We start from the raw sequence: 243,793 nt of genomic DNA, 5'->3' as shown, positions 1-243,793 counted from the left end.
TATAGTACATCAATGTAAATTCATCGGTATGACTGTGGAATTTCTTCCATTCAAAGATTATAGTACTGAACAGTTATATCTAGACATGGCAAAAGCTATAATTGCTATGAGATAATCAAAACTATCAATATCAAGGTGTGCAAAAAAATAATCTTACCATTGTACTAAGGCTTACCATCAAACTACTTATGCAGATATCTCTAGGCATTATATGGGCAGACCAAGGCACTCATTCCATGTGTCATGCGAGCAATTTGTTGTATCAAGGTTAATGCATCAAGTTTGAGCCAAACCATAATGAACGACTCAAATGTCAACATGACAAAACTTATTTATTGAGAAATAGTTTACGGTCTGTTTATAGATAGACTGTTTGTAAATCCATAAACAGTGGGTATATATATCTATGGAGGTGTGATTTACTTGCGTGCACCTTTGGAATATGAATCCCGAAGTGTAGTGGTTCTGTTGAAGACCAGCTTGCTCGGGGTAGAATCTGGATCCACAGCAAAGTAGCCTGAAACAATAACGGATGAATCAGGTGAAGAAAGACGGAAGTCAAGAGATGACAGTCTTCATAGGAGATTTATATAAAAAGTAGACTATTAGATGTTTATGTTTATATATATAGATAAGGCCAATAGATTAAAATCATAAACATCAAGAGTTAAAGAGTAGAGCAGTCGATTATGACACAGACATCACGAGCCAAATCTTTTACCATCCTTTCTGCCAGCAGTTTCATTGTGAATGATGATCTCTGCTGAAAATTTCTCTTTTTAGAAACAGATTAGACATGAAGACCCGAAAAGTACAAACCTGTTAATCAGATGAGGCAAGAGGAGAAAAACAACAAAATTAAATAAAGGACAAAACTTGGATGCAGCAAGCTCCTACGACGAATTGCAAAACTATCCGATTGATGAAAGGTAAATAACATGAAATAACTATGTTCTTAAAGACATGATTTTATAATAATAAAAATAGGATGACATGACCGATTTTTTACCAGTTGAGTTAATACTTGATTTTAGAACACCAGTCTTTAGGAAAGAAAAAGAAAGGCAATAAGCTGAAGCCAGACTATGATGCAAGAAGTATACATTGGCACACAAAAGTAAGAAAAAGAGATTACCGAGCCTCTCAAACTGAAACCTGTCTCCTAACACAGCATTAGCAAGAGATGGAACTGCATATGCTTCTGGAATAACCTCCTTCGAGTGCGGATTCAGATCAGATAACCAGTCCTCCAACTCGGCTGGGTCCTGAAGTGCGAGGGTAACTCAGAAAATGCCAACTTATTGCACAAAAATCGCATCTTGGAAGCACAAAAAAGGGACAAGTGAAGCAGAATACCAACCTCTGAAAGGAATAATTTTTCAAATAACCTCACCTCCACCTTCAGAGGATCAACACCAGGAGAAGGTTGAGCAACCCAATGGAGAACACCCTGGATTTGTTATAAATTTCAGTTAATTTACATATCATCACTCGGGTTGCAGTTAGTCAGTGCTTGACTAACAACCATCAAAGAGCAGAACTAAACCTTTGGCTTTATTTTCTTTGAGGGATCATACTCAGCATGGATCTCAAAAATAGTGTCACTATCTCCATGGATAACTTCTGTGCACTTTATAGGGAATGCATATCTGAAAGGAAAAGAGTAAACATCAGTTTGTAATGTTGTTGCTTCAAGTGCAAAAATAGAAATATTTGCATTTTGCCAGTTTCAAAATATCACTTGCCTGAGGAGAACAGCTTTACCAGGCACAAGCCCGTAGTAGTCTTTTGAATCATTAAGGCGAAAATCTGACTGTTCAATATAAACAACACTTGTAAATGGAACCTGTAATGAGAATGGCAAGTTGTTAATGAAACTAGCCATACTATTTAGTTTGCGCCAGAAAAAACATCAATGCAGTGGAAACATATCTATGATATGTGAGATGATGAAGTCTACATGAACTTTTTCATGGTTACCATAAATTACATTAAGAAACTAAAATGCTGAGAAAGAACCATTCAACTAAAAGGCAAGTCATGTCTCTTGTCTTTTTGGATTAGTAGGAGCACAACCTACTGAGAAGTACATGTACCCTTTGGTGTGCTCCTAGGCGAAGTGGCAAGTCATGTCTCTGGTGTGCTCCTGGGTGAAGTGGAAATTTCAGCCCTCAAACTTTTATCCTTGTTCTCCTAGTATCCAATCAGGACTGAAAAGCCCACTAGAACAACTAATCCAACTTGTAATATGAACAACTAGTCCATATTACATTAGATCGAAGTCATGCGACTAAAAGAACACAGTATCTGTTACGGCCACTGATATAACTAGAGCTGTGCAAGAAAAGGAAATTCCCAAGTGATGTAAAATTCAAATTGTTTATTTTATTGGTTAGTACAAAACGTTAGCAGCACAGATTGGCCTCATGCTGTCATGTGGCAACAAACAAAAATATGATTATTGCATGATATTAGATATGGAATGCAAGAATTTACCAGACCAATTATTCAGTGCCAAGAACTAATGCATCTATTACTATTTAATCTAAGATACAAAGAAATTTTAGCAAAATTGACCAAGTGAGATTGCTTTATGGATGTTAGACACGACATATTCAGTTTAAGTAACATCCAAACACGGGTAGGATGATGAATCAATATTACATACTCACATGTGCTCACCATTCTAGCATGAATGATATCAAAGTGCATCTTTTAGCATAGTAGGGGCAAGATACGATTAGCCAGTTGCTCCAAAAATAGCCCATTAAGGACATTGGTGATTAGTGTTGTGCGTACTAGTGTTATGACCTTCGGAACCATGTCCAATTTGAGAGAGAATTAGAAATTCACTTGTTGATAAAGCACTGAGACACTTTGGATCGTGCTTTTGGTCGAAAAAAAAACCTCAGAGAACTTGCAGCAAGCAGAATTTGAAGATGTATGCATCAGTCATAACACGTGACCTGCTGATAACTTAAGAAAATTACCCATTGTGATATTCAATGTTGTTAACCCCACTGGAAATTTGTCAAATATCATCTTTTAGTTTGCATGTGGACCCAATGCACACTTCAAATGTGAATTGGTCCTTGATAATTTTTTTTTCAAATCGCATTTGATCTGGATACTGCATTGCAGATGCTCAGATGCTGATGCCACCTCAGGGTAGTATTAACATTTCAGTATTTGTGGAATGCTAATAAAATTTTTAAAATACCCTATGATATTATCTAAAATCACAAGATTGCCAAAATGATTTAGTGAGAAACCAACATAATTTATGTCTTCTATAAAGTGAAATCTTATTTATTTATTTTTAAAGATTATTTTATATTCATTTATCTGATTATATTTTTATTTATCATACATTTTGGTCATATGAAATTTTTTTATAAGATTACATTTATTTATTTATTTTACTTATTAATTTAAATAAAAAAAATGTATTCACTCTTAAATAAATATTAAAAATATTATAAGGGTAAATTTGTCACATGATATTCAATGAACTTTTGAAATACAATTTTACAAAACAATATTTATGTTGATGCACATTTAAAATATAATTTTCAACTATGGTTTATCAAACACTTAAAGCATTCTACAATTGCACATTCTCTCAAGTCCCATTCTCCAAATACACATTAAAAATATAAATGTGTATTTCCAAACACAGCCTCAATAAGGTTGTGGAAGTGAACTTGGGGGTTCTGCGCCTATTGCAAGAGCTCCACAAAATTCATCTCTGATTCAGTTTTCTGATTTATTTTTAACAATTAATAATGAACTAATGCTGCTTCAGTGTACCAAAATGGTACCAGCTCCAGCAGCCATACCAACCTCAAGAAGCCAAGGTGAGAAAGCTTATTTTGAAAACTTTTTGGTTGCTTCAAAGACATAGGTGAAACCCTAAAAAGTATAATTATTGATAATTGCTTCAAAGAACTCTAACTAGGTTTTTGTGTTTCTTAAATTGCATACCTATACGCATGGTTTGCAATACCATACTGTACTGCTTGGTACGGGCAGTACATACTGGTCTGAAAGGACTGGTACAAACAGTATATCGGTACACCTTAGTATATCATGTGTCGGTATGCTCGGTACATACCGTACTGATAGCTGATCGGTACACCGGTACGGTACGATATTCAGAACCTTACCCATACGTAATGATTCACAACAACTAACAACTAGATTTATGAATCATGGTATAAAATCCGAATGTAAAGGTGGATATAAGTCAATATCTATCAGTCCAACCATGAATAGGTACACAAATCATTGGTGTTTTCCCTGGTTCATACTGGGCTTATCCCAGTATGATTACTATATTAGGCATACCATCCAGTTTTTAAGGTTGGCACAAGGTGTGCCTAAGAGAAAACCTATCACCCAGTACCCCCATTTTTTAAGTTTTGACAGCTTTCTAACAGTTGTCTTTTCCTTTTTCTTTTCTCCTAACATTCTTTCCTCTCATGTGTTATCCCTCTCTTTCTCTCATGTCATGTCTCTTCCCTCCTACACCTCTTCTTCTCCCTGCAGTATTGCTGCTGCTGTCTCCTCCACCCCATTGCATCGTTGACGCCATCTCATTCTTTGTCTCTGGTACACCTCTTCCTCTGCCTCCTCAACCTCCATCTACTCCTCTTCCTCTTCCTCCCCTCTTTTCTTTCTCTTCATATCCGATCCAGGCCTTACCAACCAATACCAAGTATTGATGTGTCAACCCTCCTAGTCCATTTGCCAACTGATATCGGCACCTGACCTAGTTTTTAGACCTTTATATGAATCATTGTGCTCTTCATGAAATATATCACAACTTGAAAGGGCTTTTATTGGTTTGCTAATTACATATGTAGAGTTGATGGTGCTTATATGTGTCTAAAATAAGATAAATTGCATCATTTTAGTGTGTAAAGTAAACAAAATTTGGCAAGAAAAGAAAATGTTATGGACCTATGGTTAAAGGTTTGACAAGCAACAAGGCACTGCTACAGTTTTGCAGGCAAGCCAAATTTTATCCATAGCACATAGATCAAGATGTCATTGAGGCATAAATGACTGCATTGGTAATAGAAGCCTAAAAGCCAAAATCTAATATAATCCATTAGCTAACATGCTAGCAACCTAAACATTTGGGTAGTAAGCTGTAGATTCTGCCACATAATTCACTCACAATCAGTTGAAAAGAGAAATCATCTGGTAACATAGTGATATCACCATTCCCTTAGACTACATTACCAAATTGTGTTTTGTGTTTGTGTTTCAGAAAGTACTACCAATTCAAATGAGAAGCACAAACATCACTAAAATGATAAATAGAGCACACAATCTTGAAATTCTAGGTTGTCCAACAAGTCGATATGAAGTCCTTAACAAGTTTCATGACCTGTCTCAAGCATATCTAGGGAAAAACATTGGAAGGAAGGTAAATCTTATTTCAATGTATCAACAACATAGAAATTTTCTGACTGAGATAGCTCTTAAACATGAAAAAATGATATATCAAAGGTACATTACTATCATCTAAAATTTTTGCATGGCCACATGGAAATGATCTCCAGTTGCACATACACAATGACTCAAATCAGGGTATTTAAATGATCTTAAGTTGTGAACCTTGTAATTAGAAGAAACATCATCTGACGAAGCATCAGGCCACATCTTCACATCAAGATTCATTATCAATCCAGAATCAAGATTTGTGATAACCACCTGAGGTAACAGAGTCCATAAACCTAGAAATAAGCATCCATTAAGTAATAAAGGATATTTCTAATGATATGACTGATACCTTGAGAGGACGCAAAACAACCATAGTTCGAGGTGCAGTTTTGTTGAGTTCTTCTCTAATGTGATATTCAAGGTGATCAACACGTATCATACTATTACCACTGTATGTCAAATTTTATTAGTAACCACATATGCAAAATCCACTGTTATTAAACATGCTACAATAATGCCCTCTTCACTGTAGACAATCAAAGAAGGCAAAAGAAAAAAATATTTACCACAATGACTCAACCAAAGATTTCCTAACAAGAAAAAAAAGGATCCAATGTCAATGAAGTAAAAAAGATCATCTAGGTTAACAAGCAATCTAATCCTGTTTAAAAAACAGACCTTCTGCAGTCACTAGACAATATTTTAAAATTTTCAAGGGTGAGTAGCAAAATACACATCTGTAATTTGACCTGATTTTCACTTTACACCAATTGTTTAAGAAACAACAATTAACCTACACCAAGTTTGCTTCACATCTATAAGTACATCCTGTTGCTCACTAGTGTAATTTGTGCAGCAAACCATGACCAAGTGCTCTCTTTTGAACCACAAGGGACCAGCTGGGCCCATGCCTTACATGGTTCTGAAGTAAGAAAAACAATGATAGACACTCAATCATATTGGCAAGTATCTGCCAATTTAATTTCACATTGGAACATAGCATTCTGAACATATCAAAGTAATACTGACACATGAATATTTTATATTATATTCCCAGCATCACACGTTCGTATATCATAGTGTACAGACAATCATAATTGTTATACAGTGGACTGGTCTATGGTACTGATGTATATGTAAATACTTGAAGAAAAATAAGAAATGTAACTAATCATCGAACAGAAAACATAAACTAGCTGAAAGCTTGATAGAGTCACTCGAGAAAGAAAGTTGTATTCTAGGTCAACACAGAAAAGAGCATCTTTGCCTAATTATCAAAGAAATCTCTCTATCAAATATAACAATGTATGAGTTTTCTATGAATGAGGTAAAAAGATAAAGCCAATTATGTCATTGTATAGCACCATATTCCAACAATCAAGGACTACTGTACCATCCAAAATGGTACGGAATGGGCAGCACGTACCGGTCAGGGCATGGGCTGATAAGTGGACCACCCCTGTTTCAGGTGGCCTGGTTAAAATAAAAAGAATTGGAAAAAGCGGTGGGCCCATCCAACTCGGTGTTAAAAAAAAAAACAAATTAGGGCTCACGAATGCGAGCCCTCTTCTTGCATACAATGATGCTGCCATCATCGCTGTCACTGTTTCACAGTGTCGCTGCCACCACTGTTGCTTCCCGATGCCACTGCTTTGTGATGCCACTGCCACCTCCTCTGCTTCACGAATACTTACTCATGCTGCTGCCAACGCTATTGCCCCGTATTCCTTCTTCTTCCCAAGTACGTTCCCACCTCTTCTTCCTTCTCCTCCTACATCGCTTCTTCCTTCTCCCTTTCTTCTTCCTCTTTTGTTCCTCCACCACCACTTCTTCTCCCTCTTTTTCTTCCACTGTGAAATACTGGTACATACCAGTGTACCATATGGTACACTGGTACTGACCGGTATGTACCGGTCCAACAGATCACCGAAACAGATCCGATACCCACAACAGCAATCCTTGCCAACAATACTCCCATGTGTATTAGTTTGCATGAACAAGAACAAAATATAGTCTGTATAAATGAAAATATTTTCATAGTTTCCAAGGCCACCGGATGTCATCATAGTTTCCAAATATTTTAATTAAGATTGCAGATAAACAAAGATATCAATGGCAACTCCTTATAAGATAGTAAATAAACAACATGACACCTTCTTGTAATTCCAAGTCCTCGTATGAAAGAATTAATTGCTGTAGAAGACACTCCTCGGCGACGTAATCCAGCTAGTGTCATTAAACGAGGATCATCCCAGCCATCTACCCACTTCTCCATCACTAGACGGTTCAACTGCAACAAAAGAAAACATGAACATGAATTTTTGGAAATAGATCATGCCATCATGGAGTATGTCATACATGATGGACAGCAAAATAACAGACCTTACGCTTAGACATCATCGTATTTGAAACATTTAGACGTGAATATTCCCAGACATATGGCTGGTAAAGTTCAAGAGCTAGTAATAACCAGTAGTACGATGGACGGCGGATCTCAAACTCAAGAGAACATAGCTACAAAAGAATAAGGAAAATTTTAACAACATATTAGTACATGCATAAATAATTTTTTCAGTCACTATAACCCAAATAAAGAATAGAACTGGCATCACAAACAGAAACTTCACTGTTAATACATTTTCAAATACAGGCACATTAAACAATGGCCTGGCCACTAAGCTAAATGGCACCATTGTCTATTAGGTCATCCACAAACCACACTTTCTAAGGTTTCTTACAAAAAATTCCTTGCTAACCTAAAGCCAGTAATTAGAATTTAAAAAAAAACTTGAGAATCATGATAACTACTTCAAATAAGGATAATTAACTATAAAGTAAGACCCACAAATACAGACACAGAAAGTATACTTTTATCTGAGATTATACACAAGGCATATTGTCCAAAAAATAATAAAAAATAGTATGACCTGAACAATTAAGCAAAATTCAACATCCATAACATGCAGTTAAAAGTTTCTGCTGCACAAATTTAATGTCATGTATTTGTATAAGAGAGATACTAAAAGGAATCATATATTTGAATAAAAGAGATATTGAAAAGAAAACAGAAATAAAACTTCAAATGAAATGAACACTCCAAATATGGATTGCATTATAATTGGATGATGTAATCAGGGATTTTAATACCGTTTCATATCGCCCGGTACAGGTGATACGTATCTGTCTGCTAGTAGATCGGTACGCTAACCGCCTGCTACTGGACGACATCAATCTTTTGGCCCTGTATCAAACGATACGGGGCTATATCGGGTGGTAACGGTCAAAATTTCGATGTTACCGACCTATACCAACTGATATCGAGTGATAACAGGAGAAATAAAGCCCTCGCAGAAGAAGTTGCCTCCCTCCGACCTTGACTCCTCCGCTTTTGGTCCCGACCTCCATTGCCGACCTCGTCCTCAAGAACTGTAGCCGCTTGAAGAAGCCCTCGCAAAAGAAGCTGCCTCCCTCCAACTTTGAGTCCTCCGCTTCTGGTCCTGACCTCCCTTGCTGACCTCATCGTCAAGAACAACGACCGCTTGAAAATGCCCTCGCGGAAGAAGAGGCTACCTCCCTCTGACCTTGACTCCTTCGCTTCTGGTCCTATCGCAACCCCACTCGTAGCAACACCGTTGGACGTTGGAACTCGACCCGACGCCACCTTTGTAAACCGCCTTCGTCGTCGCTCATTTCTAATAAGGATGTCGAACTCGAAGGGTTCTATTACCTTTTTTAGGTGTACCACTTGATACACCCTGGTGTACTGCTTGGTACGCTGTACCATACCGTACCAAGCAAAGCTCGGTACACCGGTACAATACAAAATTAAAAACCTTAAATGTAATAACACATTTGTTCCATCCTTCAGCTTTAAATCCATTTTCTAATTTCTATCCATAATTACCCACCTCTCATCATTGTTGAGTTTCCATAAGAAAAGTTGGTCTAAATTGCCAAACAAGAAATGGGAACAGGCACTAGTGTAGAACTAGTGGAAGCTGAAAAGAAGCACAAAATATTACTTCAACAATGTAAAGCTTAACAATCTAGAGCAAAATGTTCATAGAGGCGTCTTTGTTGAGACATCCGGGTTGATTAGTATATTATTGCACAAGTGATAGGTCTCAAGTTCGAGTCGGCATGTGAACATCGCCATTTGAATGTAATGAAAATTTCTTTCAATTTTTTTAAAAATGTTCATAGAGGTGCAAACAATAAGAATAATTAATTGAATATTGAGATTGTTCAAGACAAGCTGGCTTTTGTTTTGCTCTCAACGTCATATCTGCAATTTTCTGCTAAACTAATCACATACAAAAGTAATCATATATTTGGCTTTGGTAAACTCTAAATATGAAGCAGGCCATCAAAAGTGCAGCTGGAAACACTGCCTCTACAGGCACCACATACATTTAAGGAGATTCATTTGGAAGAAGGGTCTAACTCCTAGGGGCCTTGAAATACAAATTGGAAGTGTTTGAAGCTGCTAGTTGACTTAACAATGTAAAAAAGGATTCTGTTTTTCAAGTCAGCTTGAAATGGTGATATTTGCCCATACCCTTCTGGCACAACATGGTACCAGTAGGCACACCATGACAAGCCAAAATTTTGCCTAGGCATGTATCGGTTCAGCACCAACTTTCTAGAATGGATTGTGCCGACCTTTATCGACCAGTGCCAACCAACACAGAAATACTTGCTATTTTTTTACTAAATTTCTGTTGATCATTAACCATATATTTTAGTGGTTTGTAAAATAACTAAACAAGCTAAAAGTAGAACATTGTAGGATGAATATTCCTCCTATGCATGAATTTATATCTGGTGACTCCTCTATGGAAGATAGGTTAAAGATTCCTGTACAAGTTTGAAGTCTTGGCCAAGGTTCTGAGAGAGGAGAATTTTAATTGTTTCCTTCAAAGTCATATGCTTATTCTGGGTCCTATTGAGATCAGGAAAGGGTCCTAATACTGCTGATGATCAAATGCACACTATTTATTGCTTTCGATAAGTGAGGAAAAAGAAGGCTGCAAGCCTGTCTTTTTTTCACTGCTTCCTATCTCTAAATCTCCATTCTATCAGAAAGTCATTTTTTTATTATTGAATTTCATCTCAGAAACTTTAGCTTCTCTTTTCTCTGTGTAGAATTGCTGCTTGTGGAAAGTCCATTTCAAAAACTTTGTCCACATAAAGGAGATGGAATTTGTAACTAATGAATTGCCATTGAACATTGTGTTTTATAATCAAGTTGGATAATAAAATACAACTAGAAATTGCAATACCAACAAGACTTGTTACAGAAGAGTTACAGACAGATTTTTTAAGAAAATTCAGATACACATTATAAAAGTATAACTCACTGAATGCGTAATGTTTTCGAGAGAATCCACAATGCAGTGAGAATAGTCATAACAAGGATATATACACCACTTCTCACCAACTTGAGGATGAGCAGTAAACTGTAAAGTGTGATCAACAAACAAGTTAAGTATGTAAATATTACTAGCAATTATCCATAAGAATTTTACAGGTAGTAACCCACCTTAATACGATATGCTATCAAATCATACATACTTTTGTTATGACTCTGCATATCTTGCTTTAGCCTTAATGTTGCCTTGCCCTCATCAATGAAGCCCTGCCTCATGTCTTCAAACAACTTCAATGATTCTGCTATAGGTCTATCCCTCCATGGGCTGTTCATTTTCTTTTCTCTATACTCCTTGACTTCTTCAGGGCTCTAGGGACAATAAGAAAGGACAAGAAATACCATCTAAGAAGTTTGCTCAAGAATTCTGCTTCTCATTTCTCATATTTTTTAGTGAGAACATGGATATTATTCTCACATTATTAACACACTTCACAGAAATACTAATAACATGTTCTATATATATACGCAAATAATGATTAAACAAACCTGATGATCAACATAAGCTAGACCTTTGTGTATCAGCTTGACTGCTAGATCATAGAGTTCTTGGAAATAATCACTGGTAAAGGTAACCTGATAAAGAAAACTACTTGTCAAATAATGCTCATCACAATCAAAAAAGCAAAGAAACCAAACATTCTAGACCTTGAAAGGCTGCCAACCCATCCATTGGATGTTTTCTTGGATATGATCAATGTATTCTCTTTTTTCGACATCAGGGTTGGTATCATCAAATCTAGAAGGCAGAAAGATAAGTAGCTATCATCATGATTCAGAGGTCTGATATTTGGTGAAACAAACTCTATATTTTTGTATCAACATCATAGAGTAGTATCAAAAAATTTCTTGTCGTGAATTGTCCTGTAAAGCTGACTCCTAAGATTACTGAAAATATTCGGAGTTTCCTTAACAAACTGTTCAATTTTTGACATAAAAGGAAGACAAATAAATAGCATGTATCCAATATTTTAAACAACGAAGAGTTTATTCAACCAATATTGTATTGCTCATAAGTTTTTCTTTCATAAGGGCATTAAGTATGTGGTAAGGTGGATACGTGAAGTGTGATAACTGGCATTGATGTGAATAACATGACAGAATAAATCAACATGACAGTGAGTAAAGAACAGCACCAAAGATGATATTCAAGTATTTGTCCATGGTGCACGGTATAGCAAATTAGTTAGCAACACAACAAATTTTCATTATGCAGATATAAGTCATCTTAGGCAAGCAAAAGTTTGTCAAATAGAAGCTAATAGCATATATAAAGACAACATCTACTAGTGGAAAGCAAACTCATACTGAACACTCTCAAAATGGAAAGAATATCCTACTCCTCACCTTAAGTAACATGATCCACCCCTCTCTTCTGCCAAACCAAAATTGATAAACAGTGCCTGAAGATATAACTACATATATATAAGATTATCTCCATGAGACTATGACACCAAAAACATGCTCTTACAAGCACAATAACTCTACCTTAGCATGACCAATGTGTAAATATCCATTAGGTTCAGGAGGGAAGCGAGTGAAAACCCTCCCGCCAGTAACCTTAAGATGTCTCTCTAGTTTCTCCTTTGTATTGTGAGCCCTCCAGATATCTCCATTACTAAAGAAAATCTCTGTATGAACCTGACATAAAGGATGTCCCATCAGCCAGAGACCTCAACATATTTCCAGATATGAAACACAACTGAGGTTGTCCACCAAATCATAAAAAGCATATACTAATTAGTAATTACAAAAAGGTTGAAATCTCAAAATAAATCCTTTTAACACTGCAAATCATATACACCTGATATAGATATGTATCTAGGTCATAATTTTGGACCCTGAAAACAAATTACAGGAATTAGAAGATAGAATTAAGGAACTTTCAATTTTCAAGACACAAACTAAAGCCCAATTCCACGAAACATGAAAACAACATACTGTTTCAACAACACATGTAGTAAGAAATATAATAGAGAATGGGGTGCCAAAAATCACAATTCAACAGTACTTCCCCATTAAAATACAATAATAGTTCCCCATTAAGTTGAAGATCAAGTACGAATAGCTAGAAACAAAACTCCTACAAGATTCCAACATTGCAAAGGTCAAGGTAAAATTGTAAGGGTCAACAGTGGATAGAACATCCTTGATGACTGGTTTCTCAATCCAAGTGCATGCACTAATCAATATGAGTACAAGGTCATCCTGCAATTAGTTGAATGAAGCTACACGATTAAACTCCAACAGGCTTGTGTGCAGCACAGTAGAAGCAAATGGAAATGTCACAATAACTAGATTGAGTCTTCTTTCCTCTGCTTAGGTTAGGACTGGAGAGTTAAAAGGACCTTTCTTATTTTTCCATATGTTCTTATATACTTTTGAGTTAATTAGGTGAGGCTTTGTGTTAGGTTGGATTCACTTTAACTGCTTAAGAAACTTTTGATTAAAAATATTTTTCATGGGTCCATCTGTCTCTAATTTGGATCAAATTTTAGGCCAGTTTGAGGTCCTAATTTTAGTTTCAGCTTATTTATTTAGAATTAGTCTCAGTTTTAGGTTTGAGTTTCTTGAAATTTGGACCACAAGTATCCTGCTGTAGAGGGAAACCAGGAGGTAACGGTTCAAGGTACTGTCACATTAACAATCATGCTGTACAATACCCAAGCTTCAGTGGTTTCTATCATATCTTACTGAATTCAGATAAGGAAAGAAAACATTAGATTATTTACTTGAGAGAGGATATTCTTAGGCTAATAACAGGGTGGTCAAACAGATATTAGCCATATCAGAATTTGCAATAGCTTCTCTCTGAAGAGCAAATATCCTATAAAGTACATCAGGCAGATATCAAGAGGTTAGCCAGGTGACAACTTTTAGCGTGAACCTATTAATAGAGATCCCCTCCAAGAGTCAAGGTTCACTGGGTAGCTTAGCCAGTTATGTATTGCAAAGATGAAGATTGAAGCCATTACATTTAATCAAATATGCTGTAACTGACAGTTGGCAGAATATGTTAAAAAACAAATTTAATGATGACTACTCTTCTCAAATAAGGAGAGAAAGTTGGTATTGGTATAAAATAAAATGGGTATTGGTACCCTATGGTAGGGCTTACTTCTGGAACAGTTCAATATCGGCCAACTAATTGCTGGAAAAACCCAACAAGGTGAACCTACTGGATGGTAAGCTTGGTTTTGGATTAGACCAGGAGAAATTGTTGAGTCCACCATATTGATCAACCATTGGAATAGTAAATTAAATAGATTCTTGTTTTTGATGAAATTGTAGGAGCCTTACCATCTGTTTGCAAAATGAAACTTCTGTTTTTGATGAAATTTTCATATAAAGTTTTTCTTTGAACAGTATATGTTCCCTATGCTTGTTAAACTAATCAATGTATTCCTTGTTGATAATGTGTTTTTGCATTCCTGTTGTGTTTTATTTTAATGAAATGATGCTATAGGTAGTTGCTTGCACAAGCTTTATCATCTATTTGCAACAAATAAAAATATGAGATATTGCAAGACTAAAATGCTTCTCATACAATTTGATATATGCAGGATCACATAGAGGACACAATTGAAGATAACGTTTCAGATGGAAAAAAATGAAGGCAGGTAGGATGGTACAACTAATATGTAATAATGGCCAATATCAGAATTTCTCGACAGAGGAAAAAACATAGAGAAAAAAAAAAAGAGAATAAGAAACGTGAGGAAATAGTCAACCAACAGCATAAGAACAAAGGGTCTGCAAAGCATAAAAATCCAATACCCCAGTGAAAAGGAATCAAGCATAGCAATGTTATCCCCAACAGAGTACTTAATTCTAACTAGGGCACTTCTAAAAATATAAGAGCTGTATAAGTAGACCTGCTCATCAAATCTCCTACCATATATAGAGAGAGATGAAAGAAAAAATATAACACCGTATAAGTCACCAACACAGAGTATAGATTAATTTTGCAACTTTGTCCAACATGTTTACTGAACAAAATCTATCAGACATCAAAGAAGCCAAGCTGATGACAACAGTTAGAAGACAGTCCAGGATATCCATTGCAACAAAGAAAATCTAATGCTCACAAGTTATCAAAGTAACAATGATGAAATATGTAAAAGAAGTAATTAGTGATCGATACCTTATAGTTCTCTGCTGGTTCTGGAAATATCAAGAAAGGATTAACTTCCTCTTCCAATGTTAGGACAGGTGTGATTGCTCCATCTGTTTGTTCCTAAAAATACAAGCATACAGCTATGACAATCTACCAAAGATCACAACTGCATCCTACCAAATGCTACTAACATCCTCACCTCAATTTTAACAATTTTTTGTTGCTGCTTTTTCAAAGGCTTTTTATCATCTTCTGCTGTTTTTTCCCCAAGTATCCGATGAAGCTTCTCATCAATCACCTCCTGATGAAGGAAGTAAATAAGAAGACCCAGAAAATTTCCTAATATTTTAACAGAATCTTTAATGATAATTTTCTGCATTATATTAAGTTATTAACTATAATACCTTAACAATTTTGGCATTAGCCCACGGTTGTTGTTTTCTGACTTGCCCACATAGATTGCCAACTGAATTAAACAAAGTGACCATAACATCAGGGTGGAAAAAGTCAAGCATATTTGAGTAATCAAATTAATAGGAAAATGCCTGACATGGGGAGACCCACGTGGGCTGGCCCAAGGAGCATAGAGGCCTAGGTGAGCTAGGCTTGTGGCCGAGGCTCTGGTCTAATGTAAGGAGGCCCAAGAGTCAAATTCAATGCAATCATGCAGGCGAACAACCCAGCGCAGATGGACCCAAGCATCCAACTGGATGCAAGTGACCAGAACATATGTTGTGCATTCATCTCAGTAACACTTTATAACAAATTTTAAGAAAAGTATGGTGTAGCATGCATTTTGGAGGCATAGCCAGGGTATTAGGCCTGTAATTAAAGTGACCTAGGAAGAATAGAATGGTGAATTAACAGAACAGGGAGAGAAAATATGGCATCTGCAGCTAACAACCTTCTTTTCTTAATACACTTGTACTAGTTTTGGTTTACCTTGTTTCCAAACAGTCCTCTCTATGTTAAACATTCTATTCTATAATGTAGGAATATAAAACACAGAAAATTAGACAAAACCTCTGTAATTTACAGAATGTAGGAACCAATGATTTTCTACATAAAAATCAAACACATCGTGCCTAACTAAACCATTAATGGCTTAACATATGCTGACAGCATGTACTACCAAGAAGACTAATGTCAACAGATTCTGCACAAATTATATTCAACAGTAATCACATATTTATCGAAAAGAATATTATTGCAAAATCTTAAAAGATATGACAAACTAATTCCAAGGCCCATAGACTCAATCTTAAAATCTAATAAGACTTAGTTTATACGTAATCCTATTCAAGGCTTCATTAGAAGAATGAATCTGCACCTTTTATCTTAAGCTTCATTTTGTGACTATTATGTCCTTAACTATTGATACTACCAAGTACCAAGTAACTATGACTGCGAATTCATTGGTCCCAAACAGCTCAGCAAATTTGAAGCATATCCATTAACTATTCACTACATTTATTGTTATGGTTAAAAAATAACAAAAAGTAGGACCACTAAATTTCCTCACAAAAAGAGTACGATTACTGAAGACCTAACAGAGGGAAATGTTGAAAAAATGATAACACATGTTTACGGTAAAATCTGTGCAGGTGACAGAAACCTTTATAGACATAATTAAACCCTCTCAAGAGGAGGTAAGACTTTAACCACACATATTAGCACTCTAAATAATTGAAAGCAATAAAATAATTGAAACAGATTTTGCCTAGCAAATGCAAAAATGGAATTTCAAGTAAAATAACAATTAATCGTTTGTTCATGAAGGTTAATTAAATTGCTGGAAAGACAATAGATTATCACTAAAGAGGCAGGCGCAGCCCTCAGCTAAAGAACTTCCATGCCATGTGTTCCGGCACGTGGCAGCCAGGGCCTGCATAGTATGTTGTCTAATTGTGACTGTTTTCTAGACTGTCACTCTCCGCAAATCATGTCACACAGATGCCCCTACTGGATATAGTTCTACAATCCATGCGCTGATTAAATTCGTTAAATTATACATTTCAAATATTGAGTGAGAGATATGTCCCCTTCTAATTTGCAGCCTCCACTAGGTCCACCTTGTAAAATTTTGCATTTTTCTTACGTTGATATACAAGTATTCTAAAGTTATTTTATAAAATTATTAATACGTCTTTATATCTCCATTCATCTCCTTGCATTTATGTACCAATAGAACATGCCAGATCATCATACACAACAGATATATAATCATTAATGATTAAACATGATAGAACATAAAGCATAGATGCATGGAATCAGAACTTGCTGGTACAACAATAGCATTAGCATGAATGCCATGGTTATAATGACCTTTGGCATTATTTTCGAACACACAAAACAAGAATCATAAAATAACAATTAGTAAAATATGCAATAATTTATAAGAAGAAACTAACCATTAATATGATAGCGATGTTCCAATATAGCATCCATATTTACTTCCAGAACTGCAGCAACTGTTGAATGAATTTCTTCAACAGAAACATCAACTCCTGCAATACTTCACAAACAGCAAATTACAACAACAGTTGAAAATTGTGTTCATATATATGTACTAAAAGAAGTTAAAAGCCACACACTACATCATGCAAGATTGATGTCTGGAGATAATACCAACAATTTACAGTTAACAGACAAAAATATATCTCAATCAGCTTAAACGTTAATGGTCAAAAATTACAACCCTCTTTCATTGTTTTACTACCTATATAATAAACAGAAATAGGGGAACAAGTTCTCTAATAAGTTCAACAAGTGTTATGCACTTTAATGAAGGAGCAAGAGAAAGCTATTAAGTATGAAAAATTGTTTCTCCTAATAAGTAAATGTAAGCTAAGGTTCGTCGTACCGCTCGATATGGGCGGTACATATTGGTATGACAAGGGACTGGTATGGGCGATACATTAGTACACCTCATGTCTCATGTGTCAGTATGCTTGGTATAGCTCGGTACGTATCGTACCGACAACTAGTCGGTATACCGGTAAGGCAAACTAGTTGTAAGCTTCCACTTTTCTAGTATGTCATCATCAACAATAAGAGATATACGGATTTTCAAAGTTGAAAATGACATGGCAATGAAACCAAGCTTTATGAGATGATGGGTTAAGAGCTTTCAGTATTTTGTAAACAAATCAGTTTGTATTGATGGCATTTTTAATCACTAGAATATGTGAATGTAAATTATAGTCTTTCCCTACATTCAGGTTGACAAAGTCTAGCAAAAATGATATTTTATATTGAAAAAAAAGGTCTTTGGAAGAAAAACCTAAGCAAATTGTTGATAGAATCTTGAAATGACAAATAATTTTTAACAATCTACGGGTAATGCCTCCAACAGGAATTAAGAAATGAAAAGGTATTCTTGAAATGTTATGATAGTCGAAGTAAACTCAAGATAAGATGTAGATCTAATATGACCTCCAGAAGTACAATGACAAGTAGAAAGCTCGACTTTTAAGCCACAATAAAAAGCATGTGAAGCCCAAAGGAACCAAAAATCGTGTCATAATAATGAAGAACCCATTATCTGATGTTAAATTTAGGCCTCTAAATTAACCCTATATAGTGCCAAATTTGTTGACCATCCTATTTTTCATGTACGCTAGTCCATGCACTTGATTTAGCAAGCAAGATGCAATTTCAAATTTCAGAGTGGAAAGAGATGACAAACTAGCAGCAGAAAAAACTCTTTCCAGTTTCCACATCATCTCAGTTTCTTTTTAGATTTTGTGAATAATCTAATAATCTCTCGAGCCAACAAAAGTCCATGCCCTTCGGTTACATTCATAATAATCATCAGTATGGGAAGAATCACAAGAACCATACCTACACCACAAGCTTGTTCAAATTCATCCAAACTGAAGCTTTCAGGGCCAAATGCCCCAACAAATAACAAAGCTACATCAAGTTGGGCAGGATTCTTTATCTGCATAAACAAGTGAAATCTGATCACGATTTCCTGTGAAGTCCTGTTAAACAAAATAAGTAACGAGAAAAAAAAATTCATTAATTAAGATCACAAAACTTTTTATTATGCGACACAGCTAAAAAGCTACCTTCGATGAGACAATGTACTGGACTAAAGTGGGCCGGTGAATGAGTGCATTTGCAGGGAACTTGGTCGCAACCTATCTCGCACACGAGAGGATCCAGAATTACACATCAAGGTTTTTAGCAGATCATGAGTCACCAAAAGTGTTAAAAGATTCATACCATGTAAAGAAGGTTTCCTATCGTCTTGCTGCATCCATTAACACCTGCCTGTGAGAAAGGGCTGAAGTACTCAGATTTGAATTAAAGAAGTCTACGTTAAACTGGCTAGAGCTAACACATACAAAAATTAGACATCAGTAAATCTGAAAGCTTAAACTATTAAGTTACGTGCCAAGCTTCAATATTTGGCTCTCATTTGCAACAGCCAATACCATGTTAAGATTTTAGCCCCACCACAATGGACAGTAATACAATACACAAGCTTAAGTTGTTAAGTTATGGATTAAACTCGACTCTTTCAATTCTTAGCATGTGACAATTCTTTAATTCATTTTCAATTTTCGACTCACATGAATACTTCCTGAAAAGAAGAGATAAAATTTTAGTCTCGCAAGCTGCCCGAGAGAAGAATTGACGATGGAGGGTGTGTCGTCCGAGAAGCAGATGGGGATGGAGAGACGTTTACCTCCTTGATGACGGCGGTGAGGTTGGAGGTGACCCTCTGGTTAACGAGAGCACCCTCCGCCGTCCGCCTGTCCAAGCCGATGGACAGGAACAGGTCCAGCGGCTTGGCGTCACCATCCCCTACCGCCATCGTCGCGCTGGCCTCCGCCGCCCGCTTCTCGCCGATGCCCAAACGACCAAGAGAAAGAAGAGAACTAGAGACGGAGGGAGGCTTACTCCTCCGGCTATCTTTTTGGGCTGTTCATATGGAGAAGACACATTAGAGCTTTTACATGTTTATCCTTTATATGTTAATATTCAACCAATAAATTCAAATTAACCAAAACTACTAATAATTAAATATTTAAATACCTAAAAATTCGCATTAATATGGTTTATTAAAAACTAAAATTCAAACATAAAATTTAGTGATTGATAGAAATACCGATAGGAACTTTCGAAGGGCATTAATATGTCTGCAGTTTCAACATCATTAATAGCTTATGCGCCAAATTTACATTGAGAGGGGCAAATGTGAAAATCTCGCTTCGTGCTTACTCTTTTGTTTAAACACGTCGATCCAAGATAGACTCGGGACCCACTTTTGTGAGTGACGCCACCTCCAATAACAGGACCCAAATAATAGTTTGACCGACCAAGTGTACCCACTACTCCTGCGACGCGTGGCACAGATGTCCCCACCACTCCATTTCTCTCCGTATTAATTATAGGAATAATTTATTATTTTCATTATCATACTTTTCTGTTTAAATCAAATAAATTTTGAATAATTTAATTTGGATTTAGATGGATTTGAGTTTAAAAGTAGTTATCCGATAATTATGGATATTATGACATCATCTGAAATGAAAACAAGGATATCTTTGAGAAAATAAAACCCAAAAAGAAAATTATTCTTCATAAAAAATCATCAATAAAATTTATAAATATTTGCTATTTACATTATTAAATGATACCAGTAGAAGGTCAGAGGAGTCCACAATAACAGAAGCACCAACTTGCATTTCTGCTAGAACTAACACACAATAATGTCATGGATTCTGATTTGAGCCTTTGTTGGATAACAAAGATCTCAAAAGCAAATCTCATACAAGGGCATTCACACTGACAGATTTTATGACGGATCACTCATTGACAATCTAAACTTAGTTTTTTCAGCATCATAAGTCTCAACATGCATGGTCAATAATAGAAAAGGTTATTTAGTTAAAGAAGCAACTAATTACCTTAAAATGCAAACAAGAGCAAGGGTATCGATTTGCCTTCGAATTAGTTCCCTTATTTGCACAAATTTGGCAGGATAAGAATAATGCTCACACAGATGATATGCTGATCAACCGAAATTAAATGCAATTCAACAATGAACAGCTCATGAAGATGATACAATGATCAGCACAAACTTAATACATCCTTGACACGCTACGCTGAACCATACAAACATTTCTGTGAGCTCCGGTAGCAGCTGCTGCAGTCGCGGCAGCAATCCCATTAAAGGGTAATTTTGGTTCCAGCAGACTTGTGTCCATCATGGTTAATTTGGATGGATCAGCCTTGGCTCCTCCCGGAAGATAGGAAGGGGTAGATCTCAAATCAAGAGCATTGTCTGGAAAGATCTTGCTGGACATGGATTGTTGCAGTGGATTATGTTGAGTATATCCCTGCTTGGTCTCTGCTGGGTCTTTGTTGGAGATCTCTGACTTGCCCAATGTTCCGCAGAAACAGCATGCCATGGGAATCATGGGAATAGCAGGTTGTGGTGGATGAACAGACTTTGGAATCAACTGCCTTGAATCATAGGCCACTTTAACACTTTGCTTGTCATACAGCATTACTGAACCAACAACTTTACCTAACCTATCTGAAAAAATAAACTGAAAAATAATTAGTGCAACCATAAACTACTAGCTATGGTGCATGTGTATCATCAGCTCTTACCGGTTGGAATTCTTTGACATGCCTGTGAATTCCTTTCCATATATCCAGTCAACCTTTCAGGGACATGAGCATGCTTATTTGACAGATCTGAGGCTTTCCTTAATGAACCCCTATTAGATTCTTCCTTTGGAGGGATAGTATTACAGTGGACCACTGTAGACCTATCAGAAGACCCCTTTTTTTTGTTAAACCAACAAACTCAAGTACAGGTAAATTAAAAATAATACAACGCATAGATTTAAGTTGACAGCAGAAATGGAAAACATAGAAAAATGAAAAGGTGGCCCAACAAGCAGTAGACTAGTTCCACATGAAAGAAAGTGTCTGTAACACACCGTAGCAACATCCAGCATCCATACAGATCATTTTTAATTTTTGTACACAACAACATAGAACAAATATATTATTATTATCACAAACAAATCATTTTTAATTTTTGTAAACATCCACATAGAACAAATAATAACATATGTGATACTAGAATAAATTGCTTTTGATGATGAGCTTTGACCTCAAAATAAGATTACTCCTTTGTAAACGACCTTGTTACTTGCAAGAGATATAAACTGGTTTTTAAAGCATAACCATGAAAAAATCTACTTCAAACTATATGTTCTATATTTCTTCCGAGCACTCTCTGAACTATACTCCAATAACAAGGTACTAAGCCAGATAACAGAATAATTTCTTGTGTACATAAAAATAGAGAGATACATTATTATATGCCATAGAAGCATGCTTAGGGTGCACATGTTGTCCAAATCCAACTTAGGTCACTAAAAATGCCTTTGGCATGATGTATATTATTGAATATTTTCTAACTTAATATCCATGCACAAAATTGTAGTGATGGAGCGATCGCTGACAATGTCAAGCAGCACCAACAAGCTCAATAGAAGCCAAAAAATATACCTTCCAAAGGCAATAAGAGGATAATAACTGACCATTGTGGTAATCAAGGATAATAACTTTAGCTACTACTTGTCTTCTGAACCTTTAGTAACTCTAATAAACTTCTTCTTGATTATCTATTCATGCATTATAACACAATTTCCAAAGGGTTGCTCTAGAGTCCCAAAATTACCTAACACTTGAACAAAGATTTAATAATGTGAGAAAGCCAAATAGCAACAGCAAGCTTAAGATGAAGTTTTAAGCATCCAATCTAAATTCCAACAAATAAGCATTTAGGGAACAGACTGATTCTTTCGTCTTATCTGTGACATACAATCATGATTTTAATTCTCTATAGATCATATCAAACTTATGATCAAAATACTTAATTCTTGGCACTAGATGTAGCTGAATTGTATGAAAGGCCCATGTAGCAGGCTCCAAATAATTAAAATTTATGGCTCTATTGATGGCTACATTGATGGAGAGAATGATCCAAGATCCTCTCTATATAACACTGCTTTCCCAAAGCAAAAGCTAAGAAAATTGGACTTCTGAAGAAAAGAAGTATAGGTAGAATTAAGTCATTGGAAAAGATTTATGATCTTTTTGAATTATTGAACATCGGTGAGGTTTGGGAGATGTGATTTGAAGTCCTGAAAACGGCATTTTATTATGTGGCATGCATCTAATTCAAACAACAACAACTGTGTTTTTTCTGCTAGTCATATGCCTAAATCTTCCATTTCAATAAATGTATTTAGTTTACTATCATTCCTTTAGTGACCATCTATGTAGATGAAGACTAAGTTAAGAAAATTCAGAAACTAACTTTGGCGGATGGCATTAAGCAAAAACTGACTGTATGCTCTACAGTATTCTGATTACTGTTATCAAAAGGAATGTTTTATCGCCATATTGTGATCTGATGCATCCAATTCAAATCAGGATCAAACAGGACTGACCAAAATCCCAAATTCTCCAAACGAGTGATCTATTCGGCTGGATCAGCCAAAATCTAGTTCATCTTAAACAATTGTAGCTAATTTTTTTCTGTTTTGATTGATTTCACATTAATCACTCTGGCGGATTCTAATTGAGTATGGCCATATCCACTAGGTCTCCATGGGTTTCAGGCAGATTCCTTTCAGTTCCTGACCCTGTCAGAATAATCCTGCCCAATTTCAGGATTTTCCAACAATGGATAGTCATTTCAAATGGAGAGATCTTGATCATGCATATCTTTGAAGAAAGTTTAAATCTTTGCCTTAAGAAATTGATCTTATTTTAAACGCTATTCTAGGCCCACGTAATGTGGACAATTCCTAGCATCAATCAAATAGCTAAGTATGAAAACTTGAACATGTATGATCCATATCAGAAGATATTCTTTACAGAAATAGAGCCTGAAAGTTAGATAAGTGAACCACAAGAGCAAGTTAACATCTATGCATGAACAGATCCATGGAGCTGATGCACCAATAGGCTACTCAAGGCATGCATATAAAAAATTAGAGCTGTTATTAAAAGATTAGATAGTTAAAGTTAAACTAATAAAGATTACCTAGGTAAAGAAACATGCTTTCTATCCAACATATGTAGATCCGTTCTATTACCATTCTCCTCGAGATGAGCAAATTGTTTTGTGAACTTATCAATAGCACTGCACAAGTAAAGCATGATAAGAATGTGAAAAGATGAATATCTTAGAATTAGATTCTTGAGGAGAAGGTATTGTGAAGGTTAAACCTAGGATAAAGAAACTTTGCTCTCTCCATTCCGTTAAGGTGGTCACTCAGCAATTTAGGATGATATTCCAATATTTCACGAAAGATAAGTTCCTGAATCTCCTCTTTTGTAAGTCTTAGCTGCTCAAACTCAAACTCCATTTTTCTGATTGGCTTGCGAGATGGCTCTCTCTCCACTTTGGCAAGACCTTTAAAATATGGATCTGTCAGTGCCTAGAAACAAAAACAAGCAGTTTATTAGATATCTGCAGCAAGATTACCACATTAGAAATGACAGATATTAAGATATAATATTTTGCAAAACTATAAATGAATGCAGAAGCTAGGGGAAAAAATAAATAGAAAAGGCATAATTCTTATTGAACATGAACCTCTTCAGCAGATGGCCGGTCCTTAGGATCAAAAGCTAAAAGCTTTTTCAAGAGTCCTAAAGCTAATGGATCTGCATTTGGAAACTTCTGTGCAAATGATAAAGGTTGCTTTTTGCTCATGCTGCTCAAATACCTTTTTGCCTTCTCATTGCAGATCTGCATATAACACAAACAAGCATAAATCCATTAAAAGGATCTATTGAGCTTTCTTGAACTTTTTAGTATAATTAAGCACGTAGCCTTTTCACATAAAGTTCGAGTCAGTTGGCATACCTTAGAAATTGTATCTATGGAAGGGGCTCCTAGAAGATCAGTCATCAATTCCAACTGATGAACCACATTCTTACCAGGGAACAGAGGTTTCCCAGTTAAAATCTCAGCAAAAATGCAACCAATGCTCCAAATATCAACAGCAGGAGTATACTACAATATAATAAACTATTTTAAAACTCACATAAACAACTCCACAGTCCAAAAGAGAAGCTAAAAAAAATAAGGAAAATATGAACATGAGTACCAGCAAAATATTGATATTTTGACCCCTTAAGTAAAAGAATCCTCCCTGGACATGCTTATCTTTCTAATTTCATAAGTATACTGTCCTTAAGTTTTAAAAAAACCCACTAATAATAACAAAAACAAAGTAGCTACTCTAAGCCAATTCCAGGGTTCAGTTGGGATTAAGTATAACAAAGAGACATATGTTTCCCCTCAAACCAGAATGATGAAATATCCCTAAGAGAACAAAACTCAACATCTATTCTCTCTATCTCCAAGCAAACAGAAAAAAGAATGCAATTATATCAAATTAAATGTTCAATTTCAAAGCTGTTAGTATTACAAAATTACAACTCCCCAACATTGATGAATTAATCAATAGCATTCTCGTTTCACACCTTCAAAAAAGAAGTTACAAAATCATCATATTAAGTATGAAAGTGATCATTTCTAAAATGAGACAGCTGAAGAAGACTAGTGTTACATTGGCATAAAAATTGGCAAAAGCAACTGGATCATGTCTTCTATACACAGACAGTAAAGTGCACAGTGTTTATTCATGTAGGAAGCAATGTGATCTAGCCAACAATTCATAGAATATATATCAATGATTATGTTGAAAAAGATCCATTTCCTAAATCAAATTACTATAGACGATGGAGGAATACAAGGCAAGAAGCATCTAGATGTCAAGATGGTAATTCATTTTCACTTCAGAATCAATGTCTCAGGTAGAAACAAAAACAAGTACAAGGAAGTTGAAAAAAAAAAAAAAAAGATGACATACCCATGCCAAGGCACAGAACAAATTATATAGAACAATAGGAGCCTTCTGTACATGTAATGTGTATCAAATAGGTGGCACTAAACATGTCTCAAAGTCAAAGTATATGCACAAAATGAAGCTATAGAACAAATGCAATCAAAGTGTTCACAGTTAGACAAAAGACTAACAACATGTTTAAAGCACCAAAAGTAATAACTTTTGAACATAAAAAAAATTAAGAAAGATAAGGAGCAAATATTGTACCTTACCAAAGAATGATCCACATAACTCAGGAGCTCTGTACCACCTTGTTGCAACATAATCCTACAATATATAAGAGTTCCAGAAGGACAAACAACTAAATAATCTCAGCTTAGAAGAAACAGCAACAAAGAATTTGATAAGCTAATATATATGAATCATAAATTATGAAATCAAGGGTAATTGCAACCTGCAACTTCATAACGTACCGTCCAATATATTGTTGTTGGTGCATCATTGAATGCAACTCTTGCTAATCCAAAATCACATATTTTGAGCTTGCAGTTTGCATTTGCTAATATATTTTTTGGCTTTAAATCACGATGATAGACATTTGCTGCAGTAAGATTTATCATACATCAAAAAAACTAGAGTTGATTGTTGCTACAAGGTACAGGCAAAAAGATAGTAGAAAGTGGTCACAAATGTATACATAATGGCCTATATGTCAATAAGAATGATAATACAATAACAATCGTTAAATACGATTCTAGAAAAATAGACTATATTATATTTAAAATGATGGATTAATCGAATGCAGAAAAAGAAAATAAACTATATGCAGGCTGGTTTAACAACATCAAGACTTAAAATTATTTTCAAGGTTATTGCATTTATGTGCATGTGAAATTCCTGTTCATAAGAGAAAACTATGTTCAAATAGTATTTACAATCTTTAGGATGATGGTTACTAATTCTACTAAGGCAAAACAGAATGGTTTAACCAAAAGCATAATAAACCAGGACAAGGTCTTCGATGGTTCTGTAGTTTTCTAAAAGAAAAGATATTAAACAACAAAAAGTGGATCAATCAACTTGAGGTCAAAGTTATTAAAAAAATAAAATGGCAAAAACAAATCAGAAACAGAGAAGACCAGCCTAATAGAACATAAAATTGAGTTGAATGGCATGATCGCAGTCCACTGTCACCTTTTAGAAGTAAATGACATTGATTTTCCATGATCCTTTTCATAATCCTAAGAGGTAAGACAGGGTAAAGAGAAAAGTTCAGGACATCACTTAATTTTCCTGATGAAAATGTGAAAGGGAGAAAAACAGGTAGACTCAGGTATCACTTAAGGAAACCAAATGAACATGACATATGACAAAGGATCTATGCAGAATATCATGTTCTTAAGAAAACGGGGAAATGTGCTAAAATAACAATCATCTAACCATTTTATGGTTTATTGGTTGAGAAAAACTCAGCAAAGAAAAGGTTATCAGATAATGGCATGTGCTAAAGGAATACAAGTTTGAGATGTGTGTTTATACCATCAAAAGAAAACTGACTAGTGACATGAGGGATCTCTCTGTAAGCAGTAAACAATTAATAATTTCATACAATCTTAGCATACTTTGTACTTAAAAAGCAACAATAGAAGAGGTAAGGGACAATTAAGAACTGCATTATACAACAACAGCAAGTGCACATAGTAGCTGATAATTGGATCCATACCTGCATGGATATATTTTAGTGCACGTAGTAGCTGATAGAGAAAAAACCGATAGTGTTCGCTTGTTAAGTCATCATTAACTTTGATGACTTCATGGAGATCCGATTCCATGAGCTCAAAAACAACATAAATATCTTTGAAATTCCTAGTCGATGGAGGCAACAAAATGTGCTTGATCTCTACAATATCAGGATGCCTAAGAAGCCGTAGAAGCTTGATTTCACGGAGAATCCGAGCAGCATCAGACTTATGTTCAAAAATATTGTTTATCTTCTTGATCGCAACTTTCTCTCCAGTTTGTGTATCAACTGCAGAACAAACTACTCCATAGCTTCCTTTTCCAATAACCTCCTGAATTTTGTATCTATTTACATTCCCATACTCACTGAAAAAGTCCAGTTTAGGTGAATTCTGCCACAAGATGATCAGTGGCAATAATACATCAGACTAAAAGGATTGGTGTGCAACAACAAGTCCCATAGCTACATGTCACTAAAAATTCCAGATTAAATCAGCATAAAATAAATAAAACAATCTAAGAGTTACAAAACATAAAACACCCGGATAACAAATAAATAATTAATTCCAGAAACTACAAAGAATCATGCACGAGAAGATCTATCCAAAACGGGGCATCAAAAAAGATCTTTTTTTCCCAAAAAAAAAAATGCTCTAGGTTAAAAGAAAGTAATCTAAGAAGAAGCTTAGAAAGAAACCAATCAGGGAAAACACACATCACGCAAGCCTAACCTTCTTTCGCTGGTCTTGCGGCATTTGATTATAAATCTCCAAGCCGTTCGATCAAGATCCCTTCTTTTGCCTTTAATCTTTCCTCCCGCTACTCAATAGACGCCTTAATCCAATCTGTCTCGGAAAACTAACGATGCGAAACCGATATCCCACTCAATCGTCTTCCCATCCAATATCACCAAGCCACAAACCACAATCACGGATTGCAGAAGCCCCACATCCTGTTATCCTCCTGCTCTGCGGCTTCTGCAAAGGTCCGATTCCCTGACCACCACCAACTCAAATCACTCCGCGCTTAAATCACCACCACGGAGATTTGCTACGAAAAATACGGAGAACAAATAAAAAACGATGCGATGTGACACCTAAACCTACCTCCAGCTCAGGTTTTCGCATATAGGAGGAGGAAGAGAAGAGGGCGGAGAGAGCGGAGGTGAGGAGTTCGTTCTGTTGGCGTAAAACATGAAAAAGAGCGTTTCATATTCTTCTTATGGTCGATTCTACCCCTCCCCTTGCACGCTACGGTAGTGGCATTCTCCGTAATTAAGAGGCCCTTAAAGGGCTTTTTTAAAAAAATCAAAATTGTATATAAACCGCAATTTATATATATATTAAAACTAAGATTAATTTAGACAATTAGATTGTATCAAAGAAGATTAATTTGTTAGGAGTATTTATCTAAGATACTCTCTAAATCATAAAAATTTATTTCTATAATTATATATTAAAACTTGTTTTGGTTTTAATCCAACAAATACTATCAAAAGTGTATTTTAAAACATATCACGAATTCACCTTCGTCACTTATCCTATGTGAAAAAAAATTAAATTAAATTATTTCTGTGGAATAGTTCTTTTCTCTTATTTTCTTACATTATTTGAAAATAAAAAATATATATGATAGCAATCATGGAAATCATGAACTACAAACCAGAGTAGCAACCATGTTAGATTTTGAATTCAATAAAGCCTAAAATAAATTGATCAGTTTAATATATATGTAGGATTGGGTATTCATTCAATTCAAGATTCTTAAGCTGTTAAAATTATAAATCAAATCCTGTATATGTTATCCAACTTTTAATCAATAATAATTAGAATTATCCATTGATTCTCTTTCATTTTCATCTCAAACAGTGCATGGAAAAAGATTTGATGGTGATAGAAAGCATGGATGGGGGTAGTTCCTACAAGATAAGATCGAATAAGTTTCCGAGTATTAGATGCTGAGGAACCTACTTTCCACCTATGAAAACAAGAACATGGAGGGGGACAAACCACTTGGTGGCAGGAAGCTTGTAGAGATGCACTATAGAGAATGCACTTTTGGTAGAGCATGTGTTTTGGATTGACATGTAAAGGTCATTTTAGAAGACTGTCTTTGTACATATCCATCAAAAAAAGCTAAGAAAGTGCTATTCCAGATAACATTCTGCAGTGTCTTTATCAAGTTTGTGTTCATTGTCTCCTTGGCTTGGTTGAAGGATAAGAGAGATATGCCCATCTATTAGTCTCCTACATCTTTTTAGCTTTAGCTTCCTTATCTGCTGTAGTTTTCATGGTGGAAAGAGAAGTTTCAATTAATTGTTTTCTTATCTGCAGGTTTGCTATTTTGTTAGACAACTCCACAACTCCAAAACTTCCAAGTTTTTGCAGGCTCCATCTAATTTAACTACTGTCCAAATCCTCCATCTAATTTCCCATAAATAGCATATTCTTTTATTCTTTCTCAAGTGTTTTATTTTGTTAGAAGCTAAATTCATATTTCATATAGGTTCTTTGGCTATATATTTGCCAATTTAACTTACATTTTGATCACTGTTCAATAAAAACAGAAAACTTCACTCACAATATACCACTGAGTATATCAAATTGACCAAGAAACAAGGTTCTGGTCACTAAGCAGAAAGAGAGAGAAAACTCTCATGCAGAATGAGTGGAAACAGTTGCATATATCATGAACAACTTTCAATTTATGCAAAAATAGTAAGAAGAAAAAGAAAGCATCCAACAGGCTCACAATCATGTGAAACAGTAAACTGAAGAATGAGATACCCCTATAGGAGCTTGTAACTTTCAATTCTCATTCAGAATCATACTAGATATCACGAAACTAGGTATCATGAACACCTTTCGACTTTGCAGAAAAGGGTTAAGAGAAAAAAAATGATATTATCATACTCTGAAAAGAGCATGTATCAAGATTTTCCATGAGCTGCTATGTATAGAGACCTCAGCTGCCTGTTTATGAGCTTACTTTGGTGGAGAGCCTGTTGGAGTTCAATGTCATCAGACCACCATTGCTCCAATCCATGGGCTTCAAGGAACTTCCGCGGCCCCTTAGTCATGACAAAAAGCTTTGCCACTGCCTCTCCTGAACTGTTGTTAATCACCTTGGCCTTGTCTGAGCTAACGTCAGTAGCAACAGCAGTGCCAGCAGCATCAATGTAATAACAACAAATATAGTCACTGTTATTTACATACAAATGAGGCATCCATTTCTTTATCTCATTACTGAACGTCTCTCCATTTGCAGAAGCTTTCTCCTTCTTATCAATTGAAACTTCACTTTTTGAAGGCAGTATGTCCTTAATTTTCTTCCAGAGAAAGGCCGCCTTCTCACCAGCACTTCTGAGACTCATTGCCACTGACACAGATGGTGGATTAAACACATGGCACTCCACAAAAACACCTTGTTTGGCCAATGCTTTGCCTACTTGCAGAGCAAATCCAGCTCCCAAGGAATGCCCAGCGATACTCACATTGCTGCTGCCAAATCTGTCAACCATCAGCTTAAGTGCTTCTAGAGCTCCATGAAACCTGACCGAACCTTTTAAGCTTTCCCAAGCCAGGAAACGCAGATCATCCTCTAAATCTCTCATAATGGTTGGATTCTTCAGTAATGTCCCCCTGAGTGCTAGGACAGCCCTAGGTGCACCAGCTGGTTTCATCAATATCAGTTCAGACAAAGCAGCAGATCGGTCCCACTCTAGAACTGCACCATATATGGAACCATCTCTATCATCCACCAGTGTCTGTGTTCGCTTATATTTAAAGGGTTTCCACCATTTTCGAGCGAGACCATTCATTTCAGTTTTTTTATCTTGTCTATCTAGTTCCAGCAAGTAGACCGCCTGAATGAAACATGCTATTACCATCCTTTTGTAGTTTGGATCTTTCCTGGAGCAAAATTAAGAGTGATTAGCATAATGCATCAGAATTTTAAAATGTGGTTTGAAAGGATGTATACCTAGAAAAGTTCCAGAGACAATAAAAAAATCAGTGTTTCAGAAAAGAAAAAAAAAGAGGTAGAACAAGAGTGGTGGTCACTGTCACAAACAAGACCATGAATATAATGATTATTCAGAGCTCTCCTCTTGATGGACAACTTTGCTAATTTCTGTACACACAGTGATGCTCAGAATAATCAAGGGTGAAGTAGTCCATTGAGCATTTTGCTGACCAAAAGTATCTTAGGTTTGCTTTTTCAGTTAAAACATGAAATAAACAAGTATGCAATCAGCCAGTAATTACTTTCATGCTATTTCATGGTTTTATCTGATAAGTTGTTTGAAACTTATATATAAATTCTTTGTGCAAGAATATGCAGATTATGAAATAAATTTCAATACTAGAATGGACTGTTAATACCTCTATTCTTCGTTACAGTTAATTTCCAAGGCTAGGGAAGTTCACACATGGCATGAAACTAGTCTTAATATATCTTTTAGTTGAGAAGCATATTAGTGATTGATTATATTGGTTGATGTGAGATGTCTTACAGTGTTTAGACTAGACAACTACTTTAGATCAATTGATGGAAAATATTGCTTCACTCTCATTCTTCTTTGGGCTTTTGGCCATCCAATGGTAATGCCACCACATTTTCAGGTTTATTGCCTGTAAATGGAGTGAGATTGAAGGAAATAAATAAGATTATAAGACTAAATGCTCATGTAGGAAATTTCTTGCTTCAGGTGTTGGTATAGGAGCATTCAAGATGTGGGAAACAGAAAACAGCATACCTTAAATAAGTAGAGAAGTTATTGGTCTTTCTATGACAAGCAAAAGTATGGTTTAATCTTTACACTAGCAAGTAAAAAGAATTATTTAAAACTATGTTGAAAACTATTCTAATGGATTTCATATAAAATTTAGCTCATCGAAGCATCATATCATGGTTTTAACTTTTATGAGACTAATTAGACCCATCTGCAGAATCATCCTTCTACAATATGGATACTTTAACCCATCTCATGCTTGCAGATTTATTAAGCAGAGGTAAAAATAATATCATGATTTCTATTACTTGATGAAGATGAACATCTAACCACACAAGGGATATAAATCGATATGGAGTTCTAGCTTTACCTAAAAAGTTCTTTTTCTTTGACAAGCTCAAGTTCACTTAAACAATGGAGATTAGGTAGATCTCTGGCATCATCTATATCCTTTATAAGTCCATCAACTATTTCCCATCAAACTAAGCTAGTACAATCTATGATTGTTTCTTCTTTAATTAGGAGAAACCCAAACCCACGTAGAAAAGAAAACCAACAGGGTGCTCATCTGGACCTCAAACGCCCAATTATACCCGCAATTAAAAGATACCGTACCAAGACAAAACAGAAAACCGTAGGACACTCACTCTCTTTTCGATTGAAGATACTTTGCATCCCAATTTGATGATCCCCAGAAAGAAACACTAAAATGAAAGAAATTGGAGGGTAAAAAACTCAACTTTCTACAAGGTGGCCTACTCCACAAGAACTTTCAGGCAAGAAACCCTAGAAACCCACCCCAGGAACAACTCTAAACCCTCGAATACATTTCAAGAACCAAACTTGGTTAAGGCAATAGATTATATATATATATAAGTCGATAGAGAGAACCAGGTTCTCCAATCAGGAGAGAGAGAGAGAGAGAGAGAGAGAGAGAGAGAGAGAGAGAGAACCAGGTGGAGCGGATGAGATCTCTCCAGTTAGGGGAGGAGAAGTTGCGTGGACCAGACACATGGAAGTCGAACGAGTGGGCAGCGACCGTGGCCGACTCGCTTGTCCCCTCATGTTGTCCTCCTCCTTCTCCTCCCTTAGCCGCCTGCGGTGAGCTCTTCGACATTTCACTTGACTCTCTCCTCGTCCTCCGACGGGCTCTCGAATGCAACTGCCCGATCGAGAAGACTAGAAAGAGAAGAGCAGACGCGGAGAATAAAGCGAAAGGAGACGGAAGCTGGCGAGAAGAAAAGATAAATATTATGGAAAGGGAATTTTGGGAAGAATATGAGGTTTTTTTTTCTTTTTTTTTGCATTAATTCCTCGAAAAAGGCTTAATTTGGATGATTTTTCGAATAAAAATATTATATTTTGGATTTTTCTTTTCTCTATGCATCTATTTTCATGTTGGTGCACTCTACTTTCATGTATCCCATAGAAAGTTTCTATTACTTTCTAATACTCATATTTTCATAGATTTAGGGTTAAATGAAAAAAAAAGGTTTATTATTTTTATTAGGGAATATATTAAAATAATTATGGTTTTCTTCCAAAATCATTCAAGAATTATACTATAAATTATCATTAAAAAAACCTCAAGATATAATGATGAAACTAATAACTAAGATTGATGAAGTTATAAAATAATTAAACTATAGCATTTTAGATGGAGTTAAAATTTTGTTGACTACTGAACTAAGTGCAAATTAAAAAATATATCTCATTATTTATTATTATATATAAATATTATAAGATTTTCTAAAGTATATGGAGATAGATTTAAGGTTAAGTGGAAAAAAAAGAGGGTTTAAGTCTTTTATTATGAAATATGTTTGGATTAGTAGTGACTTGTGGATTGAAAACTCTTTCACAATTAATTAATTAATTATACAAAAATAATAGGAAAGGTCTAAATAAATAAGAGAATAAGAGATGAGTGAGACAGTCTTTATAGTAGTTTAATTATTTTACATATGCTTATTCATTTTTTTAGAATTCTTTCTAGTGATCTTAAAAGAATTCTCTTAGCCAAATCAAAAATGAGATAAAGATATAATCATGGTTATACAAATATTTTTTATACTTAGATTATAACATATAATTGATGGAATTGCAAGTGTGGTTAACATTGTAAGTTTCTTTATAGGGAAGAATCAAATCTATAGGGGGCACCACATAATTATCTCATAAATTAAACCCCCGCTTTTTTTATAGTCATTACTAGAAACCATTATAAAAAGATTAGAGGCACCACTTTGGATCAAAATAATGTTTTCAAACTTTTGAACAATCTAAATATTTTACCAATTTAAACATTAAATGATTTTTATCGAACATACCCAATATAATTTTATAAGAAATTTGACCCGACTCGATCGACTTACGTTAAGTTCATTCATTAGACTCCGAATGATCTTAATTTATTGTAGCCAAAATTTTACTCTACTAAATAAATAAGAATTTTAAATATTTTTAAGCAAATCATTCAAAAATATTTTAATAAATTATTTTGTAAAACTTTAAGATGTATGATAAAAATTAATAAGTAAGATTCATGATGATTTAAAATATTTAAATTTCAGTTATAATATTCTTGAATGAAGTTACTATGTTTTTTATTACTGAATTAAAAATCTATTTTTTTTATAGGAAAGCATTTGAGTATTAAAAAAATTAGGAACTCTGTGTGAGAAATATAAAAAAAATATTAAAGAAAAACCCAAAATGTGATATTTTCATCGAAAATCACTTTAATTTATTTTATTAATATTATATTATTTTATGTTATTGTAAGTATAATCACATTGGGTTTCCTTTTTCATCTACTATATATACGATTCTGAAAAGACTCGTTCCGTTCGAGCTCGTCGCTGTCTCGCTCGCTCATCTCCTGAGCCCGGCGCTGATGCCAAGAACCCTAGCGGCGACGACGAAGAGCCGCCACCGCCACTCCTTCCATTGAGTCGGGAGAAAGGGCGGCGGAAGGAGCACGTGCCTCATCTCCGGCGTCGAGGCGTCGGAATCAGTGCTGTTGGTGTTGGAGGTTGAATGGCGTATAAGGCGGAGGACGACTACGACTACCTCTTCAAGGTGGTGCTGATCGGGGACTCCGGCGTCGGGAAATCGAACCTCCTCTCGCGGTTCACCAGGAACGAGTTCAGCCTCGAGTCCAAGTCCACCATTGGCGTCGAGTTCGCCACACGAACTATTCGCGTCGATGAGAAGGTCGTCAAAGCCCAGATTTGGGACACAGCCGGCCAGGAGAGGTTCGGATTGCCTATCCTCCCTGACATGATTTGTTATGATTATGATTTCGATCCCTTCTCTCTGTAGCATGTATAGGTTTCCGTTGGTCGGCCTCGCATTCCTGGGTATCAGATCCGCCGTGGGGTGTGATTGCCATTTGTCAGATCTGATCTCTTGTTATATCTGTTCGACGCATTTAGGGTTGATACTACAGATGACGGTTGGCAATTCTCGGAGGATAATTGTCTTTTTAGTTTGTAGTAGCAACATCCTTCTTGTCGTCTGCTTACTTTTCAATCTCATCTTTGTCTTCAGACTCCCATTCCTCTGCAATAGTCGTAATTATTCTCTTTCTGGACACAACCTGGCCAGATGGTTTGTAATTCTATAGCTAAAACAAGTGACTCCTGAAATCTTTCTTCCTCAGACACCTGGCGTTTCGACGCTGAGGTAGCACGTGAAAATACTGGTACAAGTACTAATTTTGGTGTTGCACCCCGATCCAGTTAGTCCCACATTGTCTGTGGGCTCTGGCTTTGGTTGGTACAGGAGTTGTGACTGCAGGAGTTGTCGCCAACTTTCAAAGAAGTTTTGAATAGCCTTTCTTGAGGGCTTCATCCATGTGATTATCAAAATTATTTCTCCAAACACCAAAACATGTTTGTAGTTTTGCATCAATTCTTCAAACCTTTCACATAAATTCCTCCATTGTATCTTCCCTCACATGCACTTTAATATAACAACTTATGCCTCCACTCATGGAACTTCTATTTGTTGAATCACTTCTTTATTACTCCATATATTTGATTGCATCTGCAGCCTTTTATTCACTCAATGTCACACGTCATGTTGTATCACAAGGCTCATATCAGAGTCCTTGCAACTTGCACATACAATCAATACCTCTGTTCAATCTTTTTGTTAGTAGTAATAATCATAGCATTTGAATTCGAGCAAATTACAATTTGATCAGAATTGTTTCTTAAAATTTATTTGCGTCAACATTTTTAGACTTATAAATCTACTACTAAGTTTTTGACATTCTTGAGAGGGCACAAATATTTGACCTTAACTTGATGGTTTCTTTTTCTTTAGGAATCAATTCCCTAGTGTAGGACCTAATTAGTATTTATTTAACTTATCACAACAACAATAATTACAACAATAAGAACTCACAATGTCCCAGTTATTAGGGTTCAACTACATGAATTTTTTTTTACCATTGAATTTTATATGAAAAAATATCTTTAGTTAAATCCGGAGCATTTAAATATTTATTTACAATTTCTAATAAAGTTTTCTTGTGTCTTCTGGTACCTCTCCTCACACCAATAATCCAATTTCTTAACAAGTTGCAAATTTGATCAAAATGAAAAATACTTGTTTAGTAAATAGAAGTTTAGATGTCTTAGTGGTCATCTTTGTCTTTTTTTTTTTTTTTTTCTTTTTGAGGAAGTCAGTCTATTGATGAGGTCACATTTGGTTGTATCATTGAGCTAAGACTGATGAGCTGACTTTGGTTGTTCTGCTAAGGGCGGACAATATGCAACAGACAACTAAGATATTGAGGTGAATTGTGAAGAGGTACTCGTCCAGCTGGGATGGGTTGAGCCAATGTACTTGCTGAATCGAAATGTTCTGAACTAAAGTGTCCATTTGAACCAAGGTGATTTGCACCAAAAAGGCTCCAAAATCAGTTGGGTAAACTAGAGGGGGCATTGGGAATATGTTTAGTGGGTCCTCATCCAACCCTTAGGCCCCAGGTCAACACACATTCTGAGATGCAGACTAATCTGAAGTGAGTTCAATCACTTCACACTGGAGGAGGTCCATTTTTATAGCACCACATATCCATATATCTCATATGTTATAGGTTGTTACATGCATCAGGTTGTTCAGTTTTTGTATTATGTTGTTAATCATTGGGACTTGGCATTTTATATATTGCCATGTCAACTTGAACAAAGGAATTTAATAGGCAGCTTTAACCGTGCTGACATCATGTTGGGTCATGTAGGTGTTATCAGTGTCACCCTCCATTGATGTTTTCTGTGAGGCTTTACTCCCATATCATATATGATCCTTGAAGAACCTTCATTTTGAATATGGTATTGTGTGTGATAAGTATTTTTCTTCAAATTGTTTTCTAGCAGATACTAAATGATGATGTGTTTCAGATCCTAATTGTGAGGATACTGGAGGAGACATAGTCAAAGAATCCACTTTAGATGTCAATTCTTTGACTGTAGATTGTTCAGATTCTAGATTTGTACATCTTTGATCTTGTCTAGGATATGAGAGATGATACAGTGCAAAGAATTTGGGCATGTCAATGTTTTGAATGATATATCTGAAAGCTGGTTGTCCAGATTCCTTTTGTTTTACTAAATTTTGCCCTTGTCTATTATGAAAATTAAAGAAGTGTTTTAAAATGACACTGAGATTGTCTAGAAAATGTTCAAAATTAAAACAAACTCATTATACTACAATTACTATCAAATTCGTTATTTTTAAAATGTTATATATCAATATGGCATTATCAAGTAATGAATTAGCCTCATAAGGGTGATGATAGACCACTATATTTAAAGACTATAGAAGCTACTCTACTTGGTAGCTCTTAAGGATGATTTCTTCTAATTTTTAAATTCAACTCAGGTGGCCATTTGATGTTGACATGTCAGTGACTTATTGGGCTGATATAGGATGTTAATCCCTGAATAAGGGACTAATAATGTGATCTAGAGCTGATTAGAACTTAGATTTGATCATGTTCGGAGTCTTCGGACTCCAATTATTTTATGTTGTAGTTAGATCTGTGATATTCTTTTGGCAATTTGGAGTTTCTGTAGATGACCATTTATATTAAATTTGGATTGATTAGATAGATATAATCAGTTTAAATTAGAAGTCTATCTTATCACAATCTTTAAATTTCTATGCTGAATCCTATTCGAAAAAGGATTATGTAGCCAAATATGTAGGAGTCATCTAGTTATGAATGGAGATTCTAGTTTTGTCATGGACCTATGACATTTCATTCTCTCCTCGTACCTCTCTTCTTATCTCTCTACTTACTATCTTTGTTTATTTTCATTCTCTCCTCTTACCTCTTTTCTAATCTGTCCTTTTTGTTTCTTCTCGACCATGCCCTCTGTCAAATTGGGAAGGTGGACTTGGAAGAGTCAAACGCGGAGGATGGCGATGGACAATGGATGGGATGCTCGCTTTGGCCCCTGCATACTAGATTTGATGTCCTCCACCATAAAACAGACTTGACTTCAATGATCAGATAACATCGTAGTTCAATAGCTTTAGGAGTTATCCCAATAACTGAATTAGATTCATAACAGATATGATTTATGAAGACAAAATATCTTCCCTCACCAATTCTACCATTGATTGTCATCCTTGTTCTTATTATCGTGAATGAACTTTGATGAAGAGGGTGGACCTTGGTATGACAATAAGATTACATAACCACTCTATGTCTTGGGCTACGTGCATTGATCCTTCCCATTTTGGTTTCACCCTTTTTAGCGAAACTTGATAAGATGAAGATGTAAACTCAAGTTACTGACAGAATGAGGTTTGAAACACGTAAGGATAATCAAAATCAATAAATGGCAAGTCCTCCATAGTAAACCATTTGAACCTCCATAGCTTGATGAATCGTTGAACCTCCATCTATGTGGTCCTAACCTGTACCAGTCGATACTAGTGTATCATATGTCAGTACATACTGGTTTTTAGAAAAATGACAAAAAAATAGTTGAAAATTACCTGACATTAAAAAACCATTTTAATTGCTTTTTATCCTAATGTAATATAATTTCAATTTAATTTCGATAAGAGTAGTGTGCAAGTGAGTCATAAATGGCTAGTAATTATAGGTTGTTAGGATAAGCTAGTGAAAAGTCATACATACCTTAATTGAAGAGATCTTCCACCAAATGATGCCTTTGAAACCCTCCAATTGAAGCTTTTGAACTTTTGATGAGCTCTAATCATCGATTATGTTTCTTAATGAGAAATAGAGTGAGAAAGAGTAAGAGTGAGGGGGAGTGAAAGAGGGGTGGGAGAGGGTTTAGAAAGAGGAAAAACAGCCTAAACCATGGGTCCAATGGTCAAATCGGCTGTTAGACACCCATGATTTAACCCAAGTGAACTGGTATAATTGGAATCCAACCGACTGATATAGGTCAATGACGGTTGAATTTCGATCGTATCGCCCGAGATAGGGCGTGTACCAAGTGGTACACCCCTGCCTACTGTGTACTGCCCAAAATAGGATAGTCTTTGTAGAGGTTGTCGAGCGGACTAGTATGTATCGCCCATTTCGTACCATATTAGGTGGTACAATTAACCTTGTTATGTAGCAAAAGGATGATCTTGCAGATGCTGTTGAATGTAGTGAAGTGAGCAATGGATTGACTGGTACATATCGACCATTTCATACCGTATCAGGCGGTAGGACTAACCTTGTTATGTAGCAAAAGGATGATCTTACAGATGCTATTGAATGTGGTGAAGCAAGCTCTGCAATCCATAGATGATTATGAATTAAATTTGATTATGTTTAGGCTCTACATTGATTATGTTAATCTACTTTAGATCTGCAATGTCTTTTCTCAATGTTATTTTTAGAAGATAATCAATTATGTTATATATCTGGATTGGTTAGGTAGGGATAGTTAGATGTTTAAGTTGAATTCTGTCCTATTACTATTTTTATTTCTTTATCTAGAACCTATTTAGAAATGGATTCTGTAGCCATATATATGGGTATCATCTTTAGTTAATTCATGGATTGATGGCATGTTATTCTTTCTTATCATCTCTCTTCTAATCACTGTCTTTGTCCCTATTTCTTCACCAAGCTTACCACCAACTGATGCCTGTTATTCATAAAGGTTTGCATTCCTCATTCTGCAACAATGAATAATGATAGATAGAGGTAAGTCGAGATCCAATTGATATTACCAATCTGATCAGGATCGGATAGATGTGATGTCTGGGAAAATTTTTGGTCTGCATTATACTCTAAGATCTCTTGAGTGATATATTTTTACTAAGTTGCTGGTGTTAATTATTAGAATTAAATGTGGTACTTTTGTCTCTCAATTTCTCATAGTATGGGACTTTTTTATATCAACAAATTCATGATATTTTAATTTGCATACATTCACAAACTTACATTTTTCTTGCTATTAAATGGCACATAGAAGCAGTTGATTTGTATTCATGAATTATGTAAATGCATGGACTACTTTACTTCCATATCGTCAGTATTAAATATCACTTTTTGTGCAGCATCGAGGCATCATTTTTCATGCTATGGCATTTTTTTCACATATAAACTTGGTATGTCCTCTTGAAAATGGATCTTCTGCATTTACTTTTGACAAAGGGTAATGTTGTATGGCAAATCTTTTCTTGTACATCAGTGATCAAGAAGCATCTAAGTTATGCAATGGGTCAAAGGTGCCACTTAGTGCACATATATACATTTCTATGAAATTTTAATGTCCTATGCATTGTTATCATAACAGTATAACATGAAACAAATCGAAATAAGTTTTGCAATATGTTTAGTCACTTGTAAGAGTAAGAACCATACCATGTTTAGGTGCTTAGTTGGTCCTCTCCAATATAATTGTATTTGCTCAGTTTGATAATGAAACTCTTTTTGTGTATTTTCAAATAATGAAGAGTTGAATACCTCCAAACTCTTTGGAGGTAGTGATGAATCTTCAAGAAAGCTTCTATGTCATCAGATGCTATCTGGAAAAATCAGTTTGTCGTCGATGTTTAATCTCTTGGTGTCAAATCCTTTGCTTTATTATGTCTTGTACTAGAAATGTGAATTTTTTAATCTCTTGGTGTCAAATCCTTTGCTTAAGTTAAAATGAATGACTTTCATATCTACAATTGTGTTTCCTTACAGGAAAGCATTACCGTATGCATGTGTTATATATGTCAAGCACATAAAGATCTTTCTTTTTCCTTTTATCTGATCACCATAAAGCTCTTTCTTTGGACTGCACTCTTTTGTCATTCCTCATTTCTAGAGATATGGTGCTTCCAATGTATAAAGCATGTGCAAGCTATAACTCTTGCTTCTCTGTTAAATTAGATACCGGGCAATCACAAGTGCATATTATCGAGGAGCAGTTGGTGCACTGGTTGTGTATGATATAACTCGTCATGTAACATTCGAGAGCGTTGAAAGATGGTTGAAGGAGCTTAGGGAGCATACTGATTCCAGCACCATAATCATGCTCGTCGGGAACAAGGCAGATTTGCGCCATCTAAGGGCAGTTAGCACTGAGGATGCAAAGGATTTTGCTGAGAGGGAAAACTCCTTCTTCATGGAGACATCTGCTCTGGAGTCGATGAATGTGGAGAATGCCTTCAGCGAAGTGCTTACCCAGATACATCATGTGGTGTGCAAGAAGGCACTTGAAGCTGGTAATGATCCTGCAGCTCTGCCAAAGGGACAGACGATCAATATTGGCTCCAAGGATGATGTATCTGCTGTCAAGAAAGCTGGTTGCTGCTCGGCCTAGGTTCGGAGGTGACGTCAACGTTTTGATGACCGAAGGAATCGCTAAAGGTTTTGGCATGGTTTCTTACCTGCATCTATCTATGATAATGTTATTAATATGACACCAGTGAAGATGTCGTACCATAGTAAGACATTTGTTGAGGATTTTGGTATGTGATCTAAGATGGTTCAAGATTAGGATTTTGAATTTGCACTGTCATTTTGTTGCAGTAAAAACCATTTTGTTTCATAAAGGATCCATTGCTTATTAGGGTTCTTCAAACTCCAGGCTCTGTTGCATCCTTCTATTGAGTGTGACCATCGGAGTGGAAGCAGTCTACTCGCAACCATAAAAGGTTAGTAGGAGATTCAGTGAACCTTCTTAATCTTTAGCAGTGAATATTTATAGATCATGGAACAGTTATACCTTCTTTTCTCTTATTTTCCAAGTTATATATTCACATGTACAAACAATGTGAATTGTTTCGTATATTTGTTGAATGCATTGATGTTTTCCTTTTTCTTTTGATAAAATAACAAAGATTTTCCTATATATATATATATATATATATATATATATATATATATATATATACACCACACACACACACACCCCAATTGATGGATTTATTACTAATCTACGGTATCTAAATATGATAATAACTCTTCATTTTATTATTTCTTTTAATTTATTGAATAAAAAAACAAATATAGTAACAAATTATCAATTTCTTCGAATAATTTACATATTTCGGCTATTAGAGGCTCATATCTTATAAAATTTAGTAAATAACATCTCATTTAATAAGGTGAGGGCTGATCGGTAATTTGCTCAAAAATTTGGTATGGTAAGCAGATTAAAAGGAAGAAGGAAAATTCCAGTTACTGCATCTCTTCGCCCCTTCTCCCCCTCGCCGCGCTCTCGCGTTCGATCGATCGTCAGGTGGAGGAGATTAGTGAGAAGAAGGGGAGAAATAGATCGTCTGTCGTGGGATTTCGAGGTCCCACGTCGCTGTATCCGATGGTTTCGGTCGCACGAATTGATTGATTCCGATCTCTGGATCTCTCGCCTCGGCGCCGCCAAACAGTCACTACTCAATCCAGCACCGGAAAAACATCCAACCGGGTTATTCTCCGATCATACCTTCGTTTGTCCGCTTCTTTTCTTTTTTTCTTTTGTTGGTCTTTGTTATGGAAATCGTGGGCAATTGTGCGTTTGGTTGGGAATCGCTCGTGTTTGATGGGAATCGAGTGTAGCCGTGCCGTTTGTTGACTTGAAGATTGGATTTTTCCAGAACAGTGGAGCACGGATTAGTTCGAACAGCTTTTGAGAACATTTGGATCTGTGGTATCATTTGGCATTATATGTGATGGAACTCTTATTTCCCTAATTTCTTAAGTTGAAGTTACTAGAACAGATTGAATGCTACATGTTCATCATTCATTTTGAACAGTTATGAGCCTACTTATGTAAATCTGACTTCCTTGGTAGGGCATTATATAAAATTTGGGTCCTTTCAGGGTCAAAATTTGCATCAAATATGGATGTTTTGTCATCTTCACTCGTCCATGAGGAACCCTATCCTAGACAAAATCTGTCCCATAGTGCATTAAGCCAAAATGGAGGGTCCATAGTGTAGCTCTGGTACCATTTTAACAGCCTGAGTTGTTAGTATAACTTGTATGGAATGGGCCTACTAACATGGTCCAAAAGTATTAGTTCTCTGTGACTAAAATAATTCACAGCTTTACGGAGGTCTATTCTTTCTTCTTGTGCCTATACTGCTCCTCAAGGATTTTGGATTACATGGTACTTAATGTACTTTAGAGGACACCATTTTCTTGCTTGATATTTCTTGGATTTTCTTTGGACAAAACATCGACTGTTGGCTTGATGCCCTTTCATCAGGCTGGTATTGCATATTTCATGACAAAGAATTAATCTCCGTCTCAAACTTTAAAGTGCCAAAAAATGGATGTGCCGTTAGATGATTATTGTTTATAATTGATCAAAACAGACTTGCCTGATCTAATTTGATCAAAACAGACTAGCTTTGAGAAACAAGAAGGATTACCACAAGAAAGGTGCATGTTGACGTATTATCATGTCTACATGGTAGCTTTTAAGAGAAAAGGTATAAGACATTTGAAGGGAAATTCATAATAGGAAAATGACAGCTGGAGGAATAATTTGGTGATGCTCTGGAATGAAGCAAGTTGAGATTATAGAAGAAGTTGTATGGATTTCTAACAGGTAATCAAATGACAATAAAGAGAAGGAACTCAAATGTTGTACATATCAGTCAAAACTGTTTTGTTATATTATTTTGACATTATTATTGATATTTGTATAATGCAGTGAGCAGTCAGATGTTGTCTTTTTGTGCTGACCAACAATGGAGTTGAAGATGTATTGCCCTGTTGATTCAAGTGAACCGTTGACTTGTTGATTATGCAATATACTCACCATTTTGGTAGATCATTCTTGTTTCTTGAAACTGTAGTTTATCTTTTACCTTTTGAAGTTGTTAATTACTAAACAGTAGCTCAGCTGTGTTGTGCATGCAGATTTCTATGAGAGCATAAAAGGGAGATTGAGAAAGAAGTCTTGTTTTTATTACCACTTACTCAATGGTTGCAAATGCACTTGAAATTGCCTGTGCCAAAACCTGCCATTAAGGATCCATGGAGTGATGCTGTGGGTCTGGTCCTCCCGGAATCGTGCGTTTCGATGCATATGCTGCTGTTGCCACCATCTGCCCCCGGATTGGCCCGATTGCGAATGCAAACTCCCCATTGGTTGCCATCCATCGGCTGATCACTCGAGGTTCGGAAGTGTGCATGGAGGAGACAACCAATGTGATGCAAAGACAAAGTCCCAGGATCAGCCTCACCATGTATCCTCCTTGTCACAACTCCTTTCACTACCAAGTATCAAGAGTTGCTAAGGCCTCTGGCTTTATAGAACACTCGAAGGAGTTCAGATTTTATATACAGCGGCAAAGTGGATGCTTGCTACTCTACAGTGCTTGTCTTCTTGCCTACCACTATCATTGGTTGGCAATGAAGAAGGATGCTGCAGCTCTTCTTCAAGGTATATATATTCATTTCTTTTCTGTTCTCATCTGTTGATGGTCCATATATATATATATATATATATATATATATATATATATATAGAGAGAGAGAGAGAGAGAGAGAGAGAGAGAGAGAGAGAGAGAGAGCAGTTTACCCAGTCAGTTTCATGTAGATTATGAATGGGCGAGCACACAAAGAAAGAATGGGGGCGTTTGATAGAAGCATGACAAAGAGCACATCAATAAATAGGCACTCACCTACATACTCATTAGTTATATGAGATTTTTATTTTCTCTCTCCTCTCTGCATGAAAGCTCTGAAAAGGTAAGGACGATAACTTGGCCAAATGCATTCATAACTCCCAGAGTGCCTTTTCATGGCCATAACCATGAGCCAAGGCTCCTTTGGACTTCTATCTTCATCATGTCAGATGCAACATATATGATCACACTAAGAGAAATTGGTTTAATTAGACAAAACTGCATCAGATATTTTACCACTTGCAGTTTCACATTGTCGATTATTTCAGTATGAGGGTGAAGTTTGGCCTATCCCTCATTGGCACATGGATAGGTGATGACTAGCTGAGCTGCTGCCCCTCTCTAGATGGCAGCCAGTTCCTACTGTTGAGATCTCAGGAACCATCTGGACGTCATTATCAATCACATCATTTTAGCCAGTACTGTTGCTTTCACCGGAGGAGGTTAGTGATAGTGTTTCATGTCACTCTAAGTGCAAGATTGTCAGTCTTGTCGTCTGGGTTAGGGGATCTGCACAAGGAATGCCAGCATCAGTTTCCTTGTGGTAGGGCTCCCTGGTGGGAGCAGGATGGTTGATCTGCATTTGTCAGCTAAGTAGCCCCATAAGAGAGAGAGGGAATTTCAGAGTATAAAGGAAGTCTCTCTCTCTCTCTCTTTACTTTCTTTTAAGCTTTACTTGTGCAATGAAGGAGATCTCACTGAAGTTCTTCTGATGGTTCTTTTATTTTGCAGGGGCATCTATCTTGGAGCACATAGGGGTTCATAGGAGTTCATAGACAGGCTAGAGGAGTAATCTGTCTCCGGCTCAGTCCAAAATCATGTTGCCACGGTGACTGGTTCTACTCGGCACAACAGAACAGGATGATTTGGCCCTACCAGTTTACTGCTAACTAGAAACAAATGGAGTAGATAATGCAAGAAGTTTTCATATGTTCTCGAGGTCAGTGACCGAACAACTTGAACAAGAAAACAAAATCTGCAGCTTCAACTACATTTGCTCTTAGTGGCAGTGGTGTCCATGGCGAATGGTCAACCATGATGGTGGTGCCTAGTCGTAAAGAGTACCTCAACACAGCATGATAAGGCTTTTACAGTGAATTTGGTGACACCATATTGTATGTTTATTATATGTGGTGGAAGATGATCCCAGAATAAGATCTTGGAAAGGTGACAACTGTAGCAAGTTGTGGATTCTGGTGCTGTTAAAGATCTAAAGAGAGTATGCATATCTCCATATCAATCAGGCCAAAGAAAAGTGCTGAATGGATACATCAGCTTCTGCACCCAGTGCTGAAGAGGCCATGAAGGAAAGAAAAGTGCTGAATGAATTCATCGGCTTCTGCACCCAGTGTTGAAAGAGGCCATGAAAGACCAAATGAAGCCTTTTGCAAGAAGTCAGCGTACAATGTGTCTTTTTCAATGGAACAGCTTGGAACTCCATGATGTACAGGTCTTCTACAAAGTTGTATTGTCAAGCTTAAGAAGTGAAAGCTACCGAGGAGAAATAATCTTTCAGATTTAAGAAAAATAATTTCTTGCAAAGTTTTATGTCAATCAGATATCTAGTCCTTCGGGCATTGGAAAATTTGATGTACTTGTGTACGTAGAACACACTTCCTTGCCAAAAAAGAAGGGTTTGACAATGAAAATTGGCCATCAGGTAAAAGGATTTTTGTCATTATTTTGACATTTAGAGACAATATTTTGTCATTAATGATTGATTATGTTATTTAGATTCCAAGAACTGAGACTAATATCCTTAATTAGAGACTGTAATTCTTAATTTGTATAAAGGAAAAGCCAAATCCAAATTAAGAGTTTGATGATCATTGTATACAAGTTGTATGTTTGTTTCCTCATTTTAAAGTTAATACACTTGTGGTTTAAAATAGAATGATAGCTTAATAAGATCTTGAAGGGCCGAATCCAACCTTTTTAACCAAAAAGAAACAGAAGACAACAACATAAGCACTATGATTCTTAAAGTAGTCCACTATGAATCCTATCAATGAAAAAATTGCTCACCTTGAAATTGGTGGAATGTTTGACAAACAACACTCCTTATAGTCTTTTGACCTGAAAGGGAGTCTTCCACTTTGCTTTGCTTGTACTTTCATAAGCATATATATCTACCATCCTCACCTCCTCTGTCCTTTCTGCCTCATCCTGATATCGATAATGAAATCTAGCTGAACTTTACACCGTTAATGGCAGAATTAGGTTATATTGGTTGGACACGATCCGTTCGATCCATAGTGTTGCTTCCAGTGGCAAGTCAACTGTATTGTCTTCTTCTTCTTGTCGGTCACGGTAGCAATTTTGATGTTGTGTGAGAAAGTTACTATGATTTCATGCAACAAACCCAAATTAATCTCTTGTAATCGATTCAAACCGATTCAGATGGTCGAAGTCACTACAAACATCATGAGGTACACATCATGAGGTATCAAGAGATTGTTCAGAGACTTGCCAATTCAATCACATCATCTTTTACGTTCGTTTGCATCGTCGGCAGCAGAACAAGGAGACAAAAGTTCAGCGTGGCCACAACCAACACCTCATTTTTCCACCATCGGAGTGCCATCTGCAAATGAACTGAAGCTCTGAACTGAAGCACGCACTCAGCCACATCAGAGGCCATTAGGATTCGCGTGAGGAGAGGAATGCTGAGGATAACTTGCTTCGCCCAATGAACTCGAACCATCACGCATCCACTAACCTTAGTGACTACACAACGGATGCCATCGAGAGAGTGAGTGCTTGTCCACTCCTTTTTCCCTTGTGCAACTTTGAGTTACCTGACCTCCTTATATTCTTCTCCTTGGAACGGACGGGGAAACAGATCAATCGAGAATCGAAGATGGATTCGGTGGCCCTTCTCTTCTTCCTCCTCCTCCTCTTGTCAGCGACTGCACCCTCAGAATCATTTGCAGGTTGGTTGCTGTGTCATTTTGATGTTTGTAGTTAATAGTTTCCGAGCTAGTCAATGTTAAATTCAGATTTCTTTGCACATATTTTGTATCTACCAAAAAGATATACAATCAAAACTATTTCTCGACTCGGCAAAAATATTTAATATATATATATATATATATATATATATATATATATATATATATATATATATATATACCATATACGATATCTAAATATTAACAAATTTATCAAAAATATGTCCGATCACACCTATGTAGTGATCCATATGTAAATATGATGTCGATTTACGTTAGCTCGAATGACCAATCTTCATATATATATATAACCCTATTTCGATCAAGTCCGATGTCGAATAAATTTATATTTTTAGTATATTTTCACTTTGGGTTCTGCAAAATATACATACTAATTCTTTTACTCCAGATAGTAAAAGATTTTGAACGAAAAATTATATGTGGATACGATAGGTAATTGTAAAAAATTAGGTTCATTTATTTAATGAAAGGGTTCATTCTAACGAAAATTTTATCGTAACGATAGAGTTTAAATCATGAGAATATTGCTAAGGAACCTCGTAAGGTCTTTTTTTTTTTTTCTCTCTCTCTTTATGAGTGGATCAATTTTTTTTTTTTTTACCATTCTAACTTTTTTTTTTTTGTAGGTCATCGAAAGTTGATGCATCATGCTTCGGTACCACACGAAGCTACGAAAAAGGTATTTAAATATGGTAAAATTAGAGGCTTTTCTTTTTTTCAAGAAATTATTATTTACCTATCTTGGATGAACTAAGAAAATAATCTCATATTATTAAGGATCCAAAGTGTCAAGATTACATATAATAGATTTAGATTAAATTGGTGTCTGACTTGTATATATTATTAACTCTAGAACTTACTGTGATCATATCTATATCTATACCTATATCTATATACACATGCAGAGTTCATCCAAGGATAATGTTAAGACCAATGACTATGGAGCGTATGATCCTTCCCCAGCTCTCAACAAGCCTCCTTACAAGCTCATCAATAATTGACGCCACATCCACTGCTACAATGTTGCTCATGGTTCTGTCGATTAACCTTATAGATATTTCTGCAGCTCAACGTATTATCTAACAGGTCTGTACCAGTTGTGATATATGTATACATATGTATGTCAACTAAAATATCAGTGTTCTTGATTTCTTCGTTGCTCAAGTTAGTAATGTGTTGAAACTAAAATAGTTTTAGGATTCGAAAAGATTATGAGAAATAAGATGAATAACTATTTATAGTTATGAGTTTCTAATCATTTACGATTTAAAATATAATTAATTAGAAAAGAGAATCGTTAAGTTAGTCAAAATAAGTATTGAGACGATCGATGATATGATAATATCCTCGTTATATTCGATGTGGTATAATAATTATTGACGTGATCGGCATAACGATTATTAACTCTTGGGATGATGATTTTTATTGTTATATAAATTATTATTTTTAACGATAGTTATATAAATCCACAATAAATTTTTTATTATTGTAAGATAAAGATATATTCAGACCAAAATCAAAAAGTGACTACTACCAATTTGGCAAGACCTTAATGTCCTTCCATCCTCTAGTTGATATATGGTTCCCATCTCCCATGCCAACCTGTTTACTGGAAGTCAACGTCAAAGTCAAAGTCAACGACCTCCAGTTTCTTCAATTGCGGCCGTCTCACCAGCTTCCAAGAGACAGTGAGCTGGCGGTCTTCACAAGAACCATCCAATTCAATCATCCATTCCAATGATCTCCTTCGACCGATATCAAGTATAGAGATCGATCGATCGCTCGATCTATTTCTTTCTGCCTCTTGTTGCCATGGCTGAATCCACGAAACAGATCGTCGTCGTCATTCTTCTCACCATCCTCCTGCTCGGATGCCATCCTACCATCTCCTTCTCCTGTGCGCATACACTCACCACTCCAATTTCTTCCTTCTTTTGACTCCTCCTTTTCCGAGGCAAAAACTAGATTTCTTCCGGTCGATGCTAGATCTACAGATTCGTGTTCTGAAAGCAAGGTTTGGATGCTGCGATCTTGCAGGTACTCCCAGGAAGGCATTAGCCAGAGCTGGACGATGCGGGGAGTCGGACGATCCCATCCCAAGCCCCACTACCATGACAGCGTCTCAAGCCTCGAGGAGGCCTTACGTGCCACCGTCGCCTGCCGGAAATCGAGTGGTAATTTACGAAGCACCCCCTCAAGCGCCGCCCCCGCTCGTAGCGTAGACGAGCAGCGAATGCCGAGTCTCTTATTTATGTTCGTCTGTTAGTATCTCCTATACCAAAGCCAATAATAGCTTTACATAAAGCAACGTTTGGATGCATATGATTACTCCGACCACAAACATCTAATTAGACTTCGATCCAAGAGATGGGAGAAAGGTAGGAGACGACATGGAGGAGAGCTGAAACAGAAAGGAAACCAGAAGGAACTCTGCTGGGTTTGGCCATAAAACTTGATTCCTGCTCAATAAATTGTGCTTACAATTACATGAATCTGCTTTTTGATTTTTGTTTCTTATAATAGTCATGTAATATATTAATAAAGATATTTAGTCTCACGTTGATTTAGGAGTATGAAAACCAAAGACTCGTAAGTTGGATACGCCCGTAACCGAAAACGAATAATTCCTTGTAAGTTTACGGATCACACCAATGACCGACAAGGTTGATATTAAACAGTATAGACGTATTCAATATAATTTTAATTGGTAATAATGTGTCTGTAAATTTGATTAATAATTAATGACGTATTAATACAGTATTTATTAGCATTTTTCTTGTTGGCCTAACAGAGGCTACATATAATGCAGACTGCCACCATTTTGTTCTCTCTCTCTCTGCATCGGAGCTTTTCATGCTATCAGACTCTTTTTCTTCTCTCATATGAAAAATGTAGACAGAAGAAACATCAATTCGATCGAATGCAGAATCACACGACAAAGATGGATGGAGAATCCCATAGACACCCTATCTATATGCGGATGATGATATCAGTTCTTCCTTCTTTCCTGGATTTCCTGGATTTCCCTTGGGCAAGAAAAGCCGTGTAGGAAAGGGAAGACTGTGTCGGAGAGAGTGGGCCGAAGAGGTTGGTCATCCGTGGGTGTTCACCGCCTCCCACACCAAGTTCTTGGGGACCGGATTGGCCAAGTCCCTCGCCTGCAAAGCCGCCGTCCTCAGCGTCCTGATGGTCCTCACGTTGGCCTCCCAGAAGGAGAAGTTGTCGTACGGAAGGCCGTGCTTCTTGCAGAGCTCCCGCACCAGGGGCGCGATCCGCCGTAGCTGGCACCGCGGCAGCCGCGGGAACAGGTGGTGCTCCACCTGGAACTGCAGCCCCCCGTGGAACCAATCCATCCAGGGCTCGCAGGTGATGTCCAGCGTCCCCATCGTCTGCTTCTCGAACCAGTCGTTCCCCCGCGGCGGCCCGACGTAGACGCTGGAGGAGAAGTGGTTCAAGCAGAACTGGACGTGCTGGATCCCAGTCACCGCGAAGCTGGCCACCACGAACATCACCCTCTCGCCCCAGCTCGGCAGGTAGGAGACGAGCAGCGGGAACCAGACCCAGAACACCCCCAACCCCACCAACTCCATGCTCCTCCCCTGCACCCTCTTGTTCGACAGCAGCAACAGCACCGACTGCGCGAAGAGGTTCAACCTCGCCACGCACATCACCGGGTAGAACGTCCAGTGCTGGTAGCTCACCAGCAACCTCGCCACCCCGTCGAAGCTCATCTTCCGCTCGTAGAAGTAGGAGGTGAGGCCGCGGAATAACTCGGAGGAGACGGCGAGGACGGGGATGTGCTGCACGTCGGGGTCGAACTCGAGGCTGTTGCACGCGATGTGGTGAGCGTTGTGGTTCCGCTTCCACCATTCGATGCTAATTCCGGCGAGGCAGTTCCCGGTGACCACTTGCATGATGCGATTCACCAGAGGGCCGCTCAAGATACGGTAGTGGCCGGAGTCGTGTCCGAGGAACCCCGACTGCATCCACAGGAACCCCAGCACGACCGCGCAGCCGAGATGGACCCACACGCTGGGAGAGCAGACGACGCCGTACACGACGGCGGCGAACATGAGGCACATATGGCAAAGGACGATGAAGGTTATGTGACCCTTCTTGTCGAAGAGGCCCTTCTTGGAGATATCGGTGATCAGGCGTCGGTAGTCCTTGGACACGTCGGAGACTCGGTAGTCGGAGAGGTAGCCGACCAGGGGAAGGCGATCGAGGAGGGACCAAGCGGTGCCCGGGTGGTAAGCGACGAAGGCATCGGTGACGTCTTGACCGGCGAGGTTGAACAGAGGGAGCTCGCCGCCCGGGTGGTCCTTCACCCAGTGGGTAGCGTCGTAGACCTTGCCTTGGATCGAGATCCACAGGTCCGAAGGCGTGTTGTGCAACCGGAGCTCCTCCGAGGAAATGTACCTCTTCTCTGACTGCTTCTCATCATCTTCACCCATGGCTTCCACTGTTGCTGCAGGATCTATACCTGAATGAATCAACGAACGCAAACCTAACAAATAGATTCGGTCCTATCATCCATCCCTTACTAATTAATTACCTCCCCGTCTTTGCCGCGCTGTCCTTCGATCCCTTCCTCTGCTTTTCGCTCCCACCGGGTGGTGAGAATTCTTGTAGCGAAGAGGAGAAGGATGGGAAAGAAAGAAGGGAAACCTGCAAATAAAAAGACAAAGGCGATCGATCGTTCATGTGCCACGACTCTTACCTTCGACCAATGCGGCAGACAGAAAGGATGCGAGGGAAACATGGAGGATGGATGTTCTTCGTCCACTCCTGCCACAGATTTGGTCAACCCAGCAAACCTCGGATTTGGTGTAGCATTGCTACAAATAGCTCTCTCTCTCTCTCTCCTTCCGTCTTTGATTGGGAAGCGACTAATTACTTAGTTATTTTTATGTTTAATATTTTAATCCGTGTATTTTTAAAAATTATATTGAGATTTTTATACTTATGAAATTAAAATATCGAGATCTCTATACGATTAAAAATATAATTTTATAGAATTAAAAATAAAAAGAGAGATTTTGTTAGAACAATGAGATTAATTTATTCGTAAGTATAAGAATTTTATTGTAACTTTTAAAAATATAAAGATCGAGATACTAAAAGTAACTAATTACATAGGATAATCTATAATTAATCTTATATTATAAAAAATTAACTAATTATTTTATATTATGATGGCAAAGATTATTCTGTTCTTATTCTTTTTGTTAATTGCTAGAAAACTTAAATGGTTAGGGTGATGAACCTATTTGATTTTAGAAAATGTAAACCTATAGCTTATTTTGAAAAGAAGCCCAAATACAAAATAACTTCAATATATAGATAGATTGTGACACATAGATAGTTATCGACACCTCATCAATATTTCGATAGATACATTACGATTTCCTCATCTAACAGACAACTCGACCTTGTGGAATTAGCCATATCATATAAATGAAAAGTTGATTCATCGATCTTTACCGTATGATCGAAAAAAACGCATAATTATTTCTGACACTAATAAAAAGACCCCTCAGGTATATTCTTTGACATCTGAACTATTCCATGACGCTTACATCCATATAGATTTGATAATGATCAAATCCTCTGAATAAAACACTGACTTACGTATCGAATAAACCTTGTCAAGTATGTCCTCAATGCAGTTTTGCTAAGTCTTAACTTTGAACTTTTCCTTCACCCAACACCATCTCACTCAGATGCAAAAGAGTACATCGATTCAAACCAAATCAACATCCACGTGGAAGAACCTAAATCTAACTTAACACCACCCAAAAGAGAAAAAACAAATTATAGTGAAGAATTACCACTAATATGGACATGTGGCAACACTATATATATTAGCAGAAATTAAGGATTTGAAACCATCATCTTATTATACTAGTCGAGTGTCCACAATTTTGTTCGAGTCTGTATTCATCGAAAAAAAATCCAACATAGTATTAGAGTTTGTGATAGAAAGATAAATCGGATGACTTTGACTTGGTTGAAAGCAAGCCATGCTACTGAAACAAATGAGCCAATTACAACAGGAGACCTTTGTAAAGCTGTGTTTTAAGTGAAGATTAACCACATGATAACATGACTTTTGTGAACGAGTGAAGTGCCCATATCCATCCTGATCTGAGTAGCTGAATCCAGTGTGCATTGAGTTAGATCTATCTTCAGCATATCAAATTGAGGAGTTCAAATATATCACACCCCTTCAATTCACTCCTCGTGATGCTAATGTACAGGGGAATTAGGAGTGCATATCCATTATATATTATAGCTCTTCTTTGGCAATGTCGGGAAGAGAAGGAGAAGATGAACCATTATATTTACTGGGAACTGGTGTGTTCTTCCGGGATTGGCGCTTCGTGGGCACTAAGACATTCTCACATTCTTGTTCCCCATCATCCGAAAAGCTATCGTCATCCTCACCATCTTTAAATACTGGGTGTACATATGTATTCAGGAGGTATGCTCGCAAGTCTAGGTTAGGTTCCCTGGCACGCTCTAATGTATCTTTCATCATTGCTTCCTGCAAGTGAAAGAGCACAAGATGTAAGAGGACAATCATACTAACAGATGCCTGATTTTTCATTTTAAATCTACTCTAGCAACATAAAGTAGAATAGTTATCTCATAGAATCAATTCAGTATCCAAGTATGGATGCAGGCTATGCTATTAACCAAAAATGATAATCTAATCTACATTTCTGTCAGTCTAGATCGAATTTCCACTAAAATGTACATTTTTGGAATTTTATACCTGAATTAGTTGTTAATGTTTGTATGAAAATAACATAATCAAAGCTATATATTAAGCTAGAGTGGCCATCACTTGAAGTGTCACCATGATTGCCAATACATACACTTCGAATATATTGGTCATGGCAGAGGAATAAGGCTACAATAACATTTGACTAGTGGAATTCCTGGTGTTGCCATATAAACAAGAGCCCTTTAAAAATTGAACAAGCTTTTGAAGGCATAGTTGGATGCTAGGAAAATCCAAAGGTACACAAGTAATATTTACTATGTTTGGAGTAATCTCATATGCACAAGAATATAAGATACAAACATTAGGTCGATCCATCTCAATTCAAGCATGGAAATAGCGGTAGCAATGCTAGTGTTGCTAGTCCATCCTAGTTCAACAAGTCTTTTAGTATCAGACAAGCTAGTGATGATTTAGCATGCGATGCTCATGAGATAGGCACAAGTGCTAGTATGAGGTGACTAGCACCATCCCAACCCCAAGAAGGAGGCATCAAGCGTTTCTACAGTTTTTCGATAAGAGATTGACGGCTGATATTTGATCTTGATCCCATGGCATTCCCCTTTTAGATTGGGAATGGACCATGATGCATTTCTATTATGGCACAAGTGCTCGGATGAGCACCATCCCAACCCGAAGAAGGGGCATCAAGTGTTTCTTTAGTTTTTTTTTTGGTGTTTCTTTAGTTTTTCGATAAGAGATTGATGTCTGATATTTGATCTTGATCCCATGGCATTCCCCTTTCAGATTGCAAATGGACCATGACTATTATAAGAAAAAGAGGATATAGGTAAGGCAACCACTGCTTGTACAATTTCAACTGCATCTATCACCCATCCTAGCTCAGGATGTGAATTACAGATTCATCATGTAAACCACTTAGAAACATGAACCCAAGATACAACCTCTTCCTTCATATGAGATCACTAAGGTGTATCTTGATGATGAGGTCGAGTAAATTCACAGAAGGATCAAAATCTTCAAGTAGTGGGCCCTTAACAATACCTACACATGCAACAGCAGGTCCATTGATGCATCATAATCAAATTTAACATCCAAGGATACATATAGGATCTGATGGACACTGTAATTGATGATATTGGAGAGAACTAATATTATATAAGTGGTGTCTAAAAATAACACTAATTTCAAGAAGGCCAATAAATAGTTGGTGAACATTTGTATCTTTTCTAGACAAAGACACTGGCAATATCCTACCTTGAAGAGGATAGCAATTTGGACTAGGATTCTTAATTTCGATGTGTACCGTCCGGTACGGGCACTATGTATTGAGAGGATATTGATATGCGGACTGCCCTCCATCGGGCGGCACCAAGGTGTACCAACAGGTACCGTCTCGGATTTCGACTATTACCAAGGCATACCGATCGGTACGCCCTAGCGTGATGGATGAAGATATTTTTAAGGTTTTTGGATATACCATCGTCGGTACACCCTGGCGTATTGACGATACATATCAATATGTATGGTACCGAGCTTTGCTCGGTACATTGGTACGAACCGGTATTCAAAACCAAGGTTTGCCGTACCGGACTGTACCGCCCGGTACGGGCGGTATGTACCGGTCCGACAGGCTAGCGGTACGCGGACCGCCCGTACCGAGCGGTATACCGTACCGTACCGGTACCGAGCCCGGGTCGAAACGCCGGTACGATACGGTACGGCGAACCTTGTTCAAAACCATGGTATGCAGTATCGAATGGTACCGCCCGGTACGGGCGGTACGTACTGGTCCGACGACATACCGGTACACGGACCGCCCGATACCGCTACAGTGCTACAATGCTATACTGTAGCAGTGCTATAGTGCTACAGTAATGAAGAAAATATATAAAATTGTTCGGTACACTAGGGTGTACCGCTCAATACACCGATACCATACCATACCGAGCCAACCTCGAAACACTGGTACGGTACGGTATTGCATATCTTGTTCAAAACCCTGATTTGGACACAACATGTCACTCATTTCACCTATAATGATAACTAGATGCATACTTGTTCAAAGATTCACAGAAGGGAAAATTTTGTAGCTTGATACCACTCAATTTACTACTTAATCTCCTTATATTCCATTTAGCCAAGAAAAATAGAATCAATAATATGTTTACATTAAGTAATTGGTCTAGCTCTCACTTTAAGGGCTTATATAAAAGAAGTATCATCGGAATCATACTTTATCCTATGTATTTCTAGGATGTTATAGTTGAAATCATTATCATTAAGCACATGGAATAGGTGCCATAAATGGCTACACTTACCCCTTTATATTAACTCCAAGCAAATTAGGGCGGGACACCTAGATCTAAGGTCTTCCCCAATATCATTGATTGGATGTATGATACTCAAATGTACATGAAGCTTCACATGATAGGTAAAATCAAGGTTTTACTTACCGAATCGTACCGCCCGATACGGGCGGTACGTACCGGTCCGAGAGGCGACCGGTACGCGGACCGCCCCCTACCGGGCGGTACACGCAAAAAATATCCCGTATCGGCCGTTACGGGTAATATCGGGCGGTAACGGTCGAAATTTCGACCGTTACCGCCCGGTACCATTCGGTAACGGTCGATTTCGACCGTTACCGCCCGGTACTACTCGGTAACGGTCGAAATCGACCGGTACCACTCGGTAACGGTCGAAACCGACCGTTACCACACTGTAGCAGTGCTAAAGTGCTCCAACGGTCAAATCTCCTCCTATTTAAACCAATCTTCTCTCCCCTATTTCATTATACTCTCTTAAACTCTCTCTCAAACTTTTCTTTTCTCTCCTAAACTCTATAAAATAACGATTTGTGAATTCAATTGAGGCTAATTTGGGAAGATTAAGAGGAAGAACTTTCTAATCAAGAGGTATGTATTCGTTTTCTTTAATTAGAGAGTAATTAAGATATTTAAGATTATGGTTAGTGTTTTTCATGCATAGTAAATATTGAATAATATTTATCATAGTAAAATAAGTTTAATTAAATTTTATTAAAATTATTTAACGCTGCGATTAGTTATTTTAATGATGATTAAATCAAAATTTATTTGATTTTATATCAATTTAATGTCTTTAATACCTATTAAGGTATTTGTCATGTTTATAGTGGTGAAAGAGAAGTAATTAGTGAAAAATTAACTATATTAATTGTATAATTAGTGTAGATAAATGATAATTATCATAATTTGAATCATATTGGATTAAAATTACATATTTAATGTTTCTTTTATGTATTTAACATATATATGATGGTAAAATAAGTTTAATTATAATTTATTAAAGTTATTTAATACTGTAATTAGTCATTTTAACGATGATTTAATCGAAATTTATTTGATTTTATGTGAATCTAATATCTTTAATGTCTATTAGGGTGTTTGCCATGTTTATAATGGTGAAAGAGAAGTAATTAGTGAAAAATTAACTATATTAGTGTATCTAATGATGTTAATACTTATTTTATGCATGTAACATATTTATGATAATAAAATATAATTAGTTATGTTTTAATAAAATTACTTAATGTTGTGATTAGTGATTTATGATCGATATTTGGTCAATTTAATATGTTTATACTTTATAGTTTATTTGATTTAAATTTGATAGGATCATGGCACCAAAGGAACAGCCACATGATGATGCATGGGTTCATGCCCGAAAGCTAGATGGAAACCGTCATCATTGACAATGTATTTATTGTGACTACATTGGCAAAGGTGGAGGAATAACTCGAGTGAAAATGCATTTGGCTGGTGGGTATCCTGATGTTGCAAAATGCAAGAAAGTTCCAACGGAGATCCGTAAATTATTTCAAAGCAAGCTTAAACAAACAAAGGAAGATACATTAAAAAAGAAGACAAGAGTTGAGGAAGAATATCATAGGGCTACACAGGAACCGGTTTATGATCAGTATGAGGGTTGCGGCGATGAAGTCGACCCGGATCTCACAGCTGGGATTCGTGCATCATTGGAGCATCAGTATACGTTCGATGAAGCAATGAGGCATCGACGACCTGACTCACAATTTGAGCATGGCACTGGTAGTGGAATCCAAAGGTCAACCAGCATGAGGCAACCAACTGCTCCTTCTCAGCTAGGCCGAACTAGTAGCATGAGACATGGTGGACTCCGTGGTTTTATGAGAGGTCTTGGCAGGAGGTCCGCACCAGATATTGTTGATATTGATCCGCAAGCCTATCCCCCACAAACAGCGAAACAGACACGGATTGACGATGCATACACAAAAGAAAAAAAACGGGATATTGGGAAGGCAATCTCAAAATGGTTTAACTTTCATAGGATTCCAGCCAACACAGCCAAAGGTCCATATTATCAGAGCATGATCTCCTCTATTCAAAAGTCTGGCACGGGGATCTAACCTCCAACACCAAAGGAGATTCACGACGTGTACTTAGATGAGGAGGTGGCAGAAATAAAGGATTGGATCAAATCCTTTAAGAGGCAATGGGAAGAATATGGGGTGACATTGAAGTGTGACAGTTGGACAGGACCAACAAGAATGAGTATCATCAACTTTCTTGTTTATTGCAATAGAAGAGTGGTGTTTCATAAGTCCGTTAATGCTTCTGAAAAGATCCAAGATGCAAACTACATTGAGAGCTTGATGGACACTATGGTAGAGGAGATTGGACCACAGTATGTTGTACAAATAATAACCGACAATGGAGCGAATTTCAAAAAGGCCGATTTGCAATTGATGGAAAAAAGAAAAACTTTGTTTTGGACTCCATGTGCAGCTCATTGCATAGATCTAATGTTGAAGGATATTGGTGAGTTGGATGCGGTCAAAAAATGTGTAGCTCGAACACAATCAATTACAAAATTTATATATAATCATCATTGGGTCCACGCATTAATGCAAAAGTATGTAAATGGTGAAGTACTTCGACCTGGAATTACTCGGTTTGCTACCAATTTTATTGCATTAAAGTCATTACAGCAAAAAAAGGCAAGGCTTGAAGGCAATGGCTAGCTCACAAGAGTGGTCTGAATCCAGATATTCAAAATTGAGTGATGGAAAGAAGATAGAAAAGGCCATTCTTTCCTCTAGATTTTGGGATACTATAGCAGAAATCATAAAAGGTGTGGAACCACTTTATATTGTCCTCCGTAAGGTCGATATGGACAAGCGTCCACAAATGCCGTATCTTAAATATATGTTGATTTCAGCAAGAGAGGAGGTCAGGAAAGCATTCAAAGATGATTTTAAGGCCGACCAATACGTACGAATCATTGATCGTCGGACCGATGTTCATATGGATCAAGATATCCATAATGTAGGTAAATTCATATTCAGAAAAATTTAATTTATTATTATTTAGATAATAAAAAATAATACTAACAAAATTATGTTTTGCAACGTATTATCTAAACCCAGCAATTCAATATCGATATGCTCTCGGAACACAAAATAATTTCCTAACGACATTACGAAATGTTATATATCGGCTCTTGCCAAACACTACCGAGGCAACCGATGCTCTTATGGAGGGTCGATTATTTCGAGAAACAATTGGTTCATTCTCCGACGTTGTAGCTGTATCGTGCCGTTACACTATGGATCCTGGTGAGGAAAAGTTATGCATATTGATTATCAATTATATTTAATGTTGATTATTTGTTATGCTAATAAAATCTTATTTATATCTTTTTGCAGTCGAGTGGTGGCTACAATTTGGAGGCGATGCACCACATTTAAGGAAGGTTGCCGTTCGTATACTTTCACAGACAACAACATCTAGTGGTTGCGAACGTAATTGGTCAACGTTTGCATTGATTCATACGAAGGTCCGCAACAGACTCTCCTACAGACGGTTAGAGAAACTAGTATATGTCCATTATAACATGCGGCTAAAATTGCGATGTGCTGAGTTGGATAAGGAGCCAGAGGAACCAGATATTGATCCCATTGACCTTCAATTCTACAACGAAGATTCAGAGCCAATGTTAGATTGGGTTGAAGCAGTAGAGAACCAAGAGGATCCTCTACTTGATGAGGCGGGAGATCCTCAACGTCCTTCGCGTTTTATCACCGAGGCAATAGAAGAAGAAGAAGCACAACCCCAACAGGTGGAAAATCCCCCTCGATTACAACATGGTATGAGTCAAACTGCTCGAGGAACTACCGATACCCAACGGTCACACTCGTCCGCCCAACGTGCAAAGGCAAAGGGGAAGGCAGTAGCATCAGTTGCATCGTTGGAAAGAATCGAGTCGGGCGACGAGACACCTTCACAATCACATTCTCTTTCTCGCTCGGTCCAGAGACATGACAGCAACACGGACAGCAGTGCCTCGACAGATGATGGCGGTGATGCCGGGCAGTCGTTGGTCTCGTCTACACAACTTGAGGGTGGTGAATGGACTGAGGAGCAATATTTTACACATGCCACTCAAGATTCAGATCATGGAACTCGACAAGGTACTGGTCAAGTTTATGCGCGGAAGGGGAAGGGGAAGGGGAAGGCAGTGGATGAATATGAACAAATGCGACAGAGCATACATGATATAGACACAGAAAGAGACTCATCGTATTCACAGCAATCGTATTATGGAGAATCATATGGGCAACAACAGTATGGTGATAGTTGGTCATCCTTCTCTGAGCAACAGCATGATACAGAACAACATCAATATATGCCTCAAGAGCTGCCTCGGACAAATATGATTCATGACGATCAATCTACGATCAGCACCACATTGATGTATCAATGGCATACGGTGTATCAATACACTATGTCATGGGATCAATTTCATGATTGGGTCCAACAAACGTATCATATTGATATGTATCGGATCGAGGACCCTGATCCACCACCCGTGGAGGCCCGTCGTTCGTTTTGGTGGTAGAATTAACAATCAGGTATATCTAGATATATGATTATTTAATTCATTTGAATTTTAGAGTTTATATTGTAACAAAATAGTCTAACAATTCAACAAATTTTTCTGTAGATATTTCAATCTATAACGAGCTGAAATACGAACCTCGAACAAGACTACCTCAAAGCCCGAAAAAGATATGTGATGCTATTCTTACCTAATTTACATTGATTTTGCTAAACTTATACTATTACTATATTTATTTGTAACTTGAAAACCCTATCCTAACTTTTTTTTTAATTTTCAGGTATTTTCGGAGGGTTAAATCGGTGAAATCGGGTGTACCGCTCGGTACACCTCGGTATACTGGTCGGTACACCCGTACCGTACCGAGCGTGGGTCGAAACGCCGGTACGGTACGGTACGGCGAACCTTGGGTAAAATAATAATAATTTCATTCCTTTATACTTTATAAAAGGTTCGCCGTACCGTACCGTACCGGCGTTTCGACCCGGGCTCGGTACCGGTACGGTACGGTATACCGCTCGGTACACCCAGGTGTACCGAGCGGTACACCCAGGTGTACCGAGCGGTACACCCAGGTGTACCGAGCACTGTAGCAGTGCTACAGTGCTACAGTGCTCGGTACGGGCGGACCGGTACAGGGCGGTCCGCGTACCGCTAGCCTGTCGGACCGGTACGTACCGCCCGTACCGGGCGGTACAGTCCGGTACGGCAAACCTTGCTTTATATAACTATAACCAGTTCACAGTGGTCCAGTCTAGTTCGTGATGTAGGGCTGCAATGCAACTTCTTGCAAAGAGTCTCGAGTCTGCTCTCCGCCCATCACCACTCGCACACCTATTGTCAGTTGCCTGTTGCTGCAAGCACTCCCACCGTCCACTCCAATAGACCTCCTCTTCTTCCTCTTTCATCTTCTTCCTTTCTTTTTCTTCTTCTTTAAATTTCTCCCAGTGATTTAAAAAGCACTAGGCGCCAAAAGGCGTCAAGGTTCAAAAACGCCCGAGGTGCTAGGCGCTCGCCCGAGCGAAGCGACACGCTAAAATATAAAAATATATAATATAATTAATAAATATAATTATTTAAAATTTTAAATAAAAATATGCTATTAAATTTGAAAATCTAAGATACAAAATCACAATGTCACATTAACAAAAAGTTTCAAATAAATAAAAATTAACAGTATTAAAATCAAAATAATATATTATTAATCTATTAATAGTATTGAAAATTAATCATTTCAAATAAACTTAATAATATTAACAGTATATAGTATACGTATACTGTTAAAAGGAAGTGTAAAGGGGTGCTGAGCCTGCTGACTGAGAAAAGAGGAAGCGGCGAGCGGCGGCAGCAGCGAGCAGCGGGAGGCGCGAGCGGCGACAGCGGGAGGCGCGAGCGGCGACAGCGGGAGGCGCGAGCGGCGACAGCGGTAATGTTTGCGAGCAGCGACAGCGGCGAGCAGCAGCAGCGGGAGCAGGAGCGGGAGCGGGAGCAGGAGTGGCGAGCAGCGGGGCGCGCGAGCGGCAGCATTTGCGAGCAGCGACAGCGTTTGCGAGCAACGGGATCGGGAAAGGGATCGAGATCGGCAGCGGCGAGGGTTAGGGTTCGGTTGTCACTTATATCAGTTTTAGTTGGTTTGATTGAACCAACTAACCATCATAGACCGAACCAGGACCGAACCAGACCTAAAATCCTGGTTCGATCACCTTGGTTAACCCGGGCGCTCGCCCGAAGCGCCCAGCGCCTGGGCTCGGGCGAGCGCCCAGGCGGCGCCTGTTTGAAGCGCGCCGCTTGGGAGATTAGCGAGGCGCTCGGGCCTCGCCTCGCCTCGCTCGAGTGCCTAGACGAGCGCCCGAGCGCCTTTTAAAATTGCTGCTTCCTCCCCTCCTATTGCTCCCATAACATTATCATGGTATGTTCAGACATAGTGTGTTGGAACTGAACAGACCAATACTGATATGGCTATGGACAGAGACAGAGTAATTGAATTTAAATTCCTTGGATCAAGTTTTGTAATTTTGCACGAGCCACCCATACCGGATGGCACGTAACCACCTTTTTTTGAGAGTAACCATATGCCTTTCTTTTTCGTTTTTTTTGGTTTTCCAAGGATCATTTAGGAATGTAGTCCACTGAAAATATTAGAGAGGGTGACTTTTTTTTTATAAACTAGTTAAAGAAACAACAAACTCAGTGTATCAATTATTTCACGAGAAGGGGGTAATCAACCCTATCTACAGTAAGATTCACCTAGGGAGTGATTCATCATTAGAGATTATGTCAAAGAAGGCTAAGAACAGGTTAGTACATTTTCATTCTTTTACTTAACTTTCATCTTCTTTTTCTTTTTGTTTTCATTTTTCCTTTTCCTTTATCATGCATCTTACTTGTGTCTGCATGGATCCATATTGCACCATAGAAATAGCAAGTGCCACAACATATTGGGTTTCACATCGTCAACATTTCAAACATTAGTTTTTCAATTGGCATCAAGAATGTATATATAGATATTATTTTTGGATTAGTCTCAATTATTTTATGCACGAATACCAAAATTTATGTCATTCTCAAGGCTCAACAGTACATGGATAACATTTTTCCCATGACTTCAAAAGCCATGTGAGATTACACTGTAAATGGAGATGATGTGTAATGGTTAGAGCAAGTTCTGCTTAAAGAAACTTCAATCTCGTAGTTTCTAATTAGCACTACAATTTTACCACCTATACTAAGATTCTACACAATTTGATAATCTTAAATTGTGCCATGTGTTTTCAACTCAAAATAAGCTGCGGAAACGAGATATGGAACAAGATCCACATAATTTACAAAAAAATGAATAAAGGATTACCTGGAGTGGAAATTTAACAAATGCAGGTTCATATCGATTCTTGCAGAACCTATGAAACCATATAGTCAACACAGGAAGAACTAGTAGCAAAGGTGTTGAATTTACAGCATGCTTTGTACTTAAAAGACCAAGTAGAAGCAGCTGGGAAATAATTAAAGCAGTAATAATGCGGCGATGAACATCGGGCCAAAATGCTGCCCCACTTTCATATTCTTGATTGTAGACATTTATAATCTGTATCATGAGAAAATTTTCATCAGAAACAAAATACTGGAATTCTTAGATGTAACATATAAGATGGACAAGAAAGTAAAGGGATCATGAATATGACTATTACAGCAGTAGGTTAGCAATTATCGATTTCAAATAAGATAGCACAAACAAAATACAAGTTATTTGATGGAAAAGGAAGCAAATAAATTAATATGATCGTTGCAGCAATACATTCAAAAAAGCTAGGAGAAATATGCTAGTTTGGAAACCTACTCTGGAGACTGCATGTGTCAGTCCCTCTTGTATCCATGCAGTGTCTCTTTCACTAATGTTTACTGCTCCAACAATTACATGTTTAGAAGTCACTTTCCATGAAGAATTGTCCTCTATTTAGGAAAAATGAGAATAAAATAGAAAGCATGATGAAAATAAGGAAGGAACCAACTAATTGTAGTTGAATACTTCGTAAAACTACTGTAGAGTCTAGCCTTTAGGACCATTTTATACCAATGAACTCGATTATCAAAATCAACATTTAATTTTCTCCACACTTAATGTATGAACATTAAAAAGCATTTGGCACATAGGGTTTTCTGAATTTGCGATGAATATCCAAGAGATTTTCAATTATTCAGTGTGTTTGTGAAATTAGGACAGTGAGCTGGCATTTTTTACTTTTAACTAAAAAAAGAAAAGTGTAGATTTGGTTTAGCATTATATATATAATGCTTTCTTTGATCTATGATTAAATCTGAAAAGTTCAAGGAAAATGAAGTCATGTGCAGCTGGGCACCTTTTAGAAAACCTAGAAAGAATATCTCCAAAAGAATCTCTAATTGACAGAGAAATTATATCATACATAACATAGGAAAACCTACAAGATTCACCGAGGAATACTAACAAAGCTATGCCCTACAAAACTCGTGATAGGTAAGATCCCCTGGTACACAAATAAATTAGTGTATCGGAATATATTGAGTAACCAAAGCCATAATATATAAAATTGTAACGTTGACATTAGCTTATTAAGATTTAAACTCCAAGTTATTGCACTTTACAATGGCAACCGAGAGGAGTGAGAAACACATGAATTAATTTACACAAATTACAAAGACAGTCTAGAAATCAACACAATTTTCTTTTTCAACTTTGCCGACTGATGCTAGCAATGATGTCTTCAACTTTTAGGCAAAACAAGTAGATTTAAGTTCAAGATAGGCAAGGGATTTAGCAGGAACGTAGAGGACTGGTTACAGTAATGTTTGAAAAGGAAATAAGAGTGAGAAAGTGGTGTATTCAGATGCAACAGCTACAGATATCATTGAATGTTTATTTTAGATTTGAGGTTCAGTCACAAAGTGAAAGAACAAAGAAAATAAGAGTGAGAAAGTGGTGTATTCAGATGCAACAGCTACAGATATCATTGAATGTTTATTTTAGATTTGAGGTTCAGTCACAAAGTGAAAGAACAAAGAAGTACTGCAGTTTGAAGTACTGCAGATTTGAGGTTCAGTCACAAAGTGAAAGTGGTGTATTCAGATGAAAAGGAAATAAGAGTGAGAAAGTGGTGTATTCAGATGCAACAGCTACAGATATCATTGAATGTTTATTTTAGATTTGAGGTTCAGTCACAAAGTGAAAGAACAAAGAAGTACTGCAGTTTGCAGTGCTCTAATCCTGGCAGTCCTATTAAGTAGCATTTTAGGGCCTTTATGCCTCAGGAAAAGTTTGCAAGGTGGGAAGAGGTGAGAATGGTTTAGGGATTGAAGTAGGAAAGGTTTGACCTGGATATAGGGATAAAATTCTCAGGATTCAAGGCAAAATATATGAATAAAATCAAGAACGAAGATAGAATTTGTGTAAACAAGAGACTTGAGCTATAAGAACTACTCAGCAAAGACTATGCTACAATCAAGGGAAAAAAAAGCAGAAGAATGTGAAAAATATAAATGAAGCCACAGCAGATGACAAGAAAAAGGAAAGCAACTTGATTTCTATAGGCCCAACCAAATAAGTAACTGAAAAAGGTGCAAATTATCTTCCCTGTTGTGCTTCCACATGCAAACTCCATAGGGAGAGAGATCAAGATCATTTTTTTGTATAAGCTCTATATATCACCCTTGGCCCTTTGCTAATAGCTCAATATATCACCCTTGTAACTAAAGCTTAAAGAAATGAAAATTAAATACATAAGAGAGTAATAACTAGATGTTACACGATACTGAGACATAACAGGTGACTTTTCACACAAAAGCAACGCTTTTGTCTTTTTTCCCATAAAAAGATCAATCAAGTTTAATCAATAAGATAAAAGAAACACGGGAATGAGAAGAGAATTTAATTATTTGATCATGTGGATTTTCATAAAAGAAAGGACAACAGAAAAAGAGGTTCTCTTTCAACAGTTGACTACATATTGAATAAGACAAGAAATACAGATAGACAAGGAAAATGATTAGACGACAGGTGATAACAAGATGAGATTTTGCCTTTCTGAAGTCCAATTTTACAGTCATTTTTAAACAGGAGTTTCTGGCCTAAATAGCCTGCAAAGAAGCATTCACGAGAGCAGTTAAATTTCATAGATTAGGAACCATCCTTCAAATAATTTTGTTACTTTCCCACAAAAGGCTTGCTCTCTTAAGCTCAACCTGTTTTCTCCCAAATATTTCAGGTGTTTGCTAAACAAGTACCTCCTTGTGATGAGTTTAAGGAATTAGTGTGCTGCAGTAATAACCAAGGTAGGCAATACCGAATGATACCGCCCGGTACATACCGGTCCGATGGCATACCGGTACGCAGACCGCCCGCAACCGGGCGGAACGGCTAAAAGCGCTCCGTATCGAACAAAATCGATCGTTACTGCACTGTAACAGTGCTACAGTGCTCCAACGGTCAAATTGACTGTTATCGCACTGTAATAGTGCTACGGTGCTCCATCGTATTATGGAGAATCATACGGGCAACAACAGTATGGTGATAGTTGGTCATTCTTCTCTGAGCAACAGTATGATATAGAGTAGCATATCAGTAGCGAAAGTAGAAGCTTTGACATTCACCAATATATGCCTCAAGGGCTGCCTCGGACAAATATGATTCATGACGATCAGCACCATATTGATGTAACAATGGCATATAGTGTATCAATACATTATGTCATAGGATCAATTCATGATTGGGTCCAACAAACATATCATATTGATATGCAGATGTATAGGATCGAGAACCCCGATCCACCACTCGTGGAGGTCCGTCGTTCATTTTGGTGGTAGAATCAACAATCAGGTATATCTACATATATGATTATTTAATTCATTTAAATTTTAGAGTTTATATTATAACAAAATAGTCTAACAATTCAAATGTTTTTTCTGTAAATATTTTAATATTTACAGAAGGACAATCTATAACCGACTGAAATACGAACCTTGAACAAGACTTCCTCAAAGCCCGAAAAAGATATGTGATACTATTCTTACCTAATTTACATTGATTTTGCTAAACTTATACTATTACTATATTTATTTCTAACTTAAAAACCCTATCCTAACCTTTTTTTATTTTTAGGTATTTTCAGAGGGTTTTACACCCTAAATTAGGTGTACCGCTCGGTACGCTTGACGTATCGCTCGGTACACCGTACCGAGCCAGCCTCGAATCATCGATATTGTACGGTATTGCAGACCTTGGTAATAACGGACTTGTCCTGTGGGAACCACAAAGACCACTAATAAAGAACACACTTCACATAACCAAGCTTTAGACAACTATAAAGTAGTTAAACATTGAATCAAATATGCATGTACATCAATATAAGAAAATCCTTTTATGGAATATAATGCAACTCTAAGTCTGCAGGATCATAGATCACTAAGTTGCTCACCTGATGACGAAAGACAACAAATGCCAAGGCAAAGAAAATTATTATGAAAGGAAGCAAGAACGGTGTGACCACTGCATATACAAGACCAAGGAGAAAGTACAGCTGTATCTTAGGTTCAGATGAGGCAAAATCGATACTTCCAGGATCCATAGCTTCTTCCCTGTCTTTCTCAGTCTTCACCAGAAAAAAATTCTTCAAATGATATATTATTAAAGGTTTCAGTCTTAAGATCTCCCCAGCAATTCCAGCCCAACCATCAACCATGATGTAGGTAATGAAGAATGTTGCTTTCTGGGGAATAGATACACCTATTGTCCTTGGAATTCTACATAACAGGACAGTTTTAAATTATGAAGACTTCTTGATAAACAAAAAGAAGTTAGATCGAGTGAATAATTCAATGAAAGATTCAAAACTAGGAATAAAGCACAAGACAAAGATTCATATCAACAAGTCAATTTTCATAAGAGGTAAGAACTCTTATTTAATGTCAAATTTCTAATTTCTGGAACAGAAGTCTAGGAATAAAGCACAAGACAAATGTGTAATTACCAGAAAGAGAAACAATCTGGTAACTGGAAGTCTGGAACACTACCTATGTTGTGATTCATCTCAATTAAGGTTTATGATACCCTTTCCAGTAGGTCATTAATCAGGTATTGTTATACTGCCATGTCATGCATTGTCATTGTGTCCACGACTATATTACATATGCTGGCAGGTAAGAAAACATTATCTATATTGTGATTCACCCATGGTAAAGGTGTCATGTGATGCTTCTTTTTCAGCAGTTCATCCGGTACTACTATTATCATGCCATTTCAAGCATCGTTATCAGATACCTGACTTGTTTCTATATGCTGCCATAATATGATAACTGGCACATCTTTGTACCATGTTTGTTAATCCTTAAGACAGAATGTATTTCAGTTAGTTCAGTATGACCAGAATCTTAATCCTTGGTTTTACCACAAGAAGCCAGCCATCTGATTTTCCAAAAGCATTAAAATATTTACTAACAAAATCTAAAAGTGTTAGGGTGTCAAATGGATAAAATAAAAGTTGAAATGAAGAAAAATAAGAACCTAATAAATAAGATGTAGCCAGGACAATGGTCGAGATATACTAGTAATAAAGAATAATTTATAAATGAATAAATAATACAAATGAACAGGATCATGGATATGTAATAAAAACAGAAAACTTTGATTTAAGTATTATAATTGCAGACCAAATATTAGCTACTTGTTAAAGACCTACACAATGTGAAAAACCCAAGATGTCATAAAACTTAAAATTATGATAATACAAACGAATAGGACGATGGATGACTATGTAACAAAATCGACCTTGATTTAAGGAGACAACTTTTGACCAGATACTAGCGACTTGTTAAAGTAATATACAATGTGAAAAACCCCAAGATATCCTAAAGCTTGAATATAATGGTGAATCAAGAGCTCCAATGTCACTAGAAGACAATTGTTCAAAACAACTATCATATCATAGACTGGAAGAGGAGAATAACTAGTTTCAAGAGGTCAAAATAGAAGTAGCTAAGGACCTAAATAAGTAAATAGCATGATAGTTGTTGGCCCAGTGCTATGTTAACACAAGCTATGTTCACCATTGCACCCAGACCAGTACAAAACGGGCAGCACATACCGGCCCGAGCGCTGACCGGTACGTGGACCCACCCTAATCCAATCCACCGTATTCAAGGGAAGTGGGAAACCCTACTTTCTCAATTCTCACGCGAGCGCTGCCTCGTGAGCATCACCTCTAATGCTATGATCAACAGTGACTTCGGCTTGTCGCGACCTCAGTGCACCGCCACATCTCAGGTAAGGTCTCTTCTCTTCCTCTTCCTCCTCTTTCCTCCACCACTTCCTCTTCTTCCCTCTTTCTTCCTCCTTCCTCTGCCATCCCTTCCTCTTCTCCCTTTTTTCGTTCTCTCCGAAATACCGATACTTACTAGTGTATCGATACAGGTGAGTGCGTGTCGTGCCGCCAGCCGATCGACACACTAGCTCAAATTAGTAAGGTGAACCTTGAACACAAGTGTGTGAATAATAACAAAATGAGGGAAAAAAATATAAATAAGAAGGAAAGAATATGTAATGAGAAATTTTGTGTATTAGGACAGGCCTTCAATTCCGTGATGCACAAAAGATGGGTACTAGTCCGACCATCTTGTGTTGGCTACACAGATCATTTTCCACCAATGGGCACTGTTAATCATACCATAAGTCAAACTAAGAGCTGCCATGCTATTCCTCATTATTTTTATTCTAATTTAATAAAACACATTTCCATCATATATCAAATTATCTTTTTCCTCTCTTGAGGCAAATCTAAAGGTAAAATTATCATTTTTTCATCCTAAATAATTTACCTATTAAATGACTTAAAAGAGTGACTTTATTTCCATCATTGCAGTCGGCAGCAGAGTTTTATATACTGATTTCAGTACCCTTGCCCAGATTCTTCTTGAACTAGTACATATTGGTTGAGATACTATGGTATGAGTTGGTACATCAATAAAAGGAGTACTAAAATTGCTTGAAATATTGGAACTAGCCAGTAAAATTTAGGCCAATAGACAAGTACATAATTGGGTTAGTTCAGCCAGTATACCACAATATTTAGAACTATGGCTTGCATTCTGTTTGTTTCTTTCTTTAAGATTAAAGAATTTTGTTTGCAATCTCAGTATCAATTTATACATACTTTTCGGCACAACCCTGGAATAATTCACCTAAACTTAAAAGAATTGGTCCCCATCTAATCGTACATATTTGAAACTTCTTTCAGTATACCAATAAATACCTTGTGAAAAAATTTACTTGAGAAAAACACCTGACTTAGTTATTAAACTAAGAGACAACTCTATTTAGTCTGTATTTAAGAACATATTCCAGACCTAACCACAAATAGTTCTTAGCATGGGCAGAACATTTTAACAAGTGATTAGAATATTTCATTAGGTTTACTAACAAAATAGTAGGAAATATTTTATAGGATGCTGGTATATGAAATACAACTACAAAGAAACGCTTGATTGAACAATGTGTGTATATATACATTATATAAACTTCTATTTGAAGGTAAATATCTTTATATATATACACACACAACAAGGCATATATTAGTTTCAAAAGCTTTGAAGCTAAAGTCTTTCTGAATTCTGACCAAAATATGCATTAAGATTCATGCATAGGATGTGCTGTTCGCATAGATGGATGAGTGAAATCCATTCACTTGTTGGTATATCTGAGCTAATGAAGGTATCAACCATGATGCACATTCATTTCCAAATTATTGGTATCCAAATCTTGTAAAGCGCATAGGTTATAAAAACCAAACTAATTATTTAGTAATTTTCAGATATGAGGATAAGTTGCAAAACATACTCATTTGCTGACTGGTGAATAAACCTATTTAGCTGCTGGAATGCTGTTCCAGTAATGATGCTCCCAAGAAATACATTTACAAGTAAAAAGAGGTAATATTTAGATGCAGATCTTCTCTCCAATGCTGACAAGGATGTAAATCCTTCAAACTTCGACATAAGCATCAATATTGTAGGGAGCAATATAAGAAAGATCTTCAGAGCAATTCCTGGAAGAAAACCTTGGATGAATGATTTGATAGTTCCCCTGTAAAATTATGATTACTTGTCAGTAAAAAAGAAAATGTTCAAAATATCACAAATCCCCAAAATTGTTGTAATATAATAAAACTGAAAGTTCTTTTGGAATAACTAGAAAGGATGTTTAGGCAATTCTCTGACACAATGTAATATTTATATTAGGTGATACATATTCATGATGATTACTTTTCAACTACAACATAAATCTAGAAAAGCTTCATCAAAGGACAAGCAGGTACTGGTATGAACAAATGCAAAATTTTAGAGGCTCATATGCTGGTTTGAGATTAAATTATATTATCTAATTTATGTTGCACAGACCAAGACATACCTAGTCCAAATCTATAGAATAACCTTTTAAATTCCTGGTGATAATGAATTAAGGCCCTATCTAATCCAGAATATCATGGTACACAAATTGATGATAGAATGCTGCTATAACCGATCAGCCACAACATCTGCTCTCCCATTTCTTCTTCCACCGCCAATAACAGTGGCCTTATTCCCTTTAGGTTACCTTAAATATTTGTAGATGACAAGGACAAATGTTCATGATCAATATATCTTTAATGGGATATGTGCACTTTGTTATGACAATGGCTACAAAACAAAATGTTGTTAGGTCTCAGTACAGTATCATTGAACTGGCTTAAGCAGCCTTAGATACAATCCCAACACCCAGGATTGAATCCTTGAGTCTAGGTACTCAAGTTAACATACAAATCCTTTTTTATGTGGGAACATTAAGGTATCACAATGTCACCTACTCAAATCCCTGGTGCCTTCACAGTAAAGGCATTTCATATAGCTTAACAAACTCTTTTTTGGCTTTCACATGACATAATAATACAAATGAGTCGTAGGACTAGGACTGACAAGTTTCCTTTACAAAGTCAAGAAGTGACTTATATACCATATATATCATAGCCCACGTTATGGAACTATCAGGGTATTATATTATAGCTCAAAGCCTTAAACTGAAGAGCAGTGATTGAAGCACCTTTTTTACTTTGCATACTATGCCATAGCTATCTCCTGCTGTAATCAGGGCACATTCGTTATGTGACTACTAGGGTATAAGATTATTGCTCAAACTAAAGAGCAGTGACTGAAGCCCCTTTTTTATTTTGCACACTATGTCATAGCTATCTGCTGCTATAGTCACTATCAACTTCCATCAATACCAAATGCCAAATGAGTTAAAGAAGAAAAACATCAAACAATGGAAAGAAATAAATTGACATTTATCTTTTCCACTTCTTTTTCATACAATAAAACTAGAGGTAAATTTAGTCCGTTTCTTTTCCATTTCTCTCCAAGACTGTTTTACTTTGTTCAATATGTTTAGGAATAGGTAAATTTAGTTAGATCTACTTCAAGTCTTTCCTAACAAATGAACATATAAATGAATAATATGATGCATCCTAGTTATGTTAACACTAGTTGCGATAGCATGTTTGGATGTTCTGAGTGTTTCCATATGTGTGCACCACCTATCAGCATGGAATTTGCCACGCTCATGGTCACTAGCCCAACCCCAAATGTCAAAGAAAATCTGTGGATCAAACGGCGTTCGGAAATGAGTATTGTACTTTTTCTTCGATCTAAATTGGATCCAGAGATACAGATGATGGTTACATAATGGTTGGTATGAAGACCTTGTTCTTCTCCTTATGCTTTCACAAGTGCAAGATGGTTACCTTAAGAAAGCCTTCTTTAAAGAGGTTGTTTTCTAAAAATAAGTTGATAATATCCTATTGGTACTCCAAGTCTCTGATGATTTATGACACTTATGATCAACCATATAGGTAAGCCTGAATTAATGGCTTACAACCATAACGTATTCTTACAAAACATGGTTTCTACCCAATATGTTATGGCTTAAGATACACTTATGAGCATAACATATTCTTCTCAAAACATGGTTTTATGTAGAAGTTTCAAAAGTAAAAAGAAAAATATCATTGGGATCGTATTTATAATTACTTGTACTGAAAAACTAGCTATCATAAGCTGGCAACAAGTCATATCAAGTTATCAACAATTAGGTACAAGTAAGAAATATATAGAAAACTAGATGTGAGAATTTTCAAGATAAAGGAAACTTCAGTAGAATAATTTCACAATGCAAGAAACAGAAGACAAATAAACAAAAGAAATCAATAGTACAAATTACAAAACTTACACTTCAATTACGGGCTTCAAAAATGGAACAGCCTTCTCGATTCCCTCGATGTTAGCAAGAGATTGTACAAATGCGATTGGAATCATAAAGAAGAAGGTAAGAAAGAAGAAGGCAACTGCTATAATCAACCGTCTGACTGTGAGGGAAACAAATGGAATAGCTAAATTCTGCCAATACACATCCCGAGGTTCTGGAGCCCACTCAGTCAACCATAAAGTTGGGTTTCTAGTTTGTTGTGTTTGAGCACATACAGCTGCCCCCCACCGTGTCCTGAAGGAAACAAATGCAGCTGGCATAATGGACTTTGGATCCTTTTTTATCATTTCTTGTTCTGTAGTCTCCTAAAGTAATTTTATCCATAAAAGAGCAGACTTAGTTTAGTATGGAACATTTTTTTCTTCAAAGCAAGAAAAGTCCAAACTAAAAAATTCAAATGGCACCCGGAATTGAACAAGAATTTCATATACCATCACCAACCCAAAGTCCATTATGCAGCTGGCATAATGGACTTTGGATCCTTTTTTATCATTTCTTGTTCTGTAGTCTCCTAAAGTAATTTTATCCATAAAAGAGCAGACTTAGTTTAGTATGGAACATTTTTTTCTTCAAAGCAAGAAAAGTCCAAACTAAAAAATTCAAATGGCACCCGGAATTGAACAAGAATTTCATATACCATCACCAACCCTAAGAATCCATAAGATGGTATAAAAGAATGTAACAAATTGACACAATCGTCACAGGAAATATAACTAGTAATGTGATTATAAAGCTAAATTTAATTGACATATGCAAGAGTGATTTTGAGGGATAGGATACTTTATATAAATAATTCTAAAGCAATAAGATAGGCCTTGCAAGATTCATGAAGAAAATTAATAATGCACCTCACCAACTGGGGTAATCAAGTCATCTCAAGATGTTGACAACTTGACATAAAAAGTCTACTTGCCAAACATAAAATTACTCTAACAGGGCAAGGAACATCAAGAGAGTTCTTTCAAGCATCAGCAAAATGATGCATTGTGACAGCAATTGCTTCTTTAAGGATGGATCAAATAATAATAACAATAATCATATTAAAGGCCAATAGAGATTCAATGTGCTTTGAACTAAAATAAAAGTTTCCATGAGTGTCAACTCCAGAAAAAGATTTTTTTTCTTTTTGTTCATCAATTTAACCTTCTTGATGGCCTAGAAGAAAATTTACTATCTTAAATAAGTTCTTTCTAGCCTCCAGACGTACTTGGAACCTATATGAGATTTTAATATTAAATATTTCTTCTTATTAGCTAGGATACTTTAGGTTTTACTACTTCCAAAAAGCTGTGTAAGATCTCGTAGATATAGTGTCCATGGTCCTTTGTCTACATTTTATGAATTTGTCACTTCTTGAGCATGAGATACAGCTGCAATAAAGAATGTAAGCTACTTGAGCTACCAAGCACACTCTCCACCATGAGTATCTTGTTCAATTACTTGGCACCACCTAGTGAAAATTTGAACCAAGAACTTCCTCAAGATTAAGAGGGGAACCATCACAGGACCAACTCGGTTGGTGTGCATAGGTAAGATTTCACAAATATACAGATAAATAAAAACTTGATAAGATAAAACAAAGAAAATTTCTATTGGCAACCCCTTTTTTGCTATTTACAATCTCATCTTAAGAACTTTTAATATTTCAAAGAGACCCTTCTGCAAATGGATATAAATGCCTCAACTTATCACTTAATTTCAAGATACTCTTTGAACTCTTTCCAGACAACCCCTTTTTTTTCTACTTCTTCCCCTTCTTATCATTCTTTTTCGTCTCCTCCTAATCACTAGAGCATCTTTCATCATCGACGATCCAAAATAATGGAAAAAAGATAGATTATCAAATGGGATAATCTAAAGATCGAAGAGGAGGTGAGAAATATTTTTTACGTTTGTTAGATCGATTTGACGTTTTTAGGTTACAAGCTAGGAAGATGATATTCCAAGCATTTCTGCAACTCTCTAAAAGATGTCATCTTCTGGGTCAGTCTACATCAACCTAGAAGAAACCATATTCTAGGCCTTTACATAACTGCTCGGACTATCATCATACGGTCATTTGAAGATTACAATTTCGTAGAAGAATTGTATTCTTTGTTTGAATAGAAGGCATTAAACAAGACAGCAAATATTGAACTACAAATATCATTGTTATGATGCAAAATTTTAGTGATCTAAAATAAAGAAATGATTTCACAGAAGCTCGAGACAAAAAATCTTAAAAGGACCAGCCCTGATATTTATTGGATTCACACAGCACTTGAGTGGGCCAACCGCTGGTCTCCGACGTCCAAACTCAAAACTATAATAGAGAAATGATTCAACTGGATTGAACTTGAGTCAAGGCATAAGTCAAGACCTGAGTGAGATTTAAGTAACCCTCTTGATCTAAGGGAGTCTCCTGATCTGATCCTACCAGGAGAAGAAGATCCTTCTCCTAATCTAGTAGGACCATACTTGGGTTTTAGTAAAATAAGAAGAATTTATCCTAATTGAATATAGAGAAGTAACCAGGTTGACTTATAGAATTAGTCATAGGAGAGGGCAAGGCAAGGTCTAAAAATAAAGGTATTGTAAGACTTTTGAGGTATGACAATTTTGGAGATCTCAACAATACTATTTTAAGGATCTCAATAATACTTTCCATAATTCCTCGGTTCCCATATAGACTGGCATGACATACCTTATTATCAACATCATGCCTGCATTTCACTGCTATTAAGAGAGAACATGATAGCACATGTTCTTTACAGTTAGAACTAGAAGCATAAAAGAAAAGGCATGGAAAGCTAAGGTTGTTCCATGATCAACATATACATGAGGTACAAAATGGATGAATCTGCTGAAAATTGAACTATGAACCTACATATATATTAAAACCCAAGTTAGAACACAAAAGAAAGTAAATCCTAAGTCACAAGCAACTATAACTTTTTAAAAACAAGAAAATGCTTTAATTTAGCATATGATTTATTGCAAGTGGTAAATTGGAAATGGCCAACATATCAATAAGTAACACATACCTTTTTAGAGAGCTCGTCAATCTTAGATTTGTAAAAGTCAATAGCATCCACCTTTTCACCACAGAGTCCAAGAAAACCAGTCTGTTAAAACAAAGAAACCTATTATGAGATTTCTAGAGAACACATGGTAAGAAGTCACAATATAAATAAAAGTGAAGATCATTTGAAGAAATCAAAAAACAAAGAGAAAGATATAAGCTGAAAAAATAACCTTTACTGCAGGCCTTTTAGATGGATCCTTATCATATTTTAGTTGATAATAATCACGCCAATTCTGCATCTGCTTCTTCTTTTTTACCAGCTTAGAAAGTTTGTTTGCATTATAGACAACCTACAAAACATATGTTTGTTATAACATACTAAAATGCATATTAAATGCTACGAAAATACATGCATGAAAACAACTACAATCCTGGTTACACATGTTACATATTGTCATCTATAAGCATTCTTAAAAGAAAGCAAAAATACAAGTATATTCTCCAAGGTTTCAAATACCCCTCAGATTTGTATGTGTCAATTGGTAATTACTAGTCTGACCACAGCATTCAGTAGGTACCAGTCAATATTTATTTTTTATCAATTTCTTTTGGTGATATCAAATGGTACTGTTTGATAACCTAGAACCATACTAGTCGAACTACTTACCAAAGCCAGTATTATGTAGCGATTTAAAATATTGGTATTATCTTTTTGGTAATAGAAGTCAAATCTAACTCTCCTCGTGAATGTAATATCAGTAATTTTAAATATTCAACAGCCTATTTATGATTAATTCTTAATGGTATAAAAAAAATATATCAAACTAAAACATATTGTACAAAAAAAGTATTATCAAATTGAGGAAATAGGCTTCATTCTATAAATGAGCATTCATAGCAATCAAGAAAAAATTCCTAAGAGCTAAACAAGCAAAAGTATAACTTGAAAATGTAAGAAATAACATCATATGGCTGCTACCGTCAATAAATTGCATATCAAAGTTCCTAAAAATGCACATGGTTACATATGCATACATGCATGGACATTTTTACAAACACTAGAAAAACTATATCAGCTAGATCTGAAATCATCCCAAACAAAAACTGCAATTGACCAGTGATCAATCAGTATTGACAATTATTCTAGAACATTAGACATAGAATTGCCAGTCATTCTATTATTTCCCTGCATCCTCCCATGAGAAGAAGTCTTTAAAGCACCCCTCATAGCTCGTACCAAGACTAGTAAATAATATTTTGACCCTTTAAGCAGAGATGTCCTTAAAACCTGATCGATCATATCTAAAAGATACTTGTAACATATGAAAAAAGCAAGTGCCCGGATATGCATGGAACAGATTCCTATTATAGGTTTCTTGCAAAATTTTGGTGGAACAATTTGAAAACTAAAAATCAAACTTTTCTCACAGACCAGTGCATCAACACCAGTGATTTAAAAAGCGCTAGGCGCCAAGGTCCCAAAACGCCCGAGACGCTAGGCGATCGTCCGAGCAAAACGAGACGCTCTAAAATATTAAAATATACAAAAATATCATATTATTAATCTAATAAATAAAGATTATTTTGTATAGTAATTAATAATGTACTATTAACAGTATATTATTTACTGTTAACAACAGTTAGAAGGGAAGAGTATAACTGTTAAAAGGGATAAAAAAATATCACTTAGTGAAACCGATAGTGAGAAGTCAGAACTCAAAAGAGAAGCAACGGACAACAACTGTGGCAGCGACAATGGAGAAGTGGATAGCAGCAGCGACAGCGGAGTCATGGACAGCAGTAGACAACGACAGCGGAGTCGCAGACAGCAACAGGCAGCGGCAGACAACGGACAACAGCGGAAGCTGAGGAGACTCGATCAGCGACAAAGGAAGACTCGGAGGCAACGGGAGAAATCGTCAGCGACGGAGACAAAGGGAGAAATCGTCAGCGGCGAATGCAGAAGGAGAAATCATCGACAGCAGACACAGAGGGAGAAATCGTTGGCAGCGGAGGTAGAGGGAGAAAGCGCATACTAGGGTTGGGAGTCGGGGTCGCGCGTAGGTTTTGAGGTAACTGCGTGCGTTAGTTGATTTGATCGAACCAACTAACGCACATTTAACCGAACCTGGTTGCCTTATATCAACCGGGCACTTGCTCAAAGCACCTGGCCCTGGGCTCAAGCAAGCGCCCAAGCGATGCCTTATTGAAGCACGCCACCAGGCCCTTATATGAGGCGTTCGGGCCTCACCTCGCCTCGTCTGAACGTCCTTTTAAATCACTGATCAACTTGCCAATAGGTAGTCCATATTCCATATCCACATAATTTGCCACAAAAGATACCTTGATTCCAATAATGATCCAAATGATATCACTATTCATCAGGACATCCAAGGATTATGTACATGAGAAAAAGCTTTATCACCTTTAATCCTGATCATTATCTAAAAGAGAATTGTAACACAAGGAAAAGTGAGTGTTCAGACATGCATGGAACAGATTCCTATTACAGGAACTTCTTGCAAAGTTATGGTGAGACAAGTTGAAAACTGCAAATCAGCTTCTCACAAACCATCACATCAGCATTGCCAATAGGTTGTCCATAATCCATATCCATTAAGTTTGCCATGAAAGATACTTGATTCCAACAATGATCCAAACAATATCACCATTATCTAAAAGCGAGTGTGCAGACATGCATGGAACAGATTCCTATTACAGGAACTTCTGAAAACTGCATATCAACTTTTCTCACGAACCATCACATCAACATTATTGGAAACCACTTGCCAAGAGGTTGTCCATAATCCATATCCACTTAGTTTTCCATGAAAGATACTTGATTCCAATAATGATACAAACAATATCACCATTCATTATGAAATCCAAGGATTGCCACATCATGTACTGCACTAGTGTAGGCTTCCTCTTGGATTGGACTGCATGTACACAACATGGTTGATACATTCAAGCATGCTAGGCGAATAAGAAAACATCTTTTGAGTTGATAGTATTGTTGAGATTTTAAATTGGATGGTTTCCGTCAAACTAATCAAAGCTAACTATTGTGGACCTTATGGCTTTGATACCAAATGGAGAATTTAAATAAATGAATTTGAGGCAGGGCTAACACACATGAGAGTGGACAATAATCCAACCCAAAAGCTTGAGCTGTTAAATTATTGGCCAAACTCAATATATATCAGCACATTCTTTCAATCCTAAGCAAAATGAATTATTCTTTAGTCCTCTTTCAATCTTTATCCTCTACATGAATATTTTCTTAACAAGTACGACAAATATCATGACCATATATATCCAGAATCATAAAAATGCACATGATGTTTTAATAAAAAACACCATTTGATAACTTGATGAGTCAACTAGACAATCATAATGTGTCACTGTGGTGTGAGAGATTAATGGGGGTCTCCTTGCACCTACATTACTTGGGTTAGTATGAAGAGTCATGTGACATGGGTCCTAATATTTAACGTTCTTATTAGTTATTGTTGTTTTTTTTTTCTTTAAGCAAAGAATAGGCCGGAACTAGTTTCTTCCTTCTTTCAGAGAGTAAAGAATAGGTTGAGACACTTAAGAGAATGGAAAAGTTAGTTTGATAAGTTCTGATAGAAGAAGACGAAACTACAATTTACAAGGATGCTTATATCGGACACGAAAGAAATAAAAACTAGGCAGACATTGCATTAGCGCATCGATTCTCCAGAAAGTAAAATCACCAAAAATGTGCTCTTATTAAATCATGAGGTGCAGAGGCTTTGTTGGGGAAGATATACTTGTTCTTTGCTCTATCAACCATCCAGCAATTTCATCGTCATAAAGCCATCCCATATTCTCCATTTATTCATAATGTTAGCTTCGTGCAAATCAAAACACAAACTAAAAAAATTTGACTTATATAGCACAAATTTTGGTTGCCAATTGAATCAGCCACCAAATTTGTCTTGTCTGGCATCTTATTATTAATTTAGGTTATGTTTATACTTTATACAATGTAAGAAATAAAAAAATAAAATAAAATTACTCAAGGTTCGTTATACCATAACATACCGCTTAGTATGGGTGGTACATACTGGTCCGATAGGAGACCAGTACGAGTGGTATATTGATACGCCTCCATGTATCATGTGTCAGTATGCTCGATATGCCTCGGTATGTACTGTACCGATAGCTGGTTGGTAGACCAATATGGATCAATAAGGCGAACCATGAAATTACCTAATATCACTCTAACAACCATTAAACTTTATCCATATCAAGTATCAACTTGAATCTTATTTACACTTAAATCACAATGTTAAACCTACTTGATTCTAAATATCATGCAACCTTAAGATGAAAATATATCTGTGAAATGACTAAGAAATGGTAAAAAAATATTAGTTAATGCATGAAGACTCAAACTAGATCTATCCTAGATCAGCATTTAGGCATGTGAAACTAATTTCCATCATTAATATTTTCAATTTCAAGTCATACATTCATCAGTAATTTTATTAAGCTGTTATAACATTCCCTATTTTGAACATAAAACTTTCAATTATCGTCATGGTAAAAGAAAAGCACACTCTCTTCTCACTGTTCCAGTGACGTTCCGTCAAATCATCATGGTGACGGGCAATTCAGATAGACAACAGTTCAAACAGTTTCTTTCTCCGCACTGGATTCAAAGCCTTCAGTTACATCCTATTTTCAAATCATCATGGTGATGGGCAATTCAGATAGACAACAGCTCAAACAGTTTCTTTCTCTGCACTGGATTCAAAGCCTTCAGTTGCATGTTCTATTTTCAACCGCAATGAAGTCTTTGCATCTAGTGTTTTCTTTCATCATCAATGACCAACTTAACACAAATAGGTAATGAAAACCATACAGACTATAAATACCACCACAATATTTTTATGAGACTCATGAAAAGAATATAAAGGTTAAGCATTGCATACGATCACAACCAATCAGAATAAATCAGCACACAAAATTCATAAGCATTAAAACTATAAACTAACTAGGGATCTATTAACATCAGTCTTTCAACATTCAACTGTCATTAAACTATAAATCATGAGGTCACGGCAGAAAAAGAACCTGATGAGTTAAATAGTGATCCCGATGATTGACAAGGAAAAAGTGTTCAACAAGCTCGCTGATTGATTCATCAGGGTCAGGTGGCACATTTCTAACAAGGACCTGAAATGAATAAAAACTTGGTTAGCTGACACAAATCAGCAGAGATAAGGAGTAAAGGACAATCAGATTATCTCTTTATTTATCTAATGTTACCTACTATAATCTATAAGAATGATGCTATTCATAATTGTATATAGTTTTAAATATGCATTATTTTTCTATATATACATACGTACAAATACAATTACACACTCCTACTATGAAGGAAACTATATTGATAAATAAGTGTACAATCAGACATTAAACCTTCCTACTAAGCCATTGAGGAGTGCAGTGTGTTGGTCGTCATAAAATTACATCCTAATGCCACTATGATTTGTATATTTCAAATCAAATTCATCTCCAATAGTGGCAATGCCTCTATTATTAAATGTGTGTTTCAGCCAAGGTTCGCAATACCGTACCGTACCGGAGTTTCGACCTGGGCTCGGTACCGGTACGGTACGGTATACCGCTCGGTACACCCAGGTGTACCGAGCGGTATATTCAGGCGTGCCTAGCACTGTAGCAGTGCTACAGTACTGCTACAGTATCGGAACGGTAACGTATGGTCCGCGTACCGAAAGCCTGTCGGACCGGTACGTACCGCCCATACCGGGCGGTTCGGACCGGTACGTACCGCCCATACCGGGCGGTACGGACTGGTACTGCAAACCATGGTTTCAGCCCTAAACTTCACACTTTTCCGGTCAAACTGATGCATGTTGGTACCATCAGCACACATTCCAGTACTGAACTGGTAGGAAAATGTCAAGACCACCAATCATTGAGTTGCAAGTTGTGGCCAAATATATTCAACATAATGTAACATTAGTGGGAAGGAGGTAGAGGCAAAAGGTAAGAGAGAAAGAGGGGTGTCATAGGGTGGAATTCATGATTAGCAATTAGAACATAGAAATTTGAGTTGGAGATCTCTAAATATTTTGATTGACTTTGACTAATACTAGATAGAATCCCTTCAATTGGTTTAAACCAAAACTAGCCCACATGGTCGGAAACTTGTGGTGTTCCCCAAAATCAAGCAGTCCCCATGGTGTTTCCTAGTTGAACAGATACATCCAACCCAATAAAGGCAACACATTTTCATACACCAATGACCAAACCATGGTAAAAGAGTTGTCAACAGATAACAAATTGTCTTCTTTTTGCATATAAAGATCAACAAATGAGGCTACAATATAAACTTTCCATTTTTCTCCTAATTTTATATAAATGTAAAACATCATTCTTGAACTCCAAACATATAATTATTTAATTTTTCAGCAAATAAATATAAAATTGCATACATAAAAATCGTTCACGTTCATCTAGGAGATTTAGATTGCAGTGGGCATAGTGAACATAAGAAATTAGATTCATTCCATATTGCATTGAGGAAAAGAAGAAAGTTCTAGCAGCTTATTTCCAAATTCACAAACATGACATCAAACAAACTTTTGGTAAGATTTCTCTCAACATCATTTTGAAAAGACTAAAATTAAGCTTACTGTAAACTGATCAGGACGGCGTTTCTCAGATGCAAGAAAATGCAACCTCATTGATGCAACAATTTCGTACTCCTTAAACAAGACATAGCATGTCCAAGAGGTAAAGATATATGCCATAACTAAATGAGCCCAGAACCTACAATAAAAAGAAACAGTTACACACTCATAAACATTGTTTTTCAACAAGGTGCAAAACCTACAACAATAGGCTGATTCAATGAACAGAATAAAATGTAGAAATGACTAAGAGAACCACACAAGGTAAGAGAAATTTTAAAAATGCATCCAGTGTGTAGAAACATATGTAACCAAAGGTCATAAACATGGTTCACCTTACCAGTCCGTACTGGTGTACAAACCGCTCATCGGTAAGGTACATACTGAACCGTACCAACATACCGTGATATGATAGGGCATACCGACAAACTGGTATGTACCATTCATACTGGTCCCCTATCGGACTGGTACATACAGCCCATACTAGGCAATATATCACGGTATAATGAACCTTGATCGTAAATAAATCTACCAACAATGTTCAACTTTGATAGGTAAAACAAATCATTTTAGGCTCAAATATGATAAATTTTCAATTTCATCATTGAATTAAATTTTATAATTTGGTTTCAATTTAAAATGAAAAAATATAATGGTCATACTCCATCATCAAATGAGAAAAAATAAACGAAAATATCTTTAAATTTAAATGAAAAACCAGAATCTCACCAGAAAATAACTGAGAAGAAAGCAACATCTAGGAGCATCAGAAGAGAATTATGCATTGTTACATTATTCACTTGTGTGCTAAATCACACCCAAAAAACAGAGAAACATGCAGATTCTGCAAGAATACATGTAAAGATAGCACCACACAAAGAATTGAAGTCCTGTGAAGTAATATTTGAACATCAAATCCAGATATCTATTGGTACCACAATCTACTGATTCAAACAAGTTTAGTGGTCCTAAATAAAAAATAAAGACATAGTTTCCAATAAAGAAGTTCAAATCTATTTAAAAATTATGCGCTTACCATCAGAAGTATCATCTTTAAGTAACTATCTTTCTTCAGCATATGATGAAAATGACTTATTTTCATTATGACAATGACTCTTTGGTTAGGTGGAGATATAACAGAAACCAAGAAGCAAATAGCAAGAGCATACCAATCACCAAACAGTCGTATATACCCAACTGTCAAATTAGTTTCAAGTTTCAACCATATTTAAAAATGATTGATAAACATGATCTCAAAATAGGTCAAGTTTCAGCAACTTTACAACTAGTATTATAAGAAAGGGGATAAGCAGAAACTAGTAATTAGTTCAACCAGTAGGCGGTGTAGTTATAAATAATATTAAAATTGTGACAGCTTACCTCTGTGAACTCAAAGGAATATTTGAAATAGAAAGTTTGTCTATGTTACTGAACTCCACTTCAGAATTTTTCAAGGTATCAGTGTTTGTCCAGTTGATTGGCACCAAGACTGCAAATGCTAGGATTGCCATTGGAACGAAGATTTTAAGTCTAGTAGAAAAAGCAAATCCAAGAGATCAATTATTTGTAGATAAAAAATAATTTGATAATTCTTAGGGAACATAACTGAACTAATCCCAATACAAAAGAAAGATCAAGAAAATTAAGATGGAAAGTTACCACTAGATGGAGAACAATTAACCATGCAATATTGCAAACATGAAGCACCACACCTTGTTTTTCCGATATAAGCAAAAACTTCTTAATTGTTGCCACTTAGTGACATGTCTATACATTGAAATATCAAGTTCGAAAGGAAGGTGAATGGTGAAACTAATCCCAGTTTTGTAGAAAGCTCTCCATTTTTTATTGTTAATATTTTTATCACATTTTTTTCTTTTAAACTTGTTGCACTGTTTTATCGTTTCTCTCCCACTATATTATCTAAATGCAAACTCAAGTCTATCAATTTCACTAAGAGCATTGCAAAAAGTTTTAAAAATCCTAACCATAAGAAGCATACATATCCCAATCAGATCAAGCAGGCAACTACTCGAAGCTTCAGCTTCTTTCTATGTCTTGTTAGATGATTGCCCAAATTCTAAATTAGATGATCAAGTTCCTGCTTATAGAGGATAGAGTTGCACAGATAGAGAAGTAAAGAATTAGCCTTAAATAAATAAAATAATTTATCATATATCACCACCCTTTCATCTAATTCTAGGTAACACCATTTACCAAGTAGCATTACCAGTGTTTGTCGAGGATAATTTATTCAGACTCCACATTACCCTCTTAAACCAACTAAGATGCAAAATAAACAAATTCATGAATGCAGTACACACATAAAAGAGAAAAAGAAGAAGAATAGATTAATGAAAGACAAGTAGAATACCCTATCAAGTATATGCGTAAATATACAACAGAATCAAGTCCTGCATGGTTTATCAGCTCTGGCTCTGGCATCCTGAGAGCAGCTGGCATCCATCCCAGAAATCTCAAATATGAACTCAAATTTAAGTTCACAAACTTGCGGACAAATGCCCCTGAGCATGTTGGACTGCTTCTTACACCTTTAAGATACCACTTTGGAAAGTAAACTCTGTCATTTATTGGTTGAAGTCTTAGTATAGCAAATGCTACTAAGAATGCAATGGCAACAAGTATGTTGATGGCTGCAGCAAGCCCTATGTCAGTAAGTGTAGCCATAATTGTCGCTTATAGAATAGTGATGCGCCTCTATGTATCGACCCTGCAAAAGATCAGATCGTAGTATTATGTACTCATAAATCTTAGCATAAATAGAAACAAAAAAAGAAAGCAATCTTTCATAGAGATGAGACAACAATGATGTAGAGAAAAAGTCGCCAATACAAAGATCTTCCATGTTTAACATTTAAGAGGCATATCCAGAATGTCAAAACTCAATAAGATAAGTTAGCTAAACCTAGAACAGCATAATTATCAGCCTCTGAAAATTTTCTTGCACTATAGTTTCAAGAAACTCTTAATGAGATCTAGAGATAGTTTTTTTTGCTACTGAGTCATATTATGTTTAGGTTTGAGCGGCTGACACAATCAAATCACTCCAAAACTTTTGGTGATCAGTTATCGACACCATGTGGCTTCCAATTTAACGAACTTGCATTATAAATAACATCATGTTAACCTTATTGTCTATGTTGGTGATAATTTTAGATGACCAAATGTGTTCAAATCTGTGACAAGTAGAAAGAAGAACATTTTAGGTGGCAAAAAGAGCATCAACAGTGACTTTTAACAACAAAGCAGACAAGATCATTGTAGTCAAACTGTGATAGGGAGCACAGGAATCTTGCATAGAGAAAACAAAAATAATTAATTCAATACTATATCAAATACCTTGGTGTCTAGCGATTGAAAAATATTATTTGCATAGATCCAATCAAGAGGCTCAAATAATTAAATAATTACAATAAGCAGATGATCAAATTTATTGGTCAATGTTCCAAGGACTTCTCAGACATTTCATGATCTTTTTCCTTGCTGAGTTTATCAAGCTGAAATGCAAATCCATGTTTAAATGACACAAGTCTTGGAAATAGTTGATCAAGATCAATGGAACAACTAGGCCACATATAATAGTTGGTTTAGACGAACTTTAGAGCTCTAATGCTTGACCAAGCACTCGGAAATGAGGGGAAGCATAAGAAAATTAGACCCTAAGTTGGTCAATCAAAATCATATGGGTCTTTACGATTTTTGCTCAACTTCTGCTTAATTCTAGGAAACTTTCAGGTAGCAATAAGTTGGTCTTTCTTAATTTACACTAACTTAGAAGACCCAAGATACGGATAGAGAGGTCTATTTTTCCATATTGACCCAAATTAATCTACTAAAGTTCTAATGCTACATCAACAGAGGAGTTTTAAGTTGTTTAGCATTTAACTCATCGGACGCCAAAATATATCATCTTTTCACTTCGCATACTATCGATTCTTGAAGTAGTAGAAGGGACACTTTTGCCGTAAGAGAAGTTTAGCTCATCTAAATCTCGAAATTCCATCCGACCTACTTCTGATATCGACCAGCTCAACGGTATGAAGTAGTAGGAGTTCTCAGTAGACACCCACCAGGACGACCACCTGCACTTACAAACCCAAACCTCCAGAAAACAAATCAAACAGAGAAAAAGAAACGACCTTTTCCCATACATGAACTGCATAAGTCGACAAAAACTCTCTTCTTCCATCCATCCGCGGATTATATTTCAACCATGGCAGGCCGCCGGGGGGTAAACCAACACAAAGAAACTAGACTCTTCACAAGACAACGCGAACAACAAAATACTGATCCAACGCAAGAAAAGATTCGATCTTTAAATGAGGAGAAGAAAGAAAAAGACGCTGAGATTTGTTCTTCCTTGTCCAATAAATAAAAAGGTAAAAGAAAGAAAGGAAAAAAAAAAAGAGCGCAGCCATTGCCATAAATTACCTTTAGAGGAGCAGCAGCAACGCCGACCAACCCAAGCAACAAGCAATCAGCGACTAATCCCTTCCCGACCACCACTCAGATTTGTTGAGAACCCCTAAAAGACCTTTACCGTCAGAATATTGGAGAACACTAGAGAGAAAGAGAGAGAGAGAGTTGTCAGGTGGGGTTGGATTCTTTGTGCTTCGGGTTAAGGCAAGCAACTGAAAGAGTGGGTTTTCGGGTGATGGATGGAAGCGATGGCCAAAAAGATGCGCCGGGCACGAGGAGGGCAAGGAAGGAAGAAGAGAGTAGAGAAACGGAGCGTCAGAGAGACCCAACGGTCGGCAAGACGTGTCATTAAATAGAAGACACATGAGAATTATTAATTCAATATTATTTAATAATAATAATAATTATTATTATTCCTAGAGTTTGGGTTATTAATTAATTGTTTTTGTTTCCACTTAAGCTTCTCTTAATTTAATTGATTTGAGGAAGTGGATATCTGTTTCGAAGACAATAAAATCATGTTTTATAGCCATAAATCCTATTTAATTACTCGTCGAGATTTGATTACCGCGCTTTGCACGTCGCAAACACATGATGCATGGCGGCAGTCGTACACGCAACACGGCGGGCCATGTGACGGGGCCAATCACACGCCAACACGGCATCAAGCAATCCATCTTTAGCAATATTTAATGAAGATTGACGGTGGTTGATGACGAAGGCTAAGCCGTGTCGCGTGTCGGCAAGGAACAGCCGAAAGCTACTCAAAGCACGTGCCGACATGTGGGAGATGGAGAACGTGTCGCTTCGAGCCTTCACACTGCGCTGCCGCTGTCCCTGCGACCTCGGGTGACAGCGGCGGGGTGAGGCAAAGGAAACGCTGCCACGCGGTCAAAGCGCCGGCGGTCCGCTGCATTACAAAAGACTCGAACGTTGGAACGTGTCGCTTCGAGCCTTCACACTGCGCTGCCGCTGTCCCTGCGACCTCGGGTGACAGCGGCGGGGTGAGGCAAAGGAAACGCTGCCACGCGGTCAAAGCGCCGGCGGTCCGCTGCATTACAAAAGACTCGAACGTTGGAGCTCCCCATCCTTCGTCGCCATCGCTAACTACACATTTGAATGCTTCGGTTCTCTTCACACCACGTGGTGTGGTGTTGTGATGCGGAGATCAATGTCATTTTTTATTTGAATATAATGACAATTAACACTATATATATGTAGAGAGAGAAAGACCATGAACAGTTCCAGCAGGATCTGAATCTTAATTGACATGAAACATGATAAATAAAGATCTACAGCAAATCCAACTGGTCTAAATGAATATAGATAGATCCATAACAAGAACATGCAAATACAAAATGTGTGATCCATGATTTCATTTCTTTATAAATGAAGAAAGTTCAGCTTCTGCTCACCATCTTAATTCTCTAGCATTTGCCTCACAACCACTTGCATTTTTATCATACCCTGCCTGAGATATCTGAAGAAAGCCCATCTCTGAAAAATCATGTTTGGAGACAACCTGCAAAGAATTTCTAGAGACCAAGGTCTTGTGTGCTGCCAGTGGAAAGACAAGTGCATCTTGTATCATATTCAGATCCAAAATCAAATTAAACCTTTCTTGGGGGCAGAATCTCATACAATGATACAAAAGAACTTTAGAGAACCACAGTCCACAAGTCAAAACAAAAAGGCTAGAATTCAGGGACTGATATTCATAATATTGCATTTTTTTTTGGTTCAAGAGCACATGGAGAATAACAAAAAAAAAATTGAAGATGGAGAACAATGTGCCACTTATGTTGATATCTATTCAATGTCTTACAAGGCATCTCGAGCTGCAATCCTACAGACGATTGCATCAGCTAGCGAAGATATTGCTAATTCCTGAGGGGTTATCTTATAATGCTGGGGAATAGAAAACAAGGGTAAAGAGCACAGTCAACATTTATTTGTAGTGAGAATGGTACTGGTGTGATGGACTTAACCAAGAATGAAATATATACCTTTTGGATCTGTGCATTGTTGGCTCTCCCTTCCAACTCTAACAGATCAATCTCTTTGCCCTTTATAAGCTTCTCCACATCTTTCATCTAAGTACAATGAATACCTTTTATGTCATAACTCAATAAAATCATTGCTATTTATGTCATTTTGTGTAAAGCTATCATTTTAATTATCAAAAGAAAATAGTTATTGGTTGACAACATTTAAATGGTCCATTTCAGAGTTTGAATCATCAACCAAACTTTAACACCATGATTGTATATGATTTTGAAGAATTGTGAAAGTGGAAAGGGACTACAGGATAAATGGGGGATGAATTCTAAAAATCATAGTAAGACCTCACCGTTCATTTTTTCATTTTTTTTTGGGGAAAAACAGCTCATTAATCAATAGATTGCAAGCATACGGCAAATGCTATTAAACAATCAAAAGCAAACAAAGGAATTAGATAATTTACAAAAGTTTTCTTCAAAATGGCATCAGCATAGATCTTCTTTCTATGTAATATAAATGCATGTTTAGCATAAACTTGATGCATGTCAGGTTGATTGAAAACAACTTAGCATCTAATGTCCAACTTGAAATAATAGCCTTCCTGTTGGTTGCAACAGAAAAAAATGTCAGAATGAACAGAAATTGCAAACACAATGGATCTCAGGTTATGAGACCGCCTAAAAAAATATAAATAAGGACATTGTAAGTTGTAGACAAAAACCAATTTTTATTTTCCAAAGTATTAAAATGGCAGAATCAGTATGTAGCCTCTTTATACAAAATAGATGTATTAAAAAAGCTTAGTAGGATGGAATATAGTAAATACTTGAGCCACAAATGCTACTTAACAGCCTTCTAAAGAAGGTTACCTGTCAATTAAGTGATTCTATAAAACCAACAGAAACCATAGATGCTAAATTGTATACCTCATCATGAGATGCAGCAAAACGAGCTGCAAGAACATAGGTTGTGTCATCAGAAATTCCACATCTCTTTAATGATTCAGTTATCTAGCAAAAAGTACATTGAAGAATTGTTATGCGAACATCATAGGTAAAACAAAGAAAGTTGATCTAGAACATTAGACATTTACATGTTTAGATCCGGAGTAGTTATAAATAAGTTCAGAATGAAGAGTACGTGTTGTTAGTGATTCCCTTGATTTGGATACAAGTGCCTTATGAGCTGCAGCTAGAATGGGGAAAACATCTGGTATCTGTATAAACAATAGGTTCAAACGAAAAGGATATCAATTTTTCATGCCAGAGTTGCAATCACTCCCAAGTTAAAAATAAAATGAAAGAGGAATCCATGTAGATTAGACAGCATAAGCAACATCAAATATATGACAGCAAGAAGACTTACTGTGCATAAAGTTATGTGATATGAGAAAATTTTGTATGCAATGAAAACCAGATTTTAGCACACAGTTATTTGTAACCAGAGAAGCTTCATTTAACCAGAAGAGGAGAGGAACATACTAGTGATGCATTGAGCAGTGCTACTTCTGGTTCCAGTTTTCCAGTCTGCACAGAGTCCAGAAGTTGCCTGAAAAGTTTGGTCAAAAAGTAAATATCTTCCCCACCTACAGTTACGTAGAGCATTTCCATGCATGTCATTAGATGTTCTTTTGCAATGAATCATGCTATCGAAAGAGGAAAATTATATAAAACATCAACACAATATGAAGAAATATACGTATAATAAATTTCAAAACAATGTCCACACCAGACAAACTAGTTGATGCCAATACTGAAAAGGGTTATAAGTTCCTCATTTTAACGACAGCATAAAAATTGAAACTTCAAAAAATATTGTTGAGAAATTGATGACCATATAAAACGAAATAAGTAACATCATACAGAAGTAACCCAGCATAAGAATCATTAGAAAGCCCATGACTATGCCTTTCAGTCAAACATTAGCACTCATCTAACTTGAGAAGCATGAGCTCCAAAAATATTCGTCTACGTAAATCTCAAGACCATATTGTTCTATCGTCATGTTCAACATTCTGATTGTGCAGTGCACAAAAGACTCACACATATTACTTCCCTGAAAATGAATAAATAGAATGTAAAACGTACAGTGTTTCGATGAAACCCCTTCCAATAAAACAATTGCTAATAAGGCTAGCACTCTAATCCTGATCCCTAGCATTTAGTGTATTTGATGAAGCGTCATTAGGACCCAAACAAGTTGAACTTGGCCTGTCATAAGGTTCTGCAGAAGGTAGAGTATTGTTGCATTATTATATTTTTTTTCGTTATTGGTAAGACCAGAGTCACATCGATCCACATTTAAGTCTGAACTAAGGCAACATTATATTAAGTTGCCCATGGTATGGAAACTTTTCTATCTAGGCAAGCCTACACCATCATTCTGAACTATCAAATTTCTTTTCTCTTTACAAGTAGGCCCGTTAATCACAAAACTTTGGTTGCTCATACATCGCAGGTCAATGTGATAGGGAGCAACTCCACAGTAAGAAACACCATGACATATTGAACATGCATCTATTAGAGCAACTTCTGCCATTCGACCCATGCTTCCTAATTGATCGTAATGCACAATAGATCCTCGAAGCTCCCCCATTTAAAGCTTATTCAGATATTACAATAAAAAAGATGTTTCTTGTTCTTTTCCCTCTTAAAATTAGCAAACTGAAGTGAATGTGTAGCTTAAAAGAAAGGAGTTCTGCAGTTAATTGCGTCAGGATATTGAAGAAGTTTCAAATAGATGTAATACTGTTTACACGAGGCAAGATTAGTAAAGACGAAGAGAAAAGAAAAGAAGACCTGCTATTGGTGACGTCGGTGAAAAGAGCGAGGGAGAGGGTAGTGCTCCCGTTCACCTGGAACACCTTCATAGCTTCTTTCCTTCCTTCATGCATTCCCGGTACAAATCAAAACGAATCACAACCCAACATCGGAAAAAGAAAGGAAAAAAAAGTTCCACTTTCGCCTAAAGTCTGATGGAATCAAAGACTCTTACTTGCAGACGTCGGTCGTCGGCACGGGGAAGGCGCCGGCAGGGAGAGAGTTGGGGCAAGAGGCGGGGGTGGGTTGGGCTTCGGAATTAGGGTTTTGAGTTAAGGGTCGGGTAGGCAACTTACCAAAACAGTCCCTATGATTGCTTCTTATAGGATAGCGGCCTTCTGGAATTTATGAGGGCCTTTTTTGCATCAATGGGGATAAGTGCTTATAGGTTCGTTTTTGGTTTTTTGCCTTTATTAGATGATCGGCAGAGTTTTAAGTGTAAGCATGATATGCAATTTTGAATGGTACTGTTCGGTATCGATAGTATGTATTGATCCGATGAGTTTTAAGTGTAAGCATGATATGCAATTTTGAATGGTACTGTTCGGTATCGATAGTATGTATTGATCCGATAATATATCGATACGTAGATCGTTAACGTGCTACAGTGTTATAGTGTTACATTATAGCATTGCTAACAATAAAGAAAAAAAATTTATAACAGTGCTAACCGTAAAAAAAAAAATATTTAAAATTAGATATACCGTTTGATACGCCCTAATGTACTATTCTTAGATGAATAACTTAGTCATCATACAATATTTTATTATGATGATTAAATTTAACCATCTCTTTTTTATTCTTATACTCTTAAGTAATCTCTTCTCGTATCATTTATAAATTTATATCAAAATCATCATAAAATAAAAAAATTAAATTAAATATTTATATCATATATATTTTCACATGGTGTAAAGCGATTCAAATAAACTATTTGAGTGTTTGATAAATAATATATATAAATTATTAAATAATATATAACAAATGTATCCTTCTAACATATTTAATATTTATTAAAAGTCTATATATATATATATTACTTCAATTAATAAGTACATATATATATATATAATCTTACAAAAAATTTATATGGTCTAAATATATAATCCACGATATCTAATTTCATAAAAAAATTAAAATAAAAATAATATTGGAATGCGTGTTAACAAAATGAAGATTGTACATGGTTTTGAGAAATTTATATCGTGATACCAAACAATAAATTAAAATGCACTAAAAGATTATAGATTGAAACTAAAACATAACAAATGCAAAAAAAATCATTCCATAATAAAAAAATAAAAATAAAATAAAGATTATATTTGATTCATTGATCTCCAAATTATTAGAAAATATTTCATATTATATGTTTGAAAATATACTAAAAGACACTCATGTTATATATTTATTTAAAAATAAACTGAAATGCATATATATTCAACTCTAAAATCATTTTAAAATATTAAATATCAAAAAAAATTATATTATATTTAATTTATACTATGAAAGTTTAAAATAATTTGACAAAAATACACTCGATTTTACATCTAACATGAAAACATGTGAAATTTGACATAAAAACACCCAAAAAATTATCTTAAAAAGACAATAAATTAAAAAAAATTAAAACCATGTTTGATTTTTACGATGAGAGTTAATTTCACGTGATTGAGACAAAAATCAATTAATTCGATATAAATTACTCCCTAAAATTGCAAACCAAATGCACAATCGAAACCTTTTAAGCAGTCTTCGAACATAAACCCAATAAAATTCGTCATCATTAAAAGCTAAACCCCATCGTTGAAACCAAAGAAAGAAGAGACGACAAAGACAATACAAAGACCAGTCAACGCCACACCGAACACGAACCACACGCCGAGAAGCACGAACGAGCGCGCCTTCGGCTACTCTCAAGCCCCCGGCGCCGCGTCCTTCACCCGGCTCCTCGCGTACCCACCGTGCTCCCTCGCGTAGTCCGTCACGTCGCTCGGCCCGTCAGCGATCCGGCTGCGTGCGCAGTCCACCCGGTCCGATCCGGCCGGCTGCCGCCCCATGAAGTAGTTGTACAGCCACGAGGCGCCCGCCAGGGCCGCCACGCCGAACCCGCACGCGGAGAGGACGGCGGCGGACACGACAAACATCACGAAACCGACAGGGACCCACATCGGGCTCGTCAAGAGGACGATGGGGCCGAAGAAGGTGAGGACCAGGACGGCGCCGGCGAGGGTGAGGCCGGCGAGGACGAGGAGGATGCAGCCGGAGATGACGAGGGTGAGGAAGCCGACGATCTGGTTGGAGCTGGGTGCGTGGCCCTGGAGCCGGCGGAGGAGGCTTGGCCCGCCGGAGGTGGTGAAGGGGGCGGACCACTGGTGGCGCGTCGACACTGTCCATGGGCCGGCCGGCTGCCACTCCGCCATGGAAGCTGGTGGAAAATACCTTATTCTCCAGCCGGGGGCTGAGGAGAGTGTCTTATTAGGAGGGGAAGGTGGCGGAGGAAAGGGAAGGGATGATGAAACGTGTGGGGGGGAATGCAGTCTGACCGGCTGGCATGCAGAAAAACACGTGGCAAGTGGTGTGACAGGGTTTGACTAATTACATATTATCCCTATCTTTAGTATTTTAATTTTTATATTTTTAAAAATTATATTAAATTTTTTATACTCATAAAAATAAAATATTAATATCTTTATATAAAATTAAAAACAAATAAATAACTCAATATTATTTTAAAAATAAATCGAGATACTAAAGATAACTAATTATAGAAAATAATATATAATTAGTCTGATCAAATTTAAACAGATCAAACTTTCTAAAATATTCAATTTCATTGCTAATAAACGCATGATATTAGTCATGAACAAAATCATTTATCAATAAATCATATATATACATATATATGAAGATAAGATTGCATTGACTTCCAAGTTTTCCAAGACAAAACATGGTTGCGTGAGAGTAAACTGATCGTATACAATTCACTGCCACACAAGTCAAAGTGGTCGGATGAATCTGTCAAGACGAACTGGGATCTGATCAAAATCAGAGAAGACCATAATTTGCATAATACATACAGTACAGATCAGGATACAAAATGAGCAGCTTCTTCCACGGCTGCAGGCATCACCTCAAATCACATTAGGAACGTGGCTCGAGTCAAGAGCTTAATCCGAGTTCCATCAGCCACAAGAACCATAGCCATCCACAAAAACCATTTGATGGTACACACACTCTCAGGTGAGCCAATTACATCGGCCAGATGACTACACCTTGAAGCTGTTGACAATCTACACACATGAAACTAACACTTGGGTTGCTGGACAGACTGTGGTTCCTCGCTGGTACGGTTTTCGGGTGACACAGGCGGCTGCTGTTGCTGCCCTCCGTTTTCGCTAGGGTCAGGATGGAAGTTGATGGGAAATTTTGTCACACGAGGCTTGTCAGCCAAGATATTCCGCTGAACTCTGTCGATCAAAACTGTCGGAGGAGGTTCTTCTCTGAGCTGCTCATCATCGTAGTCGTTGTTCACATAGTAGCCCACTCTGATGAACTCCTGCCCCATGTAGGAGCATGTCAACAGTAGCACGGTGACGCCTATGATGTCTTCTTCACGAATCTTGGTTGGATCTGGTGGATCTGCCTGAAAGTTGGAATACAAGGAGTAAGTCACTTTCTTAAATCATGTGCCCGAACCACTCTACTTTTAGTTCAGTCTCAGAAATTGCCTGGAAAACAAAGCGATAATTGCCAACATTGACAGGACCAACAAGCACACTCTCAAGCAGCTGGTCATAAGTTTCATCTTCTGCTGATCCAACGTATATGAGTTTCCACTCCAAATCTGAAGAGTTGAGCAAGAAACTAATTATTAATGCTGATGCTACGGAAAAAAAATCAGGATATCAGAAGTAAAGTGCGTATACAACACCCACTCAAGATACGAAGATTGATATTAAAACAACAACATGCTTGATCAAGAATGCTAGAAATTACCAAAACTTTAGCTTTTGGAAAAGTCACTAACACAAATGTTCACATCTTAGCTACCCATTTTATTAAGAATCACCACATTGAAGAGTTCCCAAGACCACTTTCATTCTATGTTATGCAACCTGAACTGCTGCACTGACCATCAAAACTGAATTGATCACAGACTTTCCACTAGCTGGGGCTTGTGCCTGTATCCATGCGGCACCAATTTCCTATTGAAAAAGGTCACCATGGCCTTTTTTTTTATTGCAATAGTCACCAAGGCGTTAATGACCATGATCAATGCCACATTCAACTTTTCTTAGAAGGGGAGCCAAGCCAATTCTGTCAGTCACTATTAGTTTTGCAACAAAAGTCACTCAGAATCTTGGGATCAATGGATAAATACCACTCAGACTACTTGAGCAACTAGGTGTAGAACATGGCACAATTGATATAATCAGGTAATCGAGGCAGAGATTGACAAAACTATTGATTCTGAACATGATAGACAAGTAAATAACTAGTCATTGACAACATGTGAGAAAAATAAGAAACTAATCTGAATTCCATCACCGAATAGTGAGAAAAATAACAATAATTAGCAGTGTTTAATTCAGATAATATATGTCAGATTGTCCACAACCACCACCTGAAGGCAATTTTCTGACCTACAATAATTTTGAACTCCAAAATAGTAAGAAACTTTTATCTAGCACCTTGCAAGCTATAGAAATTGATAACAACTAGATGGTTACTCTTACTCATAACTATTGATGTTAATTATAAACTATCAATATAGTATCAGAAAAATTGAACCATATGACTAATGTACTTTAAACTGTATAACAAAAGTCAAACTGAATCAATTTGATATTTTAATGTGTAAAATATAATTCTTGTTGAGTTTCTTATTTACCATTCAACGACAACATGAGCTCACCAAAATCTTTCTCTAATGTCATGTGTTCTGCTTCAATCTTATGTTCAATAAGCTCATTTGTTAGTATGAATATGCAAAGGGTTCATGTGGTACAGAAAGTACAACAGGACCTTATAATCACGGTAGACAAAGTGCAAACTGTTAGAAAAGCATAATGAGACTAACAAACCTTCACTCTTTCAACTCCCGGTGATATATATTAAAACAATGGTTTTGTTGATTGCATTATGTCAAAAGCTTCAAATGTATTTGAGAGGGCAAGCCTTGGCATTATGGTGATGTTACTCATTTACGACTTAAGTGACCAGAGCTTCAGTCATGAAAATAACATCCCTACTTGCATAATTGCATTAATGACGTTGCATATTGACCCTCCCTACTAAATGATGCATTGGCAGAGTTTGATGCATCAAACCATCATTCTTTTGTTTTGAAAGCTTGAAGTCCACTGATTCAGACATAAAAAAGAAACTCTAGTAGGATGCATTAATGGCACACAAAGATGGGATAAAGTTTCTTATCATAGCCTATGTTGGTTTGTTGGTTATAGCTTAAACTTATTCACAACATCTAATCACACACATCAAACAGCAGGAGCCTTCTTAGGTGTGTTTTTCAGTTTCCTGTAAGTTTTGTACAAAGTACCTATCAATTCTATCTTACAAGCTTAATTTAGGAATAGGGGGAAATCTGAACACCACCATAATGAAGATGAAATTTTACCATGCGTATAAAACCTACTAGTATCCAGAGTAGGTATTTTGCTCCAACCTATAAGAGCCACCACATAACCATGCACTAATAGATATTTTTAAACCAATACAATAATCTGAGAAAAACATCTCATGGCTCCATACATTAGGAGGATTTTTTTAAAGAAAAATGTAAAATAAGGAAATGACCGCTTGGCGATAGGAATAGTTCGTAATATGTCAAAATTGACCTCTGTGAAGCAAAATATCTTCATGATTCCTTAATTGCATTATCAAGAAAGTAATTTACACGTTCCTTTATCATTGATATACCATCACCTACTTCCTACCTTGCCCTCTTGTGTCACATCCGGAAATCAATGTAAAACTAAGAAAAACAACAAAGTTGGGAACTCTGCAAAATACATACAGCGAAATAAAATACCTAGATTCTCCTCCCTCTTTCTTCTCACTCCATTTCCACATTCAGCATCAGCTAAAGCTCAAAGTTCAACTACAACACCCATTATACGGTTTCAAGTGAAGCTCTTTCTATAAACCCTAATCATCCGTCACTTTGAACCCAGAGAAAACAAAAAAGAAACATGAAAAACCAAAGGACATCAAAGAGTTCATTCGTCAATCCATGACAAGCAACAGTATGATACCAAAATAAGCATCGAAGCCAAAACTTGTAATGAAGCCACAGTAAAGGTAGGATCTTTCATTCCCCTGTTCAAGTCTAAGGTTTTTCTTTTTTCGGTCGAGAACCATACCATCTTCCAGAGGAACCAAGCACTCGTAAGATATCTCGAACTGGAACGGGCTAAGGAACGCCGTCGGATTATCCAGCACCGTGACGTTCGTTATATTTACCGCACTCATGATCACAAAAATCCAGAGGATCTCGCCACAGCCGCCGCCGCGGTCACCACCGACTGATCGGACCAAAACCCTAGAAATAAAAGAACTTCCTCAAACCCGCTGAATACAAGAAGAGGGATTGCAAGCTCGCAGGAAAGATTTGAAGGAAAGAAATCGAGCAGGCTTTTGTTTCTTCGCCCGTGGGACCAAAATGGATTCAGGGTTCTACGCCAGCCTAGAGGCGGAAATAATGCATATAGTATATTATATATATATATATAGTTACAAAACTATTTTTGCTAATTTCTAATTGTTGTTAGTTCCGGCTTAGAAGAGTGGCAATTATTTCTTGACTGATCAGACCGAACCGGGAAAAACCGGGTTCGCATTAGTTGGTCCGGTAGGTTAACTCCATTTAGTTTACCGGTTCACCAATGCGCCCGGTTCAGTTAACTCCATATGCTTAAATACTGATGGGCTGAACCAAAGCGGCCATTATCGGCCTACAAATCCGCTGAAGGCGCGTCTCGAACCAAACAAGCCCAATTCCCATCATATATAAAAGCCATCGCGTCTCGCCTCAGTCATTTCCTTCGAACCCTAGCCGCCATCCTCCTCGTCCTCCTCCTCCTCCTCATCGTACTCTCCGGCGAGCCTCACCGTCGCTGAGATGGCCGACACCCTGGTCCTCCGCGGTACGATGCGAGGCCACAGCGATATGGTAACGGCCATCGCCGCCCCCGTCGACAACTCCGACATGATCGTCTCCTCATCCCGGGACAAGTCCGTCCTCGTCTGGCACCTCACCAAGGATGCCCCCGCCGCTTTAGCCGACGGTTCTGGCGCAGGCTCTGCCTACGGTGTCCCCCGCCGCCGTCTTACCGGTCACTCTCACTTCGTCGAGGACGTGGTCCTCTCCTCGGATGGCCAGTTCGCCCTGTCCGGTTCCTGGGATGGCGATCTCCGCCTCTGGGACCTCTCCACGGGCGCCACCACACGCCGCTTCTCTGGCCACACCAAGGACGTCCTCTCTGTTTCCTTCTCCGTCGACAACCGCCAGATCGTCTCCGCCTCCCGTGACCGTACCATCAAGCTCTGGAACACACTCGGCGAGTGCAAGTACACCATCCAGGACGCCGACGCCCACACCAACTGGGTCAGCTGCGTCCGCTTTAGCCCCAACGCTTACCAGCCCACCATCGTCTCCGGCTCCTGGGACCGCACTATCAAGGTCTGGAATCTGACCAACTGCAAGCTCCGGAGCACCCTCGCCGGTCACTCCGGATACGTCAACACTGTTGCTGTCAGCCCCGACGGTTCCCTCTGTGCCAGTGGCGGCAAGGATGGGGTCACGCTGCTGTGGGACCTCGCAGAGGGCAAGCGCCTCTACTCGCTTGATGCTGGTGCCATCATCCACTCTCTTTGCTTCAGCCCCAACCGGTATTGGCTGTGCGCTGCCACCCAGGAGAGCGTCAAGATCTGGGACCTTGAGAGCAAGACCATTGTGCAGGATCTCAAACCTGAGACCACCACCACCAAGAATCAGGTAGCATGGGATTCTCTGAATTTCCTGTTGTTTGGCGTTTTTTATCTTCATATAGTGATCGGATATCTGTTTAGTTTGTAGCAAACCCGAAATGCTCATTATGATATGCTATTTATTTAATGCTTATTTTTGTATTGCTTTTAGGTTAGATGAGACTGTGGCATTCTTGAGCATACTATGAGATTTTCAATTTTTAGGAACATTCAAGATTCCTTTTGCTGCTATTGCCTACAGTGAACTGGAAACTAAGTCACTTCTAGTTCTTTTTGTTGCATAGGTTGATATTTTTCACTGCTAGTGTTTCTGAAGCTTCTTCATGATAAAAATTTCAGTTTTAAGTTTACTTTGTGGTCACTTGCGCCTATGATGTGCTAATTTATGATTGAGTTGATGTTGTCATGTTGAATCACAGAAAATCATTTCTTATTTGCCGGAAAAATGATCTGCTTTACTCTCAAATGTTTTTTCTTTTCTATTCACTAGCTGGTAAAACATATCTTAATTAGTCAAACTTGGTGTAAGGTATATCAGCATAGCTTCCTTTTTTCCCTGTCTTAGACATTTTCTCTGGCAAAACATAAGCTAAATAGTCAGGTGGAGTACCATAACTCAGTTTTTTGTTATCATTCTTGAAGTCATTCACAAAGTATGGATGATGTGCTTGATTGTGGAGATGAACTGTAGATTCGTCTTCTTCAGGGCATATATTTGGGGTTTTTAAGTGAAACTTTTATCCCAGATCAAGATTAAGTAGGATTCTATTAAAAGCAACCTCAAATGAAAGGTATTAGCTGTCATGAAGAATATTCTCTATAAATCAATCCAGAGAGATGTCAGCACAAATTGCTTCAGTAATCTACCAGAGTAAATCAGCCACAGTTCTGGACTGTTGCTTGAAAGTTCTTGTGTCCTTCTCAATCTATACGTGCTGAAATTGCTGCTGGTGACATACACTTTGTTGTATCTGATATCCTTGTCTTTTCTTTACAGTGAGTCAATAATCAACCAGCTTCTAGCTTCAAACCAATGGCTTTTGCCATATTGCAATAAGGTTTCCCATAATCTGCTAGTTGTTTTACAAATGAAATAAGTAATGTTGAGTTTTTTAATGCTAGTTGTCTCTGATTTTAGGGTGTTTTGTTTGACTTGATTTGGTTTTGTCAGGTTCGTTCAACTGACAGTTTTTGTCTTGATCAATATCAGCAGGTTTTGATAGTTGACATATGGGTATAATTTTTTTATGAATGGTGTCAACAGGGTCTTCTAGAGAAAGAAGCAACTATTGCTTGCACTTATTGTGTAAATTATGGCATACAATCATGTATTAAACCACCACGATAACTAATCAATATCAGCAGGTTTTGATAGTTGACATATGGGTATAATTTTTTTATGAATGGTGTCAACAGGGTCTTCTAGAGAAAGAAGCAACTTTTGCTTGCACTTATTGTGTAAATTATGGCATCCAATCATGTATTAAACCACCACGATAACTACTTTAGATGGTATCTCAATGGTGTACTGTATGTAGACTTTGAGTTTTTTGTGCTAAACCTTAGACATGGATGCATGGCCACAACACAATATCATTAATATTTTCCTGAAAAGTTTGTGCTATAACTACATATCTGCTGATTTTTTACGATGATAAGGTGCAATCTGCCACCATGTCAGGTCTCATAAAATTAGCTTGTTAGGGAAAGTGAAGATGCTAATAATAACATGAAATCTTGACATTTGCCATGGAGTAACATAGTTGAATCTTCAATCTTGAAAAGTCGCAGTGGAGTGATAGCCATCCCTCAGCACTTTGTAACTTGTTTGGTTTTTGTTTACACTGAGAACCACTTTAACACAGTATTCTTAGTGTCGAAAGCTGGAACGACTGAACAGGCACTGTGGGTTTTGCAATAGTTAGGCTTCATACAATTTTTTAGTGGATGCTGATACAAACTTTCCAAGTGGATTAATTGAGTTCAAGTTAACCATAGTCATTTTGTGCTATATGTTAGCTGAACTTGTTTTCAATTGTGCACTGAAGTCATTTCCTTTAATGCCTGTAATGTTGTTTGTAATCTTACAGTATAGTACACACTAAATTTGATTAAGAAATGTCTATTTGGTTATGTTTGACTTGCAATTGCTGTTTTCAGGTCTTGTCTGGTAATTTCCCTTTTTAGCTTTTAATTATATGCTTACTATCTTGCATGTATTTTTTTGTGTTCAGAGTTTAATTTGGTAAGTCAAATTAGATGTTATCAATTACCTTTGTTCCTACAAGTCATGCGGTTAGATTAAGCTTTTCGATTAGAAATGGTTTTCTTCTGTCTACTATCACCAAGAGGCTTCATATTATTGCTTTAAATTATTGTCCAATTTGATATGTCATCCTTTACTGTTGCTGCAGATGCTGTACTGCACAAGCTTAACATGGAGTGCTGATGGTAGCACGCTTTTCACTGGTTACACCGACGGAACCATCAGAGTCTGGGAGATACGATACTAGACATGGAGGAGCTAATCCGAAACTTGCACTATGCTTATTTTTGCTTGGAGACAGACATAATGCTTGTTAGTTTTCGTTATTCTGATTGATATTTCTGGCAATTTAGTTTGTTGTTCTTTGGAATTTTAAGTAGCTCTTCGAAGCTATTCTCATTTGAAAGCTGTGATACAGTTCCTTTGATTTCATAGTAATTGCTATCATTAAATTATCTCGTCCACATACATTTTTGTGATACATCCTTGAGTGCAGCAATTGGTTTTCTACATAAATGTTAAGCATAATTAGTCTTTATGCTAGCGATGAGACTGGTAGGTTGGTGTCGTGATAGCTTGGTTGGCAGAAGAACTAGCTTCTGGAAGATTGGGCCATGTTAGGGAAGGAAACTCCACAGCGATGGTTTACTTTCCACACCGCTTCAAATACTGCCAAGTTTTCTGCAATCAACAACGTGTGTATTAGGTAATGTGCCTTATGAGAAATTTAGCCTCCGTGCTATTATTTTTTGTTGAAACCCCAACTTTGGAGTTTTATTTTTTGGCACTAAGTCCAAAGCCATATATATATATATATATATATATATTTGTTTGGAGTCGAACTAATTACTTATGATCATTATTATATTTTTGTATTTAAAAAATTTATATTAAAAAAATTATAATTTTAAAAATAAAATGGATAATCTCATTAATCTTAAATAAAAAATAATTTTAATATTTTTTATTTTTATAGATTTAACACGTGGTATTTATTATGTAGGGCTTGATAGGGGCTTCACTAGCTTCATGGTCTGCAGCGCGAGCGCATGCATTCTTCCCTTTTAATGACATGGCATATATTCCCTTTTAATGACATGGCATGCATTCCCTTTTAATTTTTGAAAATAAAAATGTTCCACGAGAATTTCTTAAAATTCGAGTTTTTTTATAATGAATCTATTAAGGAAAAATGATGTTAGTGGTATGGATTTCTTTTAACAAGTGTCTTTAGATTCATCATCGCATAGGATAAATTTAAGATTATTCATGTGGAATCGATCGAAGATATTAGTTCAAATTCTATCAAAATCCGTTCTTATCCCTTTAAAATTCTGAAACTTGGTTCACAATTATTATTATTATTATTATTAGAGAGGGGATTAGCCCTTCTCAGTTGATATTTTTGTGTTCTGCTCTAAATCTTCTTTTTCTGCTTTTAGTGTTTAGTTTATTTATATATATATATATATATATATATATATATATATATATATTTATCTTTGGCAACAAAAGAACAAAAACTTACAATTGGGAATCCATTAACAATAGCGACGCGATCTGTCGTATGCCAACAGATTCGACACCATAGAACAAAAACTACACATCAAACAGGCATAACTCATACGTTAATGGGGTTGAGAATTATATTCTCTTGAAGAGAAATGGAGGCTGAGCTGTCGGTATCAGAGAGAAAGACACAGATCTAAGCCATGACTCTTCCCTCCTTCTCCCACCTCCTCCCTCTCCTCCTTCTTTCTCCTTTGCTTCGGAGGTCTCGACGCGCCGATCGCCGAGCTACCACTGCCTTCCTCTTCGTCCTCCTCCTCCTCCTCATGCATGAAGTCTTCCATCTCGAACCTCGGCTTCCAAACAGGCTTCGCCGCTTCCTTTCTCAGCCTCTTACGTTGGCTTCTCCTCAGGGAGTCTCTGATCGCTCTGATGTTCGCGATCAAAGCGTAGAACTTCTCCATCCCGTCCTCCTCTCGGTTGTCATCTCCTTCCCGACCCCCATCCGGTGACTCCGCCGGAGCTGATCTCTCTCCTCGTCTCCTCCCTCCTTCCATCCTCCTACGTAGAAACAGTCAGCCCCGTCCGTAAGTCGAGACGCCAAGAGAGAGGGTGTGAGTCGTCTTTATAGCGCTGGAGAGCGGAGGAGTGATGCGATTTGGTCAAATCTCGAACGTCAATTCGGGTGACTGCGTCAACTATCCTGCGCTCGACTTCATATGGTCGTCAGCGCAATGACGTAGGAAGCAGCATCAGAGGAAGCTCGCACTGACACCACAACAAATAAATAGACAAGGAAACCTTCCTTCCTTCTCTTGGGGAAGAAGACAAGGGTAGGGTGGGTGCAGATGGGGCATCATCATCTCATTCCCTTTCCAACTCCCCCGAGTCACATGAAATCATGGATCACCATCATTAAACACATGATATAACCTAAGATATTAGAGTAGATTGCGTGCCTCTAACAATCTTAGATCCTTTGTCCTATCAATAGTTGATGTGTTTTCTTTTTCTTCCTAAATTGATCCATTGATTCTAAACTATTAATCTAAACAATCGATTGATATAGGATTAAACTGAGCATTATATGATTCATTTATTAAAAGTCAAATAACAATGAATCCGAGATCGATATTAATATATATCATATGGATATCGATACGGTCTAAATATTTTAAGTTCAAACCGCAACACGACTTTGGTTACCAAATTCATTTTAGTTTAATATCATATCAAAATTCAAAAAATGATGATTTTGAATCAAATTGATCAAAATTAGATTGATATAATATATATAATTCGATTCTTTCTATTCTTGATAATTTATGATTATATATATATATATATATATACATATAAACTCTTACTATTCTTGACTAATAGTCTTGAAAACAAACACTGTATGCAATGGCTTGATTCAGTACATAGAAATCTATTTTATATAGCAGTGAGTGATTGAGATAGAATATAATTATATGTATATTGAGGCAGGTGTTAGAACATTAGAAACCTTTAGGGAAAGAGATGCAGGTGGAAAGTAGTGGAATCGGTCAACGATCTATTTGTTTGTTTGTGGAGAGACGTGTGGCTGCGTAAGTCAACGCTTAAGTCATTCATAAACATCCAATCCGTTCTTTTCTCGTCACTCCCAAATTCAAACTTGCGTATTAGATTTTCTTCTTGTTTTTTTTTTTTGATTGCTATGCATAAAAATTATTGGTCATTAAGCACATAAAAATTATGTTTCTTTGTTGAGATAAGAAAATAGGGTGCCTTAATGACATCTCCTTCTTCTTCTTCTAGAGAGAGAGAGAGAGAGAGAGAGAGAGAGAGAGAGGAAAATGTCAACCAGAAATAAACAAGTTTTCTTGCTACATCCCATCGGCTAAAGAAGGAACACATTCATAAGAACTCATTTGCAAGATCCGAAGAAAGAATAATATATTCTTTTAGGGGTCAATTTATGTTAAAAGTTTGACGGAGGAAAGCTTAAATTTTCTTCCTCTTTCACTCTTTTCTTCTAATTGCTGCTTACTTATTTTTAATCTCTTAGCACAAATGTTCTGAATTTTTGGAAAGAGAGGAGTGTCGTTAAGAAATTATTTTTCACAATATAATATGCAGGTTTAATCCATAAATCTAATGCAATACGATATTGATTGTTTTTTGTATAATTGTTCTTCCCATCAAGTAATTGGGAATGTTACGTGGACAATTAAGAGTTTATAAGTAAAGTTCCGAGTTGATTGGAATGTTTGATAATTTAAAGTTATGGAACATATGGTTTCGCGATTAGTTTGACACAAAAATATATAAAAAGATTAACTTAAAGTAACTCCAATAATTTGAGAACTATCCATGTAATTAGTCTATATGTATATTTTATACACTTGTTTAAAAAAATATATTTCATAAAAATTTATGTCAAGTAATACTTCATCGACATCGAGATCTCTATTAACAACTAATTCAGACGACTCCTTAATGTCTCGGGGTAGATCGATCTACTTTCAGCTTGAGCTAGAACATGATCAAGTTATTTTCTCAACATTGTATCGGATGACTGACGCTAAAGTTATCAATTTTAGTATTAGAAGGAGAATTTGACATGACGTAGAACAATAATCTTCGGAAGAAGGTCCATTAGCACTTATCTCTTTTTCACCATCATGAGTTTTAGAGCAACCCAACCCACATTCTCCTCTATTATCACTTTTAGACATAACTAAATCGTCATTCATATCATTATAACTCAAGCTTCTCATCCATATGAAGTTGATCCACCACTCATGATGGTATGGGTAGAAACCGTGCTTGGGCTATCCCAATAACTCTATATTCTCTCATGAATGATATAGTCATCAATCACTTCACCTGTCCCGTCACATGATATAGATTTAGTTGTGATTGAACACTCTATATTATAGCTATATCATGCTAATATGGTCACCTCACCATCCCCTATGGGGGAAAACGATCGATCAAATAGATTCAAGTATAAAGCTTCAATGAATGACACCAATGCTACTTTAGAGTAGTAATTGAAAGAGAATTCTAATTTACTAGAGAAGAGGGTGAAACAAACTCATATGGTTACTCTCTCTTCATTGAAGGATTCAAGAGGAGGAGTCAATCTCTTAGGGATCCCAATTACCTATCTTGGAAATATTTAACAACAACATATATCGATTCCAAAGAGCATATAGTACTATTTCATGGACAAATGACTCCCTATGCCACGTTAGATCTTTTATCGTGCAAATCATTTATAATCATACTTCGGGGAGTAGCTTAATAATAATTTCATCACCGACCTTTTATATCAGTGTAGCAAACTTACAAAGCAGTTTGGAGCATATTTCATTAGCGGTTGACTAAAGGATCCTCTTGAGTAAGGGCCACTCATGACACCATTCCTCATATTCTTAGCTTTCTTCTCTCCTAGGGATGAAGCCTAGGATTGTCATTGAAGTCATTCTTCACCTAAGAATTCTTTGTTATTCTTTATCCTCATTTTCTTCTCTTATTCACATACTATATTCATCTATACTTTAGACATCTCATAGACTGAAACAAGTCTCGTATTTTTAATACCAATCTCAAACAATATATCGGGAGTGACATCCATTTCATTGTTGCCTAAATCTCCACCGATAAAATTATCTTTGATGACTCCTCGTCTTAGAATAGAGCAATTTGTTTTGGTCTCAATTTTAAACATGATCGAGAAATTTCATCATCAAATCGGCAACAAGTCAAGCTTAGTTATCATGCATCTCATCTCAATGATATTTTTTTTTTTTTCGAAAGATTTAAGCTTTTTTATTATAACAAAAAAGAGACAATAACTTTATTTTATTTATTTTTCTCTCATTCTCTTGATATGTAATTTATATTTTTAAAAAATTATTAAGCCTATGATCCGAGAAAATTACTTATCTGTTCAACCATCAACCCATTGACTTCGAGGATTGACCAATTCGACGTCAAACGTGCTGCCCACATATATGGGTACAAAAAATCCAATCGAACGACCAAAACCTGCGCTTTCTGAAGCCCACTGGAAGAACCACAAAAGTCAACAACAATTTATTATGCATACCGCAGATCGAAGCAACGTTGACTACATCGATCTCAGGCGGCTATCCGTTGTTTTCAGCGTCAATTAAGCCAAGAGGAGCAACCCTCACTCCCACGCACTTGTCTCGCACTCTCATCTTCCTTTATTCTCACGTCACCTTTTCTCGACCTCCAAGCAATCGTTTGACACACACACAGTCTCTTTGCCTCTCGAGAAAGCATCGTATTCCACACCACAGCGTGGCCGCGTGCGTCCTTTCCTCCTCCGTCATCGGCGCAGCCAACGCCTGCAAGCCAACGCACCGCGAGAAGACGACGTCTCTGAAGTCACTTTGCAGAGCGCAAGAGTGGCCCTATGAGTCGTCACCCGTGACCGTCATTTCTTAATGCCGGATCGGATGCTGCGGGCCCGGACAGGAAAATTGGACGTCAGCGGTTAAGTTCATACGTGGCGAAATATTATTCGTTAGAGCAGCTGTTTGGTATTGAGCGATGGAGAGGCTGAACGAAGGGCGTCGTACCCGGGTCAGATCATACGCGGGCTCGGACAGGAAAATTGCGCGTCGCCATTCGCAATCATGCGTGCCACTATCTCATTCGTCGAATCAGCTGTTTGGCATTTAGCGATGGAGAGGCTGACCGAAGGGCCGTCGTTCCCCGTCACCGTGATTTCCGAACGCCGGGGTCGGATGACACGCGGGCTCAAATCATACGTGCCACTATCTCATTCGTGGAATCAGCTGTTTGGTATTGAGCGATGGAGAGGCCGAGCGAAGGGCGACGTTCCCCCGTCACCGTCATTTCCGAACGCCGGGTCGGATGGAATGCAGACTCAAACAGGAAATTGTGCGACTGGCGACACGAGTCTTAACACGTCCGACCGAGATGGATGCTCCTAACAGTCGTGGCTTGCTGATACGCTCCCAGAGCTGTTTCGTGTTTTGTGAGTTGCAGCAGCTGATCAAAGTGAAAAATGGCTCATTCCCTTGCTGCTGATACAAAGAATCATAACTGACCTCGTGATGGCGATTAATCGGTGGAAATATCGAGCGGGTTTCAATTATGCATATTTACCCCAACGAAATCCATGTATTGCATATGTACCTTTGTTTAGGGACAACCATATATAGTTTCTGCAAATTCGTTATTTGCAAGGTTGTATTTACAAAATTTCTTTGGAGGATTTATACGTAAATAGAACTACTGGAGAGGTGTTTTCGAATATAAATCGAATTAATATGGACAGAATAATTAACCAAAATAAAAAAAAGAAAGAAAATAAAATAAAAGAAGAGCGGAGGACGACGCCGCCTGTTTCTTCTCGGCGATCTCCGACCTCGAGGCGATCCCGAAATCCTAATTCTAATGCCGATCTCGCGCAATGGTCGCGCTTGACCGTGGTGGTGGCTGCCGTCGATGATGGTAACGCTCCGTCGGTCGTGTGTCACGGTCCTCACCCTCGCCCTCCTCGCCGCCTCCTTCCTCGCCCCTCTCCTCCTCTTCCTTCGCGTCCCCGCCGCCGATATCTCCCTCGCTCTCGGTGATCCCATCTTCCGCCACCGCCCTCTGTGCCCATTTTTCTATTTACTTTTGTTAGTCGACTCGAGTATATGGACTCGATTTCGACATTTTCTTAATGATTTTAATTGATTTTTATGAGTCTTTTTCCATACAGCAAGGAAGGAGTTTTACAGGGAGGGCACCAGTTTCGTGAAGAATCTCTCCTCTGTATGATTCAATTTATTTCTTCTCATTCCTTTTTTTTGGGGAACTCTGTTGTTTTAAGGATCCCTTTTAACGGTCTGGGAATGCAGGGACATAGTTCTAATGGTATGCGGCTGAATGCGATCGAGCAGGTGATCACTCCTTTGTGTAGGTCGAGTGATAAAGTGGATTACCTAAATCTAGTTGTTTAGGTGTTATCTGTTGGGTATTTACCATTTCTTTGGTTTTAGGAAGCTGATGAAAGAGTGAGACTGCCCAGAGGTGTTGTTTACCAGAATGAGGAATCGACAAATGTTCAGAGTACTTCCAGCGAGAATGCCACAGTTTCTGGTATAACTGATGGAAGTTCTATGGAATTTTCTCGACAATTGATGTTTTAAAAATTTCTTGTTATATGTAGCCTGCTTATTTTGGTCGATTCACATGAGGAGTGTTTGATTCTGTGCTTTTTCTGTTTTTTTCTTTTGATAATGATTTTGGTTCAGGAAATGTTGGAGATGGAGGGCATCAGAATAAACATGAACCAGGATCTGCTGGTAGAGAGGTATTTCTTTTCTAGTATATGGATTTTTTGCAGTATCTTTTTTGTTTGAGTTCTGTGAAGGAGCCATTATGATTCATGGATGAGTCTCCTAATCGGAAGTTTAGATAAGTGAAATAGATGTAAACCTGATTATATCAGTCATAATTCATACAACATCTTCAAATATGCAGTCATGGTTCTCCTAATCATAAGTTTAGATAAGTGAAATAGATGTAAACCTGATATATTAGTCATAATTCATGCAGCATCTTCAAATATGCAGTTACTAGGTTTCTCAGTTCATTCTGCTTATGATGCCATGTTAAACGGTACTCAAAGGCCCAGTGTTGAACCTATCACAAACATTGGTATCACTATCTTTCGTCAAAAGTTATTTTGGTCCCAACTCCCAAGATGATCTAAAAGTAGAGACCATAGTAATTATATGTCATTATTATTAGCTGCAAAACTTGCAAACCCTTTATTAAATTATGTTGGAGGCTCTATTCTTTCAGATGCCAAAATTTGAGACCTGCATGCACTAAACTCAATTGTTGAGTTGGAGTTTGATAGTCTCTTTTACCATCTCACTTATCTTTCAGCATTATGTTTCATCATTATTATTTTACTCTTCATCTCTTTCTCCCTTCCTCTATTCTCGAAACCATAAAAATAGTCATTCTATGCTCGTCACATGCTCTTGTTCTACATCAAATGAGGTACCACTTGGAACTATTGTGGATTCAGGTGTGTGGTAGTAAGACCCATTAGTGAAAAATGTTTGAAAATTAAGGACACATTTTATGGCATTGCTCCTCTATGACTTTAAATAAATACCTACAATCTTCTTGTTTTGTTTATCTACACCAACAAACATAAGTATAAAACTTCTTTGAGGCAATTAGGCCCTTAGCTACAATTTCTTGGTAGTTCTTCTGCAACAAGAATGTCAAAATATGAAACTAGTGACAAGGGCTATGTAAAAGTAATGTTTTTTAACATTCCACTTTGTTACTCAGGTTCTCAAAAGACAAGTTGTCACTACCCAGTCTAATGAAAGAACTGACCCATTAACTTGATGAGCTTAGAATCACATGATTTAAAATTCTTAAGACTAATTTAATGGTAATAGGCTTATTTAGCTCTATAAATTAAGTCAATTCTTGTCCCATATCCAATTTTAGATCAAACATCAACTGTCAATCTCTCACACTTAAGATTGTTAAGGTTGAACCAATATATGGTCTAAAATTATCTTAGTAGGATGTTTGGCGTCTACTCCGGTGGTGGTACACATTTTAATGTGCCTCTAGCCGTACTCACAAGTTGTTCTTTCTTCCTTGGATCTTTCATCATACAACGTACAGGACATGTGAGGTACATCCTAGTAGTGGCTACATGATGTAATGAGTCTCCAACCGCTTTCATGAGTAGTTCTTTCTTGCTTGGATCCTTCATACCTAATACTAAGTTCGCATTAGAACTGGCTCAATGAGAGAAGTGGCCCTTTTAACTTAATGAACCTATAACTATGTAATACTTAACTGCTTAAACCTTAATGATAGAACAACCAAAGAATGCATAATCATTCAGACTGATTCATCCTGGTTGGTATATAATGGTTTGGGTATGAATTGGGATGCGGACCATCCGCTCTTGAGTGATCCAATTTTGTTTATTTATATTTTTCAGAAAAAACTACGCTCTTAATGTTTTGACTCGGTTGCTGCCTGCAGTGCCACAGGTCCAGTCCTTGCTTGCTGCTGTGGGACCATTGCATCTCCTCCTCCGCCTCCTCTTCCTATTTCTCTTCCTTCTTTCTTCTTTTTCTTCTTTCTTGTTCCTTCTTCCTTCCTCCTCTTATCCCTCTTCTAACTAGTAAAATGGTATATTGTGTGTTGATACACCAGCATGAACTGCATCTCTATCGGTCCAGCTATGGACTGGTAAGGTTCTGATTTGCATTCCTTGAATAGATACATCTAGCATTTCAAGTTCCTCCCATATCTAATGTGAGATTAAACTTGGGGTGTCTCACAAGTTTTGCCATAGTTTATGACTTTAGCTTTCATTTAGGACCAAAGATTAATTTAGCTTTCATTTAATTTTATATTTAATTAATCTCAAAATTACATGGCTTTGAGAATTGATTTCAGGTGGTTTCTTTTAGATTATGAGGAAACTTGTATATTTAGGCTTCTTGTGTAATACCATCTGGCTCCTACTTATTGAAGTTCTTTGAATAGAAAAGGTAATATCCAAAAGCTCTATCAGAAATTTTTGCTTTTTTTTTCACATGGAGTCAATCTGCATCAGTTGACATGATGCTGGATCTTTTTATGTATAATTTTAGGGCATGCTGTGAGTCAAGCCAATATAGCCTAAAGCAAAAATTTTAGTAGAAACTAGGATATTTGTCAGTGATATGTCTAGCTTCCTTCCAGTGAATGTTGATATATTTGAAAGCAAGTATGGTTAGTTTTCATTTTCTTCCACTATCAGCAGCACCCTTAGTCTAAATTTTTTCAGGTAGCAGGAAATGCAATATATAAAAAAACAGTGCAACGAATGCTTCCTAATTATGTTTGTGCATATTTAGACTATGGAGATATCTTGAATTAGAAGTAAGCAAAATATTAAATTGTACCCATCTCTGCTCACTAAGTTTTACTAAAATTAAATGAACCAAACCTCCAAATAGTTAACCAGTGAGCTATATTGATGCTAATCTGTGATGTTTGCTGCTTAAATGCTGAAGTGCTTTCGTAGACTTGTAAATTTGCTGATTATTTCATTATTTAAATAGGATAAGGATCTTAAATCCTTTAACAGACCAACTAGTGGTGAAACTACTAGTTCCCGCTCTCGATCATCTACAACTGAGAAGATAAGGGAGATGGAGGATCAGATAATTATGGCAAAGGCATACTTGCAATTTTCTTTACCAAATAGTAACTCTCAGTTGGTACGAGAGCTAAAGCTTAGGATAAAAGAGATAGAAAGAGTGCTTGGTCGAGCAAACAAAGATTCAGACTTGTCCAGGAGGTACACTATTCATCTTAAAGTAAAGAAAGTCGACTGATGAAGCAGCTTATTCATATAAATATATATTGTGTCCAAATGTTTGCTCTATGACAAATGGTTGTTTTGATTCACAAAATTTTTTCTTTATCTTTTTACTGACAACAGAACTCTGTTCAGTCATTTGCAGAAAATGAAAGCCATGGATGTTACTTTGTCCAAGGCCCACAAGGCTTATCCAGATTGCTCTGCACTGGCATCAAAATTACGTGCCCAGTTATACAATGCTGAAGAACAGGTAAGGGCACACCAGAACCAAGCTTCATATCTTGTTCATCTTACTGCCAGGACCTTCCCCAAGGGTCTTCACTGCCTATCAATGAAGCTTACTACTGAGTTCTTCACATTGAGGCCTGAAGACCAACAGTTGCCTAACAGACAGAATGTGTATAAACCAGATCTCTATCATTTTGCTATTTTCTCTGACAATGTGCTGGCTTGTGCAGTGGCTGTGAACTCAACTGTAACCACATCCATGGTAAGAATTTCTTCTGCTCTGTGCTTGCATATCTTCCAATCATCTATGCATATGAATGTGTACTGAAAGTTGTACTTAGATTTAGATCTCCTGAATGCGTGAACTAGAAATGGTATTCAATGTGCCACTGTGAAGTGCCTTCATTTTTGTGAAGTATTAGACCATTGACAATGAAACTGTTTATGTGGTCCATATGCTGAATTGAACTGGTATCAAGTATCAACTACCTTTATTCATTCCCCTATTTAGCTTGTGTATTTGAATAATGCTTAAGTAGAACTGTAGAAGTACATATTGTAACTGATTGATGCATGTGGAAAGATTCCTAGGGTGGTTATGAGAAACTATTCTTAGATCTTCCCTTACCTCTGTTTGTGTCATCAATTTTAATTGTCTCGTCTCGTCTAATCACAATGTTTATAGGTCTTCATTTGAATATGCTCATATCATCTTAGATAATTTTCTATCGTTTTATCTTCTATTAGGCGTCACCTAGTTGTTCACGAATGAGAACATATTTTTTCTCTCTTTCCTAATAACTCTCCACATCCATCTCTGTTTTTAAGAGATGAGTAAGATGACCACCTTAGTTTTACCATGGTAGATGATATTTATTCTGACATGGCATTGACTTGTGCGATTTGTTGTACAGAAACAATATTCTATCATCCAATTTGATACTATTGCTTTTAATTCCTCCTAATATTTACATCTTCTGGTTTCAAAATCCTTTAGCTCTGGAATTCCATGTGGATAGATGCCTCAGCTTTAGTATCTAACCGTTGTATAGACATATCACTGCATGCCTCACTCAATTAATCTCTTAGTCTTCTAGAACATTTTTAAAAGGTTACCCATTTTCTTACATGGATTTATCATGCATTGAGCTACATAATAGCCGGTGCCCACATTAAATGCAAATGCTGTATGCAGCCCATTTTTCAGCTTGTTTGTGACACTATTGCCTGGTAGGAAGTTTCTAGCATACACCTTCGGTAGTGGTGATACTTAATCATTTTCTGACTTACTCATACGTCAATAAGTAGACTGTATATCAGGTAGACAAAGTTTCTGTTAAATAACCCCAATGCGTTTGCTTGAAATTTTTACTGTTAGCTCTCTTTTGCAGGAACCAGAGAAAATTGTCTTTCATGTGGTAACCGATTCCTTTAATTTTCCAGCAATGGTGATGTGGTTTTTGTCGAATCCTCCTGGGAACGTCACCATTCAGATACAGAGCTTGGATGATTTTGGATTCTTTCCAGCTGACTTCAGTACAATGTTTATGCATCCAGCTAAAGCTGATCCAAGATACACCTCACCACTCAACCACCTTCGTTTTTACTTGCCAGAGATTTTCCCTTCCCTGAACAAGATTTTGCTTTTGGATCATGATGTGGTTGTGCAAAGGGACCTCAGACAGTTATGGAGTGTAGATATGAAAGGAAAGGTAAATGGAGCAGTGGAGATTTGCAAGAATAACAAGTCGTCACTTAAATTGGAAATGCTCATCAACTTTTCAGATCCAATCATAGCTAGTACTTTCGATGCCGAGGCATGTGTATGGGCATTCGGCATGAATATGTTTGACCTAAAGGAGTGGAGAAAACAAGGTTTAAAAGGAGTTCACCACAACTTGACACAACTTGTAAGTAACACAACGCATCAGGTTCTTGTTTCATTGATCTTCTTTGTTTATTATAATTATATCGCCATTAGCATGAACTGTATTTGTCAACTACTAGAAGTCCGAAGGTGCCTAATTTCGATTTATGCAGACCTGGTTAATGATCGTGTTATTTTGCTACTTAAAAAGGTTCTTGGGTTAGTAACTTTGGCATTGTTCTTCCATTAGTTAATTATAGTGGTCGTGAGGTGGAGGTATTAGCACACAGTCATCTCAGGAAATTGGTATAGTGATCTTTCTTAATGATGACTCCACCTGAAATCTCATTGGGTTTTATATATGTTACAGTAGGTTAACAATGTTGATCTGTGAGCCTTTTTTTGTGAATGTAGGCTGTTGATGTGAGGCGGCATCTGTGTCTAGAATTGTTCTTGTCGGTTTCTAACGGTGATACCACTCTGCAGGGCCAAAGCAGGCAGCTATGGAAAGCAGGAAGTCTTCCACTGGGTCAGTTACTCTTCTATAACCACACTGTGGTCTTGGACCGACGGTGGCATGTTCTCGGGCTTGGTCGTGAGTCAGGCATGGGAAGAGCAGAGATTGAGAGGGCAGCAGTTATCCACTACGACGGGAGCAGGAAGCCGTGGTTGGACATCGCAATTCCAAAATACAGAAGATATTGGACCAAGTTCCTCGACTACGGTAATCCCTACTTTCAACAGTGCAACATCCATGAATAGCATAACAAGTCTTCTCTACAGCTTATAGTTGATGTTTGTGGAACACATCGGCAACTTCTTATTTTTTTCGACATATTTTTCTCCTCACTTTTGTTGGATGTAAATCAGCCTCTCTAGCATTCTCTAATCTCCCACTGCCATCATTGTCATTAATTTGCTAATTTCTTTTACTAAACAATGAGGAATAAACAGATAATTGATGGGTTTTTGAACTGGAAAATGGAGGTGTCTTTTTTTGATGCACCGAAACCATTATGGTACGACAATTCTCTTCAAAATTGTTTGTAGGAATATCAATCCACTGATACCACACTCTGAAAACAGACAATAGAATCATTGTCAAAACTATACAATTGTTCATTGAGATGAACCAAAGAAATTCCAGTGCTAAGTTTTAAGTGACTCATGTTCCGAAAAAAAAGAAAAAAAAAGAAAAAGAAACATCTCAAAGTAATCCTTTCAAGTGGACAATAAAATCATCGTAGAGATGATCTGGTTTTAAGGGTTAGCACCAGTATGAAACTCTTTGTGAGGGCCCTCCGAACAAAACGATCTTTATGTCCAACATTTGCTTGCTTCAGAAGTTCTAGAACTTTGTTCAAGTGAGCATCATTTTGACCAGCTTCGCACCTGGTTGCATTCGCAAGCGCTTGCTAGTGTGTTAACTGCAGGCATGTGATGAAGAAAGCCGAAAGCTAAGGCAGCCGCAAAACTATCTCCACAACCCACGGTATCAACAACATTAATCTGTTGAGAATTCACGATGGCATATTTATTGTAGCAATAATTCTGAGTTTTGGACAAACAGTAAAATAAAAATTAGTAAATGACAGTTAGATCACAAGACATGAACAAATCATACCTTGAATGAGGGTGCACATGACAGTGGAACTGTTGATCAGAATAGATCCCATAGAACCCAATTTGATGATGACCCATTTTGTTCGTTCCCCTCTACTAATCAATTCCTGAATTGGGTTCTTGATCCCTGTTACTGACTTGACCTGGTACCACCATATGAGAAGGATGAGTTGAAATGCTTAGTTTGAAACAATGGAAAATGCATGTCAAAATTAGATATGAACTTAGTGATATTCAATGATTTAAAAAGGCGCTCGGGCGAGGCGAGGTCTGAGCGCCTCGCTAATCTCCCAAGCGGCGCGCTTCAAATAGGCGCCGCTTGGGCGCTCGCTCGAGCCCAGGCGCTGGGCGCTTCGAGCGAGCGCCTGGGTTAACCAAGGCGACCGAACCAGGATTTTAGGTCTGGTTCGGTCCTGGTTCGATCTCTGATGGTTAGTTGGTTCAATCGTACCAACTAAAATCGATATAAGTGAGAACCCAACCCTAACCCTCGCCGCTATCGCTGCCGCTCTCGATCTCACTGCTCACAAACGCTACCTTTGTCGCCGCTCGCGCCTCCCACTGCTCGCCGCTCCTGCTCCCGCTGCTCGCCGCTCCTGCTCCCGCTGCCGCTGCTCGCCGCTGTCGCTGCTCACAAACGCTGCCTCTATCGCCGCTCGTGCCTCCCACTGCTCGTCACTCCTGCTCCCGCTCGTGTTGCTCGCCGTTGTCGCCGCTCGCACCTCCCACCGCTCCCACTCCTTCTCCCGCTCCCACTCCTGCTCCTGCTGCCGCTGCTCGCCGCTGTCGCTGCTTGCAAACACTACCGCTGTCGCCGCTCGTGCCTCCCGCTGCTTGCCGCTCCTGCTCCCGCTCCCACTACTCGCTGCTGTCGCCGCTCGTCGCTGCCTCCTTACACTTCGCTATCGTTGTCGTTTCCTCTTTTCTCAGTGCTCAGCACCCCCTTACACTTCCTTCTTCTCCTTTTGTTAACAGTATACTGTTAATATTGTTAGGTTTATTTGAAATTATTAATTATTAATATTGTTAATAGATTTTCTTAATTTAATAGCATATTTTAATTTAAAATTTTAAATAATTATATTTATTAATTATATTATATATTTTTATATTTTAGCGTCTCGCTTCGCTCGGGCGAGCGCCTAGCGTCTCGGACGTTTTTGGACCTCGGTGCCTTTTAGCGCTTAGCGCTTTTTAAATCGTTGGTGTTGTTCTAATTCTAAAAAATGTTAATAATTAACTGAGTTTCCATTTTTCTTCTTCATATGACTTGTCATCTTCAGTATTATGTTATTACTAAACTATGCTCTTTTTTCAAAGAACTCGTATATTGTTTACAAGATTGATTTAATCTTAGTTTCAGAACCTTATAGGAGCTGACCATAGATGACCTATTTGTAGTTAAAATTCAGGTCATTGGTAGATATTTCAACCTAACCATACAACAGCTTGTCATGAATTATAATTCCAGTTCCCTGATCTTTACACCATTTCCATATTAATTGTGTTTTAATCAAGTTCCAACAGTAAGGCTCCTATAAAAGCATCCAAAAACATCAAACCGCTTAAGTCCACTTTCCTGCAATGGTGTGTGACAATATTACCAAAGAAGTCAAAGTGGTAATATAAGGTAGAATAAAGTAAAGCATACTTTTACTCTCCCAGGGGACTAAAAAGATTTTTTTTTTCATGTGAAAAAATGAGGATGATTGTTCTCGTTTCAGCAAATAATAGAAAGTTGCATGCACCAAATCAGATACCTGAACAGAAAATAAATATAACCAATAGATTAGGATGTTTATATATAAGCTAAAATAATCCTACACGCTAGTGGCTTTTAAAACTACCAACTTGCTTTTGTTTAGCTTTTTGCAATATTTCTACAGAATTTAATACTTTTTCTATAAATATTCTGCTTATGAATGTTAAGATACTGCAGCAAGCAAACTTTTATCAGAGATTAAAAATGCACACTGATGCAACAGCAGATAATTATTCCCTCTTCCGACCTTACTAGACAATCAATTACACCAATCGAATGCCCCTTTTGTTACCTGAAACTGTGACAACTATGAAGTCGGAGGTCCCATGTCTTAAGTTTTCATAGCCGGCTCAATGGAAATTAAACTTGATAAGCCTGGAATCACATGGCTTAAAATGCTTAAGCCCAACAAAGTAGTAGTAGGTTCATCTAATCCTATATAATCATATTATCCTCCGACTTCTACTGTAGGACTAAATTGGAAGTGATGATCTCCACTAGTCAAGTCTAGTGCGGAGTTGGGGTGTTTCAATCTTCACTTTTTAAGTCTATAATGTGGCCTACTACTACTTTTCTCTCTCACTTAAGTTTAATGTTCTCATTCCCTTTTAAATCTCTCCCACTTAAGGTTTAATGTCCTTGTGTCCCCTGTATATCTAGTGTTGGAATAAATCTCTCCCATTAAGGTTTAAGATCCTTGTCAATGTCTAAAGGTTATGACAGTTCAGATTCATGGCCAAAAAGGTAGTGTTTAGCATAGCCTTTGGCTCAAGCAGTAATATGTCCCTCCAATCTTATACATGCGTTGATACTTTTCACTTGGCCTCGCTCACTATGCCTAGTACTAGGTTAGCTCTAACATCAATTGTCATAATCCAATACGATGGAAAATCTGATCAGTTAATTGATAGGGCCTGAAATGATATGACTTAAATGCTTAAACCGAAGTTGATGGTAATATGTCCATTTAGCCCTATATATCGTCTCATCTATTGCCCCACTTTCAATACGAGATGAAATTGGAGTGTTATTTGAGTAGCTCTGAAATCTATTATCTACCTCCAAAAATGACATCTTAACCTATGTAAAGAAAACAAAAAGAAAAAAAAGGAGTCAAAGCAAATATATGAAACGGCAAATGAAGTTATTTTCTGTTTGTCATATATCTAAAGTTTGAAGATATGCAATTTCATTACCATATACAACATCGAAGAATAGGAACATAATGTCGAACAGCAAACCTCATCAGATGTTAAAAGCACATCAAGAAGTAGCAATTCCATAATAAAGAAATAAGCCAAACGAGAAGTATCAATAGTTACGAGTTCTACCTCCAAAATCTATGCTTTTGAAATGGATCAACCAAAACCCAGCATAGAAGGGTTTCATAGGCTGCAATGCTGGCAGTGTCGTCGATATTTTGGTTCATTCCAACATATCTAATGTTTTCATTCCAAAGCACATCAAGGGGTGTTTTCATTCCAAAGCACATCAAGAAGAAAATTCCCGTAGATTTCATCACCAACATGACCAAGGGTGAAACATGACAGTCCTAGCCTTGATGCAGCTATGGCCAAGTTGCAGTTACCACCAGCTTCCCAAAATTTCTAGACATGAATTAAAAATTATTCGTGTTACGTATAACTATAACATAAATCAGGGTTGGGATCGAAAGAAGATGGGTTTTGTAGGATTAGAAGTAGGAAGCTGTTCATTTTCTGAAGGTTTCACTATTCAGTAAGTTATACTCATGGAATGAAGAAACTTTAAAACATGCAAGAGGATACAAGCATTTGCGTACAGATTTCAGCTTAATATCACTGAAACATTTCAACACTATCATAGGATAATAATAAAAAGGAAAAAAATGGCATGACCTTATTAACAACATCCTGAAGTCAATAACTTGCAAAAATTGTGCTCTCTACTTTTGGTGAACCAAATGGCCTCTCAGCAACAAAGGAGTTGGCCAAATGAGTAGCATGCTTTATATCCATTGCTAAAAACAAGGGATGTGCTAGTTAGTATAAATTAATGATAGAAGAATTTGAAGACCGAGTAAATAGCGGATGGCTTAAAATTCTTAGGTATACATCTTGCTTGGACCTATTTTGATAAGAGACTTGTGGTCAAGACTAATAAAAGCACAGCATTAGATCACAATTCGACAAGCCATGCCCTCACCTTTGTTCTCCTTATCAGCTAAGTTCTATAGTTCTGCAATATTAGAAAAGTATAGGTCACCAGTTCATAACATCAACCAAGCTCTATTTTCCTTGCAGAAATTTCTATCCACTTATGAACATAGATCACCCTCTATATCATCAGATTGTGTTGTAGTACTTCTATATACAGGACTTATTATATTCTGCCAAATATTTTGGGAAAATGGAACAATATGGTTGAAATAAGTACTGGAAAAATGCTGCAATTAGAAACATCAGAATTGGGTAACAGTATTATTAACAAATGTAGACCTTTCATGTGATGTTTGTGTAACAAGATAAAAGTGGATAATTTTACTACAACTTCTCTTTCCCTTAGCATTACTATGAGTTCGAATCTGGACCGGACTGGTTAGTCAGACCGAAAAATCATGAACCTAACCAGGTTCGATTCATTACTCAGATCATTTAGAGTATAAAAGATGGACGTACCATAATAACCCTCTTCAGAAAGTTTTTATGACATGATTAATAGTTTGAATGTACTCTATCTAAGATGTCTTGGATTCGATTCCTTGATTTTTTTTTTCATTTGTGTATTAATTTATATGTCAAATCTAATATATATAATTCAAATTCTTAAGGATATTTAAATCATTTTATCTTGAAATGAATAAATAATATTATATTATATTATATTTATCACTATCTATCGCCTGGTATGTCTATTTTCGTTCCTATGATACATTTTTTTACTATATTATAAATTTTATTTTTTATAATGTTATTAATATATATATATATATATATAATTTATTTATTTATTTATTTATAATGTTAACCCACCGGATCAACCGATGATCCAATGTCACAAAACTTGACCGGATCGATGTTTAGTCCGTCTATGATGTCTATGGTTCAAATGTTTGTTTACTTCACGACCTCCATATCTACTATTCCACAAACCACTACCTATACCACATTTACAGAGGCGAGCAACGCGGAAAGTGGAACAAATTGGAAGCAAATAACTGAAGGAAAAAAGGAACAGAAAAAGAAAAGCTCCCTCTCTACCAACCTTATCCGGAGGAGAAGCCGCCACCGCTCCATGTACGCCCGGTGCTCCGCCGTGGAGGCCGGAGGCAAGCTGGGGACGTCGAGAACCACGTCGACGCACAAATTCACCAGCGTCGCGATGCCTACATTCTTCTGCACCCCCTTCCTCTCCCTCACGACGCCCAAGGTTGCGGGAGCCATCCGATTCACCCCTCCCGCGGCGACGATCCGGGTGCCTGCGCGGCAACCGACGGCGACTAGCGTCGGCGGGAGGACGACTCTCCGGCGGGGGAAGTGGAGGAGCGCACGGCCCTCGACGGGAAGCGAGGGTTTGGGCCTCCAAGCGACCCATCGAGGGAAGCGAACGAACGAGAGGGACGGAGGGCGAAGTGAGATATTTATTGTGGTCCGGAGAACGGTTTTTACAAATCAGTCCTGATCAAAGTATTAATTTCATTTTAGCATATACATGTAATGCTTAATAATACAAGTTAATGACTATACATAATATATATCGATGTGTGGATATAATTTTGAGGATTAAAAAATATTTTTTAAGGATAAATAATGAAGATGAAATATAAATATAAGATTTTGTGATATATTAGATGAGATTTAACGTGTGGGGTGTCTTTAATTTACTTGAATGACTATTCCTATTCGATTATTTTTGTCTCCGTAGTTATTTATAAAACGGGTATAATTTTGGTATCATTTGATAAATTAATTATTTTTAAAAATATTGGATGATACACATTAATATCCTATTTGATATCTTAACTAATAAGGGATACATTATCAACTAATCATTCGATACATCATCGTTATTATGATACCTAAAGGAGGAGAAGACGAAACTTCCATCACAAGACTAAGTATAAAAGCTCATCTTTAACACAAATAAGAAATACCATTCGCATACCTCAAATTACTAACTTGGATATTGGAACTGGATTGGAAAACCTCTTCCAACCTCGATCTTGATATATGTGACATCTTAGAAGCTCGTCGTTTCCATCTTCGAGGCACCTCAGACAACTCTACACATACAAGCTTGGACCACGTTAGGTTGATCAAAACGTCAGCAACATTTTCCCATAACATTAGCCAAATGACTCACTTACCAAAGATTAAGGTTCAATAAGTATTTTAATCCACATACAAATTCATATGTTCCCATAACATTAGCCAAATGACTCACTTACCAAAGATTAAGGTTCAATAAGTATTTTAATCCACATACAAATTCAACATATGAATTCATGAAATATATTGACCGGTAGATCCGAATTCTTTACATCACCAATAAGGGATAAGCAAATTTAAGGATTGATTTTTGCATCCGAATTACAAAAAAATCAATAGATATATAAGCTTCCATGATGCTTGATTTATGAAACAAACATCGTGTATTATTTTCATCATTTACATGTAAATTGTGTCCATAAAAGAGAGACAAAAAGAATCAGCCATCATATGACGAATCCGTCCCCAATTGTCGAGTTCTTCAATATGATGGTGACGCCAGATCGTATATAGAAGCCTTCAGCAGATCTATCAGCTTCTTGTATTCCCTGTGACCGTGCATCAAATTATAGAAACCATCACTTACTATAAAACTCTGAAAGCAAAGTAACTACTTTAGACATGCAAATTTTTTCACAGGAGAAAAACAAAAAAACAAAAAAATTTAATTTTTTTTTGGACATGCAAGTATAAGACGAACATGTAGAAATATAGTTCAGATGGAGATTCATTATCAATACTAATGACAGATGAATCACAAGATTGCAAAGAAGATTAAATAAAACTAAAACATAGAAGATTGCAAAGAAGATTAAATAAAACTAAAACATCACATTTAGCTACCAAAGTTTTCCTACTGATAGTTCACAAAGTAGAGAAGTTACATATATTAGAGAGGTAGATCCTCAGGTTGCTATGACAAATTCTTATACAACAATGTAGCTTTTCTCTACAACATTCACAAGCAAATATGTCTAAATGATTTCAGGTAAAATAAAATCCAAATGAAACTATATAAAATGTGAGAGAAGATCAAGGCAAATATCATGGAGCTAATTTCATATATGACTAGAACAGATACTAGTAAGTGTGGCCTATATGTAGCTTTTGATAAGATTTAAGAAAACCATACATCTGAGTTTGAAATTATCACATTCTTCCCAATCCTTGCATTCTTGTCAATTATGCAATTCCTGTAATGTAGACAAAAGGAACATGGATGTCAAGCACATATCACAAATAGAACAAGTCATAAGGCTTTAAGACTGTAAAATGAGAAACAATAGAGAGTACCTTATCTTTGTGTTCTCTCCAATACCTATAGGGACCCTCCCTTCAGCTAATAAAGATGCTGTTTCAGCATCTGTCTCATAGTAGTCAGCACCTAACATAACTGTATCCTGCATACATGCACCCACACGAAGGTAAAATTTACTATTGTGATAGGGCAATTGGCAGTACAGAAAATTGTCTTTGATGTGGGTCTTTTTCTAGGATCAAGAAACAAACCTTCAAGTGCACATTTGAGCTTATTCGAGATCGGATTCCGATCACACTATGCTCTATCAAGCAGTTGTCCATGAAAGTTCCGTGGGAAACAATAGAATCAACAATCTGAAATTGATGTATGGAGAGTAAAGTGATAGCTAATAACCAAATAGATAGATAACATGATACGGCATGTATCAGGTGTATGGATAAAAGACATCACATGCATTTGATGGATCTATGGAATTCATAAGGTAGTAAGTAAATAGAAATTTAGATGTCTCTCATGCACATTACAGTTATCATGATGTTTAGTCTGCTGCTTAAACTATTTAAGCTCAATACAAATAAGGCTGCAAAGAGTTTGCTGTTGTGGTCATACTTAATATACCATCGTCACAAATGTAATTTCATATGTAAAATATTCTTGAAATTTAAAGACGCAAAACTCAGCAGTAAAAACCTCTATGAAAGCTGCACAACTCCAAGGTTGTAAATTTAACTAATAGATGATGTCAGGTTAGACAATCTATGACTTACCCTGAAGTTGGACATGTCAGTGCTTCAAAATTTTGAATTTCTGCCAAAAATTTCAGCTGCAACTAGATTTAAGTTGATAAGAGACTAGATAAATCCTAACCAATTTTCAAGGCCAGTAATCAAATGAGAAACAATCATTCTTGATGGGGCAAGTTTGGCAATACTGTGAACAGAAACAACACTAAGATGCAGCAGTCTGACAATACTTTTACCATTAATAGCTAAATTTAGTTCTGTTCATCTATGTAATGTTTAAACTTTAAATAGTATCTGAGACCAATTATGAAAATTTAGGAGGCTAGCACATACAATAAATGCCTAGAACCACCATGCTTCACCTGCAAGAATTATTGTCTTTAGATTACGTGATTGTAACCACCACTAGGTGCAATGTATATGACCCATATTCATTTTCAGTAGTGACATTGACAACATAGAGTGGCTACACCAAGTTCAAGCAAGATTAGAATGCCATTTGCCGGAAATGAAAAAAAATGCATTGCTTAACTCATGGTATATCGCAACAAGATCTTATTATCATCAAAAGGACACCAATATTTACATATATTTAAACTGGGAAATTAACCAACCTTGCTGTTGTCAACCTTTGACGGGGGTAAGTTTCTTCTTGATGTATACGTTGGCTTTGTTGCATCATAAAAGCTGAAGCGTGGTGGCTGTATGGTTGATTAAATCATTAGAAGATAATGTATGGTTATTAGTACAAGAAATAATGTCAATAATAACTAATAACAAGTCAAAGTTCATATCATAAGTATGTGAATAATTCGTGATTAACAATTTAACACTACAATTCAAGTCACTACATGGTGCATTCAAGCTTAGAACTGAACTCCATATGAGAAAACCTAACAATTATCTATGCCTAGCGGGGCAATAATTGATCATGAGGAGGTGCATATCTATCGAAGCTTTCTTAACCATTACTCCATGCAAAATCAAATTCCAAAGTTAATTTGATGGCCTTCAACCTGAGTTGATGCTTAAATTCATATTACAGGTACTGATATTCTATTCACACCATGTCTAGGTAATACAACTGAGATTTTAACATGTATAACCAACTAGGAGGTTTTAAACAATGTACATGGTAATAATTTATTGCATGTAAATATATCTCTTAAGGTATTATATGGAGACAAAAGGAATAAATTCAAGGCCAAGAAAGTGTGAACATTCCATTGCTTGCTTTCTTTTTCTTTTGTAGTATCAATACCTTGGGCTTCCCTAGGATCTCAAAAGCTTGTAACATATCAAGATTTGTGCTTTTAATTTGGAACATTGTTTTTTAAGTGTTCTTATCTCTTCTTCAGTTTTATCCTCCCTTTCCCATTGTTTCTCTTTTCAAGCGCCTATCATTTTCTTGTTTCCACTTTATTTCTTCTCTATGTTGTGCAGTTTGATCTATGTTGTTGCAACTTGCAAATACTTGCTAATTCTTTGTACACACTGGATGCTTGCTTGATATACTTTTAGAAATTGATTTCATCAACCTTGAACTGTCATTTCAACTCTAAACTGTTGTTTTCTCTATACAGTAAGTAAAAGCTTATATTTTTCTTTTCAACCTAGATCACAAAGAGGTTCACTACATTGACTAGTCTTTACCATAGCAGTAAATCAGGCCTCAATCAAAGTAGCATATTATCAGGAATGTCATCGATATGACATCACTTGTTACATCTTTGCTCCACATGAATGTGCCACATTATATTTCTATAATTTTTTTTCTGTGATTAATTTGCTTGCTAACTTGCTTCATTTGTAGCACTTATATGTGACTCGTTTGCACTAGCTAAGATTAGGAAATGTAGGTATTTCATTATAACCATACATGCAATCAAGGGCATGCAGTGAAAAGAGTCTAATCCAATGAGGTTCTGTGGAAGGTAAGCATTGCGTTATATCTTTAACATGGGATGAGTGGCAATTGACTTCCAGTGACCTGCAAGTACTTAATTTTTTTTGGCATTCAGCCCTTGTTTTATTGTGAAGACTAAATAGGCTTAACAAAGGTTAACAATTTTCTGTTACTTTCTCTGAGATTTAGTCATAGCAGGACTCCAAGCATATATTTCATCTAATTTTTCTATCTTTTCTCTCCTAAGGAAAAAGAAAAATTAAATAGAAAGAAAGATAAAGGGAAGTCGTCTATATTATATGATGAGTCAACATATTTGACTCTAAGGCTATCGACCATGTCAGATCCAGCATCAACAGAATATATAACTAGATGCAATCAATTTTATGCTACAACATTCATGACAGGGCATATGTTGATGATCTACTTGATTTATGATGCCACAATCTATGCTGTTCTTGCTCCGATGCTATAACACTATCACTACAAAGTTTTTAGCTACAACTAGGAGAAAACAATTGCAATATAATATGTTGTAATAGCAATTTAAGAAAACCAGGAAATGAAGAAAATTAATAGAAATGCAAGGCCAGTGAAAAATAACTTGGATAATTTTGAATGCTAAGATATCAGTTACAATAAAAGGAGTAACAAAACCATATCAGAGATATACAAGGTTAGTAAAAAACAGTTAATTGGATTTAATAATGGAAACATATTGGTATTAATAGGTAAAATATGGCATTGATCATTATGGTAGATGTAACATTTTGCCGTAAATGATGTAGAATAGCATCAAAGATTACAGAAATTATGCAAAGTGACCTACATAGCAGTTAAAGAGACTGAAAAGAAAGTCCAGAAATGTACTAATATGCGGACATTGTCTATGTATGACAGAATATATTACATTAAAGTAGAATTCTCTTGAAACTTTTTAATGAAAAACACTAAAATTTTATAATTAGTTTGAACTTATAGCTCTTTAAGTTGAGTGCTTTAGCATAGAGTAGCGGTGGTACTGAATAGAGCATCAAGTAACCAAAGCTAGAATACTTAATTTATGAAAAATCTAGTCTCGTTTACTGTGCACTGATCCTCAAAAAGCTCTTAGTGCAGTCAGATGTCACAGAAAATGAAAAAAAGGAAATGCATGCACAAAAGTAAAGTAGTTACTGGAGCATAAAAAGCACTTACATGTGCAGTAAGGGCAAGATTTGCTTCAAAGAAAGATTTAATTGTCCCGATATCTTCCCAGTAATCATTAAAGAGATATGCCTGTCAAAAAGGTCCTAACATTTATTAGACAGTGAGGAAGAATAAAATAAGTGGCATGTCTATCAATGGGGATAAACAATCCATGCTTCTAGATCTTCAGAAGCACAGGTTTGAACTAAATGATCTACTGTGTGAATGCATACAATTTACTTTAAAGGGGCAATCATGATATGACTGATGACTCCAGATAAGAAAAGCAATTCAAATTGACAAAAGATCCAAATTTTAGAATATTTTGATGAAAGATCACCAAGTTTGGTCAATTCATGTTCAGAGATCTCTAACCCCTCCACCATGTGTTATCTGATGAACATACTTATTAATTGTTTCCATTTACTATTAAGATGCCTTGCAACCTTGGAACTAACAGTTCCTAAGTTAAAAACTCAGAAATTAGCTCAATAACTAAGTTTCTTAGGTGTACCAAATAAAATAGATGCTCATGTCAAACCCAAAACTCAGTATTCTCAGTGATCTTTGGAATGGGTTGTCTCCAAACAATCCTAGGAACCATAAATTGAGAGCTAAAAAGCAAATATGAGAATACGTTATCATGATTAAAAAAAGAAAGTCTGATTAGAAATAAAATCAAAATACATGGAACACCTACATAAAGACTTTGCTAAAAAGTAATAATCAAATGCAAGCATTTGGGATATTGACATAAAGCAATGGAGAATTAGTATTCAATATTTAACAAAGCATCATATCAAACTCCCTAACAACTGATGCATTCACAGGGTCCAACTTCCAGTGAGTATAAAAGGATTTTATATATCAAGTTATGGATTTGACCGTAATTCCAAAGTTAAATACTATTTATTCATACTGTTAGAAACAATATGAATATCACAATCACAGATAAGAAATTAAAAAGGTCAAATGCTTCATTGAATCTAACACTTGATTTAGAAATAAGCAACAGACCTTGATGAAGAACTCTTTAGCAGAGGCAGGAATTATTTCAGATCCAAAGTCATTTGCAGTGGGAAACCGCCATCTGGCCCAACAATGATGCATAACATGTAAGGCTCCTGTTTAACAATGCTTACTGGTGACAGAGTTGAATTCTCCAACAAAAATATAGTTACTTATGCAGTATCTGTATCAGGTCAAAGAGAACTTGCAAGAGGCAATTGCTTTTCAATGCTACCTATGTGGTAGCAGATAGCACTTTGCAAACATCAAATACAGAGGAAAGATACATAAGAAAGCATGTTCCCAGTCATGGGACCCTCGAATAGCCCCATGTAGGGTGTGACTATAGCTTGAGATAATATATGAGTTGCTAAGCACTCATAAATGCATCCTTCGAGGACTACTTTTTGTGGGCTTGACCAAAAAGGCTTTTGGGCCTAATAGTGATAAAAATGGCACCAAAATAAAAATCAATTTGAGCAATATTGAGACTCATTATGGACAAGTAAATGTATCTGGATGTCTAAGACATCAATCATTTAAGAGGGGAGTGTGACATTTTAGAATACCCACATTGAATGTGAGCTATAGCTACACCATGAGTCACTATTTACCATTAAGAAACACAATACTTCTTTTTGGTCCCATCCAGTAGCAACCTCCCATCCAACATTCGAACTGTGTGTCCACATACACTTCCCATCTAAAACCTTACATAAACATGAAAGAAACAAAAAATTCAGATTAAGTATAAAAATGCCTTAACCAACATACTGGTCTCATCTGTGCACATGACACTAGTGACTGACAATATTAAGATACATAGAGCATACATATTGTCCATTAGCATTCCTTCAAGTACAGATGCTTCAGCCTTCATGAAAGCTGAGGTATCTAAATGATAAAGATGCAATCATATATCCCCTTGTAGAAAAAGTTCAGTATCACCATGTACACAAAACTAGATGCAGTAGGATTGAAGAGTCATACCTGAGAAGATTTAGAAGTAGCTCCTTCTTGAATACATATACTCCCATTGAAGCTATATATGGGTTCTTTGCTGCCTCTTCCTTTGACAACCCCAAGACACTGGTATCCACTTCCTATATTACCATAAAACAAAAAATATCACTGTCAAGTAGAGAGTGGTGGGTTTTAACTAGACTGAATATGAATGGATGCATCCATGTTGTGCCGTGTCCCAAGTGACACACCATCTCAAAGTGTGACGTGAAAAAAGCACAAAAGATGCATATCTTGGTCAAGTCACCGGGAAGATCAAGAGGATGGGATGAGTGGAAGTTACCATCGCCTTCAAATCTTCTCCTTTTGGTTTTTCACTGAATGAAATAACTCTTCCTTTATTGTCTATCTTCATCAAACCAAAATCTGAAGCACGACTGACAACAAAATGAAAAGAAAAAACTCAATTTGGAAACATTAGTAAACTCAAAGATGTAGCTTGAAGGTACTCAAAATTTGATCATCCAAAATATATAAAAAGTTACAATTCCCTGACCAACCAAATGAAGAACTTATAAGTTCTCTAGGGATAAAACATAGATGAAGTTTTATGCATTAATTTATCATAAATCTTTACTTTGTTATTCCTCAAAAGTCAACCCAAGAAGTCAATGCTTAACTTAAAAATGATTCAATGCTGAACTTAAAAATCTAGAAAAACAATTTACCACATGATGTTTCATCAAAAATTTTATGATGAAACTTGAAAGAAGTTCCCAGATAATATACTAGCAAGTAGCAACTAATAACTGTATTATTTATCGAGTGCAAAAAGGACAAAAGAAAGTTTGACAGACATAACAATTGGTACTGAGTGAATGCAATTCTCATTAGTGATAATATGGAAACATTTAACTGAATGCAAGAAAGCAAATGCCTTTTTAAACTGAATGCAAGACAGACATAACATCTATTTTTAAAAATGATAATTGTTTTAAACTGGAAAAGCTGCTTGTCCTATTCCGAGGTTGTGTTACTTTGGTTAATTAGTCTTACTATCAATTGTCTATTTCACTTCTCACTAGGCAAATGGATTTTTTGAAGTAACCATTCAATTACCTGTCATCCATCGGCATGCAGGAAATGGTAATATCAGCACCACTTTGCCGATGATCCTGAAAATAAACAAATTTTTGATATTAAAATAATTTTGACGTATAGATGCATGGATGACTGTTACTTTAACACTAACCTGAACAAAGTCCATATAATCCATACGGTATAGATGATCTCCGGAGAGAATTAGCACATCCTTTATATCCTTGCCTTTGGCATCCTTCAAATTTAAAGCAGAAAAATACAATCAGTAAATAGGTTTCCACAATATTAAAGATTAATTTGTTAAACCATGGTAAAAGTAGAGTAACATATGAGTAGTTATGCAGTATAATAAGTTGTGGGGTGGCATGACAATCCAAAAAGGCCAAAACATTATTCAAACAGAAGCATTCTGTTCTGCGTAATGTAGTCCAAGGTTCCTAATTTTGCCTGGACTGATACATACTGGATGGTATTTACCGCTCTGGATGTAAACAAGACACTGACTGCCCCTTTTTAGATGGTCCAGTCCAGTTAATTCTTTTTTCAAGGTTAAACAGCAACCTCTCTAACATGGTTATTTATGATTAGTAATTTAGTAGAAATCTCAACTAATTACTATGTGCTCAATCTATCAAGCTCCGGACATAAATGAGTCACGGACTGCCCCTTATTGGATGGTCCAGTCCACTCCATTCTTTTTCAAGGTTAAACAGCGACCTCTCTAACATGGTTATTTATGATTAGTAGAAATGTCAATGAATCACTGTGTGCTCAATCTATCAAGGATAAATTAAATATGCCATCATTATCAGTATCCATTCAGCACATAACTGAAGAAGTTACTACTTGAGTCATCAACTTGATATGTAAGTGTCATCTACAAAAGTTCTATGTGATTACAATTTCATGAAAGAAATAAAATTGTAATTGTCAATAAAATTGTTACATGGAAGAAAGCAATGGTGAAATCTTTCTCCAAAAATGTTTGTAATCTAGATTTTATAAAGAAAAGGCTGATATCTTGATGTTTAGCAATTGAATGTAGAGAAAGGTCTGGGTTTAACTTTTTAAAGGCAAAAGAGGGTAAACATATTGAGCCTGATGGTAAGTGTCAAGACAACAATGCAAAATTGCCTACTTGTAGAGTCTAGCTTTGATCTTCATGTTGCTTCTCTATAGTTTTGCTTAATTCAGTACTGACAAGTCATATAGAATAACCACAAGTGGTATGAATTAGAAGTGTTATACCTAGCAGAACTTAAGTTTCTACTAGCCCAAGGTAGTTTCGCACTAAGCCATTCTGTTGAACTGTGCTGTGATGGCACCAACTATTCTGAACTATGGCCAATTCAATTTTCGGCTAGTTTCAACAGGCACAAAGTAATGTCAATGCCAGCCACCAAGTTAATTTTAAATTTATTTCAACTGGCAAAGGGGCGGAAATAGTTATAATGATTTGATTGCATGCTGAAAATGGCCATGATGCAAAAATTTGGAAATTTGGTAGTTGGTACATAATAATTATCTTTGCACACTAACACACACATTAGTGTATAGCCTGTTTAAAAAAACATTTATTCTTACTTTTGTATAGCCTGTTTAAAGATATAAATAAACAGGAGTGAAGTACATTAGGATCAAGGTAGGCAATACCGAATAATACCGCCCGGTACGGGCGGTACTTACTGGTCCGATGGTATACTGGTACGCGGACAGCTCGCTACCGGGCGGAACGCAAAATAATAATAAAATAATATATATATATATATATTTATATTTATATTTATATATAAATATTTTAGAAAAAGGCGATGCGATGTTGCCGAAAAAGGTGACGTTCGGCGACGTCGCCGAGGAGCCTATTTCAGATTATATATATATATATATATATATATATATATATATATATATATATATATATATTATTTATTTATATTTATATTTAAATAAACGAGGCAACGTCGCCCCGCGTGGGGAAGGAAAAGGCGACGTCGCCGAGGCGATACGACATCGCCTTTTAAATAAATATATATATATATATATATATATATATATACCGAGCGAACTGTCACGGACAAACTTCGAAACAAGGTGTTTGATGTAATGCTTATATATGTCCGTGTCTTTTGGCATGTTCATGCCTTGTACAGCATGTAGAGGGGCGGCCGAAGGCTTAATAGTCCCATTTTAGTTGGGTTGGTGGCCTCTTTAGGCTTGTAAATAAAGGTTGTGTCATGTGGACACACGCGAGAGCTTGTCGGTCTGTAATGGACCATTTTACCCTTTGTTGTGCCACTGTTCAGAGCTTGTAAAGTCTGTTTGTAACTTGCATTGTCTATGAAGTGTTTTTCGGACATGTTTGCTTGTGGATCCCGATTGAGGCGTTTTCTCTAGCCCGTTCTCTCTTTTGTTGGTCCTAAGGGACAATGGGAGACTTCGGGGAGGCTGACCTTTGCGGACGGACACGCAAGGGTGCCGCACGACTTAGGCAAAACCAGCTAAGTCCGTGTCATATGGTATCAGAGCGGGACAAGCACTCATTGAAACACTTAGCATGCAAACGTGGGGGACCTAGCGGGGCTGCGTTGAGGGCAGTCAGCACACGCGCGACCGTTTGGGGGAAAACGGGCATGGAGATGTAGGGAAAAGGAGTCGCTCGGAGGAGCGGGCATCTAACATTGGCATTCAGAGGAATGGCCAACCCTTCGCGCAAGAGGCACCACGAGAACAGGCAAGCTTGGAAGAATTTGGAGCGCACAAAGGTTGGGATGGCTGAGTTTGAGCTACGGCTCAACGTTGACAACATACTTGATGGTGCTCTAGGCAAGCGAGGCGCTTGGCAAGAATGAGACCATGCAAGGTGGAATGAGTTGCTCAACGACCAAAAGAGTTATGCAAAGCTCACAGAGGTGAGGGGAATTGCTAACTCGAAGAATTTGGTACTCATGCATGGGCTTGTATGCGGACGATGGAATGTTCGTGGCCATCCCAAGGCGACCGAGACTCGGCGCCATGGAGCATTGAAACTTCCTCTTCGGCATGTGAAGGATACGTCCGTAGGAGGCTGAAGTGTGCAACGAGTTCAGCATGTTGCTAGGCCTTGAGGGGCGCAGTGGGGGCTGTATTGACGGGGAGGTGCAATCTAGCAAGTGCGTTTGCAGGAGGCAGAACAATGCACAGTTTGTTCAGCAGATCGGAGTAGTCCAAGGGGATGGTGGTCTCCGAAACGAAGAGAGATGTTGCTCAAATGGGATAGTTATCCAGGAGGGATAAGTCTCGGCTCTCCAGTGGGAGAATCATGTGCGACGGACTGCACATGTTGAGGAGGAGTACCTCAACAAACAACAACTCCACGAAGCTCGATGGACTGAGCAAGCGACGAGGAGTCGTCGCATGATCTCGCTTGAGAGAATGCATTGGTGGATGCATTGCGAGATCAAGTGGGGGAGCAATCCAAAGCAACTCAAATGAAGGCACACTCGGAGTCGATATGGAGATCGGACTCAAGGGAGGGCTGACCCGTGGAATGGTGGGCGCGAGGGCCACCATCGACTCAATGCAAAAACGAGGAGCGGAGCAACTTGGGTGTAACTTGGCGAAGTACCCAAGCCGCATGAAGGGAGCCAGCATAGAAGTTGGAACATGGAGCAGAGGCACAGTGCTTTCCCTAGACAGAGGTCAAGGACATGAACTCTTGCAGAGGCAGGAGTAGAATCATGCTGTTCCATGGGTCCTTCATTCTGACAGAGCGGACTCATCTTGCATGGTGCCAAAGACGAAGGGAGCTTCGGGGCACATGCACCTTATCTCGGAGGAGCATTTGATGGAGGAACTAAGGCGACTCAATTTGCGAAGGCGAAGTTGAGTTCAGAAGGCCTTAGCACGGGGCAAGAGGACGCAGAGGCGGGTACTCTTGAAGAATATGCCACAGTGTTGTCATTCAAGTTGCCATAAGGGAAGCGGTGCGCAGCGGAGATTGTGCTGGTAGGGGCAGAGGCCCAGGATCCAGACAATGGTGCACAAATTACAGTGAAGTCGGTGGACTTCGGGAGCTACTAGGCGACGGACTGTCCTAGAGCGGTGCTTCATCTAGGTGTGACCCAAGAGTGGGTGGATGAAGGTCGATTGCCAAAGGAGCGAACAAAATCGAAGGTGGAGGAGACCCTGCAATGTATTGGCAGAGGCCACACATGGAGGGTTCACAATTCGAGTTTATTCTACAAGGATCAGAATGCAATGGAGATGTCACCGGGAGGCGACATGGTGCAGCGGATCGTGGTGGAATAGTTTGTGGCAATGCGATACACACAGTGAGTCCCGGGAGGGACTAGATCATATGGAGGTATGATCGGGAGTTACTGGAAGCTCCACTTCGGTGAACAACACGACGGCAAGAAGGGCTATGGATTCAGGGAGTGAAGGCCATGGTACCGCAGAGGCGGGTCTTCCGAGCGTGCATCGAATTTTGAATCGGATGAAAACCTTGGTCATCAGCATATGAGGGTTGTGTTCCACTAAGGGAAAAGTTCGAATGCAAGTACCAGTGAGTTCCATGGGAGGGACTTGATCATGCAGAGGTATGATCGAAGCAGCTGGAGAGTTGGACTGCTCCAGAGTTCATATTCGCTTAAGGGAGCCCGGCAAGTCAGAGGACAAGGCCGAGTAAGCGAACATTGCTACCAAGGAAGCTAAGGAGAACAGAATCGGTGCAAACTCTACAACGTGATGGCAGAGGCCATGCATGGGAGTTGCAGTCTGTCTTTCCATCGACAAAACGGACTGCTTGGAAAACACAGAGGTGTTGAAGCAGGGGGTCGAAAGGGGCGAGGAAACGACGACGAGTCCAGAGGGACTTAGCTACCCAAAATCAAGCATCAGTTAGAATGGAGGTGGACTCAGAGGAGTGCCACGGAGACATATCTACTGATCGTGAAGAAAAGGGATGCAGATGCGAGGCGACGGATAGTAGGGCCATGGGCATGGCAGCGCCATGGTACCGCAGAGGCGGGACTTCCGTCAAAGTCATTGATCCCTTGCTCTCATGGAGGGAGAGCGCTTGGTCGTGAAAGGGGCCGAGGAGGTGGAGAATGCAGAGGCAATATCCAAGTACCGAGACAAGGCTGAAGGGCAGAGGCCAAGAAACTTCGTAAGACCGGTGTCAACAAGTTTCTCATCAAGATAGCCGTAAGTGAAGGACTTCGGGTCATGCAAGAGTGCACGACCAAGGAACGAAGTAGGCAGTACGCGGTGTTATACCTTTGCTACTCAGTGGAGTAGGCGACAGGGTTGATGGAGAAGACGGTACAATCCCAGAGGCGACCTCATCTATCAGAGAATTACTCCAAGTTGGGGGAAAACTTCCTGCATTCCAGAAGTTCAATGGCATTGAGAAGGTGAATCACAGTAGCTAACTCAACGCAAGGAGTGCAAACACTTCAAGTGCTTCAGAAGTGTGAGCAAAGAGCAGGCGAAGGCCAGTAACCAGTTCGATGCATGAAGTACAACCTCGAGGAGGCGGGCGAAGTCAAGTAACCTTTGCCTTCTCAACTCTTAGGAGAATGGGCGAAACCGAGTACCCCAATTCTCTTATCTATCCAGCAGAGGAGCTCTGCACAAGTTCAAAGACCCTTCGAAGAGAATGGAAGACAACCGTTGTCAAATCCTCACCAATGGTGATCAGTGCTACTGAGAGTAGATTGTCCGCTTCATTTCCCAACGAATGCCAATCGAAAGCGGAAGTGATGCGAACCTACTTGGATGTGACAACTAACTGAAAGAAGAGTCAATGAGCAGACGTTGTGGAGGAAGGACCCAAAACTTCAGAAGTTTGCGAGGCGATGCTCGTTAAAGCTCCAACAAGCATCCACCCAGTTCAAGCAGCATGTGGAATTTTTGAGAGACTGGCGCAGTAAGGATGGTCTTTTCCTTCATTTTGGTGGATCCGCAGGAATCAACGAGGATCAACACAACTCAGCCAACCCCACACCAGAGTCAGAGTCATTGGCGAGTTGAAGCAGCATGGCGGATCAAAGGTTCGACTACTCAAAAACAGCAGCGGAGAGCAGTTGGGAGCCAGGAGGCGCATTGCAGCTGGAGCAGAAGATTGAAGACTCAGCAAAGGCGAAGAGTTGCAGTGTTCACAAAGGCTTCGACGAGGACGTCGAAGGGATAAGTGGGGGAGAATGTCACGGACAAACTTCAAAACAAGGTGTTTGATGTAATGCTTATATATGTCCGTGTCTTTTGGCATGTTCATGCCTTGTACAGCATGTAGAGGGGCAGCCGAAGGCTTAATAGTCCCATTTTAGTTGGGTTGGTGGCCTCTTTAGGCTTGTAAATAAAGGTTGTGTCATGTGGACACACGCGAGAGCTTGTCGGTCTGTAATGGACCATTTTACCCTTTGTTGTGCCACTGTTCAGAGCTTGTAAAGTCTGTTTGTAACTTGCATTGTCTATGAAGTGTTTTTCGGACATGTTTGCTTGTGGATCCCGATTGAGGCGTTTTCTCTAGCCCGTTCTCTCTTTTGTTGGTCCTAAGGGACAATGGGAGGCTTCGGGGAGGCTGACCTTTGCGGACGGATACGCAAGGGTGCCGCACGACTTAGGCAAAACCAGCTAAGTCCGTGTCAGAACGTCGAAACGTCGATACGGTACGATATTGCGAACCTTGATTAGGATAACATGCACACAATATTTTGATGCTAGAACCTCAAAATATTTGACAAACTTTGAGCTTCATAAAATTTGACTACCTTCTCTCCATGTGTTTAACTACTTAATCTGAAAATTTTAAGCTTACCAGCAACATGTAGAGCATAGTTACTAATTAGCAAATTAATGAATAACTTTTCTAGATCAAAGGCATCTTTTCCACCTGTACAAGACATATATTGATAATTTATTAACAAGAACTGCACGCAATAACCATGAATTACTTTCATAAAACATAAATGAAGAGCATAATCAATTAAAACAAATGTAAATATCACATACCTCAAAAAGCCAGTGGAACTGCCGAACAGCATCTGCAGTGCCCTGAAACCACCTTTTTCCTTCCACGCCAGGAGTTTGAGTGGCTGCTAGAACCTGAAGTGAAAAGGTGGCAATATTGAATTCTGTTGTTATTTTAAACTATAAAATTAACACACTTCTCTCTGTTTAATTATGTATACATATTCTGATTTCCATTTTTTTAGTTTCTTGTGCAGTTATATAAAGAGAAAAAAGACCTGGAAACAACACAGGGAAGTTAGTAGATACATACCAACAATTTATTTAAGCTAAAGACACTTGCCAACTTAAGAACATTGATATGTGTTCTAACTACAACTTGAGCATGTATTGGATGTCTGAAGTATGGAGACATGATAACTGCTTTAATCCACATGCTATAGAAAAGTATAAGTTAAGAACTATATTTAGCAAAGTCAAAGCAAAAAAGGTGGTCTGACAAAAGTGATTTCAGTATATATTAAAACCCATCAAGATATCTATTTGTTTCAAGAAATTTGCTAATTAGAAAATTTTAGTCAACAATGTTTTATGTTGCTTAATTTGGAAGGATCATACTAGACAAGATTCTGTTCTGTTGGGAGTTTTGCCTGTTAAATTGATATGACTAGTAATGTATGTGACTGGCAAAAATGCAATTTGCATCATCAATGGGATGGCTCAGCATGTACCATGTGATGATCCATATTCATATTTCTTCAATAATGTCTGCACTAAATCATCTAACTAAAGCAACCTTTCCTCATGTTCACAAATTATCAGTTTAAGAATGACAACTCATACTTAATTAGTGCCATTTTAATATACATGTAGATGTAACCCAACCAAGCACAACCTTAATATACATTCCATTTCATGATTTTGGCAAGTATCCTAGTATATGCATGTTAAATTTTAAAATGCATGTAAATGTGCATTACAACAATATTTAAATAGACTTTTTTTGTGTCCCAGTACAGTTGTATTGACTGTATCTTTTTCTGAGGCAAATTACCCGTAAGAAGTGAAGAGTCCATAGTTTACTTTGCTATAGGTCAAAGAAAAAGGAAAACTTCCACAAGTTGTTTATGCTTGCTCTCAAAGTTCATTAACTTTCACAATAATCTATTCATTTATGGCCATATCAAATGCTTTACTTCATGGTACCAATTTACTAATTGTGATAATGTATTTTATAATTATAGATCTATCACATGAATTTAAATATTTTTTAATGCATAAGATGCTTTATTTAAAACATCCATGTTTTTATATATTTACGCATTAACTATTCTGTCAATAACTTTAGGATAAAAAAAGCAAAGAGAAACAGTCCCTTTCAACCATTTTGTTGAAGCAAAAAAAACGTTACTGCAATTTCATTGCTTTTGTTTCTGTTAAATACCTAATTGTCACTACTCTTCATGGTATATGACTCTTGCCTAGCACATTTATGTCTTATAAACTTAATTTATTGGATAATGAACATTAAAAAAATGATTCTTCAGATAAGTAATTCAGTTTATAGTATTTTCAAAATTATTCATGGTTTACTAATAGCTTTGTTACTCGTCACCATTTTGCAACCCATTCCTCTGTTAGTAAGGACAACAAGAATCTAAGGTCTTCTTAAATAACTAAATATATTGATCATAGCTCGATTGAGATAAATTAACATGCCAAGGAGAAGATTTATCGTATTAGCTTTAATCTGCATGCTCCTATAACTAAAATCTGATTGATGTCCAAATTATCTTCTAGAGTAGTTAGAATAAAAAACCAACATATTAAGTGTATGACTGCCAATGAGCAAGATCAACATAGAAGTCTCATATACCTCAACAAAACCATCCCCAAAGCTCACACCATTACTGAAGTTGTAAGCCCGTGCCAGATGTCTATTCAGCGATGCAGAGTTGAACTGGGTGAGAATGTACACTTTATTGATCCCACTGTTGATGCAATTGCTCATCGGCACATCGATCAACCTATATGCACCTCCTATAGGCACCTACAAAAGGAATCTTCTAAATGAAAATCATGGTTTCAAATTCAAACATTTACGTACCTTCAAAGAATACGGGAACCGTTTGCTCTAATGCACTCTTTAATGAAGATTGACTTTAATTACCAATACAATTACACCCTTTAGAGGTGCATAAAAGATGGTCCATCGGAGTCAATGTTGGGGCTAGCAATTGCCAATTTGACAGCTCCAAGAGTCAAAGATTACTTACAGCTGGTTTTGCCCTACGCTTGGTAAGAGGGAATAGACGAGTTCCAGCACCTCCACCTAGGATAACTGCCACAACCGTCCCAGGGTTCCTCCTCTCAAGATCCAAATCTCTAAACTGCAAAAGACACAAAATGTCAATGTTTCTGTCGTTCATATATGAAGTCTTATTGTGTTAGGATGCTTTTCAAGGGGGCAAAGTTTGATGCTACGGCAATGCTATCGCCAAAAGTAGTTGATCTCTTGGGCACTGAAATTACGATCGTTTGAAGCAAACAAGCGCTCTTCTTTTGCAAGAAAAGAGTATTTCAAGATTCTACTTCAGCAAACCTAATACTGATGGGAGGATTCAGAACAGAATGAGACGACGACGACAAGATGAGACATTCACCTTGACCTCCGTTTCGACGTCGGTGGTAACGATGGCCATTTGGACGACGAGGCGTTTCTCGGCAGCACCGACCATCGAGCCGCGACCGCTACGGAGGCAGCGGAGGTAGCGCTGCCAATCCAACCTCGTCCCCATGGTTTGGCCGTCTCTGGACGTCCCGACCAGCCGTGGTATTGGCCTGCCGGGGAGGCGGCCGACGGTGGCTAGCGGCACCATTCGGCTGTTCATGCACATCACCATGTCGCCCTGCCGGAGAAGAGGAAGAGTAGGAGAGTGGGAGAAGGACATGAAGCGGCGGTGGTACGTTGCGACAAACGAGGGGGGGAAGAAGGGTGGGGCTTTTATGATCTCCTCTCGCACCCCGTGACATCCCGTGAAAGCGGGAAGGCCAGCCACGTTATCCGACGGAGCTCACGGCGTCCACAGGTTCGACTGGTGGTGGAGCCCGCAGCTCCAAGACTATTCGACGAGATGCCATCGACGGATGCCGCGTGACCACGAACCAGATCGGACGACGACTACCGGCACTATTCGACGAGATGCCATCGATGGATGCCGCGTGGCCGAGACCGAGATCGGGCGACGACTACCAGCAGAGAAGCAACGATGGGCTCTCTCGGGCCGGAACGAGGAGAATATTCTGAGCCCACCATGGTGAGAATCTTGTTAGGGCTTCAATGGAAGTACAATTGAAATAAACCAAGAAAGTGATCCCTTACAAGAAAATAGTTGGAAACTTTATTTTTATTTTTGGAAATTTATGTAATTCGTTCCTTTCCATTCTTCAATCCATCCAAAGTTCAGAAATAAATACATTATATATATAATTTTATTTTAGATAAATAACACACCAAGCAGCACTTCGTTGGAGTTTCTTCCTGCCTCTTGCATAGATTCTGAGATGAGAGACAATAATAATAGAACAGGCCGCTGCATTTACTGACTGAGATACGAAGTTACTACCCTTCTTACGATCTTAATCATACGATTGCTGCCTGGAAATGGCAAATGCTGAACTCGATGGAGATGATTACAATGACAAGCTGCGTGCTGAAGCCGAACAGGTGAAGCCATGGTTTGCAAGCTGCAGGCATCGGTGGAGTAGGAAACATAGGAGGCATCGCTGAAAAGAAACTCCACATGAATAGCCAGTCTTTCACACTTCACTGGCACTGGCAACTTCTTGCGAGGCCGGATGGTTGCACATACAAGTATGCATTCAGCTTAACAAGACCAGCGTGTATCAGACGAAACAAAGGCAAAGAGACATGATTCATTCAGATCGAACAGTTAATTCTGAATACATTATTGCTGTTTGCAGAGCAGGAGTTTTGTATCCATTACTAAGTAGCAGGGACATTATTCCAAAGCTGTCTCTATGTCGTATACAACAATAAATTGGGTGAGAAACAAGTAATTCGTAGTTTAGTCATAAAATCATTTATCTAACTGCAATAGTATGTCTCAAGTGTAACAAGTCTTCCAGATTCTAGACTGCACAGACTTCCAAAAACGATGCAAGAAACCTCCCACATCTTACCAACATGTCCGAATGCCAACAGCAAGCCAGCCTTGAAGTACCCTTGAAATCGGCAAAATAGCATTTTTTAAACAGAATACGGCATTTTCAATATCAATGTCCACATCCACCTGCAAGAGAGGAACCAGTCATGTTTTAAATAGTCATTACAAGATAATGCATGCAACAGTAGCCCAAAAGAAAGCATAGGCATCTAAGAACCATGAGAAAATCATACACTCATGAGAAAAGAATGGGATGCGAGAGCATGAAGTTCACAGCACAAAATTTTCCACCATGTCACTAAATTGAAATCAATCTTCTGCAATCTAATAACTTACAGTTGAAGCACATCACTGATTGAAAATCATGGTGTGCCCATGCAACCTAGCAGCAGAATGTTCAGCCTTTGAGACTATCAGTCAAACACCACACCAAGCTATCCTGATGATACAAATATATTCTAAGCTTCTAAGAACCAGCAGAGACATTTTCTACCCAGCTCACCTCCATGCTCCATTTATAGGGTCATAGTTGAGTCAAATCAGCCGACTGTGTGCCTGCTAAGTGGCAGTAGTTAATCATAATGTCAAGGGCTGATAAAAAGGTCCATCTATCGCATTAATTTGGAAATCTTGGGGCACCAATACACCACCAGTATGTCACAGTTTATAAACCATCGACAGGTGTAAACAGGGAAAGTGATCAGCAGAAAATTTAATTTCGATAGAGTGGTAATGAGGTCAGTGTTGTAGCTTGTTTGGCTGGCTTGCAGGGAGATAGAAGGGGATTGTGCAATTGATGGCTTTGCTAAGCTAAATCTGAAGCAGTTGGGTTTTGGATATATGGTTTGTTCAAGCATAACATCAGTTGTGCTGTAGAAGACTGTAGATGCCTGGCAGTTAAATTGGGTTGGCCTTTCTGACTAGATGGATGGCTGCAGCAAGTAGGGCAGTGAGAGAGGAAAAAGGAAGTGAAAAAGCAAAAAGAGAAAACAGGAAGGAATGACTTCAGAATAGATACTGAACCATCCAAAAACCAGCTGCGTGCAAAGCAGAACCCTCAGGTGTACTCTCAAAGTTGGTCATGCCACTTCTTTATACTTCCACTTTCATATATGTGTTCAGAAAAACAGACTGGCTGGGTTCTCCAACAGACCATCTCGCACTAAATTAACAAAAAACTGACTCAAACTTAGATCAATGTCACATCAGATATGCTCCAATAAATAAACAAAATCTAGCAACTAAAAGATCTACAAAGATGACCATAATAACCCAAATACTTTCAAATAAGAAACAAAATTTGTTATATCCTTAAATGAACTTGAGAGCATCTGAGATAGCCTGCATTTATCTTGATATCATCTCAAATATCCTGAGCCCATCACGGACTTGTCTAGACCTGTATCATCCTTCAAAAGCTCATTGGGACTTGATGACACCGACAAACATAGTATGGAACTCCCCCTAGTCTCTATTGACCTCCCCAGCTAGAAATGAACTTTGACAAATGAAAGCTTATGTAGAGCTCATAGTATTACATAATTCCACCTTGAACTTCTGCAACTAAAATGAACAATAAGTTATCTTCTAAAAATCTATCTCTCACTAAAAAATTATGTATCTTCTCAAAGAATCAAAGCAATGAAAAACATTGAGGCCTTGAACAAAAAAAGAATTGGTTCTTGGTACAAGGCAAAATCATCATTGCTGAATGCAAGATTGATTCTGAACTGGGAATACAAAACCAGGAAGCAGTCACTTGCGCTGTTTTTCCTGGACACTATGTTGCTAAGTAGAAAGTTTACATGATTAAGCCCATAGAAGCAAGAATTATAAACAACAATACAAAAGCTGTTTGTCTGTTTGACTCCAAAAAGAATTCTATAATTCATTAAATAGCAAAAAAAGACAAACATATCAGCTATTAAAATGTTGCTTTGGCTTAATCATCCTACATTATCATTCCATCTAAATTGATCATTTAACTTTACTGTTTCCTGCAGCCAGTCTCTATGGATGCGTGGCCAACTTGGTAGCATATGCAGTTGGGGAAGCAGAAACAGACCAAGAGAGTGTCAACTTTCTTTCTTGAGTCCTCAAATGTATAATTTTGAGGCCCATGAATCCGTGACTGCTCCTTATATAATTCCTCAGATAATCACTGTCCTTTTTTATTAATTAGTGGTATCACCCACCTGCTTGTACATGCTGGTAATCAGATATGATGGTGGCCACACCAATAGGCCACATGGTCAGTAGCATGTAAACCAGATAGTAAGCCATAAATGGGTATTTTGAATCAGTGATTTAAAAAGCGCTGGGCGCCAAAAGGCGCCAAGGTCAAAAAACGCTCGAAGCGTTAGGTGCTCGCCCGAGCGAAATGAGATGCTAAAATATAAAAATATATAATATAATTAATAAATATAATTATTTAAATAAAAAAATATGCTATTAAATTAAGAAAATCAGGTACAAAATCACAATGTCACATTAATAAAAAGTCTCAAAAATCAAAACAATAAAATTTTACATCAAATCTATTGAGTTGCTCTGTACACTTGTCATTTATTCTGAAACCTAACAATAAATTTAAATAAATAAAAATTAATAGTATTAAAATTAAAATAATATATTATTAATATAATAAATAAAAATACTATTATTAGTATACAGTTAACAGTATACTGTTAATATACTGTTAACAGTATAGTGAGAAGAGTATGAGAACACCGAGGTTGCTGAGGCAACGACAGTGGTAGCCAGCGACAGCCGTAGCTGGAGTGGGAGCGGCGAGCGACAGCAGCAACGAACAACGATTGTGGCAGCGGCGAGTAGCGACAGTAGCGGTGAGCAGCTACAGTGGCAGCAGCAGCAGCAGCAGAGAGCAGCGGCAGCGGAGAAGAAATCTCGACGGCAAAATCGCGAGTATTAGAGTTGGGGAAGTCGGGGAAATCGCGAGAGGGAGCCTGATATCGGTGATTTAGTTGGTTCGATTGAACCAACTAAAGCACTGGAGACCAACCAGACCTAAAAATCTGGTTCGAACGCTTGGTTTAACCCAGGCGCTCACCCGAAGCGCCCGACGCCTAGGCTCGGGCGAGAGCCCAGGCGACACCTCTTTGAAGCGCGCCGCCTGGAAATGAAGCGAGGCGCTCGGGCCTCGGCTCGCCTCGCCTCGCCCGAGCGCCTAGGCGAGCGCCCGAGCGCCTATCATAATCACTGTTTTGAATTAGTGTTTTATTCTTGTATTAGATAAATAACTTTTTTAGTGGTATATGTTGTGTTTTTTGGTTTATTTTCATTTTATTTTTAATATATAAAGCACACAAATTAATAATCTTGATCAAAGTAGTGATATATAGACATTACTTCAAAATGATGATATGACCCTCTAGTGATATGTATACACAGGTAATATATACTATATATAAAACAAATGACACACATGAATGACAATTACTGAACCGTGACAGAAAGTAGCAATCCAACTAGGTTATCCTCATACCACATACTCATGCCTCTAACAAACACCATAATGAACCACAATCCAGGTAACTATTTGGCCATAATGCTAGAAGCTTAATAAACAGGCACTGCTTCTTATCTTATTACCTATACATGAACAGGTTATATATATACTATATAAAACAAATGACACATGATCAACTACAAATAAGCGTTGACACAAAGTAGCAACCCAACAAACCATGTACTCATACCTGAACCATGTGACACAACTGTAATCCAGTAAACCATATGGCTTAGCTTTTGCTTCTTAGCGTGTTAGCAAAGTCAGCAAATGTTCCAAGCTTGAAAGTAAGCAAATGGCTATACGAATGGTTTCTATTTGACTAAGATTGGTTTGCTTGGACAATCGTTCACACAAATCTTACCATAATTATCTACCAGCAAGAGGCATCAAAGTCCATCAACTAGTAAGCATTTGTTGAATATAACAAATATAAGGCATGCCATGATAAACTTAAGTATGATGTTAATTAAGCTATTACAATCCATGAACATTGAAAGAAGCAATAAAACAAAATCATGAAAGAAAAGTCACTAATTGTTTTATAGCTTGTACTTAATTGAACAAAATGTAAATACATATAAAAAGAACCTCAATTTTCCTAATGTCATAACAGAATCAAATACCAGCCTAAGAAGAATGAATACAGAAGGCATGAACAATCGGTTGATGACAAAAGATTAGCATTCTTGTCCTTCTGTCCTAAGTTGACTATGTGATACAAGTATCGGCAAGCAAATATATCAAGAAATAAAACAAACTAGAGTGCAAATATCTTATTTAGACGTTTGAATGTTGCAAAGTTAGTTGGTTTATCCTGAAATATTTTAAACCTGATTGTGGCCTCATCTTTAGGCATCAAGTTGTTGCCTGAAACTTCTGAAGCTTGTCACAATATGGTGTTTGGAATGACAGGCCCCACTGCCGCCTCTGCAACTCAACCCGGCAGTTCTGTGAAAGGATCCCAACATAGTCTCTCTCCACACGGTCTTCCAAAGCAATGCGTTTTGGGCTCTGGTAAGGATATTCTTCTTCAAATTTCACCGACTTAACAAAGTACGCAACGCCTCTTGATGTCTCAAGCTTGTGCTCATAAGGATAGGAACGAGAGAACGAATACAAGGGTTCAGAAGATGGAAGAAAGTTCAGCAGTAGCAGAATGATGACAGGCAAAATCTGTATGAGCATCCGGAGGTTAGGATTGCCGGAACCACGCATCTCTTGAGCGCTTGGCCCACCCATGCCACCAGCTCTAAACCGGAAAGTGCCGAAAGGAGTGGCGACAGGAGGCCCTCCACCGAAGAAGAAATTCCTAAAAATCTCATCAGCATCAATATCCTCGTCATAGAAGCCATTGAACCCGCGATTCCTATGCCGTGCCGCAGGCCGAGTGAGAGTAATCTCGTCCGATCCGACAAGATCGTACCTTTTCCTGCTCTCCTCATCGCTGAGGCATTGGAAGGCCTTAGAGACCGCCTTGAATGCTTCCTCGGCGCCGGGCGCGTTGTTCTTGTCCGGATGCACCTTCAAAGAGAGCTTGCGGTAAGCCTTCCTAACTTCCTCCACTGTGCATCCCTTCTCCAGCCCCAAGATCTGATAGTAATCTTTTTCCTTCTTGATCTGCCTGACGACGGTTACCTGCTCCTCGGTGTAATCCCTGGAAGAAACAGAGCCATCCGAGGAAACCCTAGCCTTGGAACGAGAAGAGGAGGCGGCGGCAGCTGCCGCGCGAGAAGAAGAACCACCGGAGGGCCCGTCAGGCTGGGAAGAGTCCGCCGACGCAGCGGAATCATCGGCACCTCCAGACTCACCATCGGCGGCAGCGACGGCCGAGATGAGATCGCCGATCGGGAGAGCGGGATCGAGACGGCGAGCCTTGGAGAGGAATTTAAGGGCACGAGCTCGGTCCCCGGACTCCAGCGCGTCCTTCCCGATCCGAAGGCACTTCAAAGCCTCGTCTTTGTTCCCGTCCATCGCGATCAAAAAGAGATTGCGTCCGAAGGATGGTGAGTTCCCTATACCTAAATGCAGAAAGAGGAAAAACCATCAGACATAGCTAGAATTGAATCAAGAACACAACAGATCCACCTTACACGGGAACGGGAACGGGATCGGGATGACCTTCCTCTCCCGAGCGCGGGAGGGCACGCGGGGGCTGCGTTCGCCGAGGGATAGAGCAGCGGCGATCCCCCGACAAAGGCGGAAGCGTTTTGGGGAAAGGGAAGGGAAGGGGGAGCGGATGGTTCCGTGCGAGTGCGGGGAGAGACACGATATGATGAAGCCCGCATCGATTGAACGCTGTTTTGACTTTTGACCCAATTCCCATCCAAATAACAATAATAACATAATTACATTTAATGATATAAATTTACTATTTGCTATGGTTATTACGTAAAATTATATATATCTCGAAAGTAAGTGATTTTGGTATTATCTTCTCCAAATTTGTGTGTGTATATATATATATATATATATATATATATATATATATATATATATATATATATATATATATATATATATATATATATATTATATTGCTTATCGTATTACTTACCACTCTATTACCTATTTCTTTGATGTTTATTTCAGAGATATGGTTGTTACATTATTGTCAAAAAAAATATTTTATGACCAACTAAAATGTATCATTATAGATGGAGGGAAGTTTTCAAGCCAATACAATCATATTATTATGGGGGAAGCATTATGACTAATCTTATTATATCATCATGGGGTATGCCTCCTAGCTAATTCGATTGCATCATTATTCAAAAAAGTTTCGAGCGATGACATTATAGATGGATGCTTACATAGTCATATATACAATTGTTAATCATAACGTCAAAGGATTAAGCCTTTCCTTTAACATTAATTTATCAAGTTAAAATTTTTATTATTTAATATATGAAAAGGATTTAGAGCCAATCAGGGTCCACCTTTGTACTTGTCGTAAGCTGTAGTGTCTAGAAGACCCTACAAATGATCTTGTAAAATTATGTTAAGTGCCCGACAAAATCCCTTATGATTCCTAAATAATAATTTTCTGAATATTAAAAAACTATAATAAGAAAGTAGGAAAATCCTCTTTTTGAGAACACACCAGGGAGATTTTATAGTGTGTTGGGGGTTATGGTTAAGCCGAGGCTATGGTTGATACTAAAAATAGTTACGTCAATTTCTTAACTATTATTGAGTTATATAATTATGCGTAGAATCATTGGGGCTACGAATATAGTGTAATAGCTTACCTCGAGATATGTCACAAAGTAACCTATATACCATATCTTCATATCATCGGCCCTTATCATTTTGTGACATGTAAAGAATTTCAAGCCCAAATGTTTTATTTGGTAAGCTATCGATCATATTACTTATTGCACTATTTTTTGTGTTGTTTGATGTTTATTCTAGAGTTGGTAACTACCACATAATCATCAAAGGATGCTTCGTGCTTGTCTTGAGTGTGATATCATCAAGAGACATTTTTGGGTCAATTTGATTAAGTTATCATAGAGGAATGCTATATGGCCAATTAAGCTGACCACTTTATGATTGTTAACCATAAGATCCAAAGTTCAAGCCCTTCTAGTGTTTAATTATTAAATCAAATTTTACTTCTATCATGTAAGAGGTTTGGAGCCGATTATGATTTACTTATGCATTTGTTGTAGGTTATAGTGTCGAGAAGATACAGTTTGGTAAACAATCCCATAAAACTACATCGAGGGCATGCTCGATAAAATCCCATATAATACTTAAGTTTGTAATTTATTCAAATGACTCAGAAATATAGTAAGAAATTACAAGAGTTCTTTCCTTTAAGGATATATCTAAGGCTTTTATAATATGTTGAGATAACCATTGAGCGTAAGCTATGTTTAGTTCCATGAATAGTTCTAAGGGTTATCTGATCATTATTGAGCTATAAAACCATGCTTCAAATGTTAGGGTTATCGTTATACGGAAAAAACTCATTTTGAAATTGGGACTACTATCGGGCTTCTATGTTGGTATAGAGTCGACATTGCATCATCAATCTTGTAGGACAAGGATTTGGCTAATGTGTTAGATAGGCATGAAGCATCAACCAAGTGGGTACAATGTATCATCAAACAACCTATCTATCATATCCTCATATCATCTCGCCCCCACATCTTGTTTCATAAGATTTTCATAAAAGATCTATGAAAATCATTATCTTGATAATTAATTATTTGATTTTAAGAAAATATTTGATAATTTTGAGTTAATGACTCATCATTAAGCTATAGTAACATGCATTATATCATCTCTATCGAGGAGATTTGTCTATCGATTATATGAGTATGATGTATCATGTGACATTATATATTATGTGTTATATTATTTTATCAAATGTTATTGGAATTATTCCATAAGAGGAAGTATTTTAAATACTATTATTTTTTATTATTTTTATTAGAGGGACAGAGGGAAGAAGGGAAAATTTTTTAATTTTATTGAAAATAACGTTAGATTGGTAATGAAAATATTATGGTGAGGAAAAGGAAGGAACGTTTTGCAGTTGCAATGGGTGCATCGGTCAAAAGGTTGCCCTTTATAACTAATTAAATATTAATTAATATGAGCACATAAACATGACGCAGGTCGAATGTCATTATAAGCTATCCAATGAATCCACCAAACTTTTGTGATGTTTCAATTGATGATGACACTTACCATATTTAATAGGTTCATAAAATAAGATAATAAAATCTCTCCAAATTAAGCTTTTGTGATGTTTCAATTGATGATAACTAATGACATTAATAATGACGAGCGATAATATATTATCGAGTGATTATTATGTACGAGAAGAGCGAATAGTAAGAGATAAAAATACGATTGATATATAAAATAATTAACTACTTCTTGATGTTAATATTCTAATTCAAAACTATCATATCAATATTCTAATTCAAAACAATCACCCACAACCGTAATGATGTTATTATCCACCACCATCAATTAAAATATTAAAATTATTTTATTATTATTATTTTTTTTTTATATTTTATTAATAAAATTAATATAAATAAACCTATACATTTCACCTTCATAATTATAAAAATATCAATAAATTGTTTTAAATATAAAAACTAAAATACTAAAAATAATTAACTACAAAAATAACATATAATTAGCTCAATTTTACACTTCTATTCACGGATAACATATAAAATTCACGAGGTTCACAGAGTAACACCGTGAATAAAGAGTCCTTTATGCAAACAGAGCAACAATCGTATGAGAGATCCCATGCAGATCCGATATCCGTGAATATTTTCTTCTCAGCACAGAAATTCAAAGAACTTGGCAAGAAAGATACAGCACATCGAATTTAATTCAGCACACAACTCACCAACAAATTTTGCTGCATAACGTAGGCAAAAGCCTCGAACCAATTAATCCATCTACTCTACATCACTTTTCAGATTAAAAGCTCCAGCCCTTGGCAAGTAAAAACCCTTGAAATGGTTCAAACACTTAAAGACTGCTCAACACGACTCTGTGAGACCTCACTGAACTTAGACTTGAACCAGGAAATCCTAATCAAATACATCATCATCATCATCAGGAAGAGGCTGGGCAGCGGCTGCAGCCAGTTCTGCTTCATGCCTATAAAACAAAGATTGGCATGGTTAGATGGTTGATGCTATCCTATATATTTAAATTTTCAATAGACGTGGCACAAATAGTAGATGGATACAGTGAAACCTTGAACGTAACCTTGAACGTGCTATAAATATAAAAATGCCACAAAGCTCGGCAATCATGGGCCATATAAAGCTAATTAGCATGCATGAGATGGTAACATGAGGAAAAGGGACATGAGTCATGACCTGATATGTGCACTTTACTAATATTAATAATTAGGGAAAACAGGGGTATGAGACCATCAAATATACAGACATAACAAACCCCGTCTACATGTAAAACAAACAGATCAACAATTTGTTAGGCTACATGAATATGAAAGTCAACTTCGGTAACCGGTAACATGGGCAAAGAACCATGTGTAACTTAGAAAGTACATCTAGTAAAACATTTTACAATTAAACTAACAGACCTAACATGAAATAGCAAATCTCATGACAGTTATTCGTTGCATTGTTTATTAAGAGTTTATTCAATAAATAGCCCATTTCATAAGCACCAAAAAGTATCACTCGAGTATCCAAAATAAAACCAATTATATTAACAGACCTAACACATGAATGAATTATCTGATGCATATTAAGAAATCATGAAAGTATCAAGGAGTTCCAAAATCTGAGAAGCATCCAACATATATATCAAAATTGCTTTGACATCATAATTGATAACTAAAGAGCATCTAAAACCATGCTGGAAGTCGAAACAAGTTTCAAACTACAGAACGTGAAGCTAAGAAGCACTTACTGTTGCTGTGCAGCCAGGTCAATCTGGACTTCTGGAGGTGCAAGAGCAGGTGATTCAACAAAGTGAAGATTTGGGTCCCTGCCAACAAGATTATCATAAATGTTTTCATTGTACAGATAATTCAATGTGATGCTTGCACCAAAATAACGGTCATTTCTCATTACCCAGCAAGTTTTCTAGCAAGATACAGGAAGGGCTTCTCGAAGTTATAATTGCTCTTTGCAGAGATCTCATAGTATTGGAGGTTCTTCTTTCTGTGGAATGTAACTTGCTTAGCTTTAACCTGCCTGTTCTTCACATCGACCTTGTTACCACAGAGAACGATAGGAATATTCTCGCAGACCCTGGTTTGAAACCAAATAGAATAATTAGTAACTTAGAAATATAAACAAGGATAACCTGTAATATTCAATTAAAGCATCTTGTCAAACAACCTGCACAGATCCCGGTGCCATGTTGGGACATTTTTGTATGTTAACCTGGCAGTAACATCGAACATAATAATGGCACATTGACCATGGATGCTGTGGACAAAAGACAGCAAGACTTCACTTGTAAGCAATATAAATTGGAACAGCAATAGATCACCAACATGACATTGGCAGCTAAAAGAAAAAAAGCTATGTAGCCCTTGGATATGATAGTGGAACTTATGATCTTCAGTTAATAAGAAAAAGAATATAAAGCCAATTAGCAAGTTTGCTACACAACAGGCATTAGACATAATAACTCAAACAAGGGCACCTGAATTATGATCAGCTAGCAAGACAATCAGACGAATTATGATTAACTACCAAGAAAATTGAAACTGTCAACTCATTCCTAATGCTTTTACTTATCTTAAGGCATTCAATAACTTCACAGCAGCATTCAAATAAATAAACAAATAAACAAGATAAGCATTTTTTGGACAAGAATATCAATGTTCAACATACGCACAACACATGTGACATGTTTAAAGTGCCTGTGACTATTACATGAAGTGCATCTTATTTTGTAACCTTTTTCATGGACCTAGTCATAGAGCTTCTTATATGCCTAACTATTTCTCTAATTCCTTCTCAAATTTGTGCTACTTCTTTGCTTATCTTCAAAGTTCAGCATAGTACAAGGAGTACAATGAGGGAAAAATGAAATCTTTTTAAACAAGCTTTAAAACCATCCATAACAAACAAAGGAACTTCCGAAAGCCGATGTGAAGTCATGCATTGCGTGAGCAAGACTACTATTTGTAACAATTTAAGCTTCCAAACAGATTACAAAGAAGTTCTAATCAGCTAATAAACCTGACTTATTTATATAGTAAGAAAGTATGTTCATTATAGATCTAATGCTCCAGAAGTCATTCATCACATAAGTAATAGAACTATCAGCAACAAAATAAGCTTCTATTGAACAAGTTTTGATTAGCTAATGAACTAGTTTGTATACAAGGTATGCAAATGTACTCATTATGTCTAATACCAAGAGCTTTCAATCATTTGCTGAATTTAACAATCTTATGTAGTGAGTGAGCTTCGGTGTGGGCATAGGCGATGATAGGACAGTCCTTTGGTTTATGTATTTAGAAGTATCAATATTAACCTACTAACAATTGCAGCTATAGCAGTTAACCAGTAAAACCACCCGTTAGAACTCTAAAGTCAAAATAAAAGAAAAGAGCCCAATACTTACTAGTAACCATCCCTAAGACCACCGAATTTTTCTTGACCAGCTGTATCCCAGCAATAGAAGCGGATCTTCCCACAGTTTGTGAAAAAATCCAAAGGATGGACCTCAACACCAATAGTAGCTGAAATGTAATCCAAGATGTTGTAATACATATATACAACTGAAATGTACAAGATACATATGGCAACTGTAATAATACTCACGCTCATACTTCTTCTCAAATTCACCAGTAAGGTGCCTCTTCACAAACGTCGTCTTTCCTACATCACATCACAAGAAAACAGATCACTAGTTGTGATGTAATGCATATAAAAAGTACATTTTTCTCCCAAAAGAACAAGAAAGTGCAAGATTTTGAGAGCGTTGCTGGACTGCAACAGAAAGAATAGAAAAGGTAGAGTTGTTGCGGAAGAAAAGTAAAGATTATGACCGAGAAAGAACACACGTTGACGAATTTAGTTCCCAAAGACCAGCTTTATTCTGAACAACAGTATCGATGGTGACTGCTAATGGTAAAGGCCGAAACACCATGAAATTCGATAGGCACAGGATGGCAAAAGCACCATCAAGCACACTACCGATTGAACGAGAAATAAGATCGACACGAAGGACGTTAGAAGATAAAAGAAAAAAAAATTGTAGCCATAACATCAAAAAACGGGATCCTCCACAAGAGAATTTTGATTTCGTAGCAGCAATCTCTCGAATCCCTCAAAGAAGCCATGCATTCCATGTAAAGGAACAATCAAACAAGATCAAGGCCAGAGCAAGAGGATCATCATCACAACTGGAAAGGGTTAGTAACGTGCATATAGAGAGATATCTCACCAGTCCCTCCGTCACCGACGAGGACGAGCTTAAAGCTCGGGTAATCAACGGTTTGCTGATTCGGCAATGCCTGCAAACAGTAGCGGCGGCGATCAGGGAGAAGAAAGCAAAACCCCAAATCGCCTACAGATTACCAAAAGAACAAATATACAGAGGAAGCAGATGGAAGCCCAACCATTAGATCACTTCCGAGGAGGAACAGAGGAGACGTGCGATCCAAAGGTAGAAGAGGGCGTATATGTAGCAACAGCAAAGCGAACCCTAAACTCCGAAAGCACAAGCGCTCTCCCTCCTACCGTACGTTGTCCCATGCTGCTTAGCTTCACTCGAACGCGACTCTCCCAGCCGTTGGATCGCTTCATAATCGCGAGTGATGTGCCGCTGTGATCGAAAATTTCAAACCAAGCAACGTGCGCCCATCTCGCTTCCCGGGCGCAGTTGGGTCGAGCCAACTCCGAGTTAGCTTTTACTTTAAGATTGGTTGGGTCGAGCCAAGTGCGAATTAATTTAAGATTTGAGCTCGCTTGCGTTGTCTGGGCTCGAGCCGATGGTCACGTGAATACCACGTGCGTTGAGTCGAATGGTATGATGACCGGAAGGAGGCTTCTTTTTCGTGGCTCGCAATCTACCTCTTCCGGAGGACTTCGATCCCGTCGACCACGACCACGCGTGGTTCGTCTCCCTCACGAGTTCTTCTTTGATTCCACCGCCAATTCGGAGGTCGCTTAGGGTTCTAATCCCTTGTTCTTCGTTTCGTTGCTAGTTCCGGAGGTGCGACTCCCTGGAAAACCCTCGTTTCACTGGCCTTCTGTTTGTTGGTCATGCAATTCGATGATTGTTTGTTGTGAATTCTTTGTAGAGATGAGAGGGGAACCGCAGATGGGTTTGGACGAGGAGAATATTCCTAACGATTCCGATCCCCTTATCCAGAGACAGATTGAAGAATCTTCACAGCCACCCGAGGGTTTGGACGAGATCAAGGACGAGGAGGCTGACGCTGGTTCGTCTGCTTGTTGCCGCATCTGCCTTGAGAACGAATCCTTCCCAGGTGAGTTTATTTCATCGACTAAGCTTTTCTCATGTCATATTGCTCTTGGAGCTGCCTTGTTACGTTGCTATTTTGCAAGTTCCTGTTACGATTTTTGTCATACTGTTGTGTTTTCGTAGAGATACAAATTCTGAAAGTTCTGAAGCTAATCTTGGGCATCGTTCAGGGTAAAAGATTCGATGGAAAAACAAGATCGATCGTCTAAATTCCTGAATTTATGTTTGATTATGCTTTCCCCAATATAAAGTCTGGTCATCAAGGGCAATTATACTTTTTCATCTCTTTTCCAGTTAATGGAATTTCATCTTGTGAAATGCTACTCATGCTTGCGAATCAGCATAGTGTAAATGAGCTGCGGTGATTGCATAACATAATCCCAAACAAGAAATGCAACCTGTGCTCTGCTAACAGCAACTTATCATATCTGAAGCTACTCCTAAACTTTTTACCATAAGATCATTCTATATGATACAAGGAAAAAAAATGCTGAGAGATTAGGATAAGCTCGTTGTATGTCAAATTTGTGCTTGGGTAGCTTGATAATAATGGACCTTTTTATTTCCATTTGGGGAATGTAAAAGGTTAATTGTGAAAATAACCTTACACAATGACCGATCTAATGATTTATCTTTGAGATTCAGAAGTTCAAGTTCTTAACATGTTCCAATATAAGATACAAGGAAAATTGTGTGGCTATTATACCTTATATTTACACCTGGATTGGCAATCAGTAGTATTATATTAACTATGATATATGTTCATGTTTGTAAGTTATAAAAATTGCCAAGGATATGCAACCACTAGCTGATTTTCTCTAGTCCTCTGTTAGATTATTATTATTCTATGTTCTTGATTAAGACTCAATGAGAGCAATTAGGTGTTGCTTTAACTAGGTGTCATCTGAATTAGACTTGTGATTGTGAATAAGATGAAGATGTAGATAAACTGTGATTGTGAGTAAATTGTAGTGCTTAGTCAGAAATTGGTTAGATAAAGTTAAAGGTTGGGTTGTCAAATGGAGGGAGTGAGGAACTTCTGTATAACTGTTGACAGTCAATGGTTAGATGTATAACTTGATGCACATACACACCGTCAGATCCTCTCAACTCAAATATACAGCATTTCATCCAGGTTATTTAGATATTTTGATAAGCTAACCTTTTTTTAGCTGGTATACAAAATTGAATGATCTCAAAATTAGAAGTTTGCTATTAAGGCATATTGTTTGCTGTTATTCGTTTCTGTATGACAAGCATGTGTCATTTATGTATTGTTGGTTGCTTTGCTGGTTGACAGACCTTACATTGTAAATTAGCAATTTTAATATCATCAGTGCAAGTTAACCTTTGTTATGTTTTGTTGTAGGTGATGAGTTGATATCTCCATGCATGTGCAAGGGCACCCAGCAATTTGTCCACCGTTCATGCCTTGATCATTGGCGTTCAGTGAAGGCAAACTTATTTAGGCTTTTATTACAATTAATCAATTTTTTTACCTACAGATAAAAATTGGCAATGATATGCCATTCTTAGATTTGTTCATTACACACCATAGGTCTTAGACCAACAAGCAAAATGTTTGAGACTCTACAGCAGTTTATCTGCCTTTAAATTTGAGATAAATATATTCTGTTAAACTGTTATTAGGTTAGTGGAATAGATTGTTGCAATCAAGGATTGAAATTTCTTACCATACCAGTGTTTCGATGTTTGCTCGGTACGATACAGTACGAGCATACCGAGCGGTATGCTAGGGCATACCGTACGGTATGTTTAAAAAATATTAAAATTAATTTTAATATTAAATAATATTATATATATATAATCACAGAAATATAAAATAGTTAACGATGGTGCGCTTAAAACGATATTAAATATAATATATTTAAATGATATTAAATATATAAAAAATATATAACTTAGTAGTGCCTGCCCGAACCCTAGGCGAATAGCTGTGGCGTCGAGGGATGGCAGCGGGCGCCGCAGAGGAGCAGAAGAAGAAGAATCTTCTTCGGTGTCGAGGGAACGATGGTAGCGGACGTCGAAGAGCTACGACGTCGAGGGATGGCAACAGGCGCCACAGCGAAGGAGCGGAAGAAGAAGAATCTTCTTCGGTGTCGAGGGAACGATGGCAGTGGGCGCCGAAGAGCTGCGTCATCGAGGGAGCGATGGCAACGGGTGTCGTACTGAAGAAGAAGACGATGAAGAAGGAGGAGGAGGAGGCTGTGCCGGGTACTATTTCTCGAAGCTTCTCCCTCTTCTTCGAACGCCTCTTCTTCCTCACCTCGCTGTAGTTGGGCTGATATCGCCCGATAGCAGGCGGTTCGCGTGTCGATCAACTGGCAGGACCAGTATGTACCGCCGGTATGGGCGGTACCATTCGGTATTGCAAACATTGGTTGCAACCCAGGAAAGGAACTAAAGCTTAATGACTAACAACTCTTCCAGGTTTTCCTTGGCATTAGAACAAGCAAAACATGGAGTGTAAGAGTAATTTTCATATGAACATGCTCTTTGGAAAAAATTCTACTACTAAATGTGGCATGTGAATATTAGTCAATCAGTATTGTTTTAGTAAATTTGTTAAAGATAATGACAAAAGGGAAGATTCAGTGACAAAGTAAATACCAGCAGCATACCAAATCTTTAGAAACATTTTAGTTCTAAAGCCATTCACGGTTCGGTGACTTTGGTCATAGGAAAAAGGGTTTTGGGACGAATGAGAGTGTTGTTTAGAAATGGTGTGTAAGATGTCCTATCAAGATGTTGGTCCATAATTCTTAGAAATGTAGGCTAGAAATTTGAAATTGTTGATCTTGTAAAGTGTATTTGATATTTGAACAACAGAAACATATAAAGTGGAACATAGTATGATTGTTAGCTGCTTATTTTGTATCCATTATAATAGAGGAAAATTACTTGAGTCAAAGAATACATTTGGTCCAAAACTTAAAGAATCATGTAATAGGACCACGGTGCTAATGTCTTAGAGGGATAAAGGGGGAAAAAGAAAAAAGGGGCTTTGATAGTATCAATCTTCACGAGAAATTGACACGGGCATAAAGAGTAATGAAGAGATTTATTCAGTTAAGATCATAGGTTAAGGATTAATAATATCTTTAGATCGTAAATTTTAAGATACCTATTTTTCGTTTAAAAGAATCAAGATGAAAATATGATCTAAAAGAGTTAGATGACTGATAGTTTTAGTTTTGTTCTGAGAAAAAAAAACCCTTTTTTGTGGTCTATAAATAAATGATGACAAAAAGGTCTGAAATGCTTGTCTTAGATTGAAATCAGAAAATTCAGTAGCTTCACAAATCATAGAGCTGCATTGGCTGTTGTATGTGTCTGTAGATTCATTTCCTTGTGCAACTATGGAGACTGAAATTGAGATTCTTCGTTTATAGAAATGGTTGCAAAATCCTTATATATGGTTGTTTTCTCCTAGAGGCATCACGTTGTGTGTTCATCCTTGCATTTAGAACAAGTTATTAAGTAGCTAGATGACTTTAGTGATGTAGATATGCAAGAGTTGATGTTTCTCTTAAGCATTCGAGATTTAAAAGAATTTATGTCAAAAATGTTGAATATATTCAAAGATTCTTGGTGTTGCTTGTGGCAACCTGCCTTTACCTTCTCAAACAGCCTGTAAATTTGGTTTTTGCTTGCGTTCAAAAGCTGAGAAAGTTCTATCATAATTTTGATGCCTTGGGAATGAATTTACATTTTGCCTTAATTTCATCATCATCATCGATGAGTCATACACAATTTTTGCTGTCAAGCTTTCAAATTATGCAGTTGCAAACTAGTCTGCCTAATTGTGTAAGGAACATTGTACTATAATTTTTTTCCAATTTATTGGATGTGTTGATGATTTTATATTCTTCCTATGTAATTATTTTTTGCAGGAAGGATTTGCCTTCTCTCACTGCACGACATGCAAGGCTCAATTTCATCTGCGAGTAGAGTTCCTGGAGGACTACCCATGGCGTAAAATAAAGTTCCGTGTTTTTGTAGCCAGAGATGTCTTCCTTGTCTTCCTTGCCATACAAACTGTAAGAGAAAATTACAACCTATCTTCTGGTTGGCCTTCTTAAATTTGTAGTTTCATTCATAAATTTGTCTTTCAAAGAAGTTTTGATGTGCCACACTTATGTGCTATATTTGTGGATTGCAGTTTTTTTCGTAATTGTTGTTTCTTGGATATTTCCTGCAAAAGTAATAGTAATATTTAATATAGTTATCTTTTGTTGATGTTCATCTTAATCCTGGAGAAGCACATCTAGAACTTAATCATTCATCAAGCATGATTTAGTGACATATAAGGAGTATGGTCTTTGGTGTTTTAACATGTCTTAATCATGGATAACTAATGTATAAGAGGTTCCTTTCTCATGTACTCTAGTTTGTGAGCGTTAGTGTAGGTATGTACTGAACAATTTTCGGTGGTGACAAGACTGTGATCAATGTCCTTGTTAATCCTCAGGTCATTGCTACCATTGGTGGTTTTGTCTATTTTTTGGACAAAAATGGGGGCTTCAGGAATTCATTCAGTGACAGTTGGGACCGCATTCTATCGAAGCATCCTGTACCCTTCTACTACTGCATAGGTATGTAACATGGTTTGATCTTGGCAATTAGCAGTTCCAACTCGATATGTTTTGGAATTAGGCATTTATCGATCTTGTAGCTTTGGTTGGTTTGAAAAGTTGTTCTTGTTCGTGAAGGGTTTGTACTTCATCTTTAAGTTGAAACTGTGTGATAACTTCAAGCATTTAAGTTGATTGTGTGGCTACACATGGATCTTTCATGAGCTTACAAGGACATTTTTGTCTTCTGGAATGCTATGAATCTCAAGTAGTAGCTGTAATCTCTCTCACTCTCTCTCTCTCCCTCACCTTCCCTCCCTCCATCTGTTTCAGAGGTAGTAGCTAAAGGCTTTATGTGTAGACATGTGTTGGAATCATTTATTCACAAGTATTTGATTTTTGAGGGCCCATAGCTACCTTTTGGACCATTCTTTTGAAAGAGTTTGTGCCACTTGACCATGTTGCTTGTAAGCTAACTGTTCTATGAACTCTTTTAGTGGATGATAGTAGGACATATCCCTGAGATACCCTTGTTAATGCTTTATTTTTCTCTGTGTTGTGTTAATTCTAGTGGCATTGGTTTGGATGTTGCAGGTGTCTTGGTGTTCTTTGTGCTACTTGGGTTCTTTGGGCTGATACTGCACTGCTCATCCTTTGATAGCAGTGATCCCTGCATGACTGGTTGCCGAAACTGCTGCTACGGGTGGGGAATACTGGATTGCTTCCCTGCTTCCATGGAAGCGTGCTTCGCACTAGTAGTCATATTTGTCATCGTGTTTGCCATCCTAGGCATTGCCTACGGTTTCCTTGCAGCTACCATGGCCATCCAGAGGATTTGGCAGAGGCACTATCACATCCTCACCAAGAGGGAGCTCACAAAGGCAAGAACATTACTAATTTCTCAGGGTGATGGGTTTTGTTTCGTAATATCTTCATTGAGCCGATTGCATTGTGATTCAGGAATATGTGGTAGAGGACCTTCACGGGTATTACACACCACCAAAAATGGATCCTGAGCATGAAGAGCGCCTGAGGGTGCTCAAGCTTCTCTAGGCAATTCTCTACTAACTATACCTGTAAAATGTATTGTTAGCACTGGGGAACAAGTGACTTCTTTCTCCAATGTGATGGCCTTGTTCACATTACAGGCATGTATATCTCTGGCATCTGTTGATTTGGAGGACCGTGAAAGAACTTGTGACGGGAACCAGTGCTCATTCGATCAGGAGTCACCAATTCCTCGTCCTCAGACTGCCTTATTCGGTTTCAGGTAGTTTCTTTAGCACAATTAAGAGCTTAAAAGCTTAAATTTACAGACACTGCTTGTAAAAGTGATATTGATCTTAGATATGTTCCATATGAACAAATATATAAATTTATCGGAGAGAAAATTGGTGAATTGATGTAGTAGAGAAAAAGGTTAAAGATAGCAGTAATTTATGGTTATTAATAATATATTGAGCAAGTTATACCCAATGTTTATTAATAATATATTAATAAAATATAAGTTTCAACGTCCTTTCAATTTGTTGAAATAACATATTTACCTATATATTCCTCTAAAATATTTTAATTTAATATAATTCCTCTATTTAGATCTTCCTATTTGTCACCCAAGTTAACTACCAAGTTAAAAGATTGTATTAAAAATCTTTCCTTCAATACTTTGACCAAATAGGTTCGAACTAAGCTTTTGGATTGAACCGATTTAGATCAACCATCCATAAAGCATATTTATCCAAGCACCTAAAATAGAATGATGCATGAATGTTATGCCCTTATTATTATCCATATAAAGAACCACATCTTTAGTCATACATAACTAAATCTGAATCGGGCAAATTGAGGAAAATGAGAAACTATGATTTTGATCGTTTGAAAAAAAGGACCCGTTTTCTCCCTTTTATTTTAATATATAAGATGCTTTTATTTCTTAAAATTCCAACAATACCTTTCATTTATTTTCTCTCCCCGATCTTTTACGACCGGTTTGTTCTTGGTCCGGTTCAATGCATTAAGATCGGTCTAATAATCCATCTAAATCGAACCAAATTAAATTAAATTAACTTATAAAATATGAAAAATATTAAAATAAATTTTAAGTTATATCAAAAAATATATTTAAAAAAAATATACCAGAAGGCATACAATTGTATAAAGATTACAAAATAATTTTTAATTAAAAAGTATAAAAGTAAGGCAAATATTTTGGAAGGCATCCTTTCTTAATATAATTACATATTTTTAGTTCAAATATCATTTTAAATTATAAAAGTAGTGTCCTATGGTCATTTTAATATTTTAAAAATATTGTATGTCCATATTTTATTAAAATATTATTTTAAAAAAATAGTAAAATTAAAAAGCCAAGTAATTAATTCTATGAGGAAAAAGGCAAACCAAATCAATGGCTTTTCTGGGAATTCACCCATCTCAATTTTAAAAAGGATGAATATGGGAAACTACCAACTTGGAGGGATATATATGTAATCAGATGCGTCCTTCCCTCTTTCTCTTTCGTTATCATTTCCGTTTAGCTCTAGGGTTTGGGTGGAAGAACAATGGGGCTTTGTTGATTTGATGGGATTCCGCTTGAGCCGGAAGCGGAGCTGGTCGAAGATTCCCTGATATCTCGCCGCTGGTGAAGCGGGCGAGGTTTGAGCGCTCGTGAAGGGTGGTTTCCTTAGCCGGGGATCATGTCGCAGACCAATTGGGAAGCCGACAAGATGTGAGTCCTTGTTTATGGCGTCTCATGTTGATCAGATTTTATGGTTTTCTTCAGGCAATAGGCTTGCTTGCTTGGTTTCCTTTGGTGCAGTCACTCGCCAGGGTTTGTTAGGGATTGAGCAGCTTGATGCTGATTGTTTCTTTCATTCCTTCTGAAAAAAAGAACTCTTTGTTGTCATATTTAATGGCTTTGTTCCATTTTTTTTGTTTTAACAAAAAAAAAGAGACTTTTTTTGAATGGATTTGTTTTGGTTTTATCTCAAGCAGTCAGTTTTATTCCCTTTATGCTTCATGGTTAATCATGTTTTGTATTTTATTTTCTGCTCTCTGCTCACCTTTGCATTTTCTTCCCTGCATTACTCGATCTTTTGCTGATGTTGGAACCGCTTATGTTCGTTGGAACCAGGTTGGATGTGTACATTTATGATTATTTGATGAAAAGGAAGTTGCAGGCAACTGCAAAAGCCTTTCAAGCTGAAGCCAAAGTGTCGTCTGATCCAGTGGGTAAGTTGCTAAGTGATTTGTTGAAAGTTGCGGTGTTTAGGATTTCTTTCCCCTAACAAGTGGATTGCCTTTTTTCTTAGCTATTGATGCTCCTGGTGGTTTTCTATTCGAATGGTGGTCTGTGTTCTGGGATATATTTATTGCAAGGACAAATGAAAAACACTCTGATGCTGCTGCCTCGTATATAGAGGTAAGATTGTCTATTTTGCACCGCACCCCTCTTAGTCTTGAAGTTAATGAAGCTTTGGACAAAATGCATTTGATTTGCATGGGCATCTTTGTTTGTATTGATTATATTAGTTGTTTCTTTATTGACAATTGTGGATCATGTTAGTATTCTACGGTTTTGCCTAATAATTTTATTTGCAGTCATGGCTAACTAAACTGTTTGAATCTTGTGGTCATCTGCCTCACAAATTCAATTAGGATAATATAGTTTGCCTTTGTTGTCTTGCTATCACAAAAAAAAAAAAAAAAACCAACCCTTGAGGCACTTGACTTTTCAAGTAGAAGGTGAAACAAGAAAAATGCATGTGGTGGCTGGCAGTCTCTAGTATTTGACATCTATGTCGGTTCTTAGAATATATAATGTTCTTAGTCTATACTGATACATGGTAAATGTTTTTGCTTTTCGTTTCATAGATCCAGGTTGGATTATGAAGTTAAACTCAACTCTAAGAAACAAATAAAGCAACAGCAACAGCAACTGTCTATTACAGTGGCAACAACAGCAACAGTAACAAATTCCAATTCGACAAATTAGTTTATTAAAACTTTGTACTTATAATTTTCAAGCAAAAGGTAGAGATAGATGTTACATCCTGTGGTTGCCTACATATTCTGGGAATCTGAAAATCCATATGATTTTGGATGTTAGACTCAACATCTAAAAGCAAGAGAACAGCAACAGCAGCAGCCATCTCAACAGCAGCAAATTCAAATTCAACAACTTTTGTTGCAAAGGCAGGCACAACAACAACATCAGCAGCAGCAACAACAGCAACAGCCACAGCGAAGGGAAGTGGCTCAGCTCTTAAATGGCAATGCCAGTGGGCTTGTTGGTACAGATCCTCTGATGCGCCAGAATCCTGGAACTGCTAATGCCTTGGCTACCAAAATGTATGAGGAACGGCTGAAGTTGCCACTTCAACGGGATTCTTTGGATGATGCATCAATTAAGGTGCTACTCCAAACTGATAATGCTGTTTCTCCTTAAACATCATTTTGCCTGTCATGTGTGACTGCTTTTGCGAATCTTGCCTGCTGTGTATGGGGACGATTTTGCTAATAATTTGTCTGCTCTTTCTGCAGAGGTTTGGTGAAAATGTGGGTCAGGTCATGGACCCAAACCACGCTTCCATGCTGAAGTCAGCTGCAACACCTGGACAACCTTCAGGGTATGCTTATTTAACATGGTTGTCACTATCCTGTGCTCAGCTTGTCGTAGAATTAATTTTCTGCTTTAGTTGAATATAGTGACTTATGTGCATGTACATACAAATACAATCATGGACATCAAAATCCCATACATATTATTATACATGTGTTTATGCATGTCATTCTGCTTAACACCTATTGCATGCCTGAACCTGTCTTCTTGCTTGTACTCTTTAGGGCTTTAGTCTTAGATATGACAGTGTTGTAAATAGATTTTGAGACTTAGCATGGACTGACTTCCAATTCAGGCATATTTTGCATGGTTCAGCTGGTGGTCTATCAGGGCCTCTGCAGCAGGTTCAGGCTCGGAACCAGCAACTTCCTGTATCAGCACAGGTGTTTTTTTATCGAAATAATGATTGTTTCAAAATCTATTGCTAATGCTGTAATTTGGAAATGGACAGGACATAAAGAATGAGATAAATCCAGTTCTAAACCCTAGAGCTGCAGGTCCTGATGGTTCATTAATTGGAGTTCCAGGTATCCACCAAAAATTTCCATTAGTCGATTGTTTTCTGGTGCTTTCAGATTGATGCTTTGGAGGCTTGCTTATGCTGTTTCTACCTTCAGTCTGTGGATTCTTAAGTTGCATGCTCTTTTGATTTTATATGCTGCTTCCGCTAGAGGGCTGTTATTCTTTGACTGTTTAAATGGAGGGGAAGCGATGTTTAGTGTGTGGAAATAAGGTTTTAAGTTCCGGTCCAATATCGTTTTTGGCAAATGGATGGACTAGTACAGTTCTGAGATGCTGAATGGTATACTGACTTGTACCATCCGTTACCATCATAAAAGTAATGAAAAATGATAATATTGAGCTTATGATTCTGTTAGCAGTGCTTGGTCAGAGGGGTAAATATGAGTTGTTAGATACCCAACCAAACTTGTATGTTAAAACTGTGGAAGTCAACAAATTCAGTTGTTAGTGTTCACCAAGGGACACTTATTTTTCAGAACTTTATCCAGATTATCTCATTGTATTTTCTACGGACCATATGCACTGACTGCAAATGTTCTGTTAGCAGGACCCACTCAGGCTGGTAACAATCTGACTCTAAAGGGATGGCCCTTGACGGTAAGTTCAGCTTTGTGATTTCTGAATGTGAAGGTCGTGATTTCTTGTTGTCTTTTTTTGTCTCTTGCAAATGAATTGTGCATTTCTTTTATGGTGTGGAACATTAATCTGCTTTATAACTTCAGTAACTGCGGTTGCTTCATTAATGATAAAGATCTATTGAGGTCACATGATATATACTTTGTGTGAATTCTTTTAGATGTGTGTTTCTCTTCATGGCCATATTTACTTCCAGAAATATTCAACTTAGTCTTTGTGATCTTCTTTTTGGGCAGTTCAATTGAAATTTGCTTATTTACTATAATGCAATTTTCTTAGTAAAGGACAACTCAAAGTATGTCTTATTTTTTCCTTTATTTCCTTTTCATCTTATAGGGTCTAGAACAACTTCGTTCAGGACTGTTGCAAAAGTCTTTTATGCAGTCACCTCAATCATTTCAGCAACTTCAGTTTCTAAGTCCGCAACAACAGCAGCTACTGCTTCAGGCACAACAAAATCTGACTGCCCCATCAGCTGCAGATATGGATAACAGAAGGCTAAGAATGCTTCTGAACAACAGGAACATGGTCTTGGGGAAGGATGGTCAGACAAACTCTCTTAATGATGCCATTCCAAATGTGGGATCTCCCATGCAAACTCCAAGTCCTTTAATGTCTCGTGCTGATTCAGATTTGCTAATGAAGGTTGACTGCTTTAACTTGCCCTTTGGAATGATTTTATTTCTCATCTTCACACTATCACTAGACTGCATGTATAAAATACAAATCATTGCACTGATTTTTATTCGTTGTAATTGTTCTTGTCCAACCTTCTGTAGTTGCTAGACATGAGCTTGAAAATTGCCACATGTCTGCATTCATGATTCAGATATTCTAACTTCTAACCACGTTTCAATTTAACAGCTGAAGTGCATGCTTGAACCCTTCTCTTCTTTTGGAATTGATACCTTAATTCCTTATCTGAGAAATGACTAGTAGCTTACATTGTTGCTTAAACTGAAACAAACATCAATGTGCCAATTTGTCCTATGATTGATGTTCTTGGGTTGATCTTGTCGCAGAAGGTGAAAATATAGGTTTTGAAACCATAATGAAGAGTAATCCTAACTATTATTCCTCCTCACAGCTGTGTATGCAAGATAATTGCAAACTTCATGGGAATATTTAAAACAGTAATTATTGGATCAAGGATTAAAATCTTGATCCAGTAGCGATGTTACTTGACATTCAGACTGGTATGGTATTGGTTCTGTACAGTGTACCAGTGCTTGTATGGATTCATACTGGTTGGTATTGTTGGACCATTGAGGAGGAGGTGAAGTAGGGGGAGAAGGGGAAGTGGAGTACCATGCAACAGAGGAGAAGCAGTGATACAACGATGCAGAGGAGTGACGGAAGCATTGATGCGGACGAGCAGCGGAAGAGAAGAAGACAAATTAAAAAGGTACATGTACCAGGTGGTAGTCTTGCCACCGGGTATAGCTCAATACTGGTTATCTTATCACTCAATAAGCTTGGTTGAGCAATAAGCCTGGTGCAGTAAGCTTGTTGGGCAGAAAGTTTAGTTCAATTGGTCCGTGCATTATTCAGCCGTCAAACCAGTAAAAATTGGTCTGCATTGACCAGTATGGGTGAAATTTAGATCCTTGAGATGGATGATGAGCAGTAGGAATACTGAAGAAAAATGAGAAAATTTTTCACCAGTCCTATATTTTGTTGTCGCTCAATGGTAGGGAGTTCCAAGAACTCACTTATGTGAAATACTTGCATATGAGAACATTCAGGTCCAAAGTAGACTCCCATATATTTTATCTTCTGCGAGAGGATCCTTTCTTAAGTTGCTCCAGGCATAGTGCACTTGTTTAGCTGTTTTTGGTTGGAAAGCTTGCCAAGTTTCCTTTCCTTTTCTTGGTTTTTTAAATCAAAGACATGATCGATAGCTTTCTACCACAAATTAAGCTTGTAGCATGGACTGCAGTAAGTGTCTAAAGCTAGTAGCTAATAAAACAAATTGTGATTAGTATGACTTTAAAATTTTCACACTAAGTAGTCTGATTATTCGAATGCTGTTTTTCTACTTAGTTTTACAATAAAAGACAAGATAACAAAGGATTATGTTCATCTCAAGTGAGATGTAGGTTCAATTGATACCATAATATGGTGTAATTATCTCAAGTATTTGATAAACCTTCTAAGAGACTTGTTATCTGTTCTAATAAGAATAGGTGTATTAATCGAGATTGGACTTCATGATTCAAACTATCAAAAAATACAACTATCTAAACAAGCTGTAGGTTCCAACTTCCAACTATTTGGGTTAGCTATGTGGATTCTTTTTTGTCATTGATTATTTGTTGAGAGCACTAGTTAAATTAAGAGACATCAGATCCCTTCTTATTGTTTCTAAGAGTCTTTCGATGCATTTATCTGCCTGACAGTTATCTTGAACTGTTTATGGGTCCAATATACAGAGCAACCGTTGATGGTTTTCCCCAATTTATCTTTGCTTGAACTGTTTATAGGTCTGATATATGGAGCAACCTTTTTCTGCCTCGCCGGCTGGATTTCCCCAGCATATAGGTCTTAACTGTTTATAGGAATATCTATGGTGAGAGGAACAAAACATAATTTTTCAATTGTCTCTCCTTGTTGGATTTGAGTTATGGAAATAGCTTTTTTCCAGATGCATGTCCGTGTGTGATGTTCATCCCAGATTTAACAATGTCCGTGTCCACTGGATCACTTTTTTTCCCTTCTTGGATAAATATAAATGTCGAGGATAGGTTGGCCCTTAATGAATAATTTATATGATACACAATAGATCTTTTTTACAAAACTTGTTGGAGCATTGTGGATACTGATGTAATAGCAATAATCAAGGTGTTTTTTCAAACTTCAAAAATGCTGAAAGAGACTAATGCAACGTCGCTCACTTTGAATCTTAAGGTCAGAAATCCCGGTAGTTTTATGGACATTATACCTATTTCTTGCTTCCATCACTTATAAAAGTCATTAGTAAGATCATGGCTATTATAGTTTATAAAGTAATCAGAAAAATAATTAGCGAAGTCCAATCTTCCTTCACAAATAGAAGAATTGCTGAGAATATCTTGTTAACTCATGTTCTTGTCTGGAGCTATCAGATGATGGGGGACTACACCAAGTTGTTTGCTTAAGATAAATGTATAAAAGGCATATGATTCATTGGGCTTTTTTATTGAAATAATACTGATTCTTTGTGAAGTAATGTTGCATATGTGGTGGTCGGTTTGGAAACCTGATGTATAATTTTGAATCTATATTTTTTATTAAATTGATCTGATAATAAATTGAACTTTACCCTTTTTACATAGAAAAGTTCACAAAATCTCAACTCTTAAGATCTTGTTTCTTTTTTGTTTGTAATAGAAAATAGCTCAGTTACAACCACAACAACAGGTTAGCAATCAACAGCAGCAACTTCAACAGCATGCTCTTTCAAGTCAACAATCACAAAATTCAGGTCACCTTCTTCATCAGGAAAAACTTGGAACAGCCAGTATGGCTGTTGATGGAAGCATGCCACATTCCTTTAGGGGAACCGATCAGGTATATCTTTTACATATGTCAGTTTATACATAAAAAAGTTTGCTTCTCTTTATGTCAATAGTACATTGGCTTTATCTAAAGATTGTGAAGGATTTCACAGGAGCGAAAAATTCTTTCAGAATGTATTAGATTACATGTTACAGTGTTTGAAATAGATTTGTGATATTTTTTTTTTGTTGCATGTGGATGACACCTAATTTCGTTTGATTTTTGCTATCACTAGGTTGTGATTATCTTTTGTCATCTTTATTTCACTACCGCACCGAATACTTAGTTTTATCCAGCTAATTGGTTATTCTGCTAACAAACTTTTGGCAAATGCATTGCATGCAGAACTTTTTAGAGCATCTTATTTTTTTTGGTTCTCTGTGTGCTAGTATAAGTAGGAGCTCATGCTGCAAAAGTTGAAGGTGATGTGCTAAGGAGGAAAAGGTTAATATTGCTTCATTTTGGTTGTGCTTTAGTTTAAAATTCAGCCTGCCTTGATGTTTGGCCTTTTTGTGCATATTGGTAATATTGGATTGTTCTAAAATTGCAGAAACTGCCCTATATTAGTATTTTTCTTTCCTGATTCTCTATGACAACAAATATGGAAACTATTTTTCTTCAGTGAGATGATGAAACTGCCATTTCCTCTGGCTTCATATAAGAAGATAGGTTGTGTTGTTTATCACAGCATAATGTAATTATGAGAAATGAGATGATGAAGCATAATCTGCAATTGTCATGCCCTTCCATGTTGATTGGTCCAGCATCAGCACTTGGCATGGTCCTGTTCTGTGTTGTAGTATCTTAACACGGGTCTGGCAAAGACCTTCTGTGGCAGAGCACAATGCGTGTGTTGGTTGACACTGATTTGCATGTACTTTTGCCAGCACTTTACTAATGACAGGAGTATGTATGAAGACAATCACATGACATCTTTCCAAGTCCGACTGTTCCCTTCTTTAGACTGGGAATCTGCCACGTGAACCATTGGAGAGAATAAGACCAGGAGGAACCTGATGAGGCTGAGATATGATCGACTTTGTTAATATGAACATATTTCCCTATACCTATTCCATCTGTGAGTAGTGATTCTATGATGACTCTATTCAAATTAGTTGAGCAGTGGATGCTATTATTGGTACCATACGTTAATGAAGAAGTAGAGCACAGGATGAATTAGTGAATCAGATCAGATGGTCAGATAGATTATTGGATTCTCAACATAACTAGTTTGTCTTGATAATTAGTTGATCTGTTGGGTCATATACGTTTGATTGTTGAAGTACAATTGCTACCTGATTATCTGATTCTTTGCCTTTGAGTTTGTGTGTAGAAGAAACCATGTTTCTTTAGATGAACTGCAAATTTTGAGATATGATTGAATGTTGAAATCTAAAAAATATTTTCTTTAACTTTGAGTAACTAATTTTCAAATGGATTCTAGGCTTCAAACAATCAAAGTGGCCGGAAGCGGAAGCAACCTGTGTCATCCTCAGGTCCTGCCAATAGCTCGGGAACTGCAAATACCGCTGGGCCTTCTCCAAGTTCTGCACCCTCAACACCATCCACTCATACACCAGGAGATGTGATGTCAATGACACAATTACAGCATAATGGCAGCTCATCTAAGCCTTTGATAATGTTTGGTGACGGGCCTGGCGCACTGGCATCTCCAACCAACCAGTTGGTAATCATACAGGAACATAGTTATTGCTTATTGATCAATAATAGGCCACTTGCACAGAGCTGGTATTAATACTCTGTTTAAGTAGTTGGATGACAATGTTGTTGACATGCAGGCTGACATGGATCGCTTTGTGGAAGATGCATCTTTGGATGATAATGTCGAGTCATTTCTATCTCATGATGATGCTGATCCAAGAGATGTGGTTGGCCGCTCTATGGATGCTGCAAAAGGTGCTATATTTCTTGCATTTTTTCTTGTAATTATTTGCTACTTCATGTTAAATTCGAGATTAAAACATGCCTTGCTGGGTTTGCTTATTGTATGATGTCATCAACTGCTCTATCAGGTTTCAGGTTTGCTGAGTTTAATGCAGCCAGAGCAAGTACAAATAAAGTTGTTTGCTGCCACTTCTCTTCAGATGGAAAACTCCTTGCTACTGGTGGTCACGATAAAAAGGTCAAAGCAATTTGACAGCTCACTAATCAATTGTCACTGATTAGGAATCAAGCCCCTGTCATGTCAATGAGAATTTTTGAAAATATCCTTACACGACTTATTTCACACTGCAGGCTGTCTTGTGGCATGCTGATACTTTAAAACCGAAATCTACACTGGAGGAACACACACTGCTGATAACCGATGTTCGGTTTAGTCCTAGCATGCCGCGTCTAGCTACCTCGTCATTTGACAAGACTGTTAGAGTCTGGGATGCTGATAATGTTAGTAATAAGTGCTTAACTTTTTACACTTTTTACTGCAACATTTTGTCCAAGAGCATCTGTTTGTCATTTGGACATCATTGTGTTTGGAATACTTTTAGATGTTTACTTACCATATCTCCATTTCTGCTACATATGTTGTTGCGTCATAACTTATTTTGAGAAAATACTCCAAGCTGTTTTTTTTCCTGGATGCTACAAAATCTATGATACCTTAATAATTCTTGTGTTGCCTGTTAATTATAACTTGGACTCCGAAGGATTTTGTTTCACATTACTGTGGCACTCACTACAAATTAAGATATTGTGATAAAGCAAGGTTAGCTAAACCAGTTGGTTCAGTACCGTTTAGCCAGTATTTACCAGTCCGACTGCCAATCAGTATACGGACCAGCCCAAACTGCACAGTCAGTTCAGTCTGGTTATATAATTTGTTTTAACTATGGTTTACGACTCCTCGTGAGTTCTTCACCTGTCGTCGGCTGCTCAATGCATGCTGCTTGCCATATGTTGCTATTGTCTGCGCACCCTGCCACCCGCTCAAATACACCTCCTCTTCCATTGCCTCCTTTTTCTTTTTTCTTTCTTTTTCTTCCTCTTCCTCCTCCTCCTCCTCCTCCTCTTCTTTCTTTTTCTTCCTCTTCTTCTTTGTTCTTCCTCCCTTCCTCTCCCTCCCCCAATAGGGGCAAACATACAGACACATGGTATGCCAGAACATGGACTGACACAGGTCTGGTAATTGAAACTACAATCCATGTGATAAAGTGTGCAAGTAGCTGAATCTACTAACCACTGGCATGTAGAATTTAGTGTTCCACGATGGGACAAGTATGATGTCTTGCTATATCATATTCTGCCGAGTTTTTAGAACTGATGATTATGCTAAATCTGGTAACTGCAGAAATGAATAAACAATTTAGTTTTTAATGATATAACAACTTTGAGATTATCCACATTATGTTAACAAAAGCTATATCATCATGTTAGCAGAAGTTTTTAAGGGTCATTCATTCTGAATCATTCGAACTTACCGACTACAAGTACAACCAATACAGGCACATGTTTTATTAGATGGACCTTTACAATGTTTTCTTGTGGTACATCTATGCATACAATTTCAAACAGTGACTACTAAATTATTTTCATGATGACTTGACACATGGAATGCTGTACCTACTTTAATTTAGCCATCTGCCGGCGTAGTGTCACGAACGGTCGTCGCGCACCCGCAACAACTCCGTTCAACGAACCGTTCGTCGCTCACACCCGCATGTACAGCTGCTTGACAGCATGTTTTCTTATGGTTTTGGGTCATTTTGCTTGTAAATATGTAAGTTCGAACAAGCTGCAGCGTTGCAAAGCGACCGTTCACCGAACCGAGCAAAACAGCCCCAAAACAGCCCAAAACGGCTCCGTTTTCGCGTGCCGCGGGAGGTGAGCGGAGTGCTGCCTCCGCTCACCAAAATGTCAGCCAGCTCAGACCCCAGGAACCCCCCAGGTGGCACATGGCTGGATGGGGCTTCGGTTATATACCGGGCGTTGAACACTCTTTCGCAAGTTCGCACGTGACCTTTACGGGAACTTGGTGTTGCGTCCGGGACCAGGTGAGCGGCTGTTTGTGGGCTTGCAGCTGTTCGTTCATCCTTGAAAGCCTTGTTTTTCCCCCTCTCCCTCTTTTCTCTTGTGCACACAAGGTGTTCGACGAATTGCTTGTAAAGCTTTCCTTTTCGCGAGACTTCGGGACTTGTCCGTTGCTCGTTCTTTCGATCTAACTCTCTTTCTCTTTTACAGGTCCTTCGGGACCTGCGAGAGGTTACAAAGTGGGCTGATCCTTGCGGAGCAAGATCGCAAGGGCGAAGCGCGACTTAGGCAACGCAAGCTAAGTTCGCGTCTTTGGCCGCAAGGGTGCCGCACGCCTTAGGCAATTCCAGCTAAGGTCGTGACATTGTGGTATCAGAGCGGGCAAGCTCTTCGATCGAACAGCGAACGAACTTCGCAATTTCGCCATGGCAAAGCATCGTGGCGAATCAAGCAAGACGGGGCAAGCCGGACCCTTGCCCCAAGCAGCCGCAGGTGGGCTGCATGTGCACACTCGCTCGCATGCTGTTGGAGCCGCTCATGAGGATCGCGGCAGCGAACAGGATGAGCGAGAAGTTGGCAACTCTCCGCGAGCGGAGGAAGCGCAATCTGGTGCACTAACTGGGAAAAAGAGTCATAAGGAGAGACTCACGACGGCGGAAACCCGCCTGGATGTTCTGGAAGCGAGCATGGAGGAGCTCTACCATGGCCAACAAAGACTTGTTGGGGTAGAGAGCTCGCAAGAGGAAGCGGAGTCTAGGATCGACAAGGTCGAGGCCCTAGTCGATCGACTGTCTGATGACACCAAAGACTCCGTGCAACACTTACAGGATGTTGTGGCGGAACTCACGGCAAAGGTGGCTATGCTCACAAGAACGCTAAATGCGGGAGGAGGCAACACCCGCGTTGCACCGCCACAAAATTTGAGGGCACCTGAGCCCCATGGATACGGAGGGGCCAGAGATGCCAAAGAGCTAGAGAACTTTTTGTTCGACATGGAGCAATACTTCCGTGCTACGAGGCCCGATTCTGAAGATACCAAAGTTTCCATAGCAACAATGTATCTGAATGGAGATGCGAAACTTTGGTGGCGAACTCGTTGGGAGGAGATCCAACAAGGTCGGTGTCGAGTCGACACATGGGAAGACTTGAAGCGGGAGTTGAGAACTCAGTTCCTACCGGAGAACACAGAGTTCGTCGCAAGAAGGAAGTTGAGACAACTCCGCCAAAGTACCACCATCCGAGACTATGTAAAGCAGTTTTCTGCACTGATGCTGGACATACAGGACATGTCCGAGAAGGACAAGTTGTTCAGCTTCCTTGATGGTTTGAAACCATGGGCTCAGCAGGAGCTGAATCGAAGGAATGTTACCGACGTGGTCGGGGCAATCGCAGCTGCAGAAAGGCTCACCGACTTTGTCTCCTCTGAAGACCCAGCGAGAAGGAAACAATCTTCAAGCAATCGCCCTTCAAAACATTCTCGAGGGAAGGAGCTCGGGGGCGAACAGAAGAAGAAGAGCTCCCACAAAGGGCCGAACCCAAAAGGCAAGGCCTCAAAACCAGGAGGATGCTTCTTGTGCGGAGGACCGCACATGGTAAGGGAGTGCCCACAGAAGCAGGCACTCAACGCTTTGACAGCTTCCATCCACCCTCCCCGATCGGACAAGGGCAAAGCTGTTGCTCTTAGTTCGAGCAGTTCAGAATCCAGCAGCGACGATGAGGAGTCGCAAGGACCCCGAATGGGAGCAATGCGTCTGTTGAACGCTATGCGGGGTCAAGTGGGGGAGAACATGAAGACGAAGGCACAAAAAGCAGGAAGCAGCGAGCTAATGTATGTGGACATTAAGCTAAATGGCCAAACGACCCGTGCAATGGTGGATACGGGCGCTACCCACAACTTCATAGCCGATCGCGAAGCACAGCGACTTGGGTTGACATTGGAGAAGAGCCCAAGCCGAATGAAGGCGGTGAACTCGGAGGCCAGGCGAATCTCCGGGTTGGCGAAGGGTGTTCCTATCAAAATCGGGACTTGGAGCGGTAACACCAACATGATGGTCGTGCCACTGGACGACTTCCAAGTGATTCTTGGAATGGAGTTTATGCATGCGGCGAAGTTGGTGCCGATGCCGTTCTTAAACTCCCTATGTATGATGGGAGGAGATGACCCCTGCGTGGTTCCCGTCTCTCGGAGAGGAACCAAGGAGCCCCAACATATTTCGGCATTACAATTGAAGAAAGGGGTGCGAAAGGGCGAATTGACATTCGTGGCTGCTATGAAACTAGAGCCACTCAACGAAGAAGCCATTCAAGAACCTGCTGTGGTGGCGAACGTCCTGAAGGAGTTCAAAGACGTTATGCCACCCGAGTTGCCGAAGACTCTTCCACCACGCAGAGGCGTGGATCACAGTATCGAGCTGGAGCCAGGAGTGAAGCCTCCAGCGAGACCACCCTACCGCATGCCCCCGCCAGAGTTGGCAGAACTCAGGAAGCAGTTAGGTGAACTGCTAAGCGGTGGTCTCATCCGCAGCTCAAAAGCACCTTTCGGAGCTCCAGTTCTCTTTCAGAAGAAACAAGATGGGAGCCTCCGATTATGCGTCGACTATCGAGCCCTCAACAAAGTAACAGTGAAGAACAAGTATCCCATCCTGCTCATCGCGGACTTGTTCGACCAACTGGGCAAGGCCAAGTATTTCTCAAAACTCGACCTTCGGTCGGGGTATTGGCAGGTGCGCATTGCTGAAGGCGACGAAGCGAAGACTACCTGCGTGACCAGGTATGGAGCGTTTGAGTTCTTGGTGATGCCTTTCGGCTTAACCAACGCTCCGGCCACATTCTGTACTCTCATGAACCAACTATTCAAGGAGTATTTGGATAAGTTCGTGATCGTCTACTTGGACGATATCGTCGTCTACAGCCAAACGCTCGAGGAGCACGTCAAGCACCTTCGGACGATTTTCAAGGTTCTCAGGGAGAACACTTTGTTCGTAAAAAGGGAGAAATGCTACTTTGCTCAAACTGAGATCCTATTCTTAGGGCATCGAATCGGTGATGGCTCCATTCGGATGGACAAGTCGAAGGTGCAAGCAGTTGCGGAATGGCGAACTCCAAAGAAGGTGCCAGAGTTGAGATCCTTCCTTGGATTCGTCAACTACTATCGACGCTTCATTTCAGGATATTCGAAGCGGGCAACCCCACTGACGGAGTTGCTGAAGAAGGAGCAGCCTTGGAAGTGGTCTGACAAATGTGAGATAGCATTCCAAGATCTGAAGGCTGCTGTTCTGGAAGAACCAGCGCTCAAATTGCCAAACTATGGAGAGCCCTTTGAAGTCCATACAGATGCTTCGGACTTTGCTATTGGTGGAGTACTCATGCAAGAAGGTCATCCGGTGGCCTACGAGAGCCGCAAACTCAACGAGACCGAGAGGCGGTATCCAGTGCATGAGAAGGAGATGACAACGGTGATCCACTGCCTACAAGTTTGGCGACACTACCTCCTCGGGTCGCGATTTGTGCTGAGGACAGACAACATCGCCCTGAGTTATTTCCAAACTCAGAAGAAGCTCTCCCCAAAGCAAGCACGGTGGCAGGACTTCCTGGCTGAATTTGATATGGCAATGGAATACAAGCCCGGGAAGGCGAATGTCGTGGCCGATGCGCTGAGTCGAAAGGTGGAGTGCGTGAATGCTGCACAACTGGAGGGCAGAGGCCAAACAAGTCAGTTACATTCCAACTTCCTTTCTCGAATCAGAGATGGACTGTATAGTGATCCCCAGGCAGTTATCCTGATGCAGCTCATCAAAGAAGGCAAGGCACGACGATTTTGGGTCCAGGAGGGACTTGTTTACACAAAAGGGAATAGAGTTTATGTTCCCCGAGTGGACAATTTAAGGCGTGAACTCTTAAAAGAGTGTCACGATTCCCTTTGGGCTGGACATCCCGGCATTCACAGAACATTGGCTCTCGTGGAGAGGGCCTTCTACTGGCCAAAGATGGGGATTGATGTGGAGGAGTATGTTCGAACATGCCTTACTTGCCAACAAGACAAGGTGGAGCAACGGAAGCCGGTGGGACTTTTGGAGCCGTTGCCTATACCAGAAAGGCCATGGGAGAGCATTTCCTTAGACTTCATATCAAGCTTGCCGCCTGTAGGGAGACTTGGATCGATACTTGTGGTGGTCGATCGGTTTTCAAAGTATGCAACTTTCATTGCTGCTCCCCTACACTGTTCAGCTGAAGAGGCGGCCAGACTGATGATGAAGGGTGTAGTGAAGTATTGGGGAGTCCCACACAATATTGTTAGTGATCGAGACGCTCGGTTCCTGGGACGATTCTGGACCGAGCTATTCAAATTGTTGGGGTCAAAGTTATACTTCTCTACAAGCCTCCACCCCCAGACGGATGGTCAGACTGAAAGAATAAATTCGCTCTTAGAGCAGTATCTTCGGCACTACGTGAGTGCCAATCAACGAGATTGGGTGAAGCTGTTGGACATCGCCCAATTCTCCTACAACTTGCAGCGGAGCTCTGCATCCAACAAGAGCCCCTTCGAAATTATCACAGGACAACAACCGTCGACTCCGCACACTATGGCAATTGGTTATACTGGGAGTAGTCCATCAGCCTACCATTTCGCAAAGGAGTGGCATCGAAATGCCGATATTGCGCGGGCTTACTTGGAGAAGGCGGCAAAACGGATGAAGAAGTGGGCAGACTTGGGAAGGCGACCACAAGAGTTCAAAGTTGGCGATTTGGTGTTGGTAAAGCTCCAACCAGCATCACTCCAATTCTTCAGGAAAAGAGTCCACAAAGGATTGGTGCGTAAGTATGAAGGGCCCTTCCCAATTATCAGCAGAGTAGGCAATGTTTCTTACAAGTTGCAGCTGCCGGCGTGGTTCAAAATTCACAACGTTCTTCACGCCAGCAACCTGAAGGCCTACCATTCGGATCCGCAAGATGCTTCTCGAAGTATTCCAACTCGGCTACCTCCCATCACAGCCTCCTACGAGAAGCGAGTGGAAACCATTCTGGCTGATCGCAAGATAAAGCTACCCAACGGAGCGGAGCAGACAGAGTACTTGGTGAAGTGGCGAAAGCTTCCCCGAACTGAAGCCAGTTGGGAGCCTGAAGACGCCCTGCGACATGAAGAAGAAGTCATCAACAACTACCAACAAGCGTCGACAGTTTAAGTGGGGGAGAATGTCACGAACGGTCGTCGCGCACCCGCAATAACTCCGTTCAACGAACCGTTCGTCGCTCACACCCGCATGTACAGCTGCTTGACAGCATGTTTTCTTATGGTTTTGGGTCATTTTGCTTGTAAATATGTAAGTTCGAACAAGCTGCAGCGTTGCAAAGCGACCGTTCACCGAACCGAGCAAAACAGCCCCAAAACAGCCCAAAACGGCTCCGTTTTCGCGTGCCGCGGGAGGTGAGCGGAGTGCTGCCTCCGCTCACCAAAATGTCAGCCAGCTCAGACCCCAGGAACCCCCCGGGTGTCACATGGCTGGATGGGGCTTCGGTTATATACCGGGCGTTGAACACTCTTTCGCTAGTTCGCACGTGACCTTTACGGGAACTTGGTGTTGCGTCCGGGACCAGGTGAGCGGCTGTTTGTGGGCTTGCAGCTGTTCGTTCATCCTTGAAAGCCTTGTTTTTCCCCCTCTCCCTCTTTTCTCTTGTGCACACAAGGTGTTCGACGAATTGCTTGTAAAGCTTTCCTTTTCGCGAGACTTCGGGACTTGTCCGTTGCTCGTTCTTTCGATCTAACTCTCTTTCTCTTTTACAGGTCCTTCGGGACCTGCGAGAGGTTACAAAGTGGGCTGATCCTTGCGGAGCAAGATCGCAAGGGCGAAGCGCGACTTAGGCAACGCAAGCTAAGTTCGCGTCTTTGCCGCAAGAGTGACTCGCGACTTAGGCAACGCAAGCTAAGTTCGCGTCTTTGGCCGCAAGGGTGCCGCACGCCTTAGGCAATTCCAGCTAAGGTCGTGACAGTAGGGTGGGTGTCTTAGCACACGTTACCACTATTTTGTCTTGTGTCATTCTCGGGATGTATTGGCACTCCATTAGCAATGCACTGATCATTTATTCCATGCCTTGCTGACTGGTACAGACTGGTCTGGCTAAAACCATTTGAACAGTGCACAAAGGCAATCTGGGGGACAGGCATCTGAGATTTTTATGAAATGCTTATTTTGGAGAATGGCCAATTTTAAATTTGTTTTTGCATGACTTTTTCTTATTAAGGTAAGGCCAAGCTAGTTGGTTGTACTTATTACAAAATTGTGCAAGTCTATTACTTATAGCTGAATGAAAACAAGTAATCAGGAACAGATGATGTATCATGGAATTTTTTTGTGATTTTTGAATGATATAGACATATATAGTTGGAGTGCTTCATAAGTTCATAGATGAAACTTCTTTAGATAATTACATAAAATTTTATGGAACTAGGAAAATACATGCTATGCATACATTTGATTAGATGTGGGAAACATGGTGTAGAATGTATATGCCATCTCTATGTTCAGGATTTCTTGAAGTTTGTGCTTGAGGTTGCACAATGGAGTTGACTTGCAAAGGCACAAATTTTTTGGTATGAAGTTTGAACATTCTCTAATTTTTGTGTGATAATTGCATAAGAGGAAGGCTGGTACCTTCTGTCTGGTTGGTAACATCCATAGCAGAAACTTAGACAAGTCTTCAAGACCGTCTAATTGTCACAGAACAAAGCAAAATGTTAGAAATCCCCTTTAATATTGTTTTGTTCACCACCATCGTGAGTTTGACTTCCCCTGAACAGTGATACTCCTGCAACAAACTTCATGCAATTATCTTACACTGTTGAGTGGACAAGTCTGAAGCAATTAGGCTGTAGTTGCTTCAGAATGGCATGAGGTTGTGATTTACTGATTTGATGTTTTATTGTCCTGTAGCCTTTATTGAATTCAGCTCTTTTGACAATTTGTTTGAGTACATGAATTTAACATACAGCCAGGCTACTCACTTCGTACTTTTACGGGCCATTCTGCATCTCTTATGTCTTTGGACTTTCACCCGAGTAAAGAAGATCTCATTTGTTCCTGTGATTTGATGTTTTATTGTCCTGTAGCCTTTAATGAATTCAGCTCTTTTGACAATTTGATTTACATGAATTTAACATACAGCCAGGCTACTCACTTCGTACTTTTACGGGCCATTCTGCATCTGTTATGTCTTTGGACTTTCACCCAAGTAAAGAGGATCTCATTTGTTCCTGTGATGGCGATGGAGAAATGCGTTACTGGAGTATAAATAATGGTAACTGTGCCAGAGTTTTTACGGTAAGAAAGGATGCTATTTGTCTCTTCAACTATACCTATTACAGAGAAATCTTGACTTCCATTAGATTATCCATTAACAGCTAAATTTGTTTTCTTTTAAACATTTCAACGTGAAGTTCTTCTGCTGGTTACTTGAATGTTCTCTGTGCACACAGGGCGGAACAACTCAAATGAGGTTTCAACCTCGTCATGGTAGGTATATTGCTGCAGCTGCTGAGAATGCCATATGTGTGCTAGATGTTGAGACACAAGTTCGCCGGCATTTACTACAGGTTGGTTATCTTTTGTGGAACCTCCGAATTGTGATATATTAGAAAAGGAATCAAGCATTTCCTTTTCTGATATATTAGCTTCTTGTTCTCCGAATTGTGTACATTGTCCTTATCCTTCTCTCAATAACTTGAATATTTGGGATTTTCTGTTGTTATCTGATCATCCAAAGATAGCCTTGCTGCATGATTGACATCACTGTTCCACTTGTAGGGACATACAAAACATGTTGATTCCATTTGCTGGAATCCTTCAGGCGATATTCTGGCTTCTGTGAGTGAAGACTCTGTCCGAGTTTGGTCACTTGGTTCAGGAAATGACAGTGAATGCGTGCACGAGTTGAGTTGCATTGGAAATAAGTTCCACTCATGCGTTTTCCTCCCCAATTATCCATCCTTGCTCGTGATCGGTTGCTACCAGGCAAGTTCTCTGCTTAACTTGTGAAACTTGGTTTTGATCATGCTTCTATGATTTGACCTCTAGATTGTAGGCAAAGCAGTACTAGTGCTTAATGCTCTTGACTCAATTTGCATCATTGTTAGCCCTCTTACCAGTTACTATTATATGCTGATGCTTGTGGATTGTAATATCCATCTTTTCTTGTTCATTATAAGAAGAATCTTTATAACTCTAATCTACCTTCAGCGAGAGTTATATTTGTGTTATCAAAATCAAAATGCTTTATTTGTTGATCCATCTTTGTGCATGCACACTGCCGCATTTTCTGTCACTTGATTTTCTTCAACACCACGAACGGTGATGCTCAGAGTGTTGAGCATCACTGACCGTAAATTGATGTCGTCGAGTTGATAGTTTGCAGTAGTTGTGTTGTGATGGAACCAATCAACTGACTGTAAATTGATGCCATCAAATTTGTGCAGTCACTAGAGATCTGGGACATGAAAGAGAACAAAACCATGATGCTTCCTGCACATGATGGCCTGATCGCAGCCTTGGCGGTATCCAATGCAACTGGAGTGGTAGCATCTGCTAGTCACGATAAGTGTGTGAAGCTCTGGAAGTAGCCTCCGTTTTTTTCTTTCCGCAATCGGCTGAGCCACTTGCTCTGCTTGCAAAAGCTACAATGATTCTGGACTACCATCTCCTGTGGCTTCCTTGTACCTAAAGGCGATACGGTGTAGAATGAGAATAGTTTTTTTTTTTTTTTGTTCTCTTCTTTGTTTCTGTGTTTGTGACCTCGTGCTGCATCATCCAACTTATCGGACATTTATGTCATACATACCTTGAATCGATGTTGTGCCAACTTTGTGTGTGTTTATATATATAGCCAGCCAAGTCATATTTATCTTTTGTTTGCTTTGTCTTCCATGCTTCCCCTTATATTTTTTAGAAATGTTAAAATATGGGTAATTTTTTTAAAAAAGTTAAGTTTATATATATTTTTTTTTTTCAGAATGTCTCTTTTTGTTTTATTCTTACAAAGCATTTTCGTTTCCTAAAAGATGAGATTACCCTTGGGCTTCATCTCGTCGATCGTTGCCTCGTTCATCGTGCCCTCCTCCATTGGTTCTATCTTCAACCATACCCTTGTTCGTTGCTGGATTCAACATCATTTCCACTCGTCACAGGGAGAAGGAAACAACAACAGCCACACAAGTTATGATGGAGATAGAAGGTGAGAGATCATGAAGTGTAGAAGTAAGGTGGAGGCACGGCAACGAGGACAGTGATGAGGGGTCTTGCAGTACCTACAAGGATAATGACGAGGCCTCTATCGATAAGATGCAGGTGATGATAACGATACTGAGGAACCTCATGGGGCCTAATACGATTACGAACATGTTAATGTATCGAAGCATTTGCTCTTGTCTTACTCACGAAGTCTCTCGCTTGTAAATCATTCTTTACATTGATCCAAGATTGGTATCCTTATCAGGAGCATCATCTTACGGGGCATGATATAAGCATTTTTATTTTTTCAATAAAACTTCTTCAATAATTGTGATGAATCCAAAAAAATAGGGATTTTTCTACGGGAATAAATAAAAAAAAGATAATTTACGAGAATAAAGCTAAAATGTTTTAAGTCGTTCTGTGGATAAAAGAATATAAAAAAATTATAGATTTTTTGTGGAGAATTTACCCCTTAAAATATAAAATAAACTATTTCTCGAGTGCAAAAAGCAAAGGAAACTTCTTTTTATAGGAAAGCCCTTCTCGAAACATCGAGCGACGAGAATACAACATGAGTCACAGTTTAACTCACGAGTAGCGGATGTGGCACTCGCTGTGTTGGACGCAAACTCGAGTTGTGTCACGGATCAACGCGTCCGAAAACAACATCCGGTAGTGGTAGTTCCTTTGTTGGATTTCTAGGGCTTCTTTCTCCTTTCCCCCTCCTCTCTCTCTCTCCTCTCAGGTTTCCTCCGTGTGGCCTTCGATCTCGTCGTGGATCCTGTCAATTGATGGTGGAGTCCGTCGGGACGGGAGGGCGCGATGTACGGATTTGAGGCGCTGACGTTCAACATCCATGGCGGGTACCTGGAGGCCATCGTCCGCGGCCACCGGTCGGGCCTCCTCACCGCCGCCGACTACAACAACCTCTGCCAGTGCGAGACCCTCGACGACATCAAGATGCATCTCTCCGCCACCGAATACGGCCCCTACCTCCAGAACGGTGCGTTGGATGTGGGCTTCTTCCCATCCCATCTCACGTTCTCTCTTCCGTCTCCTCTCCCGATTCAGTTCGCCCACAGATTTCCTTCACGCATCATTTGATTCATCATTTTCCAGTAGAAAGTTATAATTTTGGGCGTGTTTGACGAAGACGGACGATCTGTGCTGCGTAGGAATTTAGTTTTATGCCCAGAGGGCGAGACCATACTAAGGGTTCCCTTATATCGGGGTAAATTCTTATATTTCTGGTTCAGATCTGTGCCAGTGATGAGGGATTTTGCAGTAAACTGTGAACAAAATGGCCTTTTTTTTCTCTTTAAATTTATTTTAGCAATTTTGCAATTATCCCGAAGAACTTGTGGTCCGTAAAGGTGATGATTCCACCTTAGGATATGACTTTTTTTTTTACGGTAGGTGATCCAGAGTTATTTTCTGGCACGTGATGTGTTCACTTGCAATATCGATTACCATTATACGTGAAAAAGCATTTGTAGGGCTTGTAGGGTATCTTCATGATTATAAGCAAGGCAAGAATCTTTGCTTTGAACATGTTCGTAAGTGCTGAGGAGAGAGACCTTTACACATCAGCTGCCAACTGGTTAGTTCTGAACTCATTAGTGGCTGTTATCCTTGATCAAGGTTTACTTGAGCCCGAGGTGTTGGTGCTGTGTGCATGCCCATGGTCACTAGAGCATCAACATGCTACATGTATTGTATCATTTCGTAACAATCCATTACAATTGGAACAGTTTATCGTGTAAGGGCATATTTGGTCACATCCTCTTTTGTGGCTTTTACTTCTATTAACTTCCTTAGTATACTTTTTGTGACATGGATATCACTTTTATATATATATATATATATATATATATATATATATATATATATATATATATATATATTATAGGATTAAAAGGGCCATAGGATTATAGGGTATCACTTCTTAGAATTGTGGATTTTAAATTACAGTAGTTCTTATTGGATGTTTGTCATAAAACAAGCTATTTTGAAGTTTAAATTACATGTGAATTCAATCTTCCACACTACAAAAAAAATGGAGCTATGTGCAAGTCATGTAAAATTTATAGATATAGTGTGAAGTATGATGGTGATAATTTTCAAATAGGGAACGATTATAGGAAGAGCAAGACTCAAGGAAGCCTCACAAGATGTTTCTTATACAACATATGCTTCACGAGATTACATTGGATTGCTGGTCAATCATGGAACTTAGAATTTCGAGTGACAGGATTGATCATTTGGGGTATGGGAAGAGTCAAATGTATGCTCTTTATTCTTGTATGGAGAGAAAATATTTTAGCTTAAAACTTGTACCACAGTGAAGCAATCTTATAAGCCCTAAATAAAATAGTTTTGTATATGTAAAATCTTAAAAAAATTTAGGTTATAAGTTGCAAAAACTTGGCACTTTTTATGTCAAAAGTGTATGTGGATCATCCAACTTCTTAGATTCATGTCATTCTATCAGGGAAAAGAAAATGCTTATGTTGATATACCAAACTAATTAATATATTTCAGCTTCTTTATTACCTTTACTTTAATTATGTATTCCATGATCAAAATTTTCTTTTGAGTATATGGAAACATTGAGTTGAAAAAAAGACGCAGGTAATTGTAATATTCTCAACTCTCAACTGAATATTAAGTGATGCTTGGACAGATATCACCTCATATGCTTCATTTATAGCTTGTGCTATTTACATGTACTTGTTGTTTCTTTGTTTTTAAGTTTACATTTATTTTTATCAATCATCTTATATAAGACCTTTAATTACTTGCAGAGCCATCTCCTTTACATACAACCACGATTGTGGAGAAATGTACTCTTAAACTGGTAGATGAGTACAAGCACATGTTGTGTCAAGCAACGGAGCCCTTGTCGACCTTCTTGGAGTATATAACGTACATGTCCACAATTTCACTGCAAGATTAATTAATTTTGAGTGAATTCAATACTATTTGTACCTTGATAAAAAAAAATCCCAGGTAAATCTATTATTCCTCACAGGTATGGTTATATGATTGACAATGTTGTCCTTATTGTCACTGGCACATTGCATGAGAGGGATGTTCAGGAACTATTGGAGAAATGTCATCCTTTGGGCATGTTTGACAGGTATGTCACTCAATCCTATCTAATGGCCATAATAATGTTAATGCATTGTGACCTCTATCATCTACTCTGCAGTATCGCAACACTTGCAGTCGCACAGAACATGCGTGAGCTTTACAGATTGGTTCTTGTTGACACACCATTGGCCCCATATTTCTCAGAGTGCATCACATCAGAGGTGCTAACATATTCAGTATTGCTCGTCCACTTTGGTTGTCTTGTAACATGCCAATCTTCGAGTACTTAAGAAACCCAATCTTCGGAGTACTTAAGAAACCAGTATGATTGCAAAATAGTATATAGGTTAGTTTTACTATTAAACTTGTTTTCACAATTCATGTCAGGACTTGGATGACATGAATATTGAAATTATGAGGAATACCTTATACAAGGCATACCTTGAGGATTTCTACAACTTCTGTCAGGTAAATAGTGATTATTATCTACAATTTTTTGTAGTGGAATATATAAGATCGCTTGCACTTAGCAGTAAGTATTTCTTTGAAATAGAAACTGGGTGGAGCAACTGCTGAGATCATGTCTGACCTTCTTGCCTTTGAAGCTGATAGAAGAGCTGTCAATATCACTATAAATAGGTGAGCCAAATGAACATTGCAGCTCTTTGAATGGTGAACATGCTGTTCCTTTTAATGATCCCCTTCAGTTTCATATATGGTTGGTAATTTTCTGATACTAGCACTTAACCTGCATAACAATATAATTTTTTTGGTAATTAAGTAAAACCTCTGCATCATTGGCCCAGAATTATAACATTGACATCTAGACTAGTATTGACACAAGTGTCTCAACATCCTTCTGCAACAGTGTGAAGGAATTTACTTTTAAATCACATATCACAAACACAACAGAACAAAGCATATACAGCACCTTATCTCAGCTGTTCCAGCAGTTCATCAGTTTAGGCTAGCAATCTCTAGTTCAGTGTGCAATTCTATATTCAGCACTAAATGATTTTGTGGTAAGGGTTAGTTTCTCCGGAGCGTGTTTCCAGCAATAAAACTGAGCAGAGTTATCTTCAGAATATCAGAGAGCAGCAGCTTTTTTCTCACACATGCACCCCCATCTGGGAGATAAACATATGTCTCCCAATCCTTAACTTTACAGATTTGACAAGAAAGACAGCAGTTATTAGTTTGAATGAATTTAATAATGGAATTCAAATCTGTTATTTAGAAATTCATAGAAAATAATTACAAAAAATCATCATCACTGGAATGTGTAGCTTCAAGAAATCAGGAAACAGAACAAGCAAAATAACCTTTCCATTTAGAGCCCCCACTTTCAATTTCTCAAGTTTCACCTTCCATATTCAATTGATGAAAGAAATACTGCTAAAATACTTTTTTTCCCACTAATCTGTGATCTGGCTTTGCAGCATTGGCACTGAATTAACTAGAGATGATCGTCGGAAGCTTTATTCAAATTTTGGATTGTTGTATGCATTCTGATCCTTTACCTTTGTATTTAGTTGTACGTGTAGATGTTGTTTGCTCTCATCTCATAGATTAACTTCTTTCTGTACAGATATCCATATGGTCATGAAGAACTTGCTCTCTGCGAGGACATTGACCAGGTAAACCAGATTATTTGCTTCTAGATTTGAATTTATATAAGGTCAACCATTGGCTTTACGAGCATTATATATTTTCTATCGTGAAGACATATTTCATCAATGACCAATTTAACACAAATAGGTACTGAAAAATATACAGACTATATGTTCTGTCGATTTGTTGCTCAACATTATTTTAAGGCATCACAAAGATGACAGATAAACACAACACTAGTGACAAGAGTGAATAAATACAACCACAATGTTTTTATGAGACTTTGAAAAAAAACATACAAAGGTAAGCATTTCATAAGATCACTACCAACAGAAAATATCATCAGACAAAATCATTAAGCATTAGGACTAAAATTAACTGGGGAGCTATTAGCATCTTTCCTTTATTAAACTGTCATTAAACTACGAATCATGAGAGCAATAGCAGAATAAGAACCTGATGAGTTAAATAGTGATCCCTACCATTGTGTTGTGTATCAGCCCTAAACTCCATGATAGGTAAGAAATGTTTGTTCTGATGAGTGGTAGTGATTTTAGTTGAGGATAAAATGATGACCATGTCAGTTGATTTGGAACTTTGACAAGTCAAACAATGATCTACAAGTACACTGTTAGGTTAGCTGGATGAAAACCTTAAAAGGTTTCACAAAAACAACAAAAATAAATTTAGTGAGCGATAGTTTGACTTGTAAGATTCCTCCCAATAGGCTTGATGACAGGAAAGTGTCCGTTCAACTGTCCCCAGATTCCTCTTGCTACTTTGTTAGACTGAATAGCAATTGGTCCAGGGAGAGAATTTATTTTTGTTATTTTTAAGGGTCTTTATCGTTATTTCTTTGCCTTTGTTTGGCACCATTTTAAGCCAAATTGAACGCATTGTTATGATAGATTACTCTAGGGTAATAATATTTGTATGATGATCTTGTTATAATTCTCATCTTGCATAGAAAAGTCAGAATTCTTTATTTTTGGAAGAGGTTGCAGAAGTGGGTCCTTGTAACATGTTGATCTTCGTATTGGTAATTCAGGTCCGTGGAGCAATGGAGAAATATCCTCCATATCAGTCAATTTTTGCCAAGATATCTTATGGAGAAAGTCAAATGCTGGACAAAGCATTTTATGAAGAGGAAGTGAAGAGACTCTGTTTGGCTTTTGAACAGCAGGTAATCATCAATTCATCATTGTTTAATTTATGTTTAGATGCTGTCATTACTGTAATTTTTGGGATTAACTTACATAACGATGCCTGATCGACTCTAGTAACACCGGTGTTGCAGTTTCACTATGCTGTTTTCTTTGCTTACATGAGACTGAGGGAGCAGGAAATAAGGAACCTGATGTGGATCTCCGAATGTGTGGCGCAGAATCAGAAATCCAGAATCCATGACAGTGTGGTCTTCATTTTCTGAGTGCTACATTTTGAAACCAAAACATAAACATGAATTCTGAGATGCCCCAATTATTTATTTTGATATTTGGATGTCCTCTTTCTCTGTTGTCTGTGGATCGTGTTATTCACCATTATAATAAATATGCCAATTACGTATGAGAATAAATCTGTAATAAGTAGACCTTGTAATCAAAATAGGGAGAGGTTCCCTGCAAAATGAAGTGGATGTAAAATTCAGCTGCTCCCAGTAGCTTCTATTTTTTTTATTTGCCGGCAAACTTTTATTTGAGAAGTGTTATGTTGAAGCAATGCTTGGGTATATATTCTTTGCCAAGTGTTATGGCACAGTTGTTTACAGTGTTCTTTTGTTTTTGTAGCGAGGAAAGCTTTATCACTGCTGAAGTGTTGGGTACGTCAATAGAAAACAGAATGTTCAAATTTGCTTCCCAAAACCCAGGGTAGTGGGTAGTCCTAGCCAGGGTTTTGAATACTGATTCGTATTGGCATATCGATATGTATTGATATATATCATCAGTATACTAGGGTGTACCATCAATATATCTTGGTAACGATCGAAATCTCAGATGGTATCAATCGATACGCTTCGGTATGAGTATTGATCGGTACACTTTGATACTAGTCAAGATGCTAGTACTGTCTGATAGAAGATGGTTTACGTATCCATATTCTTTCATATCGATCGAAACGGATCGATATTCTCTCGGATCGATGTGTACTGTCCGTATTGAACGGTACAGATCGAAATTGAGATGACACTTCTATATGGATGTCGTAGCTCAGCAGCCACAAATGACACACCAGCGGATGTGGATAAAAAGGCTTATATCAACTATTATGACAAAACCACAGTGAAGGAAGGGAGAGCGGATGTGAGATGAAAGGGTAATCCGCATCTTCACAGGCTTGCAAGAAACTTGGAGATGATAGACCCGATGGGGAGATAAATAGCAAAGGCGAGATGAAGAGTCAGGTTCATAGGATTGATTCCTAAAGAAAAAAACTTTGATGTTCCAAATCACCTTCCAGCCATGCTAATCTCTAGCAGAGGAGTGTGTAGAGTTTACCTTCCAAGGATGAAAGCGTGGGTAGACAAATATTCGTTACTTTGAGAGACTTGAAGAACACATCTCAGAAGCAAAAGGATGGGATTGTCCATATCTAGTTTTATCATCAGATGGGGCTGTCACAGAAACTATTCACTATGTTTATGCTGCAGAACTAAACCATCATGCATGAGAATAAACTACCAAGTGAATTCTTGAAAAGCCATCATGTCCAAGTGACTCCTATGCTGAATCATAACACCACTCCAATTACAGAAGATAAAACAAACATAACCACTAATCAAATCTAAGAAGAGTGTGTAACGACTAGAGAACCACAATCTTACAGTGAAATTCTGCTATTACTGAAATTTTGAGTGATTTGTCTTTTGATGTGAAGAAATTTAATAGAACAACACACAGTGAAAAGTCCATCAAAAATCTCATAATCAAACAAGCGCAAGCAACCATACCGTCCGCGTTTTTTTTCCAAACGGAAACGTGCATAAAACATGAGAATCATGCTTCTTGCTGCTTCCTCGATTCTTTCCAAAGACAACAACAATGCACGGCAGGAGCACCTTGAGTCTGTCCTGCAATCGGCAGCAGTAGCAGCAGCTAAAAGCCCAAGCAAAAGAATGATGATGGTCTCTTCAACTACTGAAACTCTCTTCTAGTTACACATCTGCAGAACAAGCTTGTGGTAGACAAACAGTGCAAGGTGAGGGTTATCAACATTACAAAAAGTAGTCAGGAGTTCTCCGGGTAGTTTCAGGTTCAATCTGTCGTGGTGCCGGATCAAACTGAAGGAAGTTCTGTTCCATGTTCTCTCCAATCTCCATTATGGCTGCCATATTACCACAACGATAACAATAGTTTGGTGCACTAAATACCGTAACAACATTCTTATCCTGCGTAAGACCAAATCGCAAATGAGTATCACAAGAACCAACTTTGGTGGAAAAGTTTGTTTTAGTGATGATAACTATGTTCAACTGTAAAAATGACCTAGCAAGGTTTTTCCTAGAAATTAATTCACCAAATTCAACAAATTAATACCAACCACCACTTACATAAAATCATGATGTAGTAATCAAAATTTATCTTTACTCGATATACAACATATTTAACTGATTAGGCTGAATCATAATCGTTGGTAACAAGTTTCAAATTCATTTGTACACCCAAAGCATGCATGAACACATGATCCAGCTAGCCAAATTCAAATAAACATAAAGATCAATGGTGACAATTATTATCCATCTAAAAGAAACAATAATGATAAGTATGTTGCTCCCTGCTACAAATGCTCCTTAAAAAGCCATTACTATGATTGCTGTTCACAATACCTTTCTTTTTAATAATAAAAAAAACTGTATGCAAAGAACATGGAAAACTGTAACAATGATCTGAAATTTTTGACCCACCTGACACCAATTGTAACCTTCCATAACAAGTTGGTGAGCTCGGGCTACCAGTGTGAGACCATTTGTATGATTAAATTGTTGAGCAATATCTTGCCCGAAAGTGTATCCTGCTCCTCTTGGTGATATTCCCCACCCACATCTGTCATCTGGATCAGACCAAAGAAGATCACACATAGGACCTTCATGTGGAACCTACAGGCCAAAACAAGGTAAAAAAATGTTATGTTCACAAAAGAATGATAAAATAATAATAAAAAAAGACGGTGAAGGAACCAATATAAAGCTTTCATAGCCTTCTTTTTGCAGGACGAAAACAATGGCAATTTGGGGGATACACATTAGAACCTGATCTTTCGAAAGATTGAACTTAAGCAGTCCTGAGTATCACAGAGTCACTAGTTGCCAGACCCTTGCAGGACAGAGATATGCACGCCATGGCATTTTTCACATCTCAAATGCTCATCAATGTAGATCACAAGCTAAACTTTCCATCTATTTCAACAAACTAGAGAACATCCACCAGATCTTGTTAAAATCAAATTATTTTAATTCGATGACTTGTTTCTGCACTTACAACAGTCTTGGATAAACACAACTGAGATGTGGTCACCATAGTGGATGAGAACCTCTATTCTGACAAGTATCAGATAAAAACATGGTAAAATGACCTTTTATTGCCTGACTCTAAATTATTCTGTTAGTTGTACCAATCATCTCAGATCTACCTTGCTAGAGTAATAAGTAAAATGGATCACAAAGAACTTTATAATTTTCACAAAAAGAAATGAAGGTTTCTCTGAATACATAGGAGTCCTCTATATGCTGCTAAGGAAATGACTCCCGAATAACCAGATGATGACTAGCAGTCAAACCGAGAGTGGAAGAAAAAGAGTAAACTAAAACCACAGTTACATTTATGAAATAATTTTGCGCAATTCAAAAATGTTGCCTATGATGACACCAACGGATATGCCTATTATGAAATCAGTTAGGTACTTTTTCAAAACTTCTAAATGTTGCATGATTCAGTGTGTGAATTATCAAATCTCGAGGAATACCAAAAAAATGCATGCTTTCACGTTAAGCCAATTTTGCTACTGTCTAATTCTCATATAGAACTACAGAATTCCGGAAAAAGGTTATACAGGAACACAGCAAAAGCCCTAGACATTCTAACATTCTGTACTCTGAAGAAAATATCTACTTCATGCTATATGAAACATTACTACAATAACATTTTCTGAAAAAGGTTATTATGACAATAAAATAAAGATGGGGTAATTCCATAATTTTTAACACTGACATTATTCCCAGTTTTAAACAGTCAAGGGTTTTAATTGTTTGTCTTTGATAGAACTTGTATAGTAGATAAAAAATAATGATATATATATATATATATATTCTTACCTCCTGAATACGATTAAGAGCGCGGATATTATCTAATGTATCCAAGGATGGGGAGAGACCACCATGCAAACAGAATATCTGAAAAAATAAAGTATAGAGAACTTGTAAGATATTGAACATGGACAAATTAGGACAATAGGGAAGTCAGGATACGCAAGAGCAAGAAACCAGACCTGATTCTCAATAAGAGCTGTAAGAGGTAAATAATCAAACAGGTCGGTAAAGTACTTCCACACATTTGCATTTCCATACTTTCTCAAGCATTCATCATAAAAGCCATATCTGAAACAAAAACCTAAGATTCATGAAGAAAATTGATTTGCAATAGATGCTTAGATGCTAAGAAATCTTAATATTTTTAAATAAATTTGTGAAAGTCATTATGGAATCACTAAAGATTCTTAAATACTAAAGTTTGGCACACGCTTGGTTTATATTTAATTGGGATTGAATAAAATTCTGCAGGTGTTGATTGCATCACAGAAGTTGTTATCTGAAATTGGATCATTGACATCAATATTTAACAATCATTTAATTTTATTAACAATCTTGTTGACAACAACACATACATCTAAACAGACTACACATGATATTCATGAGAACCAGATGCACGATGAATATTCATAATGATAAAGATGCCACAATATATAAACCAGAGTAATCAACCTCAAAAATCCCCTAATGCCATAATTTACATGTCCCTACATGACAATTAATATCATTGCTTTTTCAGCATCCTCAAGATGTTAAAGCTTCTGATAATAACAGAATATAATCAAAGTTTTAACTCATCTGTGAAGCAAAAGTTAACTAAGACAAACATGAATACATTAGTCAAGGATTGAAATTTCGTACCGTACCGGAGTTTCGAGATTCGCTCGGTATGGTACGATACTATATACCGAGCGGTATATTTCGATATACCGCTCGGTGTGTGTGTGTGTGTGTGTGTGTGTGTGTGTGTATATATATAAGTTAAAAAAAATCTTTTTCTGCGACGTCGCCTATATATATATATATATATATATATACGGTACCGCCCGGTAGCGGATGGTCCGTGTACCGGTCTACTGACGGACCGGTACGTACTGCCCGATATGGACAGTATTATTCGAAATTAAAAACCTTGACATCAGTGCAACCGACCAACATCTTGTTGAATGTTTCTTCATATAGCATTTAGCTTGCAGCAAGCAATAAGTAATATCAGTTTGTTTCTAAGAAAATAGCTACAACTCAAATAAGTTGCATTAGACCCAGCTATACAATCTAAGGTCAAATCTGTCTAGAAATATATAATTAGAAGGAAACATCAAGTGAGATGAAAAACAACTAACTTGGAGTCGAAATCCTCAACGGTTGCTTACAGAAGTAAGATGTCTGATTCTTCTTTGATAGCTTGCTAAATAGTATCAGTTGTTCTAAAAAATGGATCTTGTGAGATATAATACATGGAGATTGCTTACTTATGCCTTTTTTTTATAGATGAGGAACTATTCCTCCACTCATATCTGTCTGACAGCCCTATGAAGTAACTCAACTATAAGCCAATCATGAAGGCATCAGTAGTAATTTCAGCTTGTTTTTGACAAAAATACGTTGGACCAACCTATACAATGTAAAATCTAATCTGCTTACAAATAATTAAAAGGGCATATTCAAGTCGATATAAAAGCAATTAACTTCGAGAGAAAATTCTAACCAAAATAATCCAGAGGCAAGGCAACCTTTTCTGAAGTCTTCAATGACATTCCTAACAATACCAATTGGTGACAATTGTTCTTAAAGAATTGCATATGATAGACAAGGAAATTCATTGCACTCGTGTCTTCTGAGTCTGACAATCTTGTGCAGTGAATTAACCATATGCCAATTGTGAAGACATCAGTCTAGCAGACCAAGTCCTGCTGCACATACTTTATGTATAGCATGTAGCTTATGGTAGTAACATTCATTTAGTTTTAACATGAAATAGCTACAACTCAAATATGTTGCCTGTGCCAAACTATACAATGTAAGCTATAATCTGATCATAGCTACAATTAGAAACCAATATTCAAGTCAGACACAAAACAAGTAACTTGAAATGGAAATCCTGAAAAGGTACCTCGGAAGTAAGACATCATATTTTTAAGTAATTGATAGCTTGCTTAACTGCATCAATTTCTACAGCAATTGGACCTTGTGATAAAAACAACCATCAAGAAAGTAGGACTTCTTAATTATGCCAACATTAGTAGACGTAGATCTGCTAGTCATGTCTATGATACTGACAACCCTACAGAGTGACTCAACTATAAGCCAATCATGAACACATTGATCTGCATCAATTCCTGAGCTATGTTTTTGATGAAACAGGTAGCTTACAGTAGTAATACTTTTAGAAAATAGCTAGAATCCAAATATGTTATGTTGAAACAAAGCACAATGCAAGAGCTAAAGAAACCTTCATGTCAGAGTCAAGCAACTAACTCGAAATTGAGATCCTGGAAAAAGGTATTCTGGATGCAAGACATCTTATTCCTAATTCTTGGATGATTTGCTTAACAGTTTCAGTTGTTCTAAAACAATCAGATCTTGTGATAGATCAAACAAGATGATCTCAAGACTTGTCAATGTTTAAAAAGCAATTGCATTATGCAGGTGGTCAAAGTACCAGGCATGTGGGTGAATATGTGGCCACATATATGGTACGTACTAAAATACTTGAAATATTTATCAAGCATAAATGATATTAAAACCTTGGAAACATTGAGTTAGAGACATACCTTGGAAACTAAAGATTTTAAGTTAAGTACAAACAAGACTGAATATATGTGATACAATTTTAGTAATGCTAAGAGATGAATTATAGAATAAAATTCAATTGGATGGACAATAAGTTTGAATAAGTTTTAAGTATCTTGGATTGATTACTCAATAAAATAGAGAGATTGAGAAAGATAGTTAAACACTGTTCCATTGAGGTTGGGAGGAGTACCAGGGTTTTGTATGATCACCGAGCCTAATAGATTAAAATGAAAGTTTCATAAGACAGTTGATAGGGCAGCAATGTTTTCTGAATCCAAGTGTTGGGTGGTTAATAAGCAACATATGCAAAAAATTAGTATCACTTGGATGAGAATGACCAACTCTAGTTAACTTTCCTAACTGGAAAGGTCACTCAAACATCATTATAAACCCTCTATTGAATGTGCATTAAGAAAATAAAACGGTCTACCAAGCCCTAGAATCTTATGCGTTTGTTTCTTTTAATAAATCAAGTTCCTTAAGTAGGTTAAACCAACAGCTGGATGAAAACCTTTAGATAATTTGCATCAGGTGATGACTAATGATGATGAGAAAAATCAATCGAGTATTTTAACAATTGTATTCAATCATATATAAGAAACAATTAAAAAGATCATGTCAATAAATGTTTGTGCAGAATAACATTTTCAAACAGTTACATTGAATCATCATCAAGATAACAGCCAGTAAAATCAGTCATATGTCCAATTTTCTGGTCAAGAGATGCAAATAAAAAATCTTTAATATCTATTGTACAAAATACACTAATACAGTATCATCACCTTGAAGCACCATCGGCATAGGTGAACTCTCAAATACAAATACTTACACTTGAGTTATTTGCCGGCTCTCATGATTTCCTCTAAGAATTGTAATCCTATCTCTGTAACGAACTTTCAAGGCAACTAAAAGGGTGACCGTCTCAACAGAATAATAACCACGATCTGCATCAGAAAGTATCGCATCAAGGAAACACCATAGACGAAGTTTAATAATAACAGTTCCAAATGAGGCAGCAAGTATATCACTGAGTTGTATTTTTATAAGAAGCCGATACAAGCAGAGAAAAGGATTAGATTTCCAATATTCACAAAAGTAGAACAGAAAAGATTTGCAAGATTCAGGAGGCTGAGTTTAGTGGCATAAACTCAGAAAGCCAACTCATCCTTGAAGCATAACCGAAAATAGAAACAGGAAATTTTGGCAACATCTTGGGAATGCTCACTTACAATTTTTTTATTGGTTTCTTAAAAAGTTTTCCAATAAACTAAAAACAACGCAGAAAGCAAATTTACCGATCGAAAATAAAAATTATTTTCTCAAAAAACTAGTTCTCCAACTGTCTAATTTCGTATAGGCTTTGAAGAACTTAACAAAAGTACTTATCTAAATACCCCAAAGTTTCTATTCGTCATCATGTTGTAGTCATCATCACCTTCCCACCACTACCACAACTACAATGAACCCAATACCGGAAACAAGGGAATCTGAGAACCCAATGAAGCAAAGCTGCCTTTTTCCAAACATATTGTCTCGGGCCCTGAGAAAACTTACCTACATAATCGCCCATGAAGAGGTAATTGGTGTCCGGCGCGTCGCCACCGATCCGGAACAGCTCGATAAGGTCGTGGAACTGCCCATGGATGTCCCCGCAAACCGTGACGGGGCACTTCACCGACTGCACGTTCCACTCCTCCACGAGGATGGTCCGCGCCTGCTCGCAGAGGGCTTTCACCTCCGCCTCCGGCAGGAACTTGCACTCCCTCAGGTGCTCGATCTGGCGGTCCAGATCCGCGTACGACGGCATCGCTCGCGGCGGGCAAGCCTCCTCCCGACCCTCCGATCCTCGACCGATCCGACAAATTAACGGGTGAGCACGTAAGAGGCGGGGATTAGGCGGATCGACACATCAATTAGAGAGATCGGGAGGGGATTTGCGGCGAGGCTTGGAATTAGGGTTGCGGTCGGGGCGAGGGAGAAGAAAGGGGGAAGAAGAGGAGCCGGTCAGCTCCTGCTCCCTTATTCCTCTTTCTCGATCCTTCTTTTCCTTTTTGCAGATTAGTCCACGAAATATTATCTTATTCGCGATTAAGGCTTCAAACATTTTCTACGTCCGAACTTTAAAACTTAATGTTCATATCGATGCGACGCATAAATCGAGCTATTGATAATATCCCGATATTAATTGATGTTCTATAATATATAAAAATATTTCTCTGATTCATGTTGGTATTATTTAAGCGGTAATGACATTATTGACCTTTGCATACACTGGAAAACCAACCGGTTCATGCTGACCCGGTCAGTTCCCAATGTTCGTTAAAGAACCGACCGGTTCATGCATGAAATCTAATTCTCTTACATCTAATGGGATCGGACCGATCTCGAAGTCGGTTCATGATTTTTCCTGAATGCATTAATCGATAATCTCATTTAATGGGAATTTAACCTGCAAAATTAATGAAGAAAAATCATTTAGACCTGTAAAAGCTGGTAGATATCATAACATTTATTGGTAAACTTCCTTCACAATACCTCCTGCTCTGCTGCATCTAAGAATCTCACTACTATGCTATTCATGCAAAGGTAACGACACCAAACAGAACATAACTTAGTCTCCGGGATGATATGTACAATAATCAAAACTTAAGATAGCTGTGAATCTTAAGAGGATTTACAGTGTGAGGTATGTCTTCAACATGGTTGCGCCAGTAGGATCGGAGAGCAGATGTCTGACAAGAGACATTCTCATGCTGTTTGGGGCTACGGCAAACATGTAGAAGGCAAACCATATTAGGTCCACAGATGAAAGTGAGGAACCAAGAAAGCCTTGCCACATCCTGCAGGTGAAATCAAGATCATAAGAGTTATTTGCTGCTACATCTGCAACAGAAGTTTGTCAGCCTTGAGAATGGTTTAGGTAGGTTTCGATCTCACCTTGGGAAAAAATTCTTGCAGGTGTTAAGACTTTTGACATGTTAATGTTCATGGTTTTCTGAATTTCTATCGCGGACATGAAGTCTAATAAAATGAATTGATAATTTTATTTCAAAGAAAACAATGTGTCATATCAAGTATGGGTAGCATATTTTAATGGACTATTAAACTGCAAAAGACATAGATATGAGAGTTCAAAGATCAAATTTATGACTTGCACTTTCTTCATGGTTATTGTCGAGAAAGATAGACTCACCAGTTTGGTAACTGGAAGAATGCCTGGAAGAAGGTTCTGATGCCCTCAATATCCAGCTGCAGTATTAGTGCTAGCCCAAAGAGGAAGAATGATCTTTGCCGTTTCCTTTCCTGTGGCCAAAGGGTTCTCCATGCTACAATAACGAATAGAAGTTTTCATAGTATAATATCAGTACAGGAAGTGAATTACCAACTAGTATTGGAAGTTGGATGATACAAATTATGGCTTTGACTTGCACAAGAATGTATCTTTTCAGAAAAAAAAATTCTGACAATGCTCATCGTATGACAACTTTTAGATACCAGTCATGGAAATGGCAATGTCACTCAAAAGCAACCTTCATTATTTAACACAATCTTCAATTTTTGTTTCCTTGTTCACCTGCTACTTAAGTTTGTCAACTTGTTTACTATAAAATTGAGTATAATTGGATCCAGTAAATGGTTCATTTTCCCACAGCTGGTTAAATTTTATAATGGGTCATTCCTCCTTGAAAGCTTGATAAATAGTGATTAAGCTATGAACAGTTGCTGCAACTTGCTGCTTTCAGATGCACAACATTCCAATACGTATCTTTTGCATTTGCTATTTCTTTTCAAGAACCTCATTTTTTTTCTTTTACATCCATGATTCAATCTCGTCTTCACTAAACTATGGAAGTCTTCAGATCTGGTCAATTAACTGAGACTATATTTGTGCACTAGAGGGAAATATCATTCTGGAAAATTTTGTCCTCAAAGGAGAGGCAATTTCAAAGTTCAAACAATTATTGCACTTAGTATCAAACAGTGAAATCATCTAACTTCAACTAGCGAACATTAGTTCTTCTATCAAACTGTTCAAATATTATACATCAAAAAAATATTTCCATCATCAAAAAGCTGATTATATAAAGCTAAAACTTGAACCTGTAGATTTATAGTATCAGATTAAGAGAGAAAACTAGGTATATCATAAATGCATGCCAAAACATTCAAATTTTTTATAGCAATATCTATTTATGCTTTATTTTGAACAGAAAACTAACTAGGGTTTTAAAGCTTTGGTAAAGAAAGATGATAATCAGAAGAATTAATTTCATTTAACACTTGAAACGGATGAAAAAATGACAATTATTGTCGTAGGGAACCTTTATCGTACCTAGCATTGAGGGATTATTGATATTTGATATCATTGAATTCTGGTCAGGAAAGATTTCTTTCTTCAAAATAGTTGCTATCACGGAAGCATAAGTTGGAGCTTCTGACAAGGACCGAACAACTGAATATCCTGTTTATTTGTTATAATGATGGTTACAGTCACTGTATATACAAAAATATATAAAAAAGGAAACATAGGTGAACTGGGAAGTTGAGAACCATGGACTTCATACCTGTAGCTGGATGCACCATGCTAGCTGCAGCACCAAATGCAAGGTTCTTCTGCTCTGTGTTTGGCAATGATCCACCAACAGGAATATAGGACCATTCCTGCAAAATATGCCAAAGCTTAATCTCCTTCCAGACCAAAAAAGTCATCATACTGCAGATGAAAGCAAGTAACTTTCATAACCCCACTAGGAGTAGTTGCAGTGTTGATTGTTACTAAACAAGAAATATGAGAACAATCCGAATTTCTTAGGACAAGAGAACTGGGAGAAAACTATTGAAACTTGCGAATCAAAATAGAAACTTTCAGCTGCAAAATTCAACTTTCGGGCTCAACTGAAATTTATATCAGTTTAAAAAATAGTTGGTTATTTTGACAGTTGTTTTATGGTTGCTTGATGAATAGCAAGAGAAATACTTTATTTTTGTCCCAGCTTTCAAAGTTATCCATATTTGATACAACAATGTGTTTTTAGAAAAAAAGAGAAGCTTCAATCTTGATGGCTGTGTCATGATTGATGATTTCGCTGGAGTTTCATGCACACTGCTAATAGTCTGATTAGCTCGGCAAAAGCGCATATGGAAGTCCACAACCTTTTCTGTTTTAAAATTATATGACAAAAATTCAGAAGCCTATCTCAACAGCTCACCTCTTCATAGACTTTCAATACTTTAATTCCCATAGTGTCCAACCGAGACATGAGCTTCCTCTTGAGAAGATCAAAGGGCATGGCATTTCTTGATGCTAAACATGTTTCCTATAATCAAGTCACCATTGAACCTTCTGATTATAATGTGTGAGTAAATCTTAACAAAAACGTTTAGTGAACATAGCAAAGAAACCTCGAAAAAGACTCTTGTAGATGACATGGGCATTGCATAAAGAAATGTGGGGTACTCTGCTTCAGGACATTTTTGTTTGTTTTTCACATAGTCTCTGTAGTCCATGAAAACCATTAAGCTGGGATCATATGGATTGTTTTCCACCTGGAAATTACATACCACAGAGATATTTACAGCTAGGAGTTATATGACTAAAAAGATCAAAAAGAAAGAAGTAAACAATCACAAAAAGTTTTCATATTCGACAAGCATCACATACACGAAAATTTGATACAATGCTAGTAAATTTCCCACAGTTTTCAATCTTTGTATTCCAAAACATGAAGAACAGGATCCATTAATTAGCTGGAAAAAAAAAAAAGTAGGACATCAAAATTTTGCTACTTGTAAACATCTGTTTTTTGTATACCACTCTAAGGCATTTTTTCCTGTGTAGTTTCTAAAAGTTGGCTGCCTTCCACTAAACAGTTGGCTAAATATGCTTGTTCATATAACAGTTCTGTTGGCAAGATTTTTTTGCATGGTTGCTGCATGTCTTAAATATATAATTGCAACACCCTATCACTTCTATTTCAGGGATCCTCCTACATTTCCTTTATGTTACTATTTTTTGCAGTAATATTCATCCTTGAAGAGTTTTTAATTGTCAGTATACCCATAATTTTCTAAGAACAATTTAAACCAAGCATGACACCAGAAAGCAGGCAATTTTCTGCTAAATCTTGAGATGCAACTGAGCAGGCATGAATAGCATATTGCCTAATCACATTTGTGTTCAGCTTTTTAAATAAAGAAGTAAATGGGACAAACTTGACATTCTCATGAATAGTGCAGTGTTTGTATTAAATCTTCAGAAATACAGATGGAGATGTACCAAGCACTATACAATGAATGCCATGTAACCAAATATTCTGAAAAGATTGATTTACCATTAGGGCTGTTCATGCATATACAAGCTCAAGCAGTATTGTTAATGGATATCAATTTGCAAAACTTAATTGATGGAAGTTCCTTTTTACTAAAAGTGTGAGAATACTGTTCCCTTTATATTAGAATGCTAGATTTAGAGAGTTTGAGACCTTCCAAAGGAATTAACTGATGTGATGAACCGAACCAAGAAACTCTACTTTGTCAATAAGTTTTGCAAATCGTGTTATATTTATGAAAGTATAAACCATTAACAGTACTCCAGGGATGCCATTCAACTTACTAATCATGTTATGGCTAACGAAAGTATAAACTCTTGGCAATAATCCAGGGATGCCATTCAACTTACTAAGCATAAGGTGACATAAATATCACTGCATTTCTGGTTGGAGCAAAAGGGAAAAGCTAGATTTTGATGCTGTACTTCGTCATTTAACCATCATATGACCAGTAAAATCAACAACCAGTGCAGATTAGTAGCTCCACTTTTTGAAGGTTTATCACAAAAGTTCAAAAGATCAGCATTTTAAATTTCACAAGATTCCCGGGTCTTTAACAGATTGAAGCAATGATGACATGTACAAATTTCTCAATATGTTTAACAATAATTCAGTGTTTTTAGATCCATGAATTGTCCACATATCAGTTACTAGCATGATATGTGCCAAGCATATTAGCAACCTCTCCATCATTTCTCTTGGTTTCAATTTTAGCATATACCTATACTTGAACAAAAAGCTTTTGTACAACAGCATAAAGCATAAGATTGTGCTGGTAGTGTCTGGAAGTCAGGTGGCTTGTTATTGGGTTATAGGCCACAAGTTAGTATCTTTAGTAAATTTGGCCAATAATGTTGAAAATATATAATATGCTACTTAAAGCCAAAATCGAAAATTAAGCATAATGGAGTTGCATCCACATGAAAAAAATTGAGATTGATAAGGAAATCTGCAAGGACGGTCTAGTGCCATCTAAATTCTAAACAACATACTACAAAAGGAACATTATTTATAATCATTTCCTACCTCAACTTCCACTCCATATGCTGTCTGTACCGAAACACGAGGACCTCCTACATCATATTCGAGAAGCTTTCCGGATGCTGCGCCAGATGCAACAGTAGCAAGCCTGTACTTTCAATAGTCAGACATCAAATTTAACTAACAATGAACCACATACCTTGTAGTACCTGCAAGGAATCATAAGGTCTTTTTCACAAACAACCATGCTACATCCATTACTTGCTTCAATAATCTTTTCCACCTTTGAATCAAGATACATTACACCATATTCCTGACACCTGAAGATAATTGCCATACCATTATCAGTCAAAGATTCATCACTTAGTTGTGGAAGTGAAACACAAGAATCATGCTTACCTTCTCAACAACTCTTCATGCAACAGGTGTCGACTAACCCTACCATATGCACGGCCAATTAAAATTGGATCATTGCTATCAAGATACACAATTGTATCGTGCCAAACATGCTCAATACAGCTCTCTAAGCCAAGATCTAAAAAGGATGAATATAAGCAATATAAATAGGTTAGATATGACTTCAAAGTCATTTAGTCAAACAAAATTGGAAGGAAAGCTCAAAAGTCATGTATATATGTATGTATATATATATATATATATATATATATATATATATATATATATATATATATATATATATATGTATGTATATATATATATATATGTATGTATATATATATATATATGTATCTTTATATATATATATATATGTATATATATATATATATGTATATATACAAGGTATGCAGTTTCGAATAACACCGCCCGGTATGGGCGGTATATACCGGTTCATTAGTTGACCGGTACATAGACCGCCCGTTACCGGACGGTATATATATATGTATGTATATATATATATATATATATATATATATATATATAAAGGCGACATCACGTCGCCTTGGCGATGTCACCCGGAGAAGGAAAAAACTATATATATATATATATATATATATATATATATATATATATATATATATATATATATATATATATATATATATATATATATATATATATATATTAAATGCAACGTCACCGAAAAAGGCAACTCGACGTCGCCTTTTAGAAAAATATTTTATATATAAATATTTTATATATAAAAATGAGGCGACGTCGCCAAATATATATATATGTGTGTGTGTGTGTGTGTGTGTGTGGGTGTGTGTGTGTTCGGTATACTATATCGTACCGTACCGAGCGAATGTCGAAACGCCGATACGATATGGTACGATATTTTAAACCTTGTATATATATACATATATATATTAGGTGTGGCCTGTGATTGGAAACAAAGTCTATAATAGTGACAGGTCAGTGGTTTAACACATACATCACACTAAGTTAGACTTGTTATGCTAATAAAAGGAAGATATGGATCCTAAACTAAGAGGGAGAATGCATGATAGCCAAAATGATAATCCTAAACCAAATGAAAATGACATTACCTCAAGTACAAGATGAGCTTAAGTTTTAGATTAAAAAGTAGAGCTTTTTTCTATTTTTGATAAAATAAACTGATTTACAACTCATACTAAAATCTTACTATAAGATTAGTAGTCATCCAACTCATCATTTATCATGCTATCCAATTCATGATATCATAGTGGATCATTAGTTGGAAACTTAGCTTTAATTGTAACCTCCTGATTAGTCTCACATTGGAAGTGAGCAAGACTAAGATAGTCTAGGGTCTAATGAGCATATATTTATTAACTTTAACTTAAGCATTTTGGTCAATGGTTTAAGCCCAATAAAATTGATAGACCAATTATCCCATCAAATTGGGTCATAACAATAAAAGTAGGAAAAGTCAGATAAATATTATCCCAAAAGCTCAAACTTCTAGAAAAAGTGGAGGCATAAATCTTCGTTTTATCATATTTCAGCAACGCAATCCATTTTAACAATATAACCATATCCGACAGATTTTTATTTGGACTTAAATATTAATTCTAATCCAGTTTCAGGAAAGGCTCTCATATCCAGACCCAGTATTTTCCCATGACCAGATCTAGTGTGTTTGTTTTATGAGACAATATGTTATTATGTAAATTACAATGTAAATAAAGCCATCGCTAGCCAGCTTGAAATTAACATGCTGATGTGATTTCTTCTGAGGGGGTGATAAAAGATTCTGATTCTATCAACTAAATTCAGGAAACTATTAGATCAGTAGTTAGCCAAGTTCAAGGTTCTTCACCCTTCAATGGCTTCTACTTATATCAGTAAATGCTTTGTATGAATGAACATGTGTGTTACCAATTTGATCTAATCAGGTGTTATGTCTTGCTTGAAATCAGGATGTAGTTCAGGTTGTCTGACAAATCCAAACTATTTGGAATAGTAATTAGTTTCTTTTCTTTTCTAGAAATAAAATCAATAATATTTTCTAATATGAGGCATTTTAGAAATCAATATCATAAACATAAAGAGACTGTTTTGTTTTCTAGTTGGTCAAAAGAAAAGGAGGCTAAATTAGCAAAGGTGTTCCCCTCAATATATTCAATGATTTTAATCAACTTTTGGGTGTTAAAACTTAAAAAGTACATACTATAAGATTATACTCCAAGAATCGACCATGTGTTATCACTAGAGATGACAGACTTACCAAGTCTAGTTACATATTTGCATTATCATTTATGGTAAAGACAAAATTGTGGACATATATCTTTCAAAGTGGCACACTTTTTATCTTTTTTTAAGATTAGTTAAACTGGGGAAGTAGAGCCTTATCTTTGTATAATTTAGACTGATTAGTTTCTATCTAATTGTCTGTAAAATTACAAAAGCATAGGCTCTTTGATATGACAACATACATGGAATGCCATTAGTGAAAGTCAGGTGTTAGAATATTTTTAAGTTGAAGTGATTGTTTATTTATAGTAATTCCTCTGGACTTGATGAAACCTGATGAGAATGTAAAGCTAACATGGATTCATTTCACAAGCAATTTTTTCAGCAAAGAAAAAGATAAACAGAAGTATAGGCAGCTTTAGAAAGACAAAAGCTAATTGTTCTTCCAAGAAAGAAGAAATATAATTGATGTATAAGCATAATTTGAATGACAATCACACAATTACCCTTGAATTCATCTTCCCATACACCATAATTATTTGTGAATGGAAGATCTGGTCCAATAAGACCAACTTGCAATCCTTTCTTGGCAGATTCTGCAGCAAGAGAAAGACCAGCTGGACCACAACCAATTACGATCAAATCCAATGTAGAAGCCGCTGAAGATATAGGTGACAGCTGAAAGAAGGATTTACAATTAACCTGAACAAATTAATGGTCCAAACAGAAGGAATCACAAATGAAAAGTGCATCGAGAAAAGAACATATTGGAGAGGAAAGATGAAGCTACTCAGCACGGTGATACAGTGAATTTTGTTCCTACTGCGAACTGGCTAAGATTGAGAAAGCTTTTCTATTATGATATGCTTCTGCGACTTAAATCACATTTTCTATAATCTGGATGATGCTCATGTCACAAGAAGTCATCTGGTATATGCTCTGCGTGTAAATGCTTAAAGGTGAAACCAAGCTCTCAGATCTGGTTCTCATTATTCTGACACATCCTTTAATGCAATTCTACCTTGACACACAAGAGGTAAACTAGCAGACAGAGCAATACGTTCTTTCAGCAACTCATCACTCTGCCTCATGCAACTCGAGTTAACATTCACCAGATTCAACAGTACCAAACAAACAACATAAATTCACAGGTTCACTTCATCCCATAAGGCGTTCCAAAAGCGATGCAATAGAAGGACAAGTTACATGTAACTGGAAGCATAAAAATAGAAGAGATTAAGGCGAGAAAGGAAACCTTTTCGGCGATTTTGCTCTGCTTCTCCATGGGCTTTCTTTCCTGCATTCGAACGAAGAGCCGCTCGCTCCCGCCCGCCTTGACGAAATCTTCCTCATCCGCGAACTCCTCGATCCCGGTGGCGACACAGCTGTCCACGCCCCCTCCCGCGGCGCGCACCCGGATCCGGGCAAGCGAGCGGCGCCGCTGGCGGGGGGGGAGCTGCTTCCCGTACGCCGCCACCTTCCTCCTTCGGAACCTCCATTCGTCGAAGTGGACGGAGATCGCTGCGGAGTTCGCGCGGCCTAAGCATTCCATGTCCACTGCCGCAAGCTCCGCTACCAAATCTCCTCCTCCTCCTGCTCGGCGAAGAAACTCTAGTAGTGGAAGAGGAAACCTCCCCCCAGAGGGTTTTGGAGGCCGGGGAGATCACCACGAACGTACGAGAGTAGATGAACCGAGAGAGGAGAGGCGCTCTTCCTTTGCAGGAAGCGAACGAGCGGTTGAGTTGCCTACATCCACAACGAGTTTACGTGGCGGCATTCGATTGGGTATCAAGAAAATTGTAGCCAGCTACCGGATATGGCTCTTTTTCCTATTTATCCTTTTTTATTGGAATATCATTTCCCTTAGGCCATTTCTACTACCCTTTCTTGAGCGGACAGCATCGGAGGATCAAGACGCATGGTGATTAAGACGCGTCGATTCGACATCAAGTGGATATCAAGATCATCACCGTATCGAAATCAAAACGAACGACGATGGAAGGACACGTTCAACCTTTTCGTGATGAACGGCGGGGGTTAAGCTGCGTGGTTATTTGCGTACACGGTACTCGCTCGTACGTATAAAAGTCGCGACCGCCACACACTCATCAAGCCAAGCTCTCCGACGATATGGGAGAAGCTGCCACGGCGGAGGGAGCGAACGAAGAAGAAGGCGGCGCCACCACTCTCTCGGTGGCCGTTCCCCCTGCTCTACGTCGAGGACCTCCACACGGCCGTCACTGAGCTCACCTCCGTTCGCATCCGCCGCAATCCAAAAATAATATTCCAAAGCAAACCAAAATAATATTAGCTGGTTGGAATTTTAATTTGGTTTTTGACTTTCAATCGATATGGGGTTTAGAAATAATCAATTGACACAAAATAGTAAATCTAACCTTAATAGGTTTCAAAAACCAATATTTTTGCTGTTGTAGGATTATGAGCATTAAGAACAAGATGAGATTATACCACCACCAAAAAAATAATTGCATCAACACATAAGGAAGAAGATAATAGTTACAACATTTAAGACCTCAAGCACTTCAAATTGCTACAATTTCATAATCAGTGCAAGAAAATTTGAAGAATTGTCATACTATCCAACCCAACAAATGTTATTATGACAACAATCAATAATATTGCAGAATTCTCTTGAAGTGGATTCTGTGGAGGCGAAGCAGCCTCATACAGGGGGAGGGGGGTTTGGAAACCAGAAATGTGTTTACAACAACAAGAATATTTTTGATCTAACAAGAACATATAGGTTGACCTTAAACCTGTTTGCTTAAATCAGATCATTCATATATGCTTGAGTATCACAATAAAATAATAAAAAACCAAAGACAGACATTACTGTTTGATGAGCAAACCTCCTGATTCTCGATCAAAAACAGTGTTTACCCTCGTCCATATACAGCTCTCCTTGCTCAATGATGCATAATACAAAGTACTTGAACAAGAATACTTTTCCTACCTGTGGATGGCTTACCATCTCCAACATTGCCAATTGGATGCAGCAGGCAGCAAGGTAACTGAAATGGTAGGAGTAATGGAATTGATCATCTTGCAGAATAAGAGAGATATGGTAAACTTCATTATTTCACAAAAGCATTGACCACAAGTTGAGCAGGCCCGAGCGATACAATCTCGGACTTCAATGGGCAAGCTTAAAATACAGGATCAAAATAACTGCCAGAACCAGAGCTAATCTTCCAACTCAAAGATTTATAAACTCATTGCCTGATCTATATAACTGATGGAAGGGACTTCATTGAGAGCCTTAAACACTGGTATAATTGATTAGCAATTTCTCAGTTCACCTTTTTGGATGAATGCTTACTGGTTCTTGATGATTTATTTGTGGTAACGAATTCAGTCCTTAGTCCCTGCTTTAGCATTTGTAAACGATCGAATTGGAGAACTAAAATTTAAAATCTTGATCTTGAAAAAAGAATTATATTTGCAACAAGTACATTCAGATAGAGTCAATTATGACTGTGTCATCCCTTGTACCATGAACACCTTATTTCCTCTTTTTAGCTTTAAGATATTGCCGAAACATATGACAAGAGAAGATTAATATAATTGAAAGAAATAAAACCCCAACTATGACCATCTTGTGACTAGATCCATGATGCCAAATTTAGCTTATGAACAGATGCTGTTGTACTAACACACTCATCCCATTAGGAAAAGTCCCAAAGGAGAACCCCAAAAAAAGAAGTAGCTATGTTCTCACATCTTCCAATTTCGACTTAAATTGTCCGATTGGCATTAACTAAGATGATCACATCAGTAAGCACAAAAACTACAGATGGCACTGAATATGAACGATTAACCCATGACAAAAAGTACATGAAGTTGTCACAAGAACAAGAAGATTAGAACAGAAACATACAGTTACATGGGCATGTAAGTGAGGTTCCCTTGTTGATGCAAGTATTGAAGAACTGAAACACCAACTTCTTCTGACTCCAGTGTTGACCTTATGCGCTCCTTTATCCTGTCACTAGACTTGTTGGGTCTCTCAGTTGACATTAATAACCTTGCCCTTTGATCAGCAGAGACCTGTACCACCAAATTATTTAAATACAAGTTGATACATACACATTGATAAAACACTAGCAATTCATTCTGCACAGCTCGAAGTAAAGACATGAAGCCTCCACATTACCTAGATTCAAATCCAACACTCTGTTTCCATGCTGCTATTTAGTTGATCAAAGTCGAACCTGTCACCACCACTGTAATCACCAGCTCCTATGCAGGAAATTACAAAAAAATAATGACTAGCTAGGTCACTGAGGGCTAATTCATGATAAACCCAACATAAACCGTTCCCTACTGATACCTGAATTACAATCTCCAAGGCCAACAAGTGGTTATTTAGCAGTTACACATGTTCAATATGTTGTTCATTGCTAACTTCTATGTTTAGCATCATATAGCTCCATGCCTCCTCCATATAACCTTAGTTCATATTTCAGTATTAGTCAGTTTATACTATACTTCCAAACAAAAAAGTAAAACCCATTCACTGAGAATTTTTTTCCACTCCTTCTTAGTGTTGCATAGCAATTGGATATCCAAATTCCATAAGAATGGTGAACAACAAAAAAGAAGAAAGACAATCCAAGAATAATGTGACAGAAACAAAGAAAACAACTTTCCATACGAACTGTTATTTCACATCAGCGAAGCCTAACATTTATCAATTATGTTGCCCTAAATCCCATAATTATCAAACTAACCTTTAACTACATGGCGACCAGATTATAATAAAAAGCCAGAAATGCAATGATTAAGCATGATAATATACAGTGAAAATACAATAAACTAAGACCTGTCGTACCGCCAATGTATCAGCCATCCCCGACTCCAGTAGCTCTTCTCTTGCAGCTTGGCTGGGATTAGGGATGGTAATTGTTTTAAATTCACTCTTCGAGTTGTTAAGGTCCTACTTGTATTCCCTCAACTTTGCCAGCAATCTGGCCTTTATGCTCGGCTGCAAGCTTCTGGCTTCGAGATTCATTTTTCGAATCTAGAAAAGCAATCTTATAAAGTTGCAGGTCCTATTAATCAACCAATGAGATACAATCGAGCGTATTACTAGATTCTCCGCATCTTCCAGGCCAGATTTAATTTCAGATACCTTCTGCTTCTTTTTCTCTGTCGAGCAAATTACATGTTTAATAAGTTCACGAGAGAGAGAGAGAGAGAGAGAAAGAGAGAGAGGGGTACCTCCATCGAGAAGTGCAGCTGATGTACATTTCCGTGAGAGAGATGTGGAGATCTCACAGTCCTGGAGCTCGTAACCATCGAATACCTCGCTCATTGTGACTGCATTAGATTCCAAACACTGAAATAAAGTCGAAAGTAGATTCAGCACAAAAATCCAGCGATCAACTAATCTCGATGCATCTAATAATCAGAGAACTGGTTAATTCCCCGGTCCCCACATCCAACACCCTAACCCTAGAATCCTCGATCCAGGGGCGTAAATCACCAAGCAAAACCCAATTGTGCGAAGAAAAGAACAAAGGAATCGAAATTAAATTTGAAAACCCACACGAAAAGGAAATCGAAGGAAACGAGATCAACGAGAAGGGGAAATCAGTAAGCACAAAAAGTAGAGATGGCTTTCACATGTTGTATGCAGCTCGCGGTTGGGCTCAACAGAAATCGTCGGCCCGTTCTCTTCAACAAAATGTATGAGTTAATGCCGAGTCTCGTGACAGTCCAACCGGACTTCTAATTAACCCATTATAAATACCCTCCTACTTCTCTTCACCATTGTCTCCTCCTCGTTCGTAGTTCTACTTAAACACCGAGAGCTATGGCCATCTCCCCCATCCACTTTCTTAAAGACGTTCATTTTTCTCTTTTTCACGGTCCGCTTGTTGCTCCTTTGCAACCACTTCGTGGGGAAGACATCAACTCTGTGTGATATGTCGACCGGTTCTACAAGGAGGAGGTTAGGCGGCTAAAGTTGAACCGAGGGAATGAGTTGACCATCTTCACTCCCAAGAACAGGAGGGAAGCAAGAGCTTCGGTGTAATGTAATGGATAAATAAATATGGTTCAGCAACTGGCACCTCCTTTTGCACTACTGCACTAACCTCGCCTTCTACTACTCTCAGTTCTTGAAACTTGTCATCCTGCAATGCTGCATTGACTAATAAAATCTGGAAGTCGGTCAACATTGTTGCAATCTGCTCTTCACACTGCATAATCTCACTTGTTTCTTTTTGAAGTTCTAATAAGATGAGATGCTCCTCCCTGCATACAATACACGATCTTCAACTCTTTTATGCATTTGATCAATGTCCCCCTCTTCACCATCATATTTTCTTTTTGAAGACCTCTAATCTCATCATTCCTATTGATAGGGATGAACACATAAGAAACACCTAGACGAAGGCTCGGAGCCACTTACTCCCTACGACCACCAACGGGATGTCACGTCACTTGCCCCAACTTCCCGAAGTGAGTCCACAGGAATTCCTCATCGATCCTACAGTCGGGAAAATAAACCTGGCTCCGCATTAATGGTCTACGGCATGGCTCGGCTTCACCAGTCGGACGAACGACGAGAGGACCACACCTTGCCTGACCCGAATAAGCAAGAAAATCCGATCGGAGACATATCGCGACAATCCCCATACGCTGCCTCTGGAAGCATGCGTTGGCACGTCGCCCGTATTAAATGTTTCCACCACATCGGGTAAGGGGAGTATTGACAGAAGCCCGTCCGCTCCACCTAGCGCTCAGGTATAAAACTCATGCCCCAGGCCAAGCTAGGGCAGACAGGCAGAAGAGACTCTTTACTCTCTTAATTCATTGTTGATACCCTTGTCTTCCTCCCTCTATGTTTTCCTAACTTAAGCATCAGAGGGGTCGAGTAGGGACATTCCCGACGCATGCCTGTTGTGCAGGGTCATCAACGTAGCCCGGAGGCATGACCAGGAAGCTACCCGACAGCCAACTCCCAAACCAAGCTTCGCAGCTCGAAGATTGAGCCACTCCTAGCATATTGTCTCTCCCTACAGTTTTCTTCGTCCCACCCGTAGCACTAGCTCTCCACATCAGCTAGGAAGAGTGACTAGAAAGTACCTACGCTTTCAACAAAAAATCAACCGAACCGACTCACCAATCGACGATCGTGTTAACACCTATCAAAGTTCAAATTTTCTTCTCCATCTCTTCATTCACGAGCTTAGTCTCAACATTATCCGGTCGAAGAGTCTCAAGGACTTCATTTAGTAACATATTTTTTTCTTGAGTGGATTTTGACCTTCTGATTTGCTTCTGATAGTCGTGTTTCCCTCTCCATCAATTTAATCTTTACAGCTTCTGTTTGAAGATCCAATTCTTCAAATAAGCTAGTCACGATGTTCAAATCAAACTCTAAAATCAACAGGCGATTTCTTAGTTCTTCTTCTGGATATGTAAAAGTTAGAAAATTACATCTTTTCCTCTTCGATCACCCTTACTTTCTCAATTAGTCTGCTAATCTCACTAACAAGATTATTTTTAATCACATCGAGAGATTACGGATCATAACAGGGAGATTTCAGCTCCATGAGTCCCTCATCATTAAGATTCTTGAAGAACAAAGAAAGATGATCAATTCTCATTGCTTCTACAAGAATTTCAACATGCTCCTCTTCCAAAATATTATACTCCTCCTCTGTCTTCCAAAAGAAAGATGACCTAGTTTGGTCAAAATATTGATTTTGACAATCATTTGATTTTGACATTGGTCAAAATCTAATTTTGATCTTGATCTTGACCCTGATTTGGATTTTGATCGTTGAATAGTGATTTTGACCAGGTCACTATCCAAAATTTAATGAACGAATTGATGAGGGTGAACTATAAAATAACATTGATAAAATCTTACATTATATTGATGTGACTACTAATGATCTTATTGATCAATCACAACCGATAGTTTATATAAGATCTCAAAGGAAAAGGAGCTCTATCATTTTTTATAATCATGTGTAATATTTACAATAATCGGATTATGATATAAGAATCAAAAGGACCCCTTATTATTTTCACAAGTTATGAAAAATGATGATTCTGAAAAATACTATAATGCAATAAAAGAAAAGTTAAAATTAATAGACTGGAATGGTATTTAAAAATCATCAAATTGTCTAATAATTATAAAAAAGTCAATTGTAAATTAGTCTTCAAAACTAAATATGACTCAAAAGTTCATATTGAACCATATAAAGCCGGACTTATGATAAATAATTTTATTTATAAAGAAGATATCAATCATAACGAGATATTTTCTCTAGTTTTAAATTAACTAGTTAAAAATAGTAATGATATTAGTAGCTCATTATGATCTTAATTTATATCATATGGATATGAAAATAATTTTTTTGAATGAGAATCTAGATGAGAAAATTTATATTAAGCAACCTAAAGGATTCGCATAGAAAGGAAAGGAAAGCTTGCCACCAATGATCTCGGTTTATTACATGAGACCAAGATATTTCTCACCAACAATTTTAAGATGATCGATGTGAATGAGATTGTTTATATTATTAGCATTGAGATATTTAAGGATAAATCTCAAAGATAGTTAAGACTATCTCAAAAAAAGATATATTAATCAAGTCTTGAGAGATTTAGTATGTAGTTTTGTTGAGCTAATGATATACCTATTACTATGGATGAAAATTTTAATCAAAGTCAGTGTCCTAATAATATTATAAAAGAATAAAGTAGTAAGATATTTGTAAAGGACAAAGGATTATATGTTCACATATAAGGGATTAGATTAGCTTGAAATAATGAGATTTTTATATTCATTATCTCGACAATAGGAAGTCCACTTTATGATTCATATTTATATTAGTTGAAGTTGTAATTTTTAAGAATAGTAAAATATAAATTATATTATCAAAATAAAAACTGATTTAGTGGTATGTTTTGATATCATTAAACAATTTTTATTATTATAAAATTTTATCTCAAGACTTAGTATAGTCAAACTCCTAAGTTGTTGTAGATACTTTATGACATATCACAGTTTTTTTTTTTTTTCTAAGAATGACAAATTCCTTAATAGTTATATGCATTATGATATAAAGTACTTAATAGGTAAAGAAAAATTCAGAAATTATTAATATCAAATAAGAACTTAAATTTTGCTATATTAATTATTGATCCATTTACTAAAACCTTACCGCATAAGATATTTAAAGAACATGTTTTTATAATTAGCTTGTAAATAATCCATAAAAGATACGGTGATATATATTTGAGTGAAAATTAGAATTGATATTTAGCTTACGCTGCTACATAAATCAAATTTAGATATAGTTATATGTACAATACTACCATACATTAATTAATTGTGACCTCTCCTAGGAATGTTTTCAGTATAGAGATATAAGCCATGATTTGCTCATCATGATGAGACTTATATACAGCTCTACTGGCTTGTTCATATACATGATCTTAATGTGCATGCATCTCTCACTAGTTCATTACTTGATCTTAATGTGCATGCATCTCTTACTAGTTCAGTACTTGATCTTAAAGTGCATGCATCATCTCCATACACTCAAATACTTTTCATAAAAAGACTAAAGCGATACTTCTTTCATGCATATATTTTTTAATCATTTGAGCAAAAAAAATGAATAATTTTATTGTACCAAAATATGTTTATATTCGATGTAAATTCACTTTCTATATAAAAGAAATCTAACCAAGATTTGGATTATAAATTAGAGCATCAATGCTTAAGTTTGGTCAATCCGTTCCTCTCTCTCTCTCTCTATCATTTCTCCATCTCTCTTATGAGTCCAAGATTTATAAATTGTTGATTCAACTGAGCTACAGTGAGTAAAGCAGTAAAGAATATTCTAATATGCCAGTTGACTATTACCAAGGAGCTAATATGGAAGATAAAAGCTCAGGTCATTCCCCCACGACATTAAAGCCGCTGAAGATATAGGTGACAGCTGAAAGAAGGATTTATAATTAGTCTGAACAAATTAATGGTCCAAACAGAAGGAATCACAAACGAAAAGTGCATCGAGAAAAGAACATGTTGGAGAGGAAAGACGAAGCTAATCAGTATAGTGATACAGTAAATTTTTGTTCCTTGTGCGAATTGGCTAAGATTGAGAAAGCATTTCTATTATGATATGCTTCTGCGACTTAAATCACATTTTCTATAATCTGGATGATGCTCATGTCACAAGAAGTCATCCGGTATATGCTCTCCGTGTAAATGCCTAATGCAATTCTACCTTGACACACAAGAGGTAAACTAGCAGACAGAGCAATACTTATCACTCTGCCTCTTGCAACTCGAGTTAACATTCATCAGATGAAACAGTGCCAAACAAACAACATAAATTTACAGGTTCATTTTATCCCAATTAGCGTTCCAAAAGCGATGCAATAAAAGGACAAGTTATATGTAACTGGAAGCATAAAAATAGAAGAGATTAAGGCGAGAAAGGAAACCTTTTCGGCGATTTGGCCCTGCTTCTCCATGGGCTTTCCTTCCTGCATTTGGACGAAGAGCCGCTCGCTCCCGCCCGCCTTGATGAAATCTTCCTCATCCGCGAACTCCTAGATCCCGGTGGCGACACAGCGGTCCACGCCCCCTCCCACGGCGCGCACCCGGAGCCGGGCAAGCGAGCGGCGCCGCTGGCGGGGGAGGAGCTGCTTCCTGGACGCCGCCACCTTCCTCCTTCGGAACCCCTCCTCCTCCTCGGCGAAGAAACTCTAGTAGCGGAAGAGGATTCGTCCCCCCCAGAGGGTCTTGGATGGTTCTGAGGAGTTGGGGGCCGGGGAGATCACAACCAACGTATGAGAGTAGATGAACACAGAGAGGAGAGGAGAGGAGCTCTTCCTTCGCAGGAAGCAAACGAGCGGTCGAGTAGCTTACATCCACGACGAGTTTACGTGGCGGCATTCGATTGGGTATCGAGAAAATTGAAGTTTTTTATTGTATTTATCCTTTTTCATGAAATATCATTTCTACTACACTTACTTGGGCCATTTCTACTACCATTAAACGGATGGTGATTAAGACGCATCGATTCGACATCAAGTGGATATCAAGATCATCACCGCATCGAAACCGAAACGAACGGCGATGGAAGGACACGGTGACGGGAGTTTTAACATTCATACATGACAGTCCGCGGAATCGCCTATTCGATCACCTGTTCCTCTTGTCCCGCCTGAAAACTTATCGCATCCGTTCAACCTTTTCGCGATGAACGGCGGGGGTTATGCAGCGTGGTTATTTGCATACACTACACTCGCTCGTCTGCTTTCTGTGTCGCAGTTTTCGTGTGCATAAAATCGCGGCCCCCACACCCTCCTTCCCGCTCAAAACTTCTTACCTAGCCAAGCTCTCCGGCGATGTGAGAGACGTCGCCGTGGCGTAGGAAGCGAACGAAGAAAGCAGCGCCACCACTCTCTCGGTGGCCGTTCCCCCGGCTCTACGTCGAGGAGCTCCACATTGCCGTGACTGAGTTCACCTCTGTCCGCATCCGCCACGATAGTTAAATCGTGTTGCTATTTATACTAAGCTCAGGTTAAGACCAAGACAGTCCAAAAATAATATCCAAATTATAACAAAATAATATTAGCTGAATGGATTTTAATTTGGTTTTTGACTTTCCATTAATATGGGGTCTGGAAATAATCAATGTACACAAAAAAAGTAAATCCAATCTTAATATATTTGAAAAACCAACATTTTTACTGTTGTAGGATTATGAGCATTAAGAACAAGTTGAGATTATACCACCACCAAAAAAATAATTGCATCAACACTCAAGGAAGAAGATAATAACTACAACATTTAAGACCTCAAGCACCTAAAATTGCCACAGTTTCATAATCATTGCAAGAAAATTTGAAGAATTATCATCCTATCCAACCCAACAAATGTTATTATGACAACAATCAACAATATTGCTGAATTCACCTGAAGTGGATCCGGGAGTCATACGGAGAGAAAAAAATTCAAAAACAAGAGGATTTTTCTCCAAGCCTTACGGGAGGCAAGAAAGCCACATACAGGGGGGCGGGGGGCGCGCTTGGAAACCAGAAAGGTTTTTGCAACAAGAAGAATATTTTGATCTATACTTAAAAGTTTAGATTCTTTTGATCTAACAAGAACATATAGGTTGACCCAAAACCTGTTTGCTTGAATCAGATCATGCATATGCTTGAGTATCACAATAAAATAATAAAAAAAATCAAAGACAGACATTACTGTGTATTATAATACATGGCCAGTGCAATAATACAAATTACTCGATCAAAAACAGTGTTTACCCTCGTCCGTATACAGCTCTCCTTGCTGAATGATGCATAGTACAAAGTGCTTGAACATTGCCGATTGGATGCAGCAGGCAGCAAGGTAAATGAAATGGTAGGAGTAATGGAATTGATTATATTGCAGAATAAGAGAGATCCGGTAAACTTCATTATTTCACAAAGACGTTGACCACAAGTTGAGCAGGTCCGTGCGATACACTTCAATGGGCGAGCTTAAAATACAGGATCAAAAAAATTGCCAGAACCAGAGCTACGATAATCCCACTGATTATCCACTTGTTCCTGTCCATCCTCCTCGACATGGCTATCAGGATCCGTTTGCTCTTACTAATGTTGTCATCACATCCATGTAACTACGATCCACACCAAACTAAAAATCATCAGGATTTGTGCAGTGCAAGGGAAATAAAGAACAAGTTATATGCAGCATTTTTCATGCACAACATACTCTGATAGCAATCGCCACCATTCCCAAGCCCTGCTGACGTCATATATTCAGGGGTGCACACAACTAAAGTGCAGCTTGAATGGGTTGGTTTGGGACAAAACCCTACATATTGAGAGTCCCCAATCATAATGAACACTGGCTGATTGGGGTTTTTCCAACTCTAGACCAACCAAACTAGTTCGGGCCAAGCATCGTGTTGTCCTAGTTCTATGTAGCTAAAAATATACAATTAAAGGAAAAAGAATTAAAAAAATTCAAAAGAAAAATTAAATGGTGACTTAATCCCCTAAGATACTGGTTCCGTTGGATCTTTTGCCAGAAAGCAGACTGCACTACGATCCAAACTGTAGCATCTTTCTTTTATCATCACCTACTTGCTACAACATTTTGAAGTGGCGAAGTACCATGGTGAATGTCAGATACCTCGCCACTACTAATCTTCCAACTCAAAGATTTAAAAACTCAGTGTCTGATCTGTATAACTGATGGAAGGAGTTTACCTTTTTGGATGAATGCTTACTGGTTCTTGATGTTTTATATGAGGTAACGAATTCAGTCCTTAGTCCCTACTTTAGCATTTGTAAATGGTTTAATCTTGATGCATCTAATAATCAGAGAACTGGTTAATTCCCCGGTCCCCACATCCAACAACCTAACCCTAGAATCCTCGATCCAGGGGCGTAAATCGCCAAGCAAAACCCAATTGTGCGAAGAAAAGAGCAAAGGAATCGAAATTAAATTCGGAAACCCACAAGAAAAAGAAATCGAAGAAAACGAGATCAACAAGAAGGGGAAATCAGTAAGCACAAAAAGTAGAGATGGCTTTCAAAAGTTGTATGCAGCTCGCGGTTGGGCTCAACCAAAATCGTTGGCCCGTTCTCGTCAACAAAATGTATGAGCTAATGCCAAGTCTCGTGACAGTCCAACCGAACTTCTAATTAACCCATTATAAATACACTCCGACTTTTCTTCACCATTGTCTCCTCCTCGTTCGCAGTTCTACTTAAACACCGAGAGCTATGGCCATCTCCCACATCCACTTTCTTAAAGATGTTCATTTTCCTCTTTTTCATGCTCTTCTTGTTGCTCCTTTGCAACCACTTCGTGAGGAAGACATCGACGCTGTGTGATATGCCGAACGGTTCTACAAGAAGGAGGCTAGGCGGCTAAAGTTGAACCGAGGGAATGAGTTGACCATGTTCACTCCCAAGTACAGGAGGGAAGCGACAGCTTCGGTGTAGTGTAATGGAGAGTGTTGGTGCAGACAAATAAGGCCTAGGGATTTTATAAAAACCTTGAATAAATTCTGAGCAATTAGATGTTCCTTGCATAAATAAATATAGTTCAGCAACTACTGCACTAACCTCGCCTTCTACTACTCTCAGTACTTGAAACTTGTCATCCTGCAATGCTGCATTGTCTAACAAACTCTGGAAGTCGGTCAACATTGTTGCAATCTGCTCTTCACACTGCATAATCTCACTTATTTCTTTTTGAAGTTCTAATAAGATGAGATGCTCCTCCCTGCATACAATACACGATCTTCAACTCTTTTATGCATTTGATCAATGTCCCCCTCTTCACCGTCGTATTTTCTGTTTGAAGACCTCTAATCTCCTCATTCCTATTGATAGGGATGAACACATAAGCAACACCTAGACGAAGGCTCGGAGTCACCTACTCCCTACCGACCACCAACGGAATGTCACGTCACCTGCCCCAACTTCCTGAAGTGAGTCTGCAGGAATTTTTCCTCACCGATACTGCAGTCGGAAATATAAACCTGGCTCCACATTAATGGTCTACGACATGGCCCCGCTTCACCAGTCGAACGAACAACGAGAGGACCACGCCCTGCTTGACCCGAAGAAGCAAGAAAACCCGATCGGAGACACAATCGCGATAGTCCCCAAATGTTGCCCCTGGAAGCATGCGCCGGCATGTCGCCTGTATTAAATGTTTCCACCACGCCAGGTAAGGGGAGCATTGATGAAAGCCCATCCGCTCCACCTAGGGCAAATATGTAGAAGAGACTCTTTACTCTCTTAATTCATTGTTAATACCCTTGTCTTCCTCCCTCCCAATTTTTCTAACTTAAGCATCGGAGGGGTCGAGCCGAGACACTCCCGGCGCAAAGCCTGTTGTGCAAGGTCATCGACTTAGCTTGGAGGCACGACCAGGAAGCTACCCGACAGAAGAGATCACCCAACTCCCAAACCAAGCTTCGCCGCCCGAAGATTGAGCCACTCCTAGCGTGTTGTCTCTCCCTACAGTTTTCTTCGTCTTGCCCGTAGTACCAGCTCTCCACATCAACTAGGAAGAGTGACTAGAAAGGAGCGCTTTCATCAGAAAATCGACCGAACCGACTCACCAATTGACGATCATGTTAACACCTATCAAAGTTCAAATTTTCTTCTCCATCTCTTCATTCACGAGCTTAGTCTCAATAGTATCCCGCTGAAGAGTCTCAAGAACTTCATTTAGTAACATATTTTTTCTTAGGTGGATTTTGACCTTTCTGATTTGCTTCTGATAGTCGTGTTTCCCTCTCCATCAATTTAATCTTTACAGCTTCTGCTTGAAGATCCAGTTCTTCAAATAAGCTAGTTACGATGTTCAAATCAAACTCTAAAATCAATAGGCGATTTCTTAGTTCTTCTTCTGGATATGTAAGAGTCAAAAAATTACATCTTTTCCTCTTTGATCACCCTTACTTTCTCAATTAGTCTACTAATCTCACTGATAAGATTATTTTTAATCACATCGAGAGATTACAGATCATAACAGGGAGATTTCAGATCCATGAGTCTCTCATCATTAAGATTCTTGGAGAACAAAGAAAGATGATCAATTCTCATTGCTTCTACAAGAATTTCAACACGCTCCTCTTCCAAAATATTGTACTGCTCCTCTTTCTTCCAAAAGAAAGATGACCTAGTTTGGTCAAAATATTGATTTTGACAATATTTGATTTTGACTTTGGTCAAAATCTAATTTTGATCTCGATCTTGACCCTGATTTGGATTTTGATTGCTTAATAGTGATTTTGACCAGGTCACTATCCAAAATTTAATTTTGACTAGAACAACTTTTCTTAATTTGATGTTGATCAGATTTTGATATGGTCAACTCCTATTTTTGACCAATCATATCTAATTTTGACATGGTTAAAATTCAAGTTTGAGCAATTTTGATCACAGTCAATCCTAACTTTTGATCAAACCTAGATTTTGACTATAATTTGGTTAGATTTTGACCACAGCTTGATTTAAATTTAATTTAGTAAGAATTTAAGTTTTTAATTAATTTTAACCATGATCAACTTTTATTTTGACTAACCTAATTGGGACGAAGTTTGGCCCAAATTTATGAGCCCATTTTGAGTAGTTCAATTCTGGGTTTGTCCAATTAAATAGAATTGATTGGACCAATTTAAAGACTTTTTTATAGAATTAAAAAAACTATGAATTACAATTTTTTTAAGTTTTCCCATATAAAATAATGGTAATTTTTTTATTTTCTTATGGTACTTAAATTTCAATTATTATTTTTGGATATTTATGTAATTATTCACATGCATATTAAAAAAATAAAATAATATTTATTTTTTATATAAAGGTATGATTTATGTTTTTACCATAATCATTATATTAAAAATTTTAGTGAATATTATTTGTAATTTATTTTCTTAAATTTTATTTGATTTATAATTACCAAAGTAGCATAGGATTATATTTTTATGGGACATAAATTATAATAAATATTTTACCATTTATATGATATTTAAAATATATTTTATATTCCCGGATTAGTCTTATAGTTACAAAGCGATCTGAACCAATAATTTTATAAAATTATATTATAGAATTAATCATATATAGTATTAAAAAATAATATTCAAAATAACACTAATATTCCAAACGGAATATTAGTGTTATTTTATATTATTATATTCTTATATTATTATATTCTTATTAAAGACGGAATGGTTCCATTATATTCTTATATTATTATAAAGACTATACAAACTCATAAAAGAAAAACTTTTACAATAAAGTGTGAAGAAGGACTAATAAGGTTTACTTCGAAAGAGAAAGGTTAGTAACCTTTGTATACTTTTAATCAAATAATATAAAAGTCTCTTCTAATATTTAGTGAATTGTACTTAATATTTCAAACTCATGTTACCAATAATGGATAGGATTTCATTTTAATTCAAAAAAGCCAAAGGAGCATGAAAGATTCATCGCCATAGGGAATCATTTTAACTAATAGTTTTAGCTTACATTTAAAAATGATCCATCTAATAAATCTTAAGGATACGTACTATTTTCCTATTATTCTATAAATTTATTTTTTATCTAGCATTATTAGGATATTAACCTTTTTTGGTGATGACAAACTCAATATATTTATGATTTAATAAAAGTTGATTATGAAATTTTGTATGATGGTTTGTACAGAACTAATGTGAATCTTGAGTTTGCAATGACTCTATAGTCAAATGTTTTAAATAAAACATAGTCTCAGGAACTTTTTGAGATCATACAATTATATATGTAGATCATTTGATGTTTCCTATTGTATGGAGAAAGAAATTTTACCACATTTATATAACTAGTTGAAATATGATTGTATATATCTAATTCATATGATTGTAGTCTCATGAACCTTAGTACATATTTCAGTATTATTGAGTTTATACTATACTTCCAAACTAAAAGGTAAAACCCATTCACAGAAGGAAAAAGGTTCTCAGAACTTTTTTCCTCTCCATCTTAGTGTTGCATAGCAATTGGATATCCAACTTCCATAAGAATGGTGAACAATAAAAAAGAAGAAAGACAATCCAAGAATAATGTGATGGAAACAAAGAAAACAACTTTCCATACGAACTGTTATTTCACATCAGCAAAGCCTAACATTTATCGATTATGTTGCCCCTAAATCCCATAATTATCAAACTAACCTTTAACTACATGGCGACCAGATTATAATAAAAGGCTAGAAATGCAATGATTAAGCACTATAATATACAGTGAAAAGACAATAAACTAAAACCTGTCATACCGCCAATGAATCAGCGATCCCTGGCTTCAGCAGCTCTTCTCTTGCAGCTTGGCTGGGATTAGGGATGGTAATTCTTTTAAATTCACTCTTCGAGTTGTAAAGGTCCTACTTGTATTCCCTCAACTTTACCAGCAATCTGGCCTTTATGCTCGGCTCCAAGCTTCTGGCTTCGAGATTCATTTTTCGAATCTAGAAAAGCAATCTTATAAAGTTGCAGGTCCTATTAATCAACCAATGAGATACAATCGAGCGTATTACTAGATTCTCCGCATGTTCCAGGCCAGATTTATCAGATACCTTCTGCTTCTTTTTCTCTGTCGAGCAAATTACATGTTTAATAAGTTCACGAGAAAGAGAGAGAGAGAGAGGTACCTCCATCGAGAAGTGCAGCTGATGTACATTTCCGTGAGAGAGATGCGGAGATCTCATTGTACTGGCGCTCGTAACCATCGAATACCTCGCTCGTTGTGATCGCATTAGATTCCAAACTCTGAAATAAAGTCGAAACTAGATTCAGCACATAAATCCAGCGATCAACTAATCTCGATGCATCTAATAATCAGAGAACTGGTTAATTCCCCGGTCCCCACATCCAACACCCTAACCCTAGAATCCTCGATCCAGGGGCGTAAATCGCCAAGCAAAACCCCATTGTGCGGAGAAAAGGGCAAAGGAATCGAAATTAAATTCGAAAACAACAGATTTTGAGATCGGATCGTCGTGAGATGAAACCCACACGAAAAGGAAATCGAAGAAAACGAGATCAACAAGAAGGGGAAATCAGTAAGCACAAAAAGTACAGATGGCTTTCACATGTTGTACGCAGCTATCGGTTGGGCTCAACCGAAATCGTCGGCCCGTTCTCTTCAACAAACCGTATGAGTTAATGCCGAGTCTCGTGACAGTCCAACCCGACTTCTAATTAACCCATTATAAATACCCTCCTACTTCTCTTCACCATTGTCTCCTCCTCGTTCGCAGTTCTACTTAAACACCGAGAGCTATGGCCTTTCACATGTACTGGCGCTCGTAACCATCGAATACCTCGCTCATTGTGATCGCATTAGATTCCAAACTCTGAAATAAAGTCGAAACTAGATTCACCACATAAATCCAGCGATCGACTAATCGCGATGCATCTAATAATCAGAGACTGGTTAATTCCCCGGTCCCCACATCCAACACCCTAACCCTAGAATCCTCAATCCATGGGCGTAAATCGCCAAGCAAAACCCAACTGTGCGAAGGAATCGAAATTAAATTCGAAAACAACAGATTTCGAGATCGGATCATCGTGAGATGAAAACCCACAGAAAAAAGAAATCGAAGAAAACAAGATCAACGAGAAGAGGAAAACGAAGAAACTGATCACGAGGAGAAACATAACAGGGAAATCAATCGTCACCAGATCTTGCGATTAAGAAGGAGGGGCGCGAGGGCGACTGAACTCGGAGCGGAGAGAGGTGCACACGAGGAGAAGAACCTGCCGCGAGGAAAACGGCATCGGGCATTCCACTTTTATTGGCAGTCCGCGTTGCTCCGCCCTCTGTTATTATCAGGACACCAAACATGGAAATGTTCCTTTCTATTTGATGGAGTAATCTGTGTGATGATTGATGTTATAAATGGAATACCATATTAGCTGATTGGTGTAACACCCAAGACACGGATCTCCCGTCGCTTCGGCTCTTTAATTTTAGTAATTATCGATCACCTGTGGAACACAAGGCATCAAACAGATAACTGCAGTTTTCTATTGACAAGAAATGTGGGCCTGCTGATCGTAACAAATGGAATACCAGACTAATCTGATTGGTGAAGCAGTCAGGACACAGATCATAACTCACACGTCATATATAATATGTTTTCATCACCAAGTATTTCTTTTACTTCTCCGTTAAGCATTGTGGGTTGAAGTTTTATCTCCACCACCATATCGTGATCATGCAAAGAAACCATGTAAATTAGCTATTTATGGAAATAAATGGCTATTTATGTTCAATGAAATTAAGTTTAATGAGTTAGTTATGTCGATTATAATGAAAATGTATTGTCAAGTATTATAGTATATAATCTTGTCATCATTTATAATGTATTATCAAGTATATAATTGTTAATTTAGGTTTATGCATTTTAGATCTTATCAAGTATTATAATGTATGATCTTATCAACATTTATAATGTCTTACCAAGTATATAATTATTAATTTAGATTTATGCATTTTAGATCAGTGAATTATGTTCATGACATTTTGTTATGTGGATTAGATCATGACATTTTGTTATGACAAAAATCTTTTTTCTTTAGATTATGATCAAATTTGGACATGATTTTGGCATAAGTTCAACCCTTTTTTACTAAAATAAGTTAGGTCAAACCATATATTATTGCTAGATTGGGCTATGTTTGCCATAAAACAAATAAGATTTAAAATCCAAAGCGTTTTGTTTGAGAATTTTTGACCAATAACAATGTCAAAAGAGCTTATAACAAAGATCTTTCTTACATGTTTGACCAATTTTGGACACCATTTATAGGGATTGACACAAAACATCTATTTTTGGCTCAAATTCAGTCTTATAATGTTGGGCACATTTGCATAGATCATACAAAACCAAAATGTCTTGTGCCAAATTTTCTGAAACATTTATGATATATTTTTAATGAGTGTTGGGTCATGAGCCTCACAAAAGATAAATTGATTATTTTGATGAAAATAATATAAATGTGTTAGGGCATTATATGAAAGAAGCTTCTAGTTTTACTGGATGGTATCTCAATATTCAAATATTTATTTTTATCAGATATTTTTTTTTCTACTTTGATGAAAATATCATTATCTTTTTTGGTTAAATGATTTGATCACAGGTGTTATTTAAAAAAAAAACTTAATTTTGATAATTAATTATCATAATATTTTTTTTAAAAAATAAAATAAAATCAAACATCTTACAATCATATCCTAATGATTCTAAAATGATTAGTATTATTTTTAAAAAATATGATAATTAATTTTTTAATAACATATATGATCAAGTCGTTTTAGTAAAAAATCAAAGGTTTTTACCTAAAGAAAAAAATTAATAATGATATATTACCCCATATGTTATTCTTTTAGAATTTTTATAAAATCATTTCTTACGACAAAAACCTTCTTTATAAATTATGACCAAAATTGGATATATATATATATATATATATATATATATATATATATACACACAATTACTTGTGAGTATTTTATGTATATTATTTGTGTATGTATATATATACACGCAATTACTTGTGAGTATTTTATGTATATAACTTTTAGATATATTATATGTGTATATATATTTTTTCCTTGACCTATATTGACACAAGCTCAAACCATTTAATATTGGGTAATATGGCGAGAAATATTGTAAAATCAAAATATGTTAGACCAAACTTCTTAAAATATTATGATAATTTTTCATGGCATGTTGGGTTGTGAGACTCATATTTATCATGGAATAGATAACATTTAAAATGGTTATTTTATTTTGGTACATACAATATGAATATTTTTTAGCCAAGAACAATTCCAACATACATCCTCTATCAATTATGGCCAAATTTGGAAAGAACATACTAATCTATTTTTCCTTATTAAGTTGACAAATCCAACAAAAAAAATCTATATGTTGTTCTTTTATTTTCTTCTTAAATTCATTACATTTATGTGTATGTAATAGTCACCTAAGTAGTGCAAAAGACAATATATCACAATAAGATTTAGTTCATCATTCGAATGCTCCTCACAAACCATAGAACTCCTCCAAGAAGCTGACATATGTTTGTAGAATTTTTTATTTGTAAATTATAGCTGAAAATGGTCAACATGATCATGTCAGCTGAAGAGTGAAAGAAATAATATAATGTTCTCATAATTATATTGATATTTTTCTATAAATAAAAATTTAGATTTCCGAATCAATTGATTATCTCCTTTTATAGAGGATATTGATATGTTGGCATAAAATAGATGAGTATAAAATTAAAAAAGTAAATTATTTTATTATAATTAATTGATTTTAATATTTTAATTTATATATAAAAAATAAAAAATATTTAATTTTATTTTTTTATATCGTCAATTCTATTCACAGAAATACGTTCGGTGATAAATCGAAGTGAGACATAATCAATACATACGTAATAATAAATTTTATAATTTTTAAATAAAAATAAATAATATGAGAAAAAAATAAAATTAAATAACTTATTTTTATAATTATAAGTATCTTAATATAATTTTTATACATAGCTAATTATCGAAATAATACATAATTAGTCAATTGTTGAAATATATTTTTTAAATTAAAAAAAATACGAGTTATTTAAGCCCACGTCACTGTTGGAACCATCGGTCAAAGTTATGCACATTGAAACCGGTGCCTCGGGTCCCACCCAACCAGAACGCCTGCTTTCCCCCTCATCGACTCGCTCGCCGCCTTTCTTAAGTGGAGACCCCCATAATCTGTGATGTCCTACATATCGACATTCGGGCTACACGGCATTTCTCGAATGGCAGCACATGTTTGACTTCTTTAAGGATTCTGACGTCACTATTTTTGGTGCAGTATTCGGTTCCCTGATCCGGGATAGACAGGGAATCCCACGAGCGGCACTAATCCACCATGTCCGGATGGCAGATATTACCATAGTTACCTGACGTGTGATTGGAAGAAGGGCGGGCTCGGTATCGGGTCCGCGGCCGTATCCAATTGCGACGTGGCAATGAAACGGGTACCGATACGTGGGTAGGAACCCTTTGAACCGACCCAAACACCGCATCCTCTTCCTCGATCCCGTTATTGTTCCGCAGAGAGCGAGCGACGGGGAGCAAGATCGCGTCGTTAGGGTTAGGGTTTTCATCGTCTCCAAACTCCTCACTCGCTTCGCTTCGCGCGTTTCGTCCTACTCGTCCTGATTCGATTCAGGGTTTACCCTCTCAAACCCGAGCCGCCGCCCTCTCTGCGTCCGTTTCATGCATGGCTTCGGGCCCCGCTGCCGCTGCCGCCGCCGCCGACGACGGCGATGGCATCAGTGAGACCCGACGGACGCCGGAGTTAAAGGTATACAGCCGCAGGCGTCGCGGTAAGAACACCCCTGCGGCCGACGCCCAGAACCCCCAGCCCTCCTCCCGGGAAACCCTAGCCACCACTACCACCACCGGCGACGTTGACTCCTCCCTTCAGCAACCGCCTCCGCCGCCCCCTTCTCCGCCGGAGCGTCACCAGTTCCAACGCTCGGCCTCTTCGGGCAACGAGGCCTCGAGCCTGAACCGCCACGAGCCGGAGGCCACGCCCGACCCCAAGGGCTCTGCTCCCCACCAGCAGAACGGCCACGTTGCGGTCGAGGACGCCAAGCGGTCGCAAGGGGAGGCCCGTGACCTACGCCGGATGCTCACCGCCCAGCTGGATCAGGTGAGGGACCTCCTCAAGAGGCTTGAGACCCGTGAGCACCAGCTCTCCGCCATCCCCTCTGCTGGCGGCGGAGGCAGCGGCGTCGGTGCTGCTCCTTCTCAACTCTCGGTAAATCATGTCAACACTCCGGTGGCGAGTAAGAGAGAATCGGTGTTTTCCGAGGCCATTTCTGCCACCCCTGCCCCATTACGTCCCCAGCTCAACATCTTGGTGCCGCCTGGTGTCGGTTCCAGGAACAGCCTTGGTACTTCCACGATAGAAAGGGAGAAGAGAACGCCCAAGGCGAATCAGTACTTCCGTAGCTCGGATTTCATTCTGGGGAAGGAGAAGTTTCCTCCTTCAGTATCTCAGAAGAAGTCCAAGTCCAGCAAAAGCAGGAAGCACTCGACCGTGGAATCAGATTATAGGGCATCAGCCAACAAGAAAATTTATGCGAATGCCTTCAGGAGCTGCCGGACACTGCTCGATAAGCTCATGAAGCACAATTTTGGATGGGTATTCAATAAGCCAGTGGACGTCGAGGGTCTCGGTCTCTATGATTACTTCTCCATCATAAAGCACCCAATGGACCTTGGCACCGTGCAATCCCGCGTTGCCAGTAATTTCTACGAGTCTCCCTTGGAATTTGCAGCAGATGTTAGACGTACATTCCAGAACGCCATGTTGTACAATCCCAAGGGGCAGGATGTGCACGTTATGGCTGAGCAGCTCCTCAACGTCTTTGAGGAGAGATGGTCACTGATCGAGACAGAGTTCACTGAGCATTTGCATCAGCTACATTTGTTCAGTATGAGAAACCCCCCCTCTTTGGATATGAGAACTCTTGAGATGTCGAGCTCCACTGTGCAACCCATGGAGATCGATATGAGGCCTGTGGTGCAACCCATGGAGATTGATATGAGGCCCGAACAAAACCAGACCCAGCATTTTGGCCGGCCTACAGCTCTGAAGAAACCCAAGGCTAATGACATAAACAAGCGGGACATGACATTCCGGGAGAAGCAGACATTGAGACGTCATTTGGAGAGCCTGCCACCAGAGAAGCTGGAAACTGTTGTACAAATTATTAAGAAGAGGAACTCTGTTTTGAACCTACATGATGACGAGATTGAGGTGGACATAGATTGTGTAGATGCAGAAACACTTTGGGAGCTTGATAGATTTGTAACTAACTATAAGAAGACTCTAAGTAAGCACAAACGGAAGGCAGAGCTTGCGATGCTTGCTAGGGCTGAGGCAGAGCGCCACAACCGAGAAAGGTTGAATGGAGAGGTGAGAAATGAAGAATTTATTTTATTTTTTTGTATTGTATTTCTCCTTGGACGTGTTATCATATTTATCTGTTGTTTTGTTTCATTTGTGATAGGATCCTTATCCAGTTGTTGCTGAAGTGCCCGAGCAAGTCAAGAATGGTATATGGCTTTTGAGTATGAATTATAATGATCTTTTTGGTTAATATTTTCATCTCGTACTAATTACATTATGCTAATAAATTTTGAGCAGCGGTGGATCAGAATAAGGTTGCTGCTCCTTTGACAGAAGCAGGAGCAAATAATGGAAATGATGAGAGTGGGTCAAGTGGTTCCAGTCGATCCAGCAGTGACTCTGGATCCTCTGATTCTGGTAATATTCTTATGCAACATATCATATATCTGTGTAAGGACAATTATGGAGCACTAATTTCATCATATATATATACACACACACACACCCTGGGTCTGTGTAAACAGAAGTTGCTAAGTTTTATTATTTTATATACATGCATCTTTAAACTGACATTGACTTTTTGCAGATTCTGATACTGAAAGCTCCTCATCATATGAATCGGATGCTGCACATTCGCCTGGGAATTGAACAGATTTCACTTAGGTATGAATTAGGTGGTTGTTCATAGCTTGTATTTCAACCAGTGTACCATACGTTGTCAGTTCACTTGTCACTATCTTTTGTAACATTAACTTGAAATACATCTTGTCTATGGCTCTGAGTTTACCTGTGTTCAATTCAGAAAAATACACACTTGGAATCCTACCTTTTTGCCATGAGTCAATGTCGAGACATTTATTGATTGTTATGTTTTCACTTCTTAGTTAATATAATCTTTGGTTTGCAAGGGGCAACAAGAGGGCCAAATTATATTTAGATATACAGATTGATCTTTAGTTAAACAGGGTTTATTCTTGCTTTGGTATATTTCTATCTAATGATTATTTTACAATGTGCGAAAATGGACACACATAACTCAAATTATGTAAGAGAAAGGACTATATGCTTTTGAACAGCTTTTGATAGTCGATCATTCCTTTGGTTTTTGTTAACAAGATGGCCCTTGGGATAGTTTTTATCAAATAAAGAGCTAATAGTTTTGGAACATATGGCTTGACCTTTTAAGTGTACATATGTAAGAAAAATATCATAACATTATTAGAACCATATGACTGCTTATAGTAATAACTTATCATGATAAATGTGTGCACACTACAAGATTTATGAGCTTTGGAATAATATAATTTCACATGAGAAATTGATTTGTCATATAATTGAACATCTAGAAGTTGGTGATAAAAGTATAATATATCATCACGAACCAAAGTAAACAACTAAAACAATAATTGATTATGGAACATGTATGTTTCCAGGAATAATGTAAAAGGGTTTAAGGCCTCTATTGTTATTGTGTGGTGTCCCATGTCTGTTGCTTATGTTGTTTTACTTCTAAGATCCTCTCAAGTACAACCTTGGCCATTTAAACAAGCCTTATGCATGTAGAACTAGGGAGAGTATTAGAGTGAGGTGGGGCAGGTTCACTCAAATTGTTCCCAGCTCACCACTCAAAAAAATAGCTCTATCCCCCTTTTGGTTTAGGAAATATTATACCATCATCATCTGCAACACTGATCCTGGTTTGTCCATCTCACTGTGATGTACATAAAAATTGAGAATATATAATAATACATATATTTTAATTACGTATGCAATATTGGGATGAATTTTTTCATTGGACAGTACAAGTGTGGATAGGGCATGGCAAGTTGAGGCTGTAATAAATGATATTGCGGCTGAAGGTGGTCGAAGAAGAACCGACAGAGCCAATCAAACAAAATTCACGATGGTAGAAACAAGGATGATGATAGTGGTCGTCAGTCGTTGAATAGTAATTGGAGGTAAAAATGGAGGTGGTTGAAAGTGAAAATCATGACGAAAATGACAGTGGGTGCGAGACAATGATTTGAAAAGAGCTATAAAAGGTGAAGGGGTGGTCGTATGCGAAAATCATAGTGGCATCACTAGATGGTCGGAGAAAAGTGGAAAAAGTCAAAGGTGACGATGTCACAGTGGCGACAAAGAATCTAGGGGTTTTTTTCTTTCACAATTTAGAGGAGGAGGAGGAGGAGGAGGGGGGCCGGATATTTGGAGAGCTGTTAACTTGATGTATTTGTTTAATTGAACCAATTCATCAACTATGATTAGGCTCAATTGTATTGATTTTCTCGATCTGAGCTTGATTATAGCATGCTTGGCTAGTGAGCACTTGGGTTGGGCTAGGCGAGCTCATGTGATGCTAGCGCCAGGCCTCAGGCAACCACTTAGGTGCCACCTGGACCAATTGCCTTGCATGGGTTCATGGCAAGGCGCTTAGCAATCGCCTCGCCTTACCCGTGCACATAAGTGAGCTTGAGTGCCTCTTGACATCATTCTAAAGGGGCCACAATTGTTTCAAACAAACATTTTTTAAAAGGTTGGTCTGGATTACCAAACTACTAGTGCATGGTTCTGGTGGTTGGTAAATATCTTAATGATTGATTGTAAGAGGATGTAATGGGAGTTGAATAAGCTCAAGGATGCCAGATGCTTCTGAGGCTTATTGTATTTCACAGGTGGATGAATGCCACATGTGGTGCAATAATTAGGTAGCCTTATTGCATTCCTATGGTTCAACTCTTGGGCCTCCACGAGAGCCAATAAGATTGTTCCATGCTTTCATTTGGATTTTCTGCTTATATAGCATTATTTTTCCCCAGACCAGGTTGATGGCAAAATGTTTGATAAATACAACTGTGTTTAACTCAGTGCACACTATCATGAAAAATGAAAAATTTCGAATGTGATGCTTAAAATCACTTTTTATATTGATTGTTTGATGTCAATCTATATCTTCTTTGGATGGGCACTCTGATAAAGACCATGTCAGTGCATGTTGAAGTTCATGTTGATTTTTTTACGTTATTCTATTTTTTTTTTTCTGGATGCGCATTATGATAACTAATCCTATTTGCTTTCCAAGTTTACTTATTTTTACTATATTATTACGCCTTGTGATAAAAAAAATTCACTTTAAACATATTTATTGCTGAATATAAGAAGAAAACATGAAGCCTTCATCAAGACATTCATGAGCTGCTATATGTGTGTGTGTGTGCGTGCACACACTCACACTTGACCTTCAAGAAATACCAAGAATAATTAGCTAATAAATGACTCAGACATCCCAACTAGAACATGAATATATCAGCACTATGTTTTGCCTTTGTGGTTTTTATCATATTTTTGTCCAATGGTTATTTCATAGTATGGCAATTCTTAAATTTTATGGCATGCATTTTATATGAAACGTCTGGTAGGTGTGGCAATTTCAATCCAAACATGTGGTGCACCTGACCGGTCTGGCCTGATCGAGCTAGTAGGAAATGTTGTGGACTTGGGATATAATTTACAAAAGCCCACTGAAACACAGGGTGGGGACGTTATGCGTATCCTTCCCGTGAGCCAAACCTGACGTGAAAATATCAGCACTGTCTATTCAAATAAGTAATGTTCTTTAATAAGTGATATGTATGTGTATTTCCATGACCTTTTCACGTCAGGGTGGGGCAGGGAGAAACAGATCTTTTTTTTTTGTGAGATGGGGTTATACTATACATAACCCAGTCAAGGAAGAGGTGGGGTTTACGAGTGGTAGGGTGGTGGATGTTGCCTTGCTGGAGTCCCTGTTGTCTGGTATTGATTTGATCTTGGATATGTATTGGTACATTTTTATTACAGGAACCATGATTAGTGAACAAAGGTGCTATGCTATAAAAACAGAAAATTGAACTAATATGATTTGTGAAAGAAGAAACAAATTCCAACTCTACTTCAAGGTTTTGCCCACACACTATTAATACTGTCTTCCGCATGCTACACATAAGATAGATGTAATTTTCATGTACTCTTTTCCTACAGTTATGACCGCTCTTCTCCTTACAGATGTCAGATGCTTTGTGGACAATCATTGTTCTTCGAGGTTTCACATGGATTCCCCACATAAAAAGGTGACATGTTATCTAAGTGCATAGCATTGTTTCCCCCATGAAACTGGTCTTATTTCTTTCTTTAATAGATGGAGAATGCAGACCACCTTCACTTGGCAATTTTTTTGTGAGATGGTCTTGTTAGCAGTTTCTTTTACAAATATGATTGTACAGAAGGATTTGCGATCCATAGAGTTTCTGAATGGCCCTCATTTATCTTTCTCAATTGTAGCATAGCTTGTGCATATTTTTAGAATATGCTTTTTCAGTGTAATAGTTTAAAATAACTTAATGCACAGGAGCCTCTTATTTCGTTTAGCCATAGGGCTCAGAAAGATATCTGGTAGTCCGAGTATCCCGTCGCCCGTCGTCGCGTACATTTGTCATCTGAGATTGAGAAAGGTGGAATATTTGGGACCTCCATCCCTGGTGAAGTTGGATTGCCATGTTGACTTTGTTGCTGTGAGGCTTCCAGGAGACCAGGCAAACTGTCTCCTCTCGACTTCTGCTAATACTTGTTCTTGTTGCACAATCTGATGGCGGTATTTATATTACAATTGCCTGCGTTTGTTTTTGCCTTTGATTCTTCTCCCCCCTTTCTCTATATCTATTGATCAGGTGGATTTTATGAATGTTGAGCTGCATTGCCATCATCAAGACGATAAAAATGTCTCTCTGCATTGCTGCGTGTAAGATTGTCTTCGAACCCATCGTACAGGAAAAAGTAACGAAAAATATAACTTCCTCCTTTTAATTGCTTATTCGGGGGTGAAAAGGCTGTTTTTCGTGTTTATTTATATTTTTAGATTGTATGGTTGTGTTATTAGTTTTATTTTTTGGTAATACTAAATAGGGGATAAAAATAGGCATTAATAGGGAAAAAAAAAGAGAGGATTGGAATGGATTTGGGTGGGGATGGATGTCATTTTCAGCTATCGATTTGCTTGAGTGTAAATAATTTATGGGAAAAGACGATCCTCCTTTTGAGGAACGTAAGGGGTCGAACTAAATTTGCCAGCTGCAAACGTGTGTGGATTAGTCTTTGTTTCAGCTGTGGATTAAAGACGATATATTAGTAGCTTATACATCAGGATTGCATCACCCTATTGGTCTAGTGGTATTTTAGTATTACTGCCACGGGAGACACCTGAGGTCGATTCCTTGCTTGTCCGTATGTCTCTATTTTTACCAACATTGCTTCGGCGCCTTCGGATATAAAAGAGAAAAAATAATGATTTTTTTAGTCAAGAAATTAATCAGATTCAATTAAAGATAAAATTTTCTAATATAAAAATATATTTATTTGTTTTTTAAAGATTATTTTTATATTTATTTATATGATTATATATTTTAAAATTTACATATATATATATATATATTACTTATTAGTCTTAATAAAAAAAATATGTATTAACTTGTGAAAATTATTAGAAATATTATAAGGATAAATTTATCATAAAATATTTAATAGATTTATATAACATAATTTTACCAAATAACACTTAAGTCAATACATATTTAAAGTATAATTAATCTATTTTAAAATATATTTAAAATATACTTAAGTCAAATCATATCTATAGATCTTTAATGATTTGAGAGTAGTCAATGCATGAGAAGAGAAGTCGAGGAGCGATGGCGTGGGTTCACGATCACAACGAATTCCAATAAGATTCGAATCACACACACACAAGGAAAATGAGGTTTAGGATTCATCCCCTGAGCTAATTAAAAATTGAATCCGAATTAGACTATTGTAGGATGTAAAAGTAGAATTGGATCCGATGATTGTCGGACTCAAGCTGAATGGTACCTCCAAATTCAAAGGATCCATACCCGTCTAATGCGGATCAAAGTCCGGTTGAATGAGACCCTCTTTATCAGCGTCAAACTGAGACCCGCGTCTCGACTCGGAACGAGTCGACTTGAGTTTACCGAGTCAACTCAAAAGACCTCGGTAAAAGAACTGATCCCGAGTCCGAGACTCCACGCGTGATGCCCTAGCCTTTCCTCTCCTCCTGCGGCCGGCACTCCCGCCGTTGCTGGCTCAGCCACCTATTCCCTGGTACTCTTCTCTCCTCTCCTCTTTCGCGATCTCAACCCTCCTCTGATCTCCTTCCCACTCCTATTCTCTCTTGTCGTCTCTTCTATTTGTTGATCCTCTCCTCCCCACTCTGATCTCGTAGCTTATGTTAATGATACATTAAAGATGTTATAGCTTTTATTCTGATGTAGAAGTTGGCTGTGTAATTTATACCCTTAAGCATATGTTTTGTTGCATATTAATAATTTGTAATAAAATAAATCATATAGCATACACTGCTTTACTTATGGGTATCTTGAGTCGAGATGGTCAAGTGGAGAGACCAATTAGATCGTTGTAAACCTCAAAAACAAGCAAATTATTATTCATTCAAATAAGAGACAATACTATTAATTATGCATTCACTATAATAAAAATGTAATAATTAATTTAAGAATATGTAAGAGTTACTAAATCTTAAAACTTTGTTTATAAGTTTATATATATATATATATATATATATATATATATATATATATATATATATCTTAAGATTAATTTTTTATAAGTTGTAGGATCTGATTGATCTTACGGTCTTATAATCTGTTCCTGCAATCTGAGTTTGGAACCCCCTCAATTACCACTAAATTGCATTATTTCAAGTTTCCGTTTAATTTGGACTGATTGAATATGTTGATTCAATTATTTTACAGGTCATCTGCAGGATTTGGATCTTAGCTTTCTCTATTTTTGTAGCCTTTTGCGCAAGGATCACCATTTCTTGTTTCAGGATGTTCTTTTGAATTGCTAGATGAATATATGTTGATCATCTTCAGTTTGGTTATACTTTCAAATTGAATGGTCTCACAGTACATCTCCATGTATTGGAACTAGTGTTCCATCTTCTAATCTTGCCATGTAGGGTGTTCCTTTGCACTGTAAAATTTTGTGTACTTGTTCGTGTGTTTTTTACTTGTTTTGCTTTTTCCTTAACTATATGCACCTCTAACTAATGAAAAAATGTAAACTTCATATATGCTATGTGGTGCATGGCCTTCCTGCATAGCACAGTCATTTGTCGGAACATCAGTCGCTAGAAAAAAAGAGAATGGAGGAGAAGTCGAGCCATCTGCTAGTTCTCTACGCTTCGCAGACTGGGAATGCTATGGATGCTGCCGAGCGTGTCGGTAGGGAGGCAGAACGCGGTGGCTGCCCTTCTGTCCAAGTCCTCCCCATCGACCGCTTTGATGCGGTCAGTAAACTCATTATAAGTCCATCTCATGTCTTGATCTGATTTAACATAAAAAAGACCACATTTTTCTTTCACCTTATTATTCTTGGTGGTGTTCCAACCAATTTTTATTTATTTATTGTATGCAGAGTTGTTTACCAGACCAAGAAATTGTAATTTTTGTGGTTTCTACCACAGGACAGGGGGATATACCAGACTCAATGAAGGTTGGACTTCTTTCACAATGGTAGTCTGAACTTTGAAGTGATCTGTTGCAATGGTTAGATATGATGTTGTGTTTTTGTAGGTGTTTTGGAGGTTTCTTTTGCAGAGGAACCTTAGCAATCAGTGGTTGGAAGGACTTCACTATGCAGTTTTTGGACTGGGTGACTCAGGGTACCAGAAATATAATGTAATTTTTTATTTATGTTTGGTTAATTAGGTTGTGGATCCTTTTGATTAGGTTATATGTGATTTCTTTGGCTCTTTATGTTGTTGTAGTACAGTTGTTCCTTTTCCATAAATCTGTTTGATGTTAGATTGTAAGTATGTTATGATCTTAATCCAATCTATTGATCATTTGTTGTAAGCTTTCAAGTGATCTTGGCTGCTGACATGGTACTTGGGTCCCCTGTTTATTCCGCCCTTGTGGTAGGTTTGTTTATGACCATAGGGTCCCCATTGTGAAGAGTTGCTTTGACCCTTGGCTGGTCATAATAAGGCTTCAGCCAACCTGAATAGGACTATAGTTGAGTCTTTTGGCTTTTTTATGGGTGCCGAGGTTGAGGAAGAGGATTGTCAGAAATTTGCATCATATTACTTGGCCTCATATATATTGAAATTTAATTTTCTACAACAGCTTCTTTTCAAATACATGAAATAATTTTAAACTTTATAATATTAAAGATTATGTGTGTGTGTGTGTGTCTCTCTCTCTCTCTCTCTCTCTCTCTCTGTGGGTCATTCCCCACTTTGTAAAGATTTGTCATGTGGGGATGTCCATGTAATGTGCATGTTTGTGCTTCCTATCAATACCAAATTGCTCTTTCAATCGTTGTGGTGAAACTCAAGCACTTTCTTTTTAGTACATTGTTTATCAATCAAAGTCTTCGCAATCAAAGTGGTTTCCATCATCCAGATACCACTTCGACAGATATATAATCTCCAATGTACTTTCCAGGCAAAATTCATTATGTAGCATGTTAATAAAATTCTGCCTAATTATTTCTTACTCATATGTACAATGTGGAACCCTTTTGTAGTTTACTGCAAAAAAGCTGGACAAAAGGCTTTCAGATCTCGGAGCAAAACCATTAATTGAAAAAGGTTTAGGAGATGATCAGCACCCTTCAGGGTATGTTTCCGTATATGCCTGTTGTTGGTCAGTTGGTGTTTTCTTTTGTATTGCAAGCATGGTCTGAATTACATGGATTCATCTTGCTTATTTATTGAACTTTCATCTGATTTGTTGTTTATTCTTGAAGAGGGAGATTTACTTCGTATTTCTCTTGGATGCATTCTTTTGGCAAGATAAGACTGATTTGCTGTTGATTTTTGTTGGCTCCAGTGCTTTTTTCTATTACCAATAACATATGTTCTTGCCTGCAAGTTTTTTTTTTTTTTTTTTTTTTTCCTTTTTTATGTTTGATCCATTTGAGTTGCTTGATAGACACTTTGCTTTCAGATTTTTTTTTTTTTTTTGTGAGAGAGACAGAATAATGTTAAGAATTTATCCTCTGCAGCTATGAAGGTGCTCTGGATCCTTGGTTGTTATCTTTGTGGAAGATGCTGAATACAGTGCATCCAAACATTTTGCCTAGGGTTTCAGATATTATGGATCCTTCTAAGAGGAGTTTGGATCATGCAAAAATTGAGGTTATTTACCATTCTTCTGACAAGATGCAACCAGATCATTTAACTGCATATGGTAAGTCATGAAAGGTGAATGGATCAAATTCTACATCATGCTGGCTGGAACTGTTGCTGATTACTTTTTAAATCTTTCCTCTCAGCCAAATTCTCTAATTATAAATTAAATTGAGCATGTAAGCTTATATTTTGTTGCAGAGCATGTAGCACTATGGTCTACTAATTAAATGTTCTCATTGTTTTTGACAAGAACCATGACCTTTTTATGTTGTAGATCTGGAAAGTTCTGAGGTGGTGATAGAGAGTGCATGTTCAATGTCACCTGCACAATTTCATTATCATGATAAGAAGCCACAGTATCTTTTGCATATGGTATGATTTATATTATCTATCAATTAGTCTTTTATAGATTCTATAGAAAATGCTGGTAGTTCTTGATACTTTTTTATTTAAATTTAGGTTACTTAAAATAGTAAAATATGATTTTTTTTTTGCTACCAAATCACATATTATTTTAACATTTTGTAGGAAGAAGCTTTATAATATATGTTTTACTTTCTTTAACTTGTTTAGAGATATTTGGATCATGCTTAACTGCAATTGATTGAATGATTTCAATTCTTTGAAGAAAATTTCCATCCATTTTATTTTAGCTCCATATTTTTCTGAAAAATGGTTGACGTGCAGGTGATCATGGTACCACATGTTGCATATGCAGCATGAGGGGGTGCATATGCAAGCACATGAACTGTATATATAAACATAAAAAAATATAATCAAAATTTGTCTTAGTTAAAGTATGGAAAGATGAAGATTGAAGTGATAAGGTGTTTGATCCATGCAAGTGTATGTAATTAAAATTTATGTTAATCATGTATACTATTAGAATAATATAATAGTTCAAACTTCAAACAATTACACTTGGTTAGAAATGTAAACCGCATAGGCTGATCACATATTCATATATATATGAAGTTGTGAACTTCATAATTGGCCACCACATATTTGTATGTGTTTGCATATGTGGCTGCATGTGCTTGTCTATGCAGACTGCAGAAGCAGCCACATATGCATATATGCATATTGGGATATTGCATTTGGAAACATTGTTTTAGGATTTGTTTAATCCAACAAAATGTGGTACTGGACCCGTTCTGGTCGATAATTGGTCGGATTCATGATGACATATATTGAAGATGAGGCGGGCAGCACCAGTCTGGCCACATGGAAAGGGAGATGGACTCGCAAGCCCTAAAAGGCCAATGCCTTGAAGATAAAAAAACAAATCAATGGATGATCTGTCATTAAAAGAATAAAAAACTGAACTGAGCTGCATGTAATGGGGCAGTGTCTCGGTTCATGCTTGGACCAGTAAATACCAGCCGGTACAGACTGCTCCTGGTGAAATTAAATTCCTTGTTTTAGATAATCCATTGAGGCTACCATACTTGTTATAGGTATGTACATTATGGACACGTGGGACTACTTTGGTTATAGGTATAAATTTAGAGATCAATTATCCTTCATTTTAAACAAATTCAAATATGTCTGTTACTCTTCTGAACCTACACTCGAGAGTCAAATATTGTGTCAATATGCACATTGAATCTTTTGGATCTTGTCTTCCCAACTATTTCAGCTTCCTTGTTTGATAATCACCTTATGCACTATGTTTACCACATGCACTTCTGTAGTTGAAAAAGAACAACTAATAATTGAGAATTTGAGAATGATGGTGGGCTAGCATACTATTGTGCAGATTTTGTTTGTCCAAGATTCCAAGGTATCAGGTTTTGAAGCTAGTTGCAAGGTTGGTGTCAAGTGATGATTGGATTCGCCGGGGTCTTACAAAATTGTGTCAGGGGCATGCCCTCTCCAATTCTTAAGTTAGTGTCGGAAGGTGACATTATAATCAGGGATTCAGGGGTCAGAGAGTTGAGAGTTATACAGAATCTCCCATGTGTAAAATAGTATACTTGAGGCCTTTTATAGGAGAATTTGATAATTGTCGGGAGTCAATGAGAGTTAGTTTGTGTGAGCGATTGTGGTTGAGCGTTTCTGAACGTGAAGAGTCGACTAAACCCGACATTGTAGTTAGCACTGTTGTGCGTTATGCTGACCACATGTGGTACTTGGCTGAAGTGCCAAATTGACAGAATGTCCGAGTTGGTGTCAGATTGGCATTGATGTGGTGTTGTCTAGATGCCCATGTGTCAGATACCCCCTATCACATACCAAGCTACACTACTTTTGATCTATGGTGCATAATATATATGCAACCCTAAAGGTAGTTTTCAATGTGACACATGAAGCAGACTTAATATTTGTGTAAATCCTGTCCATTAAATAGAATCAGCAATGTATCACAAGAAATGTGCAGCTTAATGCATGGGCTTGTGGGACTAGGGGACGTCACATTCATGGCCTTGTGCCTACATGTGAAGTGACTCATTCCAAAATTAAGGTCCATCATGCTTGGGATGGAGTAACTTTACTGGTAAACAAGTCTTCTACTTGAGAATATTTTGACTTTTGAGTAAAGAAATTCATAGTCAGGGATGTGCCACAAGAAAAATATGTCGA

The 243,793-nt window shown here is 37.7% G+C and overlaps 23 protein-coding genes, 5 long non-coding RNA genes and 1 pseudogene across 56 annotated transcripts in view; 12 read left to right on the top strand and 17 right to left on the bottom strand.

Annotated features, from left to right (window-relative positions):
• Positions 1-298: 298 nt before the first annotated feature.
• On the bottom strand, positions 299-19,928 carry LOC103988059 (glutamine--tRNA ligase). 7 transcript variants are annotated; one of them, XM_018819242.2, is made up of 23 exons: positions 19,693-19,928; positions 19,227-19,274; positions 19,070-19,141; positions 18,840-18,939; positions 17,408-17,503; positions 15,401-15,462; positions 15,196-15,297; positions 15,024-15,116; positions 12,368-12,520; positions 12,227-12,294; positions 11,528-11,618; positions 11,369-11,455; positions 10,994-11,191; positions 10,812-10,910; positions 7,834-7,965; positions 7,605-7,741; positions 5,801-5,900; positions 5,626-5,721; positions 1,746-1,846; positions 1,547-1,649; positions 1,361-1,450; positions 1,136-1,265; positions 299-517 (listed from the first exon to the last, which is right to left on the bottom strand). In XM_018819242.2, the coding sequence occupies exons 1-23, from the start codon at positions 19,819-19,821 to the stop codon at positions 420-422; spliced, it is 2,385 nt and encodes a 794-aa protein (XP_018674787.2). In that variant the 5' UTR covers positions 19,822-19,928; the 3' UTR covers positions 299-419. The 7 variants fall into 7 exon arrangements, with proteins under 7 accessions (XP_018674787.2, XP_009404845.2, XP_064970058.1 ...); XM_009406570.3 differs by having other exon boundaries at positions 12,227-12,282; XM_065113986.1 differs by lacking the exon at positions 19,693-19,928 and having other exon boundaries at positions 18,840-18,982.
• A 974-nt stretch (positions 19,929-20,902) lies between these two features.
• On the bottom strand, positions 20,903-28,817 carry LOC135615299 (mitogen-activated protein kinase 10-like). 3 transcript variants are annotated; one of them, XM_065113620.1, is made up of 10 exons: positions 28,372-28,817; positions 27,624-28,032; positions 26,374-26,501; positions 26,168-26,227; positions 24,913-25,062; positions 24,640-24,795; positions 24,270-24,481; positions 24,085-24,183; positions 21,627-21,787; positions 20,903-21,549 (listed from the first exon to the last, which is right to left on the bottom strand). In XM_065113620.1, exons 1-10 carry the CDS (start codon positions 28,393-28,395, stop codon positions 21,092-21,094), a joined length of 1,857 nt encoding a protein of 618 aa, XP_064969692.1. In that variant the 5' UTR covers positions 28,396-28,817; the 3' UTR covers positions 20,903-21,091. The 3 variants fall into 3 exon arrangements, with proteins under 3 accessions (XP_064969692.1, XP_064969754.1, XP_064969818.1); XM_065113682.1 differs by having other exon boundaries at positions 24,913-24,981; XM_065113746.1 differs by having other exon boundaries at positions 21,424-21,562.
• A 1,594-nt stretch (positions 28,818-30,411) lies between these two features.
• LOC135615235 (GDSL esterase/lipase At4g10955-like) lies at positions 30,412-33,604 on the bottom strand. 2 transcript variants are annotated; one of them, XM_065113533.1, is made up of 2 exons: positions 33,326-33,604; positions 30,412-31,551 (listed from the first exon to the last, which is right to left on the bottom strand). In XM_065113533.1, exons 1-2 carry the CDS (start codon positions 33,487-33,489, stop codon positions 30,570-30,572), a joined length of 1,146 nt encoding a protein of 381 aa, XP_064969605.1. In that variant the 5' UTR covers positions 33,490-33,604; the 3' UTR covers positions 30,412-30,569. The 2 variants fall into 2 exon arrangements, with proteins under 2 accessions (XP_064969605.1, XP_064969549.1); XM_065113477.1 differs by having other exon boundaries at positions 30,412-31,546; positions 33,326-33,454.
• A 1,621-nt stretch (positions 33,605-35,225) lies between these two features.
• Positions 35,226-42,350, top strand: LOC135680015 (ras-related protein Rab11B-like). The gene is made up of 2 exons (XM_065193999.1): positions 35,226-35,629; positions 41,746-42,350. The coding sequence occupies exons 1-2, from the start codon at positions 35,412-35,414 to the stop codon at positions 42,176-42,178; spliced, it is 651 nt and encodes a 216-aa protein (XP_065050071.1). The 5' UTR covers positions 35,226-35,411; the 3' UTR covers positions 42,179-42,350.
• A 682-nt stretch (positions 42,351-43,032) lies between these two features.
• Positions 43,033-47,194, top strand: LOC135615183 (uncharacterized). Of its 3 annotated transcripts, XR_010487914.1 has the most exons (5): positions 43,033-43,282; positions 44,204-44,410; positions 44,516-44,630; positions 44,725-45,250; positions 46,227-47,194. It is a non-coding gene; the product is annotated as an uncharacterized LOC135615183 (long non-coding RNA). The 3 variants fall into 3 exon arrangements; XR_010487905.1 differs by having other exon boundaries at positions 43,034-44,410; XR_010487911.1 differs by having other exon boundaries at positions 43,034-44,410; positions 44,708-45,250.
• Positions 47,195-48,126: 932 nt separating this feature from the next.
• LOC135615121 (uncharacterized) lies at positions 48,127-49,457 on the top strand. Its single transcript, XR_010487861.1, has 4 exons — positions 48,127-48,246; positions 48,337-48,427; positions 49,093-49,145; positions 49,372-49,457. It is a non-coding gene; the product is annotated as an uncharacterized LOC135615121 (long non-coding RNA).
• An 11-nt stretch (positions 49,458-49,468) lies between these two features.
• LOC135615155 (uncharacterized) lies at positions 49,469-50,952 on the top strand. The gene is made up of 2 exons (XR_010487871.1): positions 49,469-50,363; positions 50,504-50,952. It is a non-coding gene; the product is annotated as an uncharacterized LOC135615155 (long non-coding RNA).
• A 198-nt stretch (positions 50,953-51,150) lies between these two features.
• LOC135615051 (delta(8)-fatty-acid desaturase 2-like) lies at positions 51,151-53,293 on the bottom strand. 2 transcript variants are annotated; one of them, XM_065113147.1, is made up of 2 exons: positions 53,022-53,293; positions 51,151-52,943 (listed from the first exon to the last, which is right to left on the bottom strand). In XM_065113147.1, the coding sequence occupies exon 2, from the start codon at positions 52,918-52,920 to the stop codon at positions 51,559-51,561; it is 1,362 nt and encodes a 453-aa protein (XP_064969219.1). In that variant the 5' UTR covers positions 52,921-52,943; positions 53,022-53,293; the 3' UTR covers positions 51,151-51,558. The 2 variants fall into 2 exon arrangements, with proteins under 2 accessions (XP_064969219.1, XP_064969146.1); XM_065113074.1 differs by having other exon boundaries at positions 51,151-52,934; positions 53,022-53,292.
• Positions 53,294-54,336: 1,043 nt separating this feature from the next.
• LOC135614980 (calcium permeable stress-gated cation channel 1-like) lies at positions 54,337-89,392 on the bottom strand. 2 transcript variants are annotated; one of them, XM_065112924.1, is made up of 12 exons: positions 89,101-89,392; positions 87,023-87,379; positions 86,029-86,178; positions 84,652-84,787; positions 83,063-83,164; positions 78,187-78,306; positions 77,976-78,056; positions 74,917-75,257; positions 72,493-72,738; positions 69,080-69,404; positions 64,984-65,217; positions 54,337-55,013 (listed from the first exon to the last, which is right to left on the bottom strand). In XM_065112924.1, exons 2-12 carry the CDS (start codon positions 87,334-87,336, stop codon positions 54,756-54,758), a joined length of 2,307 nt encoding a protein of 768 aa, XP_064968996.1. In that variant the 5' UTR covers positions 87,337-87,379; positions 89,101-89,392; the 3' UTR covers positions 54,337-54,755. The 2 variants fall into 2 exon arrangements, with proteins under 2 accessions (XP_064968996.1, XP_064969054.1); XM_065112982.1 differs by lacking the exon at positions 89,101-89,392 and adding an exon at positions 88,809-89,036.
• LOC135680006 (uncharacterized) lies at positions 60,722-62,490 on the top strand. The gene is made up of 3 exons (XM_065193990.1): positions 60,722-60,852; positions 60,943-62,148; positions 62,241-62,490. The coding sequence occupies exons 1-2, from the start codon at positions 60,771-60,773 to the stop codon at positions 62,133-62,135; spliced, it is 1,275 nt and encodes a 424-aa protein (XP_065050062.1). The 5' UTR covers positions 60,722-60,770; the 3' UTR covers positions 62,136-62,148; positions 62,241-62,490.
• Positions 89,393-90,780: 1,388 nt separating the features above from the next.
• On the bottom strand, positions 90,781-94,253 carry LOC103988143 (uncharacterized). Of its 2 annotated transcripts, none has more exons than XM_009406684.3 (7): positions 94,084-94,253; positions 93,888-93,972; positions 92,571-92,637; positions 92,183-92,305; positions 92,016-92,099; positions 91,095-91,181; positions 90,781-90,996 (listed from the first exon to the last, which is right to left on the bottom strand). In XM_009406684.3, the coding sequence occupies exons 2-7, from the start codon at positions 93,956-93,958 to the stop codon at positions 90,910-90,912; spliced, it is 519 nt and encodes a 172-aa protein (XP_009404959.2). In that variant the 5' UTR covers positions 93,959-93,972; positions 94,084-94,253; the 3' UTR covers positions 90,781-90,909. The 2 variants fall into 2 exon arrangements, with proteins under 2 accessions (XP_009404959.2, XP_009404966.2); XM_009406691.3 differs by having other exon boundaries at positions 93,888-93,968; positions 94,084-94,165.
• A 1,414-nt stretch (positions 94,254-95,667) lies between these two features.
• Positions 95,668-96,421, bottom strand: LOC135679998 (oleosin-like). The gene has a single exon (XM_065193979.1). It carries the CDS (start codon positions 96,326-96,328, stop codon positions 95,822-95,824), a length of 507 nt encoding a protein of 168 aa, XP_065050051.1. The 5' UTR covers positions 96,329-96,421; the 3' UTR covers positions 95,668-95,821.
• A 523-nt stretch (positions 96,422-96,944) lies between these two features.
• Positions 96,945-100,631, bottom strand: LOC135614841 (histone chaperone ASF1B-like). Its single transcript, XM_065112683.1, has 3 exons — positions 100,292-100,631; positions 97,637-97,752; positions 96,945-97,551 (listed from the first exon to the last, which is right to left on the bottom strand). The coding sequence occupies exons 1-3, from the start codon at positions 100,398-100,400 to the stop codon at positions 97,213-97,215; spliced, it is 564 nt and encodes a 187-aa protein (XP_064968755.1). The 5' UTR covers positions 100,401-100,631; the 3' UTR covers positions 96,945-97,212.
• Positions 100,632-100,958: 327 nt separating this feature from the next.
• Positions 100,959-104,648, top strand: LOC135614802 (small ribosomal subunit protein RACK1-like). The gene is made up of 2 exons (XM_065112570.1): positions 100,959-101,925; positions 104,333-104,648. Exons 1-2 carry the CDS (start codon positions 101,050-101,052, stop codon positions 104,429-104,431), a joined length of 975 nt encoding a protein of 324 aa, XP_064968642.1. The 5' UTR covers positions 100,959-101,049; the 3' UTR covers positions 104,432-104,648.
• A 1,221-nt stretch (positions 104,649-105,869) lies between these two features.
• On the bottom strand, positions 105,870-106,157 carry LOC135587084 (NRR repressor homolog 1-like). The gene has a single exon (XM_065081005.1). It carries the CDS (start codon positions 106,155-106,157, stop codon positions 105,870-105,872), a length of 288 nt encoding a protein of 95 aa, XP_064937077.1.
• Positions 106,158-111,049: 4,892 nt separating this feature from the next.
• Positions 111,050-118,196, top strand: LOC135614706 (probable galacturonosyltransferase 6). 2 transcript variants are annotated; one of them, XM_065112374.1, is made up of 9 exons: positions 111,050-111,313; positions 111,449-111,501; positions 111,588-111,629; positions 111,729-111,828; positions 111,984-112,042; positions 114,828-115,066; positions 115,223-115,580; positions 116,710-117,228; positions 117,672-118,196. In XM_065112374.1, exons 1-9 carry the CDS (start codon positions 111,190-111,192, stop codon positions 117,945-117,947), a joined length of 1,770 nt encoding a protein of 589 aa, XP_064968446.1. In that variant the 5' UTR covers positions 111,050-111,189; the 3' UTR covers positions 117,948-118,196. The 2 variants fall into 2 exon arrangements, with proteins under 2 accessions (XP_064968446.1, XP_064968501.1); XM_065112429.1 differs by lacking the exons at positions 111,050-111,313; positions 111,449-111,501; positions 111,588-111,629; positions 111,729-111,828 and having other exon boundaries at positions 111,985-112,042; positions 114,854-115,066.
• An 87-nt stretch (positions 118,197-118,283) lies between these two features.
• Positions 118,284-124,159, bottom strand: LOC135614768 (uncharacterized). The gene is made up of 3 exons (XR_010487735.1): positions 123,814-124,159; positions 118,810-118,951; positions 118,284-118,694 (listed from the first exon to the last, which is right to left on the bottom strand). It is a non-coding gene; the product is annotated as an uncharacterized LOC135614768 (long non-coding RNA).
• Positions 124,160-125,037: 878 nt separating this feature from the next.
• LOC135614660 (glucose-1-phosphate adenylyltransferase large subunit 3, chloroplastic/amyloplastic-like) lies at positions 125,038-142,912 on the bottom strand. Its single transcript, XM_065112283.1, has 15 exons — positions 142,602-142,912; positions 142,215-142,328; positions 141,815-141,988; positions 139,981-140,073; positions 133,139-133,222; positions 133,006-133,061; positions 132,230-132,323; positions 131,914-132,026; positions 130,933-131,005; positions 129,925-130,005; positions 127,436-127,522; positions 126,327-126,431; positions 126,111-126,217; positions 125,950-126,010; positions 125,038-125,365 (listed from the first exon to the last, which is right to left on the bottom strand). The coding sequence occupies exons 1-15, from the start codon at positions 142,887-142,889 to the stop codon at positions 125,264-125,266; spliced, it is 1,632 nt and encodes a 543-aa protein (XP_064968355.1). The 5' UTR covers positions 142,890-142,912; the 3' UTR covers positions 125,038-125,263.
• Positions 142,913-143,842: 930 nt separating this feature from the next.
• Positions 143,843-149,933, bottom strand: LOC135583113 (chaperone protein dnaJ 49-like). Of its 3 annotated transcripts, none has more exons than XM_065112141.1 (3): positions 149,776-149,933; positions 148,488-149,675; positions 143,843-144,251 (listed from the first exon to the last, which is right to left on the bottom strand). In XM_065112141.1, exon 2 carries the CDS (start codon positions 149,626-149,628, stop codon positions 148,513-148,515), a length of 1,116 nt encoding a protein of 371 aa, XP_064968213.1. In that variant the 5' UTR covers positions 149,629-149,675; positions 149,776-149,933; the 3' UTR covers positions 143,843-144,251; positions 148,488-148,512. The 3 variants fall into 3 exon arrangements, with proteins under 3 accessions (XP_064968213.1, XP_064968263.1, XP_064968153.1); XM_065112191.1 differs by having other exon boundaries at positions 149,743-149,931; XM_065112081.1 differs by having other exon boundaries at positions 149,748-149,930.
• Positions 149,934-153,033: 3,100 nt separating this feature from the next.
• LOC135614515 (GTP-binding nuclear protein Ran1B-like) lies at positions 153,034-156,885 on the bottom strand. The gene is made up of 8 exons (XM_065111998.1): positions 156,752-156,885; positions 156,577-156,646; positions 155,952-156,008; positions 155,752-155,869; positions 154,512-154,601; positions 154,242-154,421; positions 154,078-154,155; positions 153,034-153,294 (listed from the first exon to the last, which is right to left on the bottom strand). The coding sequence occupies exons 1-8, from the start codon at positions 156,752-156,754 to the stop codon at positions 153,225-153,227; spliced, it is 666 nt and encodes a 221-aa protein (XP_064968070.1). The 5' UTR covers positions 156,755-156,885; the 3' UTR covers positions 153,034-153,224.
• A 303-nt stretch (positions 156,886-157,188) lies between these two features.
• LOC103988257 (uncharacterized) lies at positions 157,189-163,614 on the top strand. Of its 2 annotated transcripts, XM_009406819.3 has the most exons (8): positions 157,189-157,347; positions 157,436-157,624; positions 158,990-159,075; positions 161,535-161,681; positions 162,113-162,236; positions 162,810-163,096; positions 163,176-163,268; positions 163,364-163,614. In XM_009406819.3, exons 2-7 carry the CDS (start codon positions 157,438-157,440, stop codon positions 163,266-163,268), a joined length of 924 nt encoding a protein of 307 aa, XP_009405094.1. In that variant the 5' UTR covers positions 157,189-157,347; positions 157,436-157,437; the 3' UTR covers positions 163,364-163,614. The 2 variants fall into 2 exon arrangements, with proteins under 2 accessions (XP_009405094.1, XP_009405086.1); XM_009406811.3 differs by having other exon boundaries at positions 163,176-163,614.
• Positions 163,615-164,719: 1,105 nt separating this feature from the next.
• LOC135614317 (transcriptional corepressor LEUNIG-like) lies at positions 164,720-184,415 on the top strand. 4 transcript variants are annotated; one of them, XM_065111691.1, is made up of 18 exons: positions 164,720-164,943; positions 165,349-165,446; positions 165,527-165,636; positions 166,324-166,626; positions 166,758-166,843; positions 167,132-167,180; positions 167,288-167,363; positions 167,903-167,955; positions 168,331-168,639; positions 171,364-171,543; positions 172,976-173,218; positions 173,331-173,448; positions 173,565-173,674; positions 173,788-173,937; positions 182,679-182,834; positions 182,990-183,106; positions 183,318-183,524; positions 183,986-184,415. In XM_065111691.1, the coding sequence occupies exons 1-18, from the start codon at positions 164,912-164,914 to the stop codon at positions 184,127-184,129; spliced, it is 2,541 nt and encodes an 846-aa protein (XP_064967763.1). In that variant the 5' UTR covers positions 164,720-164,911; the 3' UTR covers positions 184,130-184,415. The 4 variants fall into 4 exon arrangements, with proteins under 4 accessions (XP_064967763.1, XP_064967830.1, XP_064967705.1 ...); XM_065111758.1 differs by having other exon boundaries at positions 164,721-164,943; positions 167,906-167,955; XM_065111633.1 differs by having other exon boundaries at positions 164,721-164,943; positions 167,132-167,219; positions 167,906-167,955.
• A 904-nt stretch (positions 184,416-185,319) lies between these two features.
• On the top strand, positions 185,320-191,119 carry LOC103988300 (V-type proton ATPase subunit d2). The gene is made up of 10 exons (XM_009406851.3): positions 185,320-185,742; positions 187,544-187,664; positions 187,771-187,878; positions 187,951-188,053; positions 188,220-188,300; positions 188,386-188,471; positions 189,272-189,331; positions 189,421-189,469; positions 190,492-190,626; positions 190,741-191,119. The coding sequence occupies exons 1-10, from the start codon at positions 185,562-185,564 to the stop codon at positions 190,870-190,872; spliced, it is 1,056 nt and encodes a 351-aa protein (XP_009405126.1). The 5' UTR covers positions 185,320-185,561; the 3' UTR covers positions 190,873-191,119.
• A 1,126-nt stretch (positions 191,120-192,245) lies between these two features.
• On the bottom strand, positions 192,246-199,560 carry LOC103988311 (serine/threonine-protein phosphatase PP2A-1 catalytic subunit). The gene is made up of 6 exons (XM_009406861.3): positions 199,096-199,560; positions 198,371-198,485; positions 194,925-195,033; positions 194,752-194,829; positions 193,345-193,536; positions 192,246-192,828 (listed from the first exon to the last, which is right to left on the bottom strand). Exons 1-6 carry the CDS (start codon positions 199,346-199,348, stop codon positions 192,655-192,657), a joined length of 921 nt encoding a protein of 306 aa, XP_009405136.2. The 5' UTR covers positions 199,349-199,560; the 3' UTR covers positions 192,246-192,654.
• A 532-nt stretch (positions 199,561-200,092) lies between these two features.
• Positions 200,093-209,212, bottom strand: LOC135614151 (lycopene epsilon cyclase, chloroplastic-like). Of its 2 annotated transcripts, XM_065111223.1 has the most exons (11): positions 208,744-209,209; positions 207,995-208,166; positions 205,251-205,386; positions 205,061-205,171; positions 204,897-204,999; positions 202,945-203,088; positions 202,752-202,859; positions 202,107-202,203; positions 201,875-202,003; positions 200,735-200,867; positions 200,093-200,381 (listed from the first exon to the last, which is right to left on the bottom strand). In XM_065111223.1, the coding sequence occupies exons 1-11, from the start codon at positions 209,038-209,040 to the stop codon at positions 200,216-200,218; spliced, it is 1,596 nt and encodes a 531-aa protein (XP_064967295.1). In that variant the 5' UTR covers positions 209,041-209,209; the 3' UTR covers positions 200,093-200,215. The 2 variants fall into 2 exon arrangements, with proteins under 2 accessions (XP_064967295.1, XP_064967366.1); XM_065111294.1 differs by lacking the exons at positions 202,752-202,859; positions 202,945-203,088 and having other exon boundaries at positions 208,744-209,212.
• Positions 209,213-210,453: 1,241 nt separating this feature from the next.
• LOC135614078 (vesicle transport v-SNARE 11-like) lies at positions 210,454-218,421 on the bottom strand (annotated as a pseudogene).
• Positions 218,422-219,706: 1,285 nt separating this feature from the next.
• LOC135614024 (uncharacterized) lies at positions 219,707-226,890 on the bottom strand. Of its 2 annotated transcripts, none has more exons than XR_010487417.1 (3): positions 226,751-226,890; positions 225,337-225,835; positions 219,707-220,180 (listed from the first exon to the last, which is right to left on the bottom strand). It is a non-coding gene; the product is annotated as an uncharacterized LOC135614024 (long non-coding RNA). The 2 variants fall into 2 exon arrangements; XR_010487408.1 differs by having other exon boundaries at positions 219,737-220,180; positions 225,346-225,835; positions 226,751-226,889.
• Positions 226,891-230,154: 3,264 nt separating this feature from the next.
• Positions 230,155-236,668, top strand: LOC135613845 (transcription factor GTE4-like). Of its 4 annotated transcripts, none has more exons than XR_010487403.1 (6): positions 230,155-232,068; positions 232,163-232,208; positions 232,300-232,419; positions 232,589-232,665; positions 236,044-236,108; positions 236,387-236,668. XR_010487403.1 is itself a non-coding variant. In XM_065110890.1 (5 exons), the coding sequence occupies exons 1-4, from the start codon at positions 230,362-230,364 to the stop codon at positions 232,648-232,650; spliced, it is 1,935 nt and encodes a 644-aa protein (XP_064966962.1). In that variant the 5' UTR covers positions 230,155-230,361; the 3' UTR covers positions 232,651-232,665; positions 236,044-236,405. The 4 variants fall into 4 exon arrangements, 2 of the variants coding, with proteins under 2 accessions (XP_064966962.1, XP_064967040.1); XR_010487405.1 differs by having other exon boundaries at positions 236,177-236,405; XM_065110890.1 differs by having other exon boundaries at positions 236,044-236,405.
• A 1,325-nt stretch (positions 236,669-237,993) lies between these two features.
• LOC135583084 (NADPH-dependent diflavin oxidoreductase 1-like) overlaps positions 237,994-243,793 on the top strand; it is a 9,539-nt gene continuing 3,739 nt past the window's right edge. The window contains exons 1-8 of one of the 3 annotated variants that reach the window (XM_065110774.1): positions 238,000-238,152; positions 238,824-239,028; positions 239,182-239,362; positions 239,491-239,568; positions 239,649-239,753; positions 240,604-240,695; positions 241,084-241,268; positions 241,485-241,582. In XM_065110774.1, coding sequence (XP_064966846.1) covers positions 239,219-239,362; positions 239,491-239,568; positions 239,649-239,753; positions 240,604-240,695; positions 241,084-241,268; positions 241,485-241,582 — 702 coding nt within the window. In that variant the 5' untranslated portion in view covers positions 238,000-238,152; positions 238,824-239,028; positions 239,182-239,218. Of the gene's footprint in view, positions 238,153-238,823; positions 239,029-239,176; positions 239,363-239,490; positions 239,569-239,648; positions 239,754-240,603; positions 240,696-241,083; positions 241,269-241,484; positions 241,583-243,793 lie in introns of all 3 variants that reach the window. The other 2 variants (XM_009406908.3, XM_065110829.1) reach the window with 2 other exon arrangements.

This window comes from Musa acuminata, chromosome BXJ1-1 (assembly GCF_036884655.1).
Source record: "Musa acuminata AAA Group cultivar baxijiao chromosome BXJ1-1, Cavendish_Baxijiao_AAA, whole genome shotgun sequence".
NCBI lineage: Eukaryota > Viridiplantae > Streptophyta > Magnoliopsida > Zingiberales > Musaceae > Musa > Musa acuminata.
Note: the sequence above shows the minus strand (reverse complement) of the source record. Positions and strands in the feature narration are given on the sequence as shown.

Excerpts from the sequence above, each read along its gene's own strand:
- LOC103988059 (XM_018819242.2), bottom strand. The coding sequence starts at position 19,821 with ATGGCGGTAGGGGATGGTGACGCCAAGCCGCTGGACCTGTTCCTGTCC. Across the intron at positions 18,940-19,069 it reads AGTACATTGTCTCATCGAAG|ATAAAGAATCCTGCCCAACT; the intron begins GTAGCTTTTTAG and ends TTGTTTATGCAG. Across the intron at positions 5,722-5,800 it reads TTGTTTTGCGTCCTCTCAAG|GTGGTTATCACAAATCTTGA; the intron begins GTATCAGTCATA and ends CTGTTACCTCAG.
- LOC135615299 (XM_065113620.1), bottom strand. The coding sequence starts at position 28,395 with ATGCCGCAAGACCAGCGAAAGAAG. Across the intron at positions 28,033-28,371 it reads CGCAAGACCAGCGAAAGAAG|AATTCACCTAAACTGGACTT; the intron begins GTTAGGCTTGCG and ends ATCTTGTGGCAG. Across the intron at positions 24,796-24,912 it reads CCATAGATACAATTTCTAAG|ATCTGCAATGAGAAGGCAAA; the intron begins GTATGCCAACTG and ends TGTTATATGCAG.
- LOC135615235 (XM_065113533.1), bottom strand. The coding sequence starts at position 33,489 with ATGTCGAAGAGCTCACCGCAGGCGGCTAAGGGAGGAGAAGGAGGAGGA. Across the intron at positions 31,552-33,325 it reads GATCTCATCCGCTCCACCTG|GAAAGATCCAAACTACAAAA; the intron begins GTTCTCTCTCTC and ends ATTTTGCTCCAG.
- LOC135680015 (XM_065193999.1), top strand. The coding sequence starts at position 35,412 with ATGGCGTATAAGGCGGAGGACGACTACGACTACCTCTTCAAGGTGGTG. Across the intron at positions 35,630-41,745 it reads GACACAGCCGGCCAGGAGAG|ATACCGGGCAATCACAAGTG; the intron begins GTTCGGATTGCC and ends CTGTTAAATTAG.
- LOC135615051 (XM_065113147.1), bottom strand. The coding sequence starts at position 52,920 with ATGGGTGAAGATGATGAGAAGCAGTCAGAGAAGAGGTACATTTCCTCG.
- LOC135680006 (XM_065193990.1), top strand. The coding sequence starts at position 60,771 with ATGGAGGGTCGATTATTTCGAGAAACAATTGGTTCATTCTCCGACGTT. Across the intron at positions 60,853-60,942 it reads CCGTTACACTATGGATCCTG|TCGAGTGGTGGCTACAATTT; the intron begins GTGAGGAAAAGT and ends ATCTTTTTGCAG.
- LOC135614980 (XM_065112924.1), bottom strand. The coding sequence starts at position 87,336 with ATGGCTACACTTACTGACATAGGGCTTGCTGCAGCCATCAACATACTT. Across the intron at positions 86,179-87,022 it reads TTACGCATATACTTGATAGG|ACTTAAAATCTTCGTTCCAA; the intron begins GTATTCTACTTG and ends TTTTTCTACTAG. Across the intron at positions 65,218-69,079 it reads TTGTTGTCTTTCGTCATCAG|ATTATAAATGTCTACAATCA; the intron begins GTGAGCAACTTA and ends CTCATGATACAG.
- LOC103988143 (XM_009406684.3), bottom strand. The coding sequence starts at position 93,958 with ATGAAGGTGTTCCAGGTGAACGGGAGCACTACCCTCTCCCTCGCTCTT. Across the intron at positions 92,306-92,570 it reads CACTGCTCAATGCATCACTA|ATACCAGATGTTTTCCCCAT; the intron begins GTATGTTCCTCT and ends TTGTTTATACAG. Across the intron at positions 90,997-91,094 it reads ACAATGCACAGATCCAAAAG|CATTATAAGATAACCCCTCA; the intron begins GTATATATTTCA and ends TCTATTCCCCAG.
- LOC135679998 (XM_065193979.1), bottom strand. The coding sequence starts at position 96,328 with ATGGCGGAGTGGCAGCCGGCCGGCCCATGGACAGTGTCGACGCGCCAC.
- LOC135614841 (XM_065112683.1), bottom strand. The coding sequence starts at position 100,400 with ATGAGTGCGGTAAATATAACGAACGTCACGGTGCTGGATAATCCGACG. Across the intron at positions 97,753-100,291 it reads CTTGGTTCCTCTGGAAGATG|ATTTGGAGTGGAAACTCATA; the intron begins GTATGGTTCTCG and ends TCAACTCTTCAG. Across the intron at positions 97,552-97,636 it reads ATTATCGCTTTGTTTTCCAG|GCAGATCCACCAGATCCAAC; the intron begins GCAATTTCTGAG and ends TCCAACTTTCAG.
- LOC135614802 (XM_065112570.1), top strand. The coding sequence starts at position 101,050 with ATGGCCGACACCCTGGTCCTCCGCGGTACGATGCGAGGCCACAGCGAT. Across the intron at positions 101,926-104,332 it reads CCACCACCACCAAGAATCAG|ATGCTGTACTGCACAAGCTT; the intron begins GTAGCATGGGAT and ends CTGTTGCTGCAG.
- LOC135587084 (XM_065081005.1), bottom strand. The coding sequence starts at position 106,157 with ATGGAGAAGTTCTACGCTTTGATCGCGAACATCAGAGCGATCAGAGAC.
- LOC135614706 (XM_065112374.1), top strand. The coding sequence starts at position 111,190 with ATGATGGTAACGCTCCGTCGGTCGTGTGTCACGGTCCTCACCCTCGCC. Across the intron at positions 111,630-111,728 it reads GGCTGAATGCGATCGAGCAG|GAAGCTGATGAAAGAGTGAG; the intron begins GTGATCACTCCT and ends CTTTGGTTTTAG. Across the intron at positions 115,581-116,709 it reads CAACTGTAACCACATCCATG|GAACCAGAGAAAATTGTCTT; the intron begins GTAAGAATTTCT and ends TCTCTTTTGCAG.
- LOC135614660 (XM_065112283.1), bottom strand. The coding sequence starts at position 142,889 with ATGTCCTTCTCCCACTCTCCTACTCTTCCTCTTCTCCGGCAGGGCGAC. Across the intron at positions 141,989-142,214 it reads AGCGTAGGGCAAAACCAGCT|GTGCCTATAGGAGGTGCATA; the intron begins GTAAGTAATCTT and ends TTCCTTTTGTAG. Across the intron at positions 126,218-126,326 it reads GCTCAAATGTGCACTTGAAG|GATACAGTTATGTTAGGTGC; the intron begins GTTTGTTTCTTG and ends GCATGTATGCAG.
- LOC135583113 (XM_065112141.1), bottom strand. The coding sequence starts at position 149,628 with ATGGACGGGAACAAAGACGAGGCTTTGAAGTGCCTTCGGATCGGGAAG.
- LOC135614515 (XM_065111998.1), bottom strand. Across the intron at positions 154,422-154,511 it reads TGGCACCGGGATCTGTGCAG|GGTCTGCGAGAATATTCCTA; the intron begins GTTGTTTGACAA and ends GTTTCAAACCAG. Across the intron at positions 154,156-154,241 it reads CTTGCTAGAAAACTTGCTGG|GGACCCAAATCTTCACTTTG; the intron begins GTAATGAGAAAT and ends TCTTGTTGGCAG.
- LOC103988257 (XM_009406819.3), top strand. The coding sequence starts at position 157,438 with ATGAGAGGGGAACCGCAGATGGGTTTGGACGAGGAGAATATTCCTAAC. Across the intron at positions 159,076-161,534 it reads ATCATTGGCGTTCAGTGAAG|GAAGGATTTGCCTTCTCTCA; the intron begins GCAAACTTATTT and ends TATTTTTTGCAG. Across the intron at positions 161,682-162,112 it reads TCTTCCTTGCCATACAAACT|GTCATTGCTACCATTGGTGG; the intron begins GTAAGAGAAAAT and ends GTTAATCCTCAG.
- LOC135614317 (XM_065111565.1), top strand. The coding sequence starts at position 164,912 with ATGTCGCAGACCAATTGGGAAGCCGACAAGAT. Across the intron at positions 166,627-166,757 it reads TGGATGATGCATCAATTAAG|AGGTTTGGTGAAAATGTGGG; the intron begins GTGCTACTCCAA and ends CTCTTTCTGCAG. Across the intron at positions 173,449-173,564 it reads CTCTATGGATGCTGCAAAAG|GTTTCAGGTTTGCTGAGTTT; the intron begins GTGCTATATTTC and ends CTGCTCTATCAG.
- LOC103988300 (XM_009406851.3), top strand. The coding sequence starts at position 185,562 with ATGTACGGATTTGAGGCGCTGACGTTCAACATCCATGGCGGGTACCTG. Across the intron at positions 188,472-189,271 it reads GTCAATATCACTATAAATAG|CATTGGCACTGAATTAACTA; the intron begins GTGAGCCAAATG and ends CTGGCTTTGCAG. Across the intron at positions 189,332-189,420 it reads TATTCAAATTTTGGATTGTT|ATATCCATATGGTCATGAAG; the intron begins GTATGCATTCTG and ends CTTTCTGTACAG.
- LOC103988311 (XM_009406861.3), bottom strand. The coding sequence starts at position 199,348 with ATGCCGTCGTACGCGGATCTGGACCGCCAGATCGAGCACCTGAGGGAG. Across the intron at positions 198,486-199,095 it reads CTTCATGGGCGATTATGTAG|ATCGTGGTTATTATTCTGTT; the intron begins GTAAGTTTTCTC and ends TTTCTGATGCAG. Across the intron at positions 194,830-194,924 it reads CAGCTCTTATTGAGAATCAG|ATATTCTGTTTGCATGGTGG; the intron begins GTCTGGTTTCTT and ends TTATTTTTTCAG.
- LOC135614151 (XM_065111223.1), bottom strand. The coding sequence starts at position 209,040 with ATGGAATGCTTAGGCCGCGCGAACTCCGCAGCGATCTCCGTCCACTTC. Across the intron at positions 205,000-205,060 it reads GACCTTATGATTCCTTGCAG|GCTTGCTACTGTTGCATCTG; the intron begins GTACTACAAGGT and ends TTGAAAGTACAG. Across the intron at positions 200,868-201,874 it reads CAATAATCCCTCAATGCTAG|CATGGAGAACCCTTTGGCCA; the intron begins GTACGATAAAGG and ends TCGTTATTGTAG.
- LOC135613845 (XM_065110890.1), top strand. The coding sequence starts at position 230,362 with ATGGCTTCGGGCCCCGCTGCCGCTGCCGCCGCCGCCGACGACGGCGAT. Across the intron at positions 232,069-232,162 it reads GAGAAAGGTTGAATGGAGAG|GATCCTTATCCAGTTGTTGC; the intron begins GTGAGAAATGAA and ends CATTTGTGATAG. Across the intron at positions 232,209-232,299 it reads GCCCGAGCAAGTCAAGAATG|CGGTGGATCAGAATAAGGTT; the intron begins GTATATGGCTTT and ends AATTTTGAGCAG.